The 288358-nt window shown below is 42.9% G+C and overlaps 3 protein-coding genes across 3 annotated transcripts; 2 read left to right on the top strand and 1 right to left on the bottom strand.

Moving 5' to 3' along the window:
* The first annotated feature begins 85773 nt into the window (after window positions 1–85773).
* NPAS2 (neuronal PAS domain protein 2) lies at window positions 85774–184728 on the top strand. The gene is made up of 20 exons (XM_077807107.1): window positions 85774–85805; window positions 91869–92017; window positions 97351–97442; window positions 111854–111943; window positions 115196–115316; window positions 117453–117566; window positions 135575–135693; window positions 138213–138295; window positions 139747–139853; window positions 141463–141610; window positions 147406–147487; window positions 148477–148618; window positions 151250–151359; window positions 151559–151651; window positions 163962–164108; window positions 173969–174169; window positions 180545–180726; window positions 181199–181291; window positions 182240–182420; window positions 184570–184728. The coding sequence occupies exons 1-20, from the start codon at window positions 85774–85776 to the stop codon at window positions 184726–184728; spliced, it is 2445 nt and encodes an 814-aa protein (XP_077663233.1).
* A 3545-nt stretch (window positions 184729–188273) lies between these two features.
* Window positions 188274–194916, top strand: RPL31 (ribosomal protein L31). The gene is made up of 5 exons (XM_077814516.1): window positions 188274–188326; window positions 189133–189239; window positions 190324–190449; window positions 194284–194396; window positions 194851–194916. Exons 2-5 carry the CDS (start codon window positions 189133–189135, stop codon window positions 194880–194882), a joined length of 378 nt encoding a protein of 125 aa, XP_077670642.1. The 5' UTR covers window positions 188274–188326; the 3' UTR covers window positions 194883–194916.
* A 631-nt stretch (window positions 194917–195547) lies between these two features.
* Window positions 195548–269488, bottom strand: TBC1D8 (TBC1 domain family member 8). The gene is made up of 20 exons (XM_077814505.1): window positions 269362–269488; window positions 251666–251776; window positions 242522–242640; window positions 239140–239368; window positions 231278–231518; window positions 217759–217966; window positions 215921–216115; window positions 213455–213637; window positions 212017–212167; window positions 210829–211043; window positions 209746–209863; window positions 202129–202414; window positions 201434–201563; window positions 201076–201174; window positions 200668–200736; window positions 199474–199714; window positions 198247–198312; window positions 197467–197556; window positions 197198–197298; window positions 195548–196449 (listed from the first exon to the last, which is right to left on the bottom strand). The coding sequence occupies exons 1-20, from the start codon at window positions 269486–269488 to the stop codon at window positions 195994–195996; spliced, it is 3435 nt and encodes a 1144-aa protein (XP_077670631.1). The 3' UTR covers window positions 195548–195993.
* Window positions 269489–288358: the final 18870 nt, after the last annotated feature.

The following is a 288358-nucleotide window of genomic DNA, read 5'->3' as shown; positions in this document are numbered from 1 at the left end:
CACTCTGGAACTTTCTAGAACTAATTAAGGCAGGCAGGCTAATTAGGATACCTGTAGCCAATTGGGAAGCTGCTAGAATTAATTAAGGCTAATCAGGACACCTGGTTTAAAAAGGCTGTCACTCCAGTTAGTGAGGTGTGCGCGTAAGGAGCTGGGAGTGAGAGGACATGCTGCTGGAGGACTGAGGAGTACAAGTGTTAACAGACATCAGGAGGAAGGTCCTGTGGTGAGGACAAAGAAGATGTTGGGATGAGGCCATGGCGAAGTAGCCCAGGGAATTATAGCTGTTGCGCAGCTGTTCCAGAAGGCACTCTAGACAGCTGCAGTCCACAGGACCCTGGGTTGGAAGCCGGGGTAGAGGGCAGGCCCAGGTTCCGCCCAAACCTCCCAACTTCTGACCCAACACAGAAGCTTCCACCAGAGGTGAAGGTCTCTGAGCTGGTCCCCGACCCACATGGTGGATCAGCAGAAACTGCGGGGATTGTTCTTACTCTTTTTTCCCCCATGTTGGCCAGTGATGAGGATATCTAAGTGAACGGCAGATATGAGCCATGAAAGTGGCCAAACTGAGGGCTGCCGTGAAACTTAGAGGCAAGCAAAATCCGCCAATAAGCACAGGACCCACCAAGGTAGAGGAGGAACTTTGTCACACTATGATTTATTCTGTTTTAAGAAAGCATGTACTTCATTATTTAAACTTCATATTTTTATGTTCCTTTCTTGAAAAAAACTGGACCTCCCTGGGTAAGTGGAATCACTGGGAGGAAAATTGAAATTGATCACTTGAAAATAAATTTTTGCAGAAAAAGTTTTTGACACAATCATATTGGGTTTGATTTAATTTTGATATTTTGCAGTTGATGAACTGTTCACCATATTTTCTCTTAATTCACACTTTGAGACTCCAAGCAACTTTTTACATTGAGAGCTTCTTTTCAGAATGAAGCTCTCACTTTGGCTGTCTTAATCAACAAGTGCTGTAGAGCCTCTGAATCAAACTCGATGAAACTTAACATTGCTGGGTTATCTGACTTTAGTCAAATACAACAAATGGCTTGACCGTTCAAGGCTTGCTTGCACAGTAGTTCCAATGACTGAAGTGGGAATACTCTCATGAGTCTGACTTGTGATATTTAACATTACCTCTTGTATTGTACAGAATAATTGGAATTCATTTTCCAGTTGCAGGAGTTGACAGATATTGCATCTCATTATTCATAACCTTTGTTTTTTCAAAGTTATCAATTAGCGGGCAGGATATTGTTTCTGTTCTAACTAGATGTATCTTCTTCTCTGGGCCTTGTGGAAAAAGTCTGCAGATTCTACTTCTGGCATTTTGTCTATTTCTGGTTTTCTCATCCGAAAGAGAAAAAGGTTTTAAATTAGAGGCTTTACGTTAGATAAATTCATATGGCATTTGTACTTCTAGTGAAAGTTTCTTCAATTTATGGTAACAGAAAAAGTTGTTTTATTATTTCTGTATGGCCCAAGGGCATTCTTTACCCTTTCAGTAACTCCATCCTGTTCATCAGACCAACATTTATATTGCTTCCTCTTCAGTTACAAAGAATTTTTTTTTCTATTTCTCATATTTTAGTGATCTTGTGCTACATTTTCAGGTACACTAATAAGCCTTTAAAAAAAAAGCCATTTTCTTATTTACATATTGTATTTCCTCAGTGTTTCTGCAATGTAATATGTCCAACTAGATATCCCAATCAAACAACAGTTCTTTTCTAATTGAAACATGCTAGTTGTATTTCCAACAATTTCAGGAAGAGTAATGCAGAGCACAAAGATTAGTCATACAAGTTATTGTTTTAACAATTATGTTGTTTTTACAATAAAGACTAGAAAGTCTCCGTTACACCGTATATTGCCACTGAATTTTTTTGACTTCCATTAAAGTCAGTGGGAATTTTGCCTGAATAAGATCCGTAATACTCAGCCCTCAATCTGATTGGTCTCAAAGTGATAATAATCAGTTTAATCTTTCCTGTTTCTCTCAAGCACAAGGGCCAGGTTCTCAGCTGCTGTAAATTGGCATAGCTTAGTTGATTTTAACAACTACAATTACTGAAATGAAAAAACTGCTGAGAGTCAGGCTCCTAATATCCACATTTCCTCTAAAAATATACAGTACAACCTTTTCAACAACCAAGTACCTTGCAGGTATTCAAATTTGCCAGTATTCAACCCTTAGGAAGCAGAATTTCATTTGAGGCCTGATCCTGCAGTCCTTATTAAGGCAAAGCTTCCACTGACATCAAATGGAGTTCTGTGTGACAAAGGGGTACAGGTTTGGGCTTTTGAACATTTCTGGCCCCAGCTTCTTAGGTAGGTGTTATCTGAGTTAAAAACAATGAACAACAATATGGAGTGCTTACTATATATAAGTTTCAGAGTAGCAGCCGTGTTAGTCTGTATTCACAAAAAGAACAGGAGTACTTGTGGCACCTTAGAGAGACTAACAAATTTATTTGAGCATAAGCTTTCGTGGGCTACAGCTCACTTCATCGGATGCATAGAATGGAACATATAGTAAGAAGATATATATATATATATATATATATACACACACACACATATGAACATGACAATATGTGTAATGACCCAGCCACTCCCAGTCTCTATCCAAACCCAAGTCAATGGTATCTAGTTTGCATATTAATTCAAGCTCAGCAGTTTCTCGTTGGAGTCTGTTTTTGAAGCTTTTCTGTTGCAAAATTGCCACCTTTAAGTCTGTTACTGAGTGGCCAGAGAGGTTGAAGTGTTCTCCTACCGGTTTTTGAATGTTATGATTCCTGATGTCAGATTTGTGTTCATTTATTCTTTTGCGTAGAGACTGTCCGGTTTGGCCAATGTACATGGCAGAGGGGCATTGCTGGAACATGATGGCATATATCACATTGAATTAATATGCAAACTAGATTGCAAACTAGATACCTTTAACTCGGGTTTGAATAGAGATTGGGAGTGGCTGGGTCATTACACATATTGAATCTATTTCCCCATGTTAAGTATCCTCACACCTTGTTAACTGTCTAAATGGGCCATCTGGATTATCACTAGAAGTTTTTTTTCCTCCTGCTGATAATAGCTCATCTTAATTAATTAGCCTCTTACAGTTGGTATCTCTACTTTCACCTTTTCATGTTCTCTGTATGTATGTATGTATACATATAATCTATATCTTCTTACATATGTTCCATTCTATGCATCCGATGAAGTGTGCTGAAGCCCACGAAAGCTTATGCTCAGATAAATTTGTTAGTCTCTAAGGTGCCACAAACTTCTGTTCTTTTTACTATATACAGTGATTTCATCTGAAGACCTCAGCGTAAAGTAAGACTTCAACCTGTTCAAAGCAAAATTATACAGATTTTCTTTTGAATTTTAGAAAATTACTCAAATAATATCCACACCCATACTAACAGCTGCATTTCTTCATTCAGTGAAATTGCACAAAAGATAAATTTGGCTGAAAGACTGATTCACTAATACTATACCCCAACATTGTAGTAGTTTGTGTATTTGAAAAAATCAGTTAACAGTGTACAACATTTTTTCTTCACCCTATTAATCCCAGCTAAAATGACAGTCTCACAAAGGCAATGATGAGGGGCCTATCCAACAAAAGTATATAGGGTTCTTGAGTCACAGAGACCATAGATCATTTTACCTGGCTCCTCGACGACCAATGTATGTAGAGAAAAGATCGGCTTGTTGTGGTGGATCTAAAAACACTCTTGCATGCTGTGGATTTGTGGAGCTGCTTGGAGGGAGGAAGCTCCTGTAAATAAACTCCTTCCCTCCTGTATTCTGTTATCTCCTATCTCTCTCAGCTCATGGCTCTTCCAAGTAAGCAACAGGGACTGATCCCAGGTGCCCTACAGGTTGTCTTAAAGGAAAGATGGGTGATGGAACCTCTCATTTCTCAGTAACTGGAGAAGGAGAGAGAGTCTGCCTCCTCTGTTTTTCAGTTCTCTCCTATCTTTGTCTATTGCTAGTTTATTTTCTATTTTTTGTAAAATAAATAAATAAATAAATAAAACATTGTTTGGCATGGGGAAGGTAAGAATAATCTCTTTGATCCAGTGGATCCTTTTTTCTACCTTCCAGGCTGACCAATTCAAAGCTGTTATCCTGGGAGAAATCTTTGTCTTTGGGGTGCACACTTCCTTAGCTTAGTCCCCCTAGATGAGAACATTGTGGGAATGTCCTGAGCATGCTCTGTGCATACCCATCATCATGGCCCTAATTCAGGAACATAACCCTATTCAGGAAAAAACTTAAGTAATACTTAAAGTTAAGTACACGTGCTTGAAGTTGATCAAGTGCTTTCCTGAACAGAGATGGGCTTAAGTACATGGTTACGTGCTATCCTGAACCAAGGCCAGGAAGTAGATTTCAATGAGGATGGGCAGATGGAAAAGGAGTGGTCCTAGGCAGCGAAGTTAAGCACTACATGGCTGCTAGTAAGTGGGAAGTACCCTTTGAAAGTCAGTATAGTACAGAGAAAAGGAGTACTTGTGGAACCTTAGAGACTACCCAATTTATTTGAGCATAAGCTTTCGTGAGCTACAGCTCACTTCATTGGATACATACTGTGGAAAGTACACAAGATCTTTTTATACACACAAAGCATGCAAAAATGGGTGTTTACCACTACAAAAGGTTTTCTCTCCCCCCACCCCACTCTCCTGCTGGTAATAGCTTATCTAAAGTAATCACTCTCCTTACAATATGTATGATAATCAAGTTGGGCCATTTCCAGCACAAACCCAGTTTTCTTCCCCTCCCCCCCCCATCCCACTCTCCTGTTGGTAATAGCTTATCTAAAGTGATCACTCTCCTTACAATGTGTATGATAATCAAGGTGGCCCATTTCCAACACAAATCCAGAGTTTAACAAGAACATCTGGGGTGGGGGGGTAGGAAAAAACAAGGGGAAATAGGTTACCTTGCATAATGACTTAGTCACTCCCAGTCTCATATAGTACAGAGGAGCCCAAATGCTTCTCTGAGCCAGCAAATTGGAAGTTACCCTTTATCTGGATATGGTCCTGAGGATATTAGCTGCCCTGAACTTTTGGCTATTCATTTGCTTTATTATCCATCTTCTCCTTTAATATCTCCATATATAACAAGGATGATATGAGCGTATTATAATTCGAAGTCGTTTATTTTGTTTCTTCAGCTTTATAACTTTTTAAAATTTTCTCTTCTGCAAGCTCTGAAAGAAAATTGTGTTCCCAATTCCTCATACGTTGTATCTGATGTGATTTGTGTGTTAATTTATCAATTTGTTGTTAAACAGCCTGATAAATGTTGATTCTGTGTGCTAAGTCTTTGGAGAATGACCTTGTATTACATTTGTTTTGGAGGATTTTTGTAAAAAATATAAACTATTTTGTCAATATGCAGTGTTGTAGCTGTATTGGTCCCATGATATTAGAGAGACAAAGTGGGTGAGGTAATATCTTTGATTGGACAAACTTCTGTTGGTGAGAAAGAGGGAGGGATATTGGGACTGGGAGTCGGTTGGGATGGGAAGTGTGGGCAGGGGAAAATAGTATGTTATCATGTAATTAAAGCCTGTATCATAATACATATGCACAAGGTGGGGGGGGGTGAATTAAGGGTCTGGCATTTCCTAACTTTTGGGTGCTTACTTTGCAACCTTAATGTTCTTTTAATGTAGTTTTTTGTGGGAAATTTCCTAGGTTTTTAAGAAAGTAAACTGAAATCAGAAATTTTATCATGTGGCATCTATTGACACCTACATGGTTCATTAGCATCACTGTATAGATCCCATGACACAGACCTAATGAAGTAACTGAGAGCAGTAATAGGTTTTTTTCATCTTCTGCGTGGACCAGTACTAGATGGAGATGGGACACTTTGCCAGTGGGTTTCACAGGTATTTCCTGACGGTGGAGAACTCCTGGGTTCCATTGCAGGCTCGGGAGGGGAGTGTGCTGTAGTGGGCACAGACTCTTAGAATCATAGAATATCAGGGTTGGGAGGGACCCCAGAAGGTCATCTAGTCCAACCCCCTGCTCGAAGCAGGACCAATTCCCAGTTAAATCATCCCAGCCAGGGCTTTGTCAAGCCTGACCTTAAAAACCTCTAAGGAAGGAGATTCTACCACCTCCCTAGGTAACGCATTCCAGTGTTTCACCACCCTCATAGTGAATATCCTAATATCCAATCTAAACCTCCCCCACTGCAACTTGAGACCATTACTCCTCGTTCTGTCATCTGCTACCATTGAGAACAGTCTAGAGCCATCCTCTTTGGAACCCCCTTTCAGGTAGTTGAAAGCAGCTATCAAATCCCCCCTCATTCTTCTCTTCTGCAGACTAAACAATCCCAGCTCCCTCAGCCTCTCCTCATAAGTCAGGTGTTCTAGACCCCTAATAATTTTTGTTGCCCTTCGCTGGACTCTCTCCAATTTGTCCACATCCTTCTTGTAGTGTGGGGCCCAAAAGTGGACACAGTACTCCAGATGAGGCCTCACCAATGTCGAATGGAGGGGAACGATCACGTCCCTCAATCTGCTCGCTATGCCCCTACTTATACATCCCAAAATGCCATTGGCCTTCTTGGCAACAAGGGCACACTGCTGACTCATATCCAGCTTCTCGTCCACTGTCACCCCTTGGTCCTTTTCCGCAGAACTGCTGCCTAGCCATTCGGCCCCTAGTCTGTAGCGGTGCATTGGATTCTTCCGTCCTAAGTGCAGGACCCTGCACTTATCCTTATTGAACCTCATCAGATTTCTTTTGGCCCAATCCTCCAATTTGTCTAGGTCCTTCTGTATCCTATCCCTCCCCTCAAGTGTATCTACCACTCCTCCCAGTTTAGTATCATCCGCAAATTTGCTGAGAGTGCAATCTACACCATCCTCCAGATCATTTATGAAGATATTGAACAAAACCGGCCCCAGGACCGACCCCTGGGGCACCCCACTTGACACCGGCTGCCAACTAGACATGGAGCCATTGATCACTACCCGTTGAGCCCGACAATCTAGCCAGCTTTCTACCCACCTTACAGTGCATTCATCCAGCCCATACTTCCTTAACTTGCTGACAAGAATACTGTGGGAGACCGTGTCAAAAGCTTTGCTAAAGTCAAGAAACAATACATCCACTGCTTTCCCTTCATCCACAGAACCAGTAATCTCATCATAGAAGGCGATCAGATTAGTCAGGCATGACCTTCCCTTGGTGAATCCATGCTGGCTGTTCCTGATCACTTTCCTCTCATGCAAGTGCTTCAGGATTGATTCTTTGAGGACCTGCTCCATGATTTTTCCAGGGACTGAGGTGAGGCTGACTGGCCTGTAGTTCCCAGGATCCTCCTTCTTCCCTTTTTTAAAGATGGGCACTACATTAGCCTTTTTCCAGTCATCTGGGACTTCCCCCGTTCGCCACGAGTTTTCAAAGATAATGGCCAATGGCTCTGCAATCACAGCCGCCAATTCCTTCAGCACTCTCGGATGCAACTCGTCCGGCCCCATGGACTTGTGCACGTCCAGCTTTTCTAAATAGTCCCTAACCACCTCTATCTCCACAGAGGACTGGCCATCTACTCCCCATTTTGTGATGCCCAGCGCAGCAGTCTGGGAGCTGACCTCGTTAGTGAAGACAGAGACAAAAAAAGCATTGAGTACATTAGCTTTTTCCACATCCTCTGTCACTAGGTTGCCTCCCTCATTCAGTAAGGGGCCCACACTTTCCTTGGCTTTCTTCTTGTTGCCAACATACCTGAAGAAACCCTTCTTGTTACTCTTGACATCTCTTGCTAGCTGCAGCTCCAGGTGCGATTTGGCCCTCCTAATTTCATTCCTACATGCCCGAGCAATATTTTTATACTCTTCCCTGGTCATATGTCCAACCTTCCACTTCTTGTAAGCTTCTTTTTTATGTTTAAGATCTGCTAGGATTTCACCATTAAGCCAAGCTGGTCGCCTGCCATATTTACTATTCTTTCGACTCATCGGGATGGTTTGTCCCTTTAACCTCAACAGGGATTCCTTGAAATACAGCCAGCTCTCCTGGACTCCTTTCCCCTTCATGTTAGTCCCCCAGGGGATCCTGGCCATCCGTTCCCTGAGGGAGTCGAAGTCTGCTTTCCTGAAGTCCAGGTTCCGTATCCTGCTGCTTACCTTCCTTCCCTGCGTCAGAATCCTGAACTCAACCAACTCATGGTCACTGCCTCCCAGATTCCCATCCACTTTTGCTTCCCCCACTAATTCTACCCGGTTTGTGAGCAGCAGGTCAAGAAAAGCGCCCCCCCAGTTGGCTTTTCTAGCACTTGCGCCAGGAAATTGTCCCCTACACTTTCCAAAAACTTCCTGGATTGTCTATGTACTGCTGTATTGCTCTCCCAGCAGATATCAGGAAAATTAAAGTCACCCATGAGAATCAGGGCATGCGATCTAGTAGCTTCCGTGAGCTGCCGGAAGAAAGCCTCATCTACCTCATCCCCCTGGTCCGGTGGTCTATAGCAGACTCCCACCACTACATCACTCTTGTTGCACACACTTCTAAACTTAATCCAGAGACACTCAGGTTTTTCTACAGTTTCGTACCGGAGCTCTGAGCAGACATACTGCTCCCTTACATACAGTGCTACTCCCCGACCTTTTCTGCCTTGCCTGTCCTTCCTGAACAGTTTATAACCATCCATGACAGTACTCCAGTCATGTGAGTTATCCCACCAAGTCTCTGTTATTCCAATCACGTCATAGTTCCTTGACATCACCAGGATCTCCAGTTCTCCCTGCTTGTTTCCAAGGCTTTGTGCATTCGTATATAAGCACTTGAGATAACCTGTTGATCGCCCCTCATTCCCAGTATGAGGCAGGAGCCCTCCCCTCACAGACATTCCAGCCTGTGCTTCCTCCCGGTATCCCGCTTTCCCACTTACCTCAGGGCTTTGGTCTCCTTCCCCCGGTGAACCTAGTTTAAAGCCCTCCTCACTAGGTTAGCCAGCCTGCTGGCAAAGATGCTCTTCCCTCTCTTCGTAAGATGGAGCCCGTCTCTGCCCAGCACTCCTCCTTCATGGAACACCATCCCATGGTCAAAGAATCCAGAGCCTTCTCTCCGACACCACCTGCGTAGCCATTCGTTGACTTCGACGATTCGACGGTCCCTACCCAGGCCTTTTCCTTCCACGGGAAGGATGGACGAGAACACCACTTGCGCCTCCAACTCCTTTATCCTTCTTCCCAGAGCCACGTAGTCCGCACTCTTCCCACTCTTCTGCTCATCCCCCCCGAAGTGTGACCCCTTCTGCACCGTCCCCTCCAGTCTGCCCCCATTCCTATCCAATCTCTTCCACACCCCTGGCTCCTCACTCCAGTTCCATTCTCCTTAACTACCAGTCCCAGTCTCGACTCCTCAGGCTTCTCATCTCAGTCCTAGTCTCCTTGTCCAGCAAGTCCTAGTCTCACCCCTTCAGACGCTCCATCCCAGTCTCTCTCTCCAACTCCGAATGTGCTTGCCCAGCCATCCCCAGATCCATCCCCACTCCTCAAGGCTCCTTGTCCCAGTCTTCTTGCCCAGCCACTCCCAGTTCCCCCATTCCCAGCTCCTCATCTGATCTCTCTCACTCCCCCACAGCTTCCAGTTGTCCTCCTGCCCACATTGCCCATCCCCACTGGCTTCTAGTCCCAGTCTCCCTCCCCAGGCTCCTTTTTTAATGTCAATGCTCCCTCCCCCACCACCAGCTCCTTGTCTTAGTCTCTTTGTCCAATCACAGTTCTCCTGCCTCACCCCAGCTCCTTGTCAGATCAGTCTTCTCTCATCTCCTTCCCCTCGGCTTCCTGGTGCTCAGTCTCAGTTTGCTCGTTCAGCCAGTGCCAACCCCTCCACCCCAACTCCAAATCCCAATCTTTCCTCTACCCCAACTCCCAGTCCCAGTTTCTCTCATCTCCCCCTACAAGTTTCCAGTCCCAGTTTTTGTCACTCCCAACTCCCCACCCAGCTTCTTGTCCCAGTTTACTTCTCCTGCCCTCTCTGCAGGTCCAGCTGTTGTCTATTTGAATCATGAAACTTCATCCTCCATTCTGACTGGGCTCAGCAGGGAGATCATAAGAGCACAGACGAAACAGTCTTCCCGTTCTCTGTTCATGTGCGCGGACCCGGCATGGCCTGCATCAGCCCACATTTGCAATTGCAGGGGAAGTCCTGCTGAGCCCTGGAATGGAGCATGCTCAGTGCAAAAGGAAATCTTCAGGATGATAGCTTCCAAAATCTAAGAAGTCTCTACAGAGCATTTCAAAGGCTGAATTTAGGCAGGTTTTCATGGGGACAGCAAAAGGCACATTCCTGATACAAAAGTCACCCCCTACCAAATTTCAAATCCCTGCTCCAAAGCATGGGGACCCAACAGCTTTTTTAAAAAATGTATTCTACCCTAGCCGCATTTTCAGAAATGTCTGAACCATTTTCACTAGAATTAAAGACCAAAAATCAGCCTGAAGAACACATCTGGCATGTAAAATTTACATCCAAATGGTTAAAAATTGGTAAAGTTATAAGTAACTGAAAACAGGGGCTTATAATGGGAAGTGTTGGCAACCTTAATAGTCGGCAGCACTGTTAGTCCTGACCATAATTACTTTAGAATAATCCACAGTTCCCTAGTTATTGTTTGGATTTGAGGTCTCTAAGACAACTGTGACACTGTCATCCAAGAAATGTCAGATCAAAAAGGAAAAGATTGACAGAATAAAAAAGATTTTGTCATCACTGAGTAAACTTGCAGAATGGCTGGGCAAGGAGACTGGGGAGAAACCTACAGAATGGTTACTAACTGGATAAAAGTACAGAAAAAATGTATGGCTTAAAGTAAGCTCTCCTCTGTAAGGTGTACAGTATAAGCTTTGGAGGAACATTTTGTTTTCTATAAACCCTACTGTTGATCTAAGCATGAGATCAACAATTAAGCCTATTCAACATACCAGGCACTGGAACTTGCTTATTTATTTTCTACTTATTCAGTCAAAAACTGACCATCTCGCAGAACTATTTTTTAAGCTAGCTCCTCAGAGGCCTTACAGTACCCCTCCTCCCCCCCCCCCTTTGCATGATGCAAAACATTCACTAGAGGCAAACACATTTCAGGTTTAAGGAAGAGGTGAAAAGATCATTTTGGTACCTAAATCAATTTAAGTTTTGCAGACTGAACTGTGAAGGCTGCCTTTTTTCCCTGAATAAAAGGACGACAGAAGCAGTCAAAAGAGGCAGCAATTTTTGATTTCTTTGTCTGCTGTTGATAAACTAGAGAGACAAGATGGGGGAGGTAATTAATATCTTTTATTAGACCAGTTTCTAATCTCAGTGCCATCCTGCCCCACCCATGTCCTTATCCCAGTGTCTTTGTCCAGCCAGTCCTAGTTCTCCCTGTGCACTCTGGCTCCTCATCAGATCTGTCTCTGATCCTCCTCAGCTCCTTTCCTCTACTCCACTGGTTCTCTGTCCCAGCCTTCCTATCATAGAATCATAGAATATCAGGGTTGGAAGGGACCTCAGGAGGTCATCTAGTCCAACCCCCTGCTCAAAGCAGGACCAATCCCCAATTAAATCATCCCAGCCAGGGCTTTGTCAAGCCTGACCTTAAAAACTTCTAAGGAAGGAGATTCTACCACCTCCCTAGGTAATGCATTCCAGTGTTTCACCACCCTCCTAGTGAAGAAGTTTTTCCTAATATCCAACCTGAACTTCCCCCACTGCAACTTGAGACCATTACTCCTTGTCCTGTCCTCTTCTACCACTGAGAATAGTCTAGAACCATCCTCTCTGGAACCACCTCTCAGGTAGTTGAAAGCAACTATCAAATCCCCCTCATTCTTCTCTTCTGCAGACTAAACAATCCCAGTTCCCTCAGCCTCTCCTCATAAGTCATGTGTTCCAGACCCCTAATCATTTTTGTTGCTTTCCTCTGGACGTTTTCCAATTTTTCCACATCCTTCTTGTAGTGTGGGGCCCAAAACTGGACACAGTACTCCAGATGAGGCCTCACCAATGTCGAATGGAGGGGGACGATCACGTCCCTCGATCTGCTCGCTATGCCCCTACTTATACATCCCAAAATGCCGTTGGTCTTCTTGGCAACAAGGGCACACTGCTGACTCATATCCAGCTTCTCGTCCACTGTCACCCCTTGGTCCTTTTCCGCAGAACTGTTGCCTAGCCATTCGGTCCCTAGTCTGTAGCTGTGCATTGGATTCTTCCGTCCTAGGTGCAGGACCCTGCACTTATCCTTATTGAACCTCATCAGATTTCTTTTGGCCCAATCTTCCAATTTGTCTAGGTCCCTCTGTATGCTATCCTTGCCCTCCAGCGTATCAACCACTCCTCCCAGTTTAGTATCATCCGCAAGTTTGCTGAGAGTGCAATCCACACCATCCTCCAGATCATTTATGAAGATATTGAACAAAACCGGCCCCAGGACCGACCCCTGGGGCACTCCACTTGACACCGGCTCCCAACTAGACATGGAGCCATTGATCACTACCCGTTGAGCTCGACAATCTAGCCACCTTATAGTGCATTCATCCAGCCCATACTTCTTTAACTTGCTGACAAGAATACTGTGGGAGACCGTGTCAAAAGCTTTGCTAAAGTCAAGAAACAATACATCCACTGCTTTCCCTTCATCCACAGAACCAGTAATCTCATCATAGAAGGCGATTAGATTAGTCAGACATGACCTTCCCTTGGTGAATCCATGCTGGCTGTTCCTGATCACTTTCCTCTCATATAAGTGCTTCAGGATTGATTCCTTGAGGACCTGCTCCATGATTTTTCCGGAGACTGAGGTGAGGCTGACTGGCCTGTAGTTCCCAGGATCCTCCTTCTTCCCTTTTTTAAAGATTGGCACTACATTAGCCTTTTTCCAGTCATCTGGGACTTCCCCCGTTCGCCACGAGTTTTCAAAGATAATGGCCAATGACTCTGCAATCACAGCTGCTAATTCCTTTAGCACTCTCGGATGCAACTCATCCGGCCCCATGGACTTGTGCACGTCCAGCTTTTCTAAATAGTCCCTAACCACCTCTTTCTCCACAGAGGGCTGGCCATCTACTCCCCATGTTGTGATGCCCAGCGCAGCAGTCTGGGAGCTGTCCTTATTAGTGAAGACAGAGGCAAAAAAAGCATTGAGTACATTAGCTTTTTCCACATCCTCTGTCACTAGGTTGCCTCCCTCATTCAGTAAGGGGCCCACACTTTCCTTGGCTTTCTTCTTGTTGCCAACATACCTGAAGAAACCCTTCTTGTTACTCTTGACATCTCTTGCTAGCTGCAGCTCCAGGTGCGATTTGGCCCTCCTAATTTCATTCCTACATGCCCGAGCAATATTTTTATACTCTTCCCTGGTCATATGTCCAACCTTCCACTTCTTGTAAGCTTCTTTTTTATGTTTAAGATCTGCTAGGATTTCACCGTTAAGCCAAGCTGGTCGCCTGCCATATTTACTATTCTTTCGACTCATCGGGATGGTTTGTCCCTTTAACCTCAACAGGGATTCCTTGAAATACAGCCAGCTCTCCTGTACTCCTTTCCCCTTCATGTTAGTCCCCCAGGGGATCCTACCCATCCGGTCCCTGAGGGAATCGAAGTCTGCTTTCCTGAAGTCCAAGGTCCGTATCCTGCTGCTTACCTTTCTTCCCTGTGTCAGGATCCTGAACTCAACCAACTCATGGTCACTGCCTCCCAGATTCCCATCCACTTTTGCTTCCCCCACTAATTCTTCCCTGTTTGTAAGCAGCAGGTCAAGAAAAGCTCCCCCCCCTTGTTGGCTCCTCTAGCACTTGCACCAGGAAATTGTCCCCTACGCTTTCCAAAAACTTCCTGGTTTGTCTATGCACCGCTGTATTGCTCTCCCAGCAGATATCAGGAAGATTAAAGTCACCCATGAGAACTAGGGCGTGCGATCTAGTAGCTTCTGCGAGTTGCCGGAAGAAAGTCTCGTCCACCTCATCCCCCTGGTCCGGTGGTCTATAGCAGACTCCCACCACTACATCACTCTTGTTGCTCACACTTCTAAACTTAATCCAGAGACACTCAGGTTTTTCTGCAGTTTCGTACCGGAGCTCTGAGCAGTCATACTGCTCCCTTACATACAGTGCTACTCCCCCACCTTTTCTGCCCTGCCTGTCCTTCCTGAACAGTTTATAACTATCCATGACAGTACCCCAGTACATCTCCTCATCCAATTTCAGTCTCTACTGAGCATTGGTGAACTATGATTTTTTCTCCAGAGGCTTTATAACTTGGATGTGGATGGATTTTTACAGGGACAACAGGGGCATATCTCTGACATAAAGACCTCCCACAGCCAAATTTCAAATTCCTTCTCCAAAGAATGGCAGCTTTGGATCTTTTCAAAGAAAATGGCACCAGAATTTTTTTAAATAGACCATGTATTTTTCAGTAGCCTTGTTCTTGGAAATGGCTGTACAGTTTTGACTGAAATTTTGCAAAAAAATTCAGCCCAAGGCCGATACCCAGCATGGAAGGTTTCAACCTGAATGCTTAAAATTTGGCAAAGTTATAAGCCCTTTGTTTTCAGTTTAAACTGATTTTTACTGAAAAAAATCCCAGGTTTTAAGTATTACTTGTTTTTTTCCAATTTTCATCCTACTTTTGTATCATTCAAATATATTAAAAAATAACTTGTTTTATTAGGAAAATACAATACATTGCATGAGATACATGTATTAGGATAATACATTAGACTGTGTATATATTGCGGTAAACCCAGGACAAACAACTACAAAAGGGGGGTAGTAATTAGTCCCAGGGGTTTAAAAGGCCCCTCCCTATCCACTGAGGAGAGAGAACCAGGGGGCAAAAAGGTTCAGCTGAGAAAGGGGTTGCTAGGGAACCAATTAGGTTCAGCTGACTCCAACTACTTGGGACCTTTTTAAACCCTCCCCTGGGTGGTAGGAGGGGGAGAGTGAGGGAGTGAGAGGAGCAGGGAAGTTGCCAGTAGGCTGTTCGCAGCAAGACAGCAGACCTTCCCAGTAGGGAGGCTGCACTTGCTCCCCAGAAGGGAAGGAAGACAAGCACAAGGGACTGACTGAGGAGAGGAGTAGCAGGACCCAGTGCCACCTATAAGGATTCACCTTGCCCGAAACCTGAGTCTCCAAGGCTAAAAAGGACTGAGCCTACAGAGGCAAACAAGGTATTTTGCCACATGTGGTGTTAGAAGTGGGATGTGGTGAGTGAATAAGGCTCTGTGGCAAGCCATCTCAGGGCAGGGTAAATTACACCAAAAAAAAAAAAAAAATGAAGGATGTAGTGAAGGCATTGGTACAGGCCACTGCGGCCCAACAAGAGGCTACCAGGGTGCAAATGCTTGCCCAGCAAGAGTCAGTACGCGTTCAACAGGAGACGAACCAATTACTGATGTACCAAGCGGCCCAAGATCGAGCCACCCTGAATGAAGTAGTGAACCCGTTAAAAGCCCTGGCCGTGCTGACACACGGGCCCCAGGGGATTCGGCTGTTGCGGTCAAGCAACTATTTACAGAAAATGACTACGGATGACGATATAGAGGCATATCTCCTCGCCTTCGAGAGGACGGCACTGCGGGAGGCCTGGCCTCAAGACCAGTGGGCAGGTATCCTGGCTTCATTTCTATGTGTGAAGCCCCAGAAGGCCTATTTCGACATGACCACAGAGACAGCTATGGATTACCCGCAGCTGAAGGCAGAAATCCTGGCAAGGTCAGGTGTGACGTCAGCCATACGGGCCCAGTGCTTCCATGAATGGAAATACTGGGACAGCAAACCGCCGAGGTCCCAGCTATTTGATTTAATCCACCTCGCCCGGAAGTGGCTCCACCCCAAGACCCATGGGCAGGAGAAGATAGTGGAAATCCTTGTGTTGGACAGGTACATGAGGGGCTTGCTGCCGGACATACGGGGGTGGGTCCGCCAAAACGATCCCTCCTCCTATGATGAACTGGTTGCACTTGTAGAGAGACACCAAGAACTTTCGTGGACCACCGGGGAAGGAAGGCGCCAGAATCGGAGACAAGTCTCTGCGCCAAGGCCTCGGTTTGCCCCAACACCAGGCCGGACTATGGAGGGGAGGAAGGAGGCCAAAGAGCAGCCAGAGGTCCCGGAGAGACTTGAGGCTGGGGGGAGAAAAGCTCAGGGGATAAAGCCCAGTAGCCCGAAAAATCGGTGGCTGCCCGAGCAGGGTACCGATGTTATGCATGTGGTGGATTGGGGCATATCGCTGCCCAATGCCTAAATCTAGACGAGCCCATGCAATGCGAACTGGGAGATATAGGGAGACCATGTGATCTAATAAGTCTAGTAGGGGTTGCGATGGTCCCTCATAGATACACTAGACCTGTTAAGATGAATGGTATAGAGACCACCGCGTTAGTAGACTCGGGAAGTGCAATCACGCTGGTCTCTGGAAAGCTGGTCGGGCAGGACCAACTATCCCGGGCCAAACGCTCAGGAATATCCTATGTGCATGGGGATGTCAGTTACTACCCGACCATCCCTGTAAAAATAGAAGTTCTCGGAAACCCCACTAAGGTGACAGTGGGAGTAGTTCCGAAACTCCCTCACCCAGTCCTTATCGGACGAGACTTCCCGGGGTTTGATAGCCAACTCCCTGGGGAGAAGGTGGAAGAAAATAATGAACCCGGGACCCAGGGGGTGGCCCAGATAGATAACCCCCACCCGGCCTTCCACGAATTTGGCCAGGGTTTGTTCTCCCTGCCGGGAAAGCCCCGGAAGACTTGGAACGGAGGGCAGACAAAAGGAGGGGAACGAGGATCTTGACCCAATACCAGAAATCTACGCTTGTAGGGGAAAGAAGTGGCTCAACAGACAGTGGGGCGGGGCAGGAGATCAACGACCCAATAGCCGGACCTTGTTCCTGAGGGGTTTTCCCCGAGGGGGAGACAGAGGTAGATCCCCCTGAGTTTGGACAAATGAGAACCTCACCGGGAATTTTGGTCAGGATCAGGCCAATGATCCAATATACAGCAATATTCGTAAAGAAGTAGTCGAGGTAAATGGGGTCCCCGTGGAGGGGAGAGTCAAGGGCTCAGGGCCATATTATGTGATTAAGGGTGATCTGCTATACAGAGTAGTCCAGGTCCAAGAGCAAGTCATAGAACAACTCTTGGTCCCACAGAAGCATCAGAGGGGCGTGATGGATCTGTCCCACAGCCATCTGTTTGTGGGCCATCTAGGGGTAGATAAGACCCTTGATCAGATTCTGCAGCGGTTTTTTTGGCCCGGCATTTATGCGGCTCTCCAGCAATATTGTACCTCCTGTCCAGAATGTCAGTTACATGGGCCCCGACCACACCTAAGAGCCCCTTTGATACCTCTACCAATTATTGAAATCCCATTCGAGCGAATAGCTATGGATCTAGTAGGGCCACTGGAGAAGTCAGCCCGGGGTCTTCAGTACCTTCTGGTAGTACTAGATTATGCCACCCGATATCCCGAGGCCGTACCCCTATAGAACACCATGTCCAAGATCATAGCCAAAGAATTAGTCCGGATTTTTTCCAGAGTAGGGATACCTAAAGAGATCCTGACGGACCAAGGGACCCCCTTTGTGTCTAAGTTAATGAAGGACCTTTGTGCAATGCTCCATATACGGACCCTCAGGACATCAGTCTGTCATCCCCAGACTGATGGTCTTGTCGAACGCTTCAGTAGAACATTAAAGAAGATGCTACGGAAAGTGGTTAGCTGCGATGGGAAAGACTGGGACGCCCTGCTGCCTTACTTGCTGTTTGCTGTACGGGAGGTTCCCCAAGCTTCCACTGGATTCTCCCCATTCGAGCTGTTATATGGTCGCTACCCCAGGGGCATATTGGACATGGCCAAAGAGGGCTGGGAAGAACAGCTGAACACCGGGAGAAACATTGTTGAACATGTATTGCAAATGAAAGACAGGATAGCCCAAATCACCCCCCTTGTGCGCGAACACCTGGAGAAGGCCCAAGGGGCCCAACAGACATACTATAATTGCCAAGCAACGACCTGGAAGTTCCAGGTGGGAGACCGGGTAATTGTGCTCATACCCACGGCAGAGAGCAAGCTCCTGGCCAGGTGGCAGGGGCCATATGAGATAATAGAAGCCATAGGAGAAGTCGACTATAAAGTCCAACAGCCGGGTCGCCGGAAGCTTTAGCAGATCTACCATATAAACCTTCTGAAACCATGGCAGGATAGAGAAGTGCATGTGGTTGAGCTAGGGGCACCAACCCCTAAAAGCAACCAGCCCGACCAAGTGGGAATATCCCCGGAGTTGACACCGGAGCAACGATCTGAAGTGATCAGCCTGATTAAATACAACCAGGATGTGTTCTCAGAAAAGCCAGGCAGGACCACTGAGGTTCACCATCACATCCTCACAGGGCCTGGAGTGAAGGTGAACGTCAAGCCATACCGGATCCCGGAGGCCAAAAGAGAGGAGATCAGGACAGAGAGGTCAGGAAAATGCTGGCCTTAGGAGTCATTGAAGAATCTCATAGCCAATGGTCAAGTCCAGTGGTTTTAGTGCCTAACCAGATGGCAGCGTGAGGTTCTGCAATGACTTCCGAAAGCTGAATGAGGTGTCCCAGTTTGATGCGTACCCTATACCCCGGATAGATGAGCTAATTGACATATTGGGAAAAGCACAGTTTATGTCTACCCTTGACCTGACCAAGGGCTATTGGCAGATCCCTCTGGCCAAGGCCGACAAAGACAAGACTGCCTTTGCAATGCCAGAGGGGCTATATCAGTACACAGTCCTCCCCTTTGGGTTGCATGGGGTGCCCGCTACTTTCCAAAGGCTCATGGACAAATTGTTGTGACCACATGGCAAGTACGCAGCAGCCTATCTCGACGACGTTATCATATATAGCCCCTACTGGGAGACGCACTTGGAGAAGGTGGAGGCAGTGCTGGATACCCTGAGGAAGGCGGGGCTGACAGCAAACCCCTCCAAGTGTTCGCTCAGGCTAGCTGAAGCCAAATACTTCGGGTATATAGTAGGGAGGGGCGTGGGGAGGCCCCAACTCAACAAGTTAGAAGCTATACAGAAGTGGCCCCAACCACTCCGAAAAAAACAGGTCAGGGCATTCCTGGGATTAGTGGGGTACTATAGACGGTTCATTCCCCACTTTGCCACCAGGGCATGCCTAACGAAAGCTCAGGGCCCAGACATAGTAAGATGGACGACCGCGGCTGAAGACACTTTTTCAGATCTACGGATGGCCCTCTGCACTGACCCCATACCCGTGGCCCCAGACTGGGGGAAGGAGTTTATCCTACAAACCGACACCTCTGTTGGGGGCGGTACTTTCACAAAGGGTTGGGGATGACGAACACCCCGTCCTCTTCCTCAGTTGGAAGCTTCTGCCTAGGGAACGGAAATACGCCGTTGTCGAAAAAGAATGCCTAGTGGTAAAATGGGCCGTAGAAAGCCTCCGCTACTATCTACTGGTTCGGAGGTTTACCCTTTATGGATCATGCCCCTCTGCAGTGGATGCACCAAAATAAAGACAAAAATGCCAATGTGACGAGATGGTTCCTGTCGCTTCAACCCTTCCACTTCAGAGGACAACGTAGGTCTGGAATCCAACATGGCAATGCGGCTGGCCTGTCCAGAGTGCACTGTTTGCCGACCCACGTAGCCCAACCCCATAGTGTTGAGCGGGGGGGCAGGGGATATGTGGTAAACCCAGGACAAACAACTACAAAAGGGGGGTAGTAATTAGTCCCAGGGGTTTAAAAGGCCCCTCCCTATCCACTGAGGAGAGAGAACCAGGGGGCAAAAAGGTTCAGCTGGAAAAGGGGTTGCTAGGGAACCAATTAGGTTCAGCTGACTCCAACTACTTGGGACCTTTTTAAACCCTCCCCTGGGTGGTAGGAGGGGGGAGTAAGAGGAGCAGGGAAGTTGCCAGTAGGCTATTTGCAGGAAGACACCAGACCTTCCCAGCAGGGAGACTGCACTCGCTCCCCAGAAGGGAAGGAAGACAAGCACAAGGGACTGACTGAGGAGAGGAGTGGCAGGACCCAGTGCCACCTTTAAGGATTCGCCTTGCCCGAAACCTGAGTCTCCAAGGCTAAAAAGGACTGAGCCTACTGAGGCGAACAAGGTATTTTGCCACAATATGCAAAGCTGCCTGTTGAAGTGAGACTATGTATTAATTTAGAAGATACACATAATAAACAAACAGGCACATGCACAAGTTCTGAAGTATGTGCACATCTCAACATACTGATAAATCTCTCCCCCACCACATACACATTTCAAACTGTTAGTGGATAATGGTGGAAAGATCTGACACACTAAAATGGGAAGAAAATGAATGTCTGTATAAGAATAAGTTTTGGAACACAAGGAAGTATTTGAAAGTTTTAATAAAACAAAAACAGGAGAAAAGGATGAAGTTGAATGTATATGCTGAAAATGGTATGGCCCAATTATTAAATGTAAATATTTATGGGCTACTAGTTCTATGTCTACAACAGTAAGCTGTTTATTCGAATGAAAAGTTTGATTTGGGGATTAGAGATCGTTCTTGTTTTCTTAAACTCAGAGGTGGCACTGTTTTGAGTTCTGTTTTAGTTCTGTAGGAAACCACATTGAATTCCATTCATCATTCAAAGCATTAATCTACTGAATACTTTTTCCCCCTGCCCATCCATCCACCAAAATAAACCCCAGTATTTATCCAGAAAAATTATTAATAGTTTTTCTACCAATTTTCACCTGGTTTTGTTGTAGTAATAAAGATAAATTCCCATGAAAAATTAAATAAAATAAAAACTGAAAACGAAGGGCCCTAGTTATAAGCAACTGAAAACAGGGTCTTATAATGGGAAATGTCATGCAACCATAACTATATAACTTAATTATTGGTGGTGCTAGCTGTTCTGCCCATAATCAGGTGTAATGGTCTAAACAGAATAGAGGGAGAAATTAACATTTTACCCTGCAATAAAAATGACCTCCTTTTTCTTCTATAAAGTGCTCAAGGCTAAGGTTTTCGCCCTGATCACTCTGTGATGTTATAGTAGAGTGTATTGAGGGGTGAGTCTTCCTGTCTTCTCAAATTGCTGTTCTTTTAACTATAAAATTTAGGATGAGGAAAAATGTAAAAGTCACATTTATTCTTAATCCTGAGATCTAAAATAGGCTACCAGTGTGTATATACAAAAAAAAGAAACAGTGGAATTACATGCACATTGTGGGCTAAATCCAGAGTTACACCTGCAGAAGGTCTGGCACAGTTTAGGGGTCCAAAGGTGACTTTAAGCTGAGCTGGTCAGCAGGCACAGTGTACAGTAGTCCAAAACTAAGTTATGCTGGTGGCTAACAACCCACCAGGAAACATTCTGGTAGCAGGGTGCAGGGATGCCTTGACCACGTCCCTGTTCTCTAGCCACATCCCCTATGCTGGTGGCCAAGATGGGGGATGACATAAGACTCACTACACTGGCTTTATGGCACCTAAGCCACGGGGAATCCTTCAAGGAACTATGTCCATTGGGTTTAAGTCTGCTTTGTGCCAGGCAAGCATGCAAAGCAGATTTAGGGTGAAATCCTGGCTTCTTTGACTTCAGTGTGATCAAGATATCTCCCTCAATGTCCTGGAGTATTTAGGAGTACCATTGGGGTGCTCACAATGATTAATTATAAATTAAATTTGTGTAACAGTTTCTGTTCTATCTCTGTTTCAACTGCTCATAACTTCCTAAAATTTTCACCTATCAGGCAGACATTTTTCAGGCTTGGTGTCTGTCCCACGATGATTTAAAAATTAAAAAAATTAATAATAAAAATGGTTTCAATGTTTGAAATAAATACTTTCTCCATTATAAAACAATTTTGAGAATGTGGTTTCTGAACATCTATACAGCTGAAAAAAAGATAGAGTAAAAAGATTAAATTTGGCTTGGAAACTGTAATCTGAATAAATTTGTGTTGTATCAACCAGGCAAGGTACTAACAAGCTTCAACAGGATTTTATTTTCGAAGTGGAAACCTCTTTACCAAGCTGCTGCTGCACCCTCTGTAGCTTTTTCCCAGCCTCTCAACTCCTCCCCTTCCTTCCTGTTTCCTGTCCTTTCAGACTCCCACAGCCAGTGCTCCCAATTCTAATAACTACAAGCAACATCTAAACACCACAATTTGATGAGTAAATAATTGAGAAACAAAATAAATATTGAATTCCTCTGTCATTTTTACAGTCACTTTTCAGAAAAGAACCTCAGTTTAGGAGGCATTTATTAAATTAAATTACATCCGTTTTAGTGTAGGAGTAAAATCAGATTGTCAGGATTTTTTCTTAGTGATAGCTGAAGTCATGTGTTACTGACGATCATAAATAATACACTGTTTTCTTTTTAAAGCTCTGCATATTGTAGCTGATTGAATATTAGTTGTTCATATTTCAAGTTATTTAAAATGGCTACAAATATATATTTAATATGAATGATTTTCAAAGATCATCCATATGTAACAAAATTTAAGATTGAACAGGCTTTCTAATTAGTTTCTGATCTTCTAATTCCATCTCTTTCAAACAGATCAACAGACATGAAAGAAACTTTTTATGTACACATTTATAAATTATACACTGACAAAATCTAGTGCAGAAGACATTTTATTCTTACGAATTTGTTCTTTGTAACAGGCAAAAACAAACTTTAGGAATCTTGCTATTACAAAATGTTTTCTCTCCTCTTGCATGTGCTGTCTGGCAGTATGTCCCTGAGTTAGCAAATTCAGGCTTACCTTTGAACTCATGCTCATGGCCCTTTTGCTGAAGAAGAAGGGACTTAAATATATGCTTAAAGTTAAGCACATGCTTAATTACTCTGCTGGATTGGAGCCTATGTCTTATAATAAGTGAACAGTGCCATAGTTCTTATTATTAAGGTATATTTCCCCCTCCCATCCAATATGCCTACAAAATATCACCCTTTATGCCCTTTTTACCATATGTTTTAGGAAATTATTTTTCTCGCTACAGAGACATAATTTATGGATCAGACTTTATAGTATACTGCTAACAATCAGATAAAATAAACAGAAAAATCAGTATGTAAACTATGTTGTGCTTTAAAGCTTGAAGAACTGAGGCATAAGTGTCAACTACAGTGAGTTTGCAGATATTTGCATATGCAAGCATCAGGTAATGTAACTATTCCTGAATAATAAACTTGTCCTTTTTTCCAGCTAAAGAGCATAAAAACCTTTCAGGAGATAGTAGCGATTGACCAATGTTATAGGTGATGCATATAAGCTAAAATCAGTTGCAATTAGTCAGACACTGTCGTGAGAGTTGTGTAGGAACATAACCCTACATCTTTCTTTGTCATTATGCAAGGCTCCCAAGCTCTAAAAAAGAATAATGATGTAAGCAAGAAGAGTAAAAACCTTCATTGTGTACATACTTCAAATCCTGTCAGACTGATGCATTAACTCCATGGTTTATGGACTTTAGTCAGCAAAAAAGTGAGCAAGCTCATAATTAAAAGTTTGATTTGTTTTTTTCATTATTAAAAATATTAAATACATTTAAAACCACATTAGAGACATTGGACATTGTTCAAAACACGGGTAATTTGAAAGTGAATTTAAATGATCTATCCATACATTCAGTTAAGAGAAATGTTCTTTCATATAGAGTGTGGAAACCAAAAGCTCTTTCATGAACTTTCAAGGGACCCAGTTAACATTTTCTGAAGTCCAGCCATTATGGCTACAGTAAATACACTGTTGTCATTGTAATGCACTGATCAAAGTCTGAAGGAAAAAAACTGAGACGTTGTTATGCTTCATAGTGTGAGATGAAAGGATGGCCTGACTAGAAATAAAATAGAATTGATAAGCATTTAGTTCAAGTTAATTTTCCATCCTTCCAGAAAGGCATATTTAATTTGAATTTCAAATTAAACTATTTCAAAATAACTATGTGACTTCATATAGTTATTCAAAGTATAGTTAGTACTCAATGTTATGCATGTCAACATTATCATGAAAAGACAACTTTTTGATGCGGAAAGTATTGTATAGCTGGAATCCATTTCTCTCAGTTATTTTGAACAAGATTGACACTTGCCCGTATGCGGCTATGCAGAGGAGTAAGAGGCAGTACATCAAAGCACACTATGGAACTTTTAGTGTGTGGTAGCAGGGTCTGCATGGCAACTTAATGCGTGGCAGGCTAGTGCGCTGGACATTCACACTCTGTTTTTTCACGCACTAAGTCTCTGTCCAGAGAAGCGGTTAGATACCATGGTGATAGGGTAATTAAATATTACCTTAGATATATTCCACATCTTGCTTTTTTCCCCTGAACTACAGTCTGGATGTGGAAAAAAACCCTAAAATAACTATAAGAAAACAAAAGGAAACAAGCAAATTAGAGTATTAAGTGAACCAGGATACCCTACAGATAGACTGTAAGTGGAGTGTAAGGGCAAGGAAGAAGTTTTCATTGGTTCTGAAGCAACATTTAACTTTGTGAAATATCATGTATCCAAATGAAAATGCCATAACTTCAAAGACAAAGAAGACAGTGTCCCTTCAATACTTCTTGTACAAACTTAAATTTGTCCCTGGCGTGCATGCATTTAAACACAGCCTTTAATTACATTTATTTGGTACGTACTAATTGTCAAATATCATCCAATTTTTTGACAACCTTAGGTATACATAATTTTCTCCTCTATAAACAACAAGGAGTCCGGTGGCACCTTAAAGACTAACAGATTTATTTGGGCATAAGCTTTCGTGGGTAAAAAAAACACTTCTTCAGATGCAACTGAAGACCTACGACAGAATGCTCTTCAGGTCTTTTGACTGAGGAAGTCTGCTTTTGTCACTAATGTTTACAGTCTAGAGGTGCTAGTGGAAGCTGTCTGCTTTTGGAAGTCCCGATTGGAGAGCAGTAACCAAGAATGCATTTTTCTGTTTAGACCTCGCTAGGGGGTTATCAACTTTCCTGTCAGAAGAGGATTTAATAGGAGTTTAGGTACCTAAATCATCAGTGAGTTCCCTATAATAAATATCCAAGTTTTCAGTTTCCTCCATGGTATATTACATGCTTGAAATAGAGTATAAATGTGGTTTATTGAATCCTTAGTCATGTTACAAGAGTAAGGATGAAATGGACCTGTTTACCGTTAGTTTATTACAAACCAAGGCCCTGTTGGTTTCACATGGACAGATTCTTGTGTCTAGGTAGAGCCCTTCTGAAGTCAGTTGAAACTACAGTCTTCCATCCACAGTGAGCCCAAGGGCCTGATCCGAAGCCCAGTGAAGTTAATGGAAAGTATCTCATTGATTTCAGTGGGCTTTGGATTGAGCCCATAGTAAATAAGATCACCATATTTTTATGTATACAGTTTTTAAAAGAAAAATATTAAAACAGCAGCCAAGAAAAAAAACATATATGAACTGTAAGGGGCTGGATGGTTAGGAGATTAGCAATGGGTAAGGTTATTATTTTCATGGGTCTGAGTGAAAATGTTAAATTGACCATTTTCAGGGAAAAAACAAAATCTCTACAGAACCCATAATCAAACTTTCTGCTGGTTCATTGCTAATTGTGATCAAGCATAGAAAAGCCTGAAATGTAGGTGTTATTGAGGGCTATTCTACATTAGAATCACTATATTGGCTTTCCCATCAGCATAATTACTCCACCTCTGCTTTTTCACACCCCTGAGCAACGTAAATTATATCTGCATAACTGGTAATGTAGACCTGCCCTGAGTAATCAGTCTAACTGAGGTAGCGGCTAACGTGCAGGGGACAGGTAGAGGTGTGACCTTAGCCTTGGCCAGCTGGCTTATTCTTGGGCTTTCTGAGGCTAAGCATGTAGACCAAATGACTGAGGGCAACAAGGGAAAAGGCAAATAACCTTGAAAGGTAAGGAGAAAGAGGATCTTCCCCTCCTGCCTGAAACTTCTACAATGCCACTGATAAATTATAATGTTCTTAATTCCCCCCCCCAACCCCCATTTCTGAATAGTTCATTCCCTCTCCTAGAAGCAGGCTCTGGCTACCCTGATTCCCCTAGATGAATCACTACTGTAGATAAGCCAGACTGACTTTAAACCTTGAGTTACTGTGCATGGAGTGTAAAATGTTGAGACAGACAAAAGTATATTCTAAAATAGGAAATGTTTCTGCCAAATTTCAGCAGCTGCTATATAGAATCATACCATTTCATAGAATCATAGAATATCAGGGTTGGAAGGGACCCCAGAAGGTCATCTAGTCCAACCCCCTGCTCGAAGCAGGACCAATTCCCAGTTAAATCATCCCAGCCAGGGCTTTGTCAAGCCTGACCTTAAAAACCTCTAAGGAAGGAGATTCTACCACCTCCCTAGGTAACGCATTCCAGTGTTTCACCACACTCATAGTGAAAAAGTTTTTCCTAATATCCAATCTAAACCTCCCCCACTGCAACTTGAGACCATTACTCTTCGTTCTGTCATCTGCTACCACTGAGAACGGTCTAGAGCCATCCTCTTTGGAACCCCCTTTCAGGTAGTTGAAAGCAGCTATCAAATCCCCCCTCATTCTTCTCTTCTGCAGACTAAACAATCCCAGCTCCCTCAGCCTCTCCTCATAAGTCATGTGTTCTAGACCCCTAATCATTTTTGTTGCCCTTCGCTGGACTCACTCCAATTTATCCACATCCTTCTTGTAGTGTGGGGCCCAAAACTGGACACAGTATTCCAGATGAGGCCTCACCAATGTCGAATAGAGGGGAACGATCACGTGCCTCGATCTGCTGGCAATGCCCCTACTTATACATCCCAAAATGCCATTGGCCTTCTTGGCAACAAGGGCACACTGCTGACTCATATCCAGCTTCTCGTCCACTGTCACCCCTAGGTCCTTTTCTGCAGAACTGCTGCCTAGCCATTCGGCCCCTAGTCTGTAGCGGTGCATTGGATTCTTCCGTCCTAGGTGCAGGACCCTGCACTTATCCTTATTGAACCTCATCAGATTTCTTTTGGCCCAATCCTCCAATTTGTCTAGGTCCTTCTGTATCCTATCCCTCCCCTCCAGCGTATCTACCACTCCTCCCAGTTTAGTATCATCCGCAAATTTGCTGAGAGTGCAATCTACACCATCCTCCAGATCATTTATGAAGATATTGAACAAAACCGGCCCCAGGACCGACCTCTGGGGCACTCCACTTGACACCGGCTGCCAACTAGACATGGAGCCATTGATCATTGATTTCATGTGTTAGATGATGTGCTATTTTGCACTGTCCATACATTATTCCAGTTGATCCTCAAACAAAAGTTATACTGTACTTGCTACATAGAAGCCTAAACTAAGACTAAGAAACATTGATTCTGCTGCAGCTATTGGCTGGGAAAAAAGGTAACTGAGAAAGTGGTAAAAAAAACAAACGAGGAGTACTTGTGGCACCTCATTTTTTTTTTTTTTTTTTTTTGCTGATACAGACTAACATGGCTACCACTCAAACCTGAGAAAGTGATGTTTGGCACAAAAACAGTACAATGAGCAACAAAAAAAGTTATTTTTAATTTGTTGGAAACATTTGCATTTGCTAATATTCCACTTTGTGCTCTGAGTAGCACAATTTTGCATTCCTACCTGAAAACAAACCTTAAATATACATTGTTAGAGTAGAAGATCCAGAATATTTTTTGTTCAAAAACACAACAAATTTTAATAAAGTATGTTCTGCATAAATTACTTTTCTATTCTTGAGCCCAGATTCTTGGCTACTGCAGCGGAGCAGACAGCACAGGAACAGGGGGATGGCCTTTTTACTCTCCCATTCCTGAGCCTGATATATGCCAGGCTTGTCCTGTGAGCTGCCAGTGGCAACCAATACAAAAATCAAGATGGCAAATGGGCCTCTGCAGGGACATATGGATGGCTAGCCACACCACCTTTCCATGCCCACAGTGTCTACACTAGCTGAAGGAGGAAGTGTGTGGAGGTGGAGCAATGTAAGACTCACAATTCTGGCTCTATGCTACTGAAGGATCCCCCTGCACTGGGATGGCTCCTCCTATGGCCAATAAAGACAACTTTAGGGCCATGCTCTGCAGGCAGTGTAGCATCAGGCAGATGCACTGCACTGCAGGATGTGGACCTGTGACTTTTTCAAAGAAAAGCTCCAACAAATTAAACAGTAAGGGAAGGTTCTGTGATTCTTCCTTCAGGTTTGTACTGAAGCGTTTGCATCACTTTGGCTTGTGCTAAATATTAACATACGTTTTTGTTCAATTTATGACTAAATCCTCCATTGCAGTCAAACCTTAAAGAGCACAAGTAGGAGGGGTGTGTGTGAGTTTGTGCAGGAAAGTGACTTAAAGCTCACCTTTGCACTCCCGAGTCTTCCTGCTGTGTCCCCTTTTGCTCTACGTTAGAACAGCTTGAGTGATGCTTTAACTTACACCAGGCGACAGTGGCCACAGGGAGCTGAAAACACAGCTAAGGACTGGCATACTGCAGGGGTGACCTGGTCAAGCCCCCTCTCCTCTGATCATGCCCCTTTCCCCTTCCATACTGGCAACAAGGAGAGGATGTGGGGTAATAGCTTCTACTACACTGGCGCTGCGCCCCTGGAGGATCATAAGGTTTACTGCCAGAAAGTGCCAGTGGCTCAGTGCAAAGCATTCAAACATACCCTTGAATCATACCCTAAAGTATCTTGCCCCTAAAGTTGTTCTATGATATTTGCTATTTTGCTTCATGAAGACATGCAGCCTTCACTGTATGTGTGTAGGTATGTGTTTAAGTATCCAAAAAGACTTATGGAGACTTTTACTTCTATGTAACCATTCAAATTAAGCTCAGAGTGGTGGTGATCAAAAGACTCCTTCCGATGGGTGTTTGGTGGTTTATATAAACTTATCTGGATCGCAGTACTTCATCCACCAAGGGTCCTGATGGACACATCACAAAAACACTATTACAATTCACACTACTATTGGTGGTTCTTGTACTGATTTTGAGAACAGTAAAAATGCAGTTTGTTTAATTTAGATCATTAGTAGCATTCCATTAAGATGATGCTCACTTTCCTGAGCAAATAATTACAGTGCTGTTTACTTCCACACTATGTTTTTTACAATAGAGCTGAATCAATTGATCTGATTTCAGTGGAACTTGATATTACAATTATTTGATGAGCTCTTTAAATTAATTCCATTTAGACATTAATGCCGTTTACCCTGGTGGAGTTAAATTAGCTATGACTGACTAGCTATGGGGCCAGAAGAAAAAATAAAAACAATTTCGGATTAGATACCTGAAATAGGTTTATATATTAATATACAAAAGCTGCACAGTATAGTTGTAAAAAGGGCTGTTAGTTATCACCTAAATAGAACCAAACCAATCCCAAAGTCCCTCTGGCTTTTTTTTCTTTTTTTTTTTTTTTTTGGCATTTGGGGATAAGATCAGGAGCCAGTCCATTTCAACACAAGTACTGTCCAGATGGATCAGACATTATATGCTTCATTGCTATGGCTTAGCAGGTCTTGAGCCATCTATGGGAATTCCACTAGGTTTAAAGCAGCCTCACAGCATACCTTCAAAATGATTCTCACATTGAAATATGTAAGACGTAGAGCTCTAGGTACACCTTTACAAAGCACAATTACTACACAGGCTATGCCTCTAGATTTGATGCCAGTTCTTGAGATTAGTCAAGTAAAAACAGTGACCCATCTTTAGAGGATCTCTATTGCTTGTTAATCTCCAAAAACCGGAAATCTGTATGGACAGTTCTCAAAGGAGAAAAGTGATCACTTATCGTAGTAGCTTTGTGCAGGTCAACTCTAGAAGCACTACATTGGCGCAGCTGCACCGATGCAACTGTGCCGCTGCAGTGCATCTGGTGAAGACGCTCTATGCCAACAAGAGAGTGCTCTCCCATTGGCATAGTTACGCCACCTCCGCAAGAGGAGGTAGCTTTGTTGGCGGGAGAGCCTCATAGCGCCGGTGTGGACAACGCTTAGATTGTTGTAACTTGTGTCACTCTTTTTCACACCCCTGAGCAACGTAAGTTAAATCGACTTAAGTTGGTAGTGTAGACCTGCCCAGTGTTTCTCCAAGATAATTATATGTATGGACTCTCACTCCTTGCTCACCTTCCCCACTTCCTTGAAGTAGCAGGTAAATGATTCCTGAATTAGTGGAAGGAACTAAAGTATGATTTGGAGCATTTTATACCCTGGGAGACTGCACTAGAGAGAAGAGGCATACCATCCCAGTAGTCTCCGCTTGTGAAAAGCTTTTGAGTTTGTGTGTGAGGGGTGCCCTTTTCCTATGAACCTCAGGACCACAAAGATGTCTGACGAATAGCTATACTTTTACTGTAAAAATCTAAAAGCCTATGTGTTATTTCCATAAAGGGACCATGTGTTCCAGTTTTACAGGTGTCCCAGGGATTTCATTCAGGACATCTGAAATGTCCCAGTTTTATATTTCATCAACCACAAAATCTTTGTACAAGATGTATTGCTACCCTGGTATCAAATGTTTAGTATGCACCTCCTTCACTTATGTCACATGCCAGTGTGTGTTTCACATCTACCTTTGCTCAGAGTCACGCTTGCGGAATGTGCCAGGCCACAACATTACACTACAAATCTGATGAGTTGATGACCATGTCTAGTCAGTGCAAAGACCTCTGCTCCGGACTCCTGGTAGTGAATGGGGGGTAGGGGATTGGGAAGAGAGGTGGAATATTTGGTGGTGCTTCTCTCCTCTCTTTGGCCTCCCTAGCCAAAGAGAAGAGAGCATCAAGGGTCAGAGGAGCACAGGGAGAAGAGGTGGAACTCAGACGTTCTTTGTTCTTCTCTAATGCCCTGGGGGAGCCATTCCAACCCAGATGGAGCAGATCAAAGAAAGGAGCCAGAATGAGTATTTTGAAGCCCTAAAAAATGTTGTCACAACAGTATCCTTGGTCTTTATTTTGAAACTATAGTCCCTTTATAGTGCTATGTCCCCATCCCTCGCCCTCCCCCAAAAAAGGCTGAGATCAGAGTAGAGGTTTGTATGTTTTTATGTAATTTTGAGAAAGTGGACGTGTGTTGTGGGCTTTTGTAAGCTAAATGTGAAAGGGAATTTATTATGGATGTGAGGCATCTATGAGAGAGTTTGGGTTTATGATGTTTGGGTGATAAAATATGTGCATTGTGGTTGTTCTGACTGTTAAATGTTCTTGTAACTGGTAATGTCCTTGATTTTTAGTAATTGTTTTGATGGAAAATGTATTTGAGCAAGCTTAGTTCTAATTTAATGATTGTGTTGTTAGGCGGGGAGAATTTCCCTGTTTCTTTAAAATGATCAGTAAAATTAAGTCTTTCTCACTCAACAGATATGTGTATATAGTTCTTTGCATTTGCTATTATTTAATTTCATCTTATTGATATCAGACCAATTCTACAATTCGTCAAGGTAATTTTGAATTCTAATCCTGTCCTCCAAAGTGCTTGCAATCCCTCCCAGTTTGGTGTCATCTGCAAATTTTATACACATACTGTCCATGCAATTATCCAAGTCATTAATGAAAATATTGAATAGTACTGGACCCAGGACAGACCCTGTAAGACCCCACTAGATACATCCCCCAGTATGACAGCAAACCATTGATAATTACTCTTTAAGTAGTCTTTCAACAGGTTTTGCACCCATTGTATATAGTAATTTTATCTAGACCACATTTGTGTAGTTTGCTTATGAGACTGTCGTGTGGGTCTGTATATATCATGTCTATAGCTTCTCCCCATCCAGTAGGCCAGTAACCCTATAAAAGAAGGAAATTAGGTTGTTGTGACATGGTTTGTTCTTGACAAATGCTTATAAATAGATTATTTAGTAATTTGCTCCAGTTTCTTTCCAGGTATTGAAGTTAGGCTGACTGGGCTATAATTCTCCTGGTCCTCTTTGTTCCCTGTTTTAAAAGACAAGTACTATGCGTGCTCTCCCCCAGTTCTCTAGGACTTCACCCATCCTCTATGAGTTCTCAAAAATAATATCATTCACTAATAGTTCTGAGGTTGCTTGAGCTAGTTTCTTAAGTTCCCTAGGTGAATTTCATCAAGCCCTGCTGACTTGAATAGATCTAACTTATCTAAATATTCTTTAACCTATTCTTTCCTATTTTGGGCTTGCATTCCTTCCCCATTGTTGTTAATATTGTGTTAAGTATCTTGTCACATTAACCTTTTTAGTGAAGACTGAAACAAAATAGACATCAAACACCTCAGCCTTCTTGATGTCCCTTTATTAGTTCTCCTTCCCCTCTAAGAAAAAGACCTACCCTTTCCTTCGTCTTTGAGGTGATGGATCAGTCCCTGGCATAAATTAGAGCAGTATGGCAGGGATGCTGGAACAATGTATATAGTGGGGGTGCTGAGAGCCATTGAACCAAACTGTAAACCTTGTGTATAATGGAAACCACTTCAAGTCAGGGGGTGCTGCCGCACACCCAGCACCCCTACTTCCAGCACCTGTGCAGTCTGGAAGTTGTTTTAATTTGCACCAGTGATCAGCTGGGCATAAAAGAGCCCCTAACATGCTGCCTTTTTCCTTGAGTACATCCCTCCGCTGCCCTCAGGAGGCTGACATGGGAGACACTGGGCTTTCTGAAATCCAAGGATTTCCCTGCTCAGGAGGATCAGTCTGCTTTGGGACAGCTGTGTGCCAGCCAGGTGTTCCAAAGCTACCATGGAGTATGGGAGAAATGGGCTTTTGATATTCCACTCCCCATTTCTGTGCTTCAAAGCTTCTTAAAAAACGAACTGTCGTATGTTTTATTTTTCATAAATCTGTCGTGTCTTATTTAACATTTTAGCTTCCTTCTTATTCAGCACAAGACTCCTCACAAGCTCCACTCTGCTGAGACTTTGTGTTTTGATTATCACATTTTCCATTCATTTGGTAGGGAGGTACATAAGGTTGGGTTTAGCAGTGCTTAGATTAGCTGTTGCGTAGAGTGGAGTGTTAATGTTGCTTGTGTATATTAAAGTAATGACAATGCTGAGGATAGGGGAAAAGAATCCCACAGGAACAGAACATGAACATTAATTATAGGGAAAAAATATATTATTAACATCAGACCTCACGCTACAGGAGGTCCCAGTGTGACTATTATAGGAACTTAATTACTACCTCCCTTTACCTTTTCAAGTCAACTCTTCTTCATAATGAGAATAATTTCACCACTGATATCACCGGTGTAGTCAGACATTGCAGAAGAATTATCTTTCCTAGTATTCCAGTCAGAGAGTGCGTGTGTGTGTAAGTACTTCCAATAGGTGCACCTGGTCTCCTTTGTGGTTCCTTGTGTCTTACTTCATTGTTTACAAAACACAGTGTTATCCTTGGATAGAAGTTGCTTTGTGATAGTAAATGTGAAGTATTGTTAAGGCCACACAGTATGACAGTGCCAGGAATATAGTCTAAAAGAGTTCCTGGCTGCCAGCCCTCAGCCCAGTCAGTGAGCCCCTCATATTGGGGCATCTGTAGTGATATTAGATTTGCACATTCCAAGCTAAATAACTCTAAAAATAGCAAATCAGCCATTCAAAAAATAATTAAAGGCACCAGTCCTCTTTGGGGACAACTAACTATAATAAATTTGGAGATTCTGGGCCCAAACATTTTTAAAGATATTATGTTCCTTTCACCCCCAACTGCAAAAAATAAAAAGAAGAAATTTTTAAATAATGAAATACAGCACTCCAATTTTATCAGCAGCTGTATCTCACAATGCTTTTTCCAGTTCCCTGCAAACTTTAAAAATATCTTTACTGGCTGATAAGTGTACATGTAAAATTTCTGGTGGATTTTTTGATAAATTCTGAAGTGAGGTCAAAACTGAAGTAAGAAAGCTAGTTATTATTGAAACATACATAGTACCCTCTATGGCAGTAGTTCTCAACCTGTGGCCCACAGGCCGCTTGCGGCCCAATCAGCACACAGCTGTGGCTCATGTGACATCCTCAAGGCCATACAGGTAGTATATATATGGTGTGGAGCGGCCACATAACATACAGAGAGCTTCATATGCGGCCCACAGTGGTAAATAGGTTGAGAACCAGTGCTCTATGGAGATATAGGAATGTAATGAATTGGCTGTGGATACATTATTTCTGTTGCTTTCTTGATCACCTTATAAATCACAAGTGACGGAGTGTGAGGGAAAGTAGTGAGTTATGAAAAGTCATCAATTCCAAGAGGAAATATATATAGGAATCTTATTAATTATTTTATTTGTGCAACAGCGTTGATCACAGAACTAAAAATTAGTGGTAGCTTAGGTTCAAATGATCGTGACTTGATCACATTTGTAATGTGTAAACAAAATAAAGTCCAAACCAGTTATAAAGTTGGTGCTTTCATAGAATCATAGAATATCAGGGTTGGAAGGGACCTCAGGAGGTCATCTAGTCCAACCCCCTGCTCAAAGCAGGACCAATCCCCAACTAAATCATCCCAACCAGGGCTTTGTCAAGCCTGACCTTAAAAACTTCTAAGGAAGGAGATTCCACCACCTCCCTGGGTAATGCATTCCAGTGTTTCACCACCCTCCTAGTGAAAAAGTTTTTCCTAATATCTAACCAAAACCTCCCCCACTGCAACTTGAGACCATTACTCCTCATTCTGTCATCTGCTACCACTGAGAACAGTCTAGATCCATCCTCTTTGGAACCCCCTTTCAGGTAGTTGAAAGCAGCTATCAAATCCCCCCTCATTCTTCTTTTCCGCAAACTAAACAATCCCAGTTCCCTCAGCCTCTCCTCATAAGTCGTGTGTTCCAGTCCCCTAATCATTTTTGTTGCCCTACGCTGGACGTTTTCCAGTTTTTCCACATCTTTCTTGTAGTGTGGGGCCCAAAACTGGACACAGTACTCCAGATGAGGCCTCACCAATGTCGAATGGAGGGGAACGATCACGTGCCTCGATCTGCTGGCAATGCCCCTACTTATACATCCCAAAATGCCGTTGGCCTTCTTGGCAACAAGGGCACACTGTTGACTCATATCCAGCTTCTTGTCCACTGTAACCCCTTGGTCCTTGTCTGCAGAACTGCTGCTTAGCCATTCGGTCCCTAGTCTGTAGCAGTGCATGGGATTCTTCCGTCCTAAGTGCAGGACTCTGCACTTGTCCTTGTTGAACCTCATCAGATTTCTTTTGGCCCAATCCTCTAATTTGTCTAGGTCCCTCTGTATCCTATCCCTACCTTCCAGCATATCTGTCTCTCCTCCCAGTTTAGTGTTATCTGCAAACTTGCTGAGGGTGCAATCCACACCATCGTCCAGATCATTTATGAAGGTATTGAACAAAAACGGCCCGAGGACCGACCCTTGGGGCACTCCACTTGATACCGGCTGCCAACTAGACATGGAGCCATTGATCACTACCCATTGAGCCCGACAATCTAGCCAACTTTCTATCCACCTTATAGTCCATTCATCCAGCCCATACTTCTTTAACTTGCTGGCAAGAATAGTGTGGGAGACCGTGTCAAAAGCTTTGCTAAAGTCAAGGAACAACACGTCCACTGCTTTCCCCTCATCCACAGAGCCAGTTATCTCGTCATAAAAGGCAATTAGATTAGTCAGGCATGACTTGCCCTTGGTGAATCCATGCTGACTGTTCCTGATCACTTTCCTCTCATGTAAGTGCTTCAGGATTGATTCTTTGAGGACCTGCTCCATGATTTTTCCAGGGACTGAGGTGAGGCTGACTGGCCTGTAGTTCCCAGGATCCTCCTCCTTCCCTTTTTTAAAGATGGGCACTACATTAGCCTTTTTCCAGTCGTCCGGGACTTCCCCCGATCGCCATGAGTTTTGAAAGATAATGGCCAATGGCTCTGCAATCACATCTGCCAACTCCTTTAGCACTCTCGGATGCAGCACATCCAGCCCCATGGACTTGTGCACGTCCAGCTTTTCTAAATAGTCCCGAACCACTTCTTTCTCCACAGAGGGCTGGTCACCTCTTCCCCATGCTGTGCTGCCCAGTGCAGTAGTCTGGGAGATGACCTTGTTCGTGAAGACAGAGGCAAAAAAAGCACTGAGTACATTAGCTTTTTCCACATCCTCTATCACTAGGTTACCTCCCTCATTCAATAAGGGGCCCACACTTTCCTTGACTTTCTTCTTGTTGCTAACATACCTGAAGAAACCTTTCTTTAATAGCCTGAGTTTCACAAAGCTGAAAATAATTATGAGCCAAATGAGCTGGGAGGGAGAATTTAATCAGAAAAATATGAATGATAATTGAGACTTTACTGGATGCCTAAAAAGCCACAATCAAGGAAGAAGGTTAAAAAATTGACTGCCTTAGAGGGGAAGTGAAGACGGCTCTAAAAGGGGGTGACTTGATCACAGTCTATAAGTATCTACATGGAAAACAAATATTTGATAATTTTCTCTTCAGTTTAGCAGGAAAAGCTATAACACAATCCAATGGCTGCAAGTTGAAGCTCGACAAATTCAGACTGATAATAACATGTACCTTTTTAACAGTGCAGGTTATTAACCATTGGAGCAACTTACTAAGCATTGTGATGGATTCTCTATCACTGACAATTTTTAAATCAAGATTGGATTTTTTTAAAGATATGCTGTAGTTCAAAAGGAATTATTCTGGGGAATTTTTATGGCCTGTGGTATACAGGAGGTCAGACAGATGTTCACAGTAGTTCCTTCTGGCCTTGGACTCTATGAATTTATTAATTTTGCTCTCTCTGTCTCTCTGTGGTAATCTTCATTGTGAGTTTTGTTTCTGAAATCAGAAACAATTTATCTCACTGTAGCTTTTAATTTTCACTTATAATTTTTTAAAAATACAACCCTAAATTGGAGAAGTGCTTAGTGTCTTTGATTTCATGTTAAAAAAATCTTTATTTTATATTAAGGTAAAGCTTAAAACATTCACAAAGTGACAAAAAAAATGTATCCACATGCCTCTGCATATTGTGGAGAGAAACAACCATCACAGAGCTCCCGGGGCCTTTCCTTTTCAAAATCTTTTGGAGGGCACACCAGTGCCCTTCTGTGTCTCAAGATAGTCCTGGAATAGAAGCCAATGTTGATAGTGCTCCCCCATACTTCCCATAAAGATTAGCCATATGCCGTATGCCGCCACTATAAGATTGTCTTTTAGTTGATGTACTCACTGGCCTCTCTGTGGTGTCTTTTTCCAGAAGAATAAAATCCTGTGTCTCACTGCAGGGTCCTTATTTGAGGTGAGGGGTCGGAATCACTCTTTCTTTATTCTGAAGGCAGCAGCCTACTAACAGAATCTTCAGGTCCAAATGTCTTCTTCCAGAAACATATTGATTATGTCCTCAATTATAGTTAATAGCAGGTCCCTAAATTCCTGTACCTAGAAGGGTTCAAACATCTAGCTATATATAATCCCAATCTCCTGTGCCCTTACATCCTCAGTCCACATCCCCCTACACTTTTCTGGGTAGAGAGAACTAAATCTCCTGAAGCTCAAAGGATATTCATAAATTAATTGGTGAAATCACACCACCAACTCCTTTCATCTGCAGAAAATAGATATCTTTCAGGCATCCAGTCGGATTCTGAACCAATATATGACTTAATTAAATAAAAGAGAAGAGAGTTAACAGTAATTGGCCTGGTAACAGGGAAAGCTAACTTACAGTGTAATGACTGCAAAGCGTTTGGTTAAAATGGTAACACAAAGTGTTTGGTAAAAATATATATATATTATCAAAAACGTTCCCTGTCATAACCATGTTAGTTTAGCTCTTTCCTCATGGGAATACAACCAGTAAAAGGTTTTATCCGAGCACTTCGTTGCATCAGTATTTATTCATTGGGAGTGGAGTACATTAAAATAAATTAATGTACTTTATTCACTAAGGATGAACTTCAGCCATGGACCTCTGTACCATGTAAGCCATACATTGGTGTTACGCAGGGTGGTGAGGACAGTCAGAGGGGCTGCACATTTGTCCCTACATCCCAATAGCACCCCATGCACTGGCGCTAAATAGGCTGGCATGAGAAAGGTGATTGGGAGTGGGGTGGGGCTGCAAGATCCACTCTTATGTGGATCCAAGGGTCCTATAACCCCACACAGAACTGCAGAAGGGTTGCTTTGCCGTTCTGTGGCCTGACCCACAGATTGAGGGTGCGTGGGAACCATCTCCCCAAGTTCCTGTGGTGTTCCCTGCAAAAAGCCGATGTATTTTGGCTTTTCACAGAGTGTATGAATGAATTTTGCTCACGGGCAGATTTTCACAGCATGGGACTGAGGCCTGGTAACATTACAAAGCTAGGTCAACCTACCTACATTGCTCGGGGTGTGAAAAATCCATACCGCTGAGTGGTATAGTTAAGCCAACCTAACCCTCAGTGTCAATGGTTGAATTCTTCCATTGACCCGGCTATCACTTCTTGAGGAGATGGATTACGTACATTGATGGGAGAGCCTCTACCGTTGGCGTAGGTAGTGTCCACACTGAAGCGCTACAGTGGCGCAGCTGTAACTGTGCTGCTGTAGTGTTTCAAGTGTAGACAAGCCGTTATTTTTTTGCATCAGGAGAAATGTACAGTATCTTGTTCTTATGCAGTTAGGACAACACCTCAAGAGAGGAGAGAATCATACATTTGCCCAGTGTGCTCTCTCAGAGTAATATCAGTGGGATGTATTGCAATTCTATCAGACATCAGTGAACTACTTTCACCAGTTTATTCTGTGCTGCAATTTACAGAGGAAGAAATAGATAAGCTTACTGTACTGCACTGAGTCACATTGACTCATGTGATCTTCCACACTATTGGTGGATGATGTGATTGCTCTGGAGCAGGTCAATGCACATTCTCACTTCCAGTTATTTTGGGCCAGTGCAAACTTACTGTACCATGAAAAATTGCATCACATAACATGGCATCCAGAAGATGATGTATGCCGCCACTGTGATATTTTTATTATGCCTCAGAGAAAACCCATTTTAAAGCACAGCTGCAAAAAGAATTGCCAGTCTTACAGTGAAAAGACACAAAGCAACCAATATATGTAATCTAATATATGGGGGCCAACATTTTCCTTTACATAAGTTGGCAGATCTGCAAAAACCCATAAGACAGGGTATCAGCTACAGCTTTCTGAACATGTTACACTTCCAGTGGAAGACAGATAAATGTGAATTGAATTAGAACCTAATGTCAGGTTTTGTAATAATGCCTGTCTGGCAGGTTGTGAATTGCTGATGGAGAAATAAGAGAAAATCCTGGCACAAATATGTAATCTTGTGATATCGAGGGACCAACACACAGCATTAAAAAATGTTATTAACTCACCAGGGAGTTCCTTTGAATTGACTCTAGGGCAAACATTGCACCCAATGTGATACACGTAGTTGTAACTGTGTTCCTACAGGGATTTAAATCATTAGGCCAAATTCTGATGCACAGCATGGAACATGGCCAGAGAGTTGTGCAGACTGGCCAAACTCCACACCCAAAGCTTAGGTGGATCCTGAGTAACACACCTGCTTACGGAAGGCTACATAGCTGCTATGTGTCCACTTACCCAAACTCTCTTTGAGAGGTAGAGTGTATAGGCCTGATTCTAATCAGATCCGTTTTACACTCGTGTAACTCGGTTGATCTCAAACTAGTTACTGTTGATTTACATTGGTGGGAATGAGAGCAGAGTCAGGCCTTGTGTATCTAGTCCAGCTGGGGTGCTGCAGGGCGTGTTGGGAGAGAGAGTAATTCCATGGCATCACAGTTGGAAGCAGTGGCGTGGGCTCCCCTGATAGAGTGTCAGGTTGGGAGTGAAGATTGAATGGTCTGTTACCCCAGAGTAGGTCAAAGTTCAGACTGGGCCAAAGAACATCTGGCTTGATAGATTCAGAATATGGAAAAGCAGCTATCCCCTAGGACATGACAGGACCATCAGGTAAAAAGATTTACTCCACAGTGATCGCGGCTGAGAGAAAGAGACCAACCTTCTGTGACTTGACACAAAGCTACAGTTTAAAAAAAAAAAATCTCATTTGGGGACAGCAGATCTTGACCCTCCTTTTTCTTCATAGGCTTCAGGTGGAAGTCGTTGCCATCTCAAGAATAGCATGGAGAAAGAAAATCTAAGAAGGGTTGCATACAGGAGTGGCCCTAGCCATTTTGCTAACCATGGTGGGAAATATCCCATTTCTCTCTCTCTCTCTCTCTCTCCCCCCTCATCCCCCAAATAGCAGAACAAAAGAAAAAAAAAACAACAGCCAAGCGGCAGCACAGCTCTCTGGCCTCCCCTGGAAGTTGGTGCTCACAGTGACCACCCTACTCACCCACTCCTAGAAGTGTCCCTGGTTGATCAGGCAGTGAGGCTGTGTTTTCATGAAATCTCTGACTTCCCTCCTGCTCAGTGCCCCTATCAACATTCTGTGACATTGAGTCAAAGTTAGAGTGCTATCTGCTGAATTATCAGTGCCATTTCCAGCCGCGCTTGGGTTTTTCTTCAAGGTCTCTCAGCCAAGCCATCACCCAGCCTGCCCCTGTATATCTTGTGAGACTGGAAAGCATCCCAACAATTTCATAGCAAGCTAGCTATGAAATTAGGATCTGTATTAGTAATTTAAAGATTTGTTCTTCTTTGGATAATGAGCATGGTAGAATCTTTCAGTATTACAGAAGGAGTACAGTAGAATATTCTACTTTGGACATTCTGCCAGATCTCTGATCCAGAATCTCTAGTTGGGAATCCATATTTGTTTCTAATTAAATAGTAATTCATTCAGATAAAAGCTAAAGATCTGAACTTTGAACATTATAATCAATGTGTTAATTGAGCACACATACAATTACCTGCTGTAGAAAGGCATGTGATGCAGTTTTACTCTTAAAACAATGGGGAAAATCCAGAAGGGGGGCTTTGACAAATGTTAGGACTTCAATAATAAAAATATTGTTGCTTTAAAAAGTAAAACGGCAATACTAAACATTATGGATAATGGTATATTATGCATACTGCATAAAAGAACTGGCAATAATTTTCAAAACACAGGTTGCTTGCTCTCTGTAATGTTATGTTTCACAAATTTATGGTCATTCCATTAGTTATCTATCAAATAGAACGGACATCACAAAGTATTCTGCATTATTTTGAGAATATGAAGGTTGTGCTCTTGGCATTTCTAATAGTTTTGTGTCACTGAAAAGATCTGGAAAGAATTATACATTCAATCAGTCCACATAATGTTATGCAATATTTTCTTACTCCCTCCTTAAATATCATTCATGTCAATTTGGCATGTACAAGCTAAAACAGTGATGGGATGGGAAGTTAGGGAGAGAGTTTTTGTTTATCTGGCTGTAAATTAAATGACATGTGTTGTCACACATGTTCTGCCCCCTTCCTAGATGGTGAAAAGGCAGGCCTGATCCAAGACTTCTGTAAATTCTGTTGTATTAGAGATGCTGCCCAGTGATGCTGTCAGTAGAATCTCCATTTTTCACCTACCCCTACCAATACTGCTACCTTCTTTAGACTATGTATAGCAGTTTCATGCCATATCTTCACTCCTACGTCTTCTCCATAGCCAGACAAAATACTAGCGTTACATATCTAGGCCGACATTTTCAAACTTGGGTGCCTAAAGTTAGGCATTTAATCCCACATTTAGTCACCTGGATAAGTGGACTGACTTTCAAAGGTGCTGAGCACCACATCTTCAACTGGTTTCAATGACTCATCACTATTAGGAATTCTCTTGGCATTTCTTAATAGCCTCAATGTAATTCAGAATACTTTGTGAGACGCATTTTATCTAACAGATAACTAATATAACCCATCGTATATCTATGAAAAAATTAACATTACAGAAGGGGGATTGCATCAAATCGGTGGAAACCTCTGAAAATTCAATCACTTATGTAGGTGATTGAATATAGATTTCAGTGCTTGATTTTGAAAACCCAAGTTTAAAAATTTTGTCCCAAGCCCTACCAAAAAAAATTTGTTTGGATAGATACCAATGAGGAACCCAAAGAAAATACAACCTACTAAAAATACAGTAACTGTAACAGAAGCCAGACTCCCTCCCCAAGTCAGGAGGGGAGGGAAGGAGTTTGCATTAAAGATTGACAGAAGTGGAAGGTTGGACATATGACCAGGGAAGAGTATAAAAATATTGCTCGGGCATGTAGGAATGAAATCAGGAGGGCCAAATCGCACCTGGAGCTGCAGCTAGCAAGAGATGTCAAGAGTAACAAGAAGGGTTTCTTCAGGTATGTTGGCAACGAGAAGAAAGCCAAGGAAAGTGTGGGCCCCTTACTGAATGAGGGAGGTAACCTAGTGACAGAGGATGTGGAAAAAGCTAATGTACTCAATGCTTTTTTTGCCTCTGTCTTCACTAACAAGGCCAGCTCCCGGACTGCTGCGCTGGGCATCACAACATGGGGAATAGATGGCCAGCCCTCTGTGGAGAAAGAGGTGGTTAGGGACTATTTAGAAAAGCTGGACGTGCACAAGTCCATGGGGCCGGACGAGTTGCATGCGAGAGTGCTAAAGGAATTGGCGGCTGTGATTGCAGAGCCATTAGCCATTATCTTTCAAAACTCGTGGCGAACGGGGGAACTCCCGGATGACTGGAAAAAGGCTAATGTAGTGCCAATCTTTAAAAAGGGAAGAAGGAGGATCCTGGGAACTACAGGCCAGTCAGCCTCACCTCAGTCCCCGGAAAAATCATGGAGCAGGTCCTCAAAGAATCAATCCTGAAGCACTTACATGAGAGGAAAATGATCAGGAACAGTCAGCATGGATTCACCAAGGGAAGGTCATGCCTGACTAATCTAATCGCCTTCTATGATGAGATTACTGGTTCTGTGGATGAAGGGAAAGCAGTGGATGTATTGTTTCTTGACTTTAGCAAAGCTTTTGACACGGTCTCCCACAGTATTCTTGTCAGCAAGTTAAAGAAGTATGGGCTGGATGAATGCACTATAAGGTGGGTAGAAAGGTGGCTAGATTGTCGGGCTCAACGGGTAGTGATCAATGGCTCCATGTCTAGTTGGCAGCCGGTGTCAAGTGGAGTGCCTCAGGGGTCGGTCCTGGGGCCGGTTTTGTTCAATATCTTCATAAATGATCTGGAGGATGGTGTAGATTGCACTCTTAGCAAATTTGCGGATGATACTAAACTGGGAGGAGTGGTAGATATGCTGGAGGGCAGGGATAGGATACAGAGGGACCTAGACAAATTGGAGGATTGGGCCAAAAGAAATCTGATGAGGTTCAATAAGGATAAGTGCAGGGTCCTGTACTGAGGACGGAAGAACCCAATGCACAGCTACAGACTAGGGTCCGAATGGCTAGGCAGCAGTTCTGCGGAAAAGGACCTAGGGGTGACAGTGGACGAGAAGCTGGATATGAGTCAGCAGTGTGCCCTTTTTGCCAAGAAGGCCATTGGCATTTTGGGATGTATAAGTAGGGGCATAGCGAGCAGATCGAGGGACGTGATCGTCCCCCTCTATTCGACATTGGTGAGGCCTCATCTGGAGTACTGTGTCCAGTTTTGGGCCCCACACTACAAGAAGGATGTGGATAAATTGGAGAGAGTCCAGCGAAGGGCAACAAAAATGATTAGGGGACTGGAACACACGACTTATGAGGAGAGGCTGAGGGAACTGGGATTGTTTAGTCTGCAGAAGAGAAGAATGAGGGGGGATTTGATAGCTGCTTTCAACTACCTGAGAGGTGGTTCCAGAGAGGATGGTTCTAGACTATTCTCAGTGGTAGAAGAGGACAGGACAAGGAGTAATGGTCTCAAGTTGCAGTGGGGGAGGTTTAGGTTGGATATTAGGAAAAACTTTTTCACTAGGAGGGTGGTGAAACATTGGAATGCGTTACCTAGGGAGGTGGTAGAATCTCCTTCCTTAGAAGTTTTTAAGGTCAGGCTTGACAAAGCCCTGGCTGGGATGATTTAATTGGGGATTGGTCCTGCTTTGAGCAGGGGGTTGGACTAGATGACCTCCTGAGGTCCCTTCCAACCCTGATATTCTATGATTCTATGACAGGTTTCAGAGTAGCAGCCGTGTTAGTCTGTATTCGCAAAAAGAACAGGCGTACTTGTGGTACCTTAGAGACTAACAAATTTATTAGAGCATAAACTTTCATGAGCTACAGCTCACTTCATCGATGCATGAATCCGATGAAGTGAGCTGTAACTCACGAAAGCTTATGCTCAGATAAATTGGTTAGTCTCTAAGGTGCCACAAGTACTCCTTTTCTTTTTATGATTCCTGATGTCAGATTTGTGTCCATTTATTCTTTTGTGTAGAGACTGTCCGGTTTGGCCAATGTATCTGGCAGAGGGGCATTGCTGGCACATGATGGCATATATCACATTGGTAGATGTGCAGGTGAATGAGCCCCTGATGGTGTGGCTAATGTAATTAGGTCCTATGATGGTGTCACTTGAATAAATATGTGGACAGAGTTGGCATCGGGCTTTGTTGCAAGGATAGGTTCCTGGGTTAGTGTTTTTGTTGTGTGGTTGCTGGTGAGTATTTGCTTCCGGTTGGGGGGCTGTCTGTAAGCGAGGACTGGTCTGTCTCCCAAGATCTGTGAGAGTGAGGGATCATTTTTCAGATAGGTTGTAAATCTTTGATGATGCGCTGGAGAGGTTTTAGTTGGGGGCTGAAGGTGACAGCTAGTGGCGTTCTGTTATTTTCTTTGTTGGGCCTGTCCTGTAGTAGGTAACTTCTGGGTACTCTTCTGGCTCTGTCAGTCTGTTTTTTCACTTCAGCAGGTGGGTATTGTAGATTTAAAAATGCTTGATAGAGATCTTGTAGGTGTTTGTCTGCCTCTCACAGTTTGTATGGTAACTTCCAACTTATCTGTATGTGTGTGTATATATGTGTGTATATATGTGTGTGTGTATATATATATATATATATATATATATCTTACTATATGTTCCATTCTATGCATCCGATGAAGTGAGCTGTAGCTCATGAAAGCTTATGCTCTAATAAATTTGTTAGTCTCTGAGGTGCCACAAATTCTCCTGTTCTTTTTATTAAAGATTGATTTACTCATGTTTTTTACAGCGTCAGTAAAAATGTTTTATAACTATAGTTCATGGTAAAAATATTGGTTAAACTGCAATCCTCCATAAATTAGGAGTATGTGATTTGTTAGTAATTTAGAGGATTATGCATAGTGCTAGAACAAGATAATTGGATTTACAAAGAAAGCAAGATTGAGGAAGCTGTCTGATACACTGATGTGAGTAATACATCTTTATGACCATATGAGTCTGAATTTAGTAGCTATATTACCATTCCTCATATCGATATTTCCAACTAAAAAGACTGAAAGAAATAAAAAAATTCTCTAGCATCGTACACTGCTACTTTTTCTCTCTATTTAACTGACTATAAATTTACTAAAAAGAAAAGGAGTACTTGTGGCACCTTAGAGACTAACAAATTTATTTGAGCATAAGCTTTCCCGAAAGCTTATGCTCAAATAGATTTGTTAGTCTCTAAGGTGCCACAAGTACTCCTTTTCTTTTTGCAAATACAGACTAACACGGCTGCTACTCTGAAACCTATAAATTTACTAAAAGAAAAGGAGTACTTGTGGCACCTTAGAGACTAACAGATTTATTTGAGCATAAGCTTTCATGAGCTACAGCTCACTTCTTCGGATGCATGTAGCAGCTGTAGCTCACGAAAGCTTATGCTCAAATAAATTTGTTAGTCTCTAAGGTGCCACAAGTCCTCCTTTTCTTTTTGCGAATACAGGCTAACACAGCTGCTATTCTGAAACCTATAAATTTACTGCAAGCCTCAAAGTACAGTTTTAAGAACTGTGACTTCTTTCAAGATATTCTCTGTGTTAATGTGGATTGGATTTAGACCATGGACCATTTGAAGTTGCTGTGATTAAAGAAATAGCTCATATTAGTCAAATATTTTCTGAGTTATAAAGACATAAGAATAAATGTAAAGAATACTGCCATTTTACTAAAACATTGGCTGTTCTGCAATGCCTGTCTTTCATCAAAACCATGGTAACATAAACTCTTTTTGGCCCACTGTAACAGTGTGCTTGCCCTTGGGCTGGAGAGCCTGGGGTCAAGACAATCCTGATTATAGAACGGACACCTTATCTTGAGGGGAATCAGACAATTTTCTATAAAGTGCATAAGGTGGCTGCAGCAAGGGGAAAGCTCAGGAGGCGGTAGTGAGACTGCAAATTGTGAGAGAGATTCCTGCAAGGAAGGCTCTGAGACCTGGGGAATTGCTCTAGCTAGGAAGGGCTGGGAGTAGCCTGCTAAGGGAGGAAGGATTTCCACCATACTAAGGATATTTGGATTGTGCCTGGCTAGACTGTGTTTAGTTTTGAACTTTGCTCCCTAACAAGGGCTGTTGTGACTGGACTGGAAAAATCCAGTGTGATGTTTATTTGGGGATCCAAGACAGGAAATTGAGGTGAGGGGCTGTGTGCTGAGCTGCCACATCTACCCACTTAGATTCCAGTTTCCTAGAGGCCAATGCATCTGTTAGGCTTTCACAGAGTCCCAAAATTTATCAAAGGTTACTTGCACCATCCCCAAGGCAACTGACTTCAGCACTTGAGAAATATGGATTATATATGACAATACAAAATGTTGATTGATTTATCCGTTAGAATTGTGTCTAACTTTTAAGACGTCTGTTTTTTCTAGAAGATCTAAATCCTCAGCAGATGTAAATTGGGGTAGCAATACTGAAGACAATGGAACTATGCAGATTTACACAAGCTGAAGATCTGGCCCAATTGCAAGAGTGTTTATTAAACTTCAGTGTAATCTGTCTAAAAGTTTGTTACAGCAAATAAAGGAACAAATAGTATGTTCGGATACAGTATCTGAAATAAGGAGCAGGGGGGACTATGTACAAATTCATTTGACAAATGTGCTGGTCTTATTTTTTTGGTGTCCCATGATGCTGAGAGTGAGGTGATTTAACGTTCTGCGTTGGGATGGATGTTCAAAGGATTGAGATTTGGATGCCTAATGCTCTCGGGCCCCTTTGGAAAATCCAAACTCTAATTTCTGGGATTTTAGAGGCTCCCTACTGCATATTTTTGAGGTACTATGACACAATCAGTCAGAGAGAGGATAAAGTGTAGTTAATTCTCTGCTCTTTAGGTAGTTTACATTGGCAGCATCTGAGAGGTATAGGAGTTCTGAATTATACAAATTCACGAGGTCTTGGTGTTCAGATTAAACATTTTTTTTAACTTAAGTATGAAACAATAGGAACCAGCATAAAAGCTCTCTCAGGAATTTACCCTTTGAAGCGTCTAAAGGAAGAAGGTTGAGGAAAGAACACCCACATTGAATCAGATATTGTTTAAAAAAGAAAATCCAAACAAACCGGTAGTGATGGAGCAAAAGTATAAGTCATTTAAAGTGGAATGCTGTGATGTCAGTAGGCTTGTCACTAGTTTTTGTTACAGTATCTAAGATGCCTTACTTTATATTAACTAATTATATCCTGATTGATCAAGTTACCTTTCCATTTCACTGGGGGCATTGGAGGGTCAGATTCCAGAACTTTACTCACATTGAATCATGTTGCATTCTATATGAGGTTCCATTAAAATCCATGTACTACTTTTAAAGTAAAGTGCTATCCTTTCTGAGTAAGGATATCAAAGGATATCAAAATCTGGCACTGTTTTTGTCCATAACTATTTTTGTTCTCGGTAACTATTAAAAATATGCAGCATTAGGCAATAGCTAACTTTTCATATTTTTCAGGGATATAGGCACATACCTAATATTTCTGTATGAGTTTTGCAGTTGCTGGCATATAAACGTCAAGATGGTTTGAAGTACTAGTGACTTCTAGTTTTCATTATGGTAAATGAGGTAAACATCATTTAGAACTGGGGTCAGCTCCCACTGAAGTCAATGAAGCACGCCGATTGATCTGATTTGCAGTAAGTTTGGGACCCTAGTGTGTATGGTCTACTTTATTTTTCACGGTACTTGAGACTGGGATGTTTTTCACCTTTGTGAGCTAGCATGGCTGTATTTGACTAAAGTTTTTGCAGTACTGTTTTTTTAGTTTTATTTTTCCAATATTGTTTCATATCTGGCAGAGGAATAATTGATTAGTATTGTGAGTTGGGTTAAACTTTTGTTATGGGTTCAGTTTATACCTATGTAGCACCTCCAGCTCTGGTTCAGACACGGAGTATATCCGTCTGTAGGGCACCTTGGCCCTGGCCTGTAGGTCCGTTGGGCAGTCATAGTCTCTATGTGGGGGTAGTAAGTTTGCATTCTTCTTCCTGAACACATCCAAGTAGTCACAATATTTGTCACAGAGGCTGAGGTTCTGGCCTGGAGCTACTCCCATCTAGCTAGCCCCTGCCATCCAGGGTTCATTCCACCTAGTATCAGCTACAAGCCGTCGGAAATGGATGACGTAAGAGGTGGCCAGCCCTTGTTCCTGGCGAGGCTTCCGGAGGGCAGCCTCTGCAGAACGGATGTGATGCTCATCATCTAAGAGAGTCACAAAGGCTTGTAGAAGGCATCCCACTCAGAGAGCATGGGGCTGTTCTGCTCCAAGAGGGGGAGGCCCAATTGAGTGCCTCGCCAGAGAGCAGGCTGAGAGCCCCACCTTAGTCTGGCCTGTGGAGTATGTTCCGGGGCAGAGCAGGAAGAGCAGTCTGCACTGGTTCAGGAAATCAAAGAACCCACATGGTCCCAGTTTCTAATCCTACAAATTCTTACAATACTAGAGGCCTTCAATTTCAGCTTCCAACTGGAACATCCCCAGCACCCTGAAATTTGACTAGCTACTCAGGTCAAATAGGAGCAACTGTATTTTTCTATTAGCTAAGAGCAAGGTTTGGACCTTTAGTAACTTCTCTTTATTAAAACACAGCAATTAATAGAACATTCTAAAAATTAAGTTCAGCGTACACTCAGTGGACCACATCCTGCTCTCAATTGATGCGTGGGAAGAGGACAGGCTAAGGCTTCTTGAAATCTGTATTTCAGATTAGTTCATAGGAAGAGTTTGATATACACTATGAAGTAAGGATGTGCTTGAGTATGAATGATAAACACTGAAAAGAATGGCTATAATTCTGTTTCATTACCCAGGTATTATGGCCTTAAAACTACTGTGTAGATATTTAATATGTTGCTAAAATGCACTAGTAATACCTAGAAATACAATTGATTTTACTATCACTTCAGATAAAATTTACAGAACAATGAGGAACAGAGAATTATATGGATTCTAGAGCTGGTCCAGAACTACTTGATTCATGTGGTTTTTACTTCAGACTATACATTTAAATTAAATATATAACTAAATCTATTAAACTTGTTCAGCTGGATGTTCTTCAAGGATCACTCTCTTTCCCAGAGTTTCAGAATGAACTGGATACAGGAGCAACTTATCTTAAAGGAATAGGAGTGGGGAGCAGAATATTTTGCATGCTTTAAAAGGGGTGTCTCAGATTGGTCTACCCCTGTATAGCTGGGGAGCTAAAGGAGGTATGGTGGACAGCATTTTCCAAGTGCTTTTCCTGGAGTGGTGTGGCTCCCCTGCACACCTAGACAGAGTTGTGACTAAATGCCACAGTCAAATCCATGGTGGAAAAAAAACCTGAATGCAAATAAAACAAAGATTATAATTAATGAGGATTCTGAGAATTGCAGGTGTGTGTTTTTCTAAGCGGATGCAAGACTATCATTAACAAATTAACAATTCTCGTTTGCAGTTTCCCTTTCAACTGTTTAACCACCCACCATCTGCATGATGGAGCCTCATATATACATCAACACCACCATCCCCTTCTCTGCCCTCAGTAATACAAATAAAAACCTTAAACAATGAAACTGTACAATAAAGAGTGTGAACCCTTGGATTTCTGTGGTACATACTGCGCTTTCTTGGAAGCACCAAATCGAGTGTGTTCTGCACTGATGGGCATAGGATGTTATGCTAATAAGAAGTTTCATTTTAGCCCTTAGATTATTATTCCTGTAAATTCTAACTGAAAAGTAATCTGGTTTTCAAATACCGTGTGCAAATGTGCCATCCCAGCTGCATTCTAGAACAGACATTGCAGAGACTGAATTGATGCAACAGAGGGCAATCTTTATAACTCAGGGTGTCTGTGCTATCAGTTATATAATTGTGAGGAAAAATTAGCCAGCACATCTGCCATCCACAGAGTAGAAAATAGGTGGCCTTATTCATCCTTGTTCTGTACCATATGTTAGTGGTTTATATCCATGCAAAACATATACAGAATAGATGTAAAACATTGCCATTTTGGTTTGGGAGTATTCTGTGTTCACTTTGCAACGGCGGAAATGATTACACAATACACAGGCAACAAAGAACAGGCCCTAAGAAGAAAGTGGGAGGTTAGAAAGAGGAATCTTGCTAACCGTAATACTGAAAACTGAAGGAAAAAGACAAATTGAAACTGTTTGTGATGGTAAAATTTAAAATAAGAGGTACTAGCAAGTAAGGTTAAGGAGAGAGACATATATAAATTAAGGCAGGATCTCTTTATAAAAAGGATGATGAAATATGGAACAAGCTTTCAAACTCAACAATAGAATAGAACAGGGGTTCCCAAACTTGTTCCACCGCTTGTGCAGAGAAAACCCCTGCCGGGCCAGGCCGGTTTGTTTACCTGCCGCATCCGCAGGTTTGGCCGATTGCAGCTCCCAGTGGCCGCGGTTCGCTGCTCCAGGCCAACGGGAGCTGCTGGAAGCAACAGCCAGTATGTCCCTCTGCCCACACCGCTTCCAGCAGCTCCCGTTGGCCTGGAGCCGTGAACCGCAGCCACTGGGAGCCGTGATCAGCCAAACCTGTGGACGCGGAGGTAAACAAACTGGCCCAGCCCACCAGGGGCTTTCCCTGCACAAGTGGTGGAACAAGTCTGGGAACCACTGGAATAGAAAGTAGAAATGTAAGTGGTTAATGAGGCAGTTAAGAGATTTTGGATGGAAAGCTTTGGGGTGTAGTCACTAAACAGGTTTTTGGATTTAAACAAATGATATAGAGTAACAGACCATATATGTTTTCCTGCTTTAAAAAAAAAAAGAAAGATTCCTAGCCTGTATATTAAAACTGTTGAAAAGATATAGAATTTAAAAAGACTCAAAAGAAAAGAAGGTTTTTTATCATCAAAAATATTTTTAAATTGTCACTCAGAAATACTCATGGTTACCCAACAAAATAATTAGAATAATTGATGTAGTTTACTAATTATTGATGTTGTTAAACAGTAGGGTACAATGTAGACCAGATCTGCAAAATTCTACTCGCCTAGAACAAATGGTTTTTTTAAATCAGTGAGCAATATTTTATAAACTTTCTCACTTTAACCATCATCATGGTAAAGAACAGGCAAGTAGATTTTGTTTTTAGGCTGGTAGGTGTTCACATCTCATTGTAAGGCTGATAATACTCAGTGGTGTACTGTTCCTGTGACATGTTAAAAATTTCAACAATGGACTTGTCCAATGGAAATTATTTTCTAATTACCAAGGGCTGAATTATGCATTGTTCCAAAACAGGAGGTACGGTTAAAAAACAAAACAAAACAAAACTAGAGAGCCTACCAACCAGGAGAAGTTACTGTCCCTTGAGGTTATATTTACATTATGTAAGACCATGTAAAATGATTATGGAGGGATTTTCCTGGCTTTGTGCAGACTAGAGTTGTGAGGATTCTGCTTGTATATTCTGCTGAACTGAGTCTTAAGAGTTATTACTACCATAAATAGAAAAAAATACAGGAATTGTGATATCTATCTTGGCACCCTGAAAGTTTGTATTTTGTGTGTCATACTGTGTAAGAAATATATGGTATAAAAACAAATCTTAGTTAAGCAACTGCTTAACTGATTACCTGTACCACCTTTCTTGGGGTTCTTTTAATTTTGCTTGCTTATCTAAAGTAAAGGACCGAAGTGCTGAATTTAGGTTTTATTGAGTTATTAAATATTCTTAATACCAGTATCTAATAGTATATAGGATGTAAGAAGAATAAAGTAGTTTTGGACCATGATCTGGCTAACACAAACTAGAAAATTGGTTGATATAACCATTCTGGTTTTCAGAATCAAATCGCACAACCGCAGTAGAAAATAACACTTGTACTTACTATCTTGGGAAGGTGACTTTGTATTGATTTTTGACTCAGAATCCCTCAGAATAGGGCCTCATTTGTGTCAAACTGGTTATTCATTCTGGTGTTGCCAACACAACAGAGGGGAAGAAAATCCAAAAGTAACGCATAAGATGGTTTGTTCAATTACATACATGCCAGTTCAACAAGGTCTCCTTCCCAATGGATTTCTAATAGTCAACCCTCTTAACCTACTTCCCCACAAATTATACTAGCTCCAGGATCTCACTAACATTCTTAACTATTTAATATAAACCCGTACATTTATGACAGAAAGCATGCAATTCAAGAGGCTTGTATACTTGTTCTGTTTTATATTTGTTTGCAACTAGATCTTGAAAGGCAGTATGAAACTGTTAACAATGGTAGACACACATGCAGTGTTGTATAGTCTTATAGTCTTAGTCTACACTAGGAGTTGAGGTTAAATTTAGCAGCATTAAATCGATTTAATCCTGCACCCGTCCACACGATGAAGCCCTTTTTTTCGAGTGAAATCACCCTTTCTGGGTCAAATTGGGGTACTGTGGACGCAATTAGACAGTATTGGCCTTTGCGAGCTATCCCACAGTGCTCCATTGTGACCGCTCTGGACAGCACTTTCAACTCAGATGCACCGTCCAGGTAGACAGGAAACGTCCCGCAAACCTTTGAATTTCATTTCCTCTTTGGCCAGTGTGGCAAGCTGCAGGTGAGTGCAGAGCTCATCAGCAGATGTGACCATGATGGAGTCCCAGAATCGCAAAAGAGCTCCAGCATGGACCGAACGGGAGGTACAGGATCTGATCACTGTATGGGGAGAGGAATCCATGCTATTAGAACTCCATTCCAGTTTTTGAAATGCCAAAACATTTGTCAAAATCTCCCAGGGCATGAAGGACAAAGGCCATAACAGGGACCCGAAGCAGTGCTGCGTGAAACTTAAGGAGCTGAGGCAAGCCTACCAGAAAACCAGAGAGGCAAACAGTCGCTCCGGATCAGAGCCCAAAACATGACGTTTCTATGATGAGCTGCATGCCATTTTAGGGGGTTCAGCCACCACTACCCCAACCGTGTTGTTTGACTCCTTCAGTGGAGATGGAGGCAACACGGAAGCAGGTTTTGGGGATGATGAAGATAGCTCACAGCAAGCAAGCGGAGAAACCGGTTTTCCCGACAGCCAGGAACTGTTTCTCACCCTGGACCTGGATTCAGTCCCCGCCCGAACCCACCCAAGGCCACCTCCCGGACCCGCCAGGTGGAGAAGGGACCTCTGGTGAGTGTACCTTTTTAAATAGTATACATGGTTTAAAAGCAAGCGTGTTTAATGATTAATTTGCCCTGGCATTCGTGGCCAATATAGCTACTGGAAAAGTCTGTTAACATGCATGGGGATGGAGCAGAAATCCTCCAGGGATATCTCCATAAAGCTCTCCTGGATGTACTCCCAAAGCCTTTGCAAAAGGTTTCTTGGGAGGGGGCAGCCTTATTCCTCCACCATGGTAGGACACTTTACCACGCCAGGCCAGTAGCACGTAGTTGGGAATCATTGCAGAACAAAGCATTGCAGTGTATGTTTGCTGGCATTCAAACAACATCCGTTCTTTATCTCTCTGTGTTATCCTCAGGAGAGTGATATCATTCATGGTCAGCTGGTTGAAATAGGGTGCTTTTCTTAAGGGGACATTCAGAGGTGGCCGTTCCTGCTGGGCTGTTTGCCTGTGGCTGAACAGAAATGTTCCCCGCTGTTAGCCACGGGGGGGGGCTAGCCACTCGGTGGGGGGAGGTAAAATGCAACCTTGTCACGAAAGCACATGTGCTATGTATGTAATGTTAACAGCAAGGTTTACCGTGAAAGAGTGTACCCATTGTTCTATAAACTGTGTCTTTTTAAATACCACTGTCTCTTTTTTTTTCTCCACCAGCTGCATGTGTTTCAAGGATCACAGGATCTTCTCCTTCCCAGAGGCTAGCGAAGATTAGAAGGCGAAAAAAACGCACTTGTGATGAAATGTTCTCTGAGCTCATGCTGTCGTCCCATATTGACAGAGCACAGACGAATGCGTGGAGGCAGACAATGTCAGAGTGCAGGAAAGCACAAAATGACCGGGAGGAGAGGGGGCGGGCTGAAGAGAGTAAGTGGCGGGCTGAAGAGGGGCTGAAGCTGAAAGGTGGCAGCAGCGTGATGAGAGGAGGCAGGATTCAATGCTGAGGCTGCTGGAGGATCAAACTAATATGCTCCAGCGTATGGTTGAGCTGCAGGAAAGGCAGCAGGAGCACAGACCGCTGCTACAGCCCCTGTGTAACCAACTGCCCTCCTCCCCAAGTTCCATAGCCTCCTCACCAAGACGCCCAAGAATGCGGTAGGGGGGCCTCTGGCCACCCAGCCACTGCACCCCAGAGGATTGCCCAAGCAACAGAAGGCTGGCATTCAATAAGTTTTAAACTTTTAAAGTGCTGTGTGGCCTTGTCCTTCCCTCCTTCACCACCCCTTCTGGTGCTTCCCTCCTCCACTACCCCTCCCGGGCTACCTTGGTAGTTATCCCCCTATTTGTGTGATGAATTAATAAAGAATGCATGAATGTGAAGCAACAATGATTTTATTTCAGAGTAGCAGCCGTGTTAGTCTGTATTCGCAAAAAGAAAGGAGTACTTGTGGCATCTTAGAGACTAACCAATTTATTTGAGCATAAGCTTTCGTGAGCTACAGCTCACTTCATCCGATGCATAAAGTGGAAAATGCAGTGAGGAGATTTATATACACACAGACCATGAAAAAATGGGTGTTTATCATACACATTGTAAGGAGAAAGGAATACTTGTGGCACCTTAAGATGAGCTATTACCAGCAGGAGAGTGGGGTGGGGGGGGAGAAAACCTTTTGAAGTGATAATCAAGGTGGGCCATTTCCAGCACATTTCCCGGAGTTAATAAGAACGTCTGAGGAACAGTGGCGGGGGGGAGGAATAAACAAGGGGAAATAGTTTTACTTTGTATAATGACTTAACCACTCCCAGTCTCTATTCAAGCCTAAGTTAATTGTATCCATTTATAAATTTTATCCATTTATAAATATAACATTGAAAACAGACTCCAACGAGAGACTGCTGAATTGGAATTAATTTGCAAATTGGATACAGTTAACTTAGGCTTGAATAGAGACTGGGAGCGGTTAAGTCATTATACAAAGTAAAACTATTTCCCCTTGTTTATTCCTTTCCTCCCTCCCCCCACTGTTGCTGGAAATGACCCACCTTGATTACCATGCACATTGTAGGGAGAGTGGTCACTTTGGATAAGCTATTACCAGCAGGAGAGTGAGTTTGTGTGTGTGGTTTTTGGAGGCGGGTGAGGGAGTGAGAGAACCTGGATTTGTGCAGGAAATGGCCCACCTTGATTATCATACACATTGTGAAGAGAGTGGTCACTTTGGATGGGCTATTACCAGCAGGAGAGTGAGTTGGGGGGGGGGGGGGCGGAGGGTGAGAAAACCTGGATTTGTGCTCGAAATGGCCCAACTTAATGATCACTTTAGATAAGCTATTACCAGCAGGAGAGTGAGTTTGTGTGTGTATGGGGGTGGGGGGGTGAGAAAACCTGGATTTGTGCTGGAAATGGCCCACCTTGATTATCATGCACATTGTAGGGAGAGTGGTCACTTTTGATAAGCTATTACCAGCAGGAGAGTGAGTTTGTGTGTGTGGTTTTTGGAGGGGGGTGAGGGAGTGAGAGAACCTGGATTTGTGCTGGAAATGACCCACCTTGATTATCATACACACTGTGAAGAGAGTGGTCACTTTGGATGGGCTATTACCAGCAGGAGAGTGAGTTTGTGTGTGTGTGTGGGGGGGGGGGCGGAGGGTGAGAAAACCTGGATTTGTGCTGGAAATGGCCCAACTTGATGATCACTTTAGATAAGCTATTACCTGCAGGACAGTGGGGTGGAAGGAGGTATTGTTTCATGGTCTCTGTGTGTATATAATGTCTACTGCAGTTTCCACGGTATGCATCCGATGAAGTGAGCTGTAGCTCACAAAAGCTCATGCTCAAATAAATTGGTTAGTCTCTAAGCTGCCACAAGTACTCCTTTTCTTCAGAAGTTCTTGTTAACTCCTGGAAATGTGCTGGAAATGGCCCACCTTGATTATCACTTCAAAAGGTTTTCTCTCCCCCCACCCCACTCTCCTGCTGGTAATAGCTCATCTTAAGTGATCACTCTCCTTACAATGTGTATGATAAACACCCATTTTTTCATGGTCTGTGTGTATATAAATCTCCTCACTGTATTTTCCACTTTATGCATCCGATGAAGTGAGCTGTAGCTCATGAAAGCTTATGCTCAATTAAATTCGTTAGTCTCTAAGGTTCCACAAGTACTCCTTTTCTTTTTGCAAATGACTTTATTGCCTTTGCAAGTGGTGATCGAAGGGAGGAGGGGAGGGTGCTTAAATTACAGGGAAGTAGAGTGAGCCAAGCTGGGGGGAGTTTCATCAAGGAAAAACAGAACTTTCACACCGTAGCCTGGCCAGTCATGAAACTGGTTTTCAAAGCTTCTCTGATGCGCAGCGCTTCCTGCTGAGCTCTTCTAACCCCCCTGGTGTCTGGCTGCACGTAACCAGCGGCCAGGCAATTTCCCTCAACTTCCCACCCCGCCCTAAACGTCTTCCCCTTACTTTCACAGGTATTGTGGAGGGCACAGCAAGCAGTAATGACTGTGGGAATATTGGTTTCGCTGAGGTCTAACCGAGTCAGTAAACTGGGCCAGCGTGTTTTTAAACATCCAAATGCACATTTTATCACCATCCTGCACTTGCTCAGCCTGTAGTTGAACAGCTCCTGACTACTGTCCAGGCTGCCTGTGTACGGCTTCATGAGCCATGGCATTAAGGGGTAGGCTGGGTCCCCAAGGATAACTACAGGCATTTCAACATCCCCAAAGGTTATTTTCTGGTCTGGGAGTAAAGTCCCTTCCTGCAGCTTTTGAAACAGACCAGAGTTCCTGAAGATGCGAGTGTCATGTACCTTTCCCAGCCACCCCACGTTGATGTTGGTGAAACGTCCCTTGTGATCCACCAGTCCTTGCAGCACTATTGAAAAGTACCCCTTGCGGTTTATGTACTCGCTGGCTTGGTGCTTCGGTGCCAAGATAGGGATATGGATTTCGTGTATGGTCCCACCACAGTTAGGGAATCCCATTGCAGCAAAGCCACCCACTATGACCTGCACATTTCCCAGGGTCACTACCCTTGATATCAGCAGATCTTTGATTGGGTCAGCTACTCGAATCACAGCAGCCCCCACAGTAGATTTGCCCACTCCAAATTGATTCCTGACTGACCAGTAACTGTCTGGCGTTGCAAGCTTCCACAGGGCTATGGCCACTCGCTTCTCAACTGTGAGGACTGCTCTCATCTTGGTATTCTTGCACCTCAGGGCAGGGGAAAGCAAGTCACAAAATTCCATGAAAGTGCCCTTACGCATGTGAAAGTTTCGAGCCACTGGGAATCGTCCCAGACCTGTAACACTATGCGGTCCTACCAGTCTGTGCTTGTTTCCCGGGCCCAGAATCGGTGTTCCACCGCATGAATCTGCCCCATTAGCACCATGATACCCACATTGCCAGGGCCTGTGCTTTGAGAGAAGTCTGTGTCCATGTCCTCATCACTCTCGTCACCGTGCTGACGTCGCCTATTCGCCCAGTTTTGCTTTGCCAGGTTCTGGTGCTGCATATACTGCTGGATAATGCGCATGGTGTTTAATGTGCTCCTAATTGCCAAAGTGATCGTAGAGGGCTCCATGATTGCCGTGGTATGGCGTCTGCACAGAAAAAAGGCGCAGAATGTTTGTCTGCCGTTGCTCTGAGGGAGGGAGGGGCAACTGACGACACAGCTTACAGGGTTGGATTACAGGGAATTAAAATCAACAAAGGGGGTGGCTTTACATCAAGGAGAAACAAAACAACTGTCATACAGAATGGCCCCCTCAAGGATTGAACTCAAAACCCTAGGTTTAGCAAACCAATGCTTAACCCAATGCTCAACCCACTGAGCTATCCCTTCCCCCGGTATTTCAGGCAGGACTGAATTTCCATTAAACTTTTCAAGGTGCCCCTGACAGATCTCACCGAAATGATTATCGGCGGTTGATTTCACGGAGGGAGGGAGGGAGGGGGGAGCAAATCAATACAAAACAAATCTGGTGTATTTCTTGTTTTGATCCACTCCATCTATCTTTTACATCTTTGGCTGGCAGCAGACGGTGCAGTAGGACTGCTAGCCATCCTCATCTCCTGCCTGCTCGGCGGAAGATGGTGCAATAGGACTGCCAGCAGGACTAAAGAGAATTACCTGGTTGAGTCACTCCTAATTGAGTCCCTGCGCCCATGTCTGCCCAGGCGGTCCTGACAGACCTTACCGGAGCGGCCAGGAGCACCTCGGACATGACGACGATGGCTATCAGGCCTATTGCACCGTCTGCTGCCACAAGGCAATGGGTTGCTGCTGTGTAGCGATGCAGTACTGCATCTGCCAGCACCCAGGAGACGTACGGTGAGAGTGAGCTGAGCGGGCTCCATGCTTGCCCTGGTTTGGCATCTGCACAGGTAACTCAGGAAAAAAGGTGCGAAATGATTGTCTGCTGTTGCTTTCACGAAGGGAGGGAGGGCCTGACGACATGTACCCAGAACTATCTGCGACAATGTTTTTGCCCCATCAGGCATTGGGATCTCAACCCAGAATTCCAATGGGCAGCGGAGACTGCGGGAGCTGTGGGATAGCTACCCACAGTGCAACGCTCTGGAAGTCGACACTAGCCTCGGTACTGTGGAAGCGCTCCGCCAAGTTAATGCACTTAATGCACTTAGAGCATTTTGTGTGGGGACACACAAAATCGATTATATAAAAACGATTTCTAAAAAACCGACTTCTATAAATTTGACCTAATTTCTTAGTGTAGACATACTCTTATTTAACAACAGTAACTTGCTCAGTTTCAAAACTACTTTACAACAATCTTGATTGGAATCCAGTACAAAATAAGGACACATACTGTAACTGTGACAATCTTTAAAGCACATACACACATGCATGTACACTCCCTTATTAGTTAGGTACCCTGTTTCAGGAAGTGGTCAGTTGACTGATTTGTGTTGTCATCCAAGAGAAAGCCTTCATCTTTGCTCAGCCATCAGCTTTCAGCTCCGTTTTCACAGCGGGAGTTGTTCACTGGAAGCATAGGTGTAGCAAAGGATGGAAATAACTATTGTCTGTTCCCAGTGTGCTAGCAGGCAATATGAATTGCTGGAAAATAGAGACAATTAAAGATGTGTGTCCAAGATAGATATTTGATGTCACCAGGAGGACTCCCAGGTGGCTGGCCCAGGACCTCAGTCTTCACCCTTCCACATGTCCATACTTTCAGGAAATGTGCTGAAGGAAATAGGCCGGTTTATCCCGTTTCTTATAGGTGGGTTCAACTTGGTTTCTCTTCTTGGGGGTGCTAGCATGGCTTAATCAGACGGTGACCTATACTTCTGCCAAAGATTCAAAATATCCACCCAAAATTATAATTGTCCTCTCTCACCATCTAATCAGGGAATGAGATGTCACTTTTAGCGTTTTTGCTGCTAGCTAGGGCTTGACTTTTCCAGACTCTTTGTGCAACATATCTTGTCACACCTGCTTGTGTATGACAAGTCAGTCCATTGCTGTTGGTATGAGACGGTCAGCAACTTATCTCCTGTGCAAGTCACTTTCCATGAGCCCCTCTGCAGTGCATCCCTTGGCCAATTTTGCTGTTGTTCTTACTCAAGTTGCAGTTTCTCCATCAACACTTTGCTAGCTGTTGAAATGTCCAGCTTATAGTTCATATAATTTATAAAAAGTTCCTTCATATTCTTTGATGCTCTTTAAACTCGTTTTAACAGTCCATTATACAATGCAAAGTCATGTCAAGAACTGTTGTCCTCCAGCAGGCCAGAAAAAGTGTATAAATCGTCTATGTATGGCTACGCTGCGTCTGTGCATTATTAATCAAATAGCTACCTTTCTGATTATTCCACTCTTTGATCAAATGCCCTTAAAAACACACTATTTGGTTTCAGTTCCTTTTATTTACTGCCTCTTTCAGCCCAGGTGTGTTTCACTAACAGGATAGCATGAGCATGCTTTATTGCAAATATTAGTCTTACTTCTTCTCTTTGTCACTACTAAAAGAAATCAATATGAATGCAATGAATGTTTCTTTCCCTAATAGGATTAATAAAGTAAGCCCTGTCATTAAAGTTAACAGTGTATTGCCCGAAGCTGAATCACTTAGTTGACTTCCCTTTTATACATATAACTTAATTTAATCATAATATTAGATTATTAAGTTCCCTAGTTCCCTATTTTTCACTACTGTATCTGATACATCATATAGTAACTTAATATTTAATATCAATTTTTAATTCATTCATTCACAGTCAGGGAGAAAAAGGAAGGTTTATTTGGCTGCACCAACCGAACATTCATGTGAAAGGTTACAGAGACTCCGTTTCCATAAACAGTCTGAAGAAATCTTGCCATTAAACTTAAGTTTTTTCTCTCAGTCCTCTGTGCTGTCTTTCCTAAACAGCATTGATACCCAGACAATTCTTAAATAGTAATAACTCATGTTTTTGGGCCTTAGTTACTACAACTCTTTTGTTTTTCAAATCACTGCATTCTTGGTAGTATTACAAAATATTATGTCTTAATGCAATTACTAATAAGCATGATATCAGCACAGACCTATGAGTGTTTATATGTCGAGCTCATTGAATAAAGAAGCTTATCACTTATCTGTGAGGAAGCTTTTAATTACTTTCCTGAATTGACTCCAGAGATTAATGGTAGATAAAAGATGCTTTATTGTTTTCATTTATCTTTATTGAGATGTCTGTGTTTGTATTAAGGTCCAACTTTGATCTTTTACTCTTTCTTTGCATTAGTAATTGAAAAATATTTGAGTGCAAACAGACTGTAATATGTAATTTCCATTAGTCCACTGTAGTTGTTAATAAAAGCTTTTTTTTTATTTAGTCCTTAGCAGTGATAAATTCCACTGTACACAGTGTTAGATTTGAACATTCAACAACATACGTCAATGAAGAAAATAAAATAAGAATTGCTGTACAGAATCAGAGTTTCAATCCATCTAGTCCAAACTCTTGTCTTTGACACTGGCCAGCACCAGATACTTCAGAGGAAGGCGTAAGAAATCCTGCAGCTGGCAGATGTAAAAAAACTCCGAACATGGAACTACACACAGTATGGGTCAGATTTGATGGGCCCCTCTGGGATGTAATGAGGACACTGCAAGGAGCCTCTTCCATGTGCAGGCTCTGTGCAAGGGTATATCACAATCTTGATCTTTCACAGAGCAGGATGTGCAGGCGAAATCCTGGATTCACAATAGCTTGCAGGATCCCCCTACGTCTGTGCAGTTCTGCCCCACGTGCAAGGTGGACCATTGCCTGGATGCTACAATTTGGCCCTTTGTTTGCACTAGAAAAAGTGTAGCTCAGGTGACAAACCAGTAAGAGGCTTTCTGTATTCCCTGCCTCTGCAGAGAGCAGATAAGCAGTTACCAACCTGTTAGAGAAAAAGGTTGAATCTGGGCAGGGGAACAGATGGTGGAATATGGGAGGGAACTTTCACCCTTCCCTTATTAAGCTCCCTGAATAAAACCAGCCTCTTGTGAAAAACCACAGCATGGCCAGTGTATGTACCTAGGACATGCCTTCAAGTTCTTTTGTGATGGCATGATCCCTGTGCCCTCTCCATTCCAACCCCAATACTCTTTCATCTCCTTCTACCACATGTCTATGTGACTTTTACTGTACTGCCCTGTATGACTGGAATGTTTTCCCCAAACCTGTTCACCAAGCCACATGCCTGGACTAATTTAAATTCTTCCTAAATACTCCCTTCTTTCACCTTGACTACAAGCAATGGAGGTGAAATGAAAGGTAAAAATAACAAAAGATGTTTCAGTGAAACCAATGTGATATATCCATATCTTACTGTGCAATCACATGATCTTGTTTTGTTACTCAAGGCTTTACTCTCTTCCATAACTAGGGCCCTATGAAAATCATAGAATCATAGAATATCAGGGTTGGAAGGGACCCCTGACGGTCATCTAGTCCAACCCCCAAATCGTTTTAGTATTGTGGATTTTTGAATGAATTATTTTCTGATTTTTTTTTTCCATTTTAAAAAATATTAACTCTGGACCCAGGTCTGCCATCGGGGGGGAAAGTGGGAGGCAGAAAGCTCCTCCATCCCTGCGGCTGGTGGGAGGGAGGGGCACAGAGTTCCTTCGTCCCCAGGGCCGTGGCCAGGGGAGGGGGGTGCACAGAGCTCCTCCAGCATTGGGGCTGCAGCAGAGAGAGAGAAGGGATCACTGTTACTGTTTTGATTCCGCAATTCTGTTCATTTCATAGGCCCTACATAACCTTTTCAGCAAGACTTTTATTGCCCCCTACTTTAAACTATGGCTCTGACCCTGCAAAGATTTATACATGTGCTTAACACGCATGGTGAATAGGCTCATTGCAGTCAAATGGGACTACTCACGCCATAAAGTTAAGTACTTGTATAACTCTGTGCAGGATCAGAGTCCTTAAAGCTTTACTGCCTAGCAGAATTCTAGGAGAGGTGAGCAAAAGTATCACAGACTGCCTTTCACTGGGTGAGTGTCAAGCTGCCTTCTTGGGTTTAAGGAGCTGCAAATTGCATTCCCTTGCATACAAGGAGGTGAATCAAACCTAAGAGGTCCAATTCATCGTTAATGTTCTGTCTACTCCATTTGTCATGTCTTGGAAAGACCTGCACTTGCTGACGTACAATAAAGTACATGAAAATCTTGAATAAACAATGCATACTTTTTGTTAGGAATGTGCCCTTTGTTAAGTATAAAGTTCAGCATTATAATTTTGTTAGTCTCATAATAGAGGGATCAAAACGTTTATTAATGGGAATCGGAAGCAGAGAGTTTGGTTATGTTAGCTACAAAAATATAATAATTAAGATTGCAAAGTACAATGAAGTTCTGTAACAGTTACCCCTTTTCCTCAGAGGTTTACTTTGCAAACCTGATTTGAGTTTTATATTACATTGAGGAAATCTCTATCATTGTAAAATGGAGACCATGAATGAAGGCTCCATACTGTTATGGCGGTGCTGAGGACAGTGAAGCCCAGTGCAGGGGTAGGATGGTTGGTGATGCTACAGGGAGTTGCTTGGCAGGGGAGACAACTTATTTAGATGTGGTTCCTGGTTTCTCTCTCTCCTTGCTCTAAGAGATTTCTGTGGACCTAGGGTTCCCTCTAATATCCCTCATGGCAGGACAGAGAGGAACCAGGCAAGTTCCCAAAATTAAAACAACAACTTGATTCATAGATTCATAGATATTTAGGTCAGAAGGGACCATTATGATCAACAACAACTTGATGTCTTAGCAGGGGAAGTTACTGGGAGTAGAGCGGTGTCCTTTTCCCCCTAATCACCTGGGGTTTCCTTTGCCCTGTTAGGCCCCATACTTGACCCAGCAGACAGCTGTATAAGAGAACTGTCAACTGGGAAGTCACTATTGTGGGCCATGCAATCTGCTCAGTCTCCTGGCTGGTAAAAAGTCAGCTCACTGTGGAAATGAAAATAATAATAAACAGATTAAACAGATTATTATTTCAAATAATAAAAGAGCACAGGGACTGCAGTTGCAGCTTACGCCTGTGTGGAGTGTTCCTTGCTCCAGCGTGGCACAACCTTCCCCCCAGTTCCATGTGCACTCGGGCAAGGAAAGCTACAATCTGGCTCTTCATGTGATTGTGAAGTAAAGAAAGAATTCTTGAAGATGACAGATTGAGCCACCCTTCATTTCAATGGTACCGCTTGCTGAGTATGGCACTGTTGAGGGTGAGTAAGAAGAACAGATTTGTCCACCGCCTGATTAAAAGAGTATTTACTGGACAGTGACATGTTTCTCAGATACATTACAGCAATGTATTTAAGCAACAATTCTTATTAATTCTTATTTTCAGCAAGTAAGGATGTCTTACAGCTAATACTTTGAAGAAGGCCAAACGCCTCCCCATTTTAAACTCACTGGAGTCAATTGAGTTATACTGGGGATGAATTACTGCATCTGTCATGTAAAAACATATACCCAGCATGCTTTACTGAACACTTTCAAACAAAGGACTCCATCCTGCTTCACTGGAAGTCTATAGTAAAACTCGCATTGTCTTTATGGGGCTACATTATGAAATTGCTGCACCATCCCACAGGAAGCACCAAGAAGTGCCCTTCCTCCTAGAGCTTGCCTGGGTGCAGGAGGAGCTACATCTTTTCATCCAACCTCCATCCCACAGCCCCACCTAGCCTGCTAGCCAGTGTGCAGTAGGGCAGTGCTATGGCTCAACCTCCTCCCTTTTTCAGGAAATAGTGAGCGAGAAGTGCCAGTCACATTTATAAATTAAATAATGCAAGGTTTTATTTCAGAGCTAGCTGAAATAAAACATTTGCCTGATCTACACATAAAGTGACACCGGTTTAACTAAAGGTTAGATGTTGCGTCAGGTTAGTTAAACCAGTGCAGCTTTGTATATGGACACTCTTACATCAGTTTAAATTTGGTTTACATTAGTTTAACTTGGCCCAGTTCTATACCAATATAACACAGTTCACACACAGAGTTGCCCTGGTATAACCAAATCAGAGGTGTCACAGTTATAGGTGCTAGCTGCATTTCTCTCCTCTTTCTGATCTCTCTCTCCCTCTCAGTGCATCCCCATAGGTGTCAGGCCTTGTGACTATGCCCCTCGTGGGGTGGAATTCCAAAAGTCTCCCACACCTAGACCAGGTCCTGTGTATCAGCTTTGCTTACGCAGCAGAATCTGACTGGCTTCTGCACTTATAGTTTGTCCCTCTGGGAGTCTGTGTTATACAGAGATCAGACAACCTTCTTAACACCAAAGTATTGTTTATTTTAGCAGTAGGAACAAAACATTTAGAGAAAAGGGATTTTAAAACAACAGTCTTCACACATGTCTTTCTTACCTAGAGGCTTACTATCCCCTTATACTAGCATACGGAGGCCTAACTTCTTCCTATGCCACCATGGGTCCCGTGTTTCAGTCTGGTCCCCTGACCATCTGCCCTGAAGCACCCCCTCTTGAGGGAGGCAATCCCTTTTTAAACGTATACAGTTTGATCTCCTGGTTCCCAGACCTTAGCCCAGCTTGTCAAAACCAGTTTTATCAGTTGGCTGGAGCCCCAAGGTAGAATCTTCCAAGCTAATAGTTTGGGAATTGTCTTTTAACAACACATACTTGTTTACCAATGGGTGGTTTATCTTGTGCCATTGTTTCCCTTCCTACTTGTTCTCCTTTCTGTCCCTCATTAAACTACAGCAATATAGTTATACAGTACACATCCCAATAACCAGGTCAACATGCAGTATTCGTAAATTATTGCAGAGCAGCTGCAATTCTGTCACAGCTGCAACATCCCACCATTAGTTAAACTGGTGCACCTTCTATGTGTAGACACATGGCTAATGGAGTCTCTTCTTTGCATTGTTTACTCAGACACATTTACAGAAATTTAAAGATTGTTTTCTATTTAAAAATATACTACCAAAATAGCTCTACATGATTCATCTCCCCAGAATTATTAAATGTCACATCATGCTTGGTAAGAGCAGAAATGTCATCATGTTATTGATGCAAAGGCAGTGGATTATTGGTGTTAATGTTTGTACTTATTTTCACACCTCAGATAGAAAAATAATTTGTTCCTGTATTATACGTGACTTAGGGCTTGGTTTTGCCTCTTCTCTGCAGTTACATGGTTACACATGGGGAGGGCGTAACGTGATTTGTGTAACTCCAGCTGTGCCTTCCACCTAGGGGTCAAATATGTTATTGGGAATAGAGGACAGCAATGATGTAGCTCCCACTTGACGAGGCAGGATGCTGGGGCAACCTGAAAGGGCCATTCTCCATCCACAGCAGTCCTGGGATCTGTACAGTTGGAGCCTGAGTTCCTGCAGAGGGTAGGGCTCTATGAATCTTCAAACATCTGAGCTTTGAAAGGAGGTGAACTTCATGGAGTTGCCTATGTACTTTTCCCCTTCCTGAGGGGTTCCCCTGGGATCAGGAACACGTGACTTCAAGTTTGGAAATACATTTACTGGGGCAGATCCTCAGCTGGTATACATTGTCCTAGGTCCACTGAAGTCAGATTCTTCCCTGCTGTAAATTTCTCTGAAGTCAGTAGAGTTACACCAAAGATGAATGTGGCCCATAAACTTAAAAACCCAAAAATGGTTTGGTCCTTTGCAAGCTATATGTAAAAGGTTTACTAGACAAACGGAGGATGATGAGTTCAATCTATTTCAGCCCATGGATGTCCTGTTTTGTACTTAGTGCTACTGTAACCTGTTGATTTGAAAGCATATTCTCTTTATGGTAATATTAGCAAACAGACTCCTGCTACGTGGTTGCATATGGGGAAGGAATTGTGTGGATAGGATTAAAAGGATCCTGTCAAGTTTATTGCTATACCAGAAAAATAGACCTACCTTGACAGTAGTCCCATCTGGAAAGGCTTACTTTGTGGCCTCCTAGGGTGCTGCTGGTGTGAGTGTTTTCCAGCCCCTGGCTCAGTGTTTGACGATCACAATGAAACGGTTGCAAAAATAAAGAAACAAACTTTTGGGGGATTTCAGAATTCTGAATATCTCATAGTTGAGACTATTTTCAAGGCAAGCTTTTTTCAGCTATTAATTATTACACTGTTTCACATTTCTATCAACTAATCTACTCGCAGTCACAGGGGTATCTATGCATGATGTCTCAACACCTAAGCCCTTTTCCTGCAAAGATTTACACACATGCTTATCTTAATCTTTGTCCTATGGGACTACTCAGAGTGCGTGAAGTTAAGCATATTTGTAAGGCTTTGTATGATCAGGGCCCTAGATACTGCAGTTTCTAGTACTTTATAAATATCTAAGACAGACAGCTAGATGGGTACATAAAGGTATCAAAAATTATACATCTTTGCAATTGTGGTCCTTTCTCAGGAGAATTTGTTTTCTATTATCATAAAGAGATATCATATATATTTTATTCATTTTCTAAAAATGACATGACGAACACATAATGTTTAGACCCAGTCTATATTCAGATGTTTGTCTTGCGTTCCTTTCTTAGATGACAAGTATAAAACAGGAGAGACAGATCAGTGTGGGAGGGTGCTATATTCACTGCAAGATAGCAAAAACTTCGTAAAATAGGCCCCAGAAATTTATCTAATGTTTGAACATATCCAGTGTAACTGACATGATTAGGGTCTTCCTGATAATAACGAGATTTGAATATCCAGAATTGAAGTACAAATCAGTATATCTTATTGTCAGACAGCAGGGCTCTAGTATGTTGTGTGAGTAAACACTTAGTACAGTTGGTTTTTTTTAAATCTGTGGTCCCCAGACTCTGGGGCGCACCCCCCTAGGGAGGAGCAGAGGAACGTCCAGAGGCCATGGCAGGGTCCAGGCCAGCCCCACAGTGGGCAAGGAGGGCGCGCCACCCAGCACTGCTCTGTCCCCCAATAATTATTTAATTTTTGTTATAGAAAAGAAAAAAAGTGTTTCCCAATGTGTCCTCAGCCTTTTTGGGACATTTTTATATTATCCAGAAATCTTTAGCCTAGTTCACCAAGTGTGGGGCTGTGCCCCGTAAAGCCCTGATTTCCAGTCCCAATGATGTCACTGGTTCACTGCACCAGCTTGGCAAAGTCAATTAGGGGTAATTTTTTAAAACACTTGGAAGAGCTCTTGGGGACACGTGGTGGTGTCGTCCCCAGAAGGATCAGCGCCCCACCGCGCATAGCTGCTTGAGATCCTGTCGCCGGAAGAGCCAGCGCTGCCCCTCAGAGCGCCCTGCGAACTCCAACCGCCAGAGGAGCCAGAGCCTCACCTCAGACCACCCTACAAGCTCCAGCAGCCAGAGGAGCCAGTGCCAAGCCTCAGACCGCCCTGCGAGCTCCAGCCGCTGGGGGAGCCAGCACCATGCCCCAGATCGCCTTGCAAACTCCAGACATTACTGGAGGAACCAGCCCCGCAGCCACAGCAAAGCACCGGGCCTTCATCGCCAGATGGCCCAACACAGCCCCCAAGTCCATTCTGCGGGACACTGCCTACGGGAGATCTCATGCTCCAGCAGCAACCACCCAGGCAGCAGCCACTCATAGAAGGACCAGCGGTGTCCCAGCAACCCCCAAGCCAGACCACGTCTCTCTGACCACCAGCAACGCCAGCATCCCGCCAGAGATCCCTCCCCAGCACCCAGCTGAAGGGAATCCTGACCCACAAGATAGACGACAGGCTGACCACGCAGGCTTTGATCCTGCACCAGACAAGGTCGAGGAGCTTGAGGGCCAGCAGCCGATGGTGAGGTCTGCCACTCCGTGGCAGACTGCCTGGACTGAGGAGCTACAAGCGGCAGCTTCCTTTGACGACTTCGACCTCCTCGTAGACAGGCTCACCCAAGAACTGTCTGCGGAAATCGCTCCCAGGAGAAGTTCAAACCAGGAGAACGCCCCGCCTGCCCACGGAACGCCTGCTCCAAACCACAACGCCACTATCAGGGGAGCCAGAAGTAGAGACGCCAGCCGCTGCTACGATCCAGCAGCAGCTTCAAGGATCCAAAAGCTGTACCGGGCAAACCGCTCCAAGGCCATGAGGGGGATCCTAGATGGGCCCTCGCCCAACTGCATGATCCCATCTGAGCGTCTCTACAGCTACTTCAAGGATGTATTCGACCACACTGCCTGGAATGACGCACAGTGCCCAGAGCGCCTCTGCCCCCTGCCCCGTGTCGACGACGCAGGTGTCCTGGAAACTGACTTCACGCCCAAGGAAATGGTGGCCAGACTCTCAAAAACAAAAAACACAGCTCCTGGGAAAGACGGCATCCCCTACAGCCTCCTGAAAAAGTGAGATCCCGGCTGCCTGGTCCTCGCCACACTCTTCAACCAGTGCAAGCGATTCTGCCGGACTCCCAGCTCCTGGAAGAAGGCCATGACGGTTCTGGTGTACAAGAAGGGCAAGCGGGATGACCCCAGCAACTGGAGGCCCATGTCCCTCTGCTCCATGACGTACAAGCTCTATGCCAGCTGCCTGGCGTCGAGGATCATGGAGTGGTTGGTGAGCGGGGGAGCCATCAGCTCCATCCAGAAAGGCTTCATGTCCTGCGAGGGCTGCTATGAACACAACTTTGTCCTCCAAACCACCCTCGAAACGGCCAGAAGGGCACGGAGGCAGTGCACGGTAGCGTGGCTCGACCTGGCTAACGCCTTTGGGTCCATGCCCCACCACCACATCTTTGCCACGCTCCAGGAGTTTGGGATGCCAGAGAATTTCCTTCGTGTGATCCAAGAGGTGTACGAGGGATGCAGCACCACCATTCGTTCAGTCGAAGGGGAGACCGCCGATCTCCAATGGCACAGATGGCTTCAACCTCCACGGTGAGAGGGTGAGCATCCTGGCTTACGCAGATGACCTGGTCCTGACCATGGACGCGAAACTCCAACGTATGCTAGATGCCACCAGTCGAGCTGCCGATTGGATGGGGCTCCGCTTCAATGCAAAGAAGCGCGCAACTCTCCACATCGACAGCAGCAAAAGGGACTCGGTGCAGACGACAGGGTTCCAGATCCAGGGCGAGCCCGTCATCCCCCTGGCAGAGAGGCAGACATACCAGCACCTCGGCATGCCGACGGGTTTCCGTGTCCGGCAGACCCCCGAGGACACCATCCAGGAGATCTTGCAGGATGCCACCAAGATCGACGCCTCCCTGCTAGCACAGTGGCAGAAGATAAACGCCCTGAACACCTTCCTGATCCCCCACATCTCGTTCGTCCTAAGGGGATCCGCCGTGGCAAAGATACCCCTCAACAAGGCAGACAAGATCATCCGGCAGCTGGTGAAGAAGTAGCTGTTCCTTCCCCAGAGAGCCAGCAACGAGCTAGTCTACAGCGCCCACAGGCATGGCGGTGCCACTGTCGGCCGCATGGGCGACCTGTGTGACATCGCGGTGATCACCCACGCCTTCCGCCTGCTGACGTGTCCCGACGCCATGGTAAGGAACATCGCAGCAAACGCCCTCCATGACGCAACAAAGAAGCGGATCGGCAGAGCCCCCTCCAACCAAGACACCTCCACCTTCCTGAGTGGTTCCCTGGATGGCAAATTCGGACGGGATGGGCGTGACATTGCTTCACTGTGGTCCCGCGCTCGCAATGCCACGCGTTGCCTGGGGAAGCGCATCGGCCTCCACTGGGAGTGGTGCGAGGAGTGGCAGGAGCTGGGAGTCCTGGTGCCGCAGATCAAGTCTGACAGCAACACCATTGTCACCCCGAGTGCCAGGGGCATGCTGGAGAGGACCCTGAAGGCAGCCATCCACTCACTGTACATGGAAACCCTGAAGCGTAAACCGGACCAGGGTAAAGCCTTCGAACTGACCAGCAAGTGGGACGCCAGCAGCCACTTCCTCGCCGGGGGCGGCTTCACCCGTTTTGCCGACTGGCAGTTCACCCACCGTGCCTGGCTCAACTGTGTCCCGCTCAATGGAGCCGTCCACCATGGGAACCGAGACAAGCATTGCAGGAAGTGCGGCTACTCCAATGAGACCCTGCCCCACGTCCTGTGCAGCTGCAAGCCCCATTCCAGAGCCTGGCAGCTGCACCACAACGCTATCCAGAACTGCCTGGTGAAAGCCATCGCACCGTGCCTGGGGGAGGTCGCCATGAACTGCGCCATCCCCGGTACTGACAGCCAGTTGCAACCTGATGTGGTAGTCACCGAAGAGGCCCAGGAAAAGATCATCCTCGTTGACGTCATGGTCTCCTTTGAGAACAGGGCTCCGGCCTTCCGTGAAGCCTGAGCTCATAAGCTGGAAAAATACACCCCCCTGGCCGACACCTTGAGAGCGAAGGGCTATAAGGTGCAGATGGATGCCCTGATCGTCGGAGCCCTGGGCGCTTAGGACCCCTGCAAAGAGCATGTGCTGCGGACCTGTGGGATTGGTCGACGCTACGCATGGCTCATGCGGCGCCTCATGGTCTCAGACACCATCCGATGGTCCAGGGACATCTACATCGAACACATCACCGGCCATCGACAGTACTAGGACGTGTGAGCCAGTATGACATCATGCATCAACTATGGGAAAGGGACTGAGAGGCTTTTTCCACTGGAACCATAAACTCACTGAACGTTAAATCCCACCAAATGAGGGTAAATCCATCCTTATCATCGTATCGACTCATTATACTCCACACCTGAACATAGCCATTATATGAACAGCATACCCCCATATCTCAATGTCTGTACTTTGACCTGTTAAACTTTTACCCCAATCGCAGATTATGTATTCCTTACGCCACCTGTTCCTAAACCGAATTTCACACCACTTGATAATCTGTACCTTATTCCCTGATAACCAGAAACTTCTATGCTTAAACTCTTTACTGTTTTCTTTTTACTTCAACATCATCTTAATAAAAGTATTTGTAATCTGATACATTCTGTCTGAGCAGGGCAAATGCAGACACAGTACCTTAATGCGGGGTGTTGTCAGAGCCATCCTTTGCAGCTGCACTGACTTCTGCTTGAAGAGGTGCAGCATACACCCTCTTTCTTTGTTGGTGGATGCTAACTTTGTTGGTGGATACCTGGTTGACTACTCATCCTTGGAACTGTGAAGTATTTCCAGACATGCTGGAGCCTCTGGCTCCCCTGCATTCAGGAATGCTAATGGTAACAGTCTACCTAGTTCTTGCATAGTCGTGCAAGTAGGGTGCAGTATCTGTCCAAAATGAGCCAGAATATAGTTTTTAACTGCTCTGTGCCCCAGTTTCCTTTTCTAAAACATGGATGATAATACTAATGTAAGCAGAGTCAGGACGAGCTCCACCCTGACATCTGGTGGTGAGGTGTGGCAAGTTGTGGAAAAAAACTTCAGGGGCCGATCTCATTTGCATAGGCACACCCACTCCACCTAGAATGAGGCCATAGCTGCCCAAATGGTCACTTTGGCTGCTGTGGGATCCCCAATGTCTCTGTTATTGGGGCAGGAAGAATAAATTGTTATTACCCTGATTATGGGAATCAAGGACAGTGGAATTGTACTTGGCCTTTTGTTATGATGGAGGGACTTGCCATCAACTAAGTAGCACTCGCTAGGCAAGGGACACGGGTTCCAAAACTCTGTGAATTGAGAGAAGTTGGGGATAGGTATTAATACTTGGTGGCATGGGCCCCCTGGGGAGGGCCTTACATGTTAATTGCATTTCCTCCTCTCTCCACTGTGGAATATCAGAGCTAATTTTGATTCCATTAGGAGTCTAGTTACAGGCTGCTGAGCTGAATTCACTTTGGGCTAATGGTGCATCAGCACTGAGGCTCCCCTACTACAAGCTGAAATCACAAAAGAGCTAAACTTACTAAGAGCTGAAATCAGTGAGTGTTGTGTTAAGTAGTGGGGGAGCCTGAAGATATATGGTGGAGCAGTTTGCAGGACAGCGAGCAGAGCGGCTTGTGGAGCAGAGCAGTTTGCGGGATGGCTGGTAGAGCGGCTTGTGGAGCAGAGCAGTTTGTTGGATGCCTAGAGCAGCTCATGGGGCGGCTGGCAGAGCGGAGCCCCATGGAGAGGTGGGGTCATCAGCTTTGGACCACGTAAGGTGCACCTTAAGCCCCCCGCCATCTCCACCCAGGTTGGGAGGTAAAACTCTGCAGATAAACTTTTGAACTCTGGGGCTGCCCTGACCAGGGACAGAGACTTTTGGGTCATTGGACTTGTGGGACTTTGGGTGATTTTGGGTTGCTGGACTCAAGAACCAAAGGGAAAGGACATGCCCCAATTTGCTTGGGGTGGCTTTTTTGCTCATGGGTTGTGTTATGAATCCTGTTGGTGGTGTTTCCCCAACATAATGCCACATTGTTTCTCTCTGTTATTAAAAGGCTTTTTGCTACACTCAGACTATGTGCTTGTGAGAGGTTAAGTATTGTCTCTTGGAGGCGCCCAGCGGGGGTGGTATATATTTGTCCCAGGTCACTGGGTGGGGGCTCGAGCCGGTTTGCATTGTGTTATTGGAATGGAACCCCTAGATACTGAACCCGGCCCTTGTTGCTGCCAACTCTGACAGGCAGAAGGGTTACACTAATTTACTGCAGAGGATATCATGTGAGTGTGTTCCTTTGAAAATGTCTGGTTGTATAAATGCAAAGCATTATTATTTTTCCCAACTGGACATGTTTTCCCCCACAAAGTGTGCAGTGAGCTAAGTTATTATTATGTGTTCTGTGACAAGCCCAGTTTCATCATCACTGTAGTCAGCTCAGAATGATAGGTGACTGTGAACAGAACATTACAATCACATCGTCAGTTCATCACAGGGAACAATGTTACTGAACTGACCTACTTTTCCTGTACACGTATAGAACGCTAATCCTGTTTAGCATTGCTGGAAGGGGACAGGCGCACCAAGGAGCATTCTGAGTTGTACAGATGGCAGCCTTCACTGATGAATGTTACTTTAATTTGTTAGATCTTCTGTTTTCTATAGTGTTAGGAGTGATCTGGGCAAAATTTAATTCACATGATATATTTGGCCCATTCACCAAAGGTTGAATAATAATAATAATTAATGAAAGTGAAAATTAATAAACATTTATCTAGTGACCTTCCATCAAAGACCCCAAAGGACTGGGTAAACTTTACAAACTATGGATATGATTCTTCTAATTTCTTCTTCTTCTTCTTCCCAGTGTGTGCGCAATGTGCCTCAGGTGGCATGTGACTAGGATTCATCACCAAATTTGGTCCGCTGGTTGGATCATTAGCTTCCCCAGCTTGGGCCGTGTATTGACGAGGAGTGTGACATGAACGCTTATCTGTTCCCTTCCCTCACTTTTCTCACTTATATCAGTGTAGCTCTGTTGAGTTTAGTGGGGTCTGGATTGGCTCATGACTGTGAGTGCCAACCTCAGAGCAGGTAATCAACAAGCAGGCCAGAGACCCCAAACTGGTGGTATGTTCTAAAATTAGATTTCACCAATCCAGTAACAAGTGTGAATTCCTGAAGCAATATAATCACCTTACCATGGAATCACACAATCCCCTTGGGCATTCCAGTCTATCTTGCCACCCACGCAAGCTGGACCATGTGATAGATGGTCCTTTACACCAAAAATCACAAAATATATTCAAGTAACTCCCAAAGAACCAGCCACTTTCCCCAAGTCATTTGTACTCAGATCTCAAACCAAAGACAAAGCTTGTAGCCAGTCCTGTAATAAATTAACTAAAGATTTAACTAAGAAAATAAATGAGTTATTTACAAGGTTAAAACACAAAATATACACGCGTAAATGAGTTACAGTGTTAGGTTTAAAAAGATAATATAAGCTTCTATAATAACCAATTCTATGTGTCCTTTAGGGCTGTCAAGGTTCCTTCCCCACTCTGAACTCTAGGGTACAGATGTGGGGACCTGCATGAAAGACCCCCTAAGCTTATTCTTACCATCTTAGGTTAAACGCTGCCACCACCAACGTGTCTAACAATAATAACAGGGGAAGTGCCCACTTGGAAACGTCTCCGGCACAAAAATTCCCCCAAGCCCTACACCCCCTTTCCTGGGGAAGGCTTGATAAAAATCCTCACCAATTTGCATAGGTGAACACATACCCAAACCCTTGGATCTTAAGAACAATGAAAAGCAATCAGGTTCTTAAAAGGAGAATTTTAATTAAAAAAAAAAAGTAAAAGAATCACATCTGTAAAATCAGGATGGTAAATACCTTACAGGGTAATCAGATTCAAACCATAGAGAATCCCTCTAGGCAAAACCTTAAGTTACAAAAAGACGCAAAAACAGGAATATACATTCCATTCAGCACAACTTATTTTATCAGCCATTTAAACAAAACAGAATCTAATGCATATCTAACTAGATTGCTTACTGACTTTTTACAGGAGTTCTGACCTGCATTCCTGCTCTGGTCCCAGCAAAGGATCACACAGACAGAGAGACCCTTTGTTTCCCCACCCCCTCTAGCTTTGAAAGTATCTTGTCTCCTCATTGGTCATTTTGGTCAGGTGCCAGCGAGGTTATCTTAGCTTCTTAACCCTTTACAGGTGAAAGGGTTTTTCCTCTGGCCCGGAGGGATTTAAAGGTGTTTACCCTTCCGTTTATATTTATGACAAGGGCTGACCCATGCCAAGCAGTACGGGGATCTCTTGCTTATGTTTAGGAATCTCTGTCCCTCAGAGTCTGGACAGCACAGAGACCACGTTTCTCCTTGTCAGGGATTTTTTATATCCTTTACCCCAGAGAGAGTTAGGAATGCAGTCAACAAGATTTCTGTTCTTTGATGGTATGCAATGCCTCATTTGCATTCAGTGAGCCATCTTGTGTGCAGAATGAGCAGTTCTACCTTAGTTAATGCTCCTCTTCCTATTTGCTGAGTTACACAATTCAGAGGGTTACAATGCACACACTCAATATAACTTCATACCATGGGATACAGATATTATAGGTAAGATTAAAACATGCAGTATCCTACAAGGATTCCATAAAGTCTAAACACTAAACACATTCTCATAACACTGATATCTGTTTTAACTATACTAACCGACAGGTGAGCCAGACTGGTTTCCAACTATGCATTTGTCAGCATTCAATGAGGCCCTGGTCCTTGGCATGAGCTGGGTCCTGATCTGCCAGCATCACAGGGGTTACTCCTGATTTACCTGGTGAGAGGAGATTTATGCTGTCTATATATAGAGCTCAGTTCACTCATCACTGAAATACAACCATCTCCAGGATGGAATAGAGAGCAGTTTAACAGTGCAGAGCTATACCATACAACAGCTTCTACAGATAAAAATGATTCTTTTTTCCAACTAACCATTTTAAGTAGGCAGAATGTAAGGAATATAGTCAAAATACATTATGTGCCTTTTCTTCTTTTATTATAATCCCATAATCTTGAGATGTATTACCTACAAACATTCCCTCATCCCAAAGCCAGGCCAACGGAACATTAATATATGTCATACTCCATAATTTTAATACCTGTATTTGTTTTCTTTAGACATTTTTGTGTTGCTGTAACCCTGAAAACATCTGAAGAGCCATTATAAACTGAAGCATGAAACTTGGTGAAATATCAAATTTAGAAATATTATCACTCCATTTAAATAACTAACCAGAAAGGTACATTTAAAGAAATATATGTCTTTTTTGAAAATTTTGATGAATATCTTCTGTTTTTGTAATCTTGTTCTATGTCTGGTTTTAAATGTAATGCTTTTTATGTAAGGATCATTCATAAATATTGAAAATGTAAATATTTTTGAACCGCAGAACAAACTATTCTCTGCCAAGAATTATTAGCCTTCATCAAGTCTAGAAAGTACAGTTTTCTTTTTACTGTGTTTTGTCCTGTTTGAAAACCCAAAATATTCTCTTTCCTAGTAAAAACAAAATCCAGCAAGCTATTGAAAGGAGGATGATTATGTTAGATATGCTTGGGCAAAAATAGCTCTAAAGCAGCACACTTACCATTCCTGTGGACTTTACCTTTGCACTTAAATACAGTAATTCCAATAGCAATCGCTGCATTACATGACACCTGGTAACTTTGTTAATGCTGCTATTCTGCCACAAAAAATCACAGGGCCTTCTCAAAATAAAATGCACATTAGAATGAAAAGGGATTTTCTTATATTTGTTACTTTCTGGCAGTTGTGCTATAGATAGCTATGTTTTCAGTTCTTTAATTCAATTTGTAATTTTTCATTAACTTTTCTTTTCCCTTCTGTGTGTTATTTTTAGCAATAAACTTTAGCATGTTTTGTAACAGTTCAGAAGGTTATATTTGGCCAAGATGTAGCAATAGGTTGAATTCCTGATTCAAATTTGATTTGCCCTCGAATCTGGTCATTTATTCAGACAAATCCAGCCTAATAGTCTATCTGTTGCTTTGATTTACTATAGCATCCAGCATGGCAGGACTATCTAGGTGCCTCATCCAAAAAAAAAAAAGAGTTAAAATCAGGTGCATAACATGTTCACTGCCATCTTGTGGCACTGTCATCTCTCCTCTTACTCCTCACTTGTTAACCTTGCTCTAGTAAAACAGCAGGACTTTGAAGTGAAGTTTAATAAATATGAGTAAGTTTTACTGTGCTTTGGCACAAACTCACAACTCAGAGGAAGAGAGCACAGCTGCTAGCTCAGAGTCAGAATGAAGCTCACTAAGTCTTGGTAAGATTCACTTTGAAGTCCTACTGTGGTGCAGCCAGTGAGACAGGGAACATGTGGAGTAGAGCAGGGGTTCTCAACCTTTTCCTTTCTGAGCTCCCTCGACCCCCAACCATGCTACAAAAACTCCATGGTCCACCTGTGCCACAACAACTGTTTTTCTGCATATAAAAGCCGGGCCAGCACTAGGGTGTAGCAATTAGGGCAATTGCCCGGGGTCCCCCACCACAGGGGGCCCCGCAAAGCTTAGTTGCTCAGGCTTCGGCATCAGCCCTGGACAGTGGGGCTTGGGGCCCCAGGCTTCAGACTCATACAGTGGGGCTTCATCTTTCTGCCCAGGTCCCCAGCAAGTCTAATGCTGGTCCTGCTTGGTAGACCCTCTGAGACCAGCTTGCAGCTCCACAGTGGGCCCCGTGCCCCTGTCTGAGAACCACTGGATTAGAGGAGCTATCCCTCTTCAAGCAGGAGGCTTGACCACTGTGCCACTGTAGGAATCTAGCAGCATTGTCCCTGATTCCCTCAAATTATTTATTAATTTAATGTTTGTATTGCCATTACCTGCTTTCATCCCTCCACCCAGATAGGCAATTCCCCATCCATTCCTTCCCATATTTCCTCCTTGATATCCAGCAAAAGAGCAGCTGTTGTTAAAGGCCTGCCCACCACTCAGATGTGAACATGATTCATCAGAGATACCTCTTCCCTATTTCTGCATACATCTCTTATCCACACCTTGACCAGATACAGTATTTGTTTTCCCGGTACAGTACTGGTATCCAGAAGATCTAATTTAGGGCTCAGGTGTACACCTTAAACAATGGGTGACACAGTGATCCTTTGTAACATGGATGAGCAGTTTTGGAGAAGAGGGGGAGAGTTCCCATACAGCATTAGGTGGTCCTTATCCTGGCTGACCGGCATAATAGACCCTGCATGCAGGAGATGGCAGGGGCTGCGGTTACCTAGTTTCTTTGGGAATTAGATGCTGGAAAGAGGATGAGACAGAGAATAGACAGGCCACGGCTTTAATTTGCCAGCTAGCAGAGTTGGCCAGTCACATGAGAAGACTGTGTTCCACTGTTTCATGGGGTGTTCCAAGTAACTGTTCCCCAGCACAACCTGGGAATTCCAGTGGACCACTGTGCCTCTCTGCCCCTGTCACGATGGGCAAAAGAGTAAGTTTTTCAATCATGTTTTCTCAATCAAGTTAGCTTAATGGAATTGTAAAGCTCCCTTATATTTCAGTCTAACACCTATGAAGCCAGGTTAGCTGGCTGTTGTATGGGCTATTGTGAAACCTATGACTGATCACTTTTATTTTATTGTCACAGTCACACCTCATAATGTTTTATCTCACGGTTTGTCTTCACTACACGGCTAAATCAGCACCACTGTGATCGATGCAGCGGCATTGATGTAGTGGGTCTGGTGAAGATGAGATAAGTCAATGGGAGAGCACACTCCCGTCGACTTAATTAATCCACCTCAACGAGAGGCAGAAGAGCATCTCCCGTCGACATAGCGCGGTGTAGATATCGCTGTAAGTCGATATAAGTTATGTTGACATAAGTTACGTAACTAAAGTAGTGTAACTTAGATCGACTTGCAGCATTGGTGTAGACAAGGCCACAGGCACAAGAGCTGTGGGGGCGTGGGGAGATCTAGCTTAGCAGATGTAGCAAAGCAGTAGCATAACTTGCTAAAACCATGTTTCATATGCACTACAAGGTGATCATGGCCAGATGAGTTTTCTATTTTGAGCTCAGTTTCTACTGGGAACAGAGTATATCAAAACAAACACACACAGCCTTTATCCAGGAGAATCCTTGGAGTGAGCTGACATTGTGCCTGCATGACGTCTCTCCCAAGCAGCTATCATTGTATGAATGAATGTGGGGTGATAGGGAGATGCTTATTCTGTCTTTCCCTGTCAGAGGATACAGGACTGGTGGTTTGAGCTACTCTTTTGTTTCAAGGATACCACTATTTCCCCAATAAATGCAGCACACACAAAACCATAAAAAACATGATTTAAATATTTCAATAAAAATGCAAATTATCAGTTTCAGCTGTTGTCAGTAAAAATTGATACAAAAATTTATTATTTTTCACCTTGCCTCTTGCTTTGAACAAACAAGTCAAAAACGCTGTTTACCAGACATAAAGATGTCAGGTACGATGGATCTGTCAGCCAACCATAACCCCCACATGGGACAAGAATAGACGCTGGTAGACACAGCCGGCTAATGGGCAAAGAGGTCTGAAAAGGTGTAGTTAGCCAAGAAAAGGGGCAGGGCTAATTCCCACACCAGGGGGCATATCCGCAGCCAGCAAGCAATTGGCACCAGCTGAAAAGAGCTCAGTGAGTCAGGCCACTCTGAATCTTGCCCTGTACTGGCAAGAATCATTTGGAACTGGGCATACCACTTGGCTATGTCCATTCACCCAGATGTATGTGGAGCAAAGATAGTTTTTATCCTTTAACTTGCTTTATCACACTTCAGTATTTTACTATTTTGAACAAATCCCTCAGGAATGCGGAACTTTGTCTGACAAGGGCCTTGGCTAACATTTTTGGAAGTGGCCACTGACTTGAGACAACTTGGGCCTCATTTTGACAAGTGCTGACCTCTCCCAGCTGTGAGTTCCTACTAAGCCGGAAAAATGATGACTTTCCCGTCACAAATCTAATTAAACACCCCCTCTTGTGCACTGACCAGGCTGCTGTGAGGAGATCTGATTACTGAATCTCCCATGTGCTTTAAGCCTCCAGAATCTGAACAGACTTCATGCACTGCCCCTAGTTTGGGATCCTTAGGCCCACTCTTGCGGTGCAGATCTTCAATCTGGCATCCATTCCTGAGGGCTTAGACCCCATGGTCCAACTGCCTAGCTCTTGACCCCTCAACCTCCCCTATGGCTTAAGCACAGCCTCTCCCAAACTACAGCAATGTGGGTGCTCTGGGGTCACATGCTAACCCTTCAAGGACATATGACAGGTGTTGCACATAACACAGAGAGACAGACTTTGCACAGGATTCTAAAACGCCAGTGTTCTTTACTTAAGAGTTAAAACACAACATAGTGCCCCTCTTGGGGTACTGTTTAGGTTCCCCCATTTCATCAGACTCCTGCAGCAGCTTCCCTCTTTTTGAGCTGGTGAAAGTGACCAAAGACACCAAATAGATCAGCTCCTGCCTTTTATAACCTTTCAGTCCCTCTGTCTAGTAATTCCCAAATCAGCCTAGTGAGTTGGTTGCCAGGAGACCATCCCCAGACAAATCAGTAAAAAGACAATGAAGAAGACAAAGGGCTGCACATTCAAAATGGAGTTTGCAGCGTGATAATGAGAGAATTATAAATTGTAAGTTGACATATTACCCAAATTCTTATACCACTCCCTAAAAATCAGGTCCAAGTTATCTCAAGTTGCACATCTAAAAAGTGAGGCACACAAGGGCCATTATGCTATCTGGGGATTGCTGGAGCTCAAAAGCACTACAACCACACAGCTTTCCTGGACATGCCCCTGACCTGCTTCCTCCAATGGAAGCTATGACTTAGAGGTAAATTCACTGGCTCTGTGCTCCCTTGGATTTCCCCATGCTGGGGAATCCACAGCAGCTTTGTGGCGGAAGATCAGGCCCAATATGTACATGTGGTGAGCTGAGGGTTTCTTTTTATCTCTTCAGGTGTGTTCTCATTGTGGACTATCAATTTCAAATGCTGACTGATTTGGTGGCTTACTTCAGTGAGAGACTCTTGATAGTCTTCTCTGCTGATTCAAGCTGCTTACTATCTTTTGCTTATTATCCACCTGCTGACTCCTTCCATAAGAGTAAAGGCACAAACATGATGGTCATTGCTAAGTACTCTTATGGCAGGAGTCAGCCGGTGGGCCTATTAGTCATAGGGTTGCAAATTCTTAACGTGTGAGCACTGTTCAGTCTTGGAAGAAATACTGCGTTGTTTTTAGTTTTGTCATGCAAGTTCTTTTGGGAGGAGCTGTGGCAAGGAGCAAGTGAATTTGTTCTCTGCCTTAATCACTCTAATGAGAGAGATCTTTGGGACTCAGTTCTGAAAGAGGGCGTTCCCTGTATGCTGTCTGTGACCTCCCTCCCCTCTGTTCAAAGACTGGCTGAAAAAGTATAAAATAAAAGAGTTGCACTAAGCATATGCCCAGACTTCATGTCACTGATTTCTGCTCCAACAGGAAGCTGGCCTGCAGGCCCAGACATCTTCTACAGCTTCTCAGAGAGGCGACACAACTATTTAGCAAAAAATAAATTTTTTTCTTCCATATCTATTTTATTGACCACAGTTCTAATTTCATATGCCAAATACACACTCACAAACATTGTTAGCAACACTTAAGATGCTCTGGAGATTTGATTGTGTCAACAAATGGATGTGGAATCAAAGTGACAACTGGATAGTGTCTGATACTGGCAGCATCACAGCAGATCCTGGATGTGACATCAGTCAGTGAGAAAGCCAAATCCTGGACAGAACAGAGGAGTTAGGTCTATTGCCAGTGAGTATGGGCATAAGTTTCCCCCACAGTATAATTCCATGTATTCTGTAGATATCCAGTAAAACAGTCATTCTTTTTCTCTTCATTAATAAAAAAGTACAAAATGGTAACAATTATTGCAGTAGTCAGAATCAGAGTTTGTGATCAAGACAATGGAGATGCCTAACCTAGTGATTTGAGCAAAGGCCAAGGGATTTAAGGCAAGGAACTTCTGGGTTATAGTCCTTGCTTCTGTGACTGCTTCTGTGTTCTTGGACAAGTCATTTAACCATGTTGCCTCAGTTCCTACCAATGGGCAAATAATTTTAAAAACTATTGAATTATTTCTTTGAAAATGTCACTCCATTTGTAAAATATATTATTTGAGAGTATATTTTTCAGTTCAGTTTATCAGTCTGACTCTGTGGCTCAGGGTATAATTTTTAAAAGTGTTTGTTGATTAATTTTAAAAGGTAATGAATTTTGTCAAATAAATTATTTGCTAAATAATATTCACCTGGCTGTATGAATTTCCCCATTATGAAATGTGGATAATGATACTAACCTGCCTCATGGGCGGTTTGTGAAGCCTGATTAGCTAATGTCTGAAAGCTTTATGAGCACTACTTACTATTATTTCATAGAATCACAGAATATCAGGGTTGGAAGGGATCTCAGGAAGTCATCTAGTTCAACCCCCTGCTCAAAGCAGGACCAATCCCCAACTAAATCATCCCAGCCAGGGCTTTGTCAAGCCTGATCTTAAAAACCTCAAAGGAAGGAGATTCCACCACCTCCCTAGGTAACACATTCCAGTGCTTCACCATCCTCCTAGTGAAAAAGATTTTCCTAATATCCAACATAAACCTCCCCCACTGCAACTTGAAACCATTGCTCGTCGTTCTGTCATCTGCTACCACTGAGAACAGTCTAGATCCATCCTCTTTGGAACCCCCTTTCAGGTAGTTGAAAGCAGCTATCAAATCCCCCCTCATTCTTCTCTTCCGCAGACTAAACAATCCCAGTTCCCTCAGCCTCTCCTCATAAGTCATGTGTTCTTTGTCTATATTCTGGATTACAGAACACAGCAATTCCAATGTGCCAGTCATCAATAAAATCCAACACGTGCCCTCTGTATCTCCTATTTATGCTCCTCCACTACCCAATTAAAATCCCATTAAGCTTCTCACCTATAGTGGCTTTATCCTCAGACCAATGAACAGCAGCTTTTAACCTCCTGCTGCATTTGTATTGTTACAAAAAATTAACAGCATAATTTGCATGTATATCTCATATTTCTTAGCTAATAAGTGTCTCATGAGTTAATGGAGGACAACTAGCTACTAGCTACTGACAAAATTATCCATAATTCTTCCACTGATCAGTTTTCATTATTGTTTTTAAACAAATATTCTTGAGACAATAAAATTCCTGTGCAAAATCATATGTTGAAATTGTATTCAGCCTAAGTAATGCATATTCGTAACTTGACCCTCCTTTCTTAACTTTTTGTTGCATCATACTTCCTAAATTTTGTGGAATCATTTAATGGAAAGAATAGTGATACAGAGTGCCACTTTGCAAATCACAGTGTAGAAAGTCTAAAGTTTGAAACATTGTGCTGTTGATCCTGAAAATCCTTGTGGGGGTTGCAGCAGTGCATAAGGGTTTTGTGCTCTGATACAAGTGGGAGTACATGCCTTGAATGGACACAGGTAATGATAAATGCGAGGCTTTGTTCTCCTCACTGCTTGGTATTATGTCTCAAGCCTCCCTTCTTCAAAAGAGCACTTGACAAAAGAGGGGCAGGCAGTGGCCAGAGAACGAATGTATCCAGCTGTGTACACATTACCACTTACGTTGGTATAAGTTATGTCGCTCAGGGGTGTGAATAAGCCACTCCCTCAGCAACGTAAGTTACACTGACCTAAGCGGTGGTGTGGACAGTGCTATATCGATGGGAGAGTTTCTCCTGCCAACATAGCTACTGCCATTTGCGGGGGCTGGAGTAATTAAGTCAATTTAGAACGTCTGCACTCAGTGCTACAGCAGGGCAGCTGCATCGGTGCAATTGCACCACTGTAAGCTCTATAGGGTAGCCATAGCTTGAGGAGACACAGCTGAATCCTCGGCTGTGCTGAGTTTACACAGCTTTTTACCTGTCTTGCCTACATGATTTATCTATTTTACCTACTCTTCTTTTGAGCTATGGCTGGCACTTGTATGTATCTGTTGCAGGTTCATAATGGCTCATTCTTATAGAAGCAATGGACGTACGCCTTATGGAAGATCAAGAATTTAGTCAGTATCTGTTCCAAAACGGTTAATACTGACAGGTCTGGTAAATGTTCAGTTTTGCACAGGGGTTGCATTTTTTCTGTGTGACAAGTCAAGTTGGTCTAACATAGGACTGACAGCTGCACCACTTAAAAACCTATCGAACTCTAAAAAATTAAGCTCAAGTCAGATAGTGAGAAGGCAGTTGGGCACATTCAACCCCTGACCTCTTGACTGAGACTTCAACAAGGGTCTCAGACGTTGTCAGTTGCAAGGCTGGTTTTTGCAACGTGTAAAAAAACCTGTACTGTAGGAATTAGACTGTGTCAATAGGACTTAAGCACATGCTTCAGAGCTTTGTGGAATTGAGCCCACAATGCATCCTCATATTACCTTTGTCTTTGGGGTTCCTGCCGAGCTCTTGTAGGAACTTTAAGCTTCCCCCAACTGGAGGAACCGCCCGGGAGGGCAGTAGTGGAAATAATACCTGCTTTTCCCCAGGGGTGAATCCTCTTTGGGACAGGCAGCATTGAATGTGCAGAGGGGTTCCATATTTACCTCCCTGTATCTCCTGGCGTTCATCTAGCTCAATGGCTTTCAACCTGTGGTCCATGCACCCCACCCCCGCCAGGGGAGTCCACAGACTATGACTAAGGGGTTCGTGAAAGGTTATTATTACCGTAGAGCAGTGGTTTTCAATTGTGGTCCGCAGACCCCGGAGCTCCGCAGACTATGTCTGAGATTTCCAAAGGGATCTGCACCTCCATTCGAAATATTTTTGGGGTCCGCAAATGAAAAAAGGTTGAAAACCACTGGTCTAGCCTAGTAACTTGGAGGTGTCCACAGTAGACAGATTAGACTGTAAACTTTTCAGAGAGACTGTCTTTTTAGTTTCAGAGTAACAGCCGTGTTAGTCTGTATTCGCAAAAAGAAAAGGAGTCCTTGTGGCACCTTAGAGACTAACCAATTTATTTGAGCATGAGCTTTCGTGAGCTACAGCTCACTTCATCAGATATCACTTCATCAGATATTTGAGCTCATGCTCAAATAAATTGGTTAGTCTCTAAGGTGCCACAAGGACTCCTTTTCTTTTTGTCTTTTTAGTATGTGTTTTTACTTTGCCTACCACAATGGGGCCTTAATCTCTGATTGGAGCCCTTGGCTGCTATTGCAGTACAAAACATTAAATAATGAATCATAACATCTACAATAGATGGTTCTTAAAATTAAGGTCTGAGTTTAAAACCCTGCTGACATGTTTATTTGGCTTGGGTACCATCAGTCTGTTATTACAGTAAAGCAGAAGTGTGACTCTGAGATTAACCTGAAGGTAGAGCTAATGACAGGACAACTGAAAATAACTCTGCATTCTTTCCACAGGAAAAACTGGTCAGACAATCTCATGGATGAAAATGAGAAAGACAGGGCAAAGAGGTGAGCTCTTTTTTTCTCTTATAACACTGTTCATTTTGTTGTGAACCTAAGGTTTTATGTTGCTGCAGAAGCTGTTTTTTCCCTCCTAATTAACCAAAAGGGAGAGAAAAATAAAGCCAAATACAACTTGAAAAACTGTTGAATCACAAAGCACTATTATCAGCCATCCTTTAAGAATAAAAGCATGTCAATAGTGCTTCCTCTGAAAAATATCAGCAAGCCAAATACAAGGGTAATTTTTTCACATTACTGCATAGGATCAACCGAGGAACCTACAGAATGCTGTTTCTGCCACAGTACAACTGTCTAGTCCACCATGTGTATAAAATAACACATGTTGTTATATAATCTTTATGACAAACACTTTGTAAAAGAAACACAGATTGTTAATTGAAAATAATGAGGTTTTCTTATTATGTTACTCAGTTTATACATGGGTAATCATCTGATAATGATTTGGGAGAAAAACAAAACAAAAAACGACTAATACTCTCAAATCACCTAATCGCCAAAAATGAATAACATTACAAACATTATTTCAGACCTAAACATAATCTCCTTTCATATGTGCTTGTTATGGTTTGGGTTAAACTCCACTGAAGCTAGGGTAAATGATGGTGCAGCTAAATGCCTCTTTGATTAGTAATAAAACAATAGAAGCCACCACCAAACACACAGATCCACTTGGCAAGACTGAGTCAGAAGCTATGCCATGCAGGGTGAGGGGTTTACCAGGATTGATACAGCAAATGCAGGGGTTAAAGTATTGATTGATGGAGCTATTATTGTGTGTGTCTGTGTTTTTGAGGAAAAGCGGAGAAAACACTAGAGAGCAAGGACAGAAAAACCAAGGGCACAATCAGAACAAGCACTGGGAATGTGGTTTTAAGAAAACATAAGCAAGAGTTTAGGGAGAGAAAGAAAAAAAAAAGCTGAGAGAGAGAGAGAGACAGCTTTTGAGCTGAGTGCTGATTGGAAAAGGTGCCTGCTACTGTGAGCAAAGACACTGTCTCATGATTGTTGGATTCCTGCTGTGTTCGGGGAAACAGGTCTTTGTACATTCTTTGTAAATAAACAGTATTGCTTCAAAGAAACATCTGGTTCCATCACCAATTACTGCTCCTAACTGGAACAACCCACAAGACGCTGAATTTTTAGCTAATTGATTGGGTCTAAGTGGTAATGTGCTATTAACTACAGTGGTAAAGTCACAGTTCATACATACACAGGAAATTGCTATTAACACTTTGTAGGGGTTGTCTTTTCAGGTAGGAAATCATTTGTTGCAGTAAAACTCCATAGTAATTGGCTGGCACCAGGAGTGTCACAGAATCTGTTTGCTAGCAACTTTTTTGGAAGTGTGATCAGTACTGCGACCAGCAGTTTAACTGGTGTAGAGGTAGCCTTAGGTTGCATGTACTTTTTTCCTTTGTTCTTTCTAATGAAAGTATTTCCAGTCCAGGCACAACTAGTTGGTCCAGGCTCGTCTCTTTTGATTTTTTTCCTGCTTCTTCCCTTCTGCAGCCTTTTTTCACTAATATAGGTCAGAAAGCTCTTCAGCCATGCTCAACTGTTCTCCTTTGCTTCTTTTCTAATTCATGCATGCTCGAGATACAGAAGCCCACTGTTTGATACAAGGAGCAATGTGCAGACTTAACTGCTGCAAACACTTAGGACTGCAAGGGATGTCTTCTAAGGCAAAGGGCTTATCAAAGTTTTCCCAAAGCCACTGTGCTGACACTCTTCACAAGGGACTTAATGTATGACAGTTGCTAAACATAGTATTATTAATGCATACTACAAAGAAGCACAATATAAGGATGCGCCTAACCATCTGTAAATAATGTAGACCTCTGTGAATGGAGGAGGAGGATGAAGGGAATGGATGCCTCATTCCACATTACATCATGAAAAAGATGTCTTTGGAGATGATCTATTGCAGCTGAAAGTGTGATACAAAGTGTCAAGAATTATAACATTGCTGGAATGCAGGGTTGTTTTTCATGGAGTGGGGAATGAAGCAAAGGGGAGAATAGAGGGAGGAATTCCAGATTTAACTGTCACTACCAGTTCACACACTTAGGTCCAAATTACTTTTATGATGCATGCAAGGCAACCATTTAAAAAGGGGGTTAGTGAGCAACATACACACAGAACAGACATAGGAAAACACATATCTTAAATAGTGGTAGTTGTCATTACCATCTGCTGACATTTTAATGCCTCTTTTTTTTTTTTTTTTGTAAGGGGCATTTTTGGTGATGCATAGGGACAAGCCTTTGTTAATATTTACTCAGAATCAAAATTCCATTCAGACAGTGTATCTTTTTCCCATTAGCATATGCCGTATTGCTTTGAAGATAACCAGGAGGTACATAACCAGGACTAATGGTATGAATTGTGCAATCAGAATTTGCTTCCTTTAATAGTTTGGTATAGCTTATGTCAATGCCCTGCTCTTCAAAAGCTTTCAACACCGCATTGATCTCTATGCTGTTGAACATTCTATGCTGTTGAATGCTGCACTACAGATATAACCTTGTTTGATACTCCCCTTCGCATCCCGGTTAAGAAAGGTGTGCAACAAGGAGACACAGTTTCACTGAAACTCTTCACAGCCTGCCTCGAAGTGATAATGGGACAAATGAATTGGAAGGGTGGAATCAACATCAACAGAGAACAGGTAAACCGTCTCAGATTTGTGGACGATATTGGGTTGACCGCCGAAAATGATATCGAACTACAGAAAATGCTGCAAGAACTCAACACAAAAAGCAGCCAAGTCGGACTGAAAATGTACCCCTCCAAAACGAAATTTATGTAGTCTGATACCTTACCAAAAGTCCAGATAACAACCAAGGGAGAACAAATAGAAGAAGTTGAGCAATATGTCTATTTGGGCCAAGAAATTAACATGCGTCAAGATCAGGAAGGTGAACTCTCGTGAAGAAAGAAATCAGGTTGGTGTGCATTCAATTCTATCAAGGATGTCCTCCAAGGAAAAATCAAAAAGGCAACACGTGCCAGCTTCTTCAACTCAACAGTCCTGCCAGCAATGTTGTTCGGCAGCAAAACATGGGTGCTGATGAAGACAGAGGAGCAGCAACTGTGTGTCACAGAGAGGGCAATGGAAAGAAGAATTCTGGGAATTTCAATACAAGACCGAGTCCCCAGTGAAGTGATCAGACAGCAGAGTGGAGTGCAGGATGTCGTTGTTGAGAGCAGGCATAAAAAATACGATGGGCCAGGCATATAACGAGGCTCACTGACAATCGATGGACTGCAGCTGTCGCCGAGTGGTACCCACAGGAACTGAAATGACCACTCAGCCAACCCCCAAAGAGATGGGAAGATTTTATCATGAAAAGACATAGCCGCATATGGAGAAGGAAGGCCAAGATATGAGAAGAATGGAAGATGTGCTGTGATTGGCGCAATCTGTAGGAGGGCTGAAGGACCAATTGATCAAGGTGAAGGGTATGAAATTAAGACAAGGACAACTTCAGCAGAGTATCAGGGATAGTGCCCTAATAGTGATATTTACTAGACTATGGAATAAGCTTCCAAGGGAAGTGTTGGAACCTGCATTGTTCAAGACATTTAAAACTGGACTGAACAAAGCACTAGCAAATATAGAATCCTGCATTGGCAAAGGGATAGATTAGATGACCTAATAAGGTTTTCTGTTTTCTTCTTTTAAGGATCCTACTCTGTTCATTGATTTGGATCTTGGTCGAGTTATTTCCACTACAAAAGTTTTCAGATTTCCTTTGTGAATAAAATGTCAAGGGTTAAAAATAGGTACTTTCTGGTTTCTGTCAAAACATATTTTACTTTCTAGGCAAGCAACACTTACTCTATATATGGTTGGGGAGTTTCAGTTTTTGGAGGAATGGGAGCCTTCAAGCTAACATGGGCTGAGGATTGAATTACATGAAAATAAAATGTTGCTGTTCTTTAAATCTTCTTGAATTGTTTGGAAATACGAAGAAGATGGATTCAAATCTTGTCCCGACAATCTTCTGCATGTGTAACAGGAGTAGGCTTAAATCAGTTAGACAGCATCCACCCAAACTTTTGTGTTCAAAGCTGTAAAATAACCAAAGATTGGCTTCTTTCCAGTAAAAAGAAAAGGAGTACTTGTGGCACCTTAGAGACTAACAAATTTATTTGAGCATAAGCTTTCGTGACCTACAGCTCACTTCATCAGATGCATTCAGTGGAAAATACAATGGGGAGATTTATATACACAGAGAACATGAAACAATGGGTGTTACCATACACACTGTAACGAGAGTGATCAGGTAAGGTGAATTATTACCAGCAGGAGAGCGGGGGGGTGGGCAGGGGGGAGCCTTTTGTAGTGATAATCAAGGTGGGCCATTTCCAGCAGTTGACAAGAACGTCTGAGGAACAGCGGCGGGGAATAAACATGGGGAAATAGTTTTACTTTGTGTAATGACCCATCCACTCCCAGTCTTTATTCAAGTCCAAGTTAATTGTATCCAGTTTGCAAATTAATTCCAATTCAGCTGTCTCTCGTTGGAGTCTGTTTCTGACGTTTTTTTGTTGTAATATTTGGACTTTTAGGTCTGTAATCGAGTGACCAGAGAGATTGAAGTGTTCTCCGACTGGTTTTTGAATGTTATAATTCTTGATGTCTGATTTGTACACAAAGTAAAACTATTTCCCCATGTTTATTCCCCGCCTCTGTTCCTCAGACGTTGTCAACTGCTGGAAATGGCCCACCTTGATTATCACTACAGAAGGCTCTCTCCTCTCCCTCCCTCTTTCCCCCCCCACACTCTCCTGCTGATAATAGCTCACCTTACCTGATCACTCTTGTTACAGTAAAGAGAAAAGAAGGACTTGTGGCACCTTAGAGACTAACAAATGGTGCCACAAGTCCTCCTTTTCTTTTTGCAGATACAGACTAACACGGCTGCTACTCTGAAACCTCTCGTTATAGTGTGTATGGTAACACCCATTGTTTCATGTTCTCTGTCTATATAAATCTCCCCATTGTATTTTCCACTGAATGCATCCGATGAAGTGAGCTGTAGGTCACGAAAGCTTATGCTCAAATAAATTTGATAGTCTCTAAGGTGTCACAAGTACTCCTTTTCTTTTTGTGGATTACAGACCAACACGGCTGCTACTCTGAAACCTTCTTTCCAGTGCATGTCAAAAAGTATTCAGGCCAGAGAGCAAGACAAACAAAAATTACTGCCTCCAGCCCCCCACCCCGTCACTGGTAACATATGGAAGCCTCCATTGTCATATCTCTGCTGAAAATGTTTATTTACATATTGGTCCTTGGAGGCAGGGCCGTCCTTACCCGTACGCAAAGTAAGCAGCTGCATAGGGCAACAGGAAATTCGGGGCACCAAATTAAACAATTCTACAGGATGCTTATAAACTGCCTTAGTTTTTTTACTTTTTTATCTGACCAACAAATAATTTAGGATACCTAAATGTTTTGATCAGCCCAAAAGTTTGAGCATTATAAATTGTTTTCTGGGCCAACAAAAAGTGTTGTCATATTATTTACCTTGTCTATTTACAATCTTCCTTTACTGAAAGTACCTCAGCATAGAATGCATGAATTTTGAGTACACCTACACACATATGAAAACCTGTGCTCACAAGACAAGCTTTATAATTTGTCTGAAAACAAGGACATGAAATTCCTCCACATCTTGTCCTGCTGCTGGAGTGATAGGGGGAGGACAGAAGAGCCAACATGTGCCCCCTGAGTGAGCCCAGGAATAAGATAATAAAGTCACAGAGCAGAGACTGGAATAAAATCCAGCTCTGTTGTTTCCCATCCTAGCACTCTATCCTTCGGAGCATGCCGCTTTTCAAGATGTCCCACCAAAGAGGTCACAAAGATGACAGTGAGAAAGGTCAGTTCTTGGTTGCTTATGTAGCTTTGCCTGGTGCCAGCCATTAGTGTTCACACACTGATTCATAGCGAGTTCATTTTCTAAATAACATGTCGCAAGAAGAATATATAATGATTACTCTTTCTAGGTCCATTCATTATTTTTTTCATACTTACAGGGCTTCACGTAACAAGTCTGAAAAGAAGAGACGTGACCAATTCAATGTTCTCATCAAAGAGCTCAGCTCCATGCTTCCAGGCAACACCCGTAAAATGGACAAAACTACAGTGCTTGAAAAAGTCATTGGCTTCCTGCAGAAACATAATGGTAAAAATTGCTAAACCTATCCATGTACAGTCAAACTGAACCAAATCCTTGTTACCCCAGTGATGGTCAGAGTGGCTCAGGTGGTTAAAAATTTCATATTAAGATTTTTTCCAAGTCATAGTTTATGACAAGAAAACTTAAGGGTACCATGCAACCCAAATCAGCCTCCTCGGCTGTTCCTTGGTTACAGGATAGTACTTATCCTACTTGCTCTGTAGTATAATGCCTGTTCAGACCTGATGGGCTTGCTCAAAACTGCCTTTCTTGCTCACAATGCTCCTTTTGGCTGTTGGGCTCAAGTGAATGAAGCTGGTCAGTCCTCCGACGTTCTAAGGCAGAGGATGTATGCCTCCCTAGCTGACTGAATATCAGGGAGCCAGGGAAGAAATGCAAAGGGCACAGAGCTCTGAAATGAACCTGTGAGCTAAGCAGGGGAGGGACTTGTGATCTGCACAAAACAGTGATCAAGCGGGAAAGAGGAAGCTCCCTTCTCCTGACACCAACAGACTTCTGACTGGAGTGGGGAAATATTCTTCTTAGCTTCTCTAAAAGTAGATGTAGGGAGCCAGTCTGTTCTCTCCTGGGGTACTGTGAAAGGGGGCTGTGACTCCTGCACACTGTGGGCCCTGAGTATGAAAAAGAAGCAGCTTCTGAGGATAGGAGATAGAGGAGTTATCATATGAGAAGCTTGCCTGTGTGCCTCGGTACAGTCCTGGTATAGAGCTGGTGGGTTTGGAGTGGGGTTGTTTTCCCTGGATAATCCAACCTGCTATTAAGCCAGCATCCAGAGTTGTGTCTCTCCCAGGTCTCAGTTTCTACTTCATCATGCCCGCTACACCTTTTAACAGATGAAAATCCATCAGGGATTCTTTAAAAAAAAAAAAAATGGAGAAAGTGAAGGTTCAAGGTTACGAATTTAAATAATTTTCTGTACAGAAAATATCTTAAAGAAAGATCACATGGCATACTTTCTGGCTTTAAAATATTGATCATTGTTTCTCTGGCACTTGGATCCATGTGCCGTCACACCAAGCAGCCTGAAGGGTGGCGAAAGGAGGGGAGCTCAGAACTAATGTGTGTATAATGTAGTACAGTGGGAAATTCTGACATTAAGGCCAAATTTTTAAAATTGGTTTAATAAATTGTATTCACAAATATTTGCTTGCATAAATCTGGGGGACTTCTACCCAATGTGCACAAGCAAATACCAGTTTTTCATTTGCATAGGTGCAATTTTAGTTTGGTTTTAAGGCCATTTGCAAATTTGGCATAGAAGAGCACAATAAAGACAGCTGCTGAGTAGTGATGACAGCCAGAAATTTATTTTAAAATATATCTGAAGGGTGAATGTTTATTCTCATAAAAACGTGTCAGCTCTACCATTATATCTCAGTACTGATCTCTAACCGTTGCTGTTCCAATCTTTGGGGGCCACTCTGAGCAAAAACTATAAATGTGCTGAATTGTACCACTCTTTTGTGATGTGAGTAAACGTTAGACACAGATCACCTCTTGCTGAAGAAATCCTGAGGTTAGGGTGGAATGCTGCAAATTTTGCCTTGCAGAGGTTTCACCATATTGTTCTACCAGAAGTGTGGGATTTGCCCCCTGCCTCATACCCCATGAAATGGGCAGATGCTTCAGCCCCCACAAATCATAGATCCCTTGAGATCTTGGAAAATGATCTGGAAGTGTTGACCATTCACTTGAAGGCTTTGTGCATGCTCCAAGTTCCTGGCAGGATGGCAATGGCTCTACAACTACACCCCTTTCAGCAGTTTGATTTGTCTTGCGTACCCCAAGTTACACTTCCCTTAAAAACGACTTGCTTACAAAATCTGACATAGAAATACAAAAGTGTCACAGCACAGTGTTACTGAAAAATTGCTGATGTTCTCATTTTTACCATATAGTTATAAAATAAATCAATTGGAATATAAATATTGCACTTACATTTCAGTGTCTAGTATATAGAGCAGTAGAAACAAGTCCTTGTTTGTCTGAAATTTTAGTTTGCACTGACTTCGCTAGTGCTTTTTATGTAGCCTATTGTAAAACTAGGCAAATATCTAGATGAGTTGATGTACCCCTGGAAGACCTCTAAGTACCCCCAGGGATACATGTACCTCTGGTTTAGAACCACTGCAATAGGGGAGATCTGCACACAGAGGGTTCCCTTGTGCATGCACATCAGCCTCAAATCAGGAACAAGACTAAGAGCACCAGAATACCTTATCACTTGTAATCTAAGCTAATTTTGACAGTAGGGCACAGTTGCCAACTTTCATGTGGTAAATAAGCACCCTGACTTTCACAATAAGCCAACAATCAAGCTAATCCCATTTCAAAACAAGGCCAAAACAAGCCAATCCCTAAGAACCATAACACTCTATGTGACTAGATCCCCCGGTGTGCAGTCTGGCACTGTGGTGGGCCCTCTGTGCACTCCTGACTCTCTCCGCCACTTGCCCCTGCTTGCCTGTTGTCCCTGCCTGCCCCCCTTTGCCCCTGCTTGCCGGGAGCCAATAAAAAGAAGAAGTAACAAGCTACAATAAGAGACAAGCCAAACAAGAAACAAGCTACAAGCCAAAAACTAGCCAACAAGCAACTCTAAACAAGCCCAATTTCTGCATTTTTTCCACGGGTTTGGCATGTTTGCAGCAGGGACTGATTCTCATTTGATAAGGCCTCTTTACACTGCTCAGGCAGTGTATACACAGTTCTGGAACAGTGTAAATGAGCCACATCTCCAGAAGTGACAGTCCTCAAGACCATGTGGAATTCCAGTGACTTCACTAGAACTCCATAGAGGTGAACGGGTCCAACCTCACAGAGCAGCTTGCAGGACTGGGGCCTAGTGAATTAATCTTTGCCATTTTGCTCTCTTTTATTCCTTGGACAATCTTTCCACCTTCTCAGAGTTGAGAGATATGGGTGTAATAAAGAAGCAGATAAAAACTCTTACATCATGACACCAACATAATTAAGTCACAAATGTCAAAATAATTGAGGAAAGAATTATAGTTAATCTGTTATTGCAGTGATGGTTCTCTTTTAATTAAATATTGCCATAGACAAAGTTATTCCATGCAAGAGGGCACAATTGGGACATCTGAAAGTTTCATTATATCTGTTATTCTTTTACAGCTTCTTTGATAATTGTATATACCTATTTAAAATCTGACAGTAATGATATATCTTTCTTTTTATCTGCCCAAGGCAGGGTAAAAGAAGATGTTAATATGCACACTTTAAAAAATCCACTAAAGAACAACCACATAAGTGTAATAATAAGCGTAAATGGAGTAGCTGATAGCACCAATAATTTACTCAAAAAAGGCATTTTACTTTATTTTACCTGATTGTTCTCTGTTTAGTAAACAGCCTATGATTGTATATAGAAGTTGGACTGAATTGCTATTGGTTTTGTACTCTTTAAGAAAGAAAGAAAGAAAGAAAGAAAGAAAGAAAGAAAGAAAGAAAGAAAGAAAGAAAGAAAGAAAGAAAGATACTTTTCAGACAAAAATCCATTATTTAAAAGTTTAAATCAACAGTAGATATGCAACATACTACAAAACAAACAATTCAGTTTAAAAACATTTCTTTATCCCCATTGTATATGATGGTTTTATTTGTTGTATTCAATAGTATTTTCTTTTACATTTGGCTTTTTAAACCAATCATTTTTAATTAATTAATTACAATTAATCAGTTATAACAGAAAAGCAGATCAATTTTCAGATTTCCTGCTCACTAAACAGTCTCTTTCTATTAATCCAAGGAAGCTTGGCAAAATTCAAATAATTCTTCCAGAAATTGATTTTTCAAATATGCCATTTTTGCCATGCTAGTATCTACTGTAAAATATTCTGCATTTTGCAGGGTACATAATAAAGAGTTGATTGGAGCTGATCCTTTTTTACTCAGCCATCTGCTGAACATTCTGGGCCGGTAAAGCCACTGCATTGTGATATCAAGACAACCCCAGCAATGCTGAAAAAGTTAATTTAGTGGGAAACAGACTACTGCAGCTCCACTGATAAAAGCACTAACCTGTGCTTGTGTGGGTGCTTTGATTTACTTCCATGAGACACTTCACGCAGACAGTATTATAGGTTTACTGCCTTTTAAATCATTCAGCCATTTTTATTTTTGTGGTCAGTCTCTTGAAACAGAGAGAACGTGGCATTAAGTGGTCTGTAAATGTTGACAGATTAGGTTAATCAGAGTAGAGTAGAGAGGCCACATTTATCCTCTACCCGACCACCAGTGTTAGCGCTCAAGTGTACTTTTATTAGAGCTGGGTGAATACTGAACAGATTATTAGGCAAATATGTATAAAATTTTGAGAAATGTATCAAATAATTTATCTGACAAATACATCCTTACATTACTTAGGCACCGAGGTCCATAATGTACCAATACTAATTGGAAATGTTATTTGAAATAAATTATTCATCAAATATGATTCAATCAGCTCTCATTTGGGTTCAGTCTTAACTACAGAGCCATGATTTATAATTATCATACACTGGCACTTCTCCAAGTGAAAACTTACAAAGGACGAATGCCCTAGGAGTGTTTATTGGACGGTGCTTCCATGTGACAGAACAGAATGCCACCATCAAACCACCAGACAGGTTCACAGTCAGATTTTTATTTTAAAGGATAGGAGATTGCATTTTCCAACTGTTTTTTGTGAGTGAAGCTCTGGTTTGCTTCCCCATCCTCTGGCCTGCACTGCACTGTGGAGCTGGCTGGAGATGGTGTGAGAAGAGAAGGATGTTCCATCACAAGAGATGCTGTTGTAAATTGTACATTCCACCTGTGCACCAAGCAACTGGGGGAGCGATTGTGGTTTCTAAGGCACAGTCATCCAGCTTCCTCAAGGATGCTTTTTCACTGCCCCTACTCGGCGTTGTGGCTGTAGGCCAAAATCTAGCCCTTGGTCATTCCCATCCTAAGTCTGAAACTCGGTAAACCGCAACTACATATTTGATATATGCTAATCCTCATGCGATTTTGCTTTTTTTTTTAATTCAAAATTCACCTAGGTAACACACTGATTGAAAACAATGGCCATTTGACTGCAAACTCCTATTGAAGACAATGGGGTTTGGCTGAATAAAAACTGAGTAAGGACCTCCGGACGTGGCCCAATGAGGAGATTATCCATATTCTTGCACTGCATGCATGTCCAGTGCTTGAAAATCTCTATTCATTTCAAGTTATATAAAATATTTACATCCCTTAGCAGCAATTTGTATATAGTTTTGCAAAATATACTTTTCTTTGGATTTTTAAAAAAAATTGTAATGTTGTTATTTGTTTAGAAGTCTCAGCACAGACAGAGATTTGTGAAATTCAGCAAGACTGGAAGCCTTCGTTTCTCAGCAATGAAGAATTCACCCAGCTGATGTTGGAGGTAAAAATGCATATAATTTTGCTATGGATGTGCACATTGTTCTAGAGCAACAATATGTCTGTGATCCCAAAAAGAGAAGAACTTTAGATTTTATTGTACTTGACCATAAAGCAGAGCCACCATGAAACAAAAAGACTGGAAACCAATATGTGTTCCATTCCATGCTTGGACACTGCAGTAACCGAAGTACTGCAGTCAATAAAAATCCATTTTTAAAAATGGAACAGACACACATTAAATGTAATACATAAAATAAATTCAAATTATGATATACATTTTATTGCTACAAATATAAGATAGGGAAAGGGAAAGCTTGCCATATCTCCTTTTTTGTATATATATTATTATTATTTTATTTAACATTTATACTGCATTGGCACCTAAAGGTCATCCATGCCAAAACCCTATTGTGCTAGGTATTATACAAACATAGAAAATGACAGCCCTTATTGACTTGACACCATTTATACTGGCAGTGCAATCATTTCCAAAGTTCCTATCAAAGACATCTTTATTATAATAGGGAGCAGAAGCACTTTGCAATTATATTCTATTAAATCACATTTAAATTATACCATAGGAGTTTCTAAAACTAGCAGAGATTTTTAGGGAAATGACTCAGTGATGTTTGTGTAGGTTTGATATGAAATCCAAATGAGCTGCCAAAATGTAATTTTCTATCTTGTAAATAACTACAACTTTGTTAATTGTCTTTTCTGCTACTAAAAATGTAAAGGTTATTTGGTTTCGGAGTGTCATTTAATAACATGTTTTCACTGCTTATTTGTTTTCTCTGCTGTGATTTATGAACATTAGTATGAAGAAAAAAGTGTGAATGGACATGATTCACTGTATGGGTGCAGGGAGATGCAAATAGTCAGCAGGAGCAACTTTCCTATGCTGGGAGTGGATAGCTGTAAATTCTCTCGGAGGCTCCACTATTTGGTCACCATTACCTTTTAGTTTTTCATGATAAGTTTTCTTCTTGTTAAATATTTAACTTTCCTTTCTGTTAATGCTCATGCTTTGACGCAAATGGAAATAATTAACTAATAGTTTTGTTTGATACAGCTGTTAGTTTGCATCTATTGTATCTGTCTTTCATTTTTCTATGGCACTTGTGAATGTTGCAAGCGAGTTTTTAAGAGACACTTCATTTGCACTTGCCTGACATAATTGTAGATTCTCATTTCAGTGCACAGGAATTTACACACATGACTCCCTTCACATTGAATTAAAAATATTCCCTTGAGGTGGAAACAAATGAATGGGCAAATGACTTGGGTTCTTCTTTGAGTGCTCGTCCCTGTGGGTATTCTCTGTGGGTTGGAATGCACTCCGTGTGCCTGAGACCAGAAGATTTTTCAGTAGTAGGGTCCACCAGTCCGTGCCTGCACCTTTCCCCACCTTCTGCTTTAAACTGAGGGTACAAAGGGTGCTGCGGACCAACCACCTCTCCAGTTCCTTTCTACCACTTGTGGTCTGAGAGAGAACCCCTCAGTGTTTGCAGCTTTTTGCTAGTGTTCCCACTCAAACTTTCTTGTATTGTAATTCGGTTTTCTTTTTTCTTAGATACAGTGGATGCCACTTGATACCAACTCTGATATCAACACTTCCAGTTCATAGCAACATTTTGCCAGGAACTATTCCCATCCCATCAACTTCATTGTTAACAGGATTTGGATATTGGCAGTGACATGTCACTTATTGAGAACTTCTTTTAGAAGAAAGGCCCTGACTGCAGGCAGGTTTGTGAGGCTGGAGCCAGAGAAGGAAGGGCTGGGACATGCCTTCCTTGGCTGCAGCCCCACAAACCTGCCTGCACTCAGGGACCACACAGGAGGTAAGGGGATGGGGGCCCCACATCTCCGCCCAGTGAGGGAGCCCCTGCTGGAGTACTGATGCTGCAGGCTGGGTCGGGAGGCTGTGGGAAAAGGAAGGGGCTGCAGTCCAGATGCCAGGGTTTTCAGCTAGGAGCTCGCAGAACTGCATGGTACCTCTCTCTGCTGCTGCCCTGCTCTCAGCTTCCCCTCCTCCTGGAAAGCCCTGGCATCCAGACTGCTGCCCCCTCTCCCCACAGCATGCCTGCAGGCAGGTTGGTGGGGCTGCAGTGAGGGAAGGCACATCATTGCCAATATCTGACACCCCCAGCCCCATGGAAGAGGAACTCCCACTGTGGGGTGAGTGCAGGGTGGGTTCACTGTCCAGCCAACCCCCTCCCTGGGACCCTCCACCCCTCCTAACTGGGCTGGGATTAGGCTTGTGGTGCCAGGGCAGAGAGTGTTGCTGCAATTGGTTGGTACCATTTCAGGGTACCTTCACTCTGAGGCTACATTCGCCCTGGTCCAGGCTGCCAAGGAGCACAACAAACTGCTCCAACCTACGCCCACCCCTTCAGACCAGGATGACAAGAGATTATATCTCTTCAGTAGGAAAAACAAATTTCAGCCAGGCCCCAATTCCGGGCCATCCTTGACTAAGGGGAATTGTTGCCAGACCATCTCATCAAGCGTCGCTGGATGCAGCGGAGACGGTTTTCCATTCCATGGCGACTTCAGTCATCATGAGATACATGTCTGCAATCCTCGGGGTTCCCCAAGGAGGTCCAGCAACAGTAGAAGATCTCCCCTTCTAGGGTAACAACCTGTTTAGCCAGAAAACAGATGAGTCACTTCATTCCCTTAAGAACTGTCACACACCACTCTGCTCGTTGGAGAACTGTACCCTGGCACCCCAAAGGAAATATTCCCAGCTGCCTCCTCCGTCCTGGCCCTCTGTCCTTCTGTCATCCAAGGGTTTGTGAGCCTCCTTGGAAACATCAAAGGGCGCAAAGTAGCAGGCAAATGTACCACCATCACCACCCTCTCTTTAGTCCCAGACTTCCACCAGCAAAGGATGGTTGAGAATCACCAACAAGTCTTTGCACTGCCCTTTCTCTGCACTCCCCTTACCCCACACTCTTTGAGGGCTGCTTGGCCTCTTTCCTCCTGATGTGGCATCACATCATGTTGGATAAATGGGTCCTCAATAGCTTCTCGACTGGCGACACTATCAAATTCCTGTCTTCTCTTCTCCAAAATCCCATCCCCTGTCCTTCTTCAGGGACCCTTCTCACAAGAGGACTCACACATGGGAGGAGTTTCAGAGTAACAGCCGTGTTAGTCTGTATTCGCAAAAAGAAAAGGAGTACTTGTGGCACCTTAGAGACTAACCAATTTATTTGAGCATGAGCTTTCGTGAGCTACAGCTCACTTCAAAGTCTGCTGCAGTTTCCACGGTATGCATCCGATGAAGTGAGCTGTAGCTCACGAAAGCTCATGCTCAAATAAATTGGTTAGTCTCTAAGGTGCCACAAGTACTCCTTTTCTTTTTACATGGGAGGAGGACTCCCAAATCCAGCTAGATAGAGCCTGTGCCTCCTCAACTCAGGAGGAAGGATTTTTACTCCAGATATTTCCTCGTCCCCAAAAAGAAAGGGGGCTGGAGACCCATCCTACACCTCAGACAGCTAAATGTCTTTGTGTGCCCATTTGACATTCAGGATGACCACCTTGATCTTAATAATCCCCTCCCTACAGAAAGGCGACTGGTTTGCAGCCCTCAATTTGAAGGATGCCTACTTTCATATAGACATTCATCCAGGTCACAGAAGATTCCTGCATTCCACGCTGAGCCTCAAGCACTTTCAATTCAGAATTCTTTCCTTCGGCATCTCAACGGCCCCAGGAGGTTTCACAAAGGCACTCTCCATGGTAGCAGCAAGTCTGAGTCTTTAAGACAGCCCAATATTTCCTTACCTTGATGATTGGCTGCTCGCAGGTCAGTCGTATCAGAAGGCGCAGATGGCGGTCCTCTCCTTATGCAATCGCTTTTACGCCTCGGGACTTCAGGTAAATCTAGAAAGGTCCACTTCAGGCTCCACACAAGTTTTAGAATTTAACAGGGTGAATCTGATCTCGATTTTGGGCCAGGCATACTTAAGTCAGGATACATTCCTCACAATGAGGGATCTAACTTCAACTCATCCCCTTGACAGCAGTCTGATCCTGCCTGGTCCTTCTAGGCCATGTGAATTCCTGCATCTACATCAGTGATTCTCAACCAGGAGTCTGGGGCCCTATGGAGGACCGTGAGTAGGTTCAGGGAGTCCACCAACCAGAGCTGGCATTTGATTTGTTTGGGCCCAGGGCAGAAATCATGGAATCATAGAATATCAGGGTTGGAAGGGACCTCAGGAGGTCATCTAGTCCAACCCCCTGCTCAAAACAGGACCTAATCCCCTGTTAGCCGATGGCCAAGGATGTTTGGTGAGATGCCAGCTATGCCCGTTTTATACCATCCGTGACTTTAACCGCTAGGACGCACTTTCCCTTCGCGGCGGGCAGCCCGGGCTAGGCTGACGGATGCCCCAAGGTCCTAAACACCCGTGACTTTAACTGCTAGAGCTCAGAGCTCCTTCGGCAGTTGGGCAGTCAACACTGACTGACAGGTGCCCCAATGGCAGCACTAAGAGTCTCTCCACACCCGGGACTTTAACTGCTAGAGCTCAGAGCTCCTTCGCAGTGGGCAGTCAGGATTGACTTGACAGGCGCCCCAAGAGTTTGCCCCGTGGAGGCGGCACAACTCAACTCTAGGCTCTTAGTACTCTCACCTCATGGCCAGGCTTTATAGCCAAAACGGCTGAGGTTCTTTAATTGTGTTGGCTGCTTTACAGTAAACCAGAGAAACAAGTCAGGCTTATGCACAAATGGTTACCAAAATTTATTAAACTAGATTCTAATCATGTGGTTACAAAATTGCTAGTGCCTACTTATTTAAATGTAGAGATGTTACACACACAAACAAGTTACAAAACTGAAGCCACAATCCCAAAGAAAGAAAACAAAGTATAGAGCTCTATTTCAAAATATGTGTACACTAAAGATAGGAGATCAGGTGTGGGTGCTTCTTACCCTCCTTGCATCTCTCGATTTCAGCGGTGCCAAGCCAGGATCGGTCACTCAATTCCGCGGAAAGACGAATAAGGGACAAGGCTTAGGGACCCTCTTAGCTGCAGAAGCCTTGGGAGGCTGTCATTTATCTGACCAGCAGATAGATAGTGAAAAGCACTCAAAAATCATGGTGCTGTAGGTCCCATACTTATACCTCTGTACTCCTTTATTCTCCTTCTCCTTTCTTATGCCAAATTGGGGCTGGTCTGTCTGGGCGACGCCAGCTCTCGCAAGAGTAGTTTACACTTGCAAGGGAGAGAAACAATAAGTTTCGACTACTGGACATTCCTTTTATTAGGGTAAATATTTTCCCACCTAGGATGTTGGGGTGTGTGCATCACGCTATTTAGTAGGGGCTAAGAGCCATGTCTGTCACAGCTTCTGTGTCTGCTGTGAGCCTAATCGTTGTATATGTTCCCAGAGGCACATTGTAGCAGCACACCTGTGCTTCTCACAGCTTCAAAGGCTGTGCTGGAATTGATGTTAAGTGCCCTGTTGTTTTGGCTCCCTTGTGTTCCCAGCAATGCTGGTCTGAGAGGGGGGGCTGGCTGTCTGGCTACATTCCCACATAAATCATCCCAGCCAGGACTTTCTGAAGCCTGACGTTAAAAACCTCTAAGGAAGGAGATTCCACCACCTCCCTAGGTAACCCATTCCAGTGCTTCACCACCCTCCTAGTGAAAACGTTTTTCCTAATATCCAACCTAAACCTCCCCCACTGTAACTTGAGACCATTACTCCTTGCTCTGTCATCTGGTACCATTGAGAACAGTCTAGATCCATCCTCTTTGGAATCCCCTTTCAGGTAGTTGAAAGCAGCTATCAAATCCCCTCCCTATTACGTCCCTCGATCTGCTGGCAATGCTCCTACTTATACAGCCCAAAATGCTATTAGCCTTCTTGGCAACAAGAGCACACTCTTGACTCATATCCAGTTTCTCATCCACTGTAACCCCTAGGTTCTTTTCTGCAGAACTGCAGCCTAGCCATTCAGTCCCTAGTCTGTAGCGGCGCATGGGGTTCTTCCATCCTAAGTGCAGGACTCTGCACTTGTCGTTGTTGAACCTCATCAGATTTCTTTTGGCCCAATCCTCTAATTTGTCTAGGGCCCTCTGTATCCTATCCCTACCCTCCAGCGTATGTACCACTCCTCCCAGTTTAGTGTCATCTGCAAACTTGCTGAGGGTGCAATCCATGCCATCCTCCAGATCATTAATGAAGATATTGAACAAAACCAACCCCAGGACCAACCCTTGAGGCACTCCACTTGATACTGGCTGCCAACTAGACATGGAGCCATTGATGGCTACCCTTTGAGTCTGATGAGCTAGCAAGCTTTCAATCCACCTTATAATCCATTCATCCAGCCCATACTTCTTTAACTTGCTGGCAAGAATACTGTGGAAGACCGTATCAAAAGTTTTGCTAAAGTCAAGGCATAACTTTTCCCTCATCCACAGAGCCAGTTATCTCATCATTGAAGGGTATTAGGTTAGTCAGGCTTCACTTGCCCTTGGTGAATCCATTCTGACTGTTCCTGATCACTTTCCTCTCCTCGAAGTGCTTCAAAATTGATTCCTTGAGGACCTGATCCATGAAAGCCAAAGCCCCACCACTTGGGGCTGATGTCTGGGGCCCCGAGGTCCATCACCCAGGGCTGAAGCCTAAGCCTGAGCAGTTTAGCTTCACGCAGCCTCCTGTGACGTGGAACCCCAGGCAGTTGCTCTGCTTGCTACCCCCTAACACTGGCCCTGGCTTTTATATCCAGAGAAACAGTTGTTGTGGCACAGTTGGGCCATGGAGTTTGGATCACATGTTGAGGGGGGCCTCAGAAAGAAAAAGGTTGAGAACCCCTGATCTACCTGATACCTTTCTCAAGTCTGTACCTCTGGTGCCTTCAGGCATGTTTGTGGATGGTTTACACTCCAAGTAGGGACACCCTTGACAAATGAGTCTTGCTTCCTCAGAATATCCTAATGTCATTCACCTGGTGGGAAATCAAAGACACTGTCTGCACAGGGGTTCCTTTATTCCCCTACCCCCCAAAAAGACATTAATTATGGGTGCCTCCATGCTTGACTGAGAAACTAATCTGGATGACCATCTAGCCCAGGGCTCCTGCACTTTACAATAAACCAAACAACATAACAATCTTTTCAAGCTTTGGACAGTGCACAATGCTTGCGAGAGGTTTCTTCCCTTCATCTGTATTGCACATGTTGAAGTCATGTCAGACAATGTGACTACAATATTTTATATAAACGAACAAGGAAGAGTGAAGTCTGCCCCACTCTGCATGGAAGCAATCAAACTCTGGAACTGGTCCATCCAGCATCAGATCCCCATCTCAGCAGTGCACCTACTGGCAGTAACGAATGCCTTGGCAGATAGCCTCTGCAGGCTTTTTCCACAAAGATCACAAGTGGGAGATCCACCCTTTAGCCATGCAGTACTTCTGGTAGTGGAGCTCTCTCCATCCTGGGATGTCTTTGTGACCCAAGCGACCAAGAAAGTGTCTAGCATAATGCTCCTAAGCTGCCCACAGGCACAACTCCAGAGGGATTCCTTCTTATAGTGATTGGACCCACCAAAGTATGTCTTCCCTCCCATTCCCTTATTCCCTGGTGTCCTCAGGAAGATCAAGCAGGATGAGACAACAGTAATCCTGTTAGCACCTTGCTGGCCAAGAAAACTTGGTTAGTCTCTAAGTTGCCACAAGTACTCCTTTTCTTTTTAAGAAAACTTTGGTTCACCACCATCCCACAGGTGGCCTCTCGCCCAGGCATACCCTTGCAACCGGAGCACGGGGAGGTGCCTTGCACAAGCACAGGCCAACAGACACTGCTACTGAAATATCTTCTAGTCTGAGGCACAAGGAGTGCATGTGCACTCACAATGAATACCCATTGGGACCACACATCTCGAAGAATTCCAGTTAGTACAAGATAAGTAACCTTCCTTTTTTGCAGACTTTTCTTGTATGGTAGTTACCAATAGAAGATAGCACTATGATTCTTCATGAGCCGGTGCTTAGTAGATATTCGGAGGTCCTGTTGAACTGTTCGCTCTCTCGCTCTCTCTCGCTCGCTCTCGCTCTCTCACCCAAACAAGTTCTAACTTACTGATGTTTGGACAAGATTCTGTTTAAAAATATTCTTTGTCCAGCTATAAAAGCTTGCTTTTTGCAAGCAATGGCTCAAAAAAGCCCAAAATATCTTTGACTGCAGTGAAATGGTTGCTGTCTTGATAATGACCTGATCCTGCACCACTCTTGAGAGCATGAAAACAAAAGCTGCTAAAGTGGGACTTTGAAACAGGACACAGAAGATCAAGACCATGGAGATAGGAGAGAACGCTATCAACACTGGCAGATGTGAAATTGAAGGCGAAGAGTACGAAAGAGTTGATGACTTAGTCTATCTTGGAAGTACAATATTTGCCAAGGGCCAGCTCACTAAAGAAATGAAGGCAAGAAACAGTAAAGCCAGAAGTTCATTTTCCTGTTTGTCAATCAGCTGGAAGAGTAAGAAGATATATCTTAGGGTATGTCTACACTATGGAATAAGGTCGAATTTATAGAAGTTGGTTTTTTAGAAATTGGTTTTATATATTCGAGTGTATGTGTCCCAACAGAAAATGCTCTAAGTGCATTAAGTGCATTAACTCGGCAGAGCGCTTCCACAGTACCGAGGCTAGAGTCGACTTCCGGAGCGTTGCACTGTGGGTAGCTATCCCACAGTTCCCGCAGTCTCCGCTGCCCATTGGAATTCTGGGTTGAGATCCCAATGCCTGATGGGGCTAAAACATTGTCGCGGGTGGTTCTGGGTACATATCGTCAGGCCCCCATTCCCTCCCTCCCTCCATGAAAGAAAGGGCAGACAATCGTTTCGCGCCTTTTTTCCTGAGTTACCTGTGCAGACGCCATACCGTGGCAAGCATGGAGCCTGCTCAGGTAACCGTCACCGTATGTCTCCTGGGTGCTGGCAGACGTGGTACGGCATTGCTACACAATAGCAGCAACCCATTGCCTTCTGACAGCAGATGGTGCAATACGACTGGTATTCGTCATCATCGTGTCCGAGGTGCTCCTGACCACGTCGGCCACGAGCGCCTGGGCAGACATGGGAGCAGGGACTAAATTTAGAGTGACTTGACCAGGTCATTCTCTTTAGTCCTGCAGTCAGTCCTATTGAACCATCTTATGGTGAGCAGGCAGGCGATACGGATTGCTAGCAGTCCTATTGCATCATCTTCTGCCGGGCAGGCAAGAGATGAGGATGGCTAGCAGTCCTACTGCACCATCTTCTGCCGAGCAGCCATGAGATGTGGATGGGATGCAGTCCTTCTGCACCGTCTGCTGCCAGCCAAAGATGTAAAAGATAGATGGAGTGGATCAAAACAAGAAATAGACCAGATTTGTTTTGTACTCATTTGCCTCCTCCCCCGTCTAGGGGACTCATTCCTCTAGGTCACACTGCAGTCACTCACAGAGAAGGTGCAGCGAGGTAAATCTAGCCATGTATCAATCAGAGGCCAGACTAACCTCCTTGTTCCAATAAGAACAATAACTTAGGTGCACCATTTCTTATTGGAACCCTCCGTGAAGTCTTGCCTGAAATACTCCTTGATGTAAAGACACCCCCTTTGTTGATTTTAATTCCCTGAAGCCAACCCTGTAAGCCGTGTCATCAGTCGCCCCTCCCGCCGTCAGAGCAACAGCAGACAATCGTTCTGCACCTTTTTTCTGTGCGGACGCCATACCAAGGCAAGCATGGAGGCCGCTCAGCTCACTTTGGCAATTAGGAGCACATTAAACACCACACGCATTATCCAGCAGTATATGCAGCACCAGAACCTGGCAAAGCGATACTGGGCGAGGAGGCGACGTCAGCGCGGTCATGTGAGTGATCAGGACATGGACACAGATTTCTCTGAAAGCATGGGCCCTGCCAATGCATGCATCATGGTGCTAATGAGGCAGGTTCATGCTGTGGAATGCCAATTCTGGGCTCGGGAAACAAGCACAGACTGGTGGGACCGCATAGTGTTGCAGGTGTGGGACGATTCCCAGTGGCTGCGAAACTTTCGCATGCATAAGGGCACTTTCATGGAACTTTGTGACTTGCTTTCCCCTGCCCTGAAGCGCATGAATACCAAGATGAGAGCAGCCCTCACAGTTGAGAAGCGAGTGGCGATAGCCCTGTGGAAGCTTGCAACGCCAGACAGCTACCGGTCAGTTGGGAATCAATTTGGAGTGGGTAAATCTACTGTTGGGGCTGCTGTGATGCAAGTAGCCCACGCAATCAAAGATCTGCTGATATCAAGGGTAATGACCCTGGGAAATGTGCAGGTCATAGTGGATGGCTTTGCTGCAATGGGATTCCCTAACTGTGGTGGGGCCATAGACGGAACCCATATCCCTATCTTGGCACCGGAGCACCAAGCCGCCGAGTACATAAACCACAAGGGGTACTTTTCAATAGTGCTGCAAGCTCTGGTGGATCACAAGGGATGTTTCACCAACATCAACGTGGGATGGCCGGGAAAGGTACATGACGCTCGCATCTTCAGGAACTCTGGTCTGTTTCAAAAGCTGCAGGAAGGGACTTTATTCCCAGACCAGAAAATAACTGTTGGGGATGTTGAAATGCCTATATGTATCCTTGGGGACCCAGCCTACCCCTTAATGCCATGGCTCATGAAGCCGTACACAGGCAGCCTGGACAGTAGTCAGGAGCTGTTCAACTACAGGCTGAGCAAGTGCAGAATGGTGGTAGAATGTGCATTTGGACGTTTAAAGGCACGCTGGCGTAGTTTACTGACTCGCTTAGACCTCAGCGAAACCAATATTCCCACTGTTATTACTGCTTGCTGTGTGCTCCACAGTATCTGTGAGAGTAAGGGGGAGACGTTTATGGCGGGGTGGGAGGTTGAGGCAAATCGCCTGGCTGCTGGTTACGCACAGCCAGACACCAGGGCGGTTAGAAGAGCACAGGAGGTCGCGGTACGCATCAGAGAAGCTTTGAAAACCAGTTTCATGACTGGCCAGGCTACGGTGTGAAAGTTCTGTTTGTTTCTCCTTGATGGACCCCCCCCCGCCCCTTGGTTCACTCTACTTCCCTGTAAGCTAACCACCCTCCCCTCCTCCCTTCGATCACCGCTTGCAGAGGCAATAAAGTCATGGTTGTTTCACATTCATGCATTCCTTTATTCATTCATCACACAAATAGGGGGATGACTACCAAGGTAGCCCAGGAGGGGTGGTGGAGGAGGGAAGGAAAATGCCACACAGCACTTTAAAAGTTTACAACTTTAAAATTTATTGAATGCCAGCCTTCTTTTTTTTGGGCAATCCTCTGTGGCGGAGTGGCTGGTTGGCCGGTGGCCCCCCCACCGCGTTCTTGGGCGTCTGGGTGTGGAGGCTATGGAACTTGGGGAGGAGGGTGGTTGGTTACACAGGGGCTGTAGTGGCAGTCTGTGCTCCAGCTGCCTTTGCTGCAGCTAAACCATACACTGGAGCATACTGGTTTGGTCCTGCAGCAGCCTCAGCATTGAATCCTGCCTCCTCTCATCACGCTGCCGCCACATTTGAGCTTCAGCCCTGTCTTCAGCCCGCCACTTACTCTCTTCAGCTCCGCCACTTACTCTCTTCAGCCCACCACCTCTCCTCCCGGTCATTTTGTGCTTTCCTGCACTCTGACATTATTTGCCTCCACGCATTCGTCTGTGCTCTGTCAGTGTGGGAGGACAGCATGAGCTCGGAGAACATTTCATCTCGAGTGCGTTTTTTTTTTTCTTTCTAATCTTCACTAGCCTCTGGGAAGGAGAAGATCCTGTGATCATTGAAACACATGCAGCTGGTGGAGAAAAAGAAAAGGGACAGCGGTAAAGACACATTTTATAAAACAGTGGCTACACTCTTTCAGGGTAAACCTTGCTGTTAACATTACATACATAGCACATGTGCTTTCGTTTCGCATTTTTCCTCCCCCCACCGCGTGGCTACCCCCTCAACCCTTCCCGTGGCTAACAGCGGGGAACATTTCTGTTCAGCCACAGGCAAACAGCTCAACAGGAACGGGCTCCTCTGAGTGTCCCCTGAAGAAAAGCACTCTATTTCAACCAGGTGACCATGAATTATATCTCACTCTCCTGAGGATAACACAGAGAGATAAAGAACGGATGTTGTTTGAACGCCAGCAAACATACACTGCAATACTTTGTTGTACAATGATTCCCGAGTACGTGTTACTGGCCTGGAGTGGTAAAGTGTCCTACCATGAAGGACGCAATAAGGCTGCCCTCCCCAGAAACCTTTTGCAAAGGCTTTGGGAGTACATCCAGGAGAGCCGCGAATGCCGGGGCAAAGTAATCCTTTCACATGCTTGCTTTTAAACCATGTATAGTATTTTAAAAGGTACACTCACCAGAGGTCCCTTCTCCGCCTGCCGGGTCCAGGAAGCAGCCTTGGGTGGGTTCAGGGGGTACTGGCTCCAGGTCCAGGGTGAGAAACAGTTCCTGGCTGTCGGGAAAACTGGTTTCTCCGCTTGCTTGCTGTGAGCTATTTACAACCTCATCATCATCATCATCTTCTTCGTCCCCAAAACCTGCTTCCGTGTTGCCTCCATCTCCATTGAAGGAATCAAACAACACGGCTGGGGTAGTGGTGGCTGAACCCCCTAAAATGGCATGCAGCTCATCATAGAAGTGGCATGTTTGGAGTTCTGACCCGGAGCGGCCGTTTGCCTCTCTGGTTTTCTGGTAGGCTTGCCTCAGCTCCTTAAGTTTCATGCGGCACTGCTTCGGGTCCCTGTTATGGCCTCTGTCCTTCATGCCCTGGGAGATTTTGACAAAGGTTTTGGAATTTCAAAAACTGGAACGGAGTTCTGATAGCACGGATTCCTCTCCCCAAACAGCGATCAGATCCCGTACCTCCCGTTCAGTCCATGCTGGAGCTCTTTTGCGATTCTGGGACTCCATCATGGTCACCTCTGCTGATGAGCTCCGCATGGTCACCTGCAGCTTGCCACACTGGCCAAACAGGAAATGAGATTCAAAAGTTCGCGGTTCTTTTCCTGTCTACCTGGCCAGTGCATCTGAGTTGAGAGTGCTGTCCAGAGCGGTCACAATGGAGCACTCTGGGATAGCTCCCGGAGGCCAATACCGTCGAATTGTGTCCACAGTACCCCAAATTCGACCCGGCAAGGCCGATTTCAGCGCTAATCCCCTTGTCGGGGGTGGAGTAAGGAAATCGATTTTAAGAGCCCTTTAAGTAGAACTAAAGGGCTTCATCGTGTGGACGGGTGCAGGTTTACATTGATTTAAGGCTGCTAAATTTGACCTAAAGTCCTAGTGTAGACCAGGGCTTACTCACTACAAAGAGATTGTATAATGCTATTGTCCTTCCTTCTTCTAAGGATGGAGATTCCACCAACCTCCCTAGGTGATCAGCACCAATATCAGAACTTAGATCGATTGATTTATGGATCCAGACTTGCTCCCACTGAAGTCAATGGGAGTTTTGCTATTGGCTCATCAGCTTCAGTGGGAGCAGGACTGGAGCTAAGAATTTAATACTGTACTTGACCAAATACTGTAAGTGCTTCTTATTTGTTTGCTTCTCATTGTTGGAGTAGTAGATGAGGCCTTGCTTTAGATACACTTAGAAGGTTTAGCTCAAGACGGAGTAGGCTATTGATTTCAGATATGGCTATGAAGAAAATATTTTTACATGATAAAATATTTTAGGGTGATATTTTCTCCTATGCAGAGGGCTTGTATAAGGCAGGTGCTCCCACTTAAATCACAGGGCTGGAGAATCTGCTGCTGTGTGGAATTTAAGTAATGCGCAAGTGCTATATTGACTCTCTGCACAAAGGTGAATTGTGCCACTAATGAATAATCTAATACCATGATCTTTAAAATATGTCACCTCCGTTAAACCTGAAGCTAAAGATTACTTGATCATTTCTGTTGCTTTTATTTACATTAAAGCATAGTAATATACAATGTTACATTAATACAAACAGATTAATTTTGTGGGTAATAATTATTTGAGATAGCACTGCGTCCTTTCATGATGATTTGATATTTATACAAAGCTAACTTTTTTTAATAACTTCCGAGGATCCAGGCTTAGCCGTCTTGCATTATTATTAATTTAAAAACTGATATCTGAAATATTCTTGTAAGCCTTTTGTTGTCTCAGCTAGTATATTTTGCTGAACTACAAAGAACACTGTATAAGTGAGATAAGTCTGTGAAATCAGAGAATTACTGTTGTGCAACTTGAGATAATGTTCCTACAGCCTACTAATAATGTGGTGGTGAGGTAAAAGGTTTTGATCAATGTACAATGAGAATTACCGATAAAAGCCCATACTACTGTTAAAGAACTCTCCACTTGTGCATTTCTCTTAGGCATTAGATGGCTTCATTATAGCAGTCACCACAGATGGAACCATCATATATGTTTCTGACAGTATTACACCTCTACTTGGACATTTACCCGTGAGTAATTCTTGCACACTCTTTTGCAGATACAAATTATGAGTCAATCCTGTAAATACCAAAACCTGCATGTAGTGTTTATTCTTGTGAGTAGTCCCATTGATTTCTAGGAATATTCACTCTGGGGGCAGGATTGGGCTCCCAGTTTATTTCTAGCATTGGTTAAAAGGGGAGGGGGAGATGAAAATGTTTTTTCCCATCAAAATTAAAAATGTATAATTTTTAAAAATATCCAACCAGTGATCTTGGTTTTTTTTAGTATGATTCATACACTTCAGTTCCCTGTTGCTGTGAAGCATTTAAAACTATATAAGACAAAGCTCTGAAGGATATTCTGGTTTGGGGAGGGACAATATGACCTAACTTCTTTTCCATCTTTGCTTTCTAGGAAAAATATCAAATGGTTTCTAGTTAAGGCTAAGATTTAGTCACGGGTATTTTTAGTAAAAGTCATGGACAGGTTATGGGCAATAAACAAATATTCATGAGAAATACCCATGATTAAATCTGCTCCTGGGGCCCGCTGCTCTGGAGGGCCCTGAGGTACCGCTGCTCTGGGAGGCACCTGTTCCAGTGGTGGGGGCTGACTGCCCTTGACAGCCCACTGCTCCGAGGCCCCTGGGGACTGCTTTCCTAATAGCCTCCAGGGCCGCTGCTCCAGCCGTCCTCGGGATTTTTGCTGCTTAGACAGTCCCCAGGGCCACCCCCCAGGATCGATGCTGCTCAGGCCTGTTGCACCGGCTGCTGCAGGTGCGGAAGACAAGAAGGTCACAGAAAGTCATGGAATCTGTGACTTCCGCAACCTGTGTGACAGAATCACAGCCTTACTTATAGTTGATGGGGAATACTATGTGCTGCTGGTGATGATGTCCTTCTGAGATGTGCTGCTGGTGATGATGTCCTTCTGAGATGTGCACTGAGGGTCTGGTTCTACTCCATTGAAATAAAGGGCAAGACTCCTCTTGACTTCAGTGGAATAGGATCAGATCCTGAACTGGTTGACTGATGTCACCAGGCTGTTGGGCTGTGAAGGTCTGCTGCTGGTCTGGTGCCTTCCAAAGGAAAGCAGCCTTTTAAGGATTGTTCCCAGGAAGGTGGTAGTGGTGGAGTTGCTCCTCTATGTGGCTGTGTGCTGGGGGGGATTGGTTACTGGGTCTCATGTCCCAAAGACGCTCCTATGCTATGCTGTGTCTAACTTGTGGAGCAGGGGAGAAGAGGAGTTGTTTTTTCTGCTCCTGCTGGTGATACTGGACTGGGACAGATGGTATGGTAATTAAGGCATTAATCCTCGCTTATTTTTAGTAGTTCAGTCTCCATATAAATACATAGCCAGAAGCAACAGGAAGTACTTCTATGCCACATTTTTTTTTTTTTGCTTAGGAAAATTGTAATTATGTTTTTCGCTCATTTCGCCATTCAGCCAAATATGTTAAATATATTCCATCCAACAAAATATATCTAACATATTCCACTAAGCTATAATACGATGAGTAATTATTTTCTTCTTAGGTGAAACAATGTCATGAAATAAAGACGTCTGGTGGTGAACGTAGGAATATTGCTATGCAACAGTAACAAAGTAGCTCAAGCTAAAACCACCTACTTCATTTTTCTTTAGTCCTCCGCAGTGCAGGAGTTTAATAATTTTTCTGTCATTTGTGGGCAGAGAGATTGCCTCTTACTGTCCTAAGGTCTGTTGGGCCCAGTGATTTCCACAGAATTTCTTCAATTTTCAAGGTTTTTCAGATGTTTGTCTCAGTGTTAAGGAAACTTTTTTCACTGCTTTCCCCTCTATTCTTGAATCCTACTGGAAACTAGGGATCCAATTCAGGAAAACATTCTTATTCAGGAAGGGCAATTAAGCATGTGCTTGAGTCCTTCTGAAGTCAATGAGAATTAAACCCTATTTCAATAAGGACGTATTTAGGCAGGTACTTAAATACTTTCCTGAATTGGGATCTAAAACTGTAAACTGGTTATTCTTTCTGCATCCTACTAGTCTTTAGCATGATAACCTTGTCTGAAATCCAATCCCAAATATGGAAATGGATCATTATTATTTATTTTGTGGTAGCTAGGAGCTCTAGGCATGGATTTTGATTTTGATTTAATTGGGGTTGGACCTGCTTTGAGCAGGGCGTTGGACTAGATGACCTCCTGAGGTCTCTTCCAACCCTAATCTATGATTCTACGACTTTATTCTGCTGGCACTGTGTAAACACAAAACAAAAAAGATGGGACGCTCCCACCCTGCAGGGACCTAAAGCCCAGGCTCCAGCCCAAGCCTGGAAATCTAAACAGCAGTGAAACAGCCCTGCAGCCAGAGCCCTGCAAGCCTGAGTCAGCTGGCATGGGCCTGCTGTGTGTTTTTCTTTGCTGTGTAGACAGATGGAGTATGGGCCAGACTGTGCAGTTAAGCCAGTGGCCAGTTGGTGGCAGTTCAGAGCCCCACCAATCCAGCCGGCATTGTGACTGAAGATGCACAATCCCTACCAAAGCTCGCCTATGGACACAAGGGGAGTTCACGTGCTGCACTGTCCCTTTGGATGGTGTAGCACTCCTCTACTGTTTGCTTGACCAGCTCTAGCTGGGACATAGGTAGGGGCAAAGCCATGGACACACCTCTTCCCTGCCTCCCCTAGCTGGTTTGTGCTCCTGGAGGCAGCAAGAGGAGGCAGTCACTGCACATCCCGAAGCTCAGAAACTGCAAGTGTGGCTGTGCTTTGCAGGTGGAAAGGCTCACTACACCCTCTCTGTCCACAGTCTGTCCCTATATGAGCAGCAGCAACTTCCCTTGGAATGGGTTACCTTTAAAGGTTTAATTCTAATGAAGAAAACTTAAGCTTAGTGGAATTCACAGGTGTCAATGGAGTTACACCAGAGATGGATTTGGCCCAGTGTGTACTACTTTTGTTCAGTATAATATCTGATGATGATAATACAGAGCACAATTTTAAGAAGTGTCTGCCTAACTTGTATACCCGCTTACCTATTTTAGAGCAGAGCAACTGCCCGTGGAAGTCCACAGAAAGATTCCCACTGACTTCCATGGGCTTTGGATCTGGCACTTTGTGTATTTAAATGCCTATGGGCATGGAAAGTTTAGACAGCTGCTTATGAAATTTGGGCCCTCTGTTCGGTTTTGCAAATAAAGTTCAGTCCCAATTGCAGAAAATGGCAGGTTGGTGGAGAATGAGAATGTCACTCTTTTTTTGTTTTGATCATTTGTACTTTCTTTTCTTTTCTTTGCAGTGTGACGTCATGGATCAGAATTTGTTAAATTTTCTCCCAGAACAGGAACATTCAGAAGTTTATAAAGTATTATCTTCTCACATGCTTATGGCAGATTCTGCCTCACCAGATTCCCTAAAGAGTAAGTTTTGTTTTATCATTCCCACTAAACAAAAAGCATGGGAGAGAAAAGATTTCTCTCTTGCAAGGGTAGAGTGTCTATGTGATATATGTCAGTATGAATATTTTGCATCTTTAGATATATTTTCATTCATTTTGAAACAAATGTTGCCACCGGGAGTGATCCTTCTGTTCAATTTCAAACTAGACTCATTGCATTTATTTACTAAAGCAAGACTGCTTGCAGTTATGTTAATTATAAAATATTGTGTCTTAGGAGAGAGCTAAGGAAAACAGGTCTGGCATGGAAATTTAGAAAAGTTCAGTGGAAACAAATCACATCTTAATTGATGTTTCAACCTAGTACAGTTATATTCTGTCCATAGATACTCTAGTGATGCACACCTGTGTTTTACATTGCATTTGAAATATTTCAGAGTAACAGCTGTGTTAGTTTGTATTTGCAAAAAGAAAAGGAGTACTTGTGGCATCTTAGAGACTAACCAATTTATTTGAGCATAAGCTTTCATGAGCTACAGCTCACTTCATTGGATGCATACTGTGGAAAGTTTAGAAGATCTTTTTACAGACACAAAGCATGAAAAAATGGGTGTTTACCACTACAAAAGGTTTTTTCTCCCCCCACCCCACTCTCCTGCTGGTAATAGCTTCTCTAAAGTGATCACTCTCCTTACAATGTGTATGATAATCAAGGTGGGCCATTTCCAGCACAAATCCAGGGTTTAACAAGAACCTCTGGGCGGGGGAGGAAAAAACAACGGGAAATAGGTTACCTTGCATAATGATTTAGCCACTCCCAGTCTCTATTGAAGCCTAAGTTAATTGTATCCAATTTGTAAATGAATTCCAATTCAACAGTCTCTCGCTGGAGTCTGGTATTGAAGTTTTTTTGTTGTAATATCGCAACTTTCATGTCTGTGATTGCGTGACCAGAGAGATTGAAGTGTTCTCCGACTGGTTTATGAATGTTATAATTCTTGACAGCTGATTTGTGTCCATTTATTCTTTTACGTAGAGACTGTCCAGTTTGACCAATGTACATGGCAGAGGGGCATTGCTAGCACATGATGGCATATATCACATTGGTGGACGTGCAGCCCCCCTCCCCCCCCGAGGGTCTTGTTAAACCCTGGATTTGTGCTGGAAATGGCCCACCTTGATTATCATACACATTGTAAGGAGAGTGATCACTTTAGATAAGCTATTACCAACAGGAGAGTGGGTTTGTGTGGGGGGTGGGGGGGAGAAAACCTGGATTTGTGCTGGAAATGGCCCAACTTGATTATCATACACATTGTAAGGAGAGTGGTCACTTGAGATAAGCTATTACCAGCGGGAGAGTGGGGTGGGGGGAGAGAAAACCTTTTGTAGTGGTAAACACCCATTTTTTCATGCTTTGTGTCTATAAAAAGATCTTCCATACTTTCCACAGTATGCATCCGATGAAGTGAGCTGTAGCTCACGAAAGCTTATGCTCAAATAAATTGGTTAGTCTCTAAGGTGCCACAAGTACTCCTTTTCATTTGAAATATGTGTAAATTATTCAGAATTTATTTTATCATTTAATTTATTTTTCATAAATAATCCTTTCACATACTTCATTTAAATTAGTTCTAAGAGTGGGGTAAAAAATATAGAACAGATGACAATAGAATCTATACAATTTTTAAAAAATCTACTATATAAAAAACACTCTCATATTCCAAGGTTAATTTAAAAACAAATTGACTGTTTTTCCCCCAAACAGAAGACATGAAAAATCTGTGAATTATGGAAAGAAAAACCTAAATAAATAAGGGTTTTAAATTAAGGGCCTGATTCTGCACTCCATTTTACCAGATTTATGGTAGTATAATTCCTTTAATAAAATTGGCGTAATGGAGTGTAGAGTCAGGCCCTAATTCTGCAAATCAGTCATGAGAAAAAGTCTGTTAGGAGTGTTGAACATTCTGGATTTATTTAGGGTTCTTTTCACAGAGGCTTCAATCCTGCAATTAGCATGGTGGTAGACTGCGCTCAGTGGGGCTCTGAGTGAGTGTAGGCATACGCTACTAGTTGCAGGATTGGGACCAAATTTTCCACTCATGTTTAGTTTAAATAGCCTATTTATTTGTTTCTCTTTTTTCTAACAATCCAGCTGACAATGATTTAGAGTTTTACTGTCATCTTCTGAGAGGAAGTTTGAACCCGAAGGAATTTCCAACATATGAATACATAAAATTTGTAGGAAATTTTCGGTCTTACAGCAATGGTAAGCCTTAACTTCTGTGTAAATGTTACTAAACATTTTATTTGTGAAAAAATATATGTGGTTACATAGAACAGACAGACTTTAACTGAAAGAGTTATTTCTAACTTTATGGGGTGAATTTTAGTTCACAAAGAATTTAGCAACTGATTAGTAACAGCCACATGTATATCGGTAAAGTCAGTAGCAGTGTAAACTCTCCCTGTCAGTGCACTTCACTTCTAGATTGTGATCACAGTTATCCTGTTCTGGGTATCTGCTACCTTTGTCCGATGGTGACAGGCTTGGGAACAGTTTGATTACATTGACTAACACTAAAAATGGATAAAATTAAGATCCCTAAGCTCACTTTCACTTCTGAAAATTTGACTCCTGGCAGGCTCCGTTGCTGAAAAAAACTACTGAATCTTCTCCTTCACCACCTCTCCAGGGAATTGTTGTTAAGTGTTGTAGCACTTCATGACAAAGCGTATGATATTGTAGGCTCCCAAGAAATCACAGCTATGTTGTTAGATTTTCTCCTTTTGGGAAATGTGCCATTGCGGCCACTAAAGCATTTAGACCGGATCCTCTGAGGTGCCAAGCAAGCTCAACTCCCATTGACTTCAGGGGTGGTTGGGGTCACTGAGTATCTCAAATGAGCAGATCTATGAATCCCAAACTGTTCAATTTTGCATTCCATCCCCAGTAGCCTGTACTTATAGAATAAGAAGGGAAGAATTAAATTCAGCAAAAACCTTACAGTTTTAATACAGTATAGTAATTAACCTTAATACAGTATATTCAGACTGAGGAGATAAGTTTTCAAGGGATGACGAATAATTTGTATGTAATGTGTTTTAACAAATAGGTTGCTATACAGCTATTCAGAGACAGAAAAGAAACACTTCTTTATTACTTCTTCTTCTTCCCTTGCCCCGCAGAGTTTGCCGTAGATATTTTGTCTGAATTCCAAAGAGTAGTATTTCAGAAGTTGCTGTTATTGTTCCAAATGGGTTATCCTGTGCAAAAAATCCTCACTATGCTTTCCAAAAGCCACACACCACATTATGAAAAGCTTTCCTGCCCCATTTAACTTTCTGGTCTTGATCCATATGACTAAAACAGAAATGCACATACAGCATGGTAAAATGTATTTCTTTCTTAGTTTCATGTGATTTGTGGGTTTATTCATATAAAAACATAAAACTGCCTTTCTATTTTCTATGTTTATTCTCTTTACGGTGCTGAATTAAGTGAAATTTAGCAGAATGACATACACACAAACTGAGTCGTGTAGCTTTCTAGAGCAGAAGCTTGATTTCAAGTGATGACCCATAAGGATATATTTCTTACTTGGAGAGTTTTTGATCAATTGATCTACAGAGATTCTCAATTTTTCTCCATTCATGATCCTAAAACTGCCCTCTATTTTCCTACCATGACACCAGATACCAGCGCACAGACATAGCCCTTTAATAAGGGGAAGTTGCTATTGTTCAGAAAAATAACTTTTAAAAATTCTGTCCCTGGAAAATTCTCGCCTAGTTTAGTGTGTTAAAAGGTTCTCTCTAAGGGCCTGGTCTGATGTCCATTAAAGTCAGTGGGGTATCTTCATAGATGTCAATGGGCATTGACTCAGACCCCAAATGCACCAATTTATAGCTTTCATATGTTGTTCATATAGCTTTTCATATGTTGGCAGGTATTGCTTTGTGCTTTAATTCATTTTTGTTCTTCCTCTTTCTTTTCCTTCTGACCTAGCTAAAATTTAAATCCAGGCAGGTTCCAGCATTAAAAAATGCCAGAACTTTCCCCTTGACCTTTCTTGGCCCCATTTTCTAAATCTCTCCCTCTGTTCTTCTCCCTTTCAACCTCTCATCTGTCTCAGACCCTTCTGGTTGATAGGTGGGGTTTTGCCTCTCTCTGTCTCCACGTGGTGAGGTTTCATCTCTCGGAATCTTTCTTTTTCTTCCATATGGTAGAGATGTGCGATCGGGAAAATGCCAACCACCTACTTCAAACTATGGGACCAGTGGTGGTTGCGAAGCAGGAGGGCACAGGTTGGAGAAAATAGGAGTGGCCCTACCTCCTCCAGAGTCTCTGGTGACCCATTCGTCAGCTGGAGGAGGAGGGGAGGTGATTGGTCTCTTACTTTCCCCTTTAACTGATTTAAAGCTTAGCCTGGGTCCTTAGGAGTCTGTTTTACTTCTGTTTCAGCAGCCCTGCCTCGCCTCCCCTTAACTGTGGGTTTGGAGCTGTGTTTAGAAGATGCTGTGGTTCTGACTGATTGCCTGTTTTAGGGAGTCAGCAAGGAATTTCTTAGTCCCATTGGGACCAAATTGGCAGAGGCCTGATGGGCTTTTTTGCCTTCCTCACAGCTTCCTGGAGGCAGAGTTAGGTTAAATAGGCACAGAATTTAGTAATTAGTTGTAATACTTGATAGGGTTGTTAGTTCGTCACAGGTTTCTAGGGTGGTTAAAAAGCTAAATGGGCCAGTTCCCAGAAGTAAAAGACCTAGGAATTTGCTGACGGGCCTTCTGCTCATGGGATAGGGGGTGCGTTGGTGTTTGTGGGCCAAGGTCCCCCATTTAGTACCTTCTATTCCCATTACAGAGGTGTGGGCTTGTGTGTATGCGAAAGGATTCAGATGAGGAAGCTGAGTCATAGGGATAGGCTGAGGAGAGTCTACCCCAAGTTATGGGTTGTATGATAGGAGCCCTGTAACCTCCACACTGGAACCACTTAAAATGCCTGGTATGTGAGAGAATGGGTGACAGGTGGGTAGCCCCCCACCCCATGCCAAGTTTAATAAAGTTGTGGCTATTTAAAATTCATCCAGTGTCTGTTCTCATTCACCGCCATCTGTGTCAAGGGGAGAACTGCAGCATTCTCTTCTTGATTTTGGTTGGCCTCTGAGTTGTTGGAGGGCCCAGCAGCTTCAGTGCCATTGAGTTTTTGGTGTGAACAGAAATGTGCTGGGTTTCCTGCTGTGTTCCAGTGGGAGAGGGCTCAGTCAGGCAGGAGCGGTGCTCCCAAGATTCAGGCTCTAGTGCCTGGCAAAACTCTTTTCTGTTCCTTGGCAGGCTACCCAGCTGTTGCTTCCGTGGTACAGAGGGAGCTGTGTGTGATTACCAGATGGAAATGGTAGAATTATTATTAATAATAATACAGAAAAGGCAGAAGTGTTCAATACATATTTCTGTTCTGTATTTGGGAAGAAAATATGTGATGTAGTATCATATGATGGTGATAACACTCTTTCCATTCCACTAGTATCTTACAAGGATGGTAAAAAGCTGCTGCGACAATGAGACATTTTTAAATAAGCAGGTCCAGATAACTTGCATCCAAGAGTTTTAAAAGAGCTGGCTGATTAGTTCGCTAGACAATTAATGTTGATTTTCAATAAGGCTTGAAGCACTGGGGAAGTTCCAGAAGACTTGAATAAAACTAATGTTGTGCCCATATTTAAAAGGGGCAAACAGGATGACCAAGGCCTGTCAGTATGACATTGATCTCAGGCAAAATAATGGAGTGGATGATACAGGACTCTATTAATAAAGAATTAAAGGAGAATAGAATAATTAATGCCAGTCAGCATGAGTCAATGACCTGGAAGAAAACATAAAATCGTCACTGATAAAGTTTGCAAAGGATACAAAAATTGGGAGAGTGGTAAATAATGAAGAGGACAGGACACTGATTCAAAGTGATCTGGATTGCTTGGTAAACTGGGTGCAAGCAAATATGTTTTTAATGGGGCTAAATGTAAATGAGTACATCTAGGAACAAACAATGTAGGCCATACAGGATGGGGGATTCTATCCTGGGAAGCAGTTACTCTGAAAGGAATTTGGGGATTATGCGGGATAATCAGCTGAACATGAGCTCCCAGTGCAAACGTGATCCTTCGATGCCTGCATAGGAGAATCTATGGAGTAGGAGTAGAGAGTTTATTTTACCTCTGTATTTGGCACTGGTGCAACTTCTGCTGGAATACTGTGTCCAGTTCTGGTGACATAATTCAAGAAGGATGTTGATAAATCGTAGAGGGTTCAGAGAAGAGCCACAAGAATGATTAAAGAATTAGAAAACATGCCTTATAGTGATAGACTCAAGGAGCTCAATCTGTTTAGTTTAACAAAGAGAAGATTAGTGATATGAACACAGTTTATAAGTACCTACACAGGGGAACAAATATTTGATAAATTGTCTTGTCAGTGTGTCACGCAAAGGTATAACACGATCCAATGGCTGGAAGGTGAAGCTAGACAAATTCAGACTGGAAATAAGGTGTAAATTTTTAACAATGAGAGTAATTAACCATTGGAACAATTGCAAGGGTCATTGTGGATTCTTCATCACTGGCAATTTTAAAATCAAGATTGGATGTTTGTATAAAAGCTGTGCTCTAGGAATTATTTGGGGGGAAGTTCTGTGGCCTGTGTTACACAGGAGGTCAGACTAGATGATCACGATGGTCCCTTCTGGTCTTGATGATCACTTTAGATAAGCTATTACCAACAAGACAGTGGGGTGTGAGGAGGTATTGTTTCATGGTCTCTGTGTGTATATAATGTCTTCTGCAGTTTCCACGGTATGCATCCGATGAAGTGAGCTGTAGTTCACGAAAGCTCATGCTCAAATAAATTGGTTAGTCTCTAAGGTGCCACAAGTACTCCTTTTCCTTCTGGTCTTGAAATCTGTGAATCTATGAAACAGTAGGCAGTGCTGTTTGGTTGGTGCTGTTCTCTCAGACCTGCATGAGCAGGAGTGTAAGGGAAACACAACAGCTTCAGTGACCCACTCAGACTTCTCTATAGCTCACCATGGGGTTGAGACCTGCTGGTCTAATGATTAGTTATTCTTTTTTCCAGTAAATAAATACCAGTTTTCCAGCCAATTTCCCTTTTTCTGCCAACCACACATTGGCACCTCAGCAGGGTGCGATTTCAGCACTCCTGGATAGAGGGGTACGAGGAGTGGGAGGGGAGAGACATTCCAAAGACTTGCATTGTGGTACTCTTCCACTGGCCCAAGAATCTGCCTTTGAAAGTTGTTCTTGAAGGAAAAAATAATGAAGCTAGGAATAGGAAAACAATTAGCCAAGTACACTGTGAAGGGAGAAGAAAAAATGAAGCTTAATTAGCAAAGATGATTCCTCGTGAATGCATGCAAGAATGTTTTTCCTTGTAGCATTTCACAGCAGTGAACATGTTTTTACGCATGGGGACTTGGTACAGGATGTTCTTCCTTTAGTAAAAGTCTCTCATTTTTTTTAGTTGTTTGATGCCGTTTCTGACCTAAGTTTTTAGCAACTTGTTTTGGCTCTTTCTGGGAAATATTCACTGAATGTTCTCTGACCTCGTGTTTCTACTACATTAATATGAGTTCCCATTCAGCTTATTTCATGCAGGCTGTATCTGATCAGAATATGTAATTGTAAAGTTCTGATTCATGTAATGTCAGACACATTCATGATAGGAACAGTCAGTCTAACAAATCTTTCCCATGTTTCCTTTTCATTTAACCATCACTAAAGTTTGGAAGTTTCACTAGGTCCATGTTGCCTCACATACTCTTATGCAAAACTTTTTTTAATAAGTCACTAATTTTCTTTCATGTGACCTTCCCTGAAGAATCTGCTCATTAACCTCAAAGGTGCATTTATTATTTTTAATTATTTATATTACAATAGTGTGTAACACCCCAACTGAGATGAAAGCCCCATTGTGCTAAGCACTGTACAATCACCTCCTGATTCCCAGTCCAGTGCCATATACACTAGGCCATGCTGCCTCCCTAGGAGATATGTTTGGCTTAGAGCAGCAAGTAAAGATGGACTTTAGTGATCTAATTCTGAAGGTTGAGAGTTTCGAAGCCAACTAGAGGTTTTACTCACACAACCCTCACTAATTTCAGTAGCATGTCTGGCTAAATCCCCTAGACAGCTCTGAAAGTCTCAGCCATGAGCTTTTTTTTTTTTTTTGTTACCTTGGAGATGCTACAGAGACCCTTCCATACCTTCCATATAATACAGTACAGACACCTTGCATGCAACAGGCTGATTGTTTGACAATTATTTTCACTTTTCAACGAGCCAGATCGTACACCCATGGCTCCACCCATGTAAGGGTCCTCCACTTGTTGAACATCCCTCCTACACTCAGAAGGAAGGCTCAAGACACCTTCCTAGCACCTTGTCTTCACCCCTATGCCCAGATTGAGTGGAGGGGACTTTGTGAAGTCTGGAGTCCATGCAGCAAGAAGGGAGGGAGGCAGGACAGAGACATGATTATGGTTCAGTGGAAATTACCCAGAAAAGTTAATATAGCTAAAGGCACATATTCACTGTTCTACGGATTCGCTTACCCCAGGGCCTCAGGGGCTAGCCATAGCCAGAGGAGATCCCTGGCAGCATAGCTGTAATAGAGCTGGGCTGACAGAGAGGAAACGGGGTGCTGGGAGTCAGAACTGTAACACAGAAACACTAGGTTTGGAGGCAGGTTCCATGGCTTTGACCACAGAGAGCCAAACCCTGATCCCTGATGATGTGCTGTGAGGAAATCTCTGTGACAGTGTCTTCACTGCAGAGTTAATTTAGTTACAGTGGAGTCACCTCTTCTCAAATTAGCCTGAGCAGCACAGAGTGATTGTGTTGTCAGCTGACAAATTGCGCTAACGAGCTGTTGCCTGTCTCCTCTGACAGGCCAGCCACTTCAAGTTAAAAACACTAACATGCTTGAGTTAAGCGTTTGTGTGTGTGGATGAGACTCGAGTTAGGGGCAACACTCGAGTGATAACTCAAGTTACTCTGCAGTGAAGACAAGCATGGTAAGGAAGTGCTTGTGAGTCCACTGTCTCTCCAGATTCAGTCTTTAAATGTTAACAGGCTTCAATGACAAAGGATTTTTATACTTTAGGATTTCCGGGAGCCAGCAGGGGAAGATAGCTGCCTAGGCTTGGAGCTCCTGCTTGACACCCATCCCCACTTAAAATCTGCCAACATCCAGTATACTAAAGCTATGTTTTTTTATCTCTGGGTGGTTCATCCTGCTCTTTACATTATAATAGCAGATGGATGCATTTTTTGGACCCCCCCCCGCATCCTTCCACCCCAACCCCTTCCCTTCCCCCTCCGCCCCCATTGCAAAGAAACAGAGGCTCTTTGTCAGCCCTGTAAAGAGCAGCATAGCACCACCTGAGGATGACCCCCTGATAGGTCTGGAGCAAGTCTATAAAATACTAAAACAGATATCTGAAGAGCAGATCCTGCTTAAGAAATATCAGAAGCTCTCTCTGAAATTAAAGCCATCATTGTACCATACCAGATAGTTTGCAGGGGCTATCTTGCAGGATTGGGGAGGCAGAAACTGGAATCTCCACCTCAGAGGACAATATGGGCTCTGTTAGGATCACCACAGAGCAGCAACAAAGTCTGATCCACAAGCTACAAGATAGGATGAGTGATCTATGGAAATGTGGTCTACATGAAATACCATAAGGTGGGTGCACAACTGGTTGAAAGATGGTACTCAAAGAGTAGTTATCAATGGTTCACTGTCAAACTGGGAGAGTGTAGGTAGTGGGGTCCACACTAGTCAGTCCTACATCCAATACAATTCAATATTTTCATTCATGACTTGGATAATGGAGTGGAGAATGTGCTTATAACATTTGTAGATGAGACCAAGCTGGGAGGACAGGATTAGAATTCAAAATGACCTTGATAAATTGGAGAATTGGTCTGAATTCAACAGGAAGAACTTCAATAAAGACAAGTGCAAAGTACTTCACTTAGGAAGGAAAAATCAAATGCACAGATACAAAATGGGGAATAAGTGGCTAAATGGTAGTACTGCTGAAAAGGATCTGGGGGTTCTAGTGGATCACAAATTGAATATGAGTCAACAATGTGATGAAGTTGCAAAAAACTAACAATCTGTAATGTATTAGCAGGAATGTTTCATGTAAGACAGAGGAGGTGATTGTCCTGCTCCATGTGGCACTGATAGTACTCCAGGTGAGGCTCTATGTCCACATCTGGGTGCCACACTTTAGGAAGGATGTGGGCAAATGGAGAGAGTCCAGAAGAGAGCAACAAAAATGATAAAGGGTTCCGAAAACCTGACCGCTGAGGGAAGGTTAATAAAACTTGGCCTGTTCAGTTTTAAGAAAAGAATCTTGGGGGTGGACCTGACACCTTCCTTGGATACGTTAAGGGCTGTTACAAAGAGGACTGTGATCAGCTGTTCTCCATGTGCACTGAAGGTAGGATGAAAAGTAATTGGCTTAATCTGCAGCAAGGGAGATTTAGGTTAGATATTAGGAAAAACCTTTTAACTAGAAGGGTAATTAAACTCTGGAACAGACTTCCAAGCAAGGTTGTGGAATCACCATCATTGGAGGCTTTGTTGTCTTGCTGCCTTACTTACAGTGACCTTAAGAACATCATAATGGTAATCTATGCAGTTTAAAATGTGGCTGGTAAAAACTGGCTTATATGCCCAGGGCTGAGGGCAATATTTCAATTCTGATGAGCCTTTAAATAGCCAGCCAGTGGAGGGCCATTCACTGTGATTTTGGATCTGTTTGGCTATAGGAGGTGTTGAGGGTGTTTCTTCTTGTTTCCCACCCCTCATGTTTTTCCATATATTTCCACATAGATACCTGTCCTGCAGGTCTTTGACTTCTGATGCACAGTTGCATGTATCTTTCAGCCCACAAACCTTACTTAAAAATGTACTCAGGGATGTTCACCATTTTCACCTGCTTATCTCAGCCTTTTGCAGAGGTTAGGGGAGGTGCAGGAAATATTCATATATTTATGCATTCAACTTGGGGCAGAGGGGAAGTGTACATTTGGGCTGTTCCTCTCTAACCTCCTGATCTTTCTTTCCACTCTGACTCAGTGTGGTTTTCTCACACCCTTGTCCTCCTACCTCCTCTCAACTTTCTCTTACCCACTTACCACTCTATCCTCTCTTCTCTATCTAAACTTCTTATGAGTTCCCCTGGCTATGCCTTACCCTGGATTCCTCTCCCTGTCCCTACCCCTGGGTCTCCAGGGGCATAACATGAGATGCTTTCCCCCTGTGAGTACCTGTGGCTAACTTACATATGTTTCTTGGAACATAAAAGGAATTGGTAACCCTATAAAAAAGGGGAAAAATTGTATCTCACTTTAGATCTAACATTCCTCTGGGTAACCCACCTCACTGAGTCAGAGGCTGAAAAGCTTTAAAAGGCTGGGTTGTTTAGTAATTAATTGGTGAGGTCCAGGGGTGTGTCATTCCTGTTCATTAAAAACTGAATACACAGATCTTGTCCACTTATAAAGACATGGAGGGTAGACTCCTAATTGTTAATGTTCATATCTCCAATGTTACATACACTCTATGCTGCCAGCGAAGAGGATTCCTCCTTTTACACTCAGTTATTTTCAAGATTAAATTACACCTCCCTAGAACATTTGATTCTAGTGGGTAACTTCAAGGAAGCGTTAGCCCTGCTTTTGGATAAATTGAGCTGATCCCGGCAATCCTAATCCTCTGCTAAGAAGACTAATGTTGCCCAGATGCAGGAATTGAGTTTAAAGGCTATATGGAGGCTGCAGCATCCTACAGGTAGAGACTACACCTTTTACTCATTTCCCCCCGATCTAACCAATCAATTATTTTTTAGTAATAAGTGGTTTTGTGAGCTCTGTAATTAACAATGAAATAAAACTGATTACGATCTGTGATCATGCACCTGTGGTATTGCAAGCTGTCTCCTCCTGAAAAACAAGGGACTACCAGAAGATGGGGGTAAAACTCCTCTTTACTACTTTATACACAATTTAAAAAGTGTGTGGGGAAAGAAAATAATTTTCTTTGAGATGAACAACCACCCTTTGGTCTAGTGAGCAACACTTTCAAGGCATATTTAAGGGGTAGGATAGTATCCTACTTCTCCCACATAAAGAGCCAAACAAGATGAGCTGGTGAATTTAATGGAAATGCTCAAGGAGGCAGACCTCAACTATGCTGATTCACCCACTTTGATTAAACTCTAAGAGGTGACCAATGTCAGATATGAAATGACTAAAATAACCTCAGCACAGTGTGAATTTGCTTTGGTTAGATTGAATCAGATGTACTGGGAATCTGGCAATAAAGCTGGGTAATTATTAGCACCTGGACTTACAGTAAAATCACTAAAAGCTATAATCAATTAAATTCACTCTAGTGATGGGCCAGAGTATCACTGATCATTAAAGTATTAATGAACAATTCTCCAAATTTTACCAGTGCTTGTATTTAGAGGAAGACCACCCCGTCAATGAGTTCTTTGAGGAATACACCCAAAATCTGCAACTCCCTCAACTAACAGAAGAACACTAAATTTGGCATGATTTCTTATTACATTCCTCTGAAATTATGGCTATGAAATCAGGTATGGCCCTGAGCCTAGATGGCTTTCCAGATGAATTTTATGGCCAGTTCAGACACCCTGGTTCCGACACCCTGGTTCCCAGACTGACCGAATTATATACAGAAGCTTTTGGGAGACTAACCCTGTCCCTCTCAGTGAATGAAGCCCTATCTCAGTCACCCTTAAAGTCTGAAAAAGATGCTCAGGAATGTGTTAGCTATCCTTAATCAACTCTGACATTAAAATATTGTCTAAAATCGTAGTTGGACAATCAGAAAAAAATAAAAAGGAACATAATACAGGTGGGTTTCATACAAAAGAGACATGAGTTAGACAACACTGGTCAGCTTATCGCTGTGCTGTTGTACTATCAAAACCCCTTGAAACGAATGGCAGTTGTGTCACTGGGTGTGGAAAAACCCTTCAGTAGGAGTAATTTGGAGATATTTGGTCGTTATTCTACACAAATTTGGATTTGGTCCCTCTTTCATTTCCTGGATTAGACTTTTGTAGTCCCAGTTTTAGCTCCCATGTCATAACCAATAACTATATCTCCTTTTTGTTCAATCTCCACCATAATACTAGACAGGGCTGTCCCCTGCCCACCCCCACCTGCCTTTGATTTGGCCTTAGGGCTGCTGACGATACAAATAAGGGCACATCAGGGGATACAGGATATAAAAACAGGATCCCAGGAGACAAAAATAATCTTACATGCAGATGATATGCTTTTATTCATCACCAACCCCTCAGATCATTCCTAACATATTACAAATTATGGAATTGTTTGGGAAGATTGCAGGGTACAAAATTAATTGGCATAAGTTGGAAGCTCTCCCTGTCTCCCAAAGGGTGCATAATTACGCCCTTTTAGATAATATTTTTTTCCTGGCAGAAGGTGCAAATCAGGTACTTATGAGTCCTCTTTCCTAGGAACATAAAAGAAATAGTGAAAATTAATCTCAAGCCTTTTATCACACAGAAAGCTTTGGATTTACATAGATGGCTAGCCCTCCCTCTATCCCTTTTGGGCAGAGGTAATATATTAAAGATTAATGTCCTCCTGAGATGTCTATTTGTTCTTAGCTCTTTGCCAGTTTATAGTCCCCCAAATACATTTTTTCAGAATTAACAACCTTTTTAAGACCATATTGCGAGGTGTAGGCAACACGCCCAGAGTATCTTTTGGGAAAAAAAAATACATCTACCTATTCAATCAAGAGCCTTTGGTCTGCCCAACGTTAGGTTTTATTATATATCCTCAATTTTGAGCTAAATACCACAATGGCTGATCCCTCAGCATGAGTCTGAGAAAAGGGACCTGATGTTGGGGGAGACCCGATAACAGTCTTCAAATATGTTAAGGGCTTTATAGAACAGATGGTCATCAATTGTTCTCCATGTCCACTGAAGGAAATAATGGGCTTAATCGGCAGCAAGGTTGGATATTAGATTAGATATTAGGAAAAACTTGCTAACTATATGGATAGTTAAGTACTAGAATAGGCTTCCCAGGGAGGTTTTGGAATCCCCATCACTGGAGGTTTTTAAGAATAGCTTAGACAAACACCTGTCAGGGATGGTCTAGGCATACATGGTCCTGCCACAGTGCAGAGAACTGGACTCAGAGCTGTCCCTTGGGTAGGGTGAATTGGGGCAACCGCTCTGGGCCCCACACTTTGGGGGGCCCTGCAGGCCAGTGCAGTTGGCCGGCACAGTCAGTCCTGGAAGAGATGAATCCATCACTTCCGCCCCGGACCCCGCACCCTCCCAGGGATGGCCCTGACTGGACTTGACATCCAGTTCTTGAGGTCCCTTCCAGCCCTACATTTCTATGACCCTCCCAGGCTCCGCAGCCTGGCTGTGCAGGGGGAAGGAACTGTAACCCCACTACCACTAGAATGAGTCCTGAACTCAGATCTCTACCATTTCCATAAAGAGAAATCAGTTACAATTTTCGCTGCTAGGAAAGCCTGGTATCTGGTTGCTTTTAAATTTAAGTATCATCCCTTAGTACATTCAAAGACTTCGATTTGGAGTAACTCAAAAATTTGAATTGCCCATAGTCCTGTTCTGTGGCTTAACTGGATTTAAAAAAGGATCGTGAGCAGAAACAACATAATTGAAAATGATTCCTTTATGCCCTTTCCTCGCCTTAGGGAGAAATTCCAACTGGGCCCAAAGAAGAAATGGCAATACCTGTAACTTAGACATGCTCTGCAACTCCAATTTGGGTCAGATGCCCTTACAACAATGCCCTTAGTCTTGGGGCTTTCTGAAACTGTTATACTGCCGACCTAAGTCAGTGGCCAGTGTGTATTCCTATCCATCAGGCACAGTAGCAATCAGTAGTGACAATGTTAGAAGGAAATAGGAACAAGAACTTTCAATCTCCCTTACCAATATTCAATGGACTCAGATTTGTTCCAATATACATCACTGCTCCCTTGGAGTTAAGATTAATCCATCAGAAAATGATTTGGAGGATGGACTGTACTGTATATACACTTTTCAGACCCAGAGCAGTCAACCTGTGACAAATGCTGGCACTGCAATGCAGCAGCACTAGTTTACACCACACGTTGCCCTGCAATCCATCTTTTTTGGACAGAGGTAAATTATTTATTTGGGCCAATTTCTTTCTCTCTATCAAGATGGAACTGCAGGCTGACCATGCCATCCTCAGCCTAACCAATCTGTTCTGGAAACGGAAATCCTTAAAAAAAACTTTGGTTGGAAAGCTCTGATTGTAGTGACGTGCCTAATTATACAACAATGAAAGTTCCAAGTGTGCCAAACTATTGAAGAATTGTACCCTCACTTGGTGAGCTTGCCAGCAATGGAACAAATAACATTTTGCAGTAGAAATAGATATGAGCCTCATTTTTTTTGGAAGTATTGGAATAATCACTTAATTAAATTGCCCAATGGATAACCCTGTTTTTGTGCACAGTGCTTCCTAGTCCCCTCCCATCTTTCCAACTCATCCCCTCTTCAGTTCCCTTCCCCCCCTTCTATCATTCCTCTCCTGCCCTCTTTTATTAACCTTTCAGGCATTTGCTTGATCATTTTCTCGCTCTCTACGCTCTTCCTCTTTCTCTTCCATTTCTCATTTTTTTCTGAAAGGGGATAACTCTGTGGATTAGTTTATGATTTTACTTTACACGGAATCCCAAACTGGGGCTGAACAACAACATGACCATGGTTACAAATGTCTTTAACCAGTCAAAGATTGTCTTTGTTATATTACTTTTTGCCCTTAATAATGAAGATGTTTGGCCGTTATCTTGTTGTAAAATCCCAATAATTGACTCTCTACTCCAGGTTAGATTCCTTTCTTCTCTTTGCTGTTTCTGTTATGTTTATCATCTGTGTTAAGATAAGCAATAAACAATAAATCACACACGCTCAAAATGTAAACAGCATAAACTAGAGGGTTACAGTTGTATAAGAAACAAATGGTCGAAAACATTCTAAATTAAAATAAAAAGTGTGGGTAGACCAGTTGGATGCTGTGTCATTCGCAGCTAGACAATGGAGCCTTTTTGTTTCATAAATATATTCCATTCATTTCACATGCAGTGATCTCTGTCCCCAAAGGTAGAAATATTTTTATCCATGGATTTTAGGGCTTGTATTTAAAAAAAAAAAAGTAACTTCTATTCCTGCTCCTGATTTTTAAACTCCATCAACAGCAGCTCTGCTCTTCCAATTGCAAAATCCCAAATTTGACAGATAAGTTTACTGTAGCAATTCTTATCCTTTCTGGATTACATTTTCCTTTTGGGAATATAATGCAGTCTTATATTTTGTAAATGCAAAATTTAGGACTGTGTTTTGCCTTTTTGTGCAAGCACAGAAGTCTCTCTGATGTAAGCTTGTTCATACCAAATAACCTAAAATGCTCCAGTGAAAATTCCTCAGCCCAACAGGTTTGCTGTCGTGTGTTCCCCAATGAGGAGGTGCTTCCCACAAGTTAATAGGCTTACTTACCAGTTTTTTAATTTATCACACCTGCGTTTAGGAGACTTTGCTTAGGCCCTTTTGGCCTCTTAGGATCCATCCTGCATACATTTAACTATTAGAATTAAGGGTTACTACTAGGAATGGTCCTGTTGACTTCACATGTGACTGCTCATGGTATTGAGAAGTATGCCTGGAAGTAACTTTTTACAGTGCCCTTAATATGGGTGTGTATCATGCCATTGATTTTTAAACAGAACTCCCTTCTGAGATTCACAGAGTGCTGCAAAATACTCAGTGGCATGATAAAGCCCATGTAGAGCAATGCAAATTGCTGCTTATGCAGGTTCCTCCTATTTTCCTGCAGTTCATACTCCTTTTCCATTTCCCTCCACCTCTTTTATTAAGTCCCACAGAAGCCCTCATATATGCATACAAATGCAGCAGCAGAATTGGAATACAAATTCTTAGGAAGGCCTAAGAGGACCAGCAAATACATACATGCCTTACTTATGTAAGGAGAATATTTCCCTTAATTTTTATGTTAATAAATCCAGTCAATTATGCCCTTAAGGCTCAGGTAGAGGATGTTTCATGTCTAGAGATTTTTTTTTTTTAATTATACAGATGTTGACAGCTGTACCACTTTTTTAAATGTGGAATTTTTCTTCTCCTTTGTACTTTTTGGCTCAGTACATAAATGGATCCACAATGGTCTGAACTGATTAATCACACATCTAAATTCTCTACAGGCTACTTATTTTTCTGTTTCTCACTGTTATTCTTGTTATCAGCTATGTATTGGGATATTGTGACTTGACAATAGCTTGCATTGGGTTCAAAAAGCAGGTGTAATAAATTGGCTTAATACATAAGCCAGTGAAGAGAAGTCCATTATAAAAAGCCAGTACAGCAGATACCCAACATAAAAACTGCTAGCGAACTACCCATATATACTAATATACAAATTGGCTGAAAGGCAGCCTTTCTTCATCAAAGGGCATGTTTGCCTCTGTTGTGTGGTACAGAAAGGAGCCAGTGTAGGAATGCATGGCCGTCCCTCCCTGTCAATCGCAGAGGAAGGCCACATCTCCTCACCATCACACATTTAGAATGGTAATCTGTAAAAGGGGAGAAATTAGATGTCTCTAGAGCTCAGGCCCTCTGGCCTGGGCCTAGCAGTTATCGGTCATCAGGCTCAAGCCCTCAAGCAGGGCAACGAACCCAAACAGTATAAGGGGCCCTCAGGCAGGACAGAGTAGTATATAGTCCAGGAGCCAGGCCCTTCAGCAGGGCCAGGCATCAGAAGTCTAAGGCTTCAGCCCTTAGGCAAGGCAGGGCAATACAGGGTCTAGTGTCCTAGCTCTGGCAGACCATAGACTAACATTGGCCTAAGGTGGGGAGGCTGCCGTCCCAGGGGTGAGGTGGCAGGGGCATGGGGGGACCCAGACCCACCCAACTCCACCAGGAACTAGCCCAGGGTCCTAGGAGTGGCAGATTGTTCCACCACTGGGTCAACAGGGAATCCACCCACAACACAGTGACCTGGATTCAGGCAGCAACGCAGCTGGACTAGAGTAAGTTGTCCCTAGGTTACTTTCTACTATCCCCTCAGGGTGTACCTGGATCCTGGGATAACCCTCTGTCTCCCCAGGATACACCACCAGTGGCAGTTCAAGCAGCTCCTCAGCATCAGGCATGTCTGGCAGCTCTGGTGAGTCCTCGGGACAGCAGAGGTCTTCCGCAGGCTCCTGCTCTAGCAGCAGGTTGGAAGCATCTATCTCCCTCAGTGGCTCCAGCCCAGCGGAGCTGCAGGGCCTGCCTTTTGTACTTCCTATTTCTGTTCTGCCCCACTTCTTCTAGCAGGGCGAGCATGGCCTTTCTGCTTCTGCCCATCACGTGTGTGTGTGGCCATCCCTCCCTGTCAATCTCCAAGGGAGGCCATGCCTCCTTGCTATAGCCAGATTGTGAGAAACTTGAGAAAATAGGGTCCAGGGCCACAGATAGAGGAGAGAAAGCTCTGTGGTAGCATCCCCCCACCTGCAATTGCTACGCAGGTTGAACTCTCTTTGTCAAGGGCTGTGGTCAGCTGGAGAGTGCAGGAGTCAGGAAATAGCTCCTCACCGTGCAGGTTCTCCCAGGACTGTTCCAGTACTCACTTGAAGTCTGGTGCATTGACTTCAGAGGTAGCAGGACTGTGATCTCCAAGCAGCATAAGTTGGGGTGTAATTTTCTTTACTACAAGTGCTCTGAAGAGGAGGAGTTCATCCTCTGTGACACTAACGTACATTGGGATCATAGGCTAGCTAGAGGCAACATGACAACTTTGCAAACCATTGCTGAAAATGAGGGCCTGAGGGGCATGCAGGTACCAGTGGACCCTGAACATGACACGAGACCTGTGGAATCATGAAAGACACAGTTATCAGTCCATCATAAAAAATTGTGGCTAAAACCCTTCCTCTTCAGCCCCTTTCCTAGTCTACTGTGCCAAGAGAGAATGGGGCAGGAACTCTCAAAAGATGCCCAACTTTGAAGACTAGCACTATATACTAAAGCCTGCTAGATTCTGCTTTTCTTTTGCTTAAAATAATTATAATTTTCAAACCTCAGTGCTATTGGGAGGAAGGGACTGGGGAGGATTGGTAAGGATAAAGGAGAGGATTAGGGTGGACAGGGAGGCTGGAGAGGGCCCAGGGATGGGGGGCAGGTTGGGATGGATTGAAGGGAACGCTGGGGCCCTTGGGCTCAGGGAGAGAGTGTGGGTAGACTTGGGAGAGATTGAGGATGAAGTGGGGGCTGAGGGTCCCCACAGATCCAGGGAGGGGGTGGGGGTTTGGTAAGGACAAGGGGGTTATGGTAGATGGTGCAGCTGAGGAGGGCCCAGGGCTGGGGAGGCTGGCTGGAATGGATTGAAGGGGATGTTGGGGGGGCCTATGGCTAAAGGGGAGGGTTAGGGTGAACTGGGGGTGGGAGGTGGGCTGGAGAGGGCCCAGGGATGGGGGCAGTTTGGAATGGACTGAACGGGATGCTGGGGGACCTATGGCTGAGGGAGAGAGTGTGGGTGGACTGGGGAGGAGTTGGGGATTGAGGGGGCTGAAGAATCCCCACAGATGCAGGGAGGGATTGGGGAGGATGGGCAGGGATGAAAGAGAGGGTTAGGATGGATGAGGGGGCTGCAATTGGGGTTATACATTTTAATATCTGAAGAAATATGCCTGCTAACTCCATGAAAGCCTCAGTGATATTGGTTTAAATGTTTTGCCACCAGTGACTTGAATAACACCCTTCAACCTCTAACAACACTTCTTTCATCTGCTGCCTACAAGTAATGCAATAAGATCGCTGAAATATATATTGTTTTTGTGAATGGTGAAAAGGAGCAACTGGATGTGTAGGGTTTCTTTCCAGAAAGCTGTTGTATATACCACTAGAAGGTTTGTCCTTACCTTTTATAAACATACTTCTTACTTTGAGTTAAGCTCTCATGTCTTCTTGCCTAACATGACTGATTTCGATTCAAATATATGCATATAAGCTTTAAAAGGTTTTGAGACACTCTTCTGAGTAAGATTTGTTATTAGTGCTTTTCAAATCTGTAAAATATTCAGTCAGGGCAAATCTGCTAATCTTGCTTTTTCCCTTCCCAGTGCCTAATTCCACTTGTAACTGCTTTGATGGTGCTGTTCCACAGGCTTATAGAACATCACTAGGGAAACAAGTCTGTTTTGTTGCTACTGTTCGACTGGCAACACCTCAGTTTATAAAGGTAAGTGCATGTAATGGAGTACATTAGTCTTAGAGGTACTATATATTCTTTCAATCGCTGTACATGCAAAATTCCAAATTTTACTAACAGAGTTGGTCAGAATACAGAGACTTCACAATCATGAATCAAAACCCAATATGTATACAACGAGTAGGGTTATTGATCTGTTGCAGGGTTGATGGAAATGGTGTTGGAAATGGTGATATATCTGTTTCTTTATACTGGGAAATGCAATCAGGGGATATCACTTGGGTGTTAGGATGCCTAGTGTAGCATTCCTTAGCTGTATTTTCCCAACTGGGATGGAGTGAGTAGAGACGCTGAAACCATGCCCTCAGTTGGCTAGATAGGTGCATTAAAATGACCCTTCCCACTCTTCTCCCATCATGACACTAGGGAATTCAGTTTTGCGGGACAGTGCATTCAGCCCAGCACCTGCCCCTGCTGTAATTTAGTTGGCAAATGTAAGCCACTGCGTTGGCTGTCCTATCCTCTGAGGTTAAGAAATCTAATTGAGACAAATCCCCTTTGACAGCATTGGTCGCTCAGCCTCACTCCAATACTGCACAGGGATTTTTAAAGGTATTCTTGACAGATTCACAGCCCTGATTGTACGTCGCCTCTGGAAAAGCAAGAATACTTCTCATAAACCTCAATAGTAGTATTCCTACTAATAGTACTCTGAATTTCCTTTCCTTTGTTTAGTTAAAACTCAACATTAATGTTGCATTAACATAAACTGCCTATGACAATAAGCGGCTGTGTGTTGTAAGTGACCTGGACACGGCTCTGGGAGCCAGGAACTGCTGAATACAAATCTTTGCTCCTTAATTTACTTGCTAGGACCAGGGACAAGTCATTTAACCTCTGTGTCTCAATTTCCCACTCTAAAATACTTACCTTTCTGATTTTCTGAGCAAAGCGATGCCTGGCAAAGCAATGCCTGGCACTCTCTCTCTCTGTTTGTCTGTAACATGATAACGTTTAAATGCCACATCTGATCAGTGGGAGTGGGCACAAAGGCAGAGAATGGGAGCACACAGACATGGGAGACATCCCCCGCCCTGGCATGGGGTGTGTGGATTGCAAGGAAGGAGATGGGAGGGTGGACACAGGGAACTTGTGGGGTTGAATGGAAGAATGCAAGGAGGCCCTAGTGCATTCAGTGAGGTCTGCCTGGAGATGCAACAAAGTGTGCAACCCTCTAGTATTATTATTATTATTATTATTATTGCCATCATCCCTCTGCGTCGTGGATTTTATTTTTTCACAAAGAGGCCCCAATCCTACCTAGCATAATATGTTTACTAATTATTATTATCACTTGCTCCTATGGGGGTTGAGAGGCTTAATGAATTAGGGCCAGGTTGTTCCTGACTCTGGCATGAATGCATGTAGGAGTGGGACATGAGAACAAGGTGAAAGGAACCTACCTCTTTATGCCCCCGTACAAAGGCTGGGGAGAGTTTCAGTCCTTGCACTCAGGACACCCAAGGTAGCATGGTCCAGTGGTTAGCATGTGGGTGTGGGACTTAGGATACCCAGATGCAGTTCCCTGTTCTGCCACAGATTTCTCGTGTCACCTTGCACAAGTCATATACTCTCTCTTTTCCTTCAGCTCCTTAGCTGAAAAATGGGCATAATAGTACTTCCCTATCCCACAGGGATGCTGTGAGGATGAATGTATTAAAGGATTGCACAGTGCTCAGATACAGTGGTAATATAGGAGGCCACCTGCGTACCTCGGATTGAGCCACAGAGGTGTGCTGTTCCTTCATAGGTGGGGCCATAATCGCATGCCATCACATGGGCCAGTGGTATTGAACGTCTGCAGGAGGAGAGAGCACATATTCAAGGGTGCAACAGCAGCTAAGGGCTCCTGGAGCCAAAGTACCTGCTAAAAGCACAATGCTTCTTAGGGTGTGTCTGCACTGCAGTTAGGCACCTGTGGCTGGCCCATGCCAACTGACTCGGTCTCATGGGGATCGGGCTATGGGGCTGTTTAATTGCAGTGTAGATGTTTGGATGCAAGGTGGGAGAGTTCCAGAGCTTGGGCTGCAGCCCGAGCCTGAATGTCTACACTACTATTAAACAGCCCTTCAGGCTAAGCCCCTTAGCCCAAGTCAGCTGGCATGGGCCAGCTGCAGGTCTCTAATTGCAGTGCAGACATGCCTTCTGAGTTCCTGCCTGGGTTGTGCACTGTCCTCTACTGTGGGCTCTTACAGTGCAGCAGTTGTGCTCTTGAGATCTGTAGAGTGTTTTAAAAACATAACATCCTATATACTGTAAGAAATAATAATGATTATTAACTTGGCATGTATTGTAGAGTATTCTTTTCTTACTCTATGCGATAATGTTAGTATCCGTTTGTATTAACATTAGATTTCTATTCAACATTACCAGTAGACATCTGTACTTTCTATTTGATTATATTCCTCATACCTGCTGTGTTTTCCTATTTAACAAGAAGCAGATGAAGCCGAGAGATAAAGTTAACAAAGATCTTCTTCCCAATGCAGGAAATGTGCATAGTTGAAGAACCTTTAGAGGAATTCACTTCAAGACATAGTCTGGAATGGAAATTTTTATTTCTGGATCACAGGTTTGTGAGCAGAAAAACATACTTGGTTTTGTTTGTACCTGTTTACTGCTATTTTCATTAGCCAGATTCTGTCAAATAATATTATGCTTCACATCAAAATAGTTTGAAGAGCCTGGTTATCAGCACTATTATGACTAAAATTGCTACACAAGCTGATGTTTGATTTCACTGATTCTGGAGCTGGATGATTTTGTCTGCATTTATTTTTTCATCAATCTTTTTTACACAAATACTGTGTGTTTAAAAAAAAAAATTTCCTGAAAGTATTTTGATTAGCCAATCCTTATCTGTATTAAAATGTCAGTAGGCTATGAGCTCTAACCACAACAATTTCTAATTATTATACGGCTAATTGGCTAATCCAGAAATCAGAGGTAATAAATCCAGAAAAGTCAGGAGGATAGATTTTTTTTGTGTGTAACCTGTGCATTTTAGAAAAATGTGCCATGAAAATATTTCTTTCCAAATTCAGCCATGTGTGCAACTCCAATTGGGCCAGTTGCTGAGGATCATGGAGGGCAGCTCTGTGCTGGTTTGACCAGTCTTGGGGCAGTCGGGCTGGCAAGGTTAGAGGTGTGAATTGGCTGCTCAGACACTCCATGTTCAGGCCCTGCAGAGGCCCACAATGAAAAGAAGCTTATGCAAGTTATCTCCCTGTCTATTCCTCCAGTCTCAGTGGTACTCTTTGCTATGCAGGAGCCATAGAGGCTGCTGTTGCCTAGAACAGTTGTGGTTCTAGTGAAGTCACTTGCCCCAGGGGAGAAACAGGGAAAGGCCTGAGAATGGGCCGGGGGGGCGAGGGGGGAATGCTCCTCGAAGCAAGTTCTTGAGAGGATATTGGGCGTTCCTGGGGCGCTCAGTTCCCAGTTACCTTTTTCCTGCAAGGGAGATCTCTGTCTTATAAGTCTATGACCTCTCTGGCTGGCTGGCAACTTTGTTCAAGAGCTGCTAGCTAGCTCTGGTGTTGGGTGGGGAGAGATGTTGCTCAGCTCTTTTGCTATCTCTGGGTGTAACTCAATCAAGGAGACTCTGCCTTCCCGCAACAGGAACATCAGGGTGAGACCATGTTACTCCTGTCACCATTCCTTGGTGACACCACTGCCATATAAGGCAGTTGGATGGAGGCTGAAGTCACCAGGCAGTGCCTTGAGGGGAAAGGAATTGCTATAGAGCAGTATCATGGTTGCTCTCCAGTGGGACCTCCCATCTCAGGATGCCCGTGCCACTCTGCAGGTGTGGAACCCAGTCGGGAAGCTGAACTACAGCTGAGCTCCCTGCCCAAAGAGCAGAGAAGTCAGGATTTGGCCCATTTATTTCAGTGGGAGTTACGTATGTGTAAGTGAGAGCAGAATTTGGCCCAACTGACACTCTGAATTTCCTATTTAACATAGAAAGAGTTGCTGTGTGTTTCATTGTTTTGATTAAATAATTTGTACTGTGCCCATATGCAGAGCACCGCCTATTATAGGATACTTGCCTTTTGAAGTGCTGGGAACTTCTGGCTATGATTATTACCACATTGATGACCTAGAACTCTTAGCAAGGTGCCATGAACACTGTAAGTATTGCATAGTGTAAGCTCACATGAATTAATTGGCATGCTTGTTCTCAGTAAAATGCAGCTTCCGTTAAGATAGGTGTAAACTTGGTGGCCCAGGTTCTTACCTCTGGCACACTGCTATAAACCTATGAACTAACTTTAGTGGACTTGTTTCAGATTGAGTGTTCTTTAGCACTTAGAAGGCCAAATCCTGCTTTTGTTATTCACACAAGTAGTGCCAATGACAAGCAGTCAGGCGGACTCATTGCATGAGTGATGCAATCAGGATTTGAGCTACGTTCTGTTATTCTAGTAAACTCACACAGTCTTGGAGAAGGTCACAGCTTTGTAAACCTTCTGCAGATTGTTATCCCTGGTGTTGTTCAATATATATTTAAAATCAAGGATTATTTAAATGTACTCTATTAGGATTTTTAAAAAACACCATTTGCTAAGTGAAGAAATATAAAAATCAAGCAATCTTATTCAAATATTGCTTATAGCATTGATGGTAATTCTCAGTCTTATTACCCTGCTATGGTGTGAACGCCTGCAGTCAAAATTAGTTTTGGGATATTGACATTAAAATATAAGGCTAAATGCATTGAAGTGGGAGACCCTTGATGTTAATAAAACTAAAGCAGGGGTGAATTTGGCCCAGGAAGGTTTAAAACATTCAGGGCAAGTGTAAACTGCAAAATTAAGTTGACCTAAGTTACATCAACATACAGTCACCACAGTAATTAAATTGCTTTTGCGTATCCATACTACGCTCCTTGCGTCGGCCGTGTGTGCCCTCACCAGGAGCACCTGCACTGATTTAACTGCCAGTGTGGGACATTGTGATACGGCTTCTGAAAGCCAGCAACAATCGATGTAATGAACGCAGTGTCTACACTGACATTTCATCAACCTAGCTACATTGACCTAAGCACTACGCCTCTCATGGAGGTGGAGTTATTAAGTTGGTGTCGTGGGCTAGTTACATTGTGGGAGCTACATTTTAGGGTAGACACTTACAGAGATAGGTTGACGTAACTAGCTGCCTTGCATCGACCTAACTCTGTAGTGTAGGCCAGGCCTCAGTCAGGTCATCTCTGAAATCTTTACTGGCTGGGGAATTCCATTCAATTTCAAATGATTTTCATCTATGTCTCATGTTATCTCAGTGTGTAGACTTAAGGCCAAATTTTGCACTGATTTAAACTATGTCATATAAGCCAGTGGATGTGCATAGGGTAAGTCTGCACAGGATTTAGTCCATCTTCTAAGGCATTCACATGCTCTATTTCCCTGCTATGAAACTCAGACCTTTCACATACAGTTATATAGTCTTAGAAATCAATGCCAGATGCTTATTTGGCTAATTTGTGACCAGCACTTAGAACACAGAAAGAGTTACATATAAATTGTAGTTATTAATACATGGCCATAGTTAGCATTCATCATATCTGTGCTATTTATAAGCATATTGTTGTATATTTAAAATTTCAGAAAGGGATGCCTGGTGACATACATGATATGTGCTTTTACCATAAATCTCAGAGAGATTTCTTACAAAACTTTTTAAAAGTTATTTTTCACATTTTAAAATTTGTTATATGCAGTCTCCGTTTTCTACTAACAGTGATGCAGTTTGGCAAGGGAAAGTCTTGTTGTTACCGGTTTCTGACCAAAGGACAGCAGTGGATCTGGCTGCAGACCCATTACTATATCACCTACCATCAGTGGAACTCCAAGCCAGAGTTCATTGTATGCACACACACCGTAGTAAGGTAGGGAAAAGACTTAGTTATATTTGTCACCATTGTAATCAAGTCAGAGTGTATGGACCTAAAAGCACAAGAACGTATGGACATTTTAATGATTTCATAAAGTCTCCTTAAGAGTCTTTCGCATAACAAAAACGAAGTCTGAATTCTGTAGAGAAAATAAGCTTCATTAAACAAATATGATCAGGTTAAGTCTGTCTTCATGCTCCATGTACCATATGAGTACAAAATTCATTTGTCAGCCATCAGACTCTTAAAATCAGGGGCCAGCTTATTGGTTGCATTTGGCCCCCTTTGTGCCAATCCTATGATACAAAGGGGCCGTGAAGTATCACATTACATCTAACCACTGGAGAATTCCCTCTTGTAGGTGTAACCCATACACCTCCTGGGTGTGCTGTTCTGTCCCATCTAGTGGCACCGAGACAACTTAGGCCTTGTCTACAGTACGCAGTTATTTCAGAATTAGCCGAGTTAATTCGAAATAAAACTGATTCCGTCCACACGACCAAAGCGGTTTTTTCGATTTAAAGGGATCTTTAATCCAATTTCTGTACTGCACCTCGGCAAGTGGAGTAGCGCTAAAATCGAGATCGCAGTTCCAGGTTACAGGTACTGTGGACGCAATTGGACGTTTATTGGCCTCCGGGAGCTATCCCAGAATGCTCCCTTGTGACCGCTCTGGACAACACTCTCAACTCCGATGCACTAGCCAGGTAGGCAGTAAAAGACCCGGAAACTTTTGAATTTCATTTCCTGTTTGGTCATCATCAGCACAGTCCACCATCACATGAGACCACGCAGTCCCTGATTCGCAGACGAGCTCCAGCATGGTCTGAACAGGAGGTACGGATCTCATCGCATGTTGGGGAGACGAATCTGTTATGGCACAACTACGTTCCAAAAAAAGAAACGCAAATACGTACGCTAAAGTCTTCAGAGCCATGATGGAAAGAGGCAACTCCAGGGACACAGAGCAGTGTCGTACAAAAACCAAGGAGCTCAAGCAAACGTACCAAAAAGCCAGGGAGGCGAACAGGCACTCTGGGTCACAGCCCCAAACATGCCGTTTCTACTGTGAGCTGCATGCAGTTATGAGGGGTGACGCCACCACTACCCCACCACTGTCCATGGACACCTGCAAGGGGGGAGTTGCATGGAGCGAGGAGGATGAGTTATTGGAGGATGAAGAGGAGGAGGAGGACAGTGAATATGCGGCAAGTGGGGAATCCATTTTCTCCCCTAGCCAGGAACTATTCTTAACACTGGACCCAATAGCCTCCCCCCATTCCCAATGCAGGCTCCCGGACCATGACCCTGGGGAAGGCACTTCTGGTGAGTGAGAGCCTGATCAGAGCCATGCGGTGGGGGGAAACCCAGCCACGCTGGGCTGTTCGTGTTTAGTTTAAAGGGCTCATCCCTGCTCAGAGCCTCATCGGAGCCACACGGTGTGTGTGTGTGGGGGCGGGGGGGTGTGTTGTGTGAAGCGATCATCCCAGAGAGCCTGCAGGCCCTCCTTTTATATGGCAAACCCACCAGGCATTGCTTGCTATGGGAAAGGGGGCCTGGCACTTTGAAAGCATTGAAATGAATGTGGCAGAAGCAGAACCTGCGTTCCCCTAGGGCTTACCATAGCTGCCTGAAAGCTGAATTCTGTTGCCCGGCTGCTTGTGATGGCTTATTCACACCAAAGTGGCAGGCACTTCAGTATTAGAGGCAAAATGCGACCTTGTACAGAAAGAACATGTGCTGTGTACTATGAATTGCTTGTTTCACTGAGAAAGTGTCCCCTTTGTTCTCTAAAATGTATCTTTTAAAATACTACCCTCCCCTTTCCTCCTCCCGCAGGTGCAAATGTTTCAACGCGGCCCCTATCTGCTCCGTCCCAGAGGCTGGTCCAGATTAGAAGGCAGAAAAAACAAACTCGGGACGACATGTTTGCCGAGCTCATGCAGTCCTCCTGCACTGATAGGGACCAGCTGAATGCATGGAGGCAAACAATTGCAGAGTCCCGTAAAGTGTTAAATGAACACGAAGAGAGGAGGGACGCACGCGATGAGAGCAGGCAGGATGCTATGGTCAAGCTAATGGGGGAGCAAACTGACATGCTCTGTTGTATGGTGGCTCTAATGCAGGAAAGGCAGCAAGACCACAGGCTGCCACTGCAGCCCCTGTATAACTGCCCTCCCTCGTCTCCAAGTTCCATAGCCTCCTCACCCAGACGCCCAAGAACCGGGGGGGGGGAGGAGGGGGAGAGAAGCTACGGGGACCCACACACTCAACCTCATAGGATTGCACAAGCAGCAGAAAGCTGGAATATCCGAAATTTTGATTTGTTTTCTGGACTTGTCTTTATGTCCTCCTCCACCCCCCTCCCCCGGGCTACCTTCTGATTTCTCTCAATGTGTTGTGCAACAAATAATAAAGAACGTTTTTTAAACAATTGTGACTTTATTTCCTTTCATATATATAGGGGGCTGGTAACTTCAAGAGAAACAAACACAACTGTCACACCGTACCCTGGCCAGTCATGAAACTGGCTTTCAAAGCTTCTCTGATGCTCAGTGCGCCCTGCTGCACTCTTCTAATTGCCCTGTTTTCTGGCTGTGCAAAATTGGCCGCCAGGCGAGTTGCCTCAACCTCCCACCCCGCCATAAACGTCTCCCCCTTACTCTCACAGATATTGTGGAGCACACAACAAGCAGCAATTACAAGTGGAATATTAGTTGTGCTGAGATCTAACCGAGTCAGTAAACTGCGCCAGTGTGCTTTCAGACATCCAAGAACACATTCTACCACCGTTCTGCACTTGCTCAGCCTATAGTTGAACTGCTCCTTACTACTGTCCAGGGTGCCTGTGTACGGCTTCATGAGCCATGGCATTAAGGGGTAGGCTGGGTCCCCGAGGATAACTATAGGCATTTCAACATCCCCAACAGTAATTTTCTGGACTGGGAAGTAAGTCCGTTCCTGTACAAACAGACCAGAGGTCCTGAAGATGTGAGCGTCATGCACCTTTCCCAGCCATCCCACACTGATGTCGGTGAAATATCCCTTGTGATCCACCAGTGCTTGCAGCACCATGGAAAAGTACCCCTTGCGGTTTACGCAGTGGACGCCCTGGTGTTCCGGGGCCAAGATATGGATATGCGTTTTGTCTATCACCCCTCCGCAGTTAGAGAACCCCAGCGCATTAAAGCCATCCACAATGGTCTGCACATTTCCCAAAGTCACTACCCTTGATAGCAGCTGGTTAATGATTGCATTGGCTACTTGCAGCACAGCAGCCCCCACAATAGATTTGCCCACTCCAAATTGATTCCTGACTGACCGGTAGCTGTCTGGCGTTGCAAGCTTCCACAGGGCTATGGCCACTCGCTTCTCAACTGTGAGGGCTGCTCTCATTTTGGTGTCTTTGCACTTCAGGGCACAGGAAAGCAAGTCACAAAGTTCCATGAAAGTGGTCCTACGCATATGAAAGTTTCGCAGCCACTGGAAATCATCCCATACCTGCAACACTAGGCAGTCCCCCCAGTCTGTGCTCGTTTCCTGGGCCCAGAATCAGCGTTCCATGGCATGAACCTGGCCCAACGCCGCCATGATCTCCCAATTGCCACATGCCGTGCTTCTAGGAATGTCTGTGTCCATGTCCTCATCACTATCATAATCGCGCTGTTGTCGCTTACTCACCCGGTTTTGCAGGTACTGCACATACTGCTGGATAATGCACGAGGTATTTACAATGGTCAAAACTGCAGCGGAGATCTGAGTGGGCTCCATGCTTGCCACGCTATGGCGCCTGCATGGGTAATCCTGGGAAAAGGGCGCGAAACGTAGGAGAGCAGAGTGGCAGCGGAATAGGTGCTGTTTGGTTCACAATAGCCAAAAAAAGCCCAGAAATGGTTGTCTTCTGTAGCTTTCACGGAGGCGAGAGCCCAGGACAGACAACACGGAGAAGCTCAATAGCGTGGCAAGAGCGGGAGAGCAGAGTTGGTAGCGGAAGCTGTGTTGCTCAGTTCACTATGGCCGAGCATAGTTGGCAGTGGAAGCAGTCGATGAGGAAGAGAAAGAGTAGATACTTATAGAAATTACATAGAAAGATGAGAAGAAATGCGAGATGGATTCATAGTACCAGGAGAGAAGCGGTGCACCGTACTGCACCGTCTGCTGAAAGCAGTATGGCGTCTGCACGCCAAAAAGGCGCGAAATGATTGTCTGCCATAGCTTTCACGGAGGGAGGAGTGACTGACGACACATACCCAGAAACACTCGTGAGAATGCTTTTGCCCCATCATGCACTGGGAGCTTAACCCAGAATTCCAATGGGCAGTGGGGACTATGGGAACTGTGGGATAGGTACCCACAGTGCACCGCTCCGACATTTGATGCTAGCCTCGGTACTGTGGATGCACTCCACCGAATTCACGCACTTTAGTGGGGATACACAAGACCGAAAGTATAAAATCACTTCTGAAAATTCGAATAGAATAATTTCGAAATAATTTAGTGCTGTAGAGTGATGTAACCTTAGAGAGAGAGAGAAAGAAAGAGAGAGATTAATGAATTTGCTCTACAGCTTTAGCTAACAGCGATATGGTTTTTAGCTCATGCAGTAGAGGCTCATGCACTAACATTCAGAGGCCCCAGGTTCGATCCCGCCCACTGACAACTGGGATCTGTCGGTGTTACATAGGGATCAGCCATGCATGGTATATGGCAAATGTAATGGTAGTAGGCCACCTCTCTAACAGCCTCTGACACAAGGGGCAAGGCTGAAGAAAAGAGTGAGGCCAGAGTATTGATACATTCCAGCTGTTCTTGGCTGGTGGAGTGGCCCCTGGGGGCCAAGATGACTAGGAGTAGGTTAAAGCAGTTGACCAGCTCACAGATAGGGGAATTGCAAATTTGGCTTAAAGCTACCTTTTATCCCCATCCCTTCTTCTCAGCTGGAATCAGAGAATCAGGACATTCAACTGTATAAAATAGTACAAGACAGTACAATAGTACAATACAGCTTATGGATGTAAATGCAGCATAGATGATGGTATTTCAAGTGTTGCTTTTGAAAATAAGGAGGAGGCATAACTCTCAGCTTCCTACACAGTGTTAACATAAAGAACAAGAAAATTAAAAAGCTTTGAGCATATTTCAGAGTAAATAAAATTCTGATGTTTTGGGGACTTAGACAATAGCAAGCCACTGAGGTCCTGATTCTGTCCCCTGTTCCAGCCCCACCCCCCCACTCCAGGTCACAGTAGGCTAGGTAGGAGAAGCATAGGGCTGCTGTAAGTGGCCCGATAGGATCCAGCATAAGGGGTGTGCTGGGAGTGGTTGTAGCACTTAGTGCAATGGGGATGTAGGGCCGTAGAGCAGCCCATAGGCAGCCTGCTTAAGAGTGGGGTGGGATGGAAGTGAGTGATGAAGGTTTATATGGCAGTGGGGGAACAGGCTGATCACTTAACTTTCATTTCCTGACATTCTAATATTTGGGTTTTTTTAAAGTGTGGAACTTTTGTAAAGAAATTGTAACATTGTTTTGGGTTGGACTCCAACAAAACACACTTTCAGCCTTAACGCTTTTTTAACAAATGTTTTGTTTGTGAATGGTTATATAGAAGTTGAGCAGAAATTGAAAATAAAAACACAGTCCTTCAAATCATATGCATTAAATGTGACTTGATTTCATTTATCATGTAATGGTTTACAGTATCATGTAATGTTGCTCCGTTTGTTTAAAATGCATTTTATAAAATAAAATAATGAAATGTTACTCATGTAGAATTACATTTTTCAATTAGTTATGCCGATGTTCGAGTGGAAAGGAGACAAGAACTGGCCTTGGAAACTGCACCCTCAGAAGTTGTTTCTTCAGCACTAAAGGTATAACCAGATATGTTTTTCATAAACATGCAGTAATTGTGACCTATTCTTGTGTTAACATTTCCAAAGATCTAGAAGCAATGCTGATCTAGACATATTCCCTGAATTTTATACTCCAGGGTTCGATGAGCTCTTGAACAATTATTTAAGTGAACTGGAGATGCGCATAAAAGGACAAACTTAGAGATCAGAGAGAGTGGTGAAACACAAAGCCTGGGCAGTAGCATTTGTGAGCTTTACCATGCTTCCTTGCCAACATGCTATGATTTGACCTAGAGGGGCCATTTCTAAGAGTGAGATTCCTTCTGGAACAATCATCTTGAGATTGTTTTTCATGCACAAGAATACTGCATCCTGCATATTAAAGCAGAGTGTACAAAAGTTATTTATAAGCAGTACCCTGTCATGATAATACCTGAGTCTTTCATGTAATATATCACATGGTGATACCAATATAAGCAAGTTTTAGGAGGAAAAATTCACTCCTGTGTTGACTTGTCTGCCAAATTCCTACCTCGAGTGGATCAAAAGGTCACATTTATTACAACCTGAAAAACAGGGTTTAAATGAAATTGCCAACTCATCCTTAACTACACATTGACATGCATAAGTCTGAACCTGTCCAAAACGTGTTATCTGAAGAACAAAGGGTCCAATTTTGTGCATTGCTGAATGGTTCTGGGTATTGTCACTCACCACTGAAGGAAGAAAGAGATTCTGCAACTCAAAGGACTGGACCGAAAATGAATAGGGCAATATCCTGCATGGTCTTTCCACAACAGTAAAAGCTCATTCATATGCAACTGGAAGGTATAGCAGAAGTAGGTGTCATAGACATTCTGGCCCAGGTTCTCTGCTGCTGTAGATTGTAATAGCTCCATGGAAGTCAGTTTATACCAGCTGAAGATCTGACCCTACGAGTACTATTAGATACATGACAGAACACCATACCCTGTCAGATGTAATATGATGGTTTTTTTTAATTTTAGGACAGTGGCTTAGGCTTGAATACCGAACAGCACTTTAATGCACTTGAAATAGGTGTCTCAGTTCTCAACACTAGTCGGACACCCTCTGTATCATCTAGAAGCTCACACAAATCTTCCAACACACCCATGTCTGACCCTGCATGTAAGTGATGTTATGGAGCTACTGTATCAATACTTTGTTTTAAAATTAGCTAAATTACCCCCATAAAAGTGAGTGTATCATTCCTGGTGGTATAATAATTACTGGTGAGATGCTGAAGGTGCTGATGACGTGTCCATTAATTCCATCGCCCATGGACAGGTAAGTAGTTAATTGAAGGTGGTAAAATGGGCTGATGTAATCATCCATGTCTTCGGAATAAAGGGGGCTAGTTATGAAGCCTGTTGCTGTTGAGTTCTATGAAGATGAAATTTACAGTTGCTAGGCACAGTTCCAAGCTATAATATTATACTGTGTTGTCCTGGAAGTTAGTAAGGTCATCAGCTGGAAAGTTCTGAAACTCAAGGCTAAATTCAGAAGTCATGCATAAGGTTTTAGTAAAGCCCAGTGGTTCTCAACCTGTAGGCACATGCGACCTACAATGTGTTATGTGGGACGCATCCAGTACAACCTATATAGCCCTGTTGATGTCACATGGGCCACAGCTGTGTGCTGATTGGGCCACAAGCAGCCCACGGGCCACAGGTTCAGAACCACTGGTACAGCCAAATGCATAGTGATACACGTAGGAACAAAGAATGCAGGTCACACTGACAGGGCTGGGGACAGCATTCTCGATGCCGTGATTCTGAAAGGATTTAAGGGTCATAATGGCTCTCCAACTGAATACAAACTCCCAGTGCAATGCTGTGGGTGAGAGCATTAATATAATTTTTGGAAGTACAAATGGAATTCTGAGTAGGAGTAGGGAGGTGGTATTACCTCTGCATAAGGCATTGGTGAGACCATTACCCCATTACTGTGTCCAGGTGTGGTGTCTGCACTTCAAAAAAGAATGTTGAAAAGTTGGAAGAGGTTCAAAAAAGAGCTACAAGAACGACTGAAGGTCTGGAAAACATCCCTTACAGTGAGAGACTTTAAAAGCTCAATCTGTTTAGCTTGTCAAAGAGAAACTAAGAAGTGAATTGATCATGGGGTATGAGTACCTATAGGATAAAGGTATAATGAGCTCTAACAACAGGAAGTTAAAGCTAAATAAATATAGACTAGAAATAAAGTACAGATTTTTGTTAAGGTAACCAACCATTGAAACAACTGACTGAGGCATGTGGTGTATTCACCATCACTTGCCATCTTTAAATCTAGATTGGCTAACTTTCTAAAAGAGATGCTCTAGCTCCAGCAGAAGTTATGGGCTTGATGCAGGAATTATTAGATGAAATTCAATCACTGTGTTATGCAGGAGGTCAAACTAGAGGATCATAATGTTCCCTCCTGACCTTAAAATCTATGAAGTGGTGTAAGTTAGACTCCCATACATGCATTCAGACCCATACCTGTACTCACTTACGTATCCCATAAACTCCTGAGGCAGAACCCAAGGGGTGGCACAAAGGTGCCTTTAAATGTTAGATTTGTGCTCTTCAGATTTGAGGGTATCATTTAGAGCAGGGGTTCCCAAACTGTGGGCCATGATACAATCCCGGGTGCCCCCCAAACTGTGTACGTTGGTGGACTGGACACCCGTGATGGCCCACACCCAGGGCTGGAGGAGCCCAGCACCTTCGACGGGTGACAGAGAGCAAAACAGAGCCACCAGGTGATGAGCACAGGGTGAGGGGGGCTGTCCCTGAGAGGCAGCAGCTCCCAGGGCAGCTGGAGGAGGATGAATGGTTCGTGGCCATTCCTGCTCCGAGCCACTGCACCCCATGATCCGTGGCTGTCAGGCCCCCTGGAGTATCGGCCCTGTGCCTCCTTCCCATGGTGCTCCTCTCCCTGACAGATGCATGTTAACAGTGGGCCGCAGTGCCTATTGCAGCTACACAGGTGGGCCTCGGGAAAAAGTTTGGTAACTCCTGAGTTAGAGCAGCATCAAGCCACTCTGACTTAGGTCAGCAGTAACAGCAGTGATGTTCTGCTGGCCCAGGATCACTGGAGCTGAAGGCCCTTTAGCCATGCCCCTGACACACCTGGTAAACAACCTCCTGCATGTGGGCTGGAACAAAGTGCTATAGAACCAGCGATGCGAATTCTACTCCAGCCAGGGATTCACCTATGAAAGAGGAACCCACGTCTGCCCTTTTGGGACACCTTATTGGACCCTTTGCTGTCCTGGATGGAGCATAGGCTGAGTCTGGTCCAGTATATACATTAAGATTTGTGTGGATCCTCATTATCAGCTGTTAACTGTCATTGGAGTCATTGGTTCCCCTTGACGCCAGCTGGAGTTTGATCAGACCCTATATTCATGGGTGGCGGGTATAATAGGTCAGGGGAGGCTCTGCCGCTGGACCCCTGGTTGCGGGGTTTTGGGGGAAAGTTGCAGGTTCCATGGCACCTGAGGAGGCAGTATGTGATATTCAGCTTCATCAGTAATCTCCTGGACTCCGGCTGAGGTGCTTTGGGCCTCCGGCCGGCCTGGGGCTCCTCTGGCCAAGGGGTGGGCGGATGCTCAGGGCTCCAAGAGCCTTGGGCAGAAGGGGCAGAGCTGGGGCTAGCCTCCCTGAAGGGGGCTCCACCCGCCGCCCATGCCTATATTATTACTAACCATATCTCATAATTCTAATTTTATATGGTGATTATTCTTAAATATGAAAAAAAAATCTCTTACAGCCACACCAACAAAGCTGATCACAGAATCTAATGTTCCCTCCTTGCAAAGAGCACCCAGCATACAGCAGGATTCATCCATGCAAAGACTCAGTCAACCTGTCACTATTCAGGTAGGTTTACAAATGGGCATAAAAATAAATGGAATTTACAAGGAGGAGTTAGATAAAAATGTCACATGTAAAATATGCCAGAGGTTCAACTCAACAAATAAAGAAAAAGCTATGCAAAGGCAATCACATTAGGAGAAGACCTGAGATTTAAAGTAGCCATGCATATGAATAAAGTTTGTTTTATTTTTTTTAAACCTAGGCGTCTTTGCCTTCTCAGCCATCATGTGAGCTTCTCCCACAGCAGCTACAGGCCCAAGCAGCTTTGCAAAATCAGCCTACATCTATGGCACAGGTTAGTTGGGGGCTTGAAACTGGAATAGGTTACTTAACCATCTCACACTGTTTTCCCACTTCACCAACCAAAGCAAGGAATATAGGGACCCTCTCAAGTAATTTTGACCTAAAACTACACAGGCTCTAAAACTTATAGTGGGAATGTCTTCTGGATTCTAAACACACACACACCAATCTGCTGCTGAGAATCTTTTTAAAAAACAACAAAACATTAATCTCTCTTTTACAAAGACCCTTAATATTTGTTTTGCTCTGAAGATGCAGAGAGAGCCAGCGTCAAAGAAAACACAAATTCAACAAGTCCCATTCCCTGAGTTATGCCCTATGAATGGTGATGCAGATGAGGGACTAACTCCTCCATTGGGATCCACCAGCATGGATCCCAGAAGTGGGTTTGGTTTTTGCTCTGAATACCCAACTGATCTAATAGCACTACAGGTTTCCTTGGTACTTGATTAGAAGGAATAAAGAATTTCAATACTGTGTTTTCTCATAACATTGTTTCTGTCCTTCCACAGTTTCCCAGAGATGGAGCCTCTCCTGGCTCTGTTGCACACATTACTCCTTCTAAGAAGCATATGTTGTTCCCTTATGGCTTATGCCCACAAGGCTCTGGATGACCACTGATATAAAATAACAAAATCTCATTTCTCCTTTAAGTTTAATTTGCCTCCATGACTCTACACCAGTGTATAGTAAATAACAACCCAATTTATCAGCTCTTAGCATTAATTTTCTTTTGCAGATGTTCTTCTCTTCTAGTCTCAAATTAATTTTGCAATTTATTTATTTTATTTTATTATTATATTATTTTATATTATTATTTTATTTTATTTTACACCAGCCCTAGGTGTCCCACCTCTTCTCATTTGAACAATTACTGGGATCCCAAGTCCATTCCTTTCCACTCAATTCAGAGTATAATCTATTCTGTTCAGGTTCTTATACCATGCCCATCACCATAATATCTGAGCACTCTCCAGTCACGTATTAAGCAACCTGACAGACAAATATTTGTTCTCTCATCCTCTCCCCACAGGAGAAGCATGTGCACTGGAGTGTCACATTTTGCACTTACTGCTCAAACCCTCCCCTACTCCTACCTCCCCTTTCTCCACAAAGGATCTCATCAAGAGAAAACTGCCAAAAACCAATGTGACCATCTACCTCCCCTCAGCTTGCCTTGCCTTCCCTTCCTGCAACTCTAGCCTCTTTTTCCCCTGCCACAGATTGATAGGTTAGCTGTTGGTTCAGTACTAGAATGCCTATGGACTGGCTGAAGTTTGATTAAGTGGAAGCAAACCTGTCTCAACACTGTTATTTGGCAATCATCTTTTGGACAGCTAGGCTCTGCCAATCATTACAGTACCTCTGCAGAAGCCCAAGGGGCAGGACTTTTTCACTCATGAATGCTTTCAGTGATGGCTGCGAATAGACAACTGCTAAGTTCAGGCTGTTGTCACTTTAACCCTACATAAGGGAGATCTCTAGGAAAAGGTAGCAAGGAGGGTTAAGTTACAGAGAACTAAGGCCACTTGATCTTGAATGAGGTCATCCACCTGGGGGTTTAAGACACTTTAACTTAAGCACATTGATTCACCTTAACTTTCCTTCGTGTCCCCACATTACTAAAGACAATCCCCAAGGGTTAGTTATTTCTTGTCTTCCTGCATTCCTAGAACATTTTACTCTATATCTGTTTCAGGAAGCCACACCTCTGTTAGAGGCAACAAAAACCTGTGGTCTGGTTCTTCTTTACACTAATTACCAAATGAAATTTCCGTCCACTTTAAGATCTCTTTACACTGCCAGAACCAGGGGCGGCAAGCGACCTCCCAGCGCGGGGAGGCTAGCCCCCTCCCCTGCCAGAGCCCAGAGGGTCCCTCCACCCCCGCGGTAACCGGTCCCCCCTCCAGCCCACGAGTGCCCTTCCACGGAGCCCCGCTGACGGAGAGGGCTGGGGGGGGGACTGGGAATTCTGCTCCCCCGCCCTCCCGGGAGGGGCAGCACCGGGGAAAGGCACAGGACGCCGGCAGCTTCTCCGGCGGCGGGACCGCCCCCAGCCCTGTGCTCCGGCGGGGCTGCTGCTGTGGTGCACGGAGGGAGGGTGGAGATGCAGCTCCGTGGAAGAGCAGGTCGGTTCTGCTCCTTTCCCCGCTGCGTTCCCGGGACAGCCCTGCCCGGAAGTCTCGGCGCAGCAGGAAGACGACAGAGCCCCCCCCGCCGACCCCCAGGTAAATGGGTGGGTGGGTGGGTGGGGGGCCCCGTGCTGGGGGTGGGGCGGTGAGGAGTCACATGGAGGGGCACGTGGGGAGGTCACTTGCCCCCCCTTAGCTGGTGCCCCTGCCCATACTGGTAAGAAATGGATTTTACTTGCACCACTGGTTTCAGAGTAGCAGCCGTGTTAGTCTGTATTCGCAAAAAGAACAGGAGTACTTGTGGCACCTTAGAGACTAACCAATTTATTTGAGCATGAGCTTTCGTGAGCTGCAGCTCACTTCATCGGATGCATTCAGTGGAAAATACAGTGAGGCGATTTATATACACAGAGAACATGAAAAAATGGGTGTTATCATACACATTGTAAGGAGAGTGATCACTTAAGATGAGCTATTACCAGCGGGGGCGGGGGGGAAAGAAAACCTTTTGTAGTGATAATCAAGGTGGGCCATTGCCAGCAGTTAACAGGAAGTTCTGAGGAGCAGTGGTGGGGGGGGGGGAATAAACATGGGGAAATAGTTTTACTTTGTGTAATGACCCATCCACTCGCAGTCTCTATTCAAGCCTAAATTCATTGTATCCAGTTTGGAAAGTAATTCCAATTCAGCAGTCTCTGGTTGGAGTCTGTTTTTGAAGTTTTTTTGTTGTAATATTGCGACCTTTAGGTCTGTAATCGAGTGACCAGGGAGACTGAAGTGTTCTCTGACTGGTTTATGAATGGTTTCAGAGTAAACCATGGAAAACTTGTCTTATGAAAGGAGACTCAGAGAGCTTGGCTTGTTTAGCCTAACTAAAAGAAGGCTGAGGGGAGATATGATTGCTCTCTATAAATATATCAGAGGGATAAATACCAGAGAGGGAGAGGAATTATTTAAACTCAGTACCAATGTGGACACAAGAACAAATGGATATAAACTGGCCACTAGGAAATTTAGATTAGAAATTAGACGAAGGTTTCTAACCATCAGAGGAGTGAAGTTTTGGAATAGCCTTCCGAGGGAAGTAGTGGGGGCAAAAGATCTATCTTGCTTTAAGATTAAACTCGATAAGTTTATGGAGGAGATGGTATGATGGGATAACATGGTTTTGGTAATTAAATATTCATGGTAAATAGGCCCAATGGCCTGTGATGGGTTTTAGATGGGGTAAGATCCAAGTTACCTGGGAAAGAATTTTCTGTAGTATCTGGCTGATGAATCTTGCCCATATGCTCAGGGTTTAGCTGATCGCCATATTTGGGGTCGGGAAGGAATTTTCCTCCAGGGCAGATTGGAAGAGGCCCTGGAGGTTTTTCGCCTTCCTCTGTAGCATGGGGCACGGGTCACTTGCTGGAGGATTCTCTGCTCCTTGAGGTCTTTAAACTACAATTTGAGGACTTCAATAGCACAGATATAGGTGTGAGGTTTTTTTTTGTAGGAGTGGTGGGTGAAATTCTGTGGCCTGCGTTGTGCAGGAGGTCAGACTAGATGATCATAATGGTCCCTTCTGACCTAAATATCTATGAATCTATGAATCTAACAGCCGTGTTAGCCCTGGTCTACACTAGGACTTTAGGTTGAATTTAGCAGCGTTAAATCGATGTAAACCTGCACCCGTCCACACAATGAAGCCCTTTATTTCGACTTAAAGGGCTCTTAAAATCAATTTCCTTACTCCACCCCTGACAAGTGGATTAGCGCTTAAATCGACGTTGCCGGCTCGAATTTGGGGTACTGTGGACACAATTCGATGGTATTGGCCTCCGGGAGCTATCCCAGAGTGCTCCATTATGACCGCTCTGGACAGCACTCTCAACTCAGATGCACTGGCCAGGTAGACAGGAAAAGAACCACGAACTTTTGAATCTCATTTCCTGTTTGGCCAGCGTGGCAAGCTGCAGGTGACCATGCAGAGCTCATCAGCACAGGTGACCATGATGGAGTCCCAGAATCGCAAAAGAGCTCCAGCATGGACCGAACGGGAGGTACGGGATCTGATCGCTGTTTGGGGAGAGGAATCCGTGCTATCAGAACTCCGTTCCAGTTTTCGAAATGCCAAAACCTTTGTCAAAATCTCCCAGGGCATGAAGGACAGAGGCCATAACAGGGACCCGAAGCAGTGCCGCATGAAACTGAAGGAGCTGAGGCAAGCCTACCGGAAAACCAGAGAGGCGAACGGCCGCTCCGGGTCAGAGCCCCAAACATGCCGCTTCTATGATGTGCTGCATGCCATTTTAGGGGGTTCAGCCACCACTACCCCAGCCGTGTTTTTTGACTCCTTCAATGGAGATGGAGGCAATACGGAAGCAGGTTTTGGGGACGAAGAAGATGATGATGATGATGAGGTTGTAGATACCTCACAGCAAGCAAGCGGAGAAACCGGTTTTCCCGACAGCCAGGAACTGTTTCTCACCCTGGACCTGGAGCCAGTACCCCCCGAACCCACCCAAGGCTGCCTCCTGGACCCAGCAGGCGGAGAAGGGACCTCTGGTGAGTGTACCTTTTAAAATACTATACATGGTTTAAAAGCAAGCATGTGAAAGGATTACTTTGCCCTGGCATTCGCGGTTCTCCTAGATGTAGTCCTAAAGCCTTTGCAAAAGGTTTCTGGGGAGGGCAGCCTTATTGCGTCCTTCATGGTAGGACACTTTACCACTCCAGGCCAGTAACACGTACTCCGGAATCATTGTAGAACAAAGCATTGCAGTGTATGTTTGCTGGCATTCAAACAACATCCGTTCTTTATCTCTCTGTGTTATCCTCAGGAGAGTGAGATATAATTCATGGTCACCTGGTTGAAATAGAGTGCTTTTCTTCAGGGGACACTCAGAGGAGCCCATTCCTGCTGGGCTGTTTGCCTGTGGCTAAACAGAAATGTTCCCTGCTGTTAGCCACAGGGAGGGGGGAAGGTTGAGGGAGTAGTCACGCGGTGGGGGGAGGCAAAATACGACCTTGTAACGAAAGCACATGTGCTATGTATGTAATGTTAACAGCAAGGTTTACCCTGAAAGAGTGTAGCCACTGTTTTATAAAATGTGTCTTTTTAAATACCGCTGTCCCTTTTCTTTTTCTCCACCAACTGCATGTGTTTCAATGATCACAGGATCTGCTCCTTCCCAGAGGCTAGTGAAGCTTAGAAAGAAAAAAAAACGCACTCGCGATGAAATGTTCTCCGAGCTCATGCTGTCCTCCCACACTGACAGAGCACAGACGAATGCGTGGAGGCAAATAATGTCAGAGTGCAGGAAAGCACAAAATGACCGGGAGGAGAGGTGGCGGGCTGAAGAGAGTAAGTGGCGGGCTGAAGACAGGGCTGAAGCTCAAATGTGGCGGCAGCATGATGAGAGGAGGCAGGATTCAATGCTGAGGCTGCTGCAGGACCAAACCAGTATGCTCCAGTGTACGGTTGAGCTGCAGCAAAGGCAGCTGGAGCACAGACTGCCACTGCAGCCCCTCTGTAACCAACCGCCCTCCTCCCCAAGTTCCATAGCCTCCACACCCAGACGCCCAAGAACGCGGTGAGGGGGCCTCCGGCCAACCAGCCACTCCACCACAGAGGATTGCCCAGAAAAAAGAAGGCTGTCATTCAATAAATTTTAAAGTTGTAAACTTTTAAAGTGCTGTGCTTAAAGTGCTGTGTGGCATTTTCCTTCCCTCCTCCACCACCCCTCCTGGGCTACCTTGATAGTCATCCCCCTATTTGTGTGATGAATGAATAAAGAATGCATGAATGTGAAGCAACAATGACTTTATTGCCTCTGCAAGCGGTGATTGAAGGGAGGAGGGGCGGGTGGTTAGCTTACAGGGAAGTAGAGTGAACCAAGGGGCGGGGGGTTTCATCAAGGAGAAACAAACAGAACTTTCACACCGTAGCCTGGCCAGTCATGAAACTGGTTTTCAAAGCTTCTCTGATGCATACCGTGCCCTCCTGTGCTCTTCTAACTGCCCTGGTGTCTGGCTGCGCGTAACCAGCAGCCAGGCGATTTGCCTCAACCTCCCACCCCGCCATAAACGTCTCCCCCTTACTCTCACAGATATTGTGGAGCACACAGCAAGCAGTAATAACAGTGGGCATATTGGTTTCGCTGAGGTCTAAGCGAGTCAGTAAACTGCGCCAGCGTGCCTTTAAACGTCCAAATGCACATTCTACCACCATTCTGCACTTGCTCAGCCTGTAGTTGAACAGCTCCTGACTACTGTCCAGGCTGCCTGTGTACGGCTTCATGAGCCATGGCATTAAGGGGTAGGCTGGGTCCCCAAGGATACATATAGGCATTTCAACATCCCCAACAGTTATTTTCTGGTCTGGGAATAAAGTCCCTTCCTGCAGCTTTTGAAACAGACCAGAGTTCCTGAAGATGCGAGCGTCATGCACCTTTCCCAGCCATCCCACGTTGATGTTGGTGAAACGTCCCTTGTGATCCACCAGAGCTTGCAGCACTATCGAAAAGTACCCCTTGCAGTTTATGTACTCGGCGGCTTGGTGCTCCGGTGCCAAGATAGGGATATAGGTTCCGTCTATGGCCCCACCACAGTTAGGGAATCCCATTGCAGCAAAGCCATCCACTATGACCTGCACATTTCCCAGGGTCACTACCCTTGATATCAGCAGATCTTTGATTGCGTGGGCTACTTGCATCACAGCAGCCCCCACAGTAGATTTGCCCACTCCAAATTGATTCCCAACTGACCGGTAGCTGTCTGGTGTTGCAAGCTTCCACAGGGCTATCGCCACTCGCTTCTCAACTGTGAGGGCTGCTCTCATCTTGGTATTCATGCGCCTCAGGGCAGGGGAAAGCAAGTCACAAAGTTCCATGAAAGTGCCCTTATGCATGCGAAAGTTTCGCAGCCACTGGGAATCGTCCCAGACCTGCAACACTATGCGGTCCCACCAGTCTGTGCTTGTTTCCCGAGCCCAGAATCGGCGTTCCACAGCATGAACCTGCCCCATTAGTACCATGATGCATGCATTGGCAGGGCCCAGGCTTTCAGAGAAATCTGTGTCCATGTCCTGATCACTCACGTGACCGCGCTGATGTCGCCTCCTCGCCCGGTATCGCTTTGCCAGGTTCCGGTGCTGCATATACTGCTGGATAATGCGTGTGGTGTTTAATGTGCTCCTAATTGCCAAAGTGAGCTGAGCGGCCTCCATGCTTGCCTTGGTATGGCGTCCGCACAGAAAAAAGGCGCGGAACGATTGTCTGCCATTGCTCTGACGGATGGAGGGGTGACTGACGACACGGCTTACAGGGTTGGCTTCAGGGAGCTAAAATCAACAAAGGGGGTGTCTTTACATCAAGGAGTATTTCAGGCAGGACTTCACGGAGGGTTCCAATAGGAAATGGTGCACCTAAGTTATCGTTCTTATTGGAACAGGAAGGTTAGCCTGGCCTCTGATTGATACATGGCTAGATTTACCTCGCTGCACCTTCCCTGTGAGTGACTGCAGTGTGACCTAGAGGAATGAGTCCCCTAGACGGGGCAGGTGGGGAAGCAAATGAATACAGAACAAATCTGGTCTATTTCTTGTTCTGATCCACTCCATCTATCTTTTACATCTTTGGCTGGCAGCAGACGGTGCAGAAGGACTGCATGCCATCCACATCTTATGGCTGCTCGGCAGAAGATGGTACAGTACGACTGCTAGCCATCCTCATCTCTTGCCTGCCTGGCAGAAGATGGTACAATACGACTGCTAGCAATCCGTATCGCCTGCCTGCTCACCATAAGACGGTTCAGTAGGACTGACTGCAGGACTAAAGAGAATGACCTGGTCATTTAGTCCCTGCGCCCATGTCTGTCCAGGCGCTCCCAGCCGACGTGGCCAGGAGCACCTCGGACATGACGATGACGGCTACCAGTCGTACTGTACCGTCTGCTGCCACAAGGCAAGGGGTTGCTGCTACTGTGTAGCAATGCCGTACCGCGTCTGCCAGCACCCAGGAGTCATAGGGTGACGGTTACCTGAGCGGGCTCCATGCTTGCCATGGTATGGCGTCTGCACAGGTAACTCAGGAAAAGAGGCGCGAAACGATTGTCTGCCCTTTCTTTCACGGAGGGAGGGAGGGAGGGAACGGGGGCCTGACGATACGTACCCAGAACCACCCGCGACAATGTTTTAGCCCCATCAGGCATTGGGATCTCAACCCAGAATTCCAATGGGCAGCGGAGACTGCGGGAACTGTGGGATAGCTACCCACAGTGCAACACTCCAGAAGTCGACTCTAGCCTCGGTACTGTGAAAGCGCTCCACCGAGTTAATGCACTTAATGCACTTAGAGCATTTTCTGTGGGGACACACACACTCGAATATATAAAACCGATTTCTAAAAAACCGACTTCTATAAATTCGACCTTATTCCGTAGTGTAGACATACCCACTGTCTGTATCTGCAAAAAGAAAAGGAGTACTTGTGGCACCTTAGAGACTAACCAATTTATTTGAGCATAAGCTTTCGTGAGCTGAGCTGTAGCTCGCGAAAGCTTATGCTCAAATAAATTGGTTAGTCTCTAAGGTGCCACAAGTACTCCTTTTCTTTTTGGTTTATGAATGTTATAATTCTTGACATCTGATTTGTGTCCATTTATTCTTTTACACAGAGACTGTCCAGTTTGACCAATGTACATGGCTTATGTGCAAAGGTATGTGTCTACACACCAAAAAAACCCCGTGGCAACAAGTCTCAGAGCTCAGGTCAAGTGACTCACGCTCTCGCTGTGAGGTTAAAAATAGCTGTGTAGATGATTGAGCTGGAGCCTGGACTCTCAGACGCAACAAAGGGGAAGGAGCTCAGAGCCCAGGCTTCAACCCGAGCGTCTGCAGTGCTATTTTTAGCCTGCCAGCACAAGCCCCAGGAGCCAGAGTCGGTTGACCTGGGCTTGGAGACTCACTGTCACAGGGGTTTTTTTGCAGTGTAGACATACTCTAAATGCTTTGCCTTTATTTTAAACATATATTTTTGTCCTGGCCTAAATACAGTGTTATGTCTGACCTGCTTGTTAGCCTATGGTTTTTAAAATGAAATCTAAACCACAATTATGACTGAATGTAGTTTGAAAGTAAATGATCATCTTAAAAAACAAAATCCTATCTATTAACATATTAGTTGATTTGTCTTTTTCACAGTAATGCACTAAAAAAAATCCCACCAAAACACAGTGCATGCTAATGAATGAATAATAGTCATTATTGTACCTGAGAATGCACAGATGTTACTAAAAAGGCAGAAAGAAAGAGTAGAAAGTGTTGCTGTCTTTCATATTAACACACGAAATCGTGAACAAAATGATGATAAGCTGCATCCAAATATCTCACAGATTTGGTCTTTCACATTTAGCCATATTTGTTATTTATTATTGTCTGGAAAGCTGGTATTTTGTGTTTTTCACTTTTCTGAGTACACCACAGAAACTTAGAATTGTTAAAGTGAAGATGATCAGTAATTTAATCAGGCACTGATCATAGAGTTAGAATAAAAACAACAAGGAGTCCGGTGGTACCTTAAAATCTAACAGATTTATTTGGGCATACGCTTTCTTGGGTAAAAAACCCATTTCTTCAGATGCATGGAGTGAAATAGTTAGAATGGTTAGAGTAGTATGTGGAATGCCTTGAGTTAAACTCTGTCATTTGTTGTAAGTTTACAGCTTGTTTCCTAATTACTTGAACAGATCTTGAGGTAAATATTGTAAGTTACAGGTTCAAGGCTGCTCACCTATCCTCATAGGAAAACAATGGAACCTTTTCCTGGTAGGTGCCATTGCTAGGCTGTAGTATAACTCTGTTTTCTACACTGAATCACAGGATTGCAGAAAGATTAATTGAACAAAAAAAAAAAGTGTTTCTAAACTTCTGCCCTTAGTGACATATGTTTAACAAACCAGCTAATTGTTTTTGTTTAAATGTGCTAGTAAAAGAAGAAACACAAAGAGGAAAATATGGAATGAAATACTAAAATCTAGCTAATCTAGCTAAATCTAGCTAAATATGAGAACATGCTGAATAAAAATAATGCTAATAATTTATTTCCGTCAGAAGCAACGTCTTTTGGCTTTTACTTTGTACAACAAATTTAAAACTAATATCTAGGCATACAAATTATTTCTTATCAGAAAATTATTTGAGGAAAATCACATTCCTTTTCCAAAGCATCTAAAAAAAGTCCATGTAAATTGGAATGAGTATTTTATAACCTGGTTAGACAGTCAGAATGAACCATTTGCCTAAAATTGTTTTTTCTTTCAAAACTGCCTGATAGAAGAGGTGCCTTTTAAGGACTGAGAGGAGTTTCAAGCCTCGGTAATAGAATTCATATGAGGGAACTAGTTTCCACAAGTGAGTTTTAAAAAACAAACCCACCTCTATAGATCCATGGTGGAGCAGGGATTATCTTTGCCTAATCCAATCATGTACTGCTGGATAGCACAGTTCCGTAATGGCATAGTACCAAGGGGATCCAGAGAAACATTGGGTCAGGCTTGAGCAAGTGGAGTTTGATGCTCTTTTGGAGCCACTTATCTTATACTCCAAACAGAGGGTTTTCACTCACCCATGAGTCAGGTTAATATTTTCTATTTGGGATAGAATAAGAGTTAGAGCTAGCCCTGTCCGGCCTGGTCTATACGGTGGGGATCAATCTAAGTTATGCAACTTCAGCTACGTGAATAATGTAGCTGAAGTCGACGTACTTAGATCTACTCACCGTGGTGTCTTCACTGCGGTGAATCAACTGCTGATGCTCCCCCGTTGACTCCACCCATGCCTTTCGCTCCGGTGGAGTACAAGAGTTGACCGGAGAGTGCTCGGCGGTCGATTTATTGCGTCTAAATCAACCCCTGCTGGATTGATCGCTGCCCGTCAAGCCGGCGGGTAGTATAGACATACCCTAAAAGGAATATCGAGTTTGTTTTCAAGTTGAGCAGAGGTGCTGGATTTAATGTGATGGGGCTATTGTTGAAAGGCAAAAATGTTCTGGATACCAATGCCATAGGGAAAACTCAACTTAACACATGGTTCAATATTTGCCTACCTTCAGTTAACAATCCTGCAAGGCACTGGGCACTCCCCACTCCTGCTGAAGTCAGCGTGGAGACCAGAGATCTCTCACAGCAACTGAAAGTGGGATGTCCCAATATCCCAATTTCTGACCTTTGCCAACTAATCTCAACATAGAACATACTAAATGAAGATGAGAAGATGGGAGGACTGCTGGGGCAAGGAAATCTCTCTGAACAGTGACCTTTGATTTGGTGGAAAGTTACCTCCTCTTCTATATGTGTAAATACAAAGGAAAATCATTTTAAAGTTTTCTTCACTTCTCCCCTTCAGAAAGTTTACATGGATAATTCGGATATTTGCTGGAGAGAATATGGGGGAGGAGGTATTTTCCTTCATATATGGAACTGCTTTAAGGTGAAGCAGTTCTGTGAATGAAATCTCAATATGATAGGCTAGATCCTCAGCTGGTATATCAGCATAGCTCCACTGAAATCCAATATGCCGTACAGACTCACCAATACCAGACTGCCCTTTGAGTCTCCTCCTCCCCTCCCCCCCCCCCCCTTGGAACTGTAAAGAATGGGTTCTATCAAGTGGTCAGGCTCAGTTTGATTTACTAATCAAAGATGAGGCATCTAAGATCACAGAGCAACAAACAGAAAAAGGTGATGCTCATCAATACTGGGGTCCAGTCTGCCACTCATCCTGTCCCAAGCTGTGTTACAATCTATGGATCTTTTATAGACCCCTTTTTCAATCACATACAAATTACGGTTAGAAATGTCACCATTGATGTCAGTGAATCTGTCTAGACTTAAGTACTAAAGTACCATCTGATGATTAATAAGATAACAAAGAACCACCTTCAGGAGGAGATCAATGTAATCTGGGGTAATATCGATGAAGCTCTATCACTTGAACAGATATGCCTGAGATGGAAAATAGAAAAGAAGATTCCATGGTGTCCAGATGTTAGCATATATAAAAAATATATTTTGACTTCATTTTGCAAACAAGAAACCAAGCACTACATACAGAATACAATAGCACAGAGCACAATTCTTACCATAATGACAAGAAAGAGACATGGTTGTTTGTTTTCTCTTTTTAAGTTCTCAGCACAATTTAACATGTTCCAGACGATCAAGGAACAGCTGGAGCAGCGAACTCGGATCCTGCAGGCCAACATTCGGTGGCAGCAGGAAGAGCTCCATAAAATACAGGAACAGCTCTGCTTGGTCCAAGATTCCAGTATACAGGTGAGTAATGTCAGTGTCATCACAAGAGGCAAATAGACCGTTTTCAGACTCTGTATTTCTTAGTGTGGGCTGTTTTCATTTTATTTGCAGAGTCAAAGAAATCTAAACTTGAGAAAACTAATTCATCAGGAGCCTGTCAGTCACAAAAATCAAGACATGCTAAGGGCTGTCTGTATAGGAGGGCTTGTCCCAGCAGTCACAAGAAGAAATGGAAGGGCTGGTGGTCTTTCAGATTAGTTTTTCATATATGGGAGTATTTTAATCTACTGAGACTTCAGAATGAGCCATTCTCATCGAAGGGTGTTCAGGCTGTGACAATGAAATCACCACTGCTTTGATGGGGTCTTCATTTCACTAGCTTCTATTCACTTTTTGCTTCAGGTTAGAGCTACTAGTCCTCAGTATCAAGTTGAACAGCTCTGCGTCTGCCTACGTCCCTTCCCTACTTTTCTGCACTCCAAACCCTGCATATGCTCCACCCAAGCTTGTCTCTTTCACTCACTCCCAAATCTGTGACTACTTGCATGCCACCTTCCCCTCTTGGAAGTGCATCACAAATAACATTTGCCAAACACCTTCCCTGGCCTTCAAAAAACTGCTGAAGAAACCACCTGTCCCACAAAATCTTCCATCTATAAAGTGCACACCCCAGTTTGTGTTTGCCTTCAGACTGAAACTTCATTGGACCTGGGCGTCTTATCTTTACCTGTATCTACTATACTATATAAACAATACCGTACAACTCACGTATCATTAACTACTAGTGGAGACATTGCCCAGCATCTCAGATTGTTTCTGGAGGAGGAATTACTGCTATCTTCCTGATAATTTAACTAAGAATATTGGGTCAAATCATCCTCGGTATTGGTGTTGCACTGGGGATGAATTTGTCCCGTTCTGATTATCATATTGATAGGATTATGGACACACAAACCCCAAACTCACATCACAAAATCAATTAATAGCCAAGTAGCATTGTAAACATACAGGGTGAAATCCTGGCCCTCTTGAAGTCAATGGGAGTTTTGGATTTCACTCATAGTCAGCAACTATAAAAAATCACTTCATACAATGTCACACATTAAATAAATAAGTTTGTAGGTTTCTGTGATTAAGAGGTTAATAGTCCCATATCAGAAATCCTGTTACTTAAGTCATTCCATTTAGAATCTATGGTGGTGATGTTTTTGTTGTTGTAAATATAGTAACATAGCAACCACAAGCCCCATCCAGGACTGAAGGCCATTGTCCTTGGAACTGCACAAACATATAGGAAGACATATATCCGTGTACATCTTCCAGTGCCTTGATTTTGATAAATGGGAAATGAAAGCCTCTCTGCAATTAACTGGTCTCTTAGTTCAGAATCCTAGCACACTTCTGAAAGCTGTTGTTACTATACATAGCAAAAGGATGATCTCCCTTTCTCCCTGTAATTGGGCACATTGCATTACTCTCTCATGCTCAAGTCTTAAATATTCATATGCACTGATCCAGTGTTTGCATAATTTAGAAAAAAGTGGAAGATCCCAACATGGTTTCCTCAAATATGGGAAATTGATACTATTTTCACTAGAATTTTTCAATACACAAGATGATACCTTCACAGAGAGGAGGAAGATTGTGGTAACCAAAAGACCATGGGCCAGATTCTCAACTGTGCCCACAGAGACCAAGCACAGAGAACACGGAGGCCGTCTGGGTGCCTGTTTTGAGGGGATTAAAGGGCAGTGGAACCCTGAACTAAAAAATTACCCCAATCCTATGCTGCCCAGCCCCAGCATAAGTTTAAAGATGCTGAGTTGCTCTCTAATTTATACCACTGGCATACGGTCCCTCAGTGGAGGATATGCTAGACTAGACCAAACGGCATGTATTTTCAATACCCTGGGACTGGCCACAAAGGTTTTATTTCCACAGATCTTACCCAGAATGCTTTGGCCTGCCAGTCCAGCTCTGAATAATTTCTTGCCTGGGTGGTTTGTTTCTCATTTGGTTCTGCTGTACGATGGTAGAGCAGAATCTTTACTGTGCTCTCAGCCATGCTTTGCCCACCTCTTTCCCCTCATCAGCCATGTGGGGCACAGACCCTCCATAGCCTCCCACAAGGGCCAGCCCTGAAGGAAGAGATTCACATTGGAGCCAGGCAGCAGAACAGCAGGTGGTGAGCGTGGAGCCTAAAATTTCACCTCCAGAGCACAGGACTGAGCTCTTCTGGGCACATACCTCCAGTGGCTACGCCACCAGTAACCATGGCACAGGTGCCTTTGTACTTCCCCCAGGGCAGAGCAACAGCTGGAGGAGCAACACTCAGAGCAGGGGTGGCCAAATTTTTTGGTCTGAGGGTCACATCGGGTTTCGGAAATTGTATGGAGGGCCAGTTAGGGGAGGCTGTGCCTCCCCAAACAGCCAGGCGTGGCTCAGCCTCTGCCCCCTATTCCCCTTCCCCTCCCCCGCCGCTTCTCACTCCCTGACGCCCCCCCACCGGGACCCCTCCCTCATCCACCCCCCCCGCTCCGTGTCCCCTGAACACCCCCAGAACCCCCACCCTTACTGCCCCCTGATGCCCCATCCAACCCCTCCTCTCATTCCTGACTGCCCCCCCCAGGACCCCTGCCCCATCCAACCATCCCTTTTCCCTGACTGCCCCTGGAACCCCTACCGCTGGCTGCCCCCCGCCACTCCATCCAACCTCCCTTCCTTCCTGACTGCACCCCCAGGACTTCTGCACCCATTCAAACGCCCACCCATTCCCCGCCCTCTGAGCGCCCCAACCCCTAACCACACCCCCACCCCCGACCACCACCCCAAACTCCCCTGCCCTCTATCCAACCCCCCGCTCCCTGCCCCCTTACCGCGCTGCCTGGAGCACCGGTGGCTGGCGGCGTTACAGCCACACCGCCCGGCTGGAGCCAGCCGCGCCACCATGCAGTACAAAGCACCGGGTCAGGCCAGGCTCTGCAGCTGACCCAGGAGCTCGCAGCCCCGCCGCCCAGAGCATTGTGCCGGCGGTGCAGTGAGCTGAGGCTGCGGAGGGAGGGGGAGCAGCAGGGGAGGGGCCGGGGGTGAGCCTCCTAGGCCTGGAGCTCAGGGGTTGGGCAGGAGGGTTCCTGCGGGCCGGAAGTGGCCCGTGGGCCGTAGTTTGCCCACCTCTGACTCAGAGCATTTGAGGGCTGGGAGCACTCTGACATCAGCACTGACCATTTTCCAGCTGAGTAAGGGTGTATCTAGACTGCATCAAGCTAGCGTGCTACAAATAGCAGTGTAGCAGCCGTGGCACGGGTGGCAACATGGGCTTTCTGCTGAAGTACAATCCTGTCCAAGATCCTTGGTACGTACTCAGGCTGCTATCACCTCCCGCTGCCGGCGCCACTGTGGCTACATTACTATTTTTAGCACACGTACGTCTGCTCAAGCTGGAAATCACACCTCCAGCTGCAGTGCAAACATCCCCTGTGGAAGGAGACTTGTGTGGTGGGAAGATTGGAGAGTAAACTGGCGATTCGCTGGGAGTTGTGGAGAACTGCACCTTTAAGAGCTCTGGCAAGAGCCAGTTGGAACTAGCTGCTGTGTCATGGAGAGACTCATGTTAGGCAATGCTGATCCATTAGACTTCGAACACTGATTGAAACAGGCCTTTGTTAGATGCCTTGGCTTGGAGTGCTCACTGAAGGACAGACTGGGGGGTGGGGGGAGACTGGGGTAATGGAGAAGGGGTGATTTGGCCATTATCTTTGAAAACTCATGGTGATCGGGGGAGGTCCTGGACGACTGGAAAAAGGCTAATGTAGTGCCCATCTTTAAAAAAGGGAAGAAGGAGGATCCTGGGAACTACAGGCCAGTCAGCCTCACCTCAGTCCCTGGAAAAATCATGGAGCAGGTCCTCAAGGAATCAATTCTGAAGCACTTAGAGGAGAGAAAAGTGATCAGGAACAGTCAGCATGGATTCACCAAGGGCAAGTCATGCCTGACTAATCTAACTGCCTTCTATGACGAGATAACTGGCTCTGTGGATGAGGGGAAAGCAGTGGACGTGTTGTTCCTTGACTTTAGCAAAGCTCTCGACACGGTCTCCCACAGTATTCTTGCCAGTAAGTTAAAGAAGTATGGGTTGGATGAATGGACTATAAGGTGGATAGAAAGCTGGCTAGATTGTCAGGCTCAACGGGTAGTGATCAATGGCTCCATGTCTATCTAGTTGGTAGCTGGTATCAAGCGGAGTGCCCCAAGGGTCGGTCCTGGGGCCGGTTTTGTTCAATATCTTCATTAATGATCTGGAGGATGATGTGGATTGCACCCTCGGCAAGTTTGCAGATGACACTAAACTGGGAGGAGAGGTAGATTTGCTGGAGGGTAGGGATAGGATACAGAGGGCCTGTCAAAGTTCCTTCCCCACTCTGAACTCTAGGGTACAGATGTGGGGACCTGCATGAAAACCTCCTAAGCTTACTTTTACCAGCTTAGGTTAAAACTTCCCCAAGGTACAAATTAATTTTACCCTTTGCCCTTGGATTTCCACTGCCACCACCAAACTTTATCTGGGTTTATTGGGAAACGTAGTTTGGACACGTCTTTCCCCCAAAAGTCCTCCCAACCCTTGCACCCCACTTCCTGGGGAAGGTTTGGTAAAAATCCTCACCAGTTTGCATAGGTGACCACAGACCTAAACCCTGGGATCTTAGAACAATGAAAAAGCATTCAGTTTTCTTACAAGAAGATTTTTAATAGAAGTAAAGGAATCACCTCTGTAAAATCAGGATGGTAGATACCTTACAGGGTAATTAGATTCAAAACATAGAGAATCCCTCTAGGCAAAACCTTAAGTTACAAAAAAGACACACAGACAGGAATAGTCATTCTATTCAGCACAGCTATTTTCTCAGCCATTTAAAGAAATCATAATCTAACACATACCTAGCTAGATTACTTACTAAAAGTTCTAAGACTCCATTCCTGTTCTGTCCCCGGCAAAAGCAGCATACAGACAGACACAGACCCTTTGTTTTTCTCCCTCCTCCCAGCTTTTGAAAGTATCTTGTCTCCTCATTGGTCATTTTGGTCAGGTGCCAGCGAGGTTACCTTTAGCTTCTTAACCCTTTACAGGTGAGAGGATTTTTCCTTTGGCCAGGAGGGATTTTAAAGGGGTTTACCCTTCCCTTTATATTTATGACAGGGCTCTAGACAAATTAGAGGATTGGGCCAAAAGAAATCTGATGAGGTTCAACAAGGACAAGTGCAGAGTCCTGCACTTAGGACGAAGAATCCCATGTACCGCTACAGACTAGGGACCGAATGGCTAAGCAGCAGTTCTGCAGAAAAGGACCTAGGGGTTACAGTGGATGAGAAGCTGGATATGAGTCAACAGTGTGCCCTTGTTGCCAAGAAGACCAATGGCATTTTGGGCTGTATAAGTAGGGGCATTGCCAGCAGATCGAGGGACGTGATCGTTCCCCTCTATTCGACATTGGTGAGGCCTCATCTGGAGTACTGTGTCTAGTTTTGGGCCCCACACTACAAGAAGGATGTGGAAAAATTGGAAAACGTCCAGAGGAAAGCAACAAAAATGATTAGGGGACCGGAACACATGACTTATGAGGAGAGGCTGAGGGAACTGGGATTGTTTAGTCTGCGGAAGAGAAGAATGAGGGGGGATTTGATAGCTGCTTTCAACTACCTGAAAGGGGGTTCCAAAGAGGATGGATCTAGACTGTTCTCAGTGGTAGCTGATGACAGAACAAGGAGTAATGGTCTCAAGTTGCAGTGGGGGAGGTTTAGGTTGGATATTAGGAAAAACCTTTTCACTAGGAGGGTGGTGAAGCGCTGGAATGCGTTACCTAGGGGGGTGGTGGAATCTCCTTCCTTAGAAGATTTTAAGGTCAGGCTTGAGAAAGCCCTGGCTGGGATGATTTAGTTGGGGATTGGTCCCCTTTGTGGTATCCTAGTGCGCCCTGGAACCCCAAGCTCATGCGCCGGTATAAGGGGCACTGCCAGCCCCATGCCCTCTCAGTTCCTTCTTACCACCTGTGATGGTTGCTGGGATGTCTCCTGTGATTGCAAGCTTCCTAGTGTTATTTTCTATGAACTTTCTTGGACTCATTCTTGTTGTAAATAAGTTCAGTTAGCTGTAGTTGCTTAGTTAGCTAGGGTCCCATCTGGGACGTTGTCCCAGGGACAGGGCATACCCTGGTCCCCTGGTTTGAAACCATGTGCTTCCTGTCACAAGCCGATGCCAGTGAGTGATCCACATACGAGCTGCTTAAAGTGCCTCGGGGAAGCTCACATCAAATAAAAGTGCAGAATCTGCAAGGGCTTCAGGCCACACATACTTAAGGACAAGGTGGGATATTCGTTTGAAGGTCCTGTGAATGGAAGCGGCGCTTCATAGGTCAGGTAGGGAGATGTTTGAATTTGATTATCTCTGTCCATCATTGATTGTACCCATAAAACTGGGTGCAAATGGAGGGGATTTACTATCACACAGATTTCTGTATCTGTTTGAGTGGAATATGCCATATAGAGAACACAGCATGCTGCATGTTGTAAGCATGGAGGGACTTCCTTCTGCTCCCTGGAAGGAAGGGAGCCTGTAATACAGCCTCTACTTTCTCCTTTCAGCTCTCTCACTGGCATTCCCCATTTTCACCCTTCCATGCTGAATAACAGATAGCTCTGTGGAGAAACTAGCCCTATTTTCATTTCATACACAGGATCTTCAGAACTATAGTGCAGAAGTCAGCCAAGCAATACTCTCTCAGTTGGAGAGATGTTGAGCCCAGTACTGTGTATTAGTAACTGTTTCCAAGAGCCCTGTGTGATGAAAGATGAACTAGCAGGAGGGCTCTGGTCCTTGGACAAAAGTGTTAAAAAACCCATTACGTCTCTTTTACTGCTTTTACTGACAAATGAAAGTACAGGAGCAGTAAGTATAATCTCAGATGTCTGAAAGGATGCAGTGCCTACTCCAGATTTAAAAATAGTCTAGTTAATGACTAGCACATCTAGAGAAAGGCAGAAGGGCTGAATGTGACCAGCATGCTAGAATTACAGATGAGAACATCAGTACCCACGAATAATTTGCAAGTCGGTCTCTTGAAGGTAAATGAATCTTTGGCTCTTAGTCCTATGCCTTTCATCAGTGTCCATTTTACCAAAATGATAGTATTGATAAAAGATGCTGGCTTGATAGACCTGGAGGGTAAAAATTTCTGGTTTTCTACAGAACAGCGAGAGTCAAACAGTGGCAGTTCAAGCTTTCTCATTGCCTTGCCAATGTGATTCAGGTATGAGGTGGAGGAAATCCCTCTAGGAATGAGAGAGCAGCTGTGCTTCCATGTCCATTCACTCCTTGGCTGATTGGCTGAGAATGCTAACAAGATGGCCAATTAAGAAGGATTTGCAAGATGCTTCTCCTGACCTCGCACTCTGCAAAACAGTCCTGAGACATGTCATTATATGCAGTTCAGAGATGGCATTGCTAGTTTATCTATTTGGATATGCTCAGTCTGAGGAGTGTTTTTTTCTACTTCGTGAGATTTTAGTAGTTATTTTATGCTGTGCTATCACTGTATTTAAAAGGAACCCAGATAGGGCTACCATAAATTAAATATTTTGTGAAAAAATTACTGGTAAATGTTGTACCAAGTATATAATGTTTTCTTGTTTTTAAGTTTTACTAGCAAATTGAAATATCCACTGCACCTGCATGACCAGTGTTCTGATCCTCTCTTTAGTGAAGCCCTTTGAACTGATGATTAAGAACCCCAGATTAATTTAGCATCTTTTAATGAGCTATGTTTCAAAATATAAAACACTATGAGCTAATTTCAGACCTCCTGTGAGCAGTCACAATTCCATTACATGACCTATGTATTTAATACAAACTTTTTTGAAGGTGTCTTCGGCCTATAGAAAAACTGCCACAAGGACAGTTACTTTACTTCTTGCTTTTAATTTAGAGGTTTGTAATTCAAATGTAACTTTTTCTCTGAGCTAAAACTTGGCATAAAAGAGGTCAGGTTGGGAGTGGATCTTTTTTTCAATAAAAATAATACAGACATTTTTAAACTAACATAATTTAATGGACAAATAATATGTATTTTAAAAATTAGGTAAATATGTACTTACACGATGCGTCAAAACATACTTACACAAAGGAAACACAATTTACCATGTCAGCTCTGTGTGTTGTCTTTCCAAAAAGGAAGTGTAAGAGATATGACAGTTTAGGGAATTGGTAATACAAGGTGTACGTTACTGGACATACCTCAGATGTGTTGTGAGGCATGAGGCTGATAAGGAGTTGAGATTCTGATTTCACTTAAACCAAGGTAAATCATGAGTAACTCCACTGAAGTTAATAGTTTTACGTAAGTGTAAAACTGGTGTGAAATCAGAATCTGACCCAAGAATGCCTTCTGCTATATACTGGCAGCCTCTGATGTGGCATGTCAATCTCTGACTAGGTTTTAAACACTACAAAGACAACTTGCAACATTAATAAGATACTATTTAAAATGATGACTTTATTTTCTGCATTACTGTAGCAGAAGAAATAGCCCCTAGAAAAACAAAAGAAACTGCACTTTTAAGACTGCATCACTTTGCAGTAAAATAAGTAGTGTCAAATTGTTTACAGAACCACTGAGTAGATAACAGGTGCTCTGTTAGCTTTTTGTCATAATACTTTAAGTGCCCCTCATGACCTGGCTGGGCGTAACACCTGGAAATAGTTCTCTGACTGGAAGTTAGACCAAAGTATAGTGCTCACCGGTTTATTAAGGCTTGGTCTACATTTAAAAGTTATGTTGGCATAGCTGTGCTGGTCAGGGGCATGAACAAACCACACCCCTGATCCGCATAGCTATGCTGACCTACCCCCCAGTGTAAATGCAGCTATGTTGGGGGAAGAGTGCTGCAGCCGATATAGCTGATATTGTTGCAGGAGCAGGGGGTGTTTCTTTCTATTAGTTTGAGAATCCACAGCAGTTCTCAAACTGTGGGTTGGGACCCCAAAGTGGGTCGTGCCCCCATTTTAATGGGGTTGCCAGGGCTGGCATTAGACTTGCTGGGGCCTGGGGCTGAAGGTGAAGCCTGAGCCTCACCACCAGGGGCCAAAGCCCAAAGGCTTCACCTTGGGCAGCAGGGCTCAGGTTACAGGCCCCTCACCTGGGCCTGAAGCCCTGGGGTTTGGCTTTGCCTGCTCCCACCCGCCTGGGGCAGGCTCAGGCTTCAGTCTCCCCTCCTGGGGTCGTGTAGTAATTTTTGTTGTCAGAAAAGGGTTGCAGTGCAATGAAGTTTGAGACTCTGTATCCACGCTAGGGGGCTATGCCAGCATAACTATGCTGACATTGGCTCCGTAGAGTAGACATAGCCATACATATCTTTTCAGTGACAAGGGCCCAGCCATGCAACATTGGGAACTTGTGCCTGGCTGTGACATCATTAAAAAGACTCAGCCAGACAGTCCTTTATGGTGTTGAACTATCGGAGACAAATTTGAAAGCAGCCTCAGCTTTCTTTGCTAAAAAGAGAGGCCAAGGATTGAATGGGCACAGAATTACTCTCCTATCCCCACAGGTGGTCCCTCCAGAACAGACTTAATGCCTATTGAACTGCTGCTACAGTCCTGTGCTTTGCTGTGTGTAGAGAGGACTTCAGCCTTCGGGCAGCATTCATGAACAGTGAATATACTTTAAAAAAAATAAAAAATAGACTGCACAATGTATATTCTAAAAAGGGCATATGATTCACAATTAAATATAGCACAATGGTAATTAATTAAGAAATATTATGATCTCCCTTTTAGGATATGATATCTTATTTCAAAGAAAAAGAAAAAAAAGTTCTCTTCTTTTTTCCAGATGTTTTTACAACAGCCAACAGTGTCCCTGAGCTTTAGCAACATACAGCAGCCAGATCCTCAGCACCTACAGCAGAGGTCAAGGGTCATTTCTCAGCAGCAGCTTATCCCCAGTCCTCAACTTCAAAGGCAAATTGCATCTTCCCAACCAGCAAACCAGCAAATATTAAGAGAGGCAAATGTGATATCAAGCCAGGTAAACGTATTATTTCATTACAAAGAAATGAATGTGGATACAAGCCACTGAAGTCATTACTGAAAGATCACAGATAATGACATCAGTATTGTAAATAGAAATGTGTGGCCTTTTTTATCTTTCCTTCTAAACAAAAGCTTCTTCCCACAGCTTTCTACTTTTACTTTAAGATCTGATTTTTTTTTTAAAGATCTAAACCAGGAACATTATGCAGCCAGCTTGTTTCTGTTTTAAACAGGGGAATATGTGGAGACCTGTTTTTCTTTTATTGTTCATGAAAGGTGCCAGGTTGACAACCACAGAAACTGGCAGTATCTGCAACAGCAGGGCAACCTTTCCAGCCCCCAAAAAGTGCTTTAACCTTGTCCTGGTAGCTAGTTCGCTGAAACGCCCAGTCAGTCATGGCCTGAGACCATCAACACAGCCTATTTATGGCCAGTTATGATGGTGTATTGTTGATGTGTGGGGCTTGCCCATAAGGAACTGAACTGAAACCACTGTCTTACAAGAGAAACAGAGTCCAGCCCAAAAAAATAAAATTAAGATTTAATTAAATTAAAAAAATAATTTTAAACTAATAAAAATTAAACTCTAACTATTAGTAACTGAGAGCTGTGATTCTACAAGTATGCTCACCATAGTTATCTTTCTGCCTTATTGCAGCGCTTTCTCTCCATTTCTATTGTTTCTCTTCAGCATAATCCCAGCACAAACCCCTATTTCTGTTAACCTGCTACTGCTATTCGGTGAACACATTTACAACTTTACTTTCAAAGCAGTTGTATCTCTTAACCTCCCGTGCCCCTGTGTTATAACAAGTCTATTAAAATAAAATGCTACCATGGTTTACAATAAAAAAAAAAATCAGGGTGGATAAAAATCAATGATTTTTTTTTAAATAAAAAAAATCAGATTTTTTTTGATAAAATGCTTTTTGAGGAAAAAACCTATCTAAAGAGAGTTTTAATTAAGATACATTATAGCTCAAAAGCAGCAAAGAGTCCTGTGACACCTTATAGACTAACAGACGTATTGGAGCATAAGCTTTCATGGGTGAATACCCACTTCGTCAGACGTCTGACGAAGTGGGTATTCACCCACGAAAGCTTATGCTCCAATACGTCTGTTAGTCTACAAGGTGCCGCAGGACTCTTTGCTGCTTTTACAGATCCAGACTAACACAGCTACCCCTCTGATATTATAGCTCAAAGATATCTCATCATGGAATAGGGATTATAAATTTGAATTCTATAGTATGAGACAATATATTTGTGTAATGTTTAAGAAAAGTTTTGTAATGAGTTCCAATAGTTCATGGATTAGGGACCCAATCTTATGGGTTTCCAGGAGTTTCTGTATAGATTATTTAGGTTAATCTTTCTATCTACTCAATGGGACTCAGTGCTCAGTCTAGAAGATACCATCAGAGATGCTTAGTTTTGCAGTTCTCAAACTGTGGATTTGTGTCCCCGGAGATAACATGCTTGTTAACAGGAAAAATGTTTTTAAATAAATAAATAATATAATATAATATATAGAGGTGAGAAATAACAGACCTCAACCCTATTGTCCCTCTGCAAATTTGTATACCCAGAGTCAAACCCTTATCTCTCTCTAAAAGTACAAAGTTTCCAAAAGTTCAATGAATAGAAGATTGTTGGGGGCAGAATAGATCTGGACAAAGAGAAGAAGTCTGGAGATAAATGTGAGAAGGGAGGGACTGGCAGTAGAAACAAAAGTGAAACTGTTTGAGCAGCATTTTCCAGAAGTCTTGAGGTCTTTCTGAATGTAGCCTTCATTGATTTGAGATCTACCATACCATTCTCTCACTAGAAGGGAAAACCTATAATGGCAGTAGGCCTTAAAAGAGACCCAGTTTGGAAATATTTTAATGAAGTTCCTTTACTTGTGGGTAAGACGGCCATGCTTGCAAAATGCAAACAGTGCAACAAAGAAATGCAAGGCCTCGTTGCCCGAATGAAACAACATCATGAGAAGTGTTCCTTCTCAAGAGGAAGCTGCATTGAAGATGATGAAAGGAACATGTCTGAACATGCAGGATCTTCAGGTTGGTAAATTTTTTTATTTCATGCTTCTTTCTTATGGACTGCCTGTCTTCTGGACTATTCTTGAATTCTCATGTTTGAGCAAAAAATATAGTTGTTACTCTATGGTACTATTTTAGATGCAGTTGTGATAAAAAAAAATAAAATAGCTGAAATAGGCAGATCTTCCTTTCACGATTTCACCTTTAAAGTAATACTGAATGTCAGTGAATGCAATGAGTAATACTGAATGAGCAGTATGGTAATAATAATTAAATAACTGCATTGACTTATTTTGTTTAGGAGAATCCATCTTCAACATTCTGAAGCAGGATTCTGAAGAGTATCCACCTTCAAGATCACCATAATTTTCTGTAGTTTCAGAGTTATCTGTCAGTGATAGTGTTTCAGTTACATCACGTATGTCACATAGCCACAGTATATCACCTGTAGCAAAAAGAAAAAAATATCTCCATCATCCAGAAACAACCATAGATATGTTTGTGATAAGAACCAGCAGATTACAAAAAGAGGTAATTGATGAAAAAATTGCCCAGTATGCTTATGCAACAAACCCTCCTTTCCGTATGACTGAGAACCCATGCTTCATTAACTTGGTTCAGTCATTAAGACCAAGATACAGTCCACCCAACAGAGAAGATGTCGCAGGCAAATTTCTGGATAAAGTGTATGAAAGAGAAATTGAGAAGTGTGCAAAAGGTCTTAGAGGGTGAAATTGTTAACCTGAGTCTTGATGGGTGGAGCAATGTCCACAATGATCACATGTGTTTGTGTGACAACAGAAGGCGGGAATGTCTTCCTTACAGAAACAATTGATACATCAGGAAATGCACAGAAAGCAGAATACTTACAAGAAGTAGCAGTAAAAGTGATAACAAACTGAAAAAAACCTCAAATGTCTAAGTCACAGACAATGCTACCAATGTATCCAAGATGAGAAATTATTTAGAAGAGAGTGAAAAGAGTCCCAAGCTAATAACGTAGGGTTGCAGTGCTCATTTGATGCACCTCCTAGCCAAAGACTTCAGTGTTCCAGAAATAAAGGGTAATGTTATTGAAACTGCAAAATCCTGCCCAAACCACCACTTTGCAGTAGCTGCTCTGAAAAAAGTGGGAGGAACCAAGCTAGCTCTCCCTCAAGACGTGCAATGGAATTCAGCAGTGGGCTGTTTTGAGCACTGTATCAAGAACTGGCCTAATCCGATGACAGTTTGTGAACAAAATTGTGAAAAAAGAGATGGCACAGCCACAGTTCTCAACACTGGGCTTAAGGGAAATGTTGAACACATGCTGAGCACCCTGAAGCCTATTTCTGTAGCCTTGAACAAAATGCAGGGAAATAGCTGTTTTATTGCGGACGCTGTTGAAAGTTGGAAGGAACTGAGTGAGAGCTTAAAAAGCGAAATATGCAATGACAGAGTTAAATTACAAGCATTAAAAAAACAAATGGAACACGCACGATCTGCAGCTCATTTTCTGGCAAATAGTCTCAATATTTGGGACCAGGGTCAAACCTTAACTGCTGAAGAAGAGGAGCTGGCTATGACATGGACATCCAGCAATCATCCTTCCATAATGCCAACTATAATAAACTTCAGAGCTAAGGGTGAACCATTCAAGAAATATATGTTTGCTGATGATATTTTTAAGAAAGTCACACAAGTGAACTGGTGGAAGTCACTTAAGTACTTGGATTCAGAGACTGTTGAAGTGATAATCTCACTTTTAACAGCAGTAGCTTCTTCTGCCGCTGTAGAAAGAATATTTTCTTCCTTTGGACTAATTCATTCCAAATTGAGAAATCGTTTGGGACCTGAAAAAGCAGGAAAGCTTGTTTTTCTTTTCCAGATTATGAACAAACAGGAAAATTGAAGGTGAAGATGACTGAGTTAGCTGCAGAAGCCAATATTTTAAGTTTCTCATGTTGACCTGGCTGACTTAATTTTGATTGATTTAATTTTTTTTTATATTTTATTTAACCATTTTAGTTAAAAACAATTTTAAGAAAAACAAACCTGATTTTAAAAAACGTGAATGTTTAACTAAATTCAAAAATGCATATTCTTGTTTTGTTAAAATATTATATTTGCTGTTGAAGAAAAAAATCCAGAATGCATAACGTTTTTTTAGTTAAATAAAACAATTTAAATGTCTGTCTGTTGGTGTTCTCCTCCTAGAATATCCTCCAAATATTAATGATTAACCTGTTGAATTGGAGATAGTTCACCTCTCAATGACTCCATAAATACCTGCTTCGATTACCTTTGGTAAATGAAATAACCAAACAATCATTCATTTTCTGATATAGCTGTAAAACTAATCTGAAAAGTTTTCAAAATAAATCACTTTAAAAATGTATAGTATGTACCTTCTAAAAATGAAACCTACATCTATCTCTGAGTTGTGAAGAATATGTATTAAGATTATAACAACCAATAAGAATGCACTTTTATGTAGAAATCCATGATTAAATTGAGTCTTCTTGACTAATGATTTAAATCAATTTGATTTAAATCCATTCCATCCTGAAAAAAATCCTTCTGTACATAGTAAGGTTCATTCCCATCACAGGGCTTTAATGACAATGTGATCCCTTCTAATTTTGCTTTGGTGTTGTCTTGGGGGTTTCTGTGTTTCCAGAACCGGTTCTTAGAATTACGGGGCCTGCTTTGTTGAATCAGTACTCTGATTTCAGACTCAAATACTCTGAAAAGTCTGTAAAATAAAACATGGTGAAATAGTTGTGGTGCATATGTGAGGGTAATTGTGACGTTCCCCTCTGGTGTTGCCTGGACCAGTGATCTGCTAGGCCTCTCCAATCCTTGACTCTGGGAGCCAGCCTTACCCTGCCCTGCTGTGAGAATCCCCACTCCTGGGCTGTTCACGCACAGCATCTGGCATGTAAGCTGCTCCCAGCTACTTGCAAGCGAATGACACGAGCGAATATCTCCGGTCCCAGAAACAACCCTAGGAACTCCCGTCTTGCAGTGTCCAGCTTGGACGCTTGCAGTGGACGCTTGCAGTGTCCAGCTTGGATGCTACAAGCTTATATAAGTTTGTCAATTTAACCAAGAAATTGATATGAACCAGGCTTGTTCTCCCAAGGGGAGTCTCTGACACACTGCAAACCAAATGCACTCTTCAGGTAGAATAAACAAACAGATTTATTAACTATAAAGGTAGATTTAAGTGATTATAAGTCAAAGCATAACAAGTCAGATTTGGTCAAATGAAATAAAAGCAAAACGCATTCTAAGCTGATCTTAACACTTTCAGTGTCCTTACAAACTTAGATGCTTCTCACCACAGGGTTTTGTGGTGCCTCAGGGTCTGGCAAGATAGGTGTTCAGGGGGATCCTGCACATTGGCTGGCCCTTTGTGGGGCAGTCTCCCAACCCCAGGACTGTACATATGTAGGAAATCCAGCATCCCTTTTGGGATTAGCCTGTATTTCCTACTCCCAGCACTGAGTCCTTCCCTGCCCCCTAGAGGGCTGTGATCTGTGCTCTCTGGGCTAGGTGTGTTTACCCTTTGATCAGATTCACTTTTTCCCAGCAGCTTTCCCATAACTGCTCTCTGTGTTTCACCAGTCTGGGGGAGAACACCCCCTTCTCTGTCAGTTGGGTCATTTGCGTTCTCACAAACTACCACCTGGCAATTTCCTGGTCTCAACTCCTCTGCTATTACAGACTTTGGAGCGGCATCTTGATGTAAAGAGACACAGTTACTTTCCAAAAACTTAACAGGAATAGCATCCTGAAAAACTGGGACCTGGTTTGGGGTACCCTCTGCCACCCCTTTCTCTGTCCCTGAGAAGTCAGCTGTGTGACTGCTTCCCTCCAGGAGGTCAGTTACACAGTTCCTTCTCAAAACCTGGGTACAGGCTGAGTGCCTGGGTGCACAGATGCTGACCCAGCCATCCTCCTATGCTTGTGTCACGTGATCACAGTAAGTGATTTTTAAGTCTTTCTCCAAAAACTGGTCAGGGATTACTTACCTTTCCTTGTCTACTTTCACTGTCTTTCCTGTCCTCACTCTGTACACTTGTTCTCAGACCCCAGTTTGCCCCCAGACTTCCAGGAAAACTACTGTAACGTACCAGATCAGGACATATCAGTCATTCACTTCTCCTGCCCAAACAGCCCTTTCTATTCTGAAGTTCAATCAGAGTATATCACAAGGGTACCTCCTATAACACACTGTAGGTTTTGCTCATATATCCCCTGCCATAATAAAAATCGTGAGTGAGAGAGAGAGAGAGAGAGAGAGTGTGTGTGTGTGTGTGTGTGTTTTAAAAATTGTGATCTCGGATCAGAAATCAATGAGAAGTGCACAAGTAACGCAGAACACCAGTCACTCATCCAGCAGCTTAGCTTCACAATTTACCAATTCCGTTGTGCTCCCACAGGCTGTGAACATGGCTCCATCTGCTGTTATAGCACAGGATAGCAACCAGTGTCATGCTAGTCCAGATTTCAGCCAGGACCGACAACTGAGGTAAATGATTTTTAATAAATTAATCATTTCTGCCCTGACAAAAAGGCTATCCATTTATCATTTTACTACATGATAAATGAGGATTCTGAACACTAAGGAGGGTGAGGTATGTTAACAAGTCGTGGAGTGAAAGGTACTAGAACCGTATGTTCGCTGACCCAGGGGGTCCGCAGACTATGTCTAAAGGGTCCGCGAAAGGTTGTCGTTACCACAGAACAGTGGTTTGCAACTTGTGGTCCGTGGACCGTAGGGGGTCTGTGGACTATGTCCAAGATTTCCAAAGGGGTCCGCACCTCCATTCAAAACTTTTTAGGGGGTTCAATGAAAAAACACTGAAAATCACTGCACTAGAATGAAAATACGTATGCTTTGAAAGAAAAATGGGTTAAAAATCAATAGATCACCTAGAACTAGATTGTGACTTGGAATACATGTTCATGCAGTAATGTTAGTTCTCTTTTCCATGTGGAAGACTGTTGCTCAGCCAGCCTATTCAGCCAATGATGCCTGGTTCCTGTAATTCAAGACTCACTTCAGATATCAACGTGGCTGGACGCCAGGCTAAGTATGTTACTTGTGAAAAATAAAACACTGAAGTGACTTTTGAGAGCACATGGCCTTTTAGAATGAGTCTGCCAGTACTTGTAAACATCAGTAGTGCATTACTGTTCTGATTCTCTTTGAGTAAGAGGCTTCTAGGGTTAATCTTACCCTTTCTGGTCGGTTCAATGTCTAAAATTACTATTGTGAGAAATAGAATGTGCTAGTGGGATTTTAGCAAGCCAAGAATATGGACCTCTCTCTCTCTCTCACATTTAGTACTTGTCCCACTGCTGAGTTTCTGATCCACCAAAATGGAAATATACTAAATATCTGAGCTCAGCTTCAGTACTGACCCACCTTGAATTGCTAGGGCCTGATTCTTCTCTCACTCTTGTCTGACATCAGTTTAACCACACTGACATCAGTGGAGTTACTCCTGATTTACCCAAGTGCAAGTGAGAGAAGAACCAGGTGCCCACATCTCGGTGTTACATGAGAATCTGCTAAATGAACCAAATTAATTTTCGTTTCTTTCAAACCAAAGAGGGAAACATAGTCGTGCTCAATTTCTCATTCACAGTCTTGTCCCTGGTCTTCATCTCTTCCCCCCTCCCATTCCCTCCCCCGACCTTGTTCTGGAGGGTTTATAATCTGTACCAGGCCCAGATGTGGCTCACAACTGAACCCTATGTTAATCGGAGATCTCAGGAAACCTAAAAAGATGCAGGATTTTAGGCTGATAATTCATTAGCTGGCTTTCTTCCCTCTGAGTCAGTAATTAACCAGTTCCTCAACATATTGTTCAGGGAAACGTGCAGCTGGAGGTGATGTCTTTCAGATGGGGTTTGAAATTGAGGTCCCTATCGTTAAAGTTCCAGTGACACTATTTTAAGGATAAGGATTTTATCCCTAGTATCCTGACATAACATCTGAGTTTTCAACAGTTTATTCTTGATTTTTTTTTAAATAGATATTCTCAAAACCAACAATTGTTTCAAAGTCTGGAGCTGCAGACTTCCAGCAGCAGTTCACCTATAGTGCTGATGGGACAAGCAGTGTTACATCCAGGGTTTTCTGCATCACAGCCTTCTCAGCCGTCGTCTCTGCAACCTCTGCAACTCCAGCAACAGCAGCAGCATTGCTACCTTCAGGTGGGCTAGAACAGAAAGGCCAATATACAGTTTGTATCTGTCCATAATATGCAAAGCAGGAAAGATCTTTAAGATCTTTAGATGGCGGAACAAATGGGGTCTGACCATGCTCTCACCAAAGTCAGTGGAAGTTTTGCCATAAACGTCATTGGGAACATGACTGGGCATGTGCTACATAGATTTCTCTACTGAAGATGTTAAATTTTGCAAATGTCATAGAAATTGAATAAGGACCTGGAAATGTTATGTGAACCTTTCAAACACACCAATTAAGCATTAAGGTAAGTCAAAATATTAAAAAAAAAAATACCAATACTGTAAATTGGAAAATTAATACGACAAACCCAAATGTACTTAAATCACAGTCACAGTCAGAAAATTGTCATCATGGGCTTACACTTTAGTGTTTCATTGATTCTGTAGTAAATTTCCTCAGTTTACAAGTCAAAAGATGATTTTTCTAACTGCCAGTACCACAAATTTGAAATGAGATCTGAAAATCCAGCTTTTTTTTTTTTATACTGTCTTTTACATCATCACATTCTGCATGAAAGTTTCTGAAGGTGGAACTTAGGTGATAGTGCTGTTGCTGATGTGCTAAGCCAAAACAGAATCCAGCTACCATAGTTGTATTGGTGCTACAGGGCTAATGGGAATAAAAACTTGTGGCAATAAAGTAAGAAAATATGAGTTAAAGCAGAAGCAGATATGATGAATAGGAAGGTGTTACTTTTAACATAGTCACATTTTTATCATAACAGCACATTAAGTAAAAAGACAAGATTTAGCTTGGAAAAGGTTGGATTTAAGTGCCGGTATAATCAATGTATTTGTCCCATATAATTTTAACAATTTTAAAAGACTTTAAATATGTAGGGCCAAATTTTACTCTCAGGTCCACCTCTTACTGAAGTCTTCAGAAAAATGTTGCCTGAAACGGGTAAACTGCAAGGGAGGGGAAAAGAGGCACAATGGAGCCTATAGGCCAAATTCTGCACTCTGCTCACGTCTACAACTTCCACTGAGTTGAGTGCAACCCTGGAAATGACTGTATATGAAACATCAGCTCACTTTATTTAATAGTTTTAGATGCATGTCAGGCAAAGGACTTCAACAGTGGTGAGGAACAGAACGTTATACAATGATTAGAGGGGGGACTAGGTATCAGGATTCCGGGGTTCTATTCCTAACTCTGCCGTTGTCTCTCTGTGTGACTTGGGCAAACTGTTTAATTGCTGTCCATCTGCAAAATGGGCCTGAGGATACTTTACTGTACAGGAGTGTTGTATGTAGTAATTAATGTTTGTAAAATGCTCACAAATCCTGAAAGATGATATGGAAGAGCAAAGCATTATAGTTATTATTAAATAAGTCATCACAGAACAAAGAACTACCCAAATCAGGAATATATATACTGGTATTCCAGCAGGGTTGGACTGGAAATGGGTTGATCAGAGATTGAGGCCAAAAGCCAATTTCTAAATCTAATATGCCCTCCAAAGGATTTCATCTTGTTTCATGGACTCTAACAACTCCTGTGCTGTGCTCTTTATGCTTTTTTTCCGGCCCTGGTTAAAGACTTCCTGAATAGCTCTTCTTCTCTCACAGTAATCCCTATTTAAATAAATAAACCACTTTTTTTTTTTAACCCATATTTCCCCCTCAAGGAGCAAGGAGTGTGAATTGGGGCAGATTGCCTGAAAGAACCAGGTGATATGAACCAGCTAATTGGTTTATTCTTTGGAATGAAGACAACCCATATTGAAGTCAACAGGAGTCTTCCTTTTAACTTCAGATGGATTGGGCCTGTAAAGCCTGATCCCAAACCCAATGAAGTCGATGGCAAAATTCCACTGATTTCAAAAATCTTGGAATTAAACCTATATTATAGACTGAAACTGATGGAAAAGCCACTTCTGTGCTATCAGACAGATCCTAGTCCTGTTTAAGTCAATTTTAGAACTCCCATTGACTTCAGTGGTGCAGGATCAGGCCCTATTACCTACGCTAACAATACCAGGTACACAGCCTCTGAAATATTTAGCCTAAGAATAAGGCTGCAAACTCATAATTTTCTAAAATACCCTTCACATTAAGAAATAAGAACTTTTGTATCAAATCACGCAAATGAATTTTCTTTTATCTGTAGGTGCAGACACCAAGTTCTTTACACAGTGAGCAACCAGATTCTTTGCTCCTGCAGTCCTACTCACAACAGCAAGGAAATATAGGATACCATCATACACAGCAGCAGCCACTTGCTTCAAGAAGAACCAATAGCTTGTCAGAATCATCAAATATACCGTAGTCACTATGATAGAGTCCCACACCAGCACAATCAATGCACGATTAGCTATAACCAATAGACGCGTGGGGCAGGAGAGAAGAAATGACTTTGAACCTACAATTTTGACTCTTGCACATGCATTCATTTCAAAGCTCCAAGGCAGTAGCAGGCCACAGAGTGTGGACTGCAGCAGACAGTGCCACAGAAAAGGAGTTGGATTCAGTTTGCACTGTTTCATGACAATATTATGTATCATCAGGCTGAGTAAAATAAACACGAATGCTATCTTGTGCAAACTCCATCACTGATTGCTGTGCGGCAGGAGAACATTCTTGTTGGTCCATCATTCTGAGAGCACTCTGATTCCTAAAGACTGTGGACACATGAGGTACTTGGCCTACACTGTTTCAGTTCATCTTTTGTGTAAGAAAAGCAATGGAACAAAAATCTATAGAGCAGAGAACAAGAGATTATTTTTATTATGATTATTATTGTTGTTTTGCACAACTGCACAGAAGATATAACCTAGGCACTTTCTATAAAGAGAGGTTTGTTTCATTATTCTGGTGGCCAAACTGGTACATCCAATTAAACAGAAAGCCCAGTCACAGTTAAAAATGCTACACAATCCATACCCCTTGATTAAAGCAGTTTACCTTACCTGCTCTTTTTGATTAAAAACAAAAAACACTGGACTGTTTCCTGTTTACTCTGTGAATTGTGACTGCAAAGGAGAACTAAAAATATAAGCACAAACATGCAGCTGTATTGTTCCAGAATTCTAGTAGACTCTTTGATAATATAGAGTGGGTCCTTTTACAAAATGAACAGCCCACTTACAGATGGTCATAGCAACAAGTATCTGAAAAATCTGCACTGTGTTTTGGCCCAATGACTAGGGATGCTGCAAATTATCACATATCTTTTTCATGATAACATTTGAATTTTCCTTTAAAAAATGCACTTTTCGCTTTTTTGTATGTTTTATGTTTCTAAGAAAGATTTTATGTAATTATAAAATAAAAAGTAGTGTATTGTACAGCTGTTGTAATAATGACCTATTTCTATATAAAATAAAATTATATGGAATTATGTGGAAATTATTTTGTATATGAAATATTAATTCAGTTTCAGTTTCAGTTCAAAGTTTTTTGTGCTTTTTATTAATTTATTTTTGTGAGTGAATATTTAGTAATAAATTAATGAATTAGTAACATTTTTGTGAAGGGAGCTACTGTCTCATGCTATATACATCCTCAAATTATTTTTTTCTTTCCATTTAATAATGCACATTTGTATTTGCTCTGGAGCATAATAAAGTAGCTGGAAAGCTTTACTACAGAATTTACACACATTCTCCTTCCTATGGCTGTTTAACTATGTAACTCAATTTAGACTTGAAAGTCTCACTGTAACCTTACAAACTGATGTTTGTTTCCAAAAAAACCCTATTCTGACAGCTGTTCCTCTCCTTGTTTCATCAAAGGTAACAAGAATAATACTGCTTTAGGGAGCCCCAAAAGACAACATTAAACTTGTACCTGTAGGTAACTAGTTCCTCATCGGGAAATATCATTTCACTTAAAATTCTCAAGACACTATGGGGCAGAGCCTTGGGGTAGGAGACGAAAAGGTAGCTTAAAGGTTTGTTAGGGCTTTCTTGATTCTGGAGACAGCTAGAGACTGTTTTGCCTCTGCCATAAATTAGAGCAGCTCGAGGGCTGCCCTAACCCAGAGGTTCTCAAATTGGGGGGAGGGGGCAGAATGTATTTGGAGGGGCAGTGGGCATGAGAAGCTTTAGGGGAAAAAAAATCTTACTGTGCACATTCAGAGCTGGGCAGATGGAGAGCAGTGGCTGCTGGTCAGGCACCTGGAGGTGGCGGGGAGGGATAAAATGCTACAGCTACAAAGGGCGGGAGGGGAGGGGATAGCGGCTATCAAATACGTTTGAGAACCCCTGCTCTAAGTTATGTTAGCTACAACTGAAGCCGGGGGGCTGCTGCACTGGCAGGGATTACCAGAATGCAAGGTGCTCTGGCCATGCTCCCTTCTTTCTTTGACTCCAGATCAACTGCGCTGATGGGCTGATGAAGTCTTTCCACTTTCTGTCTTGACCCAGCTTCACGGCTTAATTCATCGTTAATCATTTTTTGTTTTGTTTGTCACAGTGTCTATCCAACGCATCCTTAGTCTTTCATCACAATTGTCTTTTTTAACTCTTCTGTAACAGCGTTATTTCTTGGCCTAGCCATTTTCTTATCACATCTTATTTTTTTAATTTGCTGTAGTCTTAACCATAGGTGCTGGAACGAGGGGTGCTGCCACACCCTCTGCCTAGAAGTGGTTTCCATTACATACAGGGTTTACAATTTGGTTCAGTGGCTCTCAGCACCCCCAGTATAAAAATTGTTCCAGTGCCCCGGTCTTAAAACTCCCAATATTCCCCTCAACCACTTCATTTCTGCAGTCAATAATCTTATGTTTGACTGAAGCCTATAACCAGGGGCAAAAACCAGTAGTTTACAGGAGGAAACAATAAACTTGCCATGCTTGAGTTCCACTTAACTGTTATACAGGAATATGATACTCATAAGAATAGATTGAGGGCCACTGACCATCCTTTCTCAAATGCTATTGGTCTCACTTCTACATACCCCAGCCCCATTTTGAATTGTAACATGCTAGGCCAATTTACTCCTTTAGGGCTCTGTCCCACTGTATTGGGTTATTACTGAAAGAATGCGACACTACACTGGGCTGTTATTATTGTTGGGTCATCATGCTGAGCTGTTTTATTGTTTTAGAGTTGTAGAGCTGATATTATACAGCACTCAGGCTGTGCTATGTTCACTATAGGACAGTGATGCTGCGTTGGGCTTATTACTGCGGGTTGATTTATTGCTCACAGCTAGGCTGAGGTAAGCTATAGTCTCTAACAGACAGCTGTACTATTCCCAGAGTGCTGCAGTGCAGTGTTGTTATTGTAGGGCTGCTGAGCAAGTGAACTGGGTTATTGTAGAGTTACTGGGGTACAGCACTGGGTTATTGTAGGGGTGCTGGATTACGACACTGGATTGCTATTGAAGGATTGCTGGACCACGAGTTGCACCAACTCCCCAAATTTTTTTTGAAAGTCTCATGGTGATTTTCTTCAAGCTCCTAAGGCCGCACTCAGCAGACGCAGGAGAAGCTCCGCTCCCACTGCTACAAAAGTCCGTTTCTGGCTCTCGTTGGAAACGCCCCCAGCGCCCCCCAGGCGCAGCCCCCGGGACATGGACCCAGCGCCCATTAACCACCCCCCCCGGGTTTTAAACCAGCCCCGGGTTGCACGGGGCGCTCGCGGGCGGGACTGTTATTGCCGGGTTGCTCAGCAACTCCCGCGCTTCGGCCTTCCAGGCAAGCAGGCCCCGATCCTGCGGCCCCCCCCCGGGCCCCTCCCATTGCCCGCAACGGGGCAGCCTCGGAGCCGCCGGGCGCCACCTGCCGCCTCTTCAGGCCACGCAGGCGCAGTCCCGCCTGTCCCCCAACCCGGAAGTGCTCCTCGCTTCCCCCCGCCCCCTCCGGTTTGGTTCGTCCCACAGTCCCCCGCGCCTTCCTTTCCGACCTGTGCCCGGGCAGGGTGAGTGGCTCGCTGCGGGGTCCGCCCGCCCATCCGCCGCCATCCGCCTCGCCGGGTCCCGCCGAGCCCCGGGCCCCGCCCGGCCCGAGTGGCGAGGGGACCCCGCGCCCGGGGCACCGGGTATTGCCGGCCCGGGGGGCGGGATACGCGCCCGGGGCCCGGGCTAGGAGAGGGGCCTGGGCTGGGGGTGGGGTTATGAGCACGGGGCGAGAGGGGCTGTGGGCACAGGGGCCCGCACGGGGCTGGGACCCAGGCCTTGTATAGGGCGGATGGGAGAGGTGCGGGTGCTTGTTCAGCAGCAGGCGGCACCTCTAGGGCTAGGGTTTGCCCCAGGTTTTGAGGGCCCCGAAAGCTGGAGCCAAGCTTGGGTCTGTGCTTTCGGGGTGTCATGTGAGCATATGGGGGAGAGGGGTCAGCAAACTGAGGCGTGGTGCAGCACCTTGCTGTAGGGCCTGGGGAGGGGGGACTGCAACACTGAAGCTGCATGTTTTGAAACCTGCAAGGCTAGTGCTCTGTCAGTGGTGGATTAAGCTGAAATGACAGGTTTCAGAGTAGCAGCCGTGTTAGTCTGTATCCGCAAAAAGAACAGGAGGACTTGTGGCACCTTAAAGACTAACAAATTTATCTGCGCTTATGCTCTAATAAATTTGTTAGTCTCTAAGGTGCCACAAGTACTCCTGTTCTTTAAGCTGAAATAGACTTCTGATTGTGGAAACCCTAATGTGTGAGGGGGAAAGGGTTAGAGATGACTTGATGGAAAGGCCCACATGGAATTAGACGTGTCCTTGATTTTCAATGTTGAACAGATGGCTCCAGCAAAGAAAGGTGGAGAAAAGAAGAAGGGGAGATCTGCCATCAATGAGGTGGTGACTAGGGAATATACCATCAACATTCACAAACGGATCCATGGAGTGTGAGTGGCTTTTTTTCATGCCTTGTTTGTCCCAATAAAGTTGATCTTACTTTACCTGCTTAAGTTGGCTGGTGTTTGGAAATGGTTACAGTAAGCTTTCTAACTGTTGGAAGTGGATGATTGTCATCAAAGATGCTGATTTCAGCGTGATGGGGTATATTAGGCCTCAGTTCTGCACCTGCATGTAGACCTTAGTTGCAACATCAAGGCCTGAGTGATTATGGTTTCTGGCAAATACAGTTATCAGGATGTTATTCTCACTTTACATTATTTTTTCTAGGTTTGGCACACTGCTGTTGAGTTTATAGAGAGTGAAGACTTGTACAGGAACTCTGTTATTTCACTTGGGAGCTGGCTGTGGATGTATAGTTATATTCAAGTGGGAGAGATTTTTTAACTTGGGTTTAGTTTTATAAATTTTAAGGAGCCAATAATAGGAAAGTATTGGCTAGATAAGAGAAGTTTTTCTACTAAGTGGAAGATAATTGATAAATGTCATTACTTTTATACAGAAGTGGGGAGGGGGACATGCACTGTTTTTTTCCTCTGGTGATTCAATCAATTCCCTTTGTTGTTTTCACTTTCTGATTCTATAAATCTATTTAATTTTATTTAGTTTTTTGAGGCTGCTTTTTTTCTCTCACTACCAGGAGGTACTTGGTCTGAAATACTGTTTGTGTCTCCCTCTTGTTTAGTCTTCCTGCCATCTTGCTCCTAACTTTTCTTCCCCCACTAGCATTAGATGTTAATCTGTCAGCAACATACAAATAGTGCTCTGAGCTGTGCTACTTTAGTTTAAAAATCTCATCCAAGGGACAACTTGAAATAAGCCCTTGGAGCCAGTTAGTACAACAAGCTTGTTGTAGTGAAATTTTATTGAAATTGTATGTACACTGCACATCTGTATCTATTTAGAAATAACTCTGATGCAGTTGTTGCAACAACAATAAGGTTAGGATAGCCCAACAAAACCTTTTGGCTTTATATGCCTATGGAATGACAGTCTGGCTAGATCCATGGCAAGTTTCCAGTGCTGGGGATATTTATTAAAGATTAGCTAAATAACCGTTTTTTCTGTTCTCAGGGGATTCAAGAAACGTGCCCCCCGTGCTCTCAAGGAGATCCGTAAATTTGCAATGAAGGAGATGGGTACTCCTGATGTACGCATTGACACCAGATTGAACAAAGCGGTCTGGGCCAAAGGGATAAGGTACGTCCCAGGGGCTCTAATCGTGAGTTGGGGGGAAGAATTTCACAAACACACACGTGAGAGAATCTCTAAGTATCTCTTCCACTCACCAGTATTTGCTTTTTGCCTGCAGATGTTTCCTTTCTGGTATTATAAGTGATTGGGCGAGGTCTTGGGCTTAGGACCCACATCCACAAAGGGATTTAGCTTCTTAGGAAATTACTGGAAGTCACAAACCCTGAGTAAGGCCTGGTCTACACTGGGGATGGGGATCGATCTAAGATACGCAACTTCAGCTACGAGAATAGCGTAGCTGAAGTCGATGTATCTTAGATCAACTTAGAATCACTTACTTCGCATCCTCGCAGCGCAGGATCGACGGCTACTGCTCCCCCATTGATTCCGCCTCTTCCAGTGGTGGAGTTCCGGAGTCGACGGCAGAGCGATCGGGGATCGATTTATCGCGTCTACACTAGACAAGATAAATTGATCCCCAATAGATCGATCACTACCCGCCGATGCAGCGGGTAGTGTAGACATGGCCTTAGGCACCTAGACAATGAATGGGATCTACACAAACTAGTACACTAGGCGGGGAGTCGCCTAAACTAGCCAAGGGGAGATGCCTACCAGAGGGCTGTGTTGAAAGCCCTGCCCTTCTCATGGATAGATCTGGTCTGCAGAGGTGGTTCCTCCCACTGTTTGTGAAATGCAGCTGGGAACCCCCTCTTCACATGGGGGGCGGGGGGGCGAAATTAGGCCTCCTTTATAATCTTCGGCCAGGTGGCTAGATAGCCAGATTTGGGAGACACCAGTTCAGTTCCTCCTTTTTCTGCTGAGAGAGGATTTGAAAAGAGGTTCCCCACTTCTCAGGTGAGTGTCCTAACCAGTGGACTTGTGATATTCTAATGTAGGGCTGCCTCAATAACTCTTGAAGTCATTCTACTTTGTAATTAAGTAGGGCCAAATGACTCTATCAGGGTGGATTGATTTAAATAATTGATAGTGTTTTGTATTTGTACTCTTCCGTTATCTTCCTAAAGAAAAGGTGATTCTCACTGGTTGGTAACCATTACATTTTGTTGACTTGCAACTATTTTTAGTCTTTATACTAAATTTAGTGCTTCTTTTTGCTAACTGGGAGGAACTACTACATCTATACCCATGTATTTAAGCAGCTATAGAGTAGAGCCTCAGAATTACGAACTCCTCAGGAATGGAGGTTGTTCATAATTCTGAACAAAAACATGGTTATTCTTTCAAAAGTTTACAACTGAATATTGGCTTAATACAGCTTTGAATCTTTACTATGCAGAAGAAAAATGCTGCTTTTAACAATCTTAATTGAAATGAAACAATAACAGAAACAGTTTCCTTACTTGTCAGATCTTTTTTTGAACTTTCCCTTTATTTTTATTAGTTTACATATAACACTGTACTGGATTTTTTTTGTTTTTTTGGTCTTTACTGCTGCCTGATTGCATACTTCTGATTCCAAATGGGACGTGTGGTCAGCTGGTCAGTTTGTAACTCTGATGTTCTACTGTATAGCTTAAATTACACTTATTCAGATTCTTAATTTTACTTTGTTAGAAAATGATTAATGCATTTATTTACTAGATTTTTTTTACTTGTGATTTGTCAAGTTCTTTGGATAGAAATTCAAATAAATGCAAAAAAAAATTATTTTTTATATAAAATTACATTAAATGTGGTGCATATGTAAGAGTAAAGTTTAGCAAAACAGAGACTGACCTATTTATTAAACAAACGAATTATCTGTAGTTAATTAATTGAATTGATTATTTCTGGTCACTCTCTCATACCCAGTTTTTATTAACAGATTGGAAGAGGAAAACAAACTTTCCTGCTTTTTCAACTCCCAATCAGTTACTTAATTTTTAATGAACTAGTCATGGAACTGAACTAGTTCAGTAAACATATGAAGAAAATATTCTCTCTGAAGTGCTAAACTTGCTTTTTGACAGCAGTAGATGCAAACTCTTGTTCCAGGTGCTTAGTTTGGTGGTTTGATTTTTTTTTTTTTTTTTTTAAACTTGGTAGCAAATATATACCATTTAATATTTTTTTTAGTATTTACACAATTGAGTAGAATACGTTTAGGCCTTAACATAGGTTATAAATTTAATTTTAGACAGATTTTTAAAAATAAACTTGTTTTTAATTAGTTTTTTTATCATCCTTATGCTTGAAGGTAGGGCACTCATCTGAGAAGTGGGAAACCCCTGCTCATCAGGGCTTGAAGGGAATTGAACTGGGGTCTCCCACACCGGAGCTCAGTACTTGTGTCACTGGGCTCAAGGTTATAAGGAAGGCTTCCTCCCCACCTGGTCATTTTGTGTGGAATTAGGTGTGCTCAGAGCACACCTACTAAATAAAGACCCTGCAGGCAAGACCTGCCTATCTTCACCTGGTTTGAGAACCATGGTGGGGTATAGGTGTCAGACAGGCACCCGGATCCCTATGCTAGTGTGCACAGCACTATGGTGGCGGGAGAGCTTCTCCTGCCAACATAACTTATGCTGCTCCCGGGGGGGGAATGCCAATGGGAGAGCTCTCCCCCGGCGGCATAGAGCATCTTCACCGTACGTGTCGCTGCAGCACTCAGTGTAGACATGGCCTAAGAGTCTTCTCTGCAGCCTTGGGGAGGAAACTGGTAGAAAAGAGGGGCAGAGGACACTAAACACATCAGTCTGTTCGTGGACTCATATCTCTTCCTCTGCAGAATCAGATTCTCCTGGCAGTGGGGTTTCAAAATCTTGAATTCTGTACACCGGGCAGTAGCTGTGTAGGTTCTCCTCAAAAAGAGTTTGGACAGATCATTTTGTGTCTCCCTTTCTCAACTGGTACATACTAAAAATGACAAAACATAAGCTATACAGGGATCCTAGCCTGGGACTAGCTTTGAAGGACTAGTGTAAGTCTTAATACAGTTAATGTCTCACAGGCCACTTAGGCTTCAAATGTTTTATCCCTTTGTTACATGTGGCATGTTCAGATACCCTCTTTTCAAAAAACCATGTTCTGCTACCATCAGATGATGACCATAAGTATCTGGATAAAACTTGCAAACACACGAGTTCAGCTGTTGATTCTCAGGCAGTTAGAAAACAGTGCTTTATGCTCTGTCTAGGATGAGACTTCAAGCATCTACTTCTTAGAATATGCGCAACATGCTGCAGGTGGCATGTGACCAGGAAGAATTTATTAACATCTAATTGTCTGCCCTGTATTTCTGTTAGTCACGTGGGAGACATTTAGCTAGCCAACAGTAATGGTGCTTGTTCCTCACAGCAGACTGATCTGTCCTTATTTCCAAATGTCTCCCATTTTTATAGTCCCACTGTTTGCTTCTTGGGAGAGCCCTGGCTTATGAAATGTGCTCTTAGCTCAGGGGCGGGAAAACTTTTTGGCCTGAGGGCCACATTGGGGTTGCAAAACTGTATGGAGGGCTGTGCCTGTCCCCGTCCCCTGACAGACCCCCCGCTGATGCCATGCTGCCCCACAGGAGCGGAGCCGGGCAGGATGGTCCTGGGGACCGTAGTTTGCTCACCTTTGTCTTAGCTGCACTCAAGTACAGAATTGGCAGTGACAGTGTAAACACCCCAGATCTGTAAGGGCTATAGGCCACTTTTAGTTATTTTCTTGGCTGAAACATCCAGGAACTCATTTTACGTACCAGGTGTGATAAGACTCACTTTGTTTAAGGGTGCTCTGCTACCTGTATATCACTGAAACTCAGATTGTCGGTCTTAAATTCTACAGTGAGACTAAAATTGCATTCATGTAAATTGTATTGAAAATGAAACTACATAAACTTGTGTAATATTTTAGGAATGTTCCCTACCGCATCCGTGTACGTTTATCCAGAAAACGCAATGAGGATGAAGATTCACCCAACAAACTCTACACGCTGGTTACCTATGTACCAGTCACCACTTTCAAAAGTGAGTGTTCATACTCTTCTCCATCACATGTTTTCTGAGCAAGGCCGTTGGTAAAGACAAGCCTACTAAGCTTCTGCTGCAATAGAGACTCTTCCAGCTATCTGTGGACATTGTTAGCTAGCTAAGTTCTTGTCAAAGAGCTTCACTCTTAAATTTCTGCTGGGGGGGCGAGGGCGGCTTCTCTTGCCCAGCAGTTACCTCTGCTGCTCTCAGACCCACACAAACAGAAGTCTAAAGTTGAAACTGAATAATTTTGGGATTTTAATCTTAAATGTTGTGTGTCACTAGTAGCGTAAAAAAAATTCATAAATGAGAGTTAATTTGTACCTTGATGATGGCAGTCTATCTTGTGGTTAACTGCTAATTATGGCTTTGAGTAAATCTCCTTAAGTGCATCTAAGATTTAATCTTGGTCACTGGTACATTAATACAACTTAATTTGTTTTTTTTGCAGGTCTACAGACAGTCAATGTAGATGAAAACTAAACTGATTTTCAGGACAATAAAGTTATAAAAATGACACTTATTCTGACTAAGATACCTTATTGAACAGTGTGTCTTTTAATGCTCAAAGAACTACAGCATATCCAAATCAGCAGTTGGTGGCTAAGCATCTGAAATTTCTGCTTGCTTTATTAGGATGTTATTTTTATCACCCTTCTGCTCTAAAGGTGTTTTTAAAAGATACTGTTTACAAAGACCATGAGGACAGCCAAGGAAATTCACAGCAAAAAGATTTCCCCCCCAACCTGTAGTTAAACTGCTGTAGGAAGTTGAGACCTGTATCCTCTAAAACATCTCATTCTTGCCCGTCAGAGGCAAGATACTAAATTACATAGACCTCAGGTTCAGTGCTCTGTGGCAATTTGTAAAAACAGTGTACATACAATTACTGGTTGTAGTGGCTAAGGGTACTTTTTTTTTTTAATTAGGTCTCGTCTCTTCACTGATGCTTTTAGAAAAACATGAAGAGTAACTTGTGCAATATGGGCTACAAACCCCCCCACTTTGAAAAGTACTCTTTACAGAGGAGGGTTAGAGTGAGTGTCCTGCACATACCTCATGAGGTATTCCTGAGTTGAAGAGTTGATACAGTACCCCTACTTCAAGTAAAGTCCAGTACAAAAAGATTTAATTGAAAAGTGCATGTTTTCACAGAACATCAGAAGCAGTCCATGTACACTTAGCAAGACATACAAATCTGAATACAATCAAAAATATTAAAATAGTTTCAATTACCAGCATTGAAACCAGTCTTCAGGATTAGTGCAAAGAAAAAACAAAACCCAAACCACCACATAAACTGCAGACAGTAGCTGAGAAGGGTTTTCCCCAATTAAAAAAACCAAGCTCTGTAACAAAACTCCTGGAGCCAGCTTCTGCTCTCCCACTATGTAATGGGTCTGCAGTGTCTTCACAGTGCAGACAGATGTTTCCTTTTACATTCAAAACAAGATCATCATAAATCAGTGGCACAAACTACACACCCCCCTTTAGCTTTTAAAGCTCTCAAACTGAAGAGCAAACAAAACCCCTTTCTTTGCAACATGTAGCTTTGGTGTAACTTCAGTGCGGTCAGTTTCAGGAAAATTTGCTACTATGTATTTAGTTTCATGTGTTCAGCTAGTGACTGCTCACTCATTCCATTTGGTTTGAGACAGTATTGATTTAGCTTTGCGTTCTCCAGTTTTGGTTTCAGTTCTAAAGGCTTTTCAAAGAAATTTACTAGTGACTGTTCAGTCAAGAGTGATGCTAAAATTTGTTCAAAGGAGATAGTCCAGTTCCCTTCAGTCCCAGGTAAAGATTGAGTCTCTGTAGGAGTAGTCTTCACAGTGTCAGTAAAAACAGTATCCTGGTCTGAGGCAGGGGCCTCAGCCTGTGTCTCCTCAGTAAATTCATCTGATCCACTTCCCAAGCTGCTGCTTCTTTGACCCACTTCTCCAATCTGAAGTAATAAAGTGGTCACAGTGGCAATGGCTTGATATAAAGAGTTTTCCTCTGGATCTTCATGAAACATGCTGTACAAGGTTTTGCAGAACTGGATGAATTCCCTCTAATAGGCAAGGGGAAATTATTGTAACAGGTCAAATGATTGATCGCACCACGTCACGGACACGGTACAATAGCTGTAAAAGTTTGGGCAGTAAGCATAAGGTGACGACAGGATTTTAGAGCATCCTCACTTGTAAGCTCTTGCTACAAATTTAAGACATTTAGTGGTTTGATAAAATGCCAAAAAAAAAAAAGTTTCAAGGATGTACTCTGGCAGTTAGTAATACTTTCCTAATTTAAAGTGCCAAAGACTGGATTTCAAACAAGCCATGTGTGTCTGTGTGAGTGAGAGGGTATGTGTGTGGGAATCTGGGGAGGGAGATTAGGATTTCATGGGAACGGGGTAACATCTTCAGTCAACCCTGAAACTGACAGTGCATTAAGCACAACACAGGCGATCTAGGATCTGCATTTAGCTGCTTGTTGGTTTCGGCCTGTAGAAAACGTAGATACGGCTTGGACCTAGCTATTTGAGAAATTACCTCTTTCCCAGTACTACATTAGTGTATTTGCAGGCAGTGGAGGTACATGGGCTCTCAATTTACAAGAGACCCTGTTGCTGGTGGGGTGGTCAAGGGCCCCTACCCTTTTGGATTAGCTTCACCTGGTCCGAAGTAGTTCAAATTTTGGATCTAGTACACAGAGTAATTTTAGATTTGTTTGTGGTACCTGCCATTAGAAGGAGCTGCAGAGTTGTGCTCACACATTTTAAAAAGGTATTTTAAAATTACATCCTCAATATATAATACCTGGCTCATTTTTGGCATTGTTTTTTCAGTTTTCGTATCCTTCTCTTTGGCTAAATCTTTAAGCATCTGCTTCAGTTGCTTCTGGTAATCTACTGTATCACCTTGGGTGGGGAAAAAACACAAGCATTAGTTTTAATTCCATTGCAACAAATTCAAAAGCCAGAAACTGGAGAGGAGAAAAAACTTGACCCATAAAGAACTTAGACCTGGACACCTCTATTATGTACATAATTATACGAACATAATTTTATAAATTTGACAGCACATACCATTTGTTTTTCCAAATACCAGTGGCCTCGAAGTAGACAATAAAGGATTCTTTAGTGGTGACTGACTGTCTCTCTCATTTTCTGTGAGAGCTACCCAAAAAAATGAAACAGACTGAGATAGTTAGTGATACTTGACCTGGTGCATTGATAACTAAGAGCTTTATCGCATTTTAATCCCCTGAGCTCAGGAAGAAAACTAGCATTTATGCTAAAGCTGATATTTGCAGGTGATGGTTATTTAAACATTGCCTAGTTATGTCAGACTTTATGCTTGTGTTAAAAGAAGCAGCTTATTGTAGTGGAGTAGCAGGAAATGTTGCCACAAGTAACACGTTAAAAAAAGCTTCACACACGCTGTATAAAATATCACACAAACTCTAGTCACCTAATCACATGTTAGACGGAGACTGTATCTCTGCAAGGTCAAACCAGTAGTGTATGCACAAATCTTTTCAATAAAAATAGAGTACCAACCCCTTAGAACTACCTCCTGTATGGAAAAAGGCCCAGAATCGATTGCAAGACATCTCAGAGTATAGCAGCTGTAAGCCACCTTGTTTATAGGAATACATCCACAAGTTTCAAAATTAAGCTACGAAGAGCTTTGACTGGAATTTTAAAAAATTGTAACTAACTAGCACCATTAGGTATGTAGAGTGCACATCCTCTCCTCTGAGCGAAGCCATGTCCATTCATTCAGCAACTTCTACTTCCCAAAGCGTCTACTTATGGGGACTGGGAGAGGAAGGAAGGATGATCTTTTCCTTTCAAATTTCTTACCAGGAGGGATGTGCAGCCTGTATAACAGGTTTATCTTTTCATTCATTTCTCCATTGTACATAACATCTACAAGAGGAAAATAAACAGTGCACCAGAACATTTACTTCCACAGTTTAAAATAATCAGTTCTTTAAGCACAACAGAATGTTCAGATGTACATGCAGCCAGTGTATTAAAATGAAATATTTAAGCTGTGCCTGACCAGCAAGTAACCAGCTAGGTTGGTCTTGTGCATAGCCCAACTGTTACTAACCATGAAACACATCTAATTTAGAAATATTTGGGGGCCACCATTTACTTCTTAATACTTCCCATACACCACCACTACCATCTTGTAGGATAAGCAGAGCAGTGAGGGCTCCCCTATTTTATTTAAATAACCAATGCAGACAAGGTACTGTTTAATTTACTCAAAACATACTGTGAAGGGTTTTTTAAACTAGTCACATCCGCTGACATTAGGAGTGATACAGTGACGCAGCTCCGTATCAAAAATCAGTTCTAGACATTAAGTGAGGAGATCTATGTTTGAATACTGGATTTGGCATCTCGCTACAGGTAAGGCAGTTTCAACTTTGGCAAGATATGGAGGTGCACAGCCTCATGCCATTCAGACACTAACTGCATCTCAGGAATACCCTAGCAAAGGAATCTAGTTCACTCCAGGTTGGGTTACAATTTTGGCATTCCAAGCACAGCCTGTGTACACGGAAAGAGGGGGTAGGCAGGAGGTTGCTGTGTAAGAGAAAAATAAGGCCCCCAAAGCTAGACCTAGGTGGGCTGAGTCTCTACTGTTCTGCCCTTTAGTTACATAAAGGCTAAATGGATTATGAATCACAAAAGATACAAGGCAGCTCTCTCAACTGGGGAAAAAAACTAACATGAGAAAAGCGGATTTCTTAATCTCCAAATAGAAAAGAATGTTTAGACAATTTTACACCTGATATGACTTCAAACATCTTTTCCTAGCAAAAATTAAACTTCCGGTGATTGAGAACTGTGAAGCATTTTAATATGATTTTTCAATCAGGTCCTTTGGTTGCCTTAGAATTCTGATTACTTCAAAGTGAAATCAGTACAGAAGAGAGATTAGCTAAACTGTACTCAAGAAAAAGATGTCCTTCTCTTACTTTGGCACACTAACTGAAGCCAGACCACCCTGCATCCCATCCCATCCCGCCACCAGCCCAGCCCAGGTGCCAGTTGGATTGTCGCAAAGGTAGCTACCTAAACAGCTAGCAAATCCTTTGAATTCGATGAGATGGTCCATATTTTCATCCAGAAGTCGGAATGTTCTTTCAGCTAAAATTTGAGTGTGTTCCCCACATGTCCATGGTGAGACAAGTTTATAAAGGTTAGTGAACTGCTGAGAGTCTATTCTGTACTGCTCAGCATAAGGCCGATTTGGGTCATGTCGCAGAATTACAGGTCTCATCCCTTGCCAGTAGCAGCTCATTAGATGTTCTCTCTAAAAGGAATCAGAAGCCAAAGAAAAGAAAGCATTATTACATAAACTATTAAGAATAGTAGTTGATACAGACTTAAATATTTTTTTAAAGGTATGCTGGAACGGTTAACCTCTTTTTGTAGGTGTGATGATACCAAGACAATTCCTAAGAAAAAACCACTGTTCAAGTCTCAAATCAGACAAGTTGTCTCATGATTTCCAACGGGTAATTAGTAGGTAATATTTTCAAAACTAGTAAGAGTTTTACAATATTTTCTCCCAATTACCTACTAGTTATTGCTGTAAGGTAAACAATACACAGACAAAGAGTCAGGTAAATATCACATCATTACTAAAAAAAAAAAAGAACGATTTCAAAGAGAATAACACAAAACCAGGAAATTAAATTAGGAACAAGACAATTAAATAAGTTATTTATAAAATAAAATTGTCAAAGCTCAGAAAAAATTGTAAGTGAATGGAAAGGACTCCAGGTTAATTTTTTACTGAGAGGACCGGCCTCTAAAGAACATTAAGACGAAGAAAGTGAAGGGTTTTTTTGGTACTTAAGTTTTTTGCTGCTCAGCACAGAGACCAGAGGTTGCAGAGCTGTGCATTATTAAACCTGTGTGCAGACAGAAGTTGCTAGAGTACAACAGAACCTGATTTCATGCAGTCCTTTTTGTACTAAAGGTTAGAAGTGTCATGAGGTCCCTGAGACCCAATCCGAGCCCCACTGTCTTAAATGGTCATTAAATTTGCTCTCTATAATCTAGCTGAACAGCCACCTGAAGGGAGAAAAACAGCAAGGTAAGCATCTTATCCAAATGAGCACACCACTACTATTACAGTAATTCCCTCTTCCTGCAGTTCTTCACTGAAGCTCCAGTGTGAGCCCAAACAATGATCTGCAAACTAAACCCATAACACTGGAGTTTTCTGTCTTCATCCCTCTACTTTCCAGACATACCCACCTTAAACAAGTCATATAGTTCCTCTAAATCTTCAGGAAGAATTGAAACATCTGGGATGACAACTCTGAGCTTAAAGGGAAAGAAGGGAAAAGCACAGTGGTGAATACTAGCACTGGTATAAATGGCATGGTCAAGAAATGTGCCCTCCCACATTGTGCTCGACACAATTAAAAAAGGACAGCCAAGAACTGGAACATTTATGGTTCCATATTTCTTCCAGTCCCCCCTTTAAATCTACCTTAGGGACATCATGAATACAAGTGCAAAAAAGCACGGAGGCTAAAAAACATCAGATAACAGATCACCCTTAACTCACGCTATGGTGCCTTTTTAAATTTAAAGCAGCTTAATTAATTAGAGTAATAGTAGTTTTAAAAAACCCCCGAAGTGCTAGAAAATTATACTCACCACATTTTGTTTGGTTGTATCCTCATGGCTTTGTAGAACACGAATCCGGTGTTTATAGCGCATATGCTCTATATGTTCCACAGAGTGGTCTCCGAATTTCTAGAATATAGGAATAGATTTCTTTAACTTTTCTGAAAATGTAAAAAGTGTGTAGTATTATTAGTCCCAGAAAAATGAGAGCATTTTAATATATTTAGTTTCTAGTTTATCAACCTAACTAGGTATTTATACCATGCCCATCATTGTGGTATCTGAGCCACTTATCGAGGGGCTGAATTACCAGAGGGTTATGCTATGGAAACTCACACCTTTATTTCAGTATCACAGAAAATCCAGGAGATATCAAGTTTTATTTTACCTCATAGGAATCACGGATTAGGTCAGCTATTTCAGTCACTGGACAGGGCTCCTGATCATCACTGAAAAAAGCATGGTGATTGCCGATTGGAGGTAGAGGGCTTTCCTCATTTTTAACGTGATCTAAAAACCTAAAGGGAACAAAGCAATATAAACACAGACTACTTCACTGTGTTTGCTGTGAGCAGAATAAGAAGTAAGCATGATCTTCTGGCTCAAACTTAATGGAAATACACAGGTTTTTATGCTACTAAGCTTTTCAAAATGCCTTGACTATTACTCACACTATAACTGTGATCTAGCCAATAACTAAAGGCAGACAACCCCCCCCCCCCCCCCCGGTCCCAAGGAAAAACGTTTCTGTCTCCACAAAGTCTGGGACAAGAAGCTCCTCACTTGAAGGAAGAAGCTAAGAGCAGCAGTAAACAGTACACATTGACGCAGTCCCCTGCTTCGCTCAGTATTGCCAGGAAATTTCATAGGACTTCTATTAGCCAAATTTCCTAAAACTTTTGTTGAGATCAGGCACTGATGGGACAGCAGCAACAAGCCGAACTTGAGTTAGACGCTGCTGCATATGCCTATCCTATATTCTTTTCTTACTATTGATACCGTAGCCACATTCCTTTGTATTAGTTTTAAAGCAGAGCAATTTGAAAGTACTGTATAATTTGAAGTTCAGACAGAGGAGGATACCTGCTAAGAATCATCAAGGCATGCCCATCATCCTTGCTGTTACATAGTTCTGCTGCATTGGCTTCAAGAATAGCCAAGCCCAACTGGAAAATGGCTTTGATTCCATCGTAGAAGAAGCAGTCTACGACATTCACAGCACTTTCTAGGGGCATGATGCTGAGGAACAGGGTAAGGAACCATGAAAGGGAAATGGAAGCCAAGGTGGACAGATCTTTCATGTGTTCAGTCAGTTCTGGAAGTCGCTCCTTTATAAGCTCTTCGAATACTGATTGGTCTACCTGAGCACCTGTAAGTCACAATGAAACTATAGGGTTAGCTGAGGCGAAAGGATTTGTTTAGATCTACAGTTAACTGCAACTCAACAGCTGCCAAATCAACAGAATGAAATCTGAACCACCAAGATGTGTACGCACCTGAAACGAGTAACCATATTATCCTACAGTGATAAACCTCGTCCCCCACCATTGTGTCATGTCTATACTACTTATTGTAAGTTCTTTTGCACAAGGCCTGTGTCATTTTCTGTTAAGTGCATGGCATCCTTGTGGGTGCTATAAAATAATAGCAGCAGCAGCAGCAGCTATTTCATACGGACAATTTCCTACCTAAGTGCTAGCAAGAACAGTTTGAAAAGTGGATTACTGTTCAACTTGGGATTTATGCAATAAAAGCAAAGCAAAAAAACCCTTCCTTCCGGTGTATATAGTTCAGCACTCAACACAAAAACCAACTGCAAACAAATGAGCAGAGGAGCAGCTGCACTGGAGTGGAAAATAAAAAGCTGCTCTTCAAGGAAGTATTTATTTGGTAAAAAGTAGGGTATTTATAAAAAAATAAAAAGGAGTACTTGTGGCACCTTAGAGACTAACCAATTTATTTGAGCATAAGCTTTCGTGAGCTACAGCCCACTGCATCCGATGAAGTGAGCTGTAGCTCACGAAAGCTTATGCTCAAATAAATTGGTTAGTCTCTAAGGTGCCACAAGTACTCCTTTTCTTTTTGCAAATACAGACTAACACGGCTGTTACTCTGAAACCTATAAAAAAATAGTAATTTCTTAGCATTCCCGGATGTAAGTTTTCCTTGGTGCCTTAAAGACCATCTTTCTAAGTGGAGCACATTCAGGCCCTGATCCTGCAATCTTATCTACTAGCCCACACCCCTGTGCCCATGAATAGCTTCACTGGAGTCCATGTGACTTCACATGTGTAAAGAATCAATGGTAGCAAATCAGATATGCGAGATCAGGGCCTTGGATTAAAGATGTTCACTGTATACAAAAAGGAATTCTCTTTGCCAGTCATTTTCTGTATCCCCTCTACAGTTATTTCACGCAACCCATGTTTCTCCTCCCAGCCCAGATTCTCCTCTCCTTATCAGAAAGTTCTGCTTGCTATGAAATTCCTGGGTTAAAAATCAAGTTATACAAATCTCCATAATACATCACTCAAAACTTCTATTGCCCAAACGCAGAGCACATCCTGTATCACCTGTGACAGGAAGCCCAAAGCTTCAGCTTTCAAACCCAAATCCCAAAGCACTGGATACAGCAATTTTGTTTTTTAGGACTTTCTACATCAAGTCATAAGAAGGCACCCTAGTAGAGATGGGGAGTATGCAAATTATGCTACCATGGGAGATGGCCAGATCCAACCCTGATCCCAAGATGATTATAATAATTTGAATGCTAAGACCTCTTGAGAAACAAGACAGACACAATCCCCACCTCGCAGCGCATGCCATCTAATTCAGACCACAAACAGACAAAAAGGATAAGGGACAAGAGAGGAAGGGAACAGGTGACAATAAGATCACATGATTACTCAGCAAAACATGGGCTCCACTTGACAGTTCCATTAAGTTTGTGTGTGTTTAACCTAACTCTCTCAGGCAAGGAGGCAGAGTGGATTTTTAGGAAGGATCTCAATGAGGAGGCAGAGGTAGCTTGGCAAACAGGGGTAGAGAAGGCATTTTGTGCCTGAGACACAGCATGGAGGATAGATATCAGATTTGTTAAGTCAGAAGTTTAATATTATACATTCATGAAGTGCTGTACATTTTAGAAAAGGCCATGTTATTAGAAATGTTTAAATTGTGGCAGTGGCCCACCATGTCTATCTAAGGTACTTTTATGGCCCCCACAACAGTAGTATCTGAGCACCTTTAATGTATTTACCCATACAACACCCCATGAGGGAGGGAAGTGCTATTATCCCCATTTTACCTATGGGAAACTGAGGCACAGAGGGGCAAAGTGACTTGCCCATACAGGAAGGCTGTGGCAGAGCCAGGAACTGAACCCAGGTCCTCACTGTGCTAAAGCACGGTACAAACAGAAGATGAAAGCCAAAGACAAGACATAACAAGTAGAGAAGACCAACAAGTCATGGTGGGAGATGAGGGAGAAAAGGTAACCAAAAAATGAGAGGATACCCAATTCTTAATCAACCAGGAGCAGTGTTCACAGCTTGCCACCTGCCTAGCCATTACTGGGGTTACACTTGCCTGTAAGCAACCCAGAAGAGGTGAGTTTGGAGGAAGTACTCGGAGGAGGAGGTGGCTGTGGCTCCGAGGCTTTTCCCACTTGAAAAGGGTGGCATGAAGAAAAGTGCTTGGAGCAGACTCAGGTGATCAAGGCTGCCATCAGTGGAGGAGGAAGAGGCCCTCACAATAAAGGTAAAAGATCAGGTACACAAGGTAGGGCTAATTTCTGAAAGTAAGAGCAAGAAGTCTCTCTGGTGCTGTCAGGGAGGGAGAGCTAGAGGAGGGAGTTAAGGGCTGTGTGTGGCACAGTCAGTGCAATGATTTTAGCAGCTGGATTTTGAGTGGACGTGTTACTGTCACATGCCAAAGAGGGGGTGTGAGGTTTTGGGTGTCAAGGTCAGAAAGAAAGAGATTACAGAATTTATGTGGCAAAATGATCCAAGCTTGGACAAGAATTTTGGCAGCGTGGGCAGAGTGGAAAGTCTAGATCTTGGAAACGTTGTACAGGAAGAAGCAATAACATTTAGACAAGGCCTGGATATGACAGTCAGAAGAGAGGGCCAAGTGAAAGATGAAGCCAAGATTACAAAATTGAGCAACAGGAAGAATAACACTGTTATCTGACCTATGGGGGTGGGGCGGAGGGAGATCAGGAATTCCCCTTTGGTCATGTTAAGGGTTAGGGCACATCTTCAATGCAGAGTGAACTCGGGCTATTGGCACCTAGGTCTGAGCAGCCAGGTTTTTCATAGATTCCAAGGCCAGAAGGGACCATTGTGATCATCTAGTCTGACCTCTTGCATTACAAAGGCCATAGAATTTCCCACAATAATTCCTAGAGCAGAGCTTTTAGGAAAAAACATCCAATCTTGATTTTAAAATGGTCAGTGATGGAGAATCCTTCATGACCCTTGGTAAACTGTTCCAATGGTTAATTACTTTCACTGTTAAAAATGTATACCTTATTTCCAGTATGAATTTGTCTAGCTTCAACTTGCAGCCATTGGATCATATTATACCTTTCTCTGCTAGCCTGACAAGCCCGATTTGTTCCCCATGCAGATACTTATAGACTGTAATCAAGTCACCCCTTAACCTTCTCTTTGTTAAGCTAAACAGATGGAGCTCTGAGTCTATTGTTACAAGATATGTTTTCTAATCCTTTAATCATTCTTGTGGCTCTTCACTGAACCATCTCCAATTTATCAACATCCTTCTTGAATTGTGGCCACCAGAACTGGATACAATATTGTGGCGGTCCCATCAGTGCCAAATACCAAGGTAAAATAACTTGTCTACTCCTGCTTGAGATTCACCTCTTTATGCATCCCAGAGTTGTGTTAACTCTTTTGGTCACAGTGTCATATTAGGAGTTAATTACCCACCACAACCCCCAAATCTTTTTCAGAGTCACTACTTCCCAGGATAGAGTCCCCCATCCTGTAAGTATAGCCTACATTCTTTGTTCCAAGATGTATATATTTAGCTATATTAAAGTGCATATTGTTTGCTTGTGTCCAGTTTACCAAGAGATCCAGATTGCTCTGTATCAGCGAGCTGTCTCTTCACTACTTGCCACTACCCAATTTTTGTGTAATCTACAAACTTTATCAGTGATGATTTTATGTTTCCTTCCAGGTCGTTGATAAAGATGTTAAACAGAGTAGGGCCAAGAGCCAGTCCCTGTTGAACCTCACTGGAAACACACCCACTTAATGATGATTCCCTGTTTACAAATACATTTAGAGACCTATCAGTTTGCCAGTTTTTAATCCATTTTATGTGTGCTATGTTAATTTTATATCATTCTAGTTTTTAATCAAAATGTGCATTACCAAATCAAATGCCTTACAGAACCCTAAGTATATTACATCAACATTATTACTTTTATCAACCAATCTTATCAAAAAAGATATCAAGTTAATTTGATGGGATCTATTTTCCATAAACCCATGTTGATTTGCATTAATTACTTTACCCTCCTTTAGTTCTTTATTAATCAAGTCCTGTATCAGCCACTCTATTATCTTGCCTAGGATTGACGTCAGGCTGACAGGCCTATAATTATCGGGTTCAACCTGTTTGCCATTTTTAAAAATTGGCATAACATTAGCTTTCTTCCAGCCTTCTGTAACTTCCCCAACGCTCCAAGACTTTTTGAAAATCAACATTAATGGTCCAGCGAGCTCCTCACCCTGCTCTTTTAAAAAACTCTTGGATGCAAGTTATCTGGACTTGCTGATTTAAAAATGTCTAACTAGTAAATTCTGTTTAACATCCCTCAGAGATGCTAGTGAAATGGAAAGGGTATTATCACCATATGATGAGACCAGATCATCTGTTTTCCCCCAAATACAGAACAAAAATATTTATTGAACATTTCTGTGTTTTCTGCATTATTACTGATAATTCTACCATTTCCCTCTAGTAATGGACTAATAGCATTTTCAGAATTCTTTTTATTCCTAATATATTTTAGAAAACTCCTAACTCAGGTGTGACCAGCCACCCTGCAAACCCATACCCCCCAAGAGGGTCCACTCAGCTGCACCCACACTGGTGCTGCTCTCACTAGGGTGAGACATTACGACTTCTAAGAACATGTCATAGGGTTCTTAGTGCTGCAGTAAATGAGATACAATTCTTTCCCAGTGAATTGTGGGAGAACTTGTCTGTCCTTCTGGGCACACAGGAAGAACTGTGGGAAGGCACTGGAGGACTATCATCACTCAAGTGGTTTAGCCTATGTCCACAGTGCAAAGTGGGCAGGAAATCAGCCTGAGTGTAAGCAGCACTTGAGTTTTAGCCTAGAGCCCAGGATGGCCCAGCTAGCTTGGATGTAAAGCACCACTATGCTTAGGTAACAGAGTTTTGCATGGACAGGAATCAAATTAGGGAAATCATCTGAGTAAAAGCTCAAGTTAACTCTGCAGTGAAGACAAGCCCTTAGTTCAGGGGTGGGCAAACTTTATGGCCCGAGGGCCACATCAGGGTGTGAAACTGTATGGCGGGCCGGGTAGGGAAGGCTGTGCCCCCTAAACAGTCTATCCAACCCCTCCCACTTCCCGCCCTGACTGCCCCGCTCAGAACCCCCCCCGACCCATCCAACCCTCTCCCCGCTCCTTGTCCCCTGACAGCCCCCTTCTGTGACCCCTGCCCCCAACCACCCCCCGGGACCCGACCCCCTATATAACCCTCCCTGCTCCCTGTCCCCTGACTGCCCCGATCCCTATCCACACCCCTCCCCAAAACAGGCCCTCTGTTACCCCACCCCCTATCCAATCCCTCCTGTTCCTCCCCCCTCCCCTCCGAATCTCTGCCCTATCCAACCACTCCCTGTCCCCTGACTGCCCCCCCGGGACCCTCTGTCCCATATCCAACCCCCCTGGCCCCAGCCTCCTTACCATGCCGCTCAGAGCAGCATGTGTGGAGCCGTGCTGCCCGGCCAGAGCCGGATGCTCTGCCCTGCAGGAATGCACAGCTCCACCGCCCAGAGTGCTGCCCGCACGGCAGCATCACTATGGGGGAGAGGGAACAGCGTGGGAGAGGCTGGGGACTAGCCTCCCCAGCCAGGAGCTCAGGGGCCAGGCAGGATGGTCCCATGGGCCGGATGTGGCCCGCGGGCCGTAGTTTGCCCACCTCTGCCTTAGTTGACGGCTGGAGGGCCACAAGGAGCTATCAGAAAGACAGGCTGAGATTTTAGTTTGGATGGAAGGAGGCAAATCTAGAGTTGAGAGGCAGACCTGCGGGTCATCAGCATCAAAATGGTAGTGAAAGCCATGTTCGCAGTTGAGGAGCAGGTTCTGACTGATGGGACACAACGGTGCCCAATCACCAGCTGAGAATGAAACACTTTGCCACTGTGTAGGTGGTATCAACTACCACACCATTAACCTTTCTGCTAGCTGACCCTAGAGCAATACTCCTCTCACTTAAACTAAATGCCTGCACTTATCCCTATTCAGTGACCAGGGGATACAAGCACTAAGGCTAGCAGTAAAGACAGAAAAATGAATAAAACTCAACATAAAGCAAATAGCTTCAATTTAAAAAACAGTTTGGGAAGGACAAGCAAGTGCAAACAACGGAATTTTTTTTTTTTTTTTAACAGTACATGCCTAAGGTTAGTGTATAAAACGGGTCATTGCATCTGCAGCCAAGCACTATGCATGTAGTTACACCTTTTCACACAAGCAACTTAAATGCACATTTCTGAAAGTTTGACCTACTGTGTCTTAAAGGTACCTTCGCTGCAGAACAAGCAGACACATCCGGCATGGCACACTGTAGAGCACAAGATGCATAAAGGGTGGAAGTTACCATTTCCCAACTTTGCTTCTCCCACCACTGTATACTCTGAAGCCCAAGAAACACAGGGTTTAGATCAGCTCTTTCTCCAGGGTAATTTTAGACACAATCCTATATTCCTCCAGCACCCTGATATCACAGGCATGTCAGATACGAGATAATTACCACAACATATCCTTACATATGCCACCCATACAGCTGGGGGAAACATCCCAATAACACTCAATACTTTACAGTAACACAGATTAGCAAGTAGCTAGCCTGTTTTTAATTAAAAGTGTGCAAGGTTTAACACTTGCGGTATAAATGGACCATCTCCCTGATCTGCAAAAGAAAATGACTGCAAAGCCGAGATGTACTTCTGTAATTTTTTTTTTTACTAATCTTGAAATATTTCAGACAGACTCAGTGAAACCTGTAATGAGCAAACAGCAATTACACAAATATGAATGGTTTCAGAGTAACAGCCGTGTTAGTCTGTATTCGTAAAAAGAAAAGGAGTACTTGTGGCACCTTAGAGACTAACCAATTTATTTGAGCATAAGCTTTCGTGAGCTACATCCGGATGCCCGATGAAGTGAGCTGTAGCTCACGAAAGCTTATGCTCAAATAAATTGGTTAGTCTCTAAGGTGCCACAAGTACTCCTGTTCTTTTTTTACAAATATGAATGGTGCTCTCACATACCAATTCACACACGGTATTCTGCACAGCTGTAAACAAAATCCGAATTGGAAGGTTTTTCTCGTCCTGGTGCCTTGCAGTATTTCACTCCCTCATTCTCAGAGTAATATTTCAGTGAAAGAGTGGGAGAGAGACAAGCTTACCTATCACTCGGTGATTAAAGTAATCTGGCAGCATCCTCTCACACACAGCAACCAGCAGCCAAAAAGCTTCCTCCTCTTTGGCATACAACAACAACACAGAGGTCAAAATATTCATAGACTGTTATGAAGTCAAAGAAGAAAATGGGATGTATTAGCTGCAGAACCACCCCTTTCTCCAACAACAGGGCTGCTTTAAAAAACAACAATAAAACTTTTCAGATAAAACATTAATTAATTGGCAGGAGAAATGCCTTTCACCCCCAGGGCTCCCACAGTCTGACAGCTTACCACAGAACACTGCTCTCTTTACTGTGGAGATATTAATTTTGAGGGAGAGAAGGGGAGAGACTAATTATATTATTGCAATCCAGCTAAGAATTTAAGCCATAGGGGGATTTGAAAGTTCATACATGCCACTTTTCATATGGGGCAACATGAACCAACTATGCAAAACACAGCATTATATTTGTCAAGACGCAAAATGGGCATCCGTGTCATAACATGGGGTTTTTTGCCTCTGTAGAGGTGTCTGCATGGAAGATAAGGGAGCTGGCTCATGGGTCTAGAACTACACTACTCCCCTGGTCAGAACTCATGAGGGGAGGCGGAGACATTATTAGAGCCAATAGGTTGCAATTACACTGCACTGGTGCTATGTACTTGCCACCAGTCTGGGAAGAGGAGGATTTCAGCTTACCAAATCCCCGCACAGGGTCCCCTATGTGAAGCTCATCTTCGTAGGATGGTTTACTTTGCTCACTGGCTGAGCACTGCATGAGATAACTTGCACTCAGCACTAACAACAGTAGTGGGAACTTATTTTTGACTCTCAATGAAAATTCTGAACATACACAGGGTACAAGTCTGAGTCAGAAAGGGCCATTTTTACATACTCGTTTTTCAGAGTAAAACTACACAACATTTAAATTATTCTTTCATTATGTATGCAATAAATCAAAGCATGTTATTTATAACAACGCCATTGCAAAACACACAGAGGAGATAACAAAACTGAGTAAGCAGAGAATTCCTCTAGAGAGAGAGAGCATTAACATACTTTTCCACATGCTAATAAGTCTTCACCTGGCAGTATCCTATTTTGGGGTTCCTATGTGCATAAGCTGTCAGAACTCTCCTCAAGGCTGCTATCCCAGTTTCATTCTGGAAGGCTGGGTGCTCAGGCAATGAGCGATGCAGGTCACGTTCAATCTCCTCTGTTGCTATGCAACACTTGCCCATTGACACCTCCACTAAATTTCCGTAGTAACCAGGATGGGAGGCAAGATCAGTTACAGCATCTGAAGGCAGCAGTAAGAGGAAAACATGAGGAGGTTAAAAGAGGATTTCAGGTACAGTATAATGTCATTAAGTGAATTGTTTATCAAAAGAACAAACGTGAAGAGGTTTTTTTCCCAAAGGTCTATGAAATTAGACATTACTTGCATTTAGTAAACCCCTGAACCTAAAAAGGAGATAAAATACTAGTACTGATTTTCCAAGGTGCAATGTTTGCATAGAAAATGAAACAGCTATTACTAAAGCCTAAATCACACAGTAGAAGAAAAAACCGCTTGGTACTGACTTTGTACTGTGAAACATCCCCTGCTAAAAGCATTGCTAGGATAAATTTATTCAGTATTGAATGTAATGTTCAAAAAGAAAAAACTCCAAAAATAAAAGTATGTAATCCTTGCAAATGTGTCTGAAACTGGACCCGACAAATTGGAGATCACATTGTAGAAAACAATCCTGCTCAGACAGGGCAATGAACAAATTTACTTGGTAAGTCTTTTCCAGCTATAGATTCCTGCCAGTGCTTTAAGGGAAGCAGCAGCACTGTAGATCTAAAGATGTCATAACTTCAAAATAGTTAGATTTAGCTCAGATTAAATCAATACTTATATTATAGTCTAATTGTTGCTTTAAAAAGAACATTATTTCATAAAGACATGATGGCATTTTATGCTAATTACATTGACAAAATTGCCATTATTTCTGCGCACCACTAACCAGTTATGAGACACAAAATAAAAATATCTTACTGTTCTATCTAGGTATTTATACAGATACTATCCCAACAGTAGCTGAGCACCAATCCTTCCTTCCTTTCCACTAGAGAATGTGATGGGATTACGTGCCAAAATATCCAGCTTGGACACAGTGTTCCTTTGCTGAAGAACGATCTTATGGAGCTTTCTTGCCTAACTGCATCTGTAGTTACGTTCAGCCCTGGATCCTGGCTATATCCAAGATGTATTACAGAGTTCTCACCTGAAAAGAGGAGCCAGAGTTTGCCTCGTAAAGATTCTGGGATTCCCATTGCAACAAGTTTTCTAATCTTCTCTGTGCGAAACATACACACAGTTCTGCCATATTCTGCAAAATGGTCATTCCATAATCTCTCTTTTATTTGTTCTCTGGACTGGAAATCAGAGGATACGTTTTAAAACAAGCAGTGTGCTTTCAAGGTCTAATATACAAAAAATGTTAAATACCCCCAATTTTCCTCTTTCATAAGGATTTCTTTTGGACCAAAAAATGTGGTAATAGACATGGGAGATCTACTTTAAGGGGCAAATTCTGCCCCATTCTGCCCTTGGGGAGGAACCTGTGCAGTCCCACAGCCCAAGGGAAGAGCAACACTAGGCAAGACAATGAGAGCCCCACTGTGTGCCAGAGCCCAGCTCCATTGGGACTGCCTGCGAGTTAGTGCAGCATAGGGATCCACTGGTCCTTTTTTTTCCTCTCTCACAGCCTTTAGGCTGAAGCAGCTCCACTCTGCAGCTGGGGAGAGGAGGTGCTAGTGTTGTGCTTTGGCCACTAGTTCATGCTTTCTCTCACTACAAAGCTGCCAGAGGTCACAATTACTTCTCAGAAGGAGCCTGCAGCAGCTCGACATTCATTGGGGGAGCCTGGGCAGCAGGGCCCCTTTCCCACACTCATGAAGTGGACAGAAGGCTTCCCAAAAAGCCTTCAAGAAATCTCCAGCCATGGTTCTCACAGACCCAAAAGATTAGTTCTTGTGACTGTGAATAACCATGATTATCCTAAAGATCACAAGTAAAAGGGCAAACAACTTATTTTAAATGATAGTAGCACTGACAATAACTGTACCAGGCTCCCCAAATCAATTGGGAGTCTGAGGGAGCAGAGACAACTGTGGACTCCACAGGCCCATAAAGCTAGTTTTGTTTTGCTTTTTAAAGGGAGAGCTACACTGCTACCAGGAATACTATGAGTCCTTTGCTTGATCCACTAGCTCATTACAACTCTGGTAAGATAGCACTGCTGAGAGGCAGTAGTAATAAGAAAGCCTGATAAAGTACAAGTGCTGCAACTATGCAGACGGATCCAACACCTCCTCTCTATCAAAACACTATTTTCAAAAATTCACACATTTGTGGTTGTGACATCATGTGAAAGGAAGAGTGTGAAGAGACACCAGTTTTTACGTATTGGGGGAGGGGTGGTAAATAAATATTTTGGGGGTGGGATGAGAAAAGAGCCAGGCAGGCAAAGTTGTACAAACGAACAAACAAAGAAGCTTACTATAGTTTAAACTCAAAACACACACAACCACACTTACACTTTCCTGGCTATATATAGTTCACTTTATTAAGAGAGAGGGTTTGGCCAAACGAGTTACCATAGTTATTTTTAAGGCTTATTTTTAAAAGCTACTTTACAACTGCACCCCAGCTGTACATACCATCCTAAAGTCATTCCCTTCAGCTCCGGACTGGTGAAACACTGATCTTAGTGCCTCTGCATTTAACAAATGACTGCTCTCCTTTTCACCTTCACTCTTATCTTTGCTTTGGGACGCCACCATTCCCAAATCCCGGGACTCGCAGTCACTGAACACACATGTTGAATGAAACACGAGAGAGTTCTTGCAACATAGAATTGAAGAAAAAATAATTTTTGGAAAGAGTTTAAAAAACTGTACTGTATGTATAATGTTTGAGACAACAAGAGCCAACACAAACTAGTGAAGCAGGTAACTTTGTTATAGTCTTAACTTTTGCCCAAATTTGAAAATTTTTACCTAAAATTAAGTACCAAGATCCACAGTTAGGCACCTAATTAAGAATGGACTAATTAGTAGTTTTGCTGAGCACGTGCAGTCACTACGTAAAGTCAATGGGAGCTGTAGGTGATCAGCACCACTAGATCAGGACTCCATTGCTACCTTCCCCCATATTTTTTAGGAAGGAACAGGAAGTGTTTTTCTATTCTTTTTTAGAGACAAGTTAGCTAGTAGCCTTTACAACTATGCTACTCCATAGCCTGGATTTAGTGGGAACAATCCCAGGTTTTTATAAACTGTCCCAACACCCTAGCGCGGTAGCCAGAGCTCCAGGACAGACACATACAGATCATCCCGTGTCTCCCGGGGTTGAGTTCCAAGTGGGATTATCGTGCAGGTAGTGGAAAGTTAGCTATGGTGAGGCCTTAGAAGGTAACCAGGCAGCAGCCCAGGATTCAACCTGTGGCAGGTCAGTTTTCACATCAAATAATTAGTGAATTTTTGGAGTACCAGAAACAGTTACTGAATTGATTGAGGGGAGTGGGGAAGGACGGATGATTTTTGAAACAGAGTGAGCATTAGTTTAAGGAAAAGACTGATTTTTCATACTGGGGAGGAACAACACAGGAAAGTGAACAAGGAGAAGTCTGAAGGCCCCCTGATGTGAGGGGAGGGAAGTTCTCCACAGCCTTATTCCTCAGTGGGGAGACACCATGTGGGAGAGGCCTCCTAGAGACATGAAGGGAAGGGTAGAAATGCTACTTCCTGAAAAATGCTGAGTTCCTGGCAGCTTAGCTGAATCCCAAGTCTTTGAGGTCATGAGAACTGACACTCAGACTGAAACTGCCTGTAATCCTCTAGGATATCGAAGTGTCATGCTCCGCCCTGCACTCCCACTTGGGATTCCTAGAGTCCCAACTTTCTTCCCCAAGACTGTCCCAGGAAAACCTTTTGAAATACAAGCAGTAATGCTCTCACTTCAGCAAGTACTTGTTATCTGTCACTCAGTGTTTCTTAGCTTCCTGGTTAAATATTGAGCATTTTTGGTCCTGCACAAAGAATAAAATACCCTGATGGTTTATACAATACAGTAGAAAAGAATTTACTATAGATTAATTCAAAAGATACTATACCAAACACACAGTTAATTAGCCTACAGTTTATAAACACCATAGGAAAAAACCTCATTACATTAATCCGTAAGAAGTTACTCGTAAATTGTAAATCACAGAATCATAGAAACATAGGACTGGCAGGGATCTCGACAGGTCATCTAGTCCAGTCCCCTGCCCCAAGGCAGAACTACATTTCTAGACCATCCCTGACAGGCGTTTGTCTAATCTGTTCTTAAAAACCTCCAATGACGGAGATTCCACAACCTCCCTTGGTAATTTGTTCAAGTGCTTAACCACCCTGATAGTTAGGAAGTTTTCCCAAACTAACCTAAATCTCCGTTGCTGCATTTTAAGCCTATTACTTCTTGTCCCGTCCCCAGGGAAAACAATTTATCACCCTCCTTTTCTTAAGGATCTTTTACGTCGCAGGACACTTATCATGTCCCCCCTCATTCTCTTAAACAAACCTAGTTTTTTCAATCTTTCCTCATAGATCATGTCTTCTAGACCTTTAAACATTTTTGTTGCTCTCATCTGGACTTTTTCCAATTTGTCCACACCTTGTCCAAAGTGTGGTGCCCAGAACTGGACATAATAGTCCAGTTGAGGCCTTATCAGCACTGTGTAGAGAGGAAGAATTTCTTCTTGTGTCTTGCTTTCAACACTCCTGCTAACACATCCCAGAATGATGTTAGCTTTTTTTGCAACAGTATTACATTGTTGACTCATATTTAGTTGGTGATCCACTATAACTCCCAGATCCTTGTCTGCAGTACTCCTTCCATTTCACATTTTGTATTTGTGCAATTGATTATTCCTTCTTAGTACTTTGCATTTGTCCTTATTAAATTTCATCCTATTTATTTCAAACCATTTCTATAGTTTGTCACCATCATTTGAATTCTAATCCTGTCCTTAATCACAGGCTTCCAACCAATTTTCTGCCCTAGTTATGATTTTAGGAGATGCTGAACAAAAGGCTAAGTATCATCATCATTATGCAATTTGAAACAGATCAAATGTTTAGTACCGTTTCTTTTTTTTCCAAGCAGTTATAGTGCACTGGGTTGCTGGTGTTGACTTGTTTTAGTCTCAGAAGCAGGTTCTCCACCATGCTATCCCTGTCCTTCAACTCAATGAACTGAAAGGCCATCTTGCTCCTTATACTAATAATGATGGGATTGGGAAGCAGACTAGTGTCCTCCATCTTCTCTATACTAACCACCTATTCCAAAAACATGACAGAAAATGTATTAGTCACCATTCAAATACACTCCCTGATATAGTGTACATGCACTGAAATGTACATAAAGGGATATATTTCTTTGCACACTGATATTATGACTATTCAGATTGTCTAAATGGTCAGATACATCCTAAAGATCAAGACCGATTAAATTTTCTTTACTTTAGACAGATGACCTTACCCCCTTCAGTCTAAAGATTTTCAAGAGTAACTTGTGATTTTGAATGCTCAACTTAAGACATCTTAAAGAAGCCTGATTTTCAAAAATCTGAGCACCCACCTTCGGACGTTCATGCCAGATTAAGTTATCCCAAACTGGGCACTCAGAATCATTATGCTACTTTTTAAAATCTTGGCAAACAGCTATGGTTTTGCCGACATTTAAAACAACAATTGGAATGGGATCAACATAACCAAATTCTTGAGGAAATACAGAGTTTCTGACCAATAGCATTGAATTAAGTTTTTAACCCTGTGAGCCTAACAGTTTTTGATAGATATGAAATTAAAAAGCCTTTGTCTCCAATTATGTACATTACACCACTTGTTTTCCACAAGTTTTCAGATGCTGTGTCACTACAAGTCACTGCTAGGGTCAGGATACCATTTAGAAGTTGCTGTTATTGGTTCAGGATGAAAGTAGAGCTTCATCATTAAGAGATCACAACTGCAGGCACAGGGATTGAAAAAAAAATATTTAAAAATCAATCAGCATCCCACTCCAGTGCATTTAAAATAGCTGATTGGCAGTTATTACTTGCCATCCATGAGCCAGACAAAGGCTAAATGAAATATACTGAAATGTTCATAATACTTGAAGGCCAGACTTCTTGCAGTGAGGGGGAAATGCCACTTAATTCTGCTGAAAGCAGAAACCAATTCTATTGATTCTACACCAGAGTGCCAAGAAGTAAATTTTGTCTCCAAAAATCTCCATTAGATAAAAACGTACAAGTCTTTTTTAAAAGACTGGACTATCGTGTCTGTGTTGGAGACCTGTGTGTCGGCACTGCATCCAGAGCCCCCTGCTTCCCTCAGCTCCACAGGACAATCCACTGCCAATCAGTAGTCCCTTGTGTGTGGAATCCCCACAGGCTTGGTTGGGGGAAGACTGCATGGAATGGAGGGAAAGATGCCTCTGTATCTTATCTGCATGTGTGTTCAGCACCCAATGGGGCCCCAATCCTTGAAACGTTTGGGTGCTACCACAGTTCATAAAATAAATAAAACTGGCACTCCCTCTTTCCATACCTCTACCTTGGGACTTTCCCAGTTCACATCCCCCTGCCTACTGAGGGGGGATTGGGAGAATTTGGGCCACTATTACTGCCAATAGCAATTATTCCTTGGATAGATCAATCTCTTGTTTTGCAAGGTGCCTTTCTGTTACATCACACTGTATTAATCGGCAATACTACTTTGAGAAATGTGTTACCTCACCCAACTGCCATATAGAAATTCATCTGCTAATGAAGATAGGAACAAAACATATTGCAACTCTCTTCCACACATCTCCTTCCTATGGAAAACAACTGTTTTTCAGCTAAGTTAGTTGACAGCAGTGGTTTGGATCAGAAAAAAACAGGCACAGTGTAAAATTAAAATCAATCAGCAGACCCTACCTCTCTAAGGGGGATGAGAACATTGCAACACCCACTTTCTTTGCTGGCAAAACAGATATAGCTGTCTGAAGTATACATCCTTCCTGCAGTGTGACAGCGATTAAATGGAGTCCACAGAGAACAGTCTGCAACTTCATGTAGCTTCTCCTTCCCCGGCAGTCTGAAAAAGGCCCGAAAGAACTCACTCTGTGCTCTGGCTTCGAGATCCCTTGTTAAAAAAAAAGAGGGGGACAGAGGGAGAAATAAAAAAAATCTTGAAACCTAATATCTGAGCTTCCTTTCCAAAAGTTACATTACAAAAGAAATAACAATAATTAAGAATAAGTAATGTAGAGTAAAACTGTTACATACAGCAATCTTGCCAACCAGGTCTTTATGTGAATGTGGAAGCCTATAAAGGTGGCAACTTCTAAGTACAAAGACCGTAGCAACTGATCACTTTTGACAAGTAACCTAAAAACAATATTACTACCTGTTAAAAAAGGAACACACATAAATTAATTTTAGTTGTTCCTTAGTTTTCAGTGTGCCATAGGCTTTTGTATGAGAAATGTGAACTGGAGGTGCAGGGGAGGGGACAAGGCATAAAGGATATGACAGCTGGAACTTGCCATTCAGGGAAGCAGTTTTGATTTGGGGCACCCAGAAGGCAACCAAAGGCTATCAGTACATTCTCCCCCTTCACTCCCTTTTTAGTCAAGGACAAAGGGGATTAATGTATCATCGTCATCGAGTGGGTGGAGGTCTTTAATTCCTCATTCAATATTTATCAGCATTATCTGCTCCACTGCCACCATTCCTGATTCTTGCCTCTACACACCCCAAAAGTGATGGAAAAGCACATTAACTTGATACTCCTGCTAAAACATTCAGCAGTGAAATTGTTAACCATGATGACATTTAAATCGTCATCATTAAACTTCCAAGCTGACAGCCACTGAGACGAATTCGAACAGTTCAAAATTCAGAGCAATTTTTGGGGCCATTTTGCAAACTCAGATAGGTATAATGATATTAGATACATTCAGACTGAATTTGGAAGGTTTCCTTTCTCCCCCACTCCGAAACCATGAAGCCAAGAGACAATCTATATAAACAAACATTTAGCTTTTGAATGGTGATGCAAAAATTTTAAATGAGGAATTACACAGCCATTTATATTTTATAAATTACATTATAAACAAGACACTGCTCATTACACCATGCTGTGGTAGTATCAGTGAACCACAGCCGTGATACTCTGAGGATTTCCAAGAAAACAGTCATAATCCATACTTATTTGTTGGCATTAAATTTTTGACAATGAAGTCCTATTATTCTCTTTACTTTGAATGAGTTCCTCCAACAAAACTCACCTAGGGGGAAACAAAGCTTGTCTTTGTTCCACTGAAAGAATGCAAAGCATGGGTTGACCTATGGAGCTCCCCAGTGTTATGGTGAGCCAAGGAAAAGCAGGCTAAAAACCCCTCTCTTCGCGTTACTTAGGAATAAAAGCTAAAGTATAGAAGCCTCTTTCACTTTTAATAAATAACCTAATTTCCCTTTTTATTTAATGTTTAACTGAAGAAAAAACAAAGCCCGGTGAAGTGAGGGACAGAGCGGAGAGCAAGTTGGAAAAGGGGAAAGGAAACTCTAAAGCTAGTAAACAATAGAAACAACAGAATGAACTTGACCAGAGTTTCTGACCCACTATCTTCAGTAATACTGTTATCCAAGGAAAACAGACAAAAAAGGCTCCATTCTGTTAAAAATAACAAAGAGAAGTATTCTTTACAAAGCAAGACAAAAGCTTTCTTGAGACTTAAATTTCCATAGCAAAAGAAACTCGGACAAGCACATACAAGTGCATGCAAGGATCTGCTATTTTGACTAAGCTGAATCAGGATATGCCTCTCTGTTAGCTCAGCACAAAAATATTTTCCACTTCTGCACAACACAGATGAGCATTAATGATAACATCCACCATCGTTCTATATAAGGTTGTTTTCTCCAGTTATTGTGCTGAGAAGGTAAGTTCCCTCCTGATGCTATCGCTTCCCATGCTTTGCCAATTGTTGTATTAAAGTGTATTATAGCAAAGCGACAGCTCTGCTGTGCTTACAGCTGAGAGCTGCTTACTGTTTAAAAGACGACCATTCTAAGTACTCTACAATCCACATGATGATTCAGACTCTCTTGATATTTGCTGTGCCTCATGGAGGTGAGAGAGAGAGGGTTAGTGGTCCAAAGCTGGGGTCATTTGAGCAAAGGGTTCCAGGGATTACAGCCACCCTAATAATCCGACATTTTATAAAATGACCTGGTTCTAACTTATTTTCCACACACCTGGGGCTCAAACTATTATTCTAATACTCCAAACATTGATCTCACCCACCCAGGATTTATCCCACCTAATGCCTGGCATCCATTGCCTCTTTGGGCAGTTATACTGAAGGGTACAGTTTATAAATCCAGATTGGCATGTGCCAAACTGATGTGCCTAAAAGGGTGAAATGTGCCCGTGCAGCAAGATTAGGGCTCTGTTGAAGCCAGAGGGTTTTCAGGGAGTCTTTTCACAATAACTGGGTGTCTCAGGGTGACCTGCTTGGGGTCACTGAACCTGAGCCGCACCTATGCAGTGTGAGGTCAAGTCCTACCGCCTAGTAGTTTTCAGAGAATGTGTCTTCTGCCCATACCTTACTCTCTACCTGCATTCAGCAGTGTTTTCCCCCTAAAGTTTTGCCCCAAAACCAATATTTGGGGAAGAGACCACCAAATGCCAAAAACAAAGAACGCAATTATTCTCTTAGCTCTAGTTCACATGCCTCAGAGCTATGATTTCAGGTCACGTTAATCTCCATGAAGCGTTCTCATTCAGCTGCAATCATCATATTGAGATAATGGTCCCCTTCATGACTCTCTGAGCCTCCTGATGCAGGCAGATGGATAGAGCCCTTTCCTCATAAACTCAGCCCAGATCTGGGGGAGGGACTCAGCATCTCCCTGCCTCCATCTGGTACATACCCTCTTCACAGCCCCACCACATTCCCACCTCCCCATGGCCACTCCAAGCTTACCAGAAACATGGAAGGTGCAGCTGGCATGTGGAGGTGCTCAATGCAGTAGGAGAGTACGGGAGTGGGGGTGAGGGGGCTTGGAGTAGTTGGGGGTGGGGGTGGTCAGAGCCATGGGCATGATAGCAGGAATACTGGAGCAGTGCAGGGGAGAGTCTAAGCAGCTGGCGGGAATTCAGGGAGCTGGGGGGGGTCTAAGCAGAGAAGGGGAATGTGGGCAGTTGTTGGAGCAGCAGAGGGAAGAACGGAATGAAAATAAGGGGGTCAGAGCTGTGTAGTGGGGCATGCTGGGTATGTTCATCTGTCCTCCAAAATCACCCACATCCATGCATCCCCAATGTCTGTCCCCTCTCTCCAAAACATGTCCCCAGTGACTTCATGCTAGTCCCTGCATCCTCGGCCCAGCTCCTCAACTTGTGGGTCTCATACCAACACCTTCTTCTCTGTGCGAAGGAGGGAGAACCAGCCCTGCTATACAGGCAGGAAGATGGGAGATGAGTCGGGGCACTGAAGGGACTAACATGGAGCCAGTGCATTCTGTGCCAGGATAATCGTAACCAAGGAGCCAGAGGCACTAAATGGGCATAGCTGGGCTATGGTACATGATGATGCTGAAAATTATTTGTTTTAAATTATGGAAATTAAATGCCCCAAAACTTCATTAATGGATAGTTAAGGTTGCCTGGTGGTGGTTTCTTGGGCCCTTCCACAATGTGGAGAGTGACTAAACTTCTAGAAATACTAAGTGAAGTAATACAGACCAACCCTGCAACACAATTTTAACTCTGCTGCTCCACTCTCAGCCCTAGAGCTGGCAGAAGCCACTGTAAGGGTGGTGCAAAGGTTAAACTACCAAGAGAAGTCGTAGATTCTTCATCGCTTCAGATCAAGACAGGGGGCTTTAGTCCATCACATATATTAGGCTCAATGCAGGAGTAACTGGAATTCTCTGGCCTGTGTTATACATGAGGTCAAGCTAGACCACCAAATGGTCTCTTCTCGCCTTAAAAATCTAGGAGTCTACAGTAAGCAGACTGAGGAGGGACAAAGAGAATGCTCCATCATTTGTGTTGTGTTCTACAGCTTTGAGTTCCAGCATTTATCTGCACGCTCTCCAGCTGCATTCCCTGAGCTAGGTGTAACTGTACTGAATGGTGGAAGGATTAGTTTGAGCAGATTGGCAAGAATTGTCACTACGATATGAACAGAGCCACATGTATACAGAGAGAGAGAGCAATTATGCTTTATGTCAATGATTAATTATGTTGGTTGTGTCAGCAGAGGTGCACAGGGGTGTCTTTTTCCCCATGGGGATTGTCAGTACTCTGACATACACAACAGTGGTCTCTGGGGCTTAGAGAGGGGTAAGTGAAGGCAAGGTCTCAGAAGGAATCTTCAGGGCAAGGGGAGAAGAAGGTGTAACGTAGCAATCTGGAGTGGTTTGAGTGGAGCAGGCTCAGTGCATGGGTGTAGCCCAGATGTAGGTAGTTCCTGTTTGTGACACATGACCTAAATCCCGGTCCTGTAGATCCTCCCCTTAGGCTAGGGGAGAGGGGGTCCTTAAGCAGTGGGTAGGCTCTTGCCCGCCTGCTTCCCAGAACCCGATAGGTACAGCACTACAGCTGTGCTGCAGTAGCATAGCCACTTCCTACAGCAACGGAAGAGGTTTTTCCCGTTGCTCTAGGTAATCCACCTTTCTGAGTGGTGGTAGCTAGGTCAACAACAGAATTCCTCCATCAACCTTCCAGCATCTACACTGGGGTTAGGTTGGCTTAACTATAAAGCTCAGGGTTATGTGAATCTAACTTTTAAGAAGAGACCAGGCTTTAGTAAAGAAAATGTGTTAGGCTGTCCTACAGTGCTCACGTGCTCTGTTTCCCAAGTGTTCTGTAGCAACTGTGAGGGCAGATTGCAAGTATGTGGAGCAGCGCTGGAAGGGGGCAGAGTTAAATTTTCATTGCAGGGGTGGAAGATACCTTAACTTTGGATTTCTGTTATGTATAAATGAAGTTTTGGGGTATTGAAATTGCATGAGATTTTGAGAAAGTATTACATGGTGCGTGAAGTCTATGTGTAAATGGAAACTATATCGCTATGTATATGAACTCCCCCACTATACAATTGTGTGTTTATACGCACACAATACATAAATGCTCATTCGTATGTGTAATATGAACAACTATTCATTGGAATTTAACAAAGACCACTTTGATGCCTGGAACATTAGGGTCCTATCCACAAAGAAATAAGCAGCACTAGCTGAACCAATTTTAAAATCAGGCTTTGGCCATCATGGCGACACGTCCCCTGTTTTAGCATAAATCAGAAAAGTGCCTTAGAACCAGTTTTCTAGATGTGATCTTTACCGTTCCCCCTCTTCGAAACATGTCCCACACATTCTGCAACATGGACTTCCACCCTGCGCTGTGGGTAGCGTAGGGACAGGTATCAAACACTTTTGCTAGTAAAATGTTAGTACAGGAGTATGCCAATACTTGCCTCTGGGCAACACCGAGAAGCCTGCACTTCTCACGCTGAGATGAGTGTTCATGCAATTTAGAAGGGCTGTGCCCTGTTTCCTACAAACCTGATGCCTGAGCATTCATAAAATGTTACAGACCACATCCAAGACAGCTGAAAATCTTAAACTGGCTATGTTTAACACCGGCTGTCAAACACTGCTTTGCTCAATTTCATCCCTCCCTCCTAAACAGTGGTTAAACGCTGATTGGCCACTGTGAATATGGCATAACTGTGTTCAATACCTGGCGTACAGGGTGCACCCAGCATCTGTTAGCACAAGATGACGAGCATACTGTCAGCAGCGGTTGAATATAGTAGCCTCTCTATACCAAAAGAACAAGTGTTTCTGAATACTCCTTGGTTTGTTTTTTTTGGGGAGGGAGGGAGAGGGAGCGGAGAAGAGCATGTCTGTGCTTTATCATTCCCATTTAACAGATGGAGAACTGGAGTAGAGAGAGATTATGAGATTTGCTCACAGTCCCACAGGAAATCTGTGGCAGAGCTGCAAACTGAATCCAAATCTCTCCCAAATCCCAGTTTAATACTTTACAAGATCAGCCTTCCTTCCCACCAAAAATCAAACACAGAAGTTCTGTAGTATAGACAGAGACATATCTTAGAATACATCTGAATTAAAAGGGACGGGGGCAGCCACATACAGACAATACTCAGTTAAGAAGGAAAAATAATCTGATATATTTAAGAATTTCAGAGAGGTTACCCAGGAACAAGAAAAAATACTGCTGTAACTTTGGCAACTTGCAACGGCTGATGGTGCTCACCAATACTTGTTATATTAAAATGGGAACATTTATGCTTTTTTCCTTTTAAGTTTTCTTTTCATCTGGCTGGATTTCTGTTACTGTGGAGGAAGGACAGCAACTCATAGCTAGTAAAGTAACAACACTACATAGATACACTGAGTGTTTCAACCAAAACAGGTCTTAAAGTATCTTAAAATTTTATTTTGCCACAGTGACCTGACTCATTAGCCTCACCTCTCTTTGAGCTAACAACATTTATGTTAAAGCCTATATAAATTCACAAAGTGCGTACTTGCCTTTTGGCATGACGGCATGCACTGCAACACCACATGAAGGTTTTTTAGGGGGAAAAGGGTGCATTGGGTCAGGCCTACACTAAAACATTACGTCAACCCAGCGACGTCACACTCGAGGGTATGAAAAATCCACATCCCTGCACAACACAGTTAAGCTGACCTAACCCCCAGTGCAGACCGTATTAGGTCAACGAAAGCATTGTAGCTACTGCCTCTCGGGGAGCTGGATTAACTCCAGCAACAGAACTCTCATCAGTGCAGTGAGTGTCTACACCAGCGTTACTCAGACTCGCTCTCGAGCCACAAGTGGCTCTTCAATGCATCTCCTGCAGCTCTTTGTAGCACATGATATTAAAACACTGTGTGATTTAATTATTAACCAATCAGGATGTTTTTACTATGTTATTAACCAACTGTAGTTGATAAAATAATAATACTTGGTCAGTCATTTTGCTGTGAGAATATATATCTATAATAAAAACTAAATAGTTCCCCTGCCATACGGTTTAAATATGAATACATAGTACCACAGTATATGAAACAATGAATTCACACAACTGTGGCTCTTCTGGGTAATGTCGATCGCTAATTTGGCTCCTGAACCAGGAGTTTACATATAGACATAACCGTAGCCTCCTGTCATTAGGGAAGGATGCCAATCCTAACATCACTGGAATTGCCTATTCTGAACGACTCACGAAGCAAGATCAGACAGCTGCACCAGGAGACCACACCTCATCCACGACTGCCCTAAAGAAAGGTGCTGAGATGGAGGTCAGCTTTGTGCGATACGGGAAAGAGAATAAGTGTCAGCACAAGAATGAAATGCAGTCAGTACTCACATCACTGTAGGCAGAGATGAAAACTTATATGAAAAGAATCACAAGTGGAACAGAAGAGCAGAATTCCGTTACCCAAAGAGAAATGCTATGCATTTCCACCTCTCAGCAACTGCATGCCCTCATAAATATCTCCCAGCAAAAGTACAGCATATAAAATATCTATGGCAGTTAAAAAAAAGGTACCTCTAAAGTTAGTTGCTGAAACAGGAAAGGTAACCCTTTAAATGCGATACAGCAAAGATTGAGATCTATGGACCCATGATATCAGCTGTAAGTTTTCCAGTAATAAATATGATATTACCCTGGAGACAAGTTTAAATGACTCAATTAAGGTGGTGGACCCAAGCCCTGGGGCATTGCCTATGCTGAAATAAGGACACGGTCAAGATTTATTATTTACAGAGAAGCATGAACAGTGTTTGGCAAATAAGCTAAATTCCCTGTACTAAAGAACTTGTCATCTAGGTTATCTTCCCCCTTCCCAATTAAAGAAAAAAAAAAGGGGGAGGGGATTCCAAAGATTCCATTCCGAATTTCAAAACCCCTCCAGCGCTGAAACATGAGTGCAAAGTCCCAATGTGCTGGGGCTGTTAAACTCAAGCAACTTCCCTCTTTTCTTCCTGATATTGGCAGATCCATATTTATGAATCAACAGGCAACTAAAACAAGTAGCGTTATTTTTATATGTACCAGTGAGAAGATATGATGAAAGTTAAGAAAAATATAAACCCTCCCCCCCCCTTTTTTTTTTTTGGCCTGGATTCCCAACTTGCACCTTGTTGGATTCTAGGATTATCTTTGTCTCCAGCACATTGAGTGACTAGTAAGACTGAAACTGTGATCATCTATAGGTGACCTAAAAGTTACCTTTAAAAAGTCTTTTACTTAAAGGAAATAATACACATATGGCTGACCAAAACAATTCCTGGACAGTGTTTCCACACTTCAGACTGCATCCTCACTGTCAAGTGTGTTTTCTATATTTTAAAACCAACAAGGGTCATATTGGCAGGATCTCAGTTTTGTTGAGTCACTGCCTGTTCATATTCAAAGAATTAAAACAACATGCAGCGACAGAATAAAGCATCTAAATGACAATGTTCCATCGGTAAGTAGCTAGATGACGTCTCACTTTTAGAGAAAAGTTACTCACTATTTTTTCCCCCATGGGGTGAGAAGTACCTGATATGTATAAGCTGGGAAGTATTTGTAAAAGTTTGTCAGTTTATTAAAAACACATTGATATTCTGAGCCTCCCTGTCAGAAGCAACCACATGGACGAAAGCAACATTTGTAATGCAAGCTATTTCATCAACCAGTTTCCATTCCGCTCTGACACTGGTTTAACAATCAAAAGTATTTTTTTGCTTTAAATATTTTGCTTCAAATTCTATGGATTGGAAACTCAGCATTACACAACAAGAAAAAGGATTTAAGACCGTAACAGCCCAGAGAAATTATTATCCTCTTCAAATCTTATTGGCACCGCATGCACCCAATTACATTTCCACTCAGGCCATTTCCTCAAGAAGTTTTTGTCCTATACACATCCTGAATGAGATGGAAGTGGAAAATCAAAGAAAGCAGTAAAACAGCATTTTCAAACCCTCACAAAGCAAGAAAATCTAATCTCTTTGGATAAAAGAGTTATCCTATGTAACAGTGCAGTTCATGGCACTGAACTGCATTTGCAATAAAGGCCTTTTGTCGTTATCAACTGCCCCTCAGCTTCAGTTTGCTTTTGAGTGTGCTTAAATGGCCATTAATCCCTTTGCAATCCATGTCTACGAACATCATCATTACATTAAGCAGGAAGGAAACTGATTTACTATCTGCTTTGCAACTAGGCCCCAGTATTGTTCTTGTCACAAATATGGACCTGATCCAGCAGCCCCTACACATGTAGTCCCATTGAGATTACAGAACTACCTGCATTAGTAAAGAAAGGGTCGCAGGGATGGGCCCTATATTACTTTTCAGTAAGATGAAAACAGGAGATTCTAAAATATGAATTATAATTATAAGCTGCTATTTTTCATGTGTAGTTTATACAGAACGTGAAGATCTTCCACACAAGTTCTCATTTTTCCAGAGAAACGAAGGCATCTTTTTAAAAGAATTGCCACAAGCCCCTGGAATGTAGTGTCCAACCCAGAGGTGGGCAAACTACAGCCTGTGGGCCACATCCAGCCCACGGGACCGTCCTGCCCGGCCCCAGAGCTCCTGGCTGCAGAGGCTAGCCCCCAGCCCCTTCCCCTCTCCCGCAGCGCCGCCAGTGTTCTGGCCCGCCGCTCCTCCCAGGCAGCGTGGCTGGCTCCGGTGGGGCTACGAGCTCCTGCTGCTCTGAGCAGCACGGTAAGGGGGGCGGGGGGTTGGATAGGGGTCAGGGGGGCAGTCAGGGAGCAGGGGGCGGTTGGATGGGGCGGAGGTTCTGGGTGGGCGTTGGATAGGTGTGGGAGTCCCAGGAGGGCTGTCAGGGGACGGGGGTTTGTGAATAGGGTGCAGGGCACTCAGGGAGCAGGGGGGGGTTGGATAGGGGGTTGGGTCCCAGGGGGGCAGTTAGGGGCAGGAGGTCCCAGGAGGGGGCTTTCAGGGGATAAGGAGCAGGGGGGTGTTGGATGGGTCAGGGGTTCTGAAGTGGGCAGTCAGGGGACAGGAAGTGTGAGGGGGGCAGATAGGGGGCGGGGGCCAGGCTGTTTGGGGAGGCACAACCTTCCCTACTCGGCCCTCCATACAGTTTTGCAACCACGATGTGGCCCTCAGGCCAAAAAGTTTTTCCACCCCTGGTCCAACCCATCAACAAGTATAAAAAAATACTAACGGGGGGGGAGTGGGGTAAAGGAGTCATTTTTATAATATTTGGCCCAGGGTGGATTCATTTAAATTAAAGTGATTTAAATAATTGATTTTAATCATGATTTAAAAATCAGCAGGCAGGAAACCATTATTTAAATATCAATTTTAATCTTGTTTTATATTTGTACTTTTTAGTTATTTTCTTAAAGAAAGATTAATTCTCATTGGTTGGTGTAATTTGGTCCCCTTTTTTGCTAACCCAGAGGGTACATAATATCTATGCACATTTATGTATAGTTTAACATACATTTATTCAGATCCTTAATTTTTACATCTTCTATTAGAAAATGGTGAATGATGTTTCTCATTTACAATTAATTTTTTTTTTTTTTTTTTGGCTCGTGATTTGTGTAAAGCTGCATTTGGATGGAAACTGGAATTCAGTTGGAATGCACAAAAACAACATTTTAAAATTGTTTTATTTAATTAGTAAAAATGATCTTAGATGTACTGGAAATGTAAGAAAAAGAGTTTATCAAAACATGTTTTACATTTAAAACTAATGGATTTACTAAATAAAGGAAGTAATTGCAGTTAGTGAATCGAACTGTTTTTTTCTGGTCACTTTGTCCTTCAAGATTTTAGAACTAGTAAGTCTCATTCTCTCATCTCATTTTTATTCATAGACTGGAAAAAGGAAAAACAAGCTCCCCTGCTTTTTCAGCTCTCAATTGGTTTCTCAACTATGAATGGACTAGTGACATCCTTAAACTGAACTAGTTGAATAACCTAAATGAAGAAAATATTCTCTCTAAACCTGCAGAAGAGGCTACTGGTGTCAAAAGGTGGTTTAGAACTACAACAAACCCTGGTTCCAGGTACTTAGCCAGTGACTTCAAAAAGTTCAGTGGTTTGATTTTATTTAAAACTTTGGCAGCAAACACCTACCACTTAACTATTACTTATATTTAATTTAAATGATTTTTATAGATTATAGTAAATTTTGGCTTGAACGTAGATTTTTAAATTTTAAATTATTGTTTCCCCAAAAAATAAATGTATATTTGGCGGGGGGTGGGATGGGAGAGAATCAGATTTTTTTATTTTAAAATGATTTGTATACACCCTGAAATGGCCTATTACATTGATTCTGACATTGCATTATAATACATTCTAATATTTGCTTCCAAGACCAAAAAGGGAATTATAAAGAGAGAACACAGGGAAAAATTAAGTGAGAACTAGTATTTCCTGAACTATTACAACAGCGAAAAAAAAGTCACTTCAACCCAAATATGTCAGAATTAGCAACTCGTTTAGCCACTATTCAAAAAATGAACTTGCTGAATCATACTACATCAAAGTACGAACCTACCTAGCCACTACTGTCTAACCTGTGTACAGGAAATGGGATTTCAACATCTTTGTATTCTCAAGTTACCACTCACCAGCATGTTTACAGAATGTCAGGCTCAGGAATTCTCTTGCAAACTATTTCTTCTCTCTCTTTTCTTTAAAAAAATTAAAAAAAAAAAAAAAAGGAAGGACGGGGAGGAAAAAAACTGCGTGATTATAGGTGTGGGCTGATTTGTGCTCCTGTTGCTGGTTCATTAATATACGTATTGCTTTTCAAACTCGATTCAGGACACAATTTGTAGTTTGATTCAGTTGAAGGTCTTAACACTACAGTATATCAGAGGTCTATTAAGTTCAATATTTACATCTGAGGGGGTGGAGGGTGTTAACTTTTGTTTCAATTAAGATTTTTAATTCAAGGAGTCTTTCAGTGGGAAAAGGAGAACTTAAAAATTACAAATTAGGAATCCCCCAGAAAAAAAACTGGTGTGCAATTGGTGTCATAGCTCCTGTGCATTAGTTTCTTTACTTCAAGACATAATATATTTTTAGTCCAAAAGGTGAGGTTCTGAGGAACTCGTTAGTCTAAACAAACCTCTGGCATCACTGAATAGGTGTACATAAGTAAGTGTTACTGCTTACTGCCTTCATTAAACTTACAGACTGCTCAGAATATATTCTTCAATGACATAATAGGCAAAATCCTAGCCCAGTGACTGCAATGGAGCCAGGACTTCACCTATGAAGCGTAAATTTAAATGCTTGGGGAAAATAATAGTGTATAGGAATCTTCAACTGCTATTAAAGATCCTATAGCACTATTCACAGGAGTTTAGAAAAGGGGTTGTAATTTTAGCATCATTGCAGAAATGGCCACCAAAACCGAAGCATATTAATAACGGAAAACAGTTATTGTACATCTGTATTCTCATCATCAGAGCTTCTTCTCCTCACCTAAAAACCATTCACAGATCATTCATTCATGTAGCATGAGTGATCTATATTTATGAGAGTGCACAGTTCTCACTGCAGGGTCAAGGGACTTGGATGTATAATTGGGAAAACCACAATCTACACACCTGGAATGACCCCCTTACTAGAAGTATTTGACACCATGATGTCAACAACGGTGTCCTAGGCAAATTCCAGTTTTGGTCATTATATTCTGCCCACCTAAAATTCCCTCTGCAGTTTCACTTTCCTTAAAAGTAAAGAGAGAGCGCGAGCGAGCGAGCGAGCATGCATGCGTGTTTTGTGTACTGTTACCGGCACAGAATGGCTACCATTTTCCTCCCTCCGAGTCAACTTCATTTCAGTGGTGAGTGAGGAATAGAGAGAGAGAAAGAAACTATACATGTTGGGATTCTTTGGAATGAAAGGCCAAGGGTAGTACAGACAATTGCATATGAATCTCTCACTACAGTTTTGATTCCCAGAACTCCCTGTTAAATCAACGATGAGAATAATAGAAGTAGGGACTTTCCATCTGTCAGAAGTTCAAGAAGAGGTGACCCCAAGCAATAATTACCATGTTATCAGCACTTGGAAAGTTTACACAGAACAAAGAGCATAACAAAGAGTGCTTTTGTTCAAGGCAGTTGGAATTTATTTTTGGGCAATGAAATGGTGCTTTTAAAAGACAAAAAAAAAGGAGTGATGTTACTTCAGAAAACACAGAAAACGTAGTGGTGTGACTTGAATACCTACTCCAGACGAGTTGCATACACACTGAAAAACTCTATTCCAGAAGATCGAATATATTATAAAGTCTGGTTTTCCTGAAGACACAGCTGTTCAATATTTAATTACTACCAAGCAAATAAAATACTGAAAAATGGGAAATGTACTTCTATAATTCTTCTTGCATAAGCAAGAACTTTGCTTTTTACCTTTTTGTAATCTGAGTAGGATCCTGGAGACCTGGATCCAGTTCAAAGATCTCATTATCTAGTAGCCTTCGGAGTGTTACGTCTGCCAGCTGCTCCATTATCCTGAATGCCTCATCAATATTAAGGAACATGGAGAAGTCTCGTTCTTTACTTGAAGTGGTAATACGGATGATATCAGTCATAAAGACATTGGAGGTTCTTTCCAGTTTCTGGACATCAATCCAGGGAACTAGGAGTTTTACTGCAATTTGAGAAAAAGCAAAAACCTCTTAGGAACTGAGTTTAAACTTTTCACAGACTTCAGAAATATGCAAACATACTAAAATTCAGATGGACAGGTATAAAGGGGAAGAAAATATCCTTCTGTATATTTAAAAAAAACATAAATGCCTAATACGTACCCACTATTCATTCTCCAATGTTCTAGGCAGAAAGCATCTCTTTTGAGGGATTGCCCTCTTAAGTCTCTTTTAGTTTTCAGGAAAGACACTAAATCATCAAGTAACATTGACGGGAGTCCTCTCCCCATAAAACAGGTTACGTTTCATTCGCTAGGGGGTGGCAAGAACATGAGGAAAGGTTCCAGGGCCATCTACCCTACTGGAAGTAGGTTTTGAGAAGGGTGAGAACTTGGCCTCCTACTCACTTGGCCCTGGTCCACACTGGAGGAGAGGAGGGCAGCGGGGGGAAATCGATCTAAGTTACACAACTTCAGCTACGTGAATAACGTAGCTGAAGTGGACGTACTTAGATCGACTTACCGTGGTATCTTCACCGCAGTGAATCGACTACTGCCGCTCCCCCATCGACTCTGCTTGCGCCTCTTGCAGCAGCGGAGTACAGGAGTCGATGGGAGAGCACTCGGGGATCGATTTATCATGTCTAGACTAGACGCGATAAATCGATCCCCGCTGGATCGATCGCTGCCCGCCAATCCAGCAGGTAGTATAGACATACATAGACAGTGTCAGGGAAGCAGCAGGCTATATAAACGTATAGATCTATATATCAGAAGTTTCCTTTGATGAAGAAGAGACTGACACCACCCTTTAACAAGGCTACAAAGATCACCAGAAAACAGTAATAAAACTCAAGCTCACAAATTACTCTAATTTAACTACTGTGGGGACAATGTCATCAGAAAATAGATGTGTACATTTCTGTCTGTGTCCAGTTTGAAACACCCATTTCTATAACCAATATAGTATAATGAGGTAAAAAAGAAGAGTGAGAAATACCACATATGAAATATAAAGTCCACACACACACACACACACAAAATATAACTGTTACCAATGGAAATCTGAAGAAGGCTGCAATGTCATCCATAAATAGAATTCTGAAGAAAATTACTATGCATATTAATTTAATCTTCCCATTTTAATTTTAAATAACTGACAGCTGTAAATTTTGTCTAGAAGCATTTAACTGCATGTGACAAAGGCCAACTACAATTAAGAAAGAGTACAAGATAGCATTTTTGATATTGACATTCTGTTAAATCATCTGTCACTACCTAAAGAAGAGAAAAAGGATCAGCGCATATTGGATGATTATGAAAGGAGATCATTTGCCTTTTATATGAGCTCTAAGACTAACAATCTGGCTACTATTTACTGAAAAACACTTGAAAATAAATTAGATTTTCCACCTGGGTTAACAACTGCTGAAAGCTCACCCAGGACTCTCGTTGCCAATGAAAAACTCTACCAATAGCCCAGGCCAATCTCTTGTTGCTAACCAAGTCATAAAAAGGCAATAATGTAAAGCCTTGTCGTGATTTGATTGTTTTGTTATATATAACATGTTATATGTAACATGTTATATATAACAAAACAATCAAATCACGACAAGGCTTTACATTATTGCCTTTTTATGCCAATAATTAATTACATTCATAAAAGACCCGAGTGAGTTTACTGTATTATTCCATAACCATAATCCTGTCAAGACTGTTCCCTGATTCTAACTTTTCCTATTTAAATGTGGCACACTAATGTCACACAAATTGTTTATCAATCGCCATAAAATATTTTAGTTCAGCAGAGCGAGACAGCCAAGGGACTAAAGACCAGTTATCTAGAGTTGTACTAACGTTATTACTAACGCTGTTGTCAAACACGTCAGCCAAGTAAAACATAACGGCTTTTATCAGTGGTGGGCAACCTGTGGGCCACATGCGGCTCATCAGGGTAATCTGATTGTGGGCTGCGAGACATTTTGCTGATGTTAACCATCACGACTTGCCCCAGCTCCCAGTGGCCACGGTTCTCTTTCCCCGGCTAATGGGAGCTGTGGGAAGCAGTTGCCAGCATGTCCCTGCGGCCCGCGCCACCTCCCGCAGCTCTCATTGGCTGGGAACGGTGAACCATAGCCACTGGGAGCTGCGGGTGGCCATGCCTGTGGACGGTCAATGTCAGCAAAATGTCTCGCAGCCCGCAATCAGATTACCCTGATGAGCCGCATGCAGGCCACAGGTTGCCCATATTCTGTATGAAACAGAAGGAGCATGCCAAATTACAAAAAAGGTCAAAACTGGTGGCAAAAGACAACATATTTTCAAAGTCTAGGAACAATGAAAACTTACCGTAATTAAAAACTATGAAAACTTGACAGTAGCCCTTTAAGGAATTGAACTTTCCAACCTTTCAAAATTCTAAATCTTTTGATAGATCTTCCTCCTTTGAGTATCTTTGAACATGTTTCAATGTAAGTGCCCTTCTAGTGTCGAAGTACTGTGACTTCACATAAAACTCACTGACACCACCACCAGAAATAAAATAAGGATTTTTTGATCAACAGGCAGAACCAGAAGATTTAGTACTTTGCCCATATTTCTGTTCATCCAACAGCACTGAAGCATTGCAATAAAACAGAATTAAAATAACTGCCAAGACTTTTTTATTTTGGTTTTGTAATTCGTGTTTTGTTTCTCCCAGCAGTTGTGTTTGAGAATGCAAGAACATGTTCTATTGGCATTATTTTCTAAAGTCGTTAAGACTTAGGCATTTTAAGTAGCATTGCTTAAAATACCTTTGTGGATCTAGCCTAACTGCCACTTTAGCTGCCTAAATCCAAAATTCAGATGCTAAAAACCTCCACTCAGCTGCCGCCTAATCCTATAGGTGGCTACATTTCCCCCAGTAAAGTCCCTTAGATACCTAATAATCTGCTGCTGGGCATAAGCACAGGTGCTTTAGTCCTGATACCCAGGTGCCAACCTCATGCTTAAACCCAAGTGGGAACTAGGCCAGAGAAAGATTGAGAATAACTCTATAGCCCAGTGGCTCATCTGGGATGTGGGAGACCCAAGTTCAATTCCCTGTTCCAATGCTAAAATATGTACACATTGGAATTCGTCTCTTGTTGAAGCCATTCCACTGTGTACAAATAATCAGTCATTGAAGACTGACAGACACCTACCCCAGAATATCCAATACCCTGCTGGCTAGGGCACTCTACTGAGAAGTGAGAGATATGGATTCAAACCCTTGCTTCAAATCAGGCAGAGGGGTCCCCTGCATACTAACTGGGTGCTCTGAGCTAAAGGCAGCTGTCACCTCCCATTTTTTGTGAGGAAGGGCTTAGGTGCCAAACTCCAGGAGAAGGTTCCTGACTGTGGATCCCAAGCAGAGATAAGTGCCTCCCTCTGACCCAGACTTAGGCACTTAGATAGAAAATGCCAAGGAGAGGAGTGTGACCTATTGGCTAGCTTAAGCAGCTCTCCACTCACCCTGCTGGGTTTTGCAGATCTCATTTCTCAGCACCTAACTCTCCCTATATACTGTATAGGGAGTCTGGGTGCCTAACTCCGGGCTGTGGATGCCATTAGGCAGCAGGGTTAACTTAGGCATTGTAATGCTGAGGCTAAGTCCTCAGTGACTTTGCAGATCTAGTCCTCAGTGACTATGGCATGAAAACCAGGATAACAAATTCCTTGCTTCACAATAAGTGTCAAGTTCTCCAATATTAACAGTCATTCATAACTATAATTATTTATGAACCATTCACTAGGTCAGTTGACAAACATGACAAAGAGTGTTCAGATCGTATCTGTCCCCGTATCAGATGAGAAAAAAAATAAATTTAAACACTAGATACCATCAAGTAAGTTTAGGACTAGGGCTGTCAAGTGATTAAAAAAATTAATCGCACTGTTAAACAATAATAGAATACCATGTATTTAAATATTTTTGAATGTTTTCTACATTTTCAAATATATTGATTTCAATTACAGCGCAGAATATAAAGTGTACAGTGCTCACTTTATATTTATTTTTAATTACAAGTATTTACACTGTAACAAAACAAAACAAAATTTTTCAGTTCACCTCATACAAGAACTGTAGTGCAATCTCTTTATTATGAAAGTTGAACTTACAAATGTAGACTTATTTACAGGAAATAAATACATTCAAAAATAAAACAATGTAAAACTTTAGAGCCTGCAAGTCCACTTAGCCTTACTTCTTGTTCAGCCAATCACTCAGATAAACAAGTTTGTTTACATTTGCAGGAGATAATGCTGCCTGCTTCTTGTTTACAATGTCACCTGAAAGTGAGAACAGGCATTACATGGCACTGTTGTAGCCAGCATTGCAAGATATTTACATTCCAGATGCGCTAAAGAGTCATATGTCCCTTCATGCTTCAACCACCATTCCAGCGGACATACGTCCACGCTGATGACGGGTTCTGATCGATAACAATCCAAAGCAGTGCGGACTGATGCATGTTCATTTTCATTAGCTGAGTCAGATGCCACCAGCAGAAGGTTGATTTTCTTTTTTGATGGTTTGGATTCTGTAGTTTCCTCATCGGAGTGTTGCTCTTTTAAGACTTTTGAAAGCATGCGCACGCCTCATCCCTCTCAGATTCTGGAAGGCACTTCAGATTCTTAAACCTTGGGTCAAATGCTGTAGCTATCTTTAGAAATCTCACATTGGTACCTTCTTTGCGTTCTGTCAAATCTGCAGTGAAACTGTTCTTAAAATGAACAACATGTGCTGGGTCATCATCCGAGACTGCTATAACATGAAATATATGGCAGAATGCGGGTAAAACAGAGCAGGGCACATAAAATCTCCCCCAAGGAGTTCACTCACAAATTTACTTAATGCATTATTATTTTAACCGGTGTCCTGAACATGTCCTCTGGAATGGTGGCTGAACCATGAAGGGGCATATGAATGTTTAGTGTATCTAGCACATAAATACCTTGCGATGCTGGCTACAGAAGTGCCATGCAAATGCTTGTTCTCACTTTCCGTTGACGCTGTAAATAAATAGAGGGTAGCATTAGCTCCTGTAAATGTAAACAAACTTGTTTGTCTTAGTGATTGGCTGAACAAGAAGCAGGACTGAATGGACTTGTAGACTCTGAAGTTTTACATTGTTTTGTTTTTCAGTGCAGCTACGTAACAAAAAGTCTACATTTGTAAGTTGCACTTCCCCGACACAAAGATTGCATTACAGTACTTGCATGAGGTGAATTGAAAAATACTATTTCTTTTGTTAATCTTTCGCAGTGCAAATATTTGTAATCAAGAATAATATACACTTTGATTTCAATTACAACACAGAATACGATATATATAAAAATGTAGAAAAACATCCAAAATATTTAATAAATTTCAATTGGTATTCTATTGTTTAACAGTGCGATTAATCATGATTAATTTTTTGAGTTAATCGTGTGAGCTAACTGTGATTAATCGACAGCCCTGTTTAGGACCAAAATTTAGGAAGGGTTGGTGCACAGGTGCTGGAACTAGAGGTGCAGGGGGTGCTATAGCACCCCCTGGCTTGAAGGGGGTTCCATTATATACAGGGTTTACAGTTTGGTTCAATGGCTCTCACCACCCCCACTATAAAAATTCTTCCAGCAACACCTGGGGTGGTGTGTTGGGGTTTTTGTTGCTGTTTTATTTTGGGGAGGAGGGGGAGGAATACAGTACATTCTTCAAGAGAAAAAAAAATGTTAATGAAAACTGTTTTGTTTTTTTTAAATTTACTTTCCCAAGCATTAGCCTAATTAATGCATGAGAAGCAGGAAGTGAAACAGACTATAAACAAAAGTGAATGAGTAGTTTATTTTCACTGTCCAAGATGAAAAATGAATATAAATGTAAAGTAAATTATATTTATTTCAATTTTGCATTTTAATAAAGTGTTACTAACAAAGATAAGGGACTATTTCTCGTTATGTAGTATAATATTTGATCGTGTTCCTTCATTATCCTTCAACAATCTTCAGTAGTACATAAATGAAGCTTTGTACTAATATTAAAGCATTTTTCCCTTTCTGCTTTGATTTGTAAGAATCCATTTTATTGTGTGCAGAGGATTTCATATGTTCATCACATATTAGTGGACAATCAACAAGATATTTAAACAGAGACTGAGCTAACTATGCATCAAAACAACAACGACATTTTTCCAAGCCACATGCAACTTCTGTATTATAAATCAGCAGAAGTTGAAAGTGCAACAAGATAACTGGGTTCTAATAAAGCAGAAAGGAAAGAGAGACATCTAATTAGAGGAAGGGAATATATTAAATCCTAGAAATTAAGAGTTAACATTTTGCATATTTTACTGTACTCTCTAATTCATCTTTAAATCTATAAATATTTGAATAACCACATGATCACAATTTGACTTGACAAAATAACTCTTCTATTCATAAATAGTAAAGCCTCCCTGATCATTAGAGTATAATTAACAAAGCTTCATTCTGCTGTTGCTGCTGGAGTTATGGTAGGATTCACAGGAATCCCTACAGTGCTACTCAAGAGCATAATCCTGTTAAGGAGAAGAAGACACACACACCCTAAAAGAAAAAAAAACAGTTAAAAGTTGTCTTCATGTATTATTTCCATCATCCAAGACTGGGTATAGAGGGCATCTCATAAGAATGCTCCCTGGGGCTCCAGTGGAAACATGGGACCATATCTTTTGGACTGGCTTATTAGTAGTGATTATCTGGTAGATTTTTCAAGCCATTCTTAAAACTTTAACTTGTCACTTCTGTGAAAGATTTAAAAGGTAGAAAAGGGAAGACAAAAGTTTTAAGATATTTGGGAGTTGTTTGTTTTAATTCCCCCTTATCTGTAAAACTTGTTCAGAAGCTTGAAAAAACAAAATTTCATTCCTTTTAGAAAATACTAAGTTTTCCCCGTCTACCTCGTCACATGGAGCACAAGACACAGCTGTGTTATGTTTACTACTCACATTACTTTAAAGTGCATAATTGATGTCACGTAGTTCTAAGAACGGGGATTTTTTAGCCAATTTACACTTCCTTTGATGTCTCTGTACTAACTGCAGCTATTAACAGTGGCTATTTTTGTGTGTGTGCATGTCACACCAATGGGGGAGAGACTGTTTCTGAATGACTATGTTCTGTATTAAAAATAGGTATTTAAGAATCTGTCAAGTCAGATACATTTTAAGGCAGATCTACTTTGGGGCCTAAACTATTTAGCACGCTTTTAGAGCAAACTGTTTTCCTGACTTCCACCATATAATTACCACCACGGTCCACTTCACATTTAAAAAAAACAACAGTTTAAAGCAATCATCATCTATGTACACTAATAAGAAAAATTTGTTGCCAGTAAAATATAAAAATAGATGACAAATGACAACGTGGAATTTTTAAAAGCAAATACACTCAAATTTAACAGGATAGTTGATCCAACCAGAACAAGTTTCAGAACCTCTTCACTGTTGCATTAGCGAAATACCATAAATAAGATTAGATTTAAATACATCAGCTTAAAAATTACCCCAAAAGTGATATACATGTTTACAAGTCTGCATAGGTATAGGGATAACAGTTTTTATATGTTCAGACTTACATTCTTTGCCTAGAAAGAAGGAATAAAAACAGAGGTGATTGATGCTCAGATAAAGCCAGCCTTGACGAGGAACTTTACCCTTCCAGCAGCAGCATGAATAATAGGTAATTAACTTCTCTGTTTCAGGGAAGTTAAATCTGGCTTCAAATTTCACTAGCGCCTCTCGAAACTTCTCAGGATCCTCCTCCTGCTCTGCTAGTTTACTCCTGGTCTCTTCTGCTATCAGTGCCTGATTCAATGACAAGATAATATATTATGGCAAACCGGTAGTTTGCCTGAACGAGTTATTACAAGCTATCAGTACATTTTTAAAATCCTGATTCTCTCTTAGAAAGGTTTCAGAGTAACAGCCGTGTTAGTCTGTATTCGCAAAAAGAAAAGGAGTACTTGTGGCACCTTAGAGACTAACCAGTTTATTTGAGCATGAGCTTTCGTGAGCTACAGCTCACTTCATCAGATACTGTATCTGATGAAGTGAGCTGTAGCTCACGAAAGCTCATGCTCAAATAAACTGGTTAGTCTCTAAGGTGCCACAAGTACTCCTTTTCTCTTAGAAAGGTATCCAAGTTGATGTGCAAGTTACACAGACATTTGCTCACTATTTGCAGTCTGTTTACCCACACTTCCAAACCCAGTTTTCTTTTTGATCCCGAGTGATAACTGAAAAATATTGTTCAAACTACAATGTATAATTAAAATCTCATACCAATAATGGTTTGCTTTGATCACCACAATTATTTCAAATAACCCAGAGAAGGCAATAAACATGACTGGAATTTCACTTAGTATATGATGGCTGTGGAAGCTTTAATTTGACTTACATAGCGCAAAGCTACAGTACCAAATTTTTATATTGATCAGCACTATTACCAAGAAACAGTACAGTGAAGTATATGATAACCTGTAATAAGCATAACTATTTTTAAAGTCTTGAAATAATTAAATGCTGTGTCTTTTTATTACAGCTCTACAATAAATAAGGAGGTGAGAAAGACAATTAAGTGCAAATTGCTTGGCTAAATGCAAATTTACTTCAGGTGCTACAGAATACAAATCAGTCCTACTGGAATACTGTAATCCCATATGCCAGATGTCTATAGCAAAGGCCAGAGAGCTGATGTAACAATAAAAATATGGGCCCATTATTCAGTTTGAAACCTGCAGAATTCTAGATGTCCTGCTCTCACTTTCATGGTCATAAAATTATTAAAAGATGAGAGTTTGATTCAAGCCTTTCAGAGCACTTGGATGTACAAGGTGTAGTAAGGAAAGATAAATCACTGAACTACTGCCAAAAATAGGAATTTAAAAAAAGAAAAACTTCTCAACAAGGTGCACGCTTTACAGATGTTGCATCAAGGATCAAGTAGGTGATGGTGTCATTTTTCCCCATTTATGGATAACATTTAGATACAACAACAGACTATTTGGAACTAGTCTTTTAAACACAGATGTTTTAAATGGTCTTCAGTCCTTGGATAGAATTTTATCTGAATGCCTTTTAATGCGACCTTTATTTCTGTAACATCACAGATAAATCCAGAGTTTAACTGCAGTTGATGGGACCAATGATATCACTGATGTTAGAGATTCATGTACTGTAATCTATAGGGCCCTACCAAATTCACGATCCATTTTGATCAATTTCATGGTCGTAGGATTTTAAAAACAGTACATTTCATGATTTCAGCTATTTATATCTGAAATTTCACAGTAATTGTAGGGGTCCTGACCCAAAGAGGAGGTGTGGGAAGGGGTCACAAGGTTATTGTAGCAGGGGACTGCAGTACTTACTTCTTCATTGCTGCTGCTGGCAGTGGCACTGGGCAGGTAGAGAGCGGTGGCTGCTGGCCGGGAGCCCAGCTCTGAAGGAAGAGCTGCCGTCAGCAGCAGCGCAAAAGTAAGGATGGCCTGGTATTGTATTGCCACCATTACGTCTGCTCTGCTGCTGGCAGGGCGCTGCCTTCAGAGCTGTGCGCCTGGCCAACAGCCTCTGCTCTCCAGCCACCCAGCTCTGAAGGCAGTGCAGAAGTAAGGGTGGCAATATTGCAAACGCCCCCTCAAAAATAACTTTGCAACCCCCCCGCAACTCCCTTTTGGGTCAGGATCTCCAATTTGAGAAATGCTGGTCTCCCCCATGAAATCACAGATTTCACGGTCTGTGACGCATTTTTCATGGCCATGATTTGATAGGGCCTTAGTAATCTAGGATGTCAGAACATTTCTGTGCTGACTACCCTCTACAAATTAAAAGATTGAGCCCCTTGAGCATGGGTGCAGGGGAAGTACCCTCTTAGAAATCCAAGCAACCTCCCCCTTCTGTGTGTGTGTGTGCGTGTGTGTGTGTGTGTGAGTGAGAGAGAGAGAGAGAGAGAGAGAGAGAGATCGATCGATCGATCAAGGCTGGCTTCTCACATAAGCACTGCCCCTGGACAGTAGGACCCATCACATCTTACACCTGGGTCTTGTGCTAGTAGGTTCAGCCATCTGTCAATTAAGTGTCTGGTGAAATTTCCAATCTTGAGTAAGCGGATGAGTGTGAGAGAGTGAGTGGATAGATGTAGACAGGAGAAACTGATGGGATGTATTAGGAAAGTATGAGAGAGACAGAGAGATCAGGGGAGAGGAAAGAAGCAGAAAAAGAAAAGGGAGAAGCTATACAATTATAGGAATACAATGTGTGCTTAGTGTAGGATCAAGAAAAGAGATATGACAGATATTGAAGAAAACTCAAGAAACAATACATCATGATCTATTACAGGAGAGAAAATTGGAGTGAAGCCAGAATGGGAAACAATGTATAATGGAAGTGAGAAAGATGAAGCTATACACCTCATTTGCAGAGGTATTAAGAACTTGCAGCTCCCACTGACTTCAGTTGCAAGCACTCAGCACCTCTGAAAATCAGGCCCTGCAAGTATTAAATAGAAAGGTATATGTAATGTACTGCCAATCAACTACAGCCTATGACAGACTACACAGCTGTTATTCCTGTAGCTTCCTGAGGCATGGTGACACAGGTATTTTTCACCATAGCTAGTAAGCCCCAGGCATGTGGCTATCTGATGAAAATACTGTGTAGACATACTTTCCAACTCTTTCTGATGCAGGATGACAACAAACTAATGAAACCACTGATACAGAATGTGGGAATCAAGACTTGAAAAAGAAAGCTATGTACATTTCATGACAAACATAATTGTGTACAGAATAAATAGAGCTGCAAAGTCACCTCGTTTTATCAAAAATACTGCCTAGATGGGCAAAAGCTAATATGGACACAAACAGTTGGTAGACTGGTATAGTTCCACAACATCAAGAGTTCTTTCAATTCCTTTACTAGTGGGCAGAGGAAAGATGAAAGCAAGACAACTTTTCTTACCTTTACTTTCCCTTTGACAAAACTAACAATATCTTCTTTATTATCAAAAACAGACAATGTATGGAGTAAGTTTTGCTCCAGCCACTCCCAGTGCTGGTTTATCTCCTCTAAAGTGGCACCTAGAAAAGTAAAAAGAGCTAATTAAAAACCACATAGAAGAAATTGTGAAAGAAACTAGAAAAAAAGAAATTAAATGCAGTTGTGTCATAGTGCATGAAAAGAAATTAAGTTTCTGAAGTCACAAATGAAAACTATTAGTAGCAAATAGGTCAATAAGATGTTACATTTCAAGGCATAACTAGAGAAAACAAAAGTAATACTATTTTAAGTAGTAGTTTTTAGTACTTTTAGTTTTCAAGATCTGAATACAAGTTCTCTGCAGACAAATGCTGTTCTGGTTTTCGAAGCAGACAAAATACAACAAAGTTTCTTACTGCCCTGTCTGGAGGTGGCTCATTTTTGATTTAAGGTTTAACTCTCCCGCCTCTCCCCACAAACACATGATCTCTCTCTCTCTCTCTCTCTCTCACACACACACACACACACACACACACGTGCGCCTTTGGGAGGAGGTTATGTAACCTTTAATTTGGTACCCTACTCGTGAAGGCTTTTATAATACTCAAGATGTCTGACAACAAAGGAGTTTGTATTTGGTTGTTTTAACGCTGCTTGACAAAATGAGAATGTCTGCAGTTTTGGAGAGAGGTGGGTGAACAGAAACAGCTTTGAAACATGATGGACTTCTTTAAAAAGCAATACAATTTATTCTTATTAAGTACCACGTGTACATACGAACTCCAAAAACGTGATTTTAATCTCTGGCAGTTTGCTTCAGGCAAAATGCTTGTTGAGCTCCACTGCTCCAAAAAAGCTGCAGTTGTGTGTCATAACGACATGAGACCAGAAAAGTGCAAGGAATAGAGGCAAGTTGTAAAACAGCACTATTAGGAAAAAAGCTAGCCACCCCACTACAAGATAGCGCCTGCCAGTCCGTCATTAAACAGCCTACATGTAAAGAAGACATGATGTGCTCTTTTCAGTGCCCTGCTGGGAAGAGAGGCGACAGTGAACAAAAAGAGCAGAGCATGGAGGAAGAAAAAGAAAATTCAAGTACAAATCTCATTATCACAAAACCTGAGATCTGTAAACATCAAAGACACTGCATGTCGCCTCACACGGCAGAGATGATAAATTTAGCTAAACATTTCCCACCTTCCTCTGCTAGGTTTCCCAGAAGGAATGCCAACAGGCAGGGAAACTTTCCAAGATTTAACTTCCTCAACAGGAAGGTCTTGCGATGGAACTTCATAAATATCATCAATCAAGGCAAAAAAAAAAAAAATAGAAGAAATCATGAAGAAAGAAGACAGCCATTTAGATGGCCTTTGCTTACAATTAGGAGGACCACACACTGTAGAATATTAATTAAGAATACTAGACCTACTGTTTCATAGGAGCTGTTTTAATATAAAATGACAATTTATTAAATTGAACTTTTAAGCCTGGACAATGAAGACAGAGGGTAAACACGATGGGGATGAATCAGCGGTCTGCCTTTGTGTGTGCAGTCTGGAATGAGACTACAGTAAGAAGGAGTATTCCATAGCAGTTGCCCTATTTTCCTTTTTGCTAGACACCTTGTCCAAGCACTGGACATCTCTCACCTGTACTGCTGTAAATCTTCTCTCTGCCTTACCGTCTACCCACTCATTCTGTTCAAAATGCTGCCCAAGTTATCTTCCTCGTCTTGAACCATGTCACCTCACCACTTTGTGACTCCCTCTGCTCCATGAGCTCCCCATCTCTTACTCCATACATTCAAGCTCCTTGTCTTCAAATACAACATGATCTAAGACTCCGTCTACACGACAGACCTTACAGCGGCACAGCTGTACTGAAGCAGCTGCTCCGCTGTAAGATCTCTTGTGTAGCCGCTCTATGCCAACAGGAGAGCGCTCTCCCGTCGACATAATTAAACCACCCCACACGAGCAGTGGTAGCTCTGTCAGCAGGAAAAGCTCTTCTGCCGACATGGTGCTGTACATACTACCACTTATGCCAGGGAAACTTTGGTAGCTCAGGGGTGTGTTCTTTATTTATAACATTGAGCAACGTAAGTTTTGCCGACATAAGTGGTAATGTAGACATGGCCTTACTCACCCATTCCCTGGCTACTCTCATTCCTTCTCATGCCCCCTATGCTCTTCCCAATCCTTTTGCCTTACTCCTCCCGTAATCTACTCTTCTCACTCTGCTTCATGGCTCTTTTTTTTTTTTTAATTTATTCTGCCCTATGCCTAGAGTCTCTTGTCCCCATTTGCCAAGCGCCCTCTCACTTCTCTTCTTCTCTCCTCCGAACCCACTTTTTCAATAATCCCCACACCCACCCTGACCTGAACTGTCTTCATGTGTCTTTCCTGGTATTTTCTGCAGCACTGCTGTAGCCAGGTTGGTGCCAGGATATCAGAGAGACAAGGTGGGTAAGGTAATTTATTTTATTGGAGCAACTTCTGTTGGTTAGAGAGACAAGCTTTTAAGCTACACAGAGCTCTTCTTTAGGTCTGAAAAAGTAAGCAGAGTGTCACAGCTAAATACAAGGTGAGACAGATTGTTAAGCATAAAGGGTTAACACATGTTGCAGGAGACCAGTTAAAATGAAGGGGCAACTGACACCTCTGCGGTCACAGGACAATCTGTCCCACCTTGTAATTAGCAGTAACACTCTGAATACTTTTTCCAGACCCGAAGAAGAGCTCTGTGTAGCTTGCAAACTTGTCTCTCTCACCAACAGAAGTTCCTCCAATAAAAGATATTACCCTCATCCACCTTGTCTTGAATTTGTCCATCTTACTTTGCTTGTAAATGCTCTGAAAAGGCAGAGAACATGTCTTCGTGTGAAAGCTAGCATTTAAGCCCACAGACCATTTCTAAGAGGACTGTTAATAATTAATATTCCATTTTTCAACACTATGTTAACTATCCGGCAATGTGGGTGCAACACAAAATTATGTACTCTCATGGGGATTGCTAGGAGGCACAGGAGCTGCTCCTTGGCTGCATTCCAACTTTTACTGCAGTAGAAACTGCTTGTAACCCCCTTCAGTCCAGAACAATCTTTGGATTGTTGAGAGGAACCTTGAAAGCCCCTCCAGCACCTCACTAGTACAGGGAGAAATTAATAAGCAGAGTCCCCCCGTTGCTACAGTAGAACCCTAACCCTGCTTTCCTGCTCCAAGGCTTCAGCTTTGTGGGAACTTACCGGGGAAGAGTCTCAGCAGCTTTTCCCCAGGCCCTTCCCTAAATAAATTCAGGTATCAGTTTTGGGGAACGAGGATAAGCAAAGAACCACAATGGAAGAGGCAGCTTGGAGAACTTCAAACACTGTGCTAAAGAGAGTCGGGTTCTGCTGTGTTACTCACTGGTATTGCCAGCCCTAGCACGAAGCCTGCTTCTTTCCCAGCTGCTGAAGGCAACATTGCATAACAAGAGGATTATTAGTCAGAAGCAGGTTAAATTTTTATTGTTCTTAATGTCTTTATGAATTTTGTGTGCATAAAACTGCAAACATGCTTTGACTAAAAAAGACACATAAGAAATATAAGAATGGCCATACTATGTCACACCAATAATCCATTGAGTCCAGTATCCTGTCTTCTGATAATGGCCAATACCAGATGCTTCAGAGGGAATGAACAGAACAAGCCAATCATCAAGTGATCCATCCCCTGTCGTCCAGTCCCAGTATCAAGCAGTCAGAGGCTTAGCCATCTTGGCTAATACGCATTGATCAACCTATCCTCCAAGAATTTACCTAATTATTTTTTCAACCCAGTTATATTTTTGGCCGTCACAACATTCCATAGCAATGACCTCCATAGGATGACTGTGCGTTGTGCGAAGAAATACTTCTTTTTGTTTTAAACTTGCTGCCTATTAATTTCATTGGGTGACCCCTGCTGCTTGCGTTATGTGAAAGGGTAAATAACACGTCCTTATTCATTTTCTCCACACCAATCCTGATTTTACAGGCCTCTCTCATCTCCTCCCTTAGTCGTCTCTTTTCCAAGCTGAACAGTCCCAGGCTTTTTAATCTCTTCTCATCTGGAAACTGTTCCATGCCCCAAACCATTTTTGTTGCCCTTCTTTGTAGCTTTTCCAATTCTAATGTATCTTTTTTCAGATGGCGCAACCAGAACTTCACACAGCATTCAAGGTGTGTGCATACTATAGATTTCTAAAGTGGCATGATGATATTTCCTGACTTATTATCTACCCCTTTACTAATGGTTCCTAACATTCTGTTAGCATTTTTGACTGCTGCTGCACACTGAGCAGATGTTTTCAGAGAACTATCCACGACTCCCAGATCTCTTTCTTGAGTGGTAACAGCTAATTTAAATCCCATTATTTAATAAATATAGTTAGGATTATGTTTTCCAAAGTGCATGACTTAGCATTTATCAACGTTGAATTTCCCCATCTGCCATTTTCTTGACCAGTCATCCAGTTTTGCAACTCTTCCCAGGCAGCTTTGGATGTAACTATTATGAGTAATTTTGTATCATCTGCAAACTTTGCCTCCTCACCATTAACCCCTTTTTCTAGATCATTTATTAATATGTTGAAAAGCACTGGTCCCAGTTCAGATCCTTAGGGGACCCTGCTATTTACCTCTCTCCATTCTGAAAACTGACCATTTATTCCTACCCTTTGTTTCCTGTCTTTTAACCAGTTACTGATCCATGAGAGGACCTTCCCTCATATCCCAAAACTCCTTACTTTGCTTAAGAGCCTTTGGTGAGAATCTTGTCAAAAGCTTTCTAAAAGTCCAAATACACTATATCAATTGAATTACCCTTTTGCTGACCCCCTCAAAGAATTCTAATAGATTGGTGAGGCAAGATTTCTCTTTACAAAAGCAGTGTTGACTCTTCCCCAAGAAATCATGTTCAACTGTGTGTCTGACAATAGTAGTAAAAACCAATGCAAAGAATTAATTTAGCTTCTCTGCAACAGCCTTGTCTTCCTTAATTATTCCTTTAGCATCCAATGGCCCCACTAACGGATTGGCAGTCTTCCTGCTTCTGATGTCGTTAAAAAAAAATGTGGCGTAAGTTTTGCCTCTTTTGCTAGTTTGCTCTTCAAATGCTTTTTTGACCTGCCTAATTCTATTTTTTGCACTAGACTTACCAGAATTTATGCTCCTTTCTATTTTCCTCACGAGGATCGGAATTCCAATTTTTAAAGGATGTCTTTTTGCCACTAACCACCTCTTTTATTCTGTTGAGCCATGGTGGCATTTTTTTGGTCCTCTAATTATTTTTTTATTTGGGGTATACATTTAATCTGAGCCACTATCATGTCACTATTCCTTTTAATTTCCATTTAACTAGCTTCCTCATTTTTGTGTAGTTCCCCTTTTTCAAGTTAAATGCTACTGTGGTATTTTCCCTCACACAAAGATGTTAAATTTTATTACATTATGGGCACTATTACCAAGCAGTTCAGCTATATTCACCTCTTAGACCAGATCCTGTGCGCCACTTAGGAATAAATCAAGAATTGCCTCTCCCCTTGTGGGTTCCAGGACTAGCTTCTTCATGAATCAGTCATTAATGGTGTCTAGAAATTTTATCTCTGGATTCCGTCCTGAGGTGACATACCCAGTCAATATGAGATTAATTGAAATCTCACATTATTATTGGGTTTTCTTTGTTTGTAGTCTCTCTAATCTCCCTGACCATTTCACAATCACCATCACCACCCTGGTCAGGTAGTTGGTACCATATTCCTACTGCTATATTCTTCTTGTTCAAGCATAGAATTTCCATCCATAGAGATTCTTTGGTACAGTTTCACTCATTTCAGATTTTCATCTTATTTGACTCTGCTTTTGTTCACATATAGTACCATTCTCCCACCAGCATGACCTACTCTATCATTCCTATGTATTTTGTTTCCTTGTACTACTGTGTCCCATTGATTGTCATCATTCCACCAAGTTTCTGTGATGCCTATTATATCATTATCCTCATTTAATATCAGGCACTCAAGTTCACCCATCTTAGTATTTAGACTTCTATCACTTGTAATCAAATGAAAAAGAGTCCCATTCAATTACATCGCACAAAGGCAGACAGCTAAATATTGAAAAATTTTATAAGTACTTATATAGAATCATAGAATCATGATTCTATATAAGTACTTATAAAATACTTATATAGAATCATGATTCTATGATTCTATATAAGTACTTATAAAATTTTTCAATATTTAGCTGTCTGCCTTTGTGCGATGTAATTGAATGGGACTCTTTTTCATTTGATTGTTTTTCTTCAGCTCCTGCTTGTACTTTATCAACTTCTATCCACTCCTCTTTACTAGGACAGAGAGAATCCATGTTAATAGATCCTCCCCTAAGGGATGTATTTATCTGAACCATGTGCTCCTCTCTACCTGTTGACTGTTCCACCTGCTCTTAGTTTAAAAACTCCTCTACAACTTTTTTACTTTTACATGCCAGCAATCCTGTTCCGTTTTAGTTTAGATGGAGCCCATCCTTTCTGTATAGGCTTCTCCCCTTCCAAAAGGATCTCCAGTTCCTAATAAACCTAAAACCTCCTCCCTAATACCATCGTCTCATCCATGCATTGAGACCCTGCAGTTCTGCTTGTCTAATTGTCCTGAACATGGAACTGGAAGCATTTCAAAGAATGCTACCATGGAGGTTCTGGACTTAAATCTTTTAAGTAACAGCCTAAATTTGGCCTCCAGGACCTCTCTCCTATCCCTCCCTATGTCACTGGTACCTACATGTACTATGACCACCGGCTCCTCCCCGGCACTATGCATAAGTCTATCTAGATGTCTTGAGAGATCCACAACCTTCGCACCCAGCAGGCAATTCACCATGGATTCTCCCAAGCATCACAAACCCAACTACCTATCTTTCTAATAATCAAATCCCCCATTACTATTATCTGTCTGTTCCTAAAAAGTCACCTCCCTCAGAGGGGGATCCTCAGTGCAAGAGGATACCATGGCATCATCTGCGAGGATGTCCCAACTATGTGACTGTTTCTCTCCACTCCAGCTTGATGTTTTCCTTTCCGGAGACTTTCATCTTCCTCAACACTATAGAGGCTGTCAGACTGGGAGTGGGACCGCTCTACTGTGTCCCGGAAAGTCTTGTCTATGTACATCTCTGTCTCCCTTAGCTCCTCCAGCTCAGCAACTCTGGTGTCAAGAGATTGTACTTGGTCTCTGATAGCCATGGGCTGCTTGCACTGAATGCACGCAAGGCAGGCAATCATTTATGCTGCATTCAGTGCAATAAACTGGTTAGCTCCCCCTCTGCTGCTGAATCCATACTATAGATTAATGCAATATTGATCTATTCAACCAGAATTATCTTCTACTGTCTTGAAAAAATTAACTGTTACTTACAACAATACATCTTGTAAATCCATTTGGTGAAGGATGGCAATTCAAGATCTTAAAGAGTTATTTGTTAAAGGCTTTCTAAAACTTCTATAACCTATACAAAAAATCTTAACCATTCTAGTCAAACAAGTGAAGTGGGAAAAAAAAACCAAAAAACAGCTGCCCTAGCAGGCTGAAGAAATCTGCAACGAGTAGAGTAATGATCAACCCGAGAGAGAGGTATTACCTAGATCTTACTGAGAAAGGGACCTAAGCATTCTTTGAGATGAACATTGATTTGCATTTTAAAATGCAAAACTCATTTTCTTCATTACAAGAGCAATATTTAAGAGCATGAAGTATTCTCTTCACAAAACATTCTCTCTTTAGTGGTGTGTTCTTACCTTTCAAATAAACAAAAAAAAGAGTACCAAATCAACAGCAATTATGAAAATGAGGAAACAGTATCACCTAACCATAGCCAAAAATAACATGGAGAACAGACTCTCTGCAAGCTTCCCCAAACAAATGTAACAATGCACATCAATCCTGACCTACTACCCTTTGCTCCAATTTCGTATCTTCAAAATACACTAAAAATCATACAGTGGTTTTGAGGTACAGACAGGCATCCATAGGGTAGTGTTCTCCAGTGCATGGAGCACTTCCTCAAGGGGATACAAGGGAGAGCACACACGCATGCACCTTCAAAACGTGAAATGTGTGTAGCTGATGAAGCGACATCTACCAGAGTTCTCAGTAAGCCATAAACAACAAGTCTAATGTGTGAACTGCCTCACTAATTTCAATTAATACTAAATCTAACACCGTTAGTGATATTTTAAATGTCAACATTGTTAACTATTTCACTGCTCAATCCATGAAAAAAAGGAGAGGAAATATATTATGAAGATCTACACCAGCATTTTCCAAAACAGGAGGAAGAATGAAGGACTAGCCAGGAGAGCACAGAAAGCGTATAAAAATGCCTACATTAAAATTGGTAGGCTTTAAACACCACATAGCAGGGTTGCTATGATTTACAACTGGTTTATTTTTCTAAAAGGGTGTTCAGCTTTGAAAAGCATGGGAAACATTGCATTAAGAATTAGTTTAAAGACTAGCAAATTCAAGTCTTCAGAGTGCACTATTCTTATGGGTCACCTAGCACTATGATACTTTAAAACATTTATTATTTAAAAACATTTCGTATTTTTTAAAATCATTTCTTTCATGAGATTTTATTGTGATCAGAGGAGCTGGGAGACTTTTTTTTTTTTTAAATAAACTGCAGGTAAAAATTAACTACTGATACACGTGTTGAAGACAGACCAGACCAAAAAGCCTCCTGCTGCAAGTGTCCTGCACAGGCTACTATCTGAAATGATAAATATGTGAATGGAATGACGACATTTTGTAACAGACAGAAAAATTGAAAGGCAGCAACAGCCAGATTTTTTGTTCTTCCTTAACAGAAGAAAACATTCCCTTATGTTATTAATACCTTGAAATATAACCAATAAGTATTTTAGTTGTTAAACAAGTCACAGCCAGTAGCCTTTACACACACACGAGGTTACTAATTTTGGTTACCTTCAGCTTCTTGGACATGCAGATACTGAGCATGCTCAGAATTTAGCTTTGGGGATTTTTTTTAATTGGTATGTAACTCACCAGCGGCTATGGCCCAGTAAACTTCTGATCCATTCAATAACTCACCACATGCTATGGCAGAGTAAACTGGTGATCCCGGAACTTGAAGTAAAATTCGAAATGGAGCAACACGTGCATTAGAATCTAGCACTGCATCCAGGGCACCCACCAAACGACCTGAACACACACAGAAAAGGAGAATGACGTGTTTTAACAACAGCAGCACCAACTCTCACTGAGACCAGTTTATCACTACTAGACCTATTCATGTTTAAGACCCTCAGATTAAGCACAGAACAAAATTATAACAAAGCTCTCCAATATTGGCTTGTAAAATGGAGAAGTGTTCAAATGCACCAGGGACTAGAAGACCAGGAAGACCAAGTTTTTATGCTTCTAGTTGGTTTGTTATGCCATATATACATAAGACTAACAGAAGCTTTGAAACTTAAGCTATGGTTAAGAAAAGGAGTACTTATGGCACCTTAGAGACTAACCAATTTATTTGAGCATAAGCTTTCGTGAGCTACAGCTCACTTCATCGGATGCATACTGTGGAAAGTGTAGAAGATCTTTTTATATACACACAAAGCGTGAAAAAATACCTCCTCCCACCCCATTCTCCTGCTGGTAATAGCTTATGTAAAGTGACTACTCTCCTTACAATGTGTCTGATAATCAAGGTGGGCCATTTCCAGCACAAATCCAGGGGTTTAACAAGAACGTTGGGGGGGGGGGGGGAGGAAAAAACAAGGGAAAATAGGTTACCTTGCATAATGACTTAGCCACTCCCAGTCTCTATTCAAGCCTAAGTTAATTGTATCCAATTTGCAAATGAATTCCAATTCAACAGTTTCTCGCTGGAGTCTGGATATGAAAGTTGCTATATTACAACAAAAAAACTTCAAATCCAGACTCCAGCGAGAAACTGTTGAATTGGAATTCATTTGCAAATTGGATACAATTAACTTAGGCTTGAATAGAGACTGGGAGTGGCTAAGTCATTATGCAAGGTAACCTATTTTCCCTTGTTTCCCCCCCCCCAATGTTCTTGTTAAACCCCTGGATTTGTGCTGGAAATGGCCCACCTTGATTATCATACACATTGTAAGGAGAGTGGTCACTTTACATAAGCTATTACCAGCAGGAGAATGGGGTGGGAAGAGGTATTTTTTCATGCTTTGTGTGTATATAAAAAGATCTTCTACACTTTCCACAGTATGCATCCGATGAAGTGAGCTGTAGCTCACGAAAGCTTATGCTCAAATAAATTGGTTAGTCTCTAAGGTGCCACAAGTACTCCTTTTCTTTTTGCGAATATAGACTAACACGGCTGTTACTCTGAAACCTGTCATTAAGCTATGGTTAGAATACATAAACATGTATTATTTAGAACAGTCTCAAATGCATTGTGTCTCAGAGTCTATTCCATAATAATTGGCTCCTGAGTAAAACAAGTCTTAGCATATTATTGCCAGCGTTTGAACTGGAGTCATGAATTGGCAGGTGAAAATATAACACAAAGAAAGTACCAAACCGTCTCCAACTATGACAGGAAAAACAATCAGAAAAAAAAATCAAAATTCCTCCAACTACAAAAGATGAGCACTTAAAATGTGCATTCCCTTTTGCCTCATAAAAAGTTCTAATTCTATAAGATGGTCTTAAAATTCTGTATTTTGCCAATAACAATAATACAATTAGGAGCACCCTGTGAGTCCGCATCCAGTCATCAGAGGAAGCTGTAGGGCAATGGCATAGCACAGTCTAGCCTGCAAGTTTCAAAATATTGAAGACCAGGTGATTAACAAAGGAAGAAACAGCCCAGACTAATTTTTTCATCCTGATAATAAACCTATCAGTTGGAATTTTTAAAAGCGTTTAGTTTAGGTCTCACCTTGGCCCCATTTAAGTCACTGGCAAAGTTAGACCAAGCACTTCTGAAAATCCTGATAAAAGGTCAGACTTGTAAAATATGGTTATTTTTAGAGAATACAAGAAATGCACCCATACAATGAAGCCATGTAAGTACATGAAAAATGACGGGCATTTATCTTGTTTCTCAGTTTGTGCAAATTAAATTCCCTTTTCTGTCCCTGAATGACTGATCACAGCAGCCAATTCCTCTTTTCACTCTGTACTTCTGCTTACCAGTTCCATAATGTTCACTAAGTTTCCAATAAAGGAAAATAGTAAATATCACTCACTCCCCAGATTGGCTAGGTTAGCCACAGTTTAAATATTATAAAAACAAAATACTAAGAAGCCAAAACTAAGATGAATCCTTTTAATATATTATATTTTAAAAAAAGATCTTAGCCAGGTTCATTCACAAACTCCAATGATGAGTCACTGGAATATATATCTGAAGTCTCCCTCTTCAGTTAGTTTTGTATTTTCATAATTAATATCATACATTAGGAGCCTGACTGAACTTCCATTTGTGTCTATGGAAAGACTCTCATACACTTATGTGGGATTTAGATTAGGCCCCAATCTATTTTCAATTTGGGTAAGATGGAAGGTGCTTTCTAGTTTTACAAGTAAGAATGTTGTCTAGATTTCTGATCTCACATATCTGCTGCTGATTCCAGGGCAGTAAAACAAAGGTGCACCAGTGATGCAGAATAAGCAATTTATGCACGTTTCACACCTGTATTTTGATTATTTTCTTCAAGAGAGAAAAATATTAAGTATTTAGTGCAGGCTAAAACAATTTCCTCATTTGACATAAAAGCATAACAATAATCTTTCTGAGGTAGCCTCATTACTATACTTTAGCACGTCTATTTTTGAGGTGCTACAGCAATGGCATAGGTTGAAATTTAACTGAACAAGCTCCAAAAATAGATCTTTCAATGATTAAATCAGTGAGTGCTACAAAAACTATGCAAGTTAGCCAAAACTTGTACACGAACCTGGTGAAGATTGAGTACAAAGTTTAATATTAAAGAAGGGACGAAAGCTACTTAAATTATTCAAATGGTGCTGCTTTCCAAGTGTTTTTTCCTATCATATAAACTCTGAACTCCGCTTAATACTTGTATCATACAACAACTGCACAGTGCTTCCTGCTGAATGAACCAATAAAAGCATGCAAACAAAAGAACTTTCTAAAGGGACACAATTTGAATTTTAAAATCAACTTTTTCTTTAGATTTTTTTTTTATGTTTCTGATAGAGCACCATTTAAAACAGTCCTTATATTTTTTAAAATTATTTTTCCTACATATTATACAGATACACACACACACACCACTCCCCGTTGATGTTTAAGGGTCTTCTTAACCATGAAGAAACGGATTGACTTTTACAGGGAAAAGCAAATCTTACTGTCCATACAAGCCTATCAAATAAAACAAACTAGAAAAAAAAAAAGAAAAACATGTTTTACTAACTTTATTCTAGTAATCATAGGTCTTTCTTGATACCATGTATGGAACAAAAATTTCAGAAGTAAATATGATTTTCAAGTTCATTGCATTCTTTTAAACAATAGTACTACCAAGCTCTCTATTTCAATTTTTCAGCTTCAAACAATGCAAAACCATTTCAGGAGGGAAAAATAAAGCCACCGAGAATAAAATGCATTTGATTTTTTACTGCACTACAGAAAGCTGCAGCCACAGGTTTTCTAGTAAGACTTCAGAGTCCAGAAACAGATCATCTCATAAACATCACAAGTCTTTTCATGATTTTATCACGATTACAAAGAATGTTGAAATGCAAGGGGAAGCTCCGAGTCCAATGTGGACATCAGACAAGGCTGGGGGAAGAAGAGGGAAGAAAATTGCTTTTCTGCTCTAAAATCAGTTTGTGCTCAATAACAAACACTTTCCCTGGACATGGGATTTCAAAGCAAGTGTTTAACTTGTATTCTTATGGAAACAAACAGCTCTCTAAAACAAAATTTGCACTCTTACTGTGGATCATGGGTCTTAACTACAATTTTTGTTTAGTTACATTTCAGAGGTCTATCTTTATGCACATTTAACACAACCTAAATAGTGCAAATCAAACACTGTAAAGTTACACCTTATATGGAAAGTACAACTAAATCAGAATTACAATAAAAGTTTCTACCCTGAAATCCATTTTAGAGAGTTCACATTATTTTATGCATACCAGTTCAATCAATAAATGAATCCAAGGACAAGCTAGCAGGAGACTGAAGCACTATTTTCAGATCCTGTGACAGACAGGCAGGGTCTTTGCTTTACCAAGATCATAGTGTAATCTAATCAGCCTGGAAGCAGCACACTACACAGCTGTATGATTAGGCCTTCTTATTCATGCTAATTCCAACTGTGTGTGTAACACAGCTGTGCACCCGTTTGTTTTGTTTTGTTTTGTCTGGGGAGAAAATTAAAGTGATACCTTTCTGGTTATCAAATAAACTTGCAGAAGTATGATCCACCATCTGAGCTTAATCTGTATTTACCTGAAACCTCAGAGAGAAGATGATATCACAAATTGCAACGTATGACCCTGTACTTTGAGTACCACAACTCACAGCTACAGTCTAGAAAAGGACCAATTACAGTAAAGCCACCTGAAAAACACTGATTTCTATTTAAAACGTATTTATTCAAACTCTCAGGAATGCAGATTTCTCTAAATTGGTGTGAATTATCCATATGATATTTGAAGAATTCCACTAAACTTTGAGAGACTGGATGTTAGAAAATTAAAGCTGGACTCAAAGTTAGACACTTTGAAATCTGGGTTTGTGAAAAATATTGATTCTTTCCATCTGTCAATTCAAGATTTTGGGGAAGTAGCCTAAGATGTAATTAATTAAGACAGGTCAGGTAGCACCTGATCCAAAGATCCCCCTTTACAGAACAAAAGGCTCTCTCTGCCCATCGGCACTGCACCTAACAAGTCTTTAGGTAAAACTAAGGTAAAGTTTTCAAAAGCGCTTATGTCCCCATTTACAAAAGTGGCCTGGGCAGTTAGGATCCTAAGAGTTTTTTGAAAGTCAACAGGACTAGGAGCCTAAAAGCTCAAGCCACTTTTGAAAAAGTCACTTAGGGTGTTTCTACACTACGTCTAGAAGGTGGGATTGCAGCAAGTGTAGGCATACCCAAGCTAGTTTTGATTGAGTTAGCTCACTAAGGCCTTGTCTGCAGTACCGCGGTAAATTGACCTAAGTTACACTTCTCCAGCTATGTGAATAACGTAACTGGAGTCGACGTAGCCCAGGTCGACTTACTGCAGTGTCTACACCGCTCTGCGTCAATGGGAGATGCTCTCCCGTCAACTTACCTTACCAGAGTACTGGAGAGCGTTCTGCAGTTGATTTAGCAAGTCTTCACTAGACCTGCTAAATCGACCCCTGCTGCATTGATCACCGCAGCGTTGATCCTGGTAAGCGTAGACATGGCCTAAAAAATAGCAGTGTAACCACATCAGCATGGACTAGTCCATAGGTGCTGGATCTAGGGGTGCTCCTGCACCCCCTGGCTTAAAGTTTCCATCATATACAGGGTTTACAGTTTGGTTTAATGACTGTCAGCACCCCCACTATACACATTGTTCCAGCGCCCCTTGACTAGCCACTCAGTACAATCCTCTCTAGGACGCTGGATATACACCTGGGCAGCTAACTCAGGCTGCTGCAGCTACACTGCTCTTTCTATCCAGCTAGCTCGATTACAGTTAGCTCAGGTATGCCTACACATGCTGTAATTACTCCTCCTGATTGCTGTGTCGTCATACCCCTCCGGGCGCTTTTGAACATTTTAAACTAGTCTAGCAGCAGATTCTAGATTCAAGGGTTTACAAGAAGAGAGGCCCAAGCTTGCTGTAAAATTCTAGCTCTCCTGGCACATTACTTTGCCCCAATATATCAATACCCAGTAGCTCATTAAGCATTTTAGTGCCATGTGCCATCCCTGCCTCTCATATCCTCTCTCATCCAGAAGCTTATAAGCATAATCAAAACAGGAATATGGGAGCAAAACGAGTGGTCAGGTAAAAACAAAATGCTTTTACACAAAAGAGTAATAAATACACTGAATTAAAACAGGATGCTTCCATCTGTTGCAACATGGAGTGAGGTTCCAATTCAGGATGACAGCTAATGGTTGTGAGAAACACTTTCTGCTCTACATCCCAGATGACAGATATGAGACTTTGGGCAAGAAGTAAACCATGGGGAAAAAAAAAATCACACCAAGAAAATACAGAAGTTATGTCTTATCTAAAACTTTTAGAAATAAAAATGAACAATGAAATAACTTCTGAATGGAATTAAGTATTATTCACCCCTAGTTCCCTCAAACAATATATCTGAGTATTTTTGTTGCGAAGTAACATCTGAACAGCTCAATGCACTTTTCAAAACAGCAAATTAGAAAGTTACAATACCCTGTGAGGCTGGCAGCTACCTGTATGCTACAGATGGGCAAAGTGGTTAAGCAACTTTCCTGTTATCACGGAAGAACTCAGCAGAGCCAGGAAGAAAACCCAAACCTTCCAACTCAGAGACCCCAATTTTTCCCTTATGCTCTGGCTGTTTTACAGGTAGCTTAAGTGGCCTCTCCCTGAGGATTCAACCTGCAAAAGGGGAATCCCTGGATAGGGTAGAGCTATAACAACTGCCCTGTTCTGTTGATTCCCTCTGAAGCATCTGGTACCGGCCAGTGTCAGAAGACAGGATACTGGGCCAGATGGACCATTGGTCTGACCCAGTATGGCCATTCTTATTTTCTTACCAGCTCTACACCACCCTTCTGAACCTCTTAGCACAAGTGAGGCACATGGATGGAAACTGCCAAGTTCAACTGCTGTGTTCCAGCTATCAAAACATTCCATTGGGCTCACAGACAGTTGGACATAACTAACTGGAGCTGTCTAAGGCTGGTCCAACTCCAGGACAGTTAGCAGCATAAAGGCAACTTAAAGCACCTTTGCATCCCCCTACTGCTGATCTGCACTGAGCTAATTTCTGATGTAGCTCAGTATCTGGCCCTCATCCTTGTGGATTAAATATAGGCAAAGAACTCTGTTCTGGTGAACAGGTGTTTGGTATAGCAGGCTAGGGAACATCAAAACAAGGAAAACTTAGCACCAAAATTGGCATCAAGTTCTTCCTAGAACCAGTACAACATGACACTCTGATTTTGCTTGCAGCAGTTCTAAATGTTTTAGTCATGCAGCAGTGATGTTTAATAGATTCCTGCTTTCACTCACATTTCACTGAGGAACTTCTGCTTTATAGCTCTGTAATATCAGGAAAATTTTTGGTTACACAGACAGCTAAAGACTAGCAGATAAATTCTATCTTAGTTTACATCTCATACAAACATATGTTGATTTCACCGAGATTGCACAGGGTACAGATAGGGCAGGTTTCAAGCCAACAGGACACACACACAGTGGTGTATTTCTTGCTAGCTTTCTCAATTCAACTCAACAGAATTTATACCGATAGCAAGGAAAGCTATTTAAAGGGGGGGAAAAGATAAATTAATAGTACACTAACCCTGCTGTAACAAAAAACAAAACAAAAAATTCCTTGGTGACGATGCTGGTTTTACCACATTTGAAAAAAGCTCACGAAGCTAGATTTCATTACTAAGGGCCTGATGTGGCAAACGTTTATGCATGTGTAATACATTACACAAGAGTAATCCCACTGAAGTCAGTGGGACTACTTTCATGTGCGTTTGCAGGATCAGGCCCTTCAACACCTAGGCAACAAGTCAGTGCCTTAAATTTCTTTTTCACCATGTAAAAGTGAACTGAAATTACAATTGTTTGTGTTACTTCTTAAACTGAGTGTCCAGCATTATGTTCTTTGTGAAGTTGGAAGTTATCATATCCCAGCCAGCGAAGTTTTTACTTTTAATGGTATTATTTCACAAGTTTTCTTCAATGTTTTCTGTGGGTTTATATTACTCTGAGATTTAGCTACCCATTTGTTTCATATGCTAATATCCTTGGAAATTCAAGATATGATCATGGGGTCTGCTGTCATAGGGGTGCTGTAGGAGAGTGAAAGAGACGTGATATAGGAAGGGGAAGGAGGAAAGAGCAGAAGTATGCACATGCTTCCCCACTTCCTAAAAACCCACAATGTACTTCTCCTAGTCTGTTATGAAAGAACAAACATTTATCATGACCCCCTCTTCTCCTCAGGCCATTTTTCCAAGTATGCTTTTATCCACATATTTCTTGCAGATGGTTGTCACATTTATTTAACAGGAGTCAACATGACTGCAGCCTAAGATATACTAAGATAAGGTTGCCATCCATGTTGGTTCTAAAGTCCACAGAGCTAAAGGCTCTGTCACACTACAAGTCTAGAAAAACTGTTTCCAGCCTAAAATTAATGTACCTAATAAATATGTGGGACATATATGCTGCCTTTTGATAGTCCCTTAAATCACCACAATATAAATTCTGTTGAATACTGTCAAAAAAGAATCTCTCACACATTTTGTTGGTGCCATATAATGCCCCCACAAAGTTATTAGGAGCACTCTAGTACTACATAATTCTAGTAGCCACAAAAAAACCTTTAAAAATTACCCATCTTGTTGTTCTGCAGAGTGTGTCCACTACGACACAACAGAAACAAAAACACATTCCTTCTATATTTATTCCAATCTCATTTTAGCTGGTTAGTGATTTTCAGTGTTAAAGGGGCTGATGTTCACACTTTAAACAGATACAATCCATGCTGGTAGGCTAAATATTAGACCTGAAACTTCTGTTTTGATTTGCAGGTGCATTCATGGCTTTCAAGGCATCTAAAAACACACATCACTGCAGTATGTGTGTGTATGCATAATGTGCTGCTCCTCCACTCTGTTTGCTGGTTCCATTTTGCTTTGTAACCTGCGAGCTTATAAGATTAGAGCAAGGCAGAGCACACAGATAATGCCATATGCACACATCAAAAATACAAAATGTTTGTTGGTTTGGCCCAGCTGAGAAACTGGGCCTTCATATTACAGCCTTTGTTGAGGATTGAGAGTTATTTATGCATGTGATTCCCTGCTTTAAGTTATTTGCAGCCCAAATTCACTTGTGGAGACGTCACCTTCTTCGGGGAAAATTTAAGAAAAACATGTTTTTAAGAGAGACCTTTTAAGATGTTACAGTTAAAGAACAATATAAGAGGGAGGGAGAGAAATATGATCTCTGATTTCCAGCTGTGGACAAGGCTACAAAAACATTTTTGATTAAAGCCTAAAGGCAGGTCTCCACTTAAAGAACTGTAGCTGCACTGCTGTAGCACTTCAGTTAAGATGCTACTACGCCAACAAGAGAGCTTCTCCCAGCGGCAGAGTTAATCCACCTCCACGAGAGGCAGTAGCTATGGCGATGGGAGAAGCCCTCCCATTGACACAGCTCAGTCGACATCGGGGGTTAGGTCGATGTAACTGCATCGCTCTGGGGTGTGAAAAATCCACACCCTTGAGCGACGTAGTTATATGATGTAAGTTTGTAGGGTAAACTTGACCTAAGTTATTGAATAGCCTATTGGTCAGAAAGAATCGTTTTCTCCTATGAGGGGGAGTAGTGATGATAACTGTAACACCTGTTCTATGGAAGCTATTCCATACCCCTAATAATTTTTGTGGTCCTTCTTTGTACTTTTTCCACTTCTAATATATCTTGTTTGAGATGGGGAGACCAGAACTACACACAGTATTCAAGATGTGGCCGTACCATGGATTTCTATAGTAGCATTATGATATTTTCTATCTTTATTATCTGTCCCTTTACTAATGGTTGCTAACATTCTGGTAGCCTTTTTGAGTGCAGCTGCATATCGAGCAGATGTTTTCAGATAAATTTGCATGACTCCAAGATCACTTTCTTGAGTGGTAACACCTAATTTAAACATTTTGCCTGTATAGTTGGGATTGCGTTTTCCAATGTGCATTATCTTGTATTTATCAACACTGAATTTCATCTGTCTTTTTCTTGACCAGTCATCCAGTTTTGAGAGATCCCTCTGTAACTTTTTGCAGTAAATTTTGGTTTTAACTATTTTGAATAATTGTGTATCATCAGCAAACTTTGCAACCTCACGGTTTATCCCTTTTTTCCAGATCATTTTGACTATGTTGAACAACAATCGTCCCAAGTTTCTGTGATACCTATTATATCAATATCATCTTCATCTAATACCAGGCACAAAATTTCATTCTTCTTATATTTAGATATCTTGCATTTGTGTACAAGCACTTATAAAATTTGTCAATTTTATTTAGTTGTCTGCCTTCATGTGATGTAACTGAATGGGACTCTTTCATTTGACTGTTTCTCTTCGGCTCCTACCAGTACTTTATCAACTTCTATCCTCTTTACTAGGATATACAGAATCCCTGTTAATAGATCCTCCCATTAGGCATGTGTCCATCTGAACCACATGCTCTTCCGCACCTGTCAGCTTTCCCCCAGCCCTTAGTTTAAAAACTCCCCCATGACTTTTTTAATTAAATACACCAGCAATCTGGTTCTATTTTGGTATAAGTGGAGCCCATCCTTCCTGTAGAAGCTTCTCCTTTCCCAATAGGTTCCCCAGTTCCTAATAAACTTAAATCCCTCCTATTAACACTATAGTCTCATCCACACATCGATTCCCAATTTGAGTCTAAGACTTTGGTTGTGACCTGTGAAGCCCTAACGGACTTAGAACCTCCCTTCTTGAGACCTCTCCCTGAGCCATACTGCAACAGCTGCTATCAATGGGGACATTTAATGTGGAGTCCCTCAGCATAAGAAGCTGTTAACAGAATGATGTTTTCCAGGACAGGACCTCAACTTTGCGGCCTACTCATTCCCTTGGTCTGAAATAGCTTGAATTTTGGAGTATGCTAAACGCCTCATTATTTGCCCAGGGAGAGGAACAGGCATGGTAAGAGCCAATGTTTGCGAGGGATGGGGATACTGTTTGGACTGGACTTTATCATAGTTGATTATTTTTGGCTTGAAGATGCACAGCAGCTGCTGGCTTTAGTTTTGCTTATATTATATTTTTTGTTTCTCGAAAAGGAATCTAGACTCTAGCATGGACACTTTTTTATTTTAAATCAAAATGCAGTAAATAATTTGGCAACTGGAAATAAAGAAGGGAGGCAGCACCCTGTGACCAGCCAGCTCTCTCTGCAATACCAGCAGGTGCTCTGTGGGTCACAATTTGAGAACAGCTGCTTTGCAGGATGGCATTTTTTTTAAATGCACCATAATATCTTATTCACTTTAAAAAATGCTATGAATTGATCAAAACCTATTTTCTACAGCTTCTGAGGCCAGATCTGCACTACAGGCCTATATCGGTGTAACTACGTTGCTCAAGGGTGTGAAAAATCCACAACCCTAAGCGACACAGTTATACTTACCTAGCCCATCTTGTAGACCACAGGTCTCAAAGTCTCGGCCCGCAGGCCATATGCGGCCCGAGAACCTCCCCCTGCTGCCCGCAGAGGAGAGGCGCATACAACCACGCTGCCGGCAATGTCTGTGGCAGGCACCGCCCCCTGCAGCTCCCACTGGCTGAGGGAGAGAGACAGAGATACACGGCGAGTCAGCCATGGAGGCAACATCATTAATTCCCAGGCAGAATCAGCCATGGAGGTAGCGTCACTTTTTCCCCACAATGAATATAAATAAATCAAAATACTGAACACAACTATCTGATGCCCACCTTGCTGCAATCCTGAAGTTTTCAACTGCTTAGTCACTGAGGCCAAATATCAACAAACTGACAGAACTGAAGCGTTGCCAGGTGTCTGGCAAACACAAAAAACTCTCTGGCAGGCAAAGAATTGTATAAAGTTGTATGACAGTTTGATTATTTCTAAGAAATTCGAAATAAAAAAATATAAACATTTTCTTTTCTGAACACCCTCTTCAGTGACATTATGGGCCCGCTGGGAGAATTTGAGGACTGGCACTGGCCCTAAGGTAAATTGAGTTTGAGACCCCTGTTGTAGACAGCACTTCATCAACAGGAGAGCTTTTCCCGTTGACATAGCTACTGCCTCTCAGGAAGGTGAATTAACTAGGTGACAGGAGAAACTTCCCCATCAGCATAGGAGCATCCTCACTTAAGTGCTACAGCAGCGCAGCTGTGCCGCGCTGATGCAGGGTTTTAAGTATAGACCTGCCCTAAGTTTACTTTCCTAAAGGAACATACAGATTCAGAGACTATCAGTATATAAGAAATACTGATTATTTTTACCAGTGTTGCATCACACTTAGAATTAAATGTCACCGTCAATGATACTGCCAAATTCCCTAATGCATTTCCTTTCTTTTGCAGCTTCGCACAATCCTCCATGATTTTTTACCCAGTAAAACCATTTATAACTGAAAAATTTCATCAGTGTATAGTCTGCTTCCTCCTACACTGGGATGCAACTCTCTATGAGCTTCTCTCCTAGCTGAAAAAAAATGAGGAGTCCTTGTGACACCTTAGAGACTAACAAATTTATTTGGGCATAAGATTTCATGGACTAGAACCCACTTCATCGGATGCCTGAAGTAAAAGATACAGGAACAGGTATAAAACATGAAAGGATGTGGGTTGCTTTACCAAGTGTTAGGTCAGTCTAAAGAGATAAATCAATTAACAGCAGGATACCAAGGGAGGAGAAATAACTTTTGAAGTGGTAAGAGAGTGGCACTTGGGGTGGGGGCAGCGTGTGGAGACCCCTGACTGCCCCTATGCATAGGAGCCAGAGGAGGGACACGCTGCTGCTTCCGGGAGCCACGGCATGTGCGGAGCGGGGCAAGCCCCCAGTCCCACTCTCCGGCAGCAGCTCCAGGGCCGGAGTAAAAGGTCTCACAGGCCGAATGCGACCCCCAGGCCATAGTTTGCCTACCCCTGACCTAAGGAGACCATAGATTCTTTACAGAGACTACAGAAAGATACCACACATATCTTAGTTATTAAGTTCAAGTTCAACCAGCTCCCACCTTTTCCAGAGCAACAATGTAAGTGATCTACTACAAAAGGATTTCTTCAGTTATACGTATATAGAACCCCAGAATCAGCCAGTGCTACTGAATTACATCTTGATAAAAGTTAATTTGTGGATAATTTCATCCTGAAACACATGCTTTCTAAAACACATTTCAGATTTCCTGCCTATGTCCCTGATCCAGCAAAGCACTTAAGCATGTGAGTAGTCCCAATGAAGTCAAGGGAACTACTCACATGTTCAGGGTTAAGCATTTGGTTAAGCGCTTTGCTGTGTCAGGTCCCTTGCGAGTCTACACAAAGTGGGTGATCAACAGATTAAGAGATCTCCCCTCACCTTCTCTTGTATGAAAGTAGGCCAGTTTTCCACATCACCTGCAAACCCAACTTGTATCAGTGAACTTTGCTAGTATGCAGATTAAGTGACTGTACAGGTTATATGTATCTCATATGTACACACCTGTTCAAAGTTCAATACAAATACACTACCCTGATGACAGAAACAGACATTAAAGACTAGTACTTTCATATGACTACCCTATAGTTCAATTATTTGGGAATGAAATAAGAATATATCTAAACAAAATATTTTCTTCTGCTGTGCTAGGTTTATTTGTACTTTCTGGATAGATTAACCTGGAAAGAAGAGAGAAATGGTTTGGAAAGAAGAGTGAGTAAATAAAGAATGGACCCCAAAACAGTTGTTCACACACAGGAGCAGTGAAAACACCATATACTATCATGGTGGCTTACATGCCTTTGTGCACACTAAAATGTATTAAGCGACATCTGATGCCGCCTTTAAAAAACAAACCAAAAGAAAAAGAAAAACAACCTCCATGATTTATCAAAGTTAGGGCTGTGAACTGCTGTATAATTTTAAAGTCAAAGATGGCTCTGCTAATAATAGTACTTTGCTTCCACATGAAAGATTGAATAAAAATGCATACTGCCTATCGAGCCTTGCGAGGTAAGCACTCATTTTTCACTAAGTTATTGATGGAGCCAGAAACAAAACCCAGAACTCCTGACTCATAGACATCTGCTCTAAAAAATAAGTAGTATAATCTCGTCCCATGTGGGTGACATTTCTTTAATCTATTTTTAGAGTCTATTTAAAAGTCCTAGAAATTTCAAGCCATTTCTCCCATCACTGAACTAACTTGTTTTAAATATTTACACTGAAAGTTTCACACTAGTTTTAACTATTTTGTTTCACTTTGTTTCCCACCATCGTTCTCATTTTTGACTGTTCCAAGTAAAAGAGAATTGTAACATTTCATTTATGTTCAACATAAAGTGCACTTAATTTTTTTCTATTAATTGTTTTCCATTTGTAAGATGCACCTAACCTCTAGGCCGGGGTGGCCAACCTGAGCCTGAGAAGGAGCCAGAATTTACCAATGTACATTGCCAAAGAGCCACAGTAATAAGTCAGCAACCCCCCCCATCAGCTCCCCCACCCCGCTCCCAGCACCTCCCACCCACCGGCAGCCCTGCCAATCAGCGCCTCCCGCTCCCTCCCGGCACCTCCCGATCAGCTGTTTCCTGGCATGCAGGAGGCTCCAGCAGGGAGGGGGAGGAGTGAGGGCACGGCAGGCTCAGGGGAGGGGTGGGGCGGGGGCAGGGCCTGTGGCAGAGCCAGGGGTTGAGCAGTGAGCAACCCCCGGGCACATTGGAAAGTTGGCACCTGTAGCTCCAGCCCTGGAGTCGGTGCCTATACAAGGAGCCGCATATTAACTTCTGAAGAGCCGCATGTGGCTCCGAAGCCACAGGTTGGCCACCCCTGCTCTAGGCTCTTCTACAATACAAACAAAAGCTGATTAAAGAAATGTGTCTAATTTTCTTAAGATGGGGGAAATTAAGAGGATAGAAAGAGAAAGCGTGTTTTCAGTTAATCAGCCAAAACAGATTTATGCTAACCTTACATAAAAAGACTGTATGCACTGCAGATTTAGCTTCTGCATTCAGTCAACAGGATGCACCAGGAACTTAGCTAGACAACAAACATCAATTTTTTATTTTAAACTTGCAGATGTCTGCCATGGAAAGCTCAGGAGTAGAGACTTCACATTTGTGATTTCAGCCACATGATCCACCTGGACCTAAAACTAACAGCTGAAGAAGCTATTTTTAGATCTAGAAATTAATCTCTCTCATCCCAGCAATCAAGGAATGAAGAGTGGGCTATGTGTTCCACACAAAGAGGAAGGGGAAATAATAATAATATAAACCCTAGGGGTTAAATCTTGATCCCATCCCCTTGACTTCAGCTGGGCCAGGGTTTCATGAAAGGTACACAATTGTAACATGACATCTTGGTCTACTGAATCAGAATTAAGCATTCGTGGTGACAAACAGTGAATGCCTACACAGCCAGGACAGACACCGACTCCAAATAAAATGGAGATGATAGAAGACAATGCCACATACTGACAAGAATCATAGAACAATTCTACCTTTGGTATATCAAATAAACATAGTAGCCTTTAAAAGTGTCTATTATGGACCAAAAAAAGATTGTGAGATTTAAAGAGCTCAACCTTTTTTAAATTACAATCCATCATAAGAAATTTGAATTAAAAAAAATTAAGATATAGAATACAATCTTCTCTCTGCAGAAGTCAGACTCATTGAAGAGCAGCATTCCTTCATCTTTTTGCTTGCTGCTGTCTTTCTCCATCCCCGACATGATGTATCATCATATTCTTTATGTTTTGGTCCAATCTGGATTTTAAACGTCTCAGAGCAAGGACTTTGGACCAAATTCTGTTCAGTTACTCTACAGTTAACCTGGTATAACTCATTGATCCCAGTGAATTTACTCCAGATTTACACAGTTGTAACTTAGGGCAGAATATGATCCATTGTCTTCATATTTTCTTCTAAAAGTACCATGCACAACTAAGGAGCTAAAAATAAACGTTTTGTACAATTAAATGAAGTAAAAATGCAAATGTAGGTTGGAAGCTATTTAATGGAAATATGAAGTTGCAAATGCACTACTAAATCTAATTTTTCACCATGTATATTTGATAGGATGACAGAAATCCTATGAACACTAAGGAAGTATATGCAGATAACTGCCACCAAATCATTTTCTTGGCCCTACTCAATCAATTTTAGTCCTGAATATGTGATGCTCCACTTGTTTCATTAGTTAATCATGTCCTAGCCACAGATGTAGAAAGAGATCACTCATGGTGATTTTCCTCAGATCTATCTTTGATATTACTGACTGCAAGGTTTTTGGTGATTTCTTTGTGCAAAGAAGCTAGAATCAATCTTGAGCGGCTCTGCCCCTTTCATTTTTAGAAATCCCAAAGGATAGCTCTGGGCAATTGCTCTTCTGCAGCCATCTGTATTATCACTGCTGCTTTTCGCATGTATATGAAGCAGCAGATAGGCCACCAGCACATTAACCACCATAAAGGCTAGACCTGCTTAAAGCAGAATTGGACAACATAGTCACTAAAATGCTTGCGGACAGTGTGTACCAAAGCTGCATTTGTGCTAGCTCAAAGAAGTGAAATTTTAAGACAAATGCTAATATACCCCTTTTGTTTCAATCCTAACCGGGGTAGTTACACTAGTACAGTTGATGTTGAACTTATCAAGTTTCAAGAGAGTTGGTCAGAGTCAAAGAACTCTGAAGAATCAATCCTTTATTTAAAAAAAGGAAATATGGATAATCGGCACTTAATATATTGCAACACATGCACAAAGGAAATTTAAACCACTATAAATTGTGTGTGTTTTTCACTCAACACTTGTATAAGAACAGTATGGAACTTTTTTTTTTTTGGCTCACTCTTCTCACTAGTATCTCTCTCCTTTCATTCCAGGTTAATCCACCTATTCTGAAAACTTCTGTTTTTCTACACTGTCCATTAGGATGGAGTCTATGCACTAACTTAGTATTTTTGGTTACCTTTCAGAAGATCACTGAGAAAGAGTCAAAAACCAATTCCTTTCCCTCTCCTTGTCATCTGGATTATTTAAACTGCCAACATTCATGGGAGACAAAGGCAACACTCCCTACAAGGCAATAACTCAAATTCTTACAGCAGAGTGCCCAGAACTGCACGCATTATTTCTTAGGGAGTTTAACAAGTACTTTATGAAGCGGGACACGCTTTTGTTTTGTACTGAAGCAGGGGGACAACAGGATTCTGTTTGCCTTCCGACTGCAGCTGAACAAACAGCCCGCGGTTTTTCAGTGCCTTGCCCAAAACAATCCTCAACATCTTTTTCTCACCTTAAAGGGAAGGATTTTCCAGGAGCCCGGAAGGAGCATCTTGCCAAGTAACTTATCCAGCTGTCAGAACAAACCACCCCAGCACCGGTGACTCTGGGAGGGGCCACCCCCGTGGCTGCAGGCAGGCCCCTAGGCCCCCAGCGACTAGAACCCGCCGCAGCTGGACCCCCCGGCAGTGCCCCGCTCGGCAGCCAAAGACACCCCCCGGCCGGCTAGAGGGGGCGGCGCTGTCTCCGCGCTAAACCCAGCACCAGCCTCCCTCAGAGCCCGCCGGGGCACGGAACAAAGAGCCTGCTCCGGACTCCCCCGGGCAGCAGCTGCCCCTCCGCTGCCCCCCTGGCGGGCAGGTCCCTGCGGCCCCGACCGGAACCAGCTGATTCCTGAGCCCGGGGCCGCCGCCCGCCGCAGTGCCAGGCACGGGGAGAAGAAGGTGGGGGGCGCTCCTGCTTCGCTTCCCCTCCCAGCCCGGCGGGGCCCGCGGGGCAAGCGGCTCCGGGGGGCAATGGCCCGGCGGGCCCCACCTGGGCGGCTCCCACCCCAGCCCCGGCCGGGCGGTACCGGTGAAGCGGCCCCCGCCGTCCCCGTGTCCGCGCCGCCGCTGCAGGACGAAGTAGCCGCTGCTCTTCTGGGTGACCCAGAGCTTGAGCGCGTTCTTCAGCAGCACCTCCTCGGGACGCAGCCACATCGTGCCGCCGCCGCCTCCCTCCGGCCCGCCTGCCTGCCCGCTCGCCTAGCGGCCCGGCCGCGGGGGAGGAGCCTGGACGCGGAGCCGCCGCCGCCGCCGCCGCCGCTCCCTCCCCGGGGACACCGCGGCCGGGATTCGCGCTGCGGCGCCAGGAGACTCCCCCTCGCTTCCCCGCCTAGCCCGGCCCAGCAGCGCCTCCCCCACCCGGGACTCCGCATTTCAGTCTCTCCGTGCCGGGCTGGGAGAGAGGAAAGCCCGGACACCCCCTTGCGGGGAGGAGAAAGACCCCGCCGGGAAGGGGCAGCGCCTCCCCACCGCTGTCCTGAGAGGCACTGATTCCCCTCAGCCCTCCTCCCCGCAGAGCCGCACTAGGCATAAGCAGACTAAGCAATTGTTTCGGGGCCTGAGAAACTCAGGGGCCCCCTATTAATTATTGGGGGGGATATTCTTGCTTAAGGCCCCCAGTCGGCTAGCAACGGCCCTGATACTCCCTTTCCCTTACATCTTACTGAGAGTGAAATCAGTATCGCCTCCACACTCATCCAGGGATCGACCCTGTGCCTGCTGAAGGCAGGGGCTGCTGGTTGCTCCTCCACCCATCCCAGCTCCCAGAAATCAGGGTTCTCCTATTCTCCCTCAGAGAGATGGGCGTGTGCACACTTAAGTATTGGAACTGGGGGTGCTGCTGCACCCTCCGGCTTGAAATGGTTTCCATCATGTACAGGGTTTACAGTTTGGTTCAATGGCTCTCAGCAACCCCCCTCTACAAATTGTTCCAGCACCCCTGCCTCCACATTCCAGGACAGGTCTCTCTTTTTTGCCCCTCCAAGAAGGCAAGGTCTTATATGCTAAATACTGTACTGCTGCTCCCTAGGGAGATATGATCAGAAGCTCACACAGCCATCTCTAGGCATCAACATTCCTCAATGTGCCAGAGTATTAGCATACCATATCTGTCACCATCCTCTGACACTAACACACAGTGCATTGCACATTTTTGGCGTATATTTGCATCAGTTCAGATATGAGCTATCTGCAAGTTCCTTCCCATTTTAAAGTCACTCTGTAACAACAAGATTGCTTGCTAGGTTACATATACTGTAAATACATCCAATAGATAAATAATGTTCATGCTATATATCCATTTAAGCCTAGTCATTTTCATATTCACAAGTCATAAGAAGGTGGGGGAGGGGAGAGCAAAGGGATTCCAAATGTTTTCTGGATCACAACTGTGCAGACCTACTTGCTTAGGGCCTAAGCCTGCAAACTCTTAAGTACCTGCTTAACTTTTAAATCAGTGGAACTATTCACATGTGTAAATATTTGCAAAATCAACATCTTAATTCTCTAAACTATGAGAAATGTCAGGGACTGACTGAACATGACCTAAATGGCTTAGGGCTAGGATTGTTTCTCAGCACTCTCACACATTATTTATATTCCTGTGATGCCTAGGAGACCCAAGTTAAGGATTAGGGCCCCAGTGTGCAAGGTGCTATACAAGCAGGTCAAAAAGTTGCCCCAAATACCTTACAATCTAACTCTCTTCTGCTTTTGTGAAATCCACCTGGCATCAGAAGTTCAAACAAACAAGCCCCAAAACAGTAACTTGCTGGAGTTTCCTCTGCTGAAGGGCCCAAACCTTGGAGTCTATAGACAGAAACAAAAGATGAGGCAGAACTTCACTAGTTTTTGTTCAGAAAATGGAGTGGGATAGGGATGCATACCCCACTGTCATTTTAAATAGTTTTGAAGAAGGGATTTTGAAAACCAAGGACTACTACTGTAAATCCTGCCTGGTATTATTTTATACTGGTAATACTGATGACCACTGAAATATGAATGTCTAATTCAGGGGTTCTCAAACTTATTGCACTGCAACCCCCTTCTGACAACAAAAATTACTACAGAACCCCAGGAGGGGAGACTGAAACCTGAGCCTGCCCAAGCAAGCCCCACTGCCTTGGGGGAGGAGGCAAAGCCCCACCTCCCCAGGCCAGGGGGCCAAAGCTGAAGCCCAAGGCCTTCAGGCCCAGGCAGCGGGCCTGTAACCTGAGCCCTGCCACCCAGGGCTGAAGCCTTCAGGCTTGGGCTTTGGCCCCTGGCCACAGCAAGTCTAAGTCAGCCCTGGTGACCCCATTAAAAACAGAGTCACCACCCACTTTTTGGTCCCAACCCACAGTTTGAAAACCGCTGGTCTAATTCAATGTCCAGAGTTCTCTCTCTTGGTCAGATTATAAATAATAGTAAATATGAAGTAATTCCATTATAACTACTGGAGTAACTGAGGTCAGAATCTCACTCCCTCTCTAGACTCTGACACTCAGTCACTATGGACCAAATCACATACTGCTAAATTGGGCAAAGTGCCTATTAGTAGAGAATTTTGATTAATAAACAAAGGATTTGGCCCTCTGCTTGCAATACACAAGATGTTTTATGTATTCTGAATATTCTAACATGTGCAGCCAGGTATGTGGCACAGCCAATGGTAACTGGCATTTGGAATACCTGAAGGTGACTCTTTTGATTGCTTTTTAGGTACCAATTAAATAGTTGATTAGGCCAAACACTGTAAGCTGACTATAGTTTGTTCAACTTTGTTTTCCCTCACAGTGTGTGCGTGGTCTACACAAGTACCAGAATTTTGTTTTCGTACTAGAGAATGGCAAGCAGAAGGAAAAGTGAATGTACTACTCAGCTGAAATATTAAAAAGAACAGATGAGGGATGGAGGAACAATAATGTCTTTTAAAATATTAATTATTGAATGAGAAGAGGTTACTTAAAATGCTCAGTCAGAACATGGGTATTCTAGAGTATGATTTGACATAGTAGTGAGCAGGATGGTGTTTTTTCCCTTCATAAAACAGTTTGGAAGAGAAGTCAGGTTTTTTTTTAAATTAAAAAACTGCTGAATGGCTAGATTTGTGCATGTTTATTCCTTCTTTTGTTCTGATTTGACACTTATTGCTATTTTGTTTTTACACTCAACTTTGACTTCGCTGAAAATTAATTTGAAAAGTACTTAAAGAAAACTGACTGAGTTGTTAGTCTTTAAAATGAGATTTCTGTCCCCTGAGGAAAACTTTTCCTAGGACTAGAAAGAGAGCAAGGCTAGAGTACAATAAACTTCCTTCCATTTTAGTATCACATGTCATGCACACATGCCATTATTGATTATTCCTTGAGATTTGCCTCTCGTTGAGCCTAATCAACAGTACTCCTTCAAAGGCTCAGGCTTTTTAATCACATTAAAGTTGGTTAAAAATCATATCATCAAAAGACACGCAATTTGCTGTTTTTCAGGCATATAGAATCAGTGGAAGGAAACTAACACAAAATACCATTTATAAATGGCTGTGGAGGATCAGACAACTGAAAACTAATCAAAGACCTGAAGAAGAGTTCATTCTAAGCTTGAAAGTTTGTCCCTTTCACTAATGAAAGTTGGTCCAGTAAGAGATTACTTCACCTACCTTGTCTCAAGGATCATATAGTAAAACAAAGGGCTATGGTGATACATAGTGTAATAAATATTCCAGATAAATTGAAAATAGTCTGGTTCTTTTTCATGGTGGAAGAACAAAATTTTCTAGGAGCAGAATTGCATGTTGAGTGCACTGACATCTGAGTAAGGCTAAATAATGGTTGCAAGAAGAAAAATACAATTTTACCATAACTTTCAATCCAAAGCACTCAAGAAACAAAATACAGCCACCTCTGGCAATCAGCGGACGATAGTCAGCAACAAATGCAAGGTGATACTAGAGGGATTCCACCACCACCCCAGTTATTTACTGGTTATTTCCAGCAATCAAGATTTTAATAGTCTAAGAATCTTTCTTGGGAATCTCACCTACAGTCTTGCATTGGTGATATGTACAGGTAAACAAAAAGGGGAAAATGGTGATCCATCCATAGTACCTGCCTGAGGTCTCTGAAGATATAAACTTTGCAGGTGTTCTCTCATAAATTCTGTAGAAGAACAGGACAAGTCAAGCCAGGAAGCACTTTATTTGGAAGGAACAGACTAAGAAAATAAGTTTTCTGGGTTCCTTCCATCCATAATATGCCTTCTGAAAATAGCTATAGGTTATTTATGATCACTGATATCACTTCTAGATTTAAATATCAACAAATAGCACAAGATATTGATTTTACAGTTTAGACGACATGAGAGCATCTAGGGTTAGCAAAAAGCTTCATGGAAAATTTCAAGAAGGAGTGGCCCTTAATATGCTTGGGATGTGGCATTTTGAGGCAGTAGAGGGAAGCAGTATGTCATGTAGTCAGAGTAAGTGTGATCTTCTATTCCTGACTTGCTTTGGTACATCTACTCAGCAAAAACCCACCCTGTGGCAGCAAGTCTCAGAGCCAGGATCAACTGACCCGGAATCACAGGGTTCATTCCGCAGAGCTGTAGGGAGCAGTGTAGATGTTTAGGCCCAGGCTGGAGCCCAGGCTAAGAGATCCTCCCGCCTTGCTGGGTTTCAGAGCCCAGGCTACAGCCCAACCTACTCTTTTTAGCCCCACAGCAACATGGGTCCTAGTCACCGACCCAGGCTCTGCTTCCATTGAGACTATGCTGCAAGGGACCCTCCACTCTGGCCATACCAGCTCCTGGGAATCTGCAAAAGAAGTGAATAAACCTTGGTCTGTATTAAGTTATTATTGCAACATACATGGGTTTGGAGGGACCAGAATGGAGGTGAAGCAAATAATGCAAGAAAGGGATATGAGACCCACTTCCAGGCTGAAGAGGATTGGACCACATGTGGATGATCCTTCCATGAGTGGAACTCAGTGGAAGTGCCCAGGAGTCTGAAGTATGTGTCCATTGTCTACTCCTGTCCACTGCGCATGCGCAGAATTTATGTCCTTTGCAGATTTCTTTGCTTCCTGGAGAAAAATGACTTTCTGACAGGGAAGCAAAGGGAAGCCACAAAAGCAGTCATACAACCCTCCACAGTAGCGTGTTTCAGGTGCCCAGGGCAGCCGGCAGAGAGGTAAATCACTGTGGGGAAGGGGGCAGGACTGGGGAAGACCTGACTGGTGGCTCCTACCCTGCGCCTGAATCAGCTGCTAGTCTGGGCTCGGCTGTGGAGGAGGGGACTTCCTCTTCCCCTGCACGGCATCCAGGCCCGGGTGAGACCCATCCCCAGATTTCTCCCCCAGCTGCAGGAAGCTCTACGAACTCTCCTCCCCAACTCTGCTTCCTGTGCCCATCGTTCCTCAGCTGCAGGAGGAGGGATCCCTGTACAGGGAGCTGCTCCCCCATCCACCCAACCCCCGTGCAGTGACCCCCTCATACCTCACTAAGCCTCACCCCCTGCACTCAGAATCCCCCCCGATGAGCCCAACTCCCCCTGCATCACCCCAATGAGCCACCCGCACTCGGATCCCCACCGAGCCCACCACCTGCCCCACCAGCTGCACCTCATTCCCCACCCCACTGATCTCCACAACCCCAGCATCTGGACCTCCCCTGACCCCCACACACATACCCAGACCCCCCTGACAAGCTGTATCCCCTCCCACACTCAGACACCCCCCCCGCTGAGCCCCAACCACCTTCACCTAGACCCCACTGCAGAGTCCCATTACTGTTGCACCCAGAACCACCTAACAAGCCCCTGTGCATCCAGATGCCCCCCGCACTTGATTCCCCCACTGAGCCACCAGCACCCAGATTGCCCCACCCCTCTTAACCCACACCTGGATCCCCCCCCCCCACTGAACCCCTCCACACTTGGATCCTGTCTTGCCGAGCCTGCCTGCCCACACCTGGTGCACCTGGCAGGGAGAGGCAGGGCCCTGGGGTGTTTCTGTAGCAGGCACGGTCCTTGCACTGTGTCAAGGTTGTGTGCAGCCTTACCACCAAGTCCGTGTCCCGGGGGGGTGGGGGGGGGGGAGCTGCACAGTGATCTCCCACCTCTGTGAGCCAGTGGCCTGTGCTCCCCAATGTTGGAACCTCTGCATTTATTTATTGACATATAAAACTTGCACAATTTTGCAGAATTTTAAACTACTGTGTGCAGAATTTTTAGCACCTAATTTTTTATTTTTTGGCGCAAAATGCTCTCAAGAGTAAAATTGTCATGTCTGACTAGATTGCAAATGGCAGTTAACAGCGAAGTACATATTTATAACATTCCCTCCTGCCCCACTGAACTAACAAACTTATAAATATCTGTAAAAAGAAAAGGAGTACTTGTGGCACCTTAGAGACTAACAAATATGTAGATTGTAATGGATTTTTTTTTTACCTTCAGTCCTTTTGGTCCATCTGTTTGCATTTGGAAAGGAAGATGATGTCTGTCTGTATCTGTATGAGTTTTTTCATGAAGTTGATAGATTTCCACTCCATACGGCTAAATGCAGTGCCTTGCCTAATGACAGGTTTCAGAGTAGCAGCCCTGTTAGTCTGTATTCACAAAAAGAAAAGGAGTACTTGTGGCACCTTAGTGCCACCTTAGAACCACCTTAGTGCCACAAGTACTCCTTTTCTTTTTGTGAATACAGACTAATACGACTGCTACTCTGAAACCTGTCATAAATATCTGTAATAAATCTTAGTGGTTTTGTTTATTGATTCTGATTAAGTTAACAATTACTTTGTAAAGGACAACATAAAAGTATATTTTGTTACCCCTTTTGACTCAAACAGGTAGCCAGCATTTGGGACCTTGCAAGTTGTTTCCGTTAGGGAGAGACATTGATGATGGAGTCAGGTATTTCTTTTATGCAATCCTGTTTGTTTACCAAGAATGTACATAAAGTCCTGTTTCCCTGTACATAGAAGGTGTCAAATAGTTGGAACTATGATGCGCAAAGAAACTGTGTCCAAGTCATTTTCAGTCAGCACTCTGCCCAAAAAAATCTCTTTAGGCCAGTGGCAACCAAACTTCACTGGTTCACATACAACCTTCTTAAAAAATTCTTGGGAAGTGAATTGATGGGACATCAAGCTCAAATACTGCAAGTGGTACATGTACCACAGGTTGGGAACCCAGCTCTCATCTTTTTCTCAGGGCCACGCCCCCAATGCTTGGTCGGTCTGTCTGATTGGCTTTCTGCTGCTTCTCTCTCCATTTCTCTGGTGTTTCTCTCACAGCTCCAACAATCAATGCCCAAGCCCCAGCATTTACTATATCAGTCTGCAAAAAGCCCTTTGAGCTACGTGGTTCAGCTTCTACTCAAGCCTTGCCATGTGCCTGTGTTTTGGGTGGTGCTCCTGTTGCTTCAGCTATGTGGTTCCATAAAGGACCACAATCGCTTTTTACACTTATCCTGAAGTGAAAGGTGTCTTTCACAACAACGTTACAGTACAATCAGCAAGTACAATGAAGCTCCAGGCAGCTATGGGAGGAAAAAAAAAAAAAAACCACACCACAAAAAACCACTCATCGCACAATTAAGTGTTTCTATTTGTTCGGCTCACAGCTTTGCCCAGTAATCTAGCATGCTTTCCCCCTTCTGGCAGTACAATACACATGAGCATTTCTATATTTTGACAGGAAGAAAGTCTTCAAAAACAACAACATTTGTTGTTACACTAGTTAGGATAAATAAAAGGACTATCAAGTTTCAAGGTGTCCCTCTGCTAGGGACAGGAAGACAGTCTGTCTTTTCCATCCCATCCCCACGTTATGTAATTACACAAGTATGTGCATTTTAAGGGAAGGCGCTGACCACTGCCCAAGATGCTGTGGTGAACGGACTGGCTCTAGCAGGAAAAACACAATAGACTATTCTACTACTACATACACTCCTCTTGGATGCCTGATTCTGATCTTGCTTACATAGAAATAATGCACTGAAGTTGTATTGGTGTAATACAAGATTAGAGTCCATCCCCAAATTAGAAATAGAATTCCAATAATCTGTTGGGGTTTTTGGGATGGAAGGAGGGAGGGGAGGGGAGTCTTGTTATTCGTGTGTGTGTGTTAATTTAAAAGTTTGGTTTCTTTTCAGGAATTAAAGAGTCCATCTGCAAAGTCTCATCTACACCCTTTAAGGAATTTGCAACAAGTTATAGGCATCTTCTATTCTTTCTGAAATTTCCTTTGTTAATCTCAATGACATAGGAGCTTGGAGAAGTAGATTTATTTATTTATTTTACACTACTGCTGGCTTACTCCACTGGTTCTTACACCTCTTTATTAACTCTAAAAAAAATCTTTTCACCTAGTTACAGACTGCAAAATGCTTATTCCCTTAGGGCCTGATTCTACCATCCTTACTCATGGTGCACTAGCCTTACATCAATGGACTTTCCTCACATGAGTAAATCCTACTAAATATGAGGAATGGTGGCAGAAGCAGACTTAAATCTACAAATATTTTGGCATCTGTGACTAGGCGAAAAAAGTCTGGAAATAAGAAAACTTTTATAAATTGAGGCACAGGCCTGACATTTTTCTATTTGTAAGTGCCTGTGCAGTAGTAATGTTATCAAAGAGGAAGGTAATGGCTTTAATATGAAACATTACTGTTGCAGTAACACATTGCCTGCACTGTAACTGCTGGCATCCATGCACACAATTGTTTACTATGCAATATCAAAGAAAGCTCATACTGGAGCCCTCAATGCTAGTTTCTACTTCCTTCAAGGCTAATTCCTTATTCAAATTCCATGTTCATTCAACTTTCAAGCTCAAAAGTGTACCTCAGTGGCTCAGCAATAATTAGGTGATTCTGTAAAAAAAAAAAAAAAAAAGTCCAAGATGGTTTATTATGCCCCTTATTTGTTGCTTTGCATAGATTATTGAGACTGTGTTTCTAAGATGGCTGTCTTTCTCTAGATCTGGATGCAGTCCATCTTGAGTAATCTCATGGCCTAAAAAGTGGAAGTAGTTTGGCACAGTTTGCTTTTTTTTTTTTCCCCTCTTGTGTTTCAGACCAGAAGTTCTTATTGTTTAAAGATTTCCTCTAGGTGCTTATCGTGTTCTTCCTCTGAACATCCACACACCGGAATATCGTCCATGTAGACAGTAACTCCCTCTTAGAGTCTTGTAATAGCTGAGCCCTTTTCTCAGTGAAAAATGTCAGGCATGTTACAAATGCAAAAATGGAACAAACGTGAAATGTTGTTGGCCAACTCAAGCTATTATGTTCCCAATCCTGAAAGCCGCTCAGGGCCAGGGTTCTGCGTATGCCTGTGCAGAGGAACTTGCAGAATCACGACCTAATTTAGCGCTACTCTTCTACTGGGAATTTTCACAACCCTTTAGAGGCATGTAGACTTGAACACACGTCCTATCCAGTTTTGGAAGGATGTTAACAAGTGCATGCTAAATATACTTTTTCCTCAGAATTGCTGGATTTAAATATAGACCATCTATATCTTCCCTTCTTTCTTTCATGACAGAAACAGTAGGAGTGCATGCTCCTCTGGTGTTCACAAATTCTCACAACACCACCATTGCTTTCTATTCTTTCTAGTCCTGCCTGTCTTTTGGCAGCTGTGGAGCAGTTATTCTGTGAGTAATACTCAGTACACAATAGAACTCTACATTGGGTTTCAGTGCAATCTTTATACTCTGAACAGCATTAGAATTCAGCTGATTCACATCCACGTTGTCACTGCAGACCACAACAATACGGAAAATGTATGGCTTGCCCTTTCATTCCACTTGTTCAATAAACTACCCTTTGCATTGTGGCATACCGCCTGGGGATTTCAAAATACTGTAGTACTGGTGGCCAGAACGGCAAAACTGTATCATAATTCAATGCTGATACCACTGAAGTGTTAGCACCTGAATAAGTGTTAAAACTAATATTTTTGTGGCTCTCCTTCAAGATAATTTTCCAAGCAGGTTTTGAGTAATTCTCACACTCCAGGGATCTCCACAAGAAGATTACTTGTTATTACTTCTTTCATTGATTTGATATGACAAACTCTAGCTCAATGGCCTCTTTTTTTACACTAAAAGAAAAGGAGTCCTTGGGGCACCTTAGAGACTAACCAATTTATTTGAGCATGAGCTTTCGTGAGCTACAGCTCACTTCATCAGATGCATACCGTGGAAACTAGTCTGCTGCAGTTTCCACGGTATGCATCTGATGAAGTGAGCTGTAGCTCACGAAAGCTCATGCTCAAATAAATTGGTTAGTCTCTAAGGTGCCACAAGGACTCCTTTTCTTTTTGCGAATACAGACTAACACGGCTGTTACTCTGAAACCTTTTTTTACACTGTCAGCATATGCTAGCCAATAATCACTCTGCTTATGCTTGCAATAGAAGCCGAAATATAGTACTCAAAGAGAGCTGCAATCTGACAATTACTATACCCCCGTGCTTTTCTGTATGCTAGCACTGTTTGATTTCTTCCTGTCTGGCAGCAGTCTAATTTAAGTCTCTGTCTCCATTTGTACAGAATTTTCAGGCTTTTTCCAGTTTGTGGTGATGAGCAATAAGGTCTTTTCTCTTTTACTGTGGTCACAAAAAAGAGAAAATATCAAGGTAATAAAAAAGTAAAAAAAAGAAATTGTCAAATTGCTCTGTTTCTCATGTATCCTTTCTAAAAATTTGTCCCTGATTTTTCATCTTTGCTCTCTTCGAACTTACAGAATTCAGATAATTCACGCAGGTTTCTAATAAAGGCCTGTGTTGTCTCCCCTTCATTTTGGCAATGTTGGTATCATGTGGTGTTTAGATGTTGCTTGTAATTATTAGAATTGGGAGCACTGGCTGCTGGGAGTCTGAAAGAACAGGAAGGAGGGGGGAGGAGTTGAAGAGGCAGAGGGAGAGCTACTGAGGGTGCAGCAGCAGCAGCTTGGAAAAGAGGTTTCCACTTAAAAAAAATAAAGTCCTGTTGAAGTTTGTTAGTACATGAAAGGGCATGTTGATATGTTGTAGTAGCCAGGCAAGGTACTATATTCTTTTTAGGGATAAAATAATCATACTTCGCAGAAATGCCTCATAACCATCTGTATGCTCTCTGCTAGAGATGTCAAAAGATTTGGAAACAGTCTCTGTTTCCCATCCCAATTGCACAGATAAGTGTGTTTACTTGGACATCTTTTTTCCCTTTGTTCTTTACTGTAGCTGTCTTAAATCTAGAAAATCTTGTTTCCATTCTTGCCATTCTGCAATGGTGACAAAACTGAAAGGCTTTGGAAGTTTGTAAGTATCCATTTCTTTCAGGAACAGGGCACTTCTAACGTATCAGACACAACAAGTCAACATAGCCTACATTTTCAGATGTGCCTGCTAATTTAGACAACTTGGACCTAGTTTTCCAGAAGTGCTCAGAAAACAGTTCCAATTCAAGTCAATGGCAGTTGTGGGTACTTGGCACCTTTGAAAGTCTAATACAAGATATCAACTTCTGCACGCGCGCACACAAACACACACACACACACACAAATGCACACTTTTGAAAACTCTGGACTTAAACCAGTGCCTCAGTTTCCCCATCAGTAAAATGGGGCTACTACTTGAAACTGACCTACAAGTCAGCTGCGAAGGTTAATTTAATGTTTATAAAGCACTTCAAAACTGGAAAGTATTATTTTTACTTTTTAAATAGACTGTTTTTGCACCTCTAACTTTTCACATGTAAAAAAGTAGCTTTCTCCCTTTGTTGATAAAGTTATAATATTAGAAAATGTAAATATTCAGAAGTAATACTCTGACTACAACCAAGTTGAATGAACTATACTATGAACACAGTATTTTCTGATACAATATCAACATTTCACAATGTGTTTGTTTGTTTTTTACAAGGTTGATATTTACTGTGGAGTGTATGTGAGTTTATACCTTCATGTTACAGTTTCAGTTACACAACATTTATAATGGTTTGGCAAAGAAGTGTTATATTAGATTTTCTTCTTTACTAGCAATCAACATGACAACAACAAAGTCATACTGAGATCCTGTATGTTTCCAGAAACATCCTCATAATATCAAACTATCCTAAAATAGTTCCCAGTTGACGTATCATAGGTAGATGACTGTTACCAAACTTGACCCTTAATTTTGGCATTTACTGTGAAAGTAGAAATAACTTCAGGACTTCTGTGGCCAGTGGAAATTTAGGATGTAGTCAGACAGGGAAAACTGTCAGCTACTCTGCTCCTGGATCATTTTGCCAACTGATCTGTACAGTGGAATTGATGACAACTGTAACTGTGTGATTTACGTCAATGTACATAAATTGGGAAAGTAAATTGAGGAGCTTATTGGGATATGCTGTCCTTTTGCACAAAGAATGGTCCTGTGGTTCAGACATTGGACTGACTCAGAAGACCAACCTGTGGCAGGGTGGACTATGTCTGGAGGCCCCCTACAGGAGGCCTTGTGGCCCTGCATCACCCTGCCCCAGAACAGAGTAGCGAAAAGTCCTCCAGGCAGCCTAGAGTGGCTTCAGAAAAGTGGTCAATCAGAGGGGCTGCTGCAACGACCAATAAGGGGTTAGAAGGACCAGATAAAAGGCAAGCAGCAGAGCAGGTAGAGCCTTCAGTTGCTGTGTGGAGCTTGATGAGGGAGGACTGGGTGCCTGGCTGGCTAGATGAGCAGCAGGCTACAGACAGCTCACTACAGAGAGCCCAGGGAAGGCTGCCAAAGACCAGGTGCCTGGCTGGCTGGCTAGAGTAGCAACAGGACCATGAAAAGGTCAGAGTGGGCAGACTGAGCCCAGAACCTGGCCAAACCAGCGAGGTTAGCGAGATGGGCCCTGGCTGTGTAGTTGAAGAAGGCAGTGCCTCTGAGAGAAGCCTTAGAGTTATGGCCCCATACCGGAGCTGAGAAAGAAGTTAGACTGTCCCCTCTTCTAGGGTATACAGTACATGTGGCTTGGTCTGAGTTGCTGAGACCCTTCAAAAAGCCATCAGCTCGGGGGGGCTTGTGAGAGGCAGGTGCCACCCTGATATAAGAACTAAAACCAAAAGCAGGCTCACACCCAAACAACCAAAGGGTGTTTCCCGTGAGAGGTGGGTGCTTCCCTGAAAAAGACTGATTGTAGGTATCGGCCAGAGAAAAGAGGGTGCCCATGAGAGGTGGATGCTGATATTGTTACACAACCTTAAATTCCTAACTGACTCAGATTTCCAGTGTAACATTAGGTAAGTCACATAACACCTCTCTCAGTTCCCAGACTGGGAGTCATCAAGAATAGTTCTCTGAAAATATCTGCTCAATGTGCAGCAGCAGTCAAAAAAGCTAACAATGTCAGGAGGAACCGTTAAGAAAGGAATAGCTAAGATGACCGAAAATATCATAATGCTACTATATAAATCCATGGTACTTGCAGACCTTGAATTCTGCTTGCAGTTCTGGTCACCCCATCTCAAAGATATTAGAATTGGAAAAGCTACAAAGAAAAACAACAAAAATGAGGAGAGATTAAAAAAAGACTGGGATTGTTCATTTTAGAAAAGACTAAAGGGGGTTATGGACTAAGGGGGTCTACAAAATCATGAATGGGGTGGAGAAAGTGAACAGGGAAGTGTTATCCCTTCACATTACACTAGAATCAGGGGTTACCCAATAAAAGGAATCAGCAGCAACAGAAGCAAGTACTTCACACAACACACAGTCAATCTGTGGAATTTGTTGGCAGGGAATGTTGTGAAGGCTAAAGTAACTGGGTTGAAAAAAGAATTGGATAAGTTAATGAAGGATAGGTCCATCAATGGCTATTAGCCAAGAGGGTCAGGATGCTCTGGATGTCTCTAAACCTCTGACCGCCGGGAGCTGGGACTGGATGACAGGGGAAGGATCACTTGCTAATTGCCCTGTTCTGTTCATTCCCTCTGAAGCATCTGTCACTGGCCATTGTCAGAAGACAGGAGACTGGGCTTGATGAACCACTGGTCTGACCCAGTATGGCCATTTGTATGTTCTTATGTATCCCTCTCTCTCTCTTTCTTGCCTGTTTAGAACTTAAGCTCTTCAGGGCCAGGACTGTCTCTTAACAGATTTGCTGATACAGAGCACAATTTTTGGAGCCACCCCAATTGTTTGTTGTGGGCTGTAAGCTGTATTAGAAATAATAGTGTCCCAGAAATAAGTCTACAGTAGGTTGCCTGGGGAAGCAAAAGGACAATGCAAAAGGGAAGTAAGTGGAGAACACAACGCTTTCAGTTGAACATAAGCACAGTGACAAATTCCCCTTTGCTTATTCCCACAGTATGAACTGTTGTCTGTTCCTTGACCTTAAGCCGACACTCCCAGCTTACCACAATCAGAAGTTTATATAGGAATTGAAACTTCTAACTTCACTCCCTGTTTCTGTGAGTAGTTTGTTAGGCCTGGTCTACACTACAGAGTTAGGCAGCTTACATGAACCTAACTTTGTAAGCATCTATACTACAACATTGCTCCTGCTGATGTAAGTCACCCACTACACCGACCTAATAACTCCATCTCCGCAAGAGGCGTAATGCTTAGGTCAAGGTAGTTAGGGTCGACCCAGAGTGTCTATATAGACACTGTAGAAAGAACAAGGAGTACTTGTGGCACCTTAGAGACTAACAAATTTATTTGTGCATAAGCTTTTGTGGGCTAAAGCCCACTTCATCAGATGCATGCAGTGGAAAATACAGTAGGAAGAGATAGATACACACAGAGAGAACATGAAAAAATGGCGGTTGCCATACCAACTCTTAACAAGACCAATTGATTAAGGTGGGCTATTATCAGCAGGAGAAAAAAAATTTAGTAGTGATAATCAGGATGGACCATTTCAAACAGTTGAAAAGAAGGTGTGAGTAATGGGGGGGGGGGGGAATAACCATGGGGAAATAGTTTTACTTTGTGTAATGACACATCCACTCCCAGTCTTTATTCAAGCCTAATTTAATGGTGTCCAGTTTGCAGATTAATTCCAGTTCTGCTGTTTCTCACTGGAGTCTGTTTTTGAATTTTTTTTTGTTGAATAATTGCCATTTTTAGGTCTGTAATTGAGTGTCCAGGGAGATTCAAGTGTTCTCCGACTGGTTTTTGAATGTTATAATTCTTGACGTCTGATTTGTGTCCATTTATTCTTTTGAGTAGAGACTGTCCGGTTTGGCCAATGTACATGGTAGAGGGGCATTGCTGGCACATGATGGCATATCTCACATTGGTAGATGTGCAGGTGAACTAGCCTCTCATAGTGTGGCTGATGTGATTAGGTCCTATGATGGTGTCCCTTGAATAGAAATGTGGACAGAGTTGGCAATGGGCTTTGTTGCAAGGACAGGTTCCTGGGTTAGTGTTTTTGTTGTGTGGTTGCTCATGAGGTTGGGGGGTGTCTGTAAGCGGGGACTGGCCTGTCTCCCAAGATCTGTGAGAGGGAGGGATCATCCTTCAGGACAGGTTGTAGATCTTTGATGATGCACTGGAGAGGTTTTAATTGGGGGCTGAAGGTGATGGCTAGTGGCGTTCTGTTACTTTCTTTGTTGGGTCTGTCCTGTAGTAGATGACTTCTGGGTACTATTCTGGCTCTGTCAATCTGTTTCTTCACTTCAGCAGGTGGGTATTGTAGTTGTAAGAATGCTTGATAGAGATCTTATTGGTGTTTGTCCGTCTGAGGGGTTGGAGCAAATGCGGTTGTATCGTAGAGCTTGGCTGTAGACAGTGGATCGTGTGGTGTGGTCTGGATGAAAGCTGGAGGCATGTAGGTAAGTATAGTGGTCAGTAGGTTTCCAGTATAGGGTGGTGTTTATGTGACCATCACTTATTAGAACTGTAGTGTCCAGGAAGTGGATCTCTTGTGTGAACTGGTCCAGGCTGAGCTTGATGGTGGGATGGAAATTGTTGAAATCCTGGTGGAATTCCTCAAGGGCTTCTTTTCCATGGGTCCAGATGATGAAGATGTCATCAATGTAGGGCAAGTAGAGGATGAGAGCTGAGGAAGCGTTGTTCTAAGTCAGCCATAAAAATGTTGGCATACTGTGGGGCCATGCGGATACCCATAGCAGTGACGCTGATTTGAAGATATACATTGTCCCCAAATGTGAAATAGTTGTGGATGAGGACAAAGTCAAAGTTCAGCCATCAGGTCTGCTATGACATTATCGGGGATACTGTTCCTGACTGCTTGTAGTCCATCTTTGTGTGGAATGTTGGTGTAGAGGGCTTCTACATCCATAGTGGCCAGGATGGTGTTTTCTGGAAGATCACCAATGCAGTGTAGCTTCCTCAGGAAGTCAGTGGTGTCTCAAAGATAGCTGGGAGTGCTGGTAGCGTAGGGCCTGAGGAGAGAGTCTACGTAGCCAGACAAACCTGCTGTCAGGGTGCCAATGCCCGAGATGATGGAGCGTCCAGGAATTCCAGGTTTATGGATCTTGGGTAGCAGATAGAATATCCCAGGTCGGGGTTCCAGGGGTGTGTCTGTGCAGATTTGTTCTTGTGCTTTTTCAGGGATTTTCTTGAGCAGATGCTGTAGTTTCTTTTGGTAACTCTCAATGGGATCAGAGGGTAATGGCCTGTAGAATGTGGTGTTAGAGAGCTCCCCAGCAGCCTCTCGTTCATATTCCGACCTATTCGTGATGATGACAGCACCTCCTTTGTCAACCTTTTTGATTATGATGTCAGAGTTGTTCCTGAAACTGTGGATAGCATTGCGTTCTGCACGGCTGAGGTTATGGGGCAAGTGATACTGCTTTTCCACAATTTCAGCCCATGCACCGTGTTGACTATTCCAGGAATCATCCATTGGGGCTGCAGAGCTCCAGCTGTTGGCGCTGGGCATCAGGGTTCTGGCTGTCAACCCCGGGCAGTGGGGTTCCAGGTATCAGCCTGGAGAGGCTCCGGCTCTCAGTCCTGGGTGGCAGGGTTCTGGGTATCAGTGCCTCACTATGCCCCATATTGAAGTTAAATTGGTGCAAGTACTCCTGGTGAGGATAGACACTGCCAACAGAAGGAGCTAGTGTGGACATGCCAACTCAATTTAATTACTGCAGTGGCTGTACGTCAATATAACTTAAATTGACCTAATTTTGTAGTGCAGGCTTGCCCTTAATTTGTGAGGTATAACTTGGAATAAAACAAAGAAAAGGTGCAAATTCTTCCCATTCAATCAAATTGAAAGGAGTAAATTCAAAACTGATAAAAAGACATTCATTTTCACATAACATGTAATTAAACTCCGTGGAGCTTGTTGCCACAGGATATAATTGAGGCCAAGAGCATAACAAGATTCAGACAGAGATTGGACATTTTTATGGATAACAAGATCCAGGTATGACAGGGTAAGTCTCACCACTGTGGCGCCTCCTGCTGTCTGGGGAATTAGTACTGCACCTTCTTCTGGTGGCATCTCACCCACTGTCACATCTGTTCCTGGACCCACATCACTCCCAGGACCATGGCATCCTCTTCAGTGACTTTGCCCTCTGGCTGTGCCACATTCTGTTCCCCCCTTCGGGGGGGTGTGGGGGGGGGGGAAGAGATGATCTGCAATCTACTGTCTGGTTACTCCTACAGTGGCTGTCAGGGTTCCCTCCTGACTCTGAACTCTAGGGTACAGACGTGTGGACCTGCATGAGACCCCCTAAACTTATTTCTACCAGCTTAGGTTAAAAACTCCCCAAAGCACAAATTCTCCCTTGTACCTTGGATTAGGTAACGCTGCCACCACCAAGTGATTTAAACAAACTCAGGGAAAGGACCGCTTGGAGTTTCTACTCCCTACTAACATCCCCCCAAGCCCCCACACCCCCTTTCCTGGGGAGGCTAGAGAACAAACAAGATGAGCACAGACCAACCTTGGGTTTTTTTAGGACACTAAAAACATACCCAATCAGATTCTAAAAGAAACAGAACTTTATTATAAAGAAAAAAGGTAAAAGAAGCACCTCTGTAAAATTAGAATGGAAGATAATCTTACATGGCAATCAGATTCAAAAAGAAAAGAGGATTTCCCTCTGGGCCAAACTTTAAAGTTACAAATACAGGAATACACCTTCCTCTCAACACAAAGAAAATCACAAGCCAAAACAAAAATAAGTTAACGCATTCCCTTGCTAGTTCTTACTAATTCTAATGGAGTTGGATTGCTTGCTTCCTTGATCTGTATACGGCAAGCACACAGGACAGATAGATCAAAACTTTTCCCGCTACCCAGATTTGAAAGTATCTTGTCCCCTTATTGGTCCTTTTGGTCAGGTGCCAGCTAGGTTACTCGAGTTTCTTAACCCTTTACAGGTAAAAGGGTTTTGTGCCTCTGGCCAGCAGGGATTTTATAGTACTGTATACAGGAAGGTTGTTACCTTTCTCTTTACATTTATGACAGTGGCAAACTGCAGTCCACAGTCTAGCCACTTCCTCCAGTGGCTCTAGTACCCCCCTTGCCCTTGTGTCAGGGCTCTGTCTGCAGATCCCTGCAGCCTGCCAGAAGCTGCCTTTAGCTCCCTGGGTCTCTGCCTGTAGCATTGCTCTGCCCAGGGTACTTGCTACCCACTACCTGCAAGGCAGCTAGTCCTTCTCCCTTCTCAAGCTCCAGAGACTGACTACACCTGCTCTGTTCTGCAGCCCTTTTTATATGGGCCAGCCTGGCCCCAATTGGCTGCTCTTATAAGCCCTTCTGTGATTGGCTGCCTCCTGCACAGCCTCTGTAGGGCTGCTTTTAACCTGTTTTCTGCCAGTGTGCGGCAGACACCCCATCACACCAGGGTGATAAAAGTTACCACTAAAAACAGTTGTTGAAAGGATATAAAACCTCATACATCTCCAGGGTTAAGACATTCTCAGTCAAGACCTTCCTGAGGAGCAGATTATCCCACATGTGCCTACTGTGGGGTTTCTTGCACCCTCCTCTGAAGCATCTAGTGACCATCACTGTCAGAGACCGGGCATTGAAATCAGTCTGGCAATTCCTACGTTGCACAGTTGAACCTCTGCAAGTCCACTGACATCAATGTGCGTGCA

Source organism: Eretmochelys imbricata, chromosome 1 (assembly GCF_965152235.1).
Source record: "Eretmochelys imbricata isolate rEreImb1 chromosome 1, rEreImb1.hap1, whole genome shotgun sequence".
NCBI classification, from domain to species: Eukaryota; Metazoa; Chordata; order Testudines; family Cheloniidae; genus Eretmochelys; species Eretmochelys imbricata.
The sequence above is the reverse complement of the archived record's forward strand: the minus strand, read 5'-3'. Positions and strand labels throughout refer to the sequence as shown.

Coding starts and splice junctions, on each gene's coding strand:
- RPL31 (XM_077814516.1), top strand. CDS start 189,133: ATGGCTCCAGCAAAGAAAGGTGGAGAAAAGAAGAAGGGGAGATCTGCC. Junction 189,240..190,323: donor CACAAACGGATCCATGGAGT/GTGAGTGGCTTT, acceptor TTCTGTTCTCAG/GGGATTCAAGAAACGTGCCC. Junction 194,397..194,850: donor ACCAGTCACCACTTTCAAAA/GTGAGTGTTCAT, acceptor TTTTTTTTGCAG/GTCTACAGACAGTCAATGTA.
- TBC1D8 (XM_077814505.1), bottom strand. CDS start 269,488: ATGTGGCTGCGTCCCGAGGAGGTGCTGCTGAAGAACGCGCTCAAGCTC. Junction 213,638..215,920: donor GCTTGGAAAAAAAAGAAACG/GTACTAAACATT, acceptor CTATGTTGCAAG/AACTCTCTCGTGTTTCATTC. Junction 212,168..213,454: donor AAGGGAATGACTTTAGGATG/GTATGTACAGCT, acceptor TCTGATTTCCAG/TCCAGAGAACAAATAAAAGA.
- NPAS2 (XM_077807107.1), top strand. CDS start 85,774: ATGGATGAAAATGAGAAAGACAGGGCAAAGAG. Junction 97,443..111,853: donor TCACCCAGCTGATGTTGGAG/GTAAAAATGCAT, acceptor CATTTCTCTTAG/GCATTAGATGGCTTCATTAT. Junction 115,317..117,452: donor CTCACCAGATTCCCTAAAGA/GTAAGTTTTGTT, acceptor CTAACAATCCAG/CTGACAATGATTTAGAGTTT.